Here is a 288,358-nt window from a genome sequence, read left to right on the forward strand (position 1 = left end):
TGTGCCTTCCAGAATTGCACTGAAAGACTGGATGGCTGGCGGGTGGGTGGGAGGGAGAGATGCCTCTTTAGTGTGATGCTGTCTTGACTCTCAGGTGCAGGAATGCCATTGGATCCATATACCTGCACACATAGTGTCTTAGTTAGGGCTTCTATTGTTGTGAAGAGATACTATCCCATGGCAACTCTTATAAAGGGAAACATTTAATTGGGGCTTGCTTTCTGTTCAGAGGCTTGGTCCATTATTATGAAGGAAAGCATGGTGGCATCTAGGCAGGCATGGGGCTGGTGGAGGAGCTGAGAATTTTATATATTGATCCACAGATAGCAGGCAGGGACTGAACCACACTTCTCCAACAAGGCCACACCTACTCTGACAAGGTCACACTCCCTATAGGCCCATAGGGGGCCTTTTTTTTAAAAAAATTCAAATCACCATCCACAGTATCTCTAGGACTGGTCTGGCTGGGGATGCCAGATCTTTGCCTTCATCTTCTCCAAAATTTCAGTTTATCTTTGGTGGGGGTTTTGCAATGGTGTATATCTTTCCTGACATAAGACTTTCTGAGAAAGGGATTTAGTAGAACCCGGTCCCAGAAGAGGTAGGTACAAGCAGGTGAGTAGAGGCAGGAACCGGAAGCATTTTGGCAGCAAGCATGTTCCCACAGAAGGTAACTGTGGGTCAGTCCAGCAGGTTAGCTCTGGAAATTGTAGGAGTCACTTGCACAGGGAACTGTCATGTCTGCGTACTGACCACGACCCTCCCTACTAGAGTTGAGGGTGGCTTCTGGGAGAGCAGATTTCTAGGCCCTTCTGTGTCTCTTCATAAATGCACAAACAAGGTTTGTGTAGCAGGGGGCCTTTTGCTCAGGAGGGGACACAAGGAAATCTCTGGGATTGGAGAGTTCCCAGACAGCTCCCCCTGTCGGAAAGATTTATTAATCTAAATTGTGTCCCTCTGCAGAGGTTCTTTACCTTCTTCAAGCTTCATAAAAGCCACCTTATGGCCTAGCACTGTCTATGTTTCCTACTTGTACACTTTGCTTCAATATTCTAAATTGGCATTAGGTTCTATAGACATGGATGGTGTGATATTTTTCTTTGTAACTTCCAATTGCCAAATCTCCACTCTGGCCAGGAGACTATCTCTGCTTTCCTCTCAGCTCTTCAGAAAATTGAAAATTGTGGTTATTGACTTCTTCTTAGCCCAAACCCTGTAGCCCTTCACCTGCTCCCTATAGGAGGAGGAATTGTTCCAGACCCTATATCCTTTGGTTGACTTCTTTGAATATTTAATGATTCATCCAAGAGCTTCTGAAAATAGGGCATCTGGATAGGAAATGAGGAGTACAGCCAACTTTAAGTTGAGGATTCAATCAACTACTTTTTACTTTAGTTTATGCGTGGGGTAGCAGGCCATAATCTCCTGCATCAGTAAGCCATCCTCACACTGTCATCTAGTGAGGATAATAAAGGAAAGAAAATACAAGCTCCTATTTTTTTAAGCTGTGTGACATGGAGCAGAAGTCACCTTTCTCCTTCGGGTCTCTTACCACTGGTTTTCTCCTTGCTGTGATTTGGTTGTTCCCCATCAGCTATCATACATTAAACCCCATTGTGAAGTATGATATTGTGTTGTTGGCAAGAGAAAAATGGATGGATGTAACCCTGTTTGGGGAAAACATTGATATCAAACCCAGAAGTTATTCTTTAGAACAGTAAACTCAGGGCATCATAGACACTGTGGGAAGGGCTTGTTAGAACAGAACACAAGCCTCAGTCCTAGAGTTTCTAATTTAACAAGCTAGAGGTTGAGCTGAGAATGGCTGTTTCTTTTTTTCAAAAGATTAATTTATTTTTATTTCATACCTATGGGTGTTTTGCCTGCCTGCCTGTCTATGTACGATAAGTGTGCAGTATCCAAGGAGGTCAGAAGGTTTGAGATCCCCTGGAACTGGAGTTACAGATGGTTGAGAGCCACTATGTTGGTATGGGAGTCAAACCCGGGTCTTCCATAGGATCAGTAAGTGTTCTTACTTCTGAGCCATCTCTCATGTCTTAAAAGGTCTGATTATTCACTGTTCTCATGCAATGGTGTAGGAGGACCACTACCTTATCACATTCTTTGATATAGTACTGTGAGATAGCTTTCTTTATTTCTTCTTTTTAAAAGATGTATTTATTTTTATGTACTAGCATGTGGTGGTTTGAAAGAAAATGTCCCACAAAGGGAGTGGAACTATTAGAATATGTGGTCTTGCTGGAGGATGATTGTCACTGTGGCTGTGGACTTTGAGGTCTCTTGCTCAAGCTTCTCTCAGTGTGATGTTCAGTTGACTTCCTGTTGCCTGCAAGATGTAGGGTTCTCAGCTCCTCCAGCACCAGGTCTGCCTGCATGTTACCATGTCCCACCCTGATGATAGTGAATTGAACCGCTGAACTGTAAGCAAGCCATCCCAGGTAAATGTTTTCCTTTATTTACCATGGTCATGGTGTCTCTTCACAGCAATAGAAACCCTAACTGTGACACAGGACTTGCCTGTACGTAATAGATCTACTTCCTACATCTGTGCACCGAGTCATGTAGCGCCCAAAGGAGCCAGGAGAGGACATTAGTGCCAGTGGAAGAGGAGATACAGATGGTTGTTAGCTGCCATATGGGTGCTGGGAATTGAACTGTGGTCTTCTGAAAGAGCAGCAAGTGTTTTTAACTTCTGAGCCATCTCCCCAGCCCCGGCAGTTTTCATAAGGCTTTACTTAAGAGGTGGAGAGGAGAGAAACCCATTTCTTGGGCCAGACCCCCAGAAACACCCGTACTCCCAGACACTCCCTCCACACATAGTTCTCTCTTATTTTGATGATGGTGCACATGCTGAGTCACTATCCTTTTAAGAACAATAAAATGATGCTCACAAAATTTAAGACACTTGATTTACAGCCACATGGATCATAGTGCAGCTGGAGCCCAGGACTCTTAAGCCGGGCTAGGATGACATCATCACTCATGATTCTGTCTGTCTTTGTTTTGTTTCTCTTTCTCTCAGACACACACACACACACACACACACACACACACACACACACACCCCTTTTTTCTGAAATTGCGTATCACAAAGATAAAATGTATTCCATAGATACACAAATAGTCTCAGGAAAAAGGTGATGGCAATGTGGGAGTACTTTTTCTCTCTATTGCATGTGTTTCTGCTTGTTATTGTCTTTTCACAAGAAACATAATGTGTCAATTTCTAATAATAGGCTTTCCATAGAGGTTGCCAGAAACCATGTGTTGGAAGGAAGATTTTTGGATTGGAAGGAACCAGTGATGGCAGATGAGAAAGAGATGCCCTGCCTTTGGTAACCTTTACATGGAGGAAATGGATGGCATTTTATATATCAATTATAAAAATACCTTAATTATATCTGAAATTTGCTACCAAAAATCACAATTTTTTATAACATTTTTTGGAGTGTGGTGTGTGCATGTGTTCATGCAGGTATGTATGTGCACATGTGTGTGTGTGTGTGTGTGTGTGTAGGCCAGAGGTTGATGTCAAGTTGCTCCCTTGATTGCTCTCACATTAATTTTAGAGACAGAGTCTCTCACTGAACCCGGGGTTCACCAATTCAGAAAGACTAGCCAGTTAGTGAGCTCAAGTGATCCTCTTGTTGCGACCTTCCCATCACGATGACTTCAGGAACAAATCAACAGGCCTAGTTTTTAATGTGGATGTTGAGGCCCTCAACTTGAGTTCTCATGCGTGTGTTTCAAACACTTTACAGGCTGAGACATCTACTCAGCCTCAAATGAGTAAAACATTTGCAGGGTCTATTGTACATGAATTTTTTTAATGTGCAATTATTTTAGAGATGAGAACTTTGGGATTTAGATTTTGTTCTAACAGGTCTACTCAGGGCAGGTAGAGGGCTCCGGGTAAGTAGCATTGCAGCTCGGATGCGGGGTTGAGAAGGCTGCTTGTAAGAGATTCAGTTCTGTGCTTTCTTACAGAGATGAGGGTGGATGGAGGGGATCGGCAGCAGCAGTTCACAGGCCTAACTCTTGGTGAAGGGTTCAGAGAAGATACTAAAGTTCCAATGGGCATACTGGGGTGAGGAGCAGAAGCTCAACCACACCAGATGGATCACGGGCTACTGCTAGTGTCTTTAGGGCACCTGGTGTCTGAGTTGGGTGGGCAATCATGCATGTAACCGCCTGTGAGAGCCACGGAGGTGTGGTCTTGTTAAAGAGCTGGAGTCACAGAGTGGCACTAGATGGTTGACAAGGTATTTCAGAAGGGTTGAGTCCACCCAGACTCCATAGGTAGAGTCACGTATGGTCACCCTTTTGTTTCTTATGGCCTTACTTGAATGTGTCTTACCCCAGCTGTGTAAAAAGAAGAAACACAAGGCTTTCTCCTTCATTATTTCTTTCATCTGTTTAACACAGCACTGCTTGTGGCAATGAGCAAGACAAGGGCTGCAGAAACAGCCCCTACTCTGAGGAGTTGATAATCTAGTAGGGGGAGGACAACTCATAAGGAGATCATTTCCAACAGAATGACCACATCTACATCCCATCAGAGCCACTCAGCACTGCTGGATTGCAAGGCGGGTTTCTGGGAAACCCTATTGTTTTGTCAGAATATATGTGTCCTCCCAGAATTCACATGTGGAAAGTTAATAGCCAGTGTAAGACCTTTGAGAATGTTGGTCTCTGGGGAGTGAGTAGGTCACTGGGCTCTGCCTTGGTGATAGGATTAATGCCCACTGTCTTTCTGCCATGTAAGACACAGCAAAGAAGGCCCCGTCTTTACACAGTCGAGAGTCTTCACTAAACACTGAGTGTGCTAGTACCTTGAACGTTGACTTCCAGCTTCTGGAACTATGAACAATGACTTTCTTTTGTTTATACAGTATCCCGTTTAAGGAATGGACCAAGATATCAATTTAAGACACACATCTACCACAGTTTAAACACAGAGACTAAATTGTTTATTTAATATTATTTAATATTGCACAGAAATAAAAATACTAACACTACATAACCATTACTCAAATGACAATGATGTTCTTGGTTGACAGTTACATTTTCTGAACAAGGTCTTACAAGCACACATAATGTAAAAATGTCTTCAGTTAACACACACCATCATATCTGTACTGGCAAAATATGTCACATTGGGCCAGCGGTAAACACATTCTTTTGATGTTAAGAGTTTCAGATTGTTCCCCAGCCATCTTTGCTTTGCAATGTGACATCTTGAATACAAATGTACAGCGATGGGTAGCTCTGATGGATGTGAATTAATACAGGTGTGAACAATGTGCTGTTCAAAAAACCACACGCAAGTCTTCTAAAATTACTAAAATGGCACTTTATCACCTTGTAAATAAAGTGTGTTGTACAATTTAATTTTTACTATAGATGTGGTCACATAATATATAGTAGGAAAAGAACCCTGGATTCCCGGCCAAACTCTAGAACTCAATATTCAAGGCATTCAGACAAACCATACTCTGTCTGGAGCTCATTTGGCATATTTGTATAAAACAGAAAAATGATTTTTGGGGGACTGGGCCAAGTTTTGGCTTAATAAGCCCCCAAATTCCTTCTAGCAAAATTTAATTAGGTTGAGTGATGGGCACTTAGATTTAAAATGGAGAATTGTGTAAAACGAATTGTAGCAATAGTTAATTTTTTAAAAAGTTTTTTTTTGAGACAGGGTCTCACTGTGCAGCATTGGCTGGCCTAGAACTTGCTCTGTTGACCAGGCTGGCCTCAAACTCAGATATCCACCTGTCTCTGCCTCCTGAGTGCTGGGTGAGACTAAAGGCATGCAATGCCACACCCGGTTTATGTTTCCCTTCTGAACCAAGCATTTTAAGAGTGTCTTTCATTTTAACACTCTCCCTGGAATCATTTATACTGCTAATGTTAGGAATTTCGGTTGGAACATTTTTAGAGTTAAGGGAGTACAACCCCCGCCCCTACCTACACACTATAATTTGGCAATTTAAGTTATAACTCAATTCTATCTTTGGCAGCAGAATCACTTTTTAAAAAGGTTTATTTTTATTTTAGATGTATGAGTTTTTTTTTGCCTGGATGCATGTCTTTGCACCACTTGTGTGCCTGCACCGAGGACAGAAGAGGGTGTTGGATTCTCTGCAACTGGACTTACAAATGGATATAAGCCACCATGTGGGTTCTGGGAACTGGACCCGTGACCACTGCAAGAGCAAGCAGCAAGTACTCTTAAGTGCTGAACTATCTCGTCAGTCCCATAGAATTTTAACTAATATTTTATGTAAAGAATTGCATGTAATCGGATACTTTATAAGTACGGATGGCTGACCAAATAGGAAACAACAGCGTTTTATCCTTCAAATCTTCTATGAAATACAACTTTGTCTGAAAGACTCCTCCAGAACAGACTGCTGGGGTGGCGGAGTTGCTTTCGAAAGGTGGGCAAAGGAAGAGTAGCTGAAAGCAAAACGAAACAGAAGCCTCCAAATTGGCAAGAAAGAGCACTTAATGAGTTTGTAGTGTAAGAGCAGGATGCCGGTGATGGACAGTCACATTTCTACACTGGGTGTTTCTTATAAAAATAACTTTGTGAGGAGGGGCCCTAGAAACCACAGCTCTCCGGAGTTTTGCCACTCTACTGCCCATTATCTTGTCATGACATTGAGGATGCAGCAGCCAGTCGTTATAGACCACAGCCCAGAAAACCAGAGAAAACTAGAAGATATTTGATATTTTTTTTAAGGCGTTGCCACTCAAAGACAAACAACTCAAGTTAGTTGCAACTTCTTTCTCCGTGTTGCAAAGAGGTGGGCTCCACAAGAATACCAAAGAGATCTCTGCTGGGCTCCGAAGGCAGAGATGGGGGTGGGGGTGGGGGAAGGGAGCAAATTCTGTGGAATGAATGTGAAACAAGGCAGCTTGGGAGACTCCACCTGCTTTAGGAAAGGCAAGGCACATGCCCCTGAATCTCTCACGGGTGAGTGCAGGTGAGGGGCATACAAATCTGACCCAGAGCTTGGGTTCCCTCTGATTTAACTCTGTTCTCTGAGCGGAGGCCTCCGCTTAGGTGTCGGAGCACAAAATCGCCGCTTAATCCCGCTTGCTCCCTACTAATTAGGACATATTCAAAGCCAAAAGTTGAGCCTGGAGCTTCTTTACCAGTCATTGGGGCAACAGGAGGTCTCCAGTCCTCCAGCTCAACCAAGCACACCTGCCGAGAGTCTCAAGGGACTCGGTCCCTTCGTGAGCTCTCCCCACACAACTCAGTGTTCGAGGGGACCCTCCGGCTCCCCGCGGTGACCAAAGGCCATTCGGGTCACAGAAGTCAGTGCCCTGGCTCAGGAAGCTTCCTGCCGGACTCCTGATTAGCAGCCAGCAGCTGAGGCGCAGGGCGGGGCGGGTAGCCGCGCGCCAGTGAGCCAAGGCGAGCACTATTCCTGTCCCAGTGAGCTACCGGCATGTTATGTGCAGCGCGCAATCACGCTCCCAACCCTCTACGCTGACCTGCGCTCCCCCCAGTGCCACAGGCTTTGATTTGATCCTCCTCTCGGAACAAGCTCACCCCCAGCCCCCTAGCCAGTTGTCTTCGGACTGCACCGGTGTCCACAGAACAGGTCCTTCTGCTCCATGGCCGGGAATTCAGAGCCACCATCCTGCACTCCCGGGGCACCCACAATAGGGCCACATCCACGCATTTGCCCTGTTGGAGATCAGGTACCCTCGCTGGTGCACTGTCAGATCGACCTCTTCAGGTGATGGTGCGCGGCCACCGCCGCCCCTGGCGTGCATGTGTGGGCTCCCCCAAACTGTGTAGGGGAGAGGGCTTTGAGCAACGCGCTGCCATGCAGCAGCAGCTGAATGCAAGCCTAGCAATACCAAGAAGGCTCTGAAACCCACAACTTCTGCTACTAGAGACTTCTGGAAATTGTCTCTACATCATTCGTTGTTTGAGACCGGCACAGAACAACTGCCAGATCTGGATGAAGAAACCCTAAATTTTAAGCAGAGCAGGCAAAAATCGGCCTTTTGCACAGCGGAGGAGGGGGGTCGGTGCTGCGGGATGCCTCCAGCCGCTCTGGGCTGGCTCCATTCCAGCTTCCCGCCTTGGGCATCATGAGTTACTTCCTGTCTTACTGCAAAGCTCATGGCAGCTCTCTTCTCACGGGCTACCAGGCCCTACGTGCTGAAGGCTTCTTGTGCGACGTGATACTGGAGGTCGAGGGCAGTGAGTTCCCAGCGCACAGGTCACTTCTAGCATGCTCCAGCGACTACTTCAGGGCCCTGTTCAAGAGTCACACTAGGGAATCACAGGCTCATGTAATTCACCTGCATGTGCCATCAGCGACCGGCCTGCAGCGTCTGCTGGACTTTATCTACACTGCCTGGCTGCCCCTTTCCATGGACACTGTGGAGGACACTCTAGAGGCAGCCAGCTACCTGCAAGTCACGGAGGCCTTAGGGCTGTGTGGCCACTACCTGGAACGTCAGCTTGCCCCAGAGAATTGCTGCTTCACTGCCAATGTGGCTGCTCGCTTTGGCCTGGCTCACACCCTTGGTGCAGCTGAGCGCTGCATCGTGCGCCACCTGCGGGAGCTACTACTAATGGGCGCTGGCCCCTCGGGACTGCTGGAACTCAACCCTATATCAATGAAGGTTGTGCTGGGTGCCCCTGACGTGGCACGGGTGGCTGAGACGCAGTTGCTGGGCCTGGCACTAGCCTGGCTGAGGCAGGAGCCTGCGACCCAGCGCCTGGCACATAGTTCAACACTGCTTGGGTGTATCCGCTTTGGCTTGGTGCCTGCGGGTGTGTTGAGGCGCGTGTACTCAGGCTCTGGTCTTACTTTACCTACTCGGATCAAGGGCCTCATCATCCAGGCCCTTAATTACCACACGGCACCTTCTCGCCAGCCGTTCCTGCAGGGAGAACAGACTAGTATCCGGAGTCCCCAGACACGCATCTTACTGGTTGGTGGTCTTAGAGCGAGGGAGACTGTTACTGAAGAAATTGTGGTCCTACCAGAGGTGGTTAGGAATCGGCGCCCTGCACCTGAACCGGAGGAAGAGGAGGAAGAGGAGGAAGAAGAGATGAAGGAGGAGGAGTGGGAGCTCACCCAGGATGTGGTGTCCTTTGACGTGTACAACCACAGCTGGCGCAGCCTGACAAGGCTGCCGGCACCGCTGCTAGGCCACAGTGTATGTGCCATGGGCAACTTCCTATTTGTCCTGGGAGGGGAGAGCCTTTCTGGTAGTCCACCTAGCTCCCCGGCGGATGGCCCAAGGTTTGTCACAGCCTCAGTGCACCGGTATGACCCGCGCTTCCACACTTGGACAGAGGTGCCCGCCATGCGAGAAGCACGGGCCTACTTCTGGTGTGGAGTGGTAGGCGACAATCTCCTGGCCGCTGGGGGCTTGGGCTCCTGTGGCGAAGCACTGGCCTCAGTGGAGATGTACGACCTGCGCAGGGACCGCTGGGTGGCAGCTGGGGAGATGCCGCGGGCACTGCACGGTCACGCAGGTGCTGTTGGAGACCATGGCGTCGTGTACATCTCTGGGGGCAAGGCTTGGAGAGGTGAAGGAGGCACAAGTAGCCTCCGGGATATGTACTCCCTTAGCCCTGGAGAAAGGGCATGGAGGAAGAGGGCACCCATGGGCACAGCTCGCTATGGGCATTACCTTGCGGTGCTGCGAGGCGCAGTGTTTGCCTTTTTGGGAAGGTATGAGCCCTTCTCTGAGATTGAACGCTATGACCCCAGCACAGACCAGTGGACTCGGTTGCGGTCACTACCCTATGATCGCTTCTGCTATGGACTTGCTGTGGTAGAAGACACAGTGCTGCTACTGGGCGGTCTCAAGTGGCGGGATTCACGCCAGGTGCCAACCCGTAACGTAGTGGGCTATGACCTTGACCTGGACCGTTGGGAAGACATAGGCTGTGTGCTGCCCTGGGCTTGGAGTGGCCTTCGGTGTGCAGTGCTGCAGCTGGCGGAGGGTGGGGAGGAGACAAGGGAGGGAGAGCCTGGGGAGGCACTAGATTTAGTGTTGGGTTGAACAGGTGACTCCAGTCCTCAGAGGACCCAAGAGAAAGCTGTCCTTGACCTTGCCAGCAGAGAAAAGTCCCCGCCCCCCCCCAAGATTGGGACTCTGATAGAGCAGTTCTGAAGGGTAAGGAGGCAAACGTGACTTTAGCCAAAGAATAACTATTCCTCTTCAACTGTAAATGGCGGTCAGGAATGGTCAAATACAAAGATATGAATCAGCTTTAGTTAAATGACGAGTTTTCAAACAAACACCCTGTGCTAAAGGCAGACTTTTGGAAGTAAAATAGGACCTTATCTCCCTACCTAAACTGTTTTCCAATTACTTTCTCAATTACTTTCATGTCTCCCTTCTAAAAATGTACAATTAGTTACAGACAACCCACAGAAAATTGTTGCTTGTAACAGGTGTAATAGTCCCACAAGACAGTATTACCTGATGGAATTGTGGATGTGTACGCGCGTGTCTGGCTTAAAGACCATGGAACGGTTGTACAGAGGAGACTGACTTTTACAGTGCAGGGTCACGGGTACAGGTCTGCTCTAACAGTTTCTTATCGAGATGGAACTGAGAAGGAAAAAAAAATCTCAGAAAAAGCATTTCTTTGAGAAACTACTCTTGGTTAATTTTTTCCTGTTCCTTTTCCATCTGCTTTTACACTGGCTGGAGGCAGCTTATTAGTTTAGACATAGTTCAGCAACCCTTAACCACAAAATGCTGCACTTGTAAGATGAAAATTAGCTGACTTTTGGTGGCTTACTCCCTCCAGTCCCTGAAGGCTCACAGAAAAGAATGAGTAGGTGAAGTCTACATGGTTCTGTCAGGCCAGTGGAAAGACAGCTTCGCTGGGGTTTTCAAGGTCTCATAGGAGACCTTGGTAAGCTGTGAACAGGTGTTACTTCTGGCTTGGGCTGTCAGGGAGGCGGCAAAGTGAGAACTTGTAAGTGGGGTGGTGGTAGTGAGGGTGGCTGTGTGATTATGTCACCGAGGACTGTGGCAAGCCCTCTGTGTGAATAAAGTCGGTGCTTTATAAGGATTTGTTAAGGGCTGAATTTATTTGACTTCAGTTTCCAGGGCTGCCTCTCCCCTAGACCTGAAACTAAGGCAATAAAATGCGCAGCTATATAGTGTTAAAAGCTCTCTTTCATGCTAGGCTAGTCATGAGTCTAGTGAAATTCCTTAGTTTAAGTTTTACCAGCAAAGCAACAGCTGACTTTACAAAGGTAGAAGCTGCTTACTAGTAACAGAGCTCATTTCCCACCAACTGCTTGCTTTTTATAGGCCGTTTGTCCACTGTATATGTGACACATCCATCATGTACAGAGATTTTTAGGTGAAGATACACATTGGTCTAGTAAACATCAATATGCCTAAACAACTGTAACAAGCACACTTCTTTTTAGGACAAGAGGGATTTTTTTGTTTGTTTGTTTGTTTGTTTTCTCTCTCTCTTTTTTCTCTCTTTTACATACACAAAAATCCCACAAATTTAATGTGTGTCAATAACCATGCAGTAAATAAATGTTTTTACAAATAGGGTTTTTTAAATGATAAAAATATTACACTGGACTCAAAATTCCATACAAACATTAATGCGTGGTTTCTCATCCATTTTGAGTAAATACAGGATTACTGAAAGTGTGCTGTAGAAAGGCCACTCTCCTGTACAGCTGTGCAAAGTCTGCAAAACGATAGTGAGTTAATGTGATTTCAAAAGCAAAGAAAAAGATTCTGCTGTGTAGCTTTTACTTCCTTCTCTACAGCAAAAATATTTGAACTCTTAGAGATATAAGTACATTCACTGAGCTGTACAGGCGACAGGAGAAAGCTGATCAGAAGTAGATTTTAGGATATAGAATAATAGTAAAGGAGGCTCTCTCCCTCCTGGAAAAACAGCGAATTGTGACTTGTACATTATGCAGCCACACACTAAAAAGCAGCAAGTCACTTTCATGCTGTGGTCACTTTCCAAAACTGGACACACAGAAATGGCCGTATATATGAAGAGGATGTTGCCATAGACTCCACCCACTGTAAAAACAGGTCAGGAATAGGGACACCTCTCAGTGCCTGATCGCAGGTCACTCAGAGTGACGACTCCCTGAATGACCGTGCTCTCCGTTCCTTAGCAGACAAGTCCATTAACATTTTCCACATTGATTTCTCTATTGTAACTTCCGTCTGCTATGACTAAATGTATTTTACTCCCCCGTCTGATGTCTAATTACAGAAGTTTAGTTAACAGACCAAGGGGAAATTGGAAACTGCCTGGAAAATGGACTCAATTCAGTGTATACTTTGTCTTTTAAGAGTTAAGAGTTCAAAAAACACGAGTTTGGGCTGAAATTATGTATATATATATGTATATATATAGATGTATGTATGCATGTATGTATGCATGTATGTAGGTATGTATGTATAGCTGTTAGCTGCCTTTCTGGGTGAGTTAAGTCTGTTTTAAAAAATCCATTCTTAAATTCTTCTGTACACAATCAGCATTTCATCATTACAAAAATAAAGGAAGATTTAAACCAAGAAAATAAAGCAGCTCTATCTTCGATTTTGGTCTTAGTTACAAAAACATCTTACAAAGCTTTGCCCTGATACACCATGCAGTGCTCTCCTAGATTTGGAATAGTGCCTCCATTAGCCAGTTAGCACAGCTTACTAGACTATTAAGACGGGTATTAGCTGCCTGAACCTTTCTTATCTTGGCGCTCTTCTAGTTTGCTACACTCTTTTATGCGCACCTACATTTCACAAAAATAAAACTACAGCATTAAACTTTGTGCAATGTTTAAGAAAATTCTTAGAACATTTTAATAAATATAAAAAGGTTTAAATTCTTTCCCACCCACAATGATATCTGCACCTGAAAAAATTGTGATTTACGTTTGAAGTCTCATTTATAGAAAATTAACTTAAAGGGACAAAAGATGACTTCAGGTAGAAAACTGCCTTTTTGTGGTTTTTCTATCTGAAGACCACCTGTATTCAGACTTCTTTGTAAAAGTTAATTTAAGTCATTAAAGATAGTTGATTTTGCACATGGTAAACATAAGCTGAGCACTGACTGCATATAAAACATACAAATGCTCATTAAAGACAGCGGTAATGTGACCATGTATGCTTTGTTTCATATAGTTTGGTAACATTAAAGTATAGCTTGTCAAGTGTCCAACACATTGATAAAAAAACTACCTCATGTACCTGTTCAGAGTACCAGCAGGTACTAGGTGGCCTCGAATCAGAATGCACTTACACATGTGTCTCAATGTATGAATGAGTATGTGTTAGAGAGGAAGAGATAACATCTACTTCAGAAGAAATACTTAGTGGGTCATTTGAGGTGGTGCTTTGACAGATATCCAAGAAAAGGTCGAGGTACATCTGCTTCCACTGTTGGAATTCTTTAGATGTCAAGTCTGGATTGTCGAGGACTTTGTCAATAACGGCTACTTCCCCTTCTCTGGCCTGAAAAGCAGAAGAATTTAATAGTTAAGAGAGGTGAACTTTTTTCAAAATTTCAAACAAGTCAATGAGCCAATAAATTCAGAAGGCTCTAAGAAACTGATTTGATAAAGTTATATTCAGTTATCTACACGAAAATCATGGTACATCTTTTTTTTTTCAGTGGTATGTCTTGGCTTGCTTGTTGTCCATGATTAACTTTTTACTCTTGGCCTTTCCTATTTGCCATCTCTGCTTATGGAAACCTTCATGTTTTAAGGAAACCTTCCTCAAGTTGGAAGACCCAGCTTAAAAGTCTCTCGTTTCTTCAAACCTCCCTTAAACACCCGAAAAGAAGCTTTTCTCTCTCTATGATGTCTCTGTACCATCCCATTCCTGCCATCAGGTGAACTTACCACTAACTCTTGAGTTATTCTGGGACTTGTCCTGCTTTTCCTTCTTTGTGGTAAACTCTTCATGCCCCACTGAGAGTAAACAGGGCCCTCCCTGCTGCTGCAAAGCCAGAATTCTTGCCCTGTGACTACTGAAGATCTCTTCTCATAGCACTGGGACCCTATAAAGAACAATGCCTTTCCCTTTCATATTATAGGCTGGGATTCAGCCGATGACTAGGCATCATTTTGGTTTAACTCTCAAGGCTTCATTTGGGTATAACGCTCAAAGGCACAAGTATCGAATGTAGAAGAGAAGTTTTGCTGTGGAAGGTAAGATGGAGAAAGGGTTAGGACAGTTTGAGAAAACCAGTCTTGTCTTTTATGGATCTAACAGAGGGCTAAATGAATCCTGGAAATGTTCTGCAGGAGTGAAAAAGCACACCTCTGTGCCAGAGTTGGGAGGGAAAGAAGACAATAATATGCCTAAGAAGCGCTTTGGCCAGTGAGGAGACAAGAGATTAATAGGTATGGGACTGATGCTGTTGGGAGTTTCCTATGGTGGGATCTGAGGTCTACTTTTGGGTTTGTTCAGGCATTTCTCTGTAACAGAAGATTTTATAACCTATTACTTTTCCATGCCCCAAAGTACAGGGTTCTTTCTATCCCCCCAATTTTTGAACCAGCAAAGGACATTTCCTTTTAGTGACATTCTTCATTATCTTTCTTTGTCTAAGAAGAGCAGGAAAGTGAAACATAGCACCATGTATTTGGTGACTCACTTTTTCTTCTCCAATCCAACATTTATATGTTCATATGAATTGTCACAGGACAAAAATATTGTAGAGTATTTACAGAGCATATAAATAACAAAAGAGAGAAGGAGAAGAGGAAGTAGGTAAGGGAGAAAGAGAGGGAGGGAGTGGGAGGGAGAGAGGGAGATGACAGCCAGCACACAGGACCAGATATTTAAGATATTCACGTATGGCAAAGAGGCGAGGGACATAAAAAGAACTCCGGATTTCTGAAGACCTTGTATCTCATATTGCTTTGCTTGGACTTTCTTTTGGTCTCATTTGTCTTTTGCTTGCATATTTTGGTTTCAGATCTGGTTTTATTTTGTGTTTATTTCTTGGTTTTTATTTATTTCTTTTGACACGCACACAGAGAGACAGAGAGAGACAGAGAGAGACAGGGTGGAGAGAATCTGGGAAGAGTTGGAAGAGAGAAAAGGTTCTGGGAGGAACTGGAAGAGAGGAAAAGTATGATCTGAATAAGTTGTAGGGAAAAAGTCAACAAAGGACAAAAACACAAAAGGTAGGATGGTGAGGATATCTTTGGAATACAGTTAGTCAGTGCAATTACTCTTATGACTATTATAGCGCTGCCTAGAATTGTGCCATTAGCTACCAAGGCCCATCAATTGTTCTGTGGAATAGCATTTGTACAAATACCACAGGGTGAGTTGACTCTCAATCCTTGGCCATTATTACCTGAAAATGTTTCGAATAATCATTTTTTTCTATTGCATTTATCTACTTAGTACTCATCTCTATTCCAATATTACATTCTTAGGAGAATGCTGTGGATTTAAAGACTTCTCAAAGAAGTCCTCTGACATTCTGTGTTTTGGAATTACTGTGCTCCACATTCTGTATGATAATTCTTTTTATTTTGTTTCCCTTTTTGTGTGATGCAGGACCTGTTCAGGTGGTTTATAAGATGGGCCCTTTCCTCATCTATACAACCTCCTTCTTCAACTTCTGCCCCTCTGTTCCCCTGTCCTCACTACCTGCTCCCCAGTCTAGGTGTGGCATAAGAAGAATGCAAACACTGTTAAGCTCTTACAGAAGCACACACTGGGAAGGTGATATGCGTGTTCGGAACGGATCATATGAACAGAACAGTTATGCAATCTCTATGTGTAACATGATAATTTCATGTGGAACCTTCACTCCAGGTGTGTTGAAATTTATGCAGGAAATATTCACAAAACATTTCAAGCGCTTAAACATTCTACGCACACCATATGCCTTTAGTAGCTTTGATATACTACATGGTGAACTTCTCCTAAGGAATCAAAAGACTAAGGAATAGCACCAAGCCTTCTTTTTGAGAAGAAAGTCTTAACCACATCCTGCTTTCTCCTAAAACTAAGTCATGGAGCATTTAGTCAGTGACTTAGGACTTCAACAAAAGTCCTGACAGAATCCCTCCCCGTCACTCTGCTGCAGGTTCTTGCTTCTTACCTTGTCCGTCCTCTAGTTCCCTGTTTTGTTGTACCACTTAGAGTATGTGACAATCAAGTTTCGTTAGGAATGAATCTGCCCAAAGGCATTTATTTGTCCCTTTAATACCTTACCTTTAAAGTGCTTTTAAGAATTCTCAGCCTGTGCAGTTTTTCATTCATCACAGGATCATTACATCTTTTTAGAAATAATAGCTTGTATTCCATCTTGGTTGAAATGCGATGTTCTCCTATTGGTGACAGATTGGCTTCCTCCAGTGCCCTGTACAAATCTTGCAAGGAGTTTCCTAACTTCTCTTCCTGGTTTTCACCTGGAAGACAGGGTGGGAGCAAGGTAAAGAATGGGGAGAAGAGAGAGAAAGAGACAGATATGCAGTTTAATAAAGATATTTTGTAGTTGGAAAACTCTTCTAAAAATTGGATATTCTGAAAAACAGTCTAATGAATGATTAGGTATTAAGTCTAATACTTAAATATCTCTAATAAGTAAAATTAAATAAAGTAAACCAAAATACCTCACAGGTGCTAGATTGGGTTAGATAGCTATGGGCAGCCAATTATTTTAGAAGGATTAAATAGGATTTATAATTCAACAAAGAGCCTCTTGAGAGAAAAATAGCCATACATATCTCAGATTCAAAGAATTAGAATATAAAATGTACATAACATGGAAGTGCTGCTTCATATAGTTTAGTATTTTAAGACAATAACTAATAAATGCAGATATGCTATTTAATAGAGTTTCCTGGTTAATTAATACTGAATGATTTTCATTTTTGCAGACTTCCAAAGATGGAAGATATTGGTTGGTATACATATGATTAAGATTGTCGAGCTATTTAATAGATTATTAGATTTCATGTGACTGCCATGACAATTTCTGGTACATCATCAATACAGTATCTGATCCTAAGTTATTATCAAAAATAATGTTTTGCATAGTGAAGGGAACCCTGATGGCTCTTTGGCTTGGAGAGGGGCGGAGTGGGGGTATGGGTGGAAGGGAGGGGAGGGAAGGGGGAGGAGGAGGGGAGGAGATGGAAATCTTGAATAAAAAATGTTTCACCAGTAAAAAAAAAAAAGAAACTTTAAAAAAAATAATGTTTTGATTTTCAGGCAGGAGTTCACTGTGTAGGCCAGGGTGGCCTGCAAGTCACTATGTAGCCCAGGCTGTGTCCTGTAACACATGAGGCTGGCCTCAAATTCATGGCACTCCTTTTGCCTTGGTCTCCCAAGAACTGGGATTGCAGATATAAGCTACCATGCTTAGCAATACTAATGTTTTAAATTAAATTAAAATGAAGCACATTGATATATTTATAAGCAAATATAGAGAAATATCTGACATGTACTAAGAGAATTTATAACATTTTAAAATTCTGACAAGAAAATACTCCACTTAAATATTTTTGAGAGAATTAAGACAATCATAAGTGTGGATTTTAAATCTAGATGAACAATTGAATGTGTCATCTTGCTTTAAAATTATCTTAATAATGATGTTATATCAATCATAAACATATCAGTTTGTCATATAAGTAATAAAAATGAACTAGGATTCTTCTTTGGGGAGCCGTGGGGTCTTATTTGAGGAATACTACTTATACTGGCCCAAGGCATAAATATAGAATGTTATACATTCCACCATGGTCCATGCAATTCTAAGCTTTTGGAAACAGTTTTAAAAGTAGATTCCCTAATTAACAATAATACTAATGAAAATTTTTTTTTGTGTCAGGCTGTAGGGTAAATAACTAACACTCATGATTTCATTTGATCTTCACCATCATATGAAGACATATTCATTTTATATCAAGGGAGGTCTTTGCTCAAGATCATAATCTCATATAAATGTTGGAATAAAAATTTAATTATTTAAAGTATGAATTTAATTGAAGGTGCCAATTAATGTGTGAGTTGCTTAGAATGCAGCATTCTAAACACTTATTTCATGTTTTGCATGCAATCTTTTAATAAAAAGTATTGAGCTTTCCATAGAAAAGGTTTCTAATTGGATACAAACTATACAGAGACAGTAGGTAATACTTTCTACACAGAAATATTTCTGTGTGCTCATATTCTGGCAAAGAAGGTAAATGTCAGAGGTAGAACACTTATGGGGGTGATGAGTTATACCCATAATTTGTGTAAACCATGGTCACCATCCCTTGGGCTATGCAGAAGATGCTCTAAACAGGTTTTAAAATAGTACACCTAAAACTGCCCCCAAAGTCTAAAATAATGTTCTAATTTTAAGGGACCACCTTTAGGATTAAAGCAGTTTTGTTTAAGTCTGTAGTTAGCTTTCTGCGGTTCTGAGTAGCTGAGCGTAGCTGTGAGCATTCAGTCTGTTCAGCAGGAAATCCCTTATCATCGGTCAGCATATGTTACCATTGTATTATAGAACAAATTCCACTGAATCAAATCTTAACCTTCTCTCATGGCTCATCCTTGAATGTTTTCAGTTCATAGGGGATTTTGGTGGATGGGTGGATGGAAGTCTATGAAAAGAATGGGTTTTCAAGGTAAAAGCAAGATGGATTCATTATAGAGAATTCCAAATGAGAATGCCTAGGAAGAAGGAAGGAACAAAACCATATGGCAACTTACGGTCACTAAATGGAGCTGTAGAAATGAGGACACATTTGAAAACAACAATTCCAATTCATAAAATCATAATCCAGGAGAGGACATTGGGGAATTTAGTAATTATTCTATTTGCCTCAAGGCAAGATTGCATGTAAAGATGGAAGTAATTTTTGAGAGTAGGGGTTTGGCTATCACTAAGAGGCCTAGTGGATGAGAATTACAGTAGCTAAGGTGTCAGGTGGCACAACATCTTAATACTTCTTTCAGTTCTAGAAAGAAGGTGAAAGAAGCAAAAAGGATCTAGATTATAGTGTTAGAATTTAAGGATGGTTTTCACAAGTGAATTTTTTATTTTAAGAGAAATCTTTCTCATATTACCTAATACTGTAGGGTATATTTATCTTGTTACATTTTGCCGTAGTTTGTTCTTCTTCTCTATGTCTGTGTCTCTGTCTCCCTACCTCTCTACTGGGGATTAAACCAAGGGTCTCGCACATAGTTGGCAACCATCCTATTCCTGAACTATATCTCCAGCCAGCCCCCTTGCCTTAACTTTTAACATTTTGGAATGCTGGAGCAGAATCTTTAAGTTTTATACAATATCAGCAAAGTTTTATTTTAAGAAGACTAAACCTAGATTATGTTAGAAAATTTACATAAATAACTATTTTAAAAGTGAAAGTCTCCTCTGTCCCTACTTAATATTATTTGAGAGAAGCATTTAACCAAAAGAAAACAATTCCACAAAGAATTTGGTATGACAGCTGTACAAAAAGCCAAGCATGAGTCTACCTCTGGGCAGCACATCCGAACAAAGACTCACAATGACACAGAACACAGAAACATTTTAAAGTACAGCAAGTGGATGGTGCAGCTCCTGGCAGAGCAAAGAAAGTCCCCCCTTAGTTCTCTATACAGCACACACATGCGACACTGCACAGGACACAGTAGTGGAACGAGTAAGGACGACAGACTGAGAAGCCAGGCTACCACAAAATGTCACCAAGTATTTAACATTTTAAGACTACACAAAGAGTCTCTTTATTTTCAAAGGAAGGGAGTGAGGGGCAGAGTCACATTATAAATCTGATTCACTGTGCTCAACAGTCAAAACAACACAGAACTCAACATTCAAGACAAAAACAGACCTTTATTTTCTTTTATAGTTTTCAATTGGTTTCCTTGGTTTTTCTCAGATGAATATCAATTAAGTCTACAGGGCTACTGTTCCAACTGAGAACATGAAAGCACCTTTCTTTTCTTCTCTGTTTGTTCTCTTCTTCTTCATCTCCTTCACATTCCCCTCCAGGGCTTTCTCTTCTCAAACTTTACTTTTTCTTCTCTTGGAAGAACTTGCTTTGGAAGATGAGGCAAACACTTGGTGAGGCCTGCTTCCCAACTGAATTTCTTTCAATGTGCCAGTTCAGTCACTGGAACACTGGCTAAAAACCAGCTCTTTTGCAATTTGAGTGAATGTTTCTGAAAATTGGCAAAGTGTGGAACATATTCAAATAAAAGGAAATATATAGGAACCTTCTGTGATTCCCACTGAGGAAGTGTATCACTGCTGCAATGACATTTTAATCGGCATCTAATTTAGTCATGAAATCTGGATCTATGAAGGTATAAAAATTTCCCCAAATTGTATTTGCATTTGCAGTATATAAATTAGGTTTGTGTGAGAGCACTCATCAAAAAAGTTTCATTTTCCTAAAGGAGAAAGAGTGTATAAAGTCCCTTTTCTTATATAAAATTTAATTAACTGGTGGATTTGAAGGTCAAAATTATACAATTAATTTGTATTCTGTGTCAGGGGATGATTATTTCTGGTTGTGCCATACTTGGCAGGAGTGAAAAAAGATCTTCTTTGATGTCATTCATATATAAATATATATATGAATATGATATTAGGAATCCAGGAACAGAGTGAATATCATCATAATAGTTCATTGGTTTTTCTGCAGGTTGCATATGATCGCCGGTAGTAAAAAGGATAAAGAAAAGCTCAAACAAAAAAGATTACCTAATAAAAAATACCTAATGAAAAATACTAGTTTGTTGTAATGTCTTGAAACAACTTATGAATGGATCATGATGTATTTCTCAGTCTCCAAAACTTTTGGATAATATATTCTATGCATTTGGGCTCAGTGATTTCTAACTTTTTTGGACTCTGCACACTTACAGGCTAAAATATGTTTGTTGTTCATAATTTACACACATTTATTAGTCTATATTAGTCTGTGCTATAAATATAGACAAAAATGATGCTGGAAAGGATGAGATACAAAACTCATGAAGAAATTTCCATTATTTTCTTCCCGTATGTTAATGGATTCTCCTTCAAAGGTCTATATTGTGACTTTCCTCTAAGGGAAATTGTCTTCCTCACATTTGCATTTCCCATTCTCTATCTGCCCTAATGGCTCAGGCTCTCAACAAATTCAGATGGAGTAATAGATGTCTCCATAAATAAAATGTTCCAAAGAAGATTCCCTATTAGGTGACTGTGTAATGACTCCAAAGTAATTGTTTAATACTGCTCATGCTTCTTTGATGAGAACTAAGGACTCTGAAATCTCGCGCTTGTCTTCCCATATTCCCTGGCACTGTTAAAGCAGAGTAAAAGGTGGAAACGAAACCAAGAATTGGGCTCTGAAACAAACAACGGGAAATGGAGTCTTGGTACATGTTTTGGAAGAGAATTCTGTTCTTTTAAAATTGGACAATGATATCCTCATAGAACCAGTTGCTCTTTCTACAACACAGCTGTGCAATGAGCTCCAAGGTTGGGAAAGGTTAAATTACAAATGATAGAGAAGGCTAGACATAGTAGTATTAGTCACCAACCGCATCTGAGTGGCATTTGTTCTTATACAACCAGAAAGCACTTTAAGGCTTCCAGGCTAATCATATCAAGTACGTGGAACACTATTTTTGTCCCAAAGGGCAATCGTCATTTTCACTGAGACCACAGGATCATTTTTATGAATAATAATTTATTATCATGTCACAGAGAACAACTTATTTATATATAAGGTGACAGACTTTTAGTGGACTTGATATCTTTGTAGGGTTTATACTAAATAAGCAAGGATTTACACTATAACTTGAACTGTTTTACAGTTAAGCACTAGCTATTTTAATCCATGCCTTTATATCAACCAACATGCTATGCCTTGATTTGTAAAACTTGAGAGGTGGGGAAGGCAGCTTGTTACATTAAAAGCAATGATTTTACAAACTAGCTTTTAGTTTTTCCTTTGTAGCCAATTACTTATTTAAAAACTGGAAATAATTTTTTCTTTTAGGAAAAATAACAATACTCCAACATTAATATTAGGCAATAGTTTCTCAGGTGGAAAAATTGATTTTAATGAGCAAAATCCCCTTCACTGAGAGGAACAAGTGATTGGATCTCCCTACACTGCTAGGGTTTCTTTTCTTCTCTCTTTTAGATCAGGTAAAGTCTGCACTCACAACTTAACTATGTTCAGTGGCTGTAACTGTCAATTCTTCTCCAACAGTAAAGCTTTCTTCCATAAGGGTGTGACACAAATAGACAGACCTAAAGTTTATTCTACAATTTTTTCTGAGTATGCAATTTCTGTAAAATTATGTAGTTTAATAATAACTATATGACAGTGGCTGTATTATCAGGGTCTAAGAGGTTTCTTTTAATGATGAATATTTCAAATGGCAGAATGTCAGCATCCTTAATACTGATTTACTAACCCCTAAGAAGGAATGGCTGTTTGAAAGATAAGCATAGAAATTAATGTCAGAATGCAAATTTACCCACATAATTTAAATATGTAACCAGTTAAAATGGAAGTCTAAGGCAGGAATTCATAATAGTGACAGCTTCAAAGTAAAACTAAGGGATATTTTATTTGAAAATTAATACACAGTCACTACACTCATTAATGAGGAAAACCGCCTAAAATTCTTCAAATCATAAAGTTTTACTATAATATCAGTAGGGAGAATGACCCAAGAGAATTTCATTAATATTAATGCCAATAAAATAAATTTGACTTATTTCTATGAACCAAGAACCACCATTCTTTAGATATACTTAAAAACACATTAAATGGTTAGAGCACAAAGGCAATTATAAGGCAGATCCATGTGATTTTTATTCACAACACAAATTTCATTTGTGAGAAAGAAGCATAGATTTCTTCTCATTGGAAAGATACTTGCTATCAAGCATACTTAGCAAATATTTAGCTATCTAAAAAGGTCTGGTACCAACTGGTAATATTTTTATTTTTAAGTAATTTAATATTTTTACAGGTATTCATATTATGCAATACCACACACTGCAGCAACAGGAAGAAAAACATTTCATAATACAATATTAAATTATTTTTCACTGCACAGTATGAAATATTCAATAATTAGCATTGAAATCATTACAGTGTATCTTATCCAACTAAAGGAAATTTCACATCTACCACAGAAGAAAAATAAGCAATATTGAGCCACAGGGGACCCAGTTACATAGTATTAAATAATATCTGAAGCTTGTTTGAAAGACATCCAGACAAAATATTTTTTCAAATATGGAAAACCATAGCCTACAGATTTGGATTATTTTACAGAAAAAGGATAACTCATTCCAGTTTAAGAGGCAACATCACTTCTATATAAGTGCCAAGACAAAGGAGAAAGTTAGGATTTTAGCTAAGGAATCGAATAAAGCCTGGCATGAGGAATTTCTTTCATTAGTGTCAAGTCTGCCTTACACCTGAATATGCTTTAATAATAGAATAAACATATTAAGTTTCAGAGCAGGGTGTGTACACCTTGCCTTAATAGATTAACACTTAATTTAGTACAATACAGCATGTCAAGATTTAAAAATGCAAATACACTTAACACAGAATTTGCTTCCACTGCTTTGCCTTAACCAGGCCACCAAGAGTCCATTAAACAGCATTTTCTAATTATCGGTGCTGAACCCTCTCTTCCTGGTGTCAGGCGAACACAACTGAGGTGTCACCACAGAGCCCTTCCCCAGGCAAGACCTTTTACCCTCTGTTCTCCCATAGACAGGGGAGTTTTCGGCTACCGTGTTCCATCTTGATTGGTTTGCTCTTACGCTAGTCCCACTGTAGAAAGCTCGAATTCTTCTTAAAGAGTGGCCTGCCCCTCATAATATCCCTTTAGGGAGGCCCCAAATCCACAACACTTGATGGTCTAAGCTTTTTACAAGTCTGTTTTCTGTTATAAACAGCAAGGACGAGGCCATTTTAGTTGCTTGCAAGAGGTTGATGTTGAGTCTGCGCCGTGCCGACTCTCTTCGATCTAAATTCTCTAAACATTAGCTTAGCAATCTGTGATTCCAATGGGTTGAGTGCCAACAGAAGTGGATCCGATTTGGCATGGAGAGGTTCTACCAACTCTCGTAGTGTATTAGCCTAATATAATAAAGCAGTGATACAATATGATGAAAGACCTGCGAGTGCCAGTATCCCAAAGCACATCAGTATTTGTATTAGAAATACCACCATGCAGTACCCATGAAGAGAAAATAATGTCTAGAATTGCATATGGTCTTAATACCATAATGTCTTTCTGTTGGCATGCAAGTCTACCTCGCCATAAATGGGACCAGTTTTGATTTACTTTGTTTGGAATGCCAATCTTCCAATTATATACAATAACTAACAGACACATCTTTCCCCACATCTAGCTTGTACATACACATCTATAGTTTGAATCAGAAAAGTCAGCTAAAGTATTCTCCACATAAGTGAAAAACCATCAGTCTTTTTTTTTTTAAAAAAATCAAAATGGATTTCTATATGTTTCCTCATTTTTACACAGTCATGAAGAAGGCTTTTTTTTTGGTCTTTTGACCAGAAAGCTGTCTTCCTGCTGTGACATAAAAGCAACTGTCCTGATCCAGAGAAATTGCAATAGCCTAGCTAGCATTGTTCTGATGAGGAGGCCCCAGACTAAATGACACCAAGTGAAAATAATGAGAAGCCACAACAAGAAGCATGACAGAAAGATGATTTTACAACTGAGCATTAGCCACACATCAAGAGTTTATAAATTGGAAGAGAACAACATGTTTGAATGACTGGAAAAGCGAAGCAGAGTTCAGAAAAACTAACATCTCTCTTTGTTCATTTTATTTTTCATCTTCAGGAATCCAAATATTGTCGGTAGGTACACATTGGCAATATTTGTCATCACTAGTATAAGGCAGAACTTTGTCTGCTGCACCCTGTCATATTTTTGGTTATATCCCCAGAAGAAACAAAGAAGGAGAAGGATCAGAGAAAGCAATCTGTCTATTACTACATTCCTTAGAAAATGGGAAGGGAAATACCTGATGTGTAGAAAATGAAATACAGTGTAGTTCAAAACCAGCCGAAGCAGTCATTCATCACAGCATACACTGTGTATAAAAGGGGCTGAGAGCTAAGTAATTTTCTTATGTAGGTCAAGTGAAATAACATACAACACCTCCTCATTTAAAATATTATAATGCTGGAAATCTGTCTCTAGGTCCTACCACTGTTTGATAAGGGTATGGGATTTCAGAATGGAAAATCAGAGGCAATCTAACCTGAGTCATAAAGTCTTATCTCAATTTAAACTGTCCTCAATTTTCTCTGTAATTAAAGTATTTTATAAGTTGTTTTAGACACATCCATCATTTTTTGTAGAAATAATATTACATGAATACTGTCATTTCTAGTATATTCCCTAATGCACATTTAATCCACACTAAACTGAACTAGAGCCATGGTAATCAAGTGGGGTTTAATTACACTTACACTATTGCTTTTATAAGATTACTGAATTTTATTACAAGAGATTTGAAAATATCTCTCCAGTCTGAGTATAAGATTGTGGTGAAAAATCACTATTTCTAAGTGGTGAGCACTCTTTACCAACCTGTTCATAGCACAAAAAAGGTAACTCCTTAAGAAAAATATATCGCTCCAACTATTTGTGATTAAGTACCACTGACTAGAGACTCTTAAGGATGGAGGTATTTGTTAAACGTAAATTTCTATGTGCCACTTCTCACATAATGGATCAGGATGTCTGAGGACAGAACTCTGGAATTCTCAGTTTATACAAGTAACGATTCTTTTGCCCATTGTAGTTTGATATCTGCACTGGCAAGGGCTACTCAGTGGGTAGGATTCCCTGAAGCATCATCAATCACTATCCTGTATATACCAGTAGTTTCTAAGTCATTAGCCTCTAGGTAGGGGTGTTATATAGCATTTTATTGCTGCCCTGCCATCACTGGGACACTACCACTCAGCTAAAACAAGTTCAAGGTTTTTGCTGAAGAATGTGTTGGAAATATCTTGGAGTCCTGAAGTTAGGGGAAAAAATGAAAGAGGTCTTGATGAACTGCTTGAATAAAGTCTTGAAAGGTAAAATTTTATGTCGAGTTAAATATTTCCTATTTTTGAGGCAAATAGAACAACTATAAGGATATTCTTAGATTAAGTCCAATTGAATCAACTGTATGGTTAGGTACTAACAAGCCAGGCCAAGCACTGGTAAAGGCACAAAGGGCTCAAGGTGCATGGCTTATTGACAAGAGTTTTGTGCAAACACAAACCCATTTGGAAGTGAGACTATTCTATATGTCTATTGTTTACTTCTGAGAGACTTGCACTTCTGTGCCTTTCTGCAAGTCTCTTTTGGATTCTCAACAGTCACTGTGAGAATGCAGACTATTTTGAGAAATATATGTCCCTTTCTCCTTTTTTATGAGTTTAAAAATGGCTCTACTAAGGACTGCTCAAATAATAAGCAAAAATATAAATTTTGCAAACACAAATTTTAGGAACATTAAAAACATACCCACTAGGAAATGTTGATTTCAATCAGATGTTTGAGGTTACATTAGAGCGGTTAATGTTGAAGTCATAAACATTTGTATGAGAATGATTATGATTAAATTTGAATACAAAGCAGGTAAAAAGATTTTCTTGTTGAATGAGGGCAAACTGCTTGAAAGTGGAAATATGTACTTAAAGCAAATGAGCACTTTAGAATACTCTCACTTTAGTTTGAGTTCCAAAAGAAAACTTTTCTATTTATCTGCTTTCATTCCAAGTAAACTTGAGGGCAAATCCAGGAGCGAAAGCTCTAACAAGTAGTCACAGACTGCTTGCATACAGTGAAGGCCACTGGGAGCAGATGACCAAGCCTAGCAGGGACAACATAGGAGCGTCAGAGAGAATTACTTGGTTTTTAGAAGTTTAGTTAACATGCTTATCTGAAGTCTTCGTTTTTCTCTAAGTATATAAATATCCAGATTGGAGTTTTTCTTTCTTTTTTTTAAATATTTATTTATTTATTTATTTATTTATTTATTTATTTATTATGTATACAATATTCTTTCTGTGCGTATGCCTGAAGGCCAGAAGAGGGCACCAGACCTCATTGCAGATGGTTGTCAGCCACCATGTGGTTGCTGGGAATTGAACTCAGGACCATTGGAAGAGCAGGCAAAAACCGCTGAGTTTTTTAAAACTACTTTCATCAATATAAGCATCTGAAGGAATGGACCTGTGGCTTGAGCACCCACTTTCTTCTAAAAGGTTGAATTAAAAGCAGAAGTTTTCAAAGTTGCTTGCTTATTTTTATTTAGTAAAACAGGTTATGGGTTGGGAAAAATCTTTACTTTTGTAAACTAGGAACAGAATTTTCATGATAAAGCATTTCTTTTCAAAATAATATGAGAGATAGTAAAAATTAATGTAGTTTGTACCTATATTATAGAACTTAGGCTTTTTTTTTTAAAAAAAAAGCAAAATAACTTGTTAATCTAGGTAGAGGCAAAATATTCTCAGATATTTAAAATATTCCTCTATGTTGCCAAACCACAGTTTCAGGACTTTATCTTAATGCTATACTGCTATGGCCTCAGAGAGCAGTTTTTACTTAGTAATTTGTGAGACCAGTCCTCCTATGTGGGCTGTCTGATTTCAAAACCAAAGTTACTATCTGAAGAAACTGATGACCTAAAATATTTACCTTTTCTCAGCGCTGGAGAATGAACCCCAGGTTTTATGTGGTCTAAGCATTCACTCTACCAGTTATGCTCCAGCTTCAAATACTTTTCGAAATGAAGCTTTTGTATTGGCAATGAGTGAAAGAAGTCTTCTAACTTTAATAGGCACAGTAGTACTCAGTACATTGATTCAATTTATTACCAGTTTATTTTCAATGATGTAATTACTGATAGTTTAGAATAAAAATATTAAATCTTTTGTCACATTTCATTGTTTGCTATTCGAGTTTTAAAATGGAAAGCAAGAGGAATGAATTTTTACATGTACATGTTGTGGAGCAAAGATAAAATGAGTGTATGTGTGTTTGTGTGTGATTCCTCCATTACAGTTCATTACTATTTTCTAATATTTTAGTTGAGTGATGCAGAGACAGCTCATATATTTCATCTGACAATATTATTAATAAAATAACCACATTAAACTCTACCAAGACGGCCATTTTCCTGGTGAAGTTTTCTTTCAGAAGTATTAGTGGGTGTCTAGTGACTAGATTCTGAGATATGAACACACTACAAGAAAAACAAAACTTTCCCAAAACTTCCTTGATATGAACAATGTATGTTTTTAATATATGAGAGTTTAAACTTTACTATGAGTTTATGTATTTATAAATGGAAGTAATTAGATCACATGATGATCAGTGTGAAAGTAATTCAGTAATGAGACCGGACAATATGGTGAAGACATAAGTCACCAAACACCTTATGATTATGTATGACTTTGCCACAAATGGAAAAAGACTCCAACAAATTGGAATTAACATTTAATATTTAAGTTTGTTTATAAATCATTTCATTCTATAGGTTTTTTTCTCCCCTTCTAATCACACTACATTAAAAAAAAAACCATAAGTACTTTGAAAGGCAGTTTTTTTTTTTCTGACCTGAACTTTGAGCCACTTAAGTGATCAGGTAATAAAAATGTTTTTAAAATACTGATTTACTGATTATATTTTCATCTTAGAAGTTACTGAATATGGATGGACATCTCACTTGACTTAAATTCTCCAAACTGAAAATTCTCATAGGATAACAGCTAAGAGAAAGTAGGGGAGCTGGGGTTCTGAAGACAAATTTTGTGTGTCTTCCTTTTATCTCCTTTGGCTAATTTGCTGATCAGTTAACTTTAACTTTGCTCAGTAAATGTTAAGGCTGTTGTAAGGATACTTTTACCGCCCATTTTTATTAGGTGCAGTCAGTGGCCAAACTTCCCAATTATTCAAAATATAATCTAAAAATAAATGAACATATCCAAATCAACAATATCTTTGCAAGCAATATCTAATGGCTATACCTTATAGGATGGCTATATTTCTAGGCTCTCCCAGATCACCTCAGGGGTACAAGGATTGTATTCAGGGCCTCATGAATGGTGAATATGTGGTCTACCTCTGAACCACCTCCGTAAACTATCCTAAAAGTTCTGCCGTTATATGGGAAGAGTACTATTATTTTTATAGAATGTCATTCAGTATCAGATCCAGGAGCATATTATTCCAGGAAAGCAAATGAGGGGGAAGGGAAGAGAGACACTTAATCTAAAAAGGGGAGTGAAAATACTAAATTCTTTTCAACAAGAATATAACAGCTGGTTGTGTGGAGGAGCAGCAGTGGAAAAATTGTAGCTAAGCAAGAAAAGGAGTTCTTACACTTCAAATCTAAAGAGTTTCTCCTCTCGGACTATATACTGCTCTGACTGGAGAACTTAGAAGTGGACTTTGCTTACTGTCTTTGAGATTTCAATCTTTAAAAGACTGATTTTTTTCTCTTTCAATATCTTCTAAATGTTAATGCTTTACTAATAACCTCCTTGGCATGCCAGTCTGACATTTGGGATAATTTACTCATTAACAACTCTGGCAAGGAGATAAGCCACTCTGGGGTCATTGCCAATTGAATTTCAGGACCATCAAAAATACCTCTCCAGCAAAGCAAGTGCCAAGAGCAAGAAGAAAATTCAAGATGAGTCATTTACCACTAACACCTTTTCTTTACTTAAATCTGTTATATAGCTAATGTAACATTTCATATGCTTTTTACGTTTCCTACAATTATTATATCAGACTGTATGATAAAGCTCCTTTGTTAAAATAGTTTCACAATTCAACATTGAAATTCTATTTTAGTGATATGTATCATTTTGTTTACAAGAAAGATATGTGCTAAATAAAAATCACTGTAAAATATATTTATAAGAATGTGCCACAGGTGAAACCAATTAGTACAACTTTTCAACTTAATTGAAAATCTGGGCTAACGAGTATTCATATTCAATCTTAGCTGTCTTATAAATTAATGGCTATTAGATTTTGGACCAGCAAATGTAGTCTGTACTTGGGATAGAAAAGTATAGAATTAGAAACCTATGGGGAGTGTAACATCTAAAATATTCTATTAAATATGAGCTTCATTTCTTCTTCTGGAAAATATTGTGTAGTATTAATCCTTATAAAGAAAACTAAATTTTACTGGAGAGTTACAGAGATGCTGACTCTCAGTGTTCTTATGGAAAAATAAAAATGGCTTTATATAGCTACTATGAAAGGTTGCCTGCCATATCTGTGTTTAACATTTGGTATCATATGTTGAATTTTACACTCAGCAGTATAATTACAGAAAAGTAGATTCATATAGGAACTTCACTAGAGTGAGACTTTCTTTTATGGAAATAAAATCTTTGAAATGTCAGAAGGTTCTATCTTAAAATGTAATTTATATTGAAATGTGAAAAAATCTAATCTCAATACATTTGTTTATTATCTGCAAGTCAATCAATTTTATAGTGATTGATGGGGCTACATTACTTGTAATATATTTGAAAAAAACGAGAACTCCATATTTCATTACAACCCAGTCCAGCTTTAAACATTTCTATACATTATATTTTATTTATAAAAGACTATGTTGCTTTCTCTAGAATGAAAAGATACAACTATTAAGGAAGAGAGGCTGTCTCAAGTCACTTTCATTGGCTAGAAACATGTAAAAGTGGGGTATATTTAGGATTCCCAAGTTTTACTTAAAACTCCCAATTGATTGACTTGCAGATAATAAACAAATATATTGAGATTAGATTTGCTTTGGTTACTACCATTGTTTGTAGGGGAAGAGAAGAGCAAAAACAATAATATCTATGGAGTAAATAATTTATCTGTAACAAAAATGATCACCAAAGGATTCCATGAAACTATTCTTATTTATTTTATGTGTGCTTATGTTATTAGCATCATTATTGGATGAATAAATGCAAGAACCCACATAGGGCAGAGTTCTTTGATAGATGTATACATACTACTACCACAAATTTCTATATGCATACACACATATACATATATAAACATATTAGAAGATGTATTGGTTTGTGTGTGGTTCAGATCTACTTCATCAGATCTAATGTTATAAGTTGATTTATCATAAAATATTACACCAAACATGAATACTAATAATCAAGATTCTAGAACAGCTTATCTCTTGATTTGGTTATTAAGTGCAGAAATAATCTAAAAGACATCAATCTTGAATTTTGAAGCAAATTCAGAAAATCTTTAAATTAAAAGTTTCAAATCATCATCAAGTGTATATTAATCACATGTGCCTATTACTATTAAGGAAGGCTGTCATATAGTTTAAACTAAGCCATTATTCTGCAGCAATTGACTAAGCACAGTACATACCATAAGTAGAAATAAAACCAGAACCTGACCAAAGAAAACGTCGAGATGACATTTTCTTCCTCCTTACTGGAAATCTTCACTACATTAGAGAGCCTATTTTCTTTCTTTTGTGAAAAATCAGTAGATACCTCAAAAGTATTAGTAGTAACTCTTTCTTAAAAATTAATATATTTGAATTAGAGAAAGCTGTGAGAACCAAGACCTTGGTTTTAGTCATACTAGGAATGATTACAGATCTTAGATGTGTGGGTAGATTGGTCACCATGGTGATGAAAAGTCAGCTTGGGGAGTAGATACTACATTACATTGCTCCCCATAGAAACAGTCAAGCTAAAATCAAATGCCACTTCTGTATTTAGCATGGACAAAACCTGAAACTTCATTGAACTTACACTTTCCTCAGGAGTTTCTAAAGCAACTTAACAAATCTAGTCTGGTGTGGTGGCATCAGCACTTGGAATATCAAAGCAGAAGGATCTCTGTACATCTGAGGCCCAGAGTGTGGTCTATAATGAGACCCTGTCTTCTTTTCTTTCTTTCTTTTTTTTTTTTTTTGGTGAGACAGGGTTTCCCTGTAGTAGTTTCTAGAGCCTGTCCTGGAACTAGCTCTTGTAGACCAGGCTGGCCTCGAACTCAGAGATCCGCCTGCCTCTGCCTCCCAAGTGCTGGGATTAAAGGCGTGCGCCACCGCCGCCCGGCTTTGTCTTCTTTTCTTAAAGATACTTCCCTTATATATAATTTTTCATTTGTAATGGATTCCCCTGATAAGACTTCTTCACACTTTTAGTCTGTGTGCTCTTCTCAATGGTTTTTTTTTAAACCTCTTATCTGACTGGTGAGTATTGGACAAAATTGCATGTACCTGAAATAAGAAAATCTACTTAAAATCTTAAATGTGAACTATATGGTAGAGGTGGAATTTTTCGGAAGACAAATATCAGGAAGAGCCTGATATCACAAGTGCTCTTTCTGGCACTTCTACATCAAGGAAGAATCATTTAGGTCTTGCGTGAAGAAATAATGCAATCACTACTATAGGGTATTTCCTTTGAATGGCCTATGGTGCCAAGTTATTTGTATGTCAGTATTAGGACTAGATGAAGGCAAGATTAATTATCAATACAGCTCATATTTTTCAATAGTTCTTATATCATTGACAGAGGTTGATTAGAAACATGGAAAGTATTTTAAGTCCCTCACAGTCTTGGGGAGCTGTTGGAGGAGGTATAGGCAAATGCTCAATAGAGTATATTTATTGCTGTTTGGAACTTGGTCCTTTAACTAAATTTGACTACTCTTCCTTCTATGTTGTATGCAACAGGAAAACAGGTATCATTGTAACATAACCATTTGTTATTGTTTTAAGAAATCTAAACGTCATATTATAAACTTACTCATATTCACGTTTCTGTTGGAGCTTTTATAGTATGAGACACTGTTATAAAATTGGGTTCAGATCATTTTAAGTCTAAATTATCACTTTACAGTCATTAATAAGATACGATGTCTTCTAATATCACTAGTTCAACTACATAGTTCTAAAAATTCAATATTTTGACTAGCGATAATTTTAAAAAGCATAATAATTAGTATTCTATATTACTTGATTAAGTTTAATTTTCACTTACACTTTAATTGGGTTATACAGACACTTGATTATGAACTACTAGGGATAATAAACATTTGATAGTCTCAATTTAAGACATGATCTGGTTTTAGAAATCAAGCAACAAGTAGAATTCAAGTATGGACAAGTATATCCTTAACACATCACAGTTCTGCGATGAAACAAGTCATGACAGAAAGCTTGGGAGCACTCTACTCTTTCGCATAATAATTCCGATTACAGGAAGATCTTCCATCATCTTAATGTTTCTACACTCCATTGAAACAGTTTATCAAGTGGCTAAATGTACTTCATCTGATATCAGTGATCTTAATATGCAAAAAGTAGTTGTGAATATCAGCAGTGGATTTTCTTACACTTTTCAGATCCTACTGAAGACAGTTTTTGTGTCACCAGTAGGAATATTACAGATGTTTACACAGTGAATCAATTGTGTAATTTGACTGTCATGTTCCATTACCAGTGCTGGGAGGCCTATTAATTAAACTGGAGGAATAAGAAAGTCATTTATGAATGCATTGTTCAATATAATGGGGAACTGCTACATTTCAATAGAACTTTAAAATAGTATTATTTTATTTGCTTTTTGGGATAATAGAACAATTATCAGAAACAAGAACAATCAGCAATCAAGTTTTGGAAACCCATGTCTTTCTTTCCCCTACAATATACATTTTTGCAAGCTACAAATGTATGAAATGTTTTAAAAAGTTTTTTAAATATTTATTTATTCTGGGTTCTAGGACAACATTATACACGACATGCTTTATCCCCTGTTTAATACATGCTTAGGAAATTAGGAAAATAATGTTTTGAATGGCTAAATCAAGATTACTTGTTGATTTTTATGATTCCCCTCAGCTATATTAATTATTCAGTTGGAAGAGACTTAACATTGAGTATATGGGAAAATATGGAGAAATACCTTATCTCATTTTTCATTTTATGATTACACATTCTGAAACACTGCCAGGCACTTTCTAAAATGTTAAAATATTACCACAAGTTTTTTTGTTTGTTTGTTTTGTTTTGATACAGGGTCATATGGTAGAGCAGATGGCCCCGAATTCACTATGCAGTTGAAAGCTGCTGTGAACTCCTATCTTTCTGCTTCTACTTCCTTTCTGAGAGCTGAGATTGCAGGTGTGCACTACCACACCTATTTTACCCCACACTTTAGAAGTTCTTTATTCTTGAACACTAGAGTACTCATTATCCAAAATGCTTCAAACTGAAAGCACTTCAGGCTTCAGCGTTTTTTTTGTGTGTGTTTTGGAATATTTGTATGGATTTTTTTCTTTGACTGCTTGAGTATCTTTAATCTTAAAATCCCAAATCTAAAATGTCTTGAAATAGAAAACTTCCCCAAAATTTTGGATTTCAAAGTATTTGGTGTTTCAGATTTTTGGATAAGGGGTGCTCAACTTGTAATAGCACATTATTATTACTTTATATAAAAGGTCTAAGTTCTGGCAAATGGCTCAGTAGGCTGCGTGGCACTTGCCTCCAAGTCTGATTACCCATCTTCAAAACCTGGGACCCACATGATGGCAGAAGAGAAAACAGACTCCCCAGAAGTTGTGTTCTGGTTACATACATGTGTACATGTGTGCAGATGCACACACAATACACACACCAATAAATGTTAACAAGTAAAAAAGTCTATTGTTGAAAAAAAGGATTACAATAAAAAGCTTGGAACTCAACTTGTTTCTGCAATTTGGTGCTAACATTTTAAGTTATGTGAGTTAATGCTGAGCAGGGAAATTATAAATCCTAGAAAGTACTTAATAGTTGAACAAAGAAATAGCTTATCAAGGACGGGCTATGGATCTAAAATACAAGTTCCTGGCATTCTTTGGTATTCTTGTTTCCTTGCACTTAATAGATTTGATACAAGTCAAAAGTTTATATGGTTGCTCTATCTTGTAATACTGTGGTATCATTTGAGGGCAATAAGAATGAAGAGTTAAAAATCATGAAAAACTACCCCAGTGAAGGTACTTGTAGAATTGAAATTGGTGAATTAATTTTTATGAAACCTTCTGAAGATGAAAAAATATAAATTATATAACCCTAGCTTCGTTTTCTTTTCTGCTTAAGTCATCAACACACTAATGTTCACTTAGTTGAGATAAGAATATATGCATGTAATTGGTGCACATACTAAAACCTGGATAATTTTTGTTTCATGAATATAAACATAGGGCTAGAGATGTAGGTCAGTAGTTAAAACTACTTGATGCTCTTATGAGGAGATTTCGGTTCCCAGTTCCCATATGGTGGCTCATAACTATTCATAACTCCAGTGGCAGGGCATCCAAAGCCCTCTTCCAACCTCCAAGGGCACCACACATGTATGTGGTACAAATATATACATGTAGGGAAAACACTCATACACACAAAATAAATGAGTCTAAAAATAAAAAGAAACATAAAGAAACAGGTAAAATGCATTTGGAATCTCACACTCAACAGCAGTGGAAAACTTTTATGGTAGCAACAGCTATAAAAGGGACTGAAAAGGCCTGGTACAGTGGCAAACCTGTAGTTTCTGCCATGGAAACTGATGTGGGAGGATTACCTGAGCCCAGGAATTAAAGACCTGCCTGCCTAGGGTAACATGGTAGAGTCCTTTCTCACTAAAGGGTAGGGTTGAAGAAGAAAGGAGGGAGGATGAAACTGATCTTGTAATTTCTTTTATTCCCCTCTTTTTAAACATTGATAAAAAACTTAATATTGAAGATAGAAACTTTAGTAACCCAATAGAAAATTTCAGTAATTAGTTTGATAAAAAATGTTAGAAATACAGATATAAATTGCCCCACTAAAAGTAGAAAAAGACACACAATTCAAGATTCATTAGAAAAAAGCCTTAGGGTGTGGAAGATTTCTATGAAAATGAGGAGGGTTCGGCTAACGAGAAACACATGAGCAGATAACAGCAAATGCTTATAAGAAGAATGCCACAAAGGCATTCATCTGAAGCTTGTGGCCAAAAAAAAAAAAAAAAAAAAAAAAAAAAAGACGTTAGAAATTAAGAAAAAGTAATGACAAAATACGGAAGAGCCATATAGTGTTACTGACATTGCAGGCTTTTCCTGCAAGGGGCCTGTAAGCTGCAGCACCGAATAAATGCTTCTGCAGAAAATAAGAGCTTTGTGAACCTGCAGCGACCATAGCAAATGGTTGAACGAACATTTTGGAAATTATTATAGGAATTCTTTGAGACACTGCTTAGTCTTAAACATCAGCAGTGGCTCTTCAAAGAACACTCTGATAAGCCTGATGGAAACAGATGAGGGAGTGCCCAATAGGCTACGGTTGGGGGAGTTTCATATTAAAAAATAAATGAAAGGACCAATTTGGATTTAGTAACAAAAAGGAAGCATTTAAAACTAGCTTTTGGATAGCAGTTCCATGACGGGGAATAAGAAGAAAGTCATAGGCAGTGTGACTATACAAGATGGCATTTCACGTGAAACCCTTATGAATACGGACAGAAAGCTATTTCTAATTTGGTGGCTCTACAAAAAGCACTATGAAAAAATGAAATTGACATAAAAGTTTCAGTCCTTGATTCCTTCTTTTTAGAAATGTTTTCTTTTAAAAAAAATGAGTTTTCTTTAACCAATGAATTCACTAAACATGGAAAGAATGTTTGGAATGTTGGAAAATGGAGACTCCCTATTCAGTAAGACGGATGATTACTACCATAGATGATAAAGATGAGATTTGAAATGGATACTTCTGGACGAAACTGGATATATTGAAACATAACAGAAAATGTGAATAGTTGCATTTGGGCTAAAAGAAATGAGCATGGGATATTACTTATATCTTGCTGACAATAAAGCATTATAAGTTAATGATTCTCTGTAATAGTTCCACCACACCTGAGACAATGGTATCTAGATCTAGCAGGAGAAAGTTAGGGCATTACAGAGAGTCAGCTGAGGAATGGAGAAACTGTGTTTGACAACACTCTCCCACTCTACAGTTCTGGATACATGCAAAGCACGAATGCTGAGGACACTACGCAGAAAAAAAATCCCAAAATTTAGGAGTTGGAGGAAGTCTTCAGATTGCCAGGCAGCTTAGAGAGTATATACCTTCAAACCTGGCATTGGCCTCTTTCTTAAATCTTCCAAGTATGGGGAAGCCATTAAACATATGAGACCAGTCTCTCCACATACGGGCAAGATAAAAATCAGCCTTTGTTTATCTTTCACCTCTTCTGCTCTCTGGAACTTCCAAGACCATCTTGTTCCGCCTTCCATATGATGGCCTTTTATCAGTTTTGTTTTTTAAATCTCATTTGTTGTTTTCAGATTCACAATCAATATAAAATTATCAGAAATCTACTTTTGTATAAATACGAGGAAAAACTTTAACAATGTAACATCCCATCTTTTGGACTCAAGAGCTCTGAAAACCTAAAATATTCAAACAGAGGCTCAATAATAACCTTTCTTAAATATTAAATGTCTGTCTGTTTTGGATGGGAGGGTGAATATAACTGTCTTAGAACTCTTAAGTTTTATGTTGTGGTAAGAGAGCTCTTATTTATATTTACATACAGAATGACATATAGTCTGTCAACCCCAACAAAAAAAAAGTTAACAAAACATTCTGTAATATTTACTGGAGAGAAACAACCAAAAGAAACTTATTAAAAAGGATTCATCCTAATGATTTAAAGAAGCATCCAAACTTAGTTAAATATAACTTTATCTAATTATTAAGCAAAGATATTCAGCATTTGTGCTGATTTATCTTCAGAACTGTAAACATTTTCTTGGCACCAATGTTGAGGCATGGTCCTAAGTTAACAAAAGCCTATCATAAGCCTCAGTGCCCAAGATGATAGACCTAGAGGAGGCTGCCCAGCAAGTATAGAGGTATACAAGGACAATAGTGTTCAAAGTAAGGGATGGGCTTCTTGTTAGATTTTGTTGAAAGCCACAGTGACTCCATGTTGTCCCCATTCTTTTTAGAAAAAAAACATGCAAACTCTTGAGTTTGGCAAAATTAAAGAACAGTGAGAAAACAGCAGAGCTGCCAAGGGGAAAAAGATATAAGGTGAATTTATTGATACTAAAGTCATGGGCTATTTCCTCTCACCCAGAGTCACAGGGTGTGTGCTTTAAAATGTCCATTTCATAAGTCATAGAACGGATTCTGTGGTGGTAGGGTAAAGTAAAAAAGAATTTTAAGCAAACTTTGAAATGAAAAAACCCCATCCAGTAAAAGTTGACAAAATTTGGAGGACAAATAAATAGATTTTAGGCATTATGTTAATATATTCTGTGGGAGATTTATCCAAAGACTCTTAGCACAATAAAACATTAGACTTAAAATTGCAGGGTCAAGATTTCAAATGGGGAAGAAAATTCAAAATCCTTCAACTGTGAAGCTTCAAATTTCTGCTAAGACATTAAAATGTATATTATGTACTTAGTACTCACTCAGCTAATATTCCCTATATTTTTCTAATAATCAAATTTTATAATAACTTCATTGTTAAATTATGAAGCATGTTTTAAATGAAAGAAATAGTTATCCAGAGCCTGTAGAATATAATATATTCACTTCACTGTGTCAGACATTTGATTTGTATTAATCAGAACAGTTAAGCAACTAGAATGCTTATTCTAGGCCACGATTTTTAATGAGTGAGCCAAATCAGACAAAGCTATTAGTCAGCTCATTTTCAATCTTGTAAAGTTGCATAAATTACAAATAAATTAAAATGGGAACAGAATATTTTGTGCTATTTCTCTAAGAATCATTTTTACAAAATTATAAATTGGAGATGAGAGAAAATTATTGGCACAAATTAAGAAAGTTGCTATATAATTTGAATTATTTTCTCCTTTTACTAAAATATTTTAATTTTTATTAAAATAAGACTTATTGAAGATTAAGATCTACTAATAATATGGTACTCACTATGTGATAATTCATCAATAATTACCTACTGAATAAAAGAAATAATTGGATTATATATTTTTACAGTTAAAGGAGAAGTGAGGTACAGGGATTTAAATTTTCGTAGATTAAATCTAGATATTGAAATGTTCTAAAGTCCATGATTGGGATATTAAGTAATTTGCAAATTTCCTGAAACAAGTTTAACTATAGTATTCAATTATCTTAAAATTTCTGTGAAATAACTCACTAGATTTATTTTATTAACATACATATATCTTGTGTTGGTATCAGAAATAAATATATATGAAACTGTCATACTGTATAGGAAAACATTCTAGAAGTTCTGAAGTATGAAGCTTTAATATTAAATATTTGTTTAACAAAGAGTCACCTTTACATTCAAACATACATATATGGGCACTTGCCCTTTAATGAATAAATAACATATTACTCAGGATTTTCTCTCATTAAAGATGATTTTTCATAATATAATTGAGTTATTTGTGTCTCTCTCTCTGTGTGTGTGTGTGTGTGTGTGAGAGAGAGAGAGAGAGAGAGAGAGAGAGAGAGAGAGAGAGAGGGAGAGGGAGAGGGAGAGGGAGAGGGAGAGGGAGAGGGAGAGGGAGAGAGAGAGAGACAGACGACAGACAGACAGAGACAGAGAGAGAATACGCTAGCTGTGCACAATGTTTGTGGAGGCTGGAGGAGGATATCCAGTTCCCTCAAGCTGGAATGGTAGGTATCGTGGGCCACTGGATGCGGGTTCCCTGGGAACTTAACTTAGGCCCTCTGGAAAACCAGCAAGTGATCTTAGCCACTGAGCTCTCCTGAGCACTCACAGAGCTCTTCAGAACAAATCTTAGAATCTGGCCTGGCTGTTTGATGACAGTGCTTTAGGATAGGCTGAGAGCATAAGAAAAATTCCATAAAGAAGGTAAACATGTTCTAAGGCATTAGGTAAGCGGGTAAGAGAACTTCTGATGCATGAATTCAGGGTAAACAAGGAAACAGTAGGCTGAATTTGAGATGTTTCTCTACAACTTGTTAGAGACTACTTCCATTGAGAAGCTAACAATAAGTCATCACCGAACTGAAAAGTGGTTTGCTTTTATGGACTGTGAAAATAGTAAGAGGCAGCATTAGGACTGAATTTGATGACCTATTTTGGTAAAAATGTAAATCCAGCTTGTCTTGCCTATGGTAATGACAGGTTGTCACTCTGCCACATGAGATTAAATCTTACTGGGCTACATCTTTGCTAGTATGACTCTAGCATGTAGACGTCTGTCTTTCTTTTTCTATTAAAATCTGCTCTTGTTACTTTGAACATCGCCGAGATTATTTTCCTGAGAGATGGAGGGCCATTGGTTATTTACTAAAATATAAATTACAAGAGACATTATTTATACTTTCCCCAAACTAATTAAGATGGTACTAGGTGATGAACCAAGCACATAGTTAATCTGAGTCACTTTCTTTTCAAATGCTATGGATTTTGGTGTAAGGACAATAGCTCAGAGATGTTGGAGATCTATTTGCTAACTGGTTTATGAAAATCAACTAATCATTTCATATGTGTGACATTTATATTTGAAATGGGAGTTATTCAGAGGAGGCTTGTTTCGACCATACACAACTACATTCAATGTGACTATCAAAGGGCTGGAGAGATAACTCTGTAGTTAAGAGCACCAACTGTTCTGTCAGAGGCCCCAGATTCAAGTCTCAGCTCCCATATGGCAGCTAACAACTGTCTATAACTCCAAGACCTGACATTCTCACACCAGTTTACATGCAGGCAAAACACCAATGCACATAAAATAAAAATAGATAAATTATATAAAAGAAAGTTGTCATGGTGCAAAGAGCAGCAATTCTAGTTACTAGAATCCCAACATAAACAGGGTACACTAAATCCTTCCAAATTCTAGCTTTAAATAGTGTCTAAAATAAACAGACATACAATGATTTGATTTCTGCTTCATATCAGTAATGGTAAATAATTGTCTTCATCATGTAGGCAAAAATGAGGACAGTGTGATTTAAAATCTAACTTCTAAACAGTATTAGAATTATAGATAGATGATTTTACATATAATTATCCGTGTTTTATATTCACTTACAGTATTCTATATACATCAGATAATCTGATATTGAGATTCCCCCCTCTAGATTTTCTGTTTTTTTCTTTATATTTACTTGTATAACCAGCCAAGGTTAGTGCCTGAAACTTCAAAAAATTGACATATTTAAGGTACGCTACTCTTCTTTGACGTTATTTCATCTTTTAAATTCAGTTTGCTTGTGTCATTCTTTATCTACTCCATTTAGATTTCAGCAGTAACTTCAGAGATTATTTATGATGATGCTCTCCCCAAATTATTTCCTTGAAAACAAACAAGCGGTGCAGCACGTTTCTTTCTTCTCAGCTTGTTCCGTTCCTTCAACCCCGCCTCAGTGCAGGTTTGTATTCAAAGTACATCATCATGTGCCCACAGTCTACCAGAATGCTCTTAAAGAAACTTCTACCTTTTAGAGACTCTCCAAGAAATGACTGTTGGACTCTTACAATAACTGAGCAGGTTGAAGGCTTCTCTGCACTCTATTAGCAGTCCTTCTTCAGCGTCTCCATCTAGATAATTCCAGACAGTAGGCTACTGAACCACAATACAACCTGTACAGCTCCCACGCTGCCAGTGGTGTGCAAAGAATACTGTATTTTAAAATGAAAATTTAGCAAGTATTTTTCAGAAGTTCTAATTTGGAAAGCATGGATATCACTTCCAGATAATCTAATGCATACTGTTGTTACATGGTAATAGAATGAATCTCTTTCCATTCTGGCTGAAAGACCTAGGTTTTATTTTAGATTTTAAAGACTAAGCTAAAAACATGTGTAAATTAAATAATACTAATAGGTAATCTCCAAGATAGTGAAAAATAGAACATTATAACTTTATTGAAGAAATGAGCGCACAAAGAATGTGTGTGCACATATCTAAGAAAGACTATCTTATAACTGCTAAGGAGGATATCAGCAGAATCAAGGGATAAAGCTTTTGGAAACCTCATCTAAATTCCCTACTATTACAAAGTAGTAAAAGCCATTCTAACCAACGCTAACTATGTTACTCAAGATAGTACTTTAGTGTTAATAACAAATCATTTCTGAATTAAGGTTAGTTTTATATTTTGTCTTATACTATAATGATTTATACTCTTTCAAAGTTGTAGAGGCTGACATAATTAATAATTTAATTTAAGGAGATTATTAAAAGGCCCATACCTCAGTAAGCTTCGAAACTGCTAATTGGGATAATAGGAAATTACTTGTCTTTTCCCAAATGCCAGTGAAGTAGGTCAGGATAATTAATCTGCATGCTGACTTTTCAGTCAAAGGAAAACAAGACGTGTCATCTGTGTACTTTTAGTACCATCTAGTTCAGACTAAAAGGAGTTCAGCCTGAGAAAATTGTCACAGTATGACTCAGTTTAATAACTGAATTTCAAAATAAGACAAAAGGTAGTTCAGCCACGAAAACACAGATTACAGTCTGTTCTATAGAAGGCTAAATTTGCCCTTTGTAAATTAAGGCTAAATTTTACAACCACAAGGAAATCAAAAACTTTTCAGGGTATGGGTTTAGGTACATTTTGTTCTTGGGAGTTCATTGCAAACATGTCACTCAATGTATAACACTATATGGATTGAGACAAGATAAACTACATAAAAGGAATTTTGTTAATGATACTTCTTTATAAAACAATTTAGATTTTCATGTTTTGTATTACCCACTTTGCTCACTTGTCTAAATACTTCCTATTTTCAATGTTTAGGCAAAATCAAAAAAAAGTTCTGAGCCAGAACTATAATACTCAATTTCCTTGCACCTATGCCCATGGTTAATACACAGTCTCTTTAGTGGATCAAACTGAATGCTGGCCTCAAGCAGGATAGAAACATGCTACTGAGAGACTCTGAGTTTTGCAAGTTTGTATGGTTGTCAATCTGTGTGGCTACAAAAATGTGTCAGAGGATGTACATTTGTGATGCTAACATAATGATCATGAATTCTTGTTCTGTGTATAATTTATTTTGGAATAATATCAAGCAGCTTCATCTGAATTATCAGCCTTTGCAGTTATTTCTAAGGACCAATCCACACAAGGCAAGATTATGACATCTTTTAACTATATCCTAAACAGTATTCTGAAAATACTGATTTGTAAAGTGAATCTTTTTCCAAATGAAGCATTCATCATGTTGTAAAAACCTAAATATTTAGAATAAAAATCCCTTACCATTAGAAAGGTGAATATACATTACAGTGAATAAGAAAAATGTCTAGGCAAAATGGGATGCAGTGCTCCATACAAAACAGTTTGAAGTACACAGAAAAAATCAAATGGGAAGATTTATGAGTACCCCAAAAGAAGTAGTTGGGGGTCTCATACATAGCCATTTTAGTGAAACAAATTTTACTAAAATTACATGGACTGCCCCACAGTATTGGACTGTAATAACAAAATGTATAATGCTACATTTATTGGCATGTTTATTCTATAAAGAGCTTCACTGAAAAAGAGAGCATCAAATAATTATGCAATTAAGACAATTGGAGCCTGAACTTTTAAAAAAAATCATATAAACACAGGGGTACATCCATAAGTCCAAAAATAAATCCTATACACAGAACAACAAAAAGAGGATTATTAAAGAAAAAAATATCAAAATCCATGTAACTAGAGACAGTGTGGGATTTTGGAAACCTGAAAAAAGGGCAGGCCTGGCACCATGTGTCAGACATGATTGCATCTTCCTACTTTTTCCCAACATTACAACTAGGATAAACCCAATAAATCACTTTAAAAAGCTAATATCGATGACTCTGCCTATAGACTTGATAGAAAGTTTTATGAAGAGAATTTAATATTGTTTAATTGGCTAAGGTGGAGTATTTTCATTTTCTAGGGTTTACATAATAATAAACAAAACCCCCATATTTATGTATACCAGTTGTAAAGCACCTGGATGAGAGCTATAACAATTTTTCTAATCAATACTTAAAATTTAGAAAATGCTTTGTTAATTCTGGTAATCATTACAATATGAAGCATATATTAGGATTGGTAGAACTCCTATAAAAAACCTACGTGACTCCTAAATATTCCTTCCATAAGCATCTTCTGTAATCTCTGATAGATACAGATGTTGGTACTGTTTGCAGGTGATGGGTGCTAATTACTTTTCCAGTATAGATAGTCACATCTCTTGTAATATTTCTCATGGTGACTGTGTTGAAAATATACTTTACACTGAAACAGTCTTAGCCTGTGAATGTTATTACAAGGGATTCTTCTTTCTTGCTGGTGGAAGACATAGAATACTCACAAGTCAGTGAGCATAAGAGGCTCCCATGTTAAAGAAACCAAGGTTCACACTGAAATGAGATTCCTGACCTGTTAGTAACTTGTATGCATGGAGTTGTTTTTTCCACTAGTAATAAAGAACTTATGCTAATGTATCCTATAACCAAAGTCTCATATCCTTGACTACTGGGGTGAATATTATATTCTATTTGTATCTTCAAAAGGGGGAGCTAGTCCTCTGCACTAGCTAACTTAAACTGCATTAAAGAGCTTAATGCTATTCACCTACAATCTTTTCATTTTACTTTTATAAATTAGATCCAGACCTTTGATTTAAATAACTGAGTTATAGTCTTTCTTTAAATAAGATAGGGTTTCCTGACCAGCATAACATGGTAGTTAGAAACAGAAGCTTGGCATCTGTATAACAAACTTGATAGCTAGTAAACAGATTCAGCCTTTTTTTTTGGGGGGGGGGGGTAGGTCTCATGTAACCCGCAGTAGCTCTGAGTTTGCTATGTATTTTAATGGCCTCAAATTCCTGACCCTCCTGACTCTACAGCCTAAGTATATATGTGTGTGTCACTATGCTTGACTGAAAAGATATTTTTAAGATGCCCCAGAGAGTTCCCAGAAGGTTTCCAAATTAGTTTCTTTTTCTTTAAAGTTGATACCCATAAATAGAGTTTTGGAATTAATGTACATACCAACCAAATAAATGGATGCTTCTGGCAAATTGGTTTCTAGAAAAAGCTGAACAAAGATGACTAATGCTGTATGAAAACTTCTGGGTGGGAAAGTGTTTTCAGGCTTTTCCTTTAAAATCCGCCAGTGAAAGGAAAGATATAAAAGTATTTGTGTTAATGCTGGTGGCCATGTGTTTGTGCATGTGTGTATGTGTGTGTTCGGTTATGCAACCAGGGCTGTTGTTACCACCCTACTTGAAACATTTATAGTTCCTTAACGCAGACTTATGGGGTGATCACTGGGGACTAGCAAGATGATGCATGAAAGCAAAGAGAAGAAACAGGGAAGAAAAGAAAAGCAAAGAAATGAAAACTATGACCTTTTAAAAAGCCAAATGGGGAGAGTTGAGAGCAAAGTATTTGTTCTAGTGATGTTTGGCCTGGTTCATACATTAGGGAGCCCTAACTTTCTCTCCAGTATGACCATTCCTTTTTTCCAAGGGAACCGAGATTCAAATAAAAAGTTGAAAAGGTCTAACTGTGCATACGAGCTAAGAATTTTCCATTAAACATACTTACTTTTTCTCGCCTATGTTTTCCCCTGCTGCCTCCCCTTCTTCCTCTTCCTCTCTTCCACCTCTGGTGGCTGGATGTCATCTGTGGGTCACAGGCACTAACCGGTGCATTCAGGACAGCATGGTTGAACCCGCTGTCTCGAGGCAGGGTGAAGCTGCGGGCTTGCCCCCGTTGCTGCTTAACACCTGCATCCTCTCACTCTCCGCTAACGGGTAAGGGCCGTAGTGATCCTGGAGGATGGCACTTCTGAGTTGGAAGAGTCGACTGCCGCCTGTGCTCAGGGGAGATGGCCGCCGAGTCAGAGAAGACCAGAATCTTCCAGAGGCAGAGTCTGAAGGTAATGTAAGCCTGAACTTGTCAGCGGTGTCTCGATTAAATCCTGCAGGAGCGGCGCTGACTGGCTGTCTTGCGAATGGGGGACACGGCACTGCTCCCCAGTAACTTCCTGGCGAAACTCCTCATGCGAAGACTGAGACTGAGAGGTCTCCTGTGGAGGAGAGCCGGTTGTGCTTCGATTCCACGTAAGGACTGGCACAGCTCATCTGTGGAAAGGAACCCCTCATCAGTTTCCACAGGAATGACAGACTATTTCGATTGTCAAAGAACTTAGTTTCTTTTTACCATAGAGTATTTACATGGATTACATGGAGTCTTACACAGTCAAGTAACAACTGAGCAAATTTGTAGACACTTCACTTTAGGACCCAGTTCATACTTTAGTAGTTAGGAATTCACATATCCTGAGATACAGATGTAACAGCTCTCCATGAAACATCTGATACAATAGTACAAATCTGATAATAATGGAAGGATGAGAGATTGTAAATGTTTATATAAGAAACACTCAGCAACTAAACAATTTTAAATTCTCTACGTAATTCCGAAATTCTAAAGAAAAACGCCCATAGATCCTATTTCTGGATTTTAGGCAGCTTAGGGGGTAAGAGAAAGAGAGAGAGGCCTTCATATATGAGAACAAGTTGTCTATAAACAAAGCAAACCCTTTCTGCTTCTTCACAAGTAAATGTCTGTTTCTATGGGTACCACAGAAAAGCTGTCTTATGGTCTTGTCAATTCTATGGTAATTTATGGAGACTACAGGTAGGATGAAATTAGAGTTTGTTGGGGACTGGCATTTTCTGTGAGTATAGACACTGTAGACTACATAAAAAGGAATTTATTTTGTGCATAAATGTAAAATGTGAGAATATATATTATAGTATAAAAGACAAACAAGAAAGATGAATAGCATCAGTAAAATGCTATAAAACATTTCGAGTGAAACACTCTACCTGGGAAAAGCCTTATTCCAGCTATAGAGGCTAGCAGGCTAGCCCAGGTTCCTTTATGCGAGGAGCTACACTTGTTAATTACAAATGGTGTTGAAGCGGCAGCCAGGACAAATTTAGCTGATATGAACATACCGCCCCTTTTGGAAAAGGGAGAGAAATTACTCAGCATCATCCATGGGCAGATTGTTACCTTTCAACATATCGAGTAGTATGTTGAACACCAAATTAACTACAATAATATGAATAGTTTCTTTCCAAGATGCTACTGTTGCTCAAAGGGAAAAAGATGCATTTATCCGAAGAGGAGAACAACAAGAGTACAGAGGGAATGCTTGGGACTGGAGATTTAAGTGGGGGATGGAGACAGCAGGGTCAGAGAGTGGGGGCAGGGGGTAGTAGGCTCAAACAAAACTAAGGATATATTTAAAAAGCCATATGCAAATCTACTTCTTGGTAAGATGATTAAAACAATAATTTCAAAAAAGCAAAGCTGTGGCTCCCTTTCATTTTTTATAAATTTCCAAAGAATCATTCAGATCATGGGGTTTTTAAAGAAAGGGGAAAACATTAATTACTTGGATAATGCAAAGGTTCAATGAAGTTGACTGGTATAGTCACATAAACTAACTTCTTTTTCCTTTGTAGAGGACTAAGCCCTAAGATACAGAGAGTTGATTATTTTGGTAACATGACCACCAAATTAAAATGGAAACACTGACATATGCTCAGTAATTTTGGTGGGAAACAGGCATAAATTGGCATAGTCTTAAGAAAGTAGGGTAATTATTTATCTCAGTAAAGGAATGAAGTATATATAGTCTACATATAGAGTTACAGCACTAAGAAAATTCCCTAAGAATTCTGGAACACCATAAACATATATATTAAAGCAAAGATACCATGGCTATATCCAAAACCCAGGGATATGTGCATCTGTGCTGGTTAGTTTTTTCAAACTTGACACAAGCTAGATATCAGGAAGAAAGAATGGCCAATTGAAAAAAAATAGCCACATCAAACTGTTACAGAGGGAAGCTTGTGTGGCATTTTCTTGATTAATGATTGATGTTGGAGGGCCCAAAGCCCAGGCCACTGTGGGTGCTATGACCCCTGGGCAGGTGGTCCTGGTTGTACGAGAAAGCAGGCTGAGCAAGCCAGTAAACAGAGTTCCACCAGGGTCTCTGCTTGAGTTCCTACCTCTGGGTTTTGCTGTGCTTGTGTTACTACTACTGCCTTGGCTTCCCCTCATGATGGATTATAATCAGGAGTTATAGCTAAATAAACTTCCCCAAGTTGCTTTAGGTTATATTTTCCTACAACAGTAAAAGAAGCAAACTAAGATTGCATATGATATCTAGTACTGAGCTGGACCTCCAGCACAATAGTGCTAATATTTATTAGTTGTTTTCTAAAAATACATAAATTGACTTTATTAGTATAGAATAAGTAAGATCAATTTACATCTTTTGGTAAGAAACTGTTTCTGTTGTATTTTGCTCCCTTAAGCCTGGCAAATTCATTCTGCCACAACAACCTGTGATGATTATTTCCCTCGATTAAAGTTTAGATCATCAATTTTCTTTTCCCTATAAAAATCGCAGTCTGGCTTAGAATTTAATATACTTTCTTTTAAACATATAAATGGATCATTGAGTCAAGCTGTCCTGCCATGTAGTAAGCACCCACACGGATAACTTACAGAGGGAGGCCGTGGGTATGTATCATAGGGGGGTGGAGGCTGTCCCTGCTTCGGTGTGGATGGAGTATCTGCTTCTTCTTTGTCGCTCTCACTCCAGTAATCTGAAAGTTTACAGACATGGACACCCCGAGGATTTAGTAAGTATTCATAGACATATCCTCAAGAAAGCTCTAGCCAAAACAAGACTTAAGTTCAATTACTATGGCATGTTCACCATCATCATCCTGCTCAAGAGTTCAGCTTCATTTTAGCTGTTTTGGAGAAGAAGAAAGAACACAAATAAACCTAATCCCAACCCCATGAAAAATTAATGACACAACAGCCAGTCCTAAGAAAGCTAAGGGAAAGGTACCCTATAAGCCACAACAGGTGAGGGAATGCTTAATTTAGAACATTTTTTTCAGAAAGCTTTACTTAATAAATACCACAGGATGTTTTTAAAGTATGTCACATTACTGTGATGAATGCTCAGAGAAGAGAAGCAATAAACCGTATGCTGCTGCTGTATATCTCTGATATAAAAACTCTCCCAAAATTAATGTTCGAAATTGCTTTGGCTTCCCTTCACTGGTTCTCTAACAACTGCTGTTTTCTAGAGTCATGGTGGACATGAATCTTTATAATATCATACTCCTACCTCTCCCTGGAAAGGCATGGCAAACCCTAAATCTTGCCAAATGCAAAAAAAAAAAAATATGGCACACTTGCTGATGTGTGCTCCAAGCACCAAATTCAGAAACTACTTAAAAAGATAGGCAACTATAAGCTGTTAGAAAAGTTACTATGGGCAGAACTGAGACAAGAGGGAAGTTTGAACTCTGAGAGATATATTAAATACTGTAAGTCAAATCCAACACCAGATTCACATCAGAATCAGTTCGACTAGATCGCGGTCCTAACTCCTGTGCTGATTCCTTCTGTGAGTTAACAACTAAAGAGAAGCAGGAATAATTTCTACAGCAATTGCAGGAAGAGAATGGGATTAAGAGAAAAGGAAATCTGTATGAAAAACTTATATCCTAAAACAACTACCACAAGACTTATGTGGTGTTCAGATTCAAGGGAAAAGTTCCTACACATAATTTTGTACGAGCCCTTCCCTTTCTAGAAACTTTCAGTTGTAATGTTTTCCCCATGCTACTGACTAAAAATGAATGCAACTAGAATTTTTTTTTAGAAAATTGTTGCATTGAAATAATGGAGCTGGATTTGAACTAAGAAACTGACTTGAGCCAAAGCTCTGAGAACTGAATTTCCCGGACCTCTTGCTTGACATATCAGTTTAACACAACAGTTTAATGTTTTGTATAGTTATGCAATTTAAGATCCCTTACCCACTCCTAACTTTCACTTATGTTCCTGTCACTAGAAGGTCTCTAGTAATAGTTATAGGAAATAAAATAAACTGCCCCTTCTATTTAGGCCTTAAAACAGAAGGACCCTGGACAACGCCCACTGAGAAAAATATACGAAGTGTCCAATCTCAATTGGATACCTTTTTTTTTGGTTTTGGGAAACTGGTCATGGGAAGCACACACTGTAACTCAGTGCTCAGGAGGCTGACCCAGGATTGTCAGTTTGAGATCAGCTTGGGTTACATAGCTAAACCTATCTCAAAAGCCTCAATGGAAAATAATGGAAGATACTGGACAATGACCACCAATATAACTAAGTCCTCCCTCAAAGATGAATTGGCATAGATACCCCAGAAACATTATTAAATGATTGTGAAAAAAGCATGTCTGATATTCAGAAGCAGGTAAAGTTTCAATTCTTCAACATACAACAACTACCTTTGCATTGACCCTCTTATAGGCATTATTTAACTTTATTTGTTGGGCCTCCTTTATAATCTGTGAAAGAGCAGCTAATAATAACTGACTTTTGTAGTTGTGTAGGTGGTAGTACTAAATAAAGTAACATACAATCAACTGCTTTGTACTTTGAATACACTCAAGAGACATCAGCACAAGCATTTATCTTCTTGGGTAATTTGTAGATTTTATTCCAGGGCAGTCTGACACAGATCACAAAGGCAGTAAATGACTGATGTTATTTTTTCGCGCAGATAGTCTTTATTTCTTTGTAGTGTTTTGAGCAATGAAGAATGAAATCTGCAGTCCTAGGGGTCTGGGCAGTTTGTGAGAGCCGGAATCTTCCGGAAGTTAACGTTAGCATTCAACCCTCCTCCCAGCCCCAGCACACAAAGCTTGCTAAGATCACTCTACCCCTTAACTTCCACTGTTTCCAAGAATTGCTGGATTAGTTTATCCTTACTGTTTGCCATTAAGGAGTACCATGGCATTTTGGTGAAATAATACCTCAAGTGGTCCTTAGTAGCACACTAGAAAAAGAGATGATTAACATTTATCCATAGCTCTAGAGCCGTTGACCATACATAAGAAATCTGAAGTGGTTTATTTTTCCTACTCAGCTAAATTAGGAAAAACTCTAATCCCTATTTGATTGCAATTTTGGCTTATTAAAAAGCAATAACAATCTAAACATTTGCTGGGGTTCTAAGGAGAAAGCAGAAATATTACTTTACAAATCAACTTCTTATGCTAAGCTGTTAGGGAGAGAACAATGCCAGAAAAAAGGCACATGGAAAAATTAGGCTCTTAGGAACATGTGAAATAATACATACACTATAGCTTACTGGCTGAAACCAGTCTGATTGTTTTTCTAAGAGCAATAGATTTTTTTCTCTTAAAAATCTAAATATATATTTTTTGTCTTGTAAAATGTCAAATTTTATAAGTAATTATGAATAAACCCGGCCATCAGTAGAAGAGGGAAGGTCCCCTTTTTACCATTATATGTTGACACAAAGGACATATTTTTAAAGTTTGTTCTTATTTAGAACTATCAAAGAAAATCATATAGGTCATTAACTTTTATGTGACTAAAACTTTACAATGACATCAAGGAATTATTTCTATTGTAAATATTTCTGAAATATATACTGCACTGTCATTACCTTATCCATCTTAGTGTATACCAGAACCTCTGCACTTTACTCTTACAGAGGCAGTAGAACAGTACTTGTTCGTTACTTTGTCCACTACCTACTTAGTTCTTCATAGCCTTTGGGTACCACTATTTTCTTTTCCATTTACCCATTGAGACAGTGGGACAGATCTAACGGGAGACCACCAAGTCCAGTTGGAATGGGACTGATGGAACAGGGTACCAAACCGAACTCTCTGAATGTGGGCTGATGGTGGAGGAGGACTGAGAACTAAGGACAACGGCGATGAGCATGAACTCTACAGCATGGACGGGCTCACTGTGAGCCTTGTCAGCTTGGTTGCTCACCTTCCTGGACTTGGGGGGAGCTGGGAGGACCTTGGACTTAACATAGTGAAGGGAACCCTGATGGCTCTTTGTCTTGGAGAGGGGTGGAGTGGGGGTATGGGTGGAAGGGAGGAGAGGGAAGGGGGAGGAGGAGGGGAGGAGATGGAAATCTTTAATAAAAAAATGAGAAAAAAAAACCTTACAGAGTTACATTGTGTTTGAGACTTAACTTCAGCATTAAGAATTACGTAGAGATATCAAATAACCATAGAAGTGTGGAGTTGATATGCATTCTTATCAGTTTCCTAAGTAGAAAGACCAAGAGACTTAAAATAAAAGGTATTCCTTACCTTGTTCTTGCTTAATCCTCTCCCTTTCTGCATATCCTGCAGTCAGCATGTTAATTCTATTGAGCCACCTAGAAAAAGAAAGAAATCAATAATAATTCATTATACTTGTTAGAAATATTTATTGCAAAATGTCTAAGTATAGAATAACTCTACATATAAAATTCGTTCTTTATTAAACTTGAAAAAATTGAAGCCTTCAATAGGCAATAATCTACTGTAGTGCAAACTGTTCCCACACTGATATAATTCCAATAAAACATTATGTAAAGCTGTTAATGTGTGGAATATAAAAGGTTTGAGATGACCAAAAGCCATATCATTTCTTTCCTTCAAATATATAAACACTCCAAAAATCCTTGCTCTTTTGTTTTTTTTCAGAACAAATGCTCCTTTGAAGACACTTTTTAAGAGGTCAGTGTAATTTATAGAGATTGGAGAAAAAGTTACAAAGCTTGCCTGTAAAAATATAGTTTTTACCACGAAATAATAGTTTGGATATACTCAATTAAGTTAAATGACCCAAGGGGAAATACATTTCAGAAGTACTTTTAAATCTTGTTCCTAAACATGAGAGCATTTAGCTCGCCAGAAATAAAAAGCACATATATAATTTTAACCTATTATGATCTAGAAAACATATTTTCATGAATGACAGCAAGTTAATTTTTCTTAAGTATTGCTGCTATTGTTAGTGCAGTAAAACACTATTTCAGTTTCTATTTAACTCTACAGGAATCATCCTGTAGGCATCACTTCAACCACTGGATTATCAAATCACAAATTCTTTGTAAACAAACTGACAATCTCCCACCTGGAAATTCTGAGCCCGGGCCAAATGTTTTCCCAGAACTGAAATCAGGGAGAATTCACCTTAACCAATTTTGGAATTACTGTTAGAGGTTTAATATCATCAATTGTGGAGGAGTCTGATTCGAATGTAGTTTAAGGAAAACCTGTTGTTGAGAATTTTTTTTTCTCCTAAGATCCTGGATGTCTTCAACTACACATTATTAACTAAGTCACATATTTCACAACTTTCCAATGGTGTTGTATATATCATATACCTAGCATATCCCGAGGAGAGGAAAGTTGCATCTCTCATGGGTATCTATTCAAATATAAATTGTAATTTTAAGAAAAAGTAACTTAAATACAAACTTCAGTTTAGCAAAACATATCATGTAAATATCAGTCTAAAGAATATATGGGAATTAAGGAATGGATTGGAGTCCTATTAGTATACAATAAAATATTCACAGGAATTCAATAACATACTCTAGTAAATTATAAATCAAGAAGTTAACCTCATGATAAAAGCTCATGATAAAAAGTATACAATAAGATATTCACAGGAATTCAACATACATACTTTAGTAAATTATAATCAAGAAGTTAACCTCATGATAAAAGCTTTGAAAATGAAGAATTATTAGCAAAAGTTCAAAATAAAATTTAATATATAGTTCATTTTTTAGTGAGAAAAGGGTTGAATTTCTATTACAGGGCAAATTTCTCTACTCTTGGGAAAGAGCAGACTGATGCTGTTGGGGCCACAAGGATGACAGTAACACTAAAGGAAAACTCATCACTGACATTTAATCTACTATTGTGTTTTTATTTCTTGAAAAACACTGATGTTTTAATCAGAATTCTAAAGAAAATGTAAGTTCTTGGTAGGTGAATTGAGGTATTTAAGAGAGGCTTCTTCAGTTTTTCAATTCATCATTTATTAAAAATATATTTGTGTTTAACAATAGCCTGTGATTTAGAGACAGAAATGTATAAGGCAAAGTTCTTGCTTTCATTGAACTCTAGATTGTTAAAATTCCTAAGGCAAATGAAAATTTAAGCTACTTTTAGAAAAAAATTCTGATCATAATAAAACTTCTTTGGAACATGTATGGATATTCTCAGGCTGCTGTGTATAGCCTAGACAGACAGCTGTTGCTTTCTCTTGGATATACTTGTCCTTAAGCTCCAGCTGGAAGAACCTCACTTACTGATATACTTGGTATAAAATTATGACTTGCTATCTTAGATAGACGTGAAAGCAGATGTACATATGTTAACTGATTCCAGAAGCATTTATTGAGAGACTGTATGTGCCAGGGATGGTTCTAGGCACCTAGAATAAAGAGTACACAAAACAAAGTACCCATCTTCATGATGCCTGCATTTTAACAATGGCGGCAGATAACAAATCGGGATATAAGTAAGCTTCTATGAAGTTTTACCAAGGTAGCAAATGGCATATTTTAAAGCAGCATGGAAGGTAAAATTTGGAAGGTCAAAGTTGCTTGGGAGTAGGGAATCTATGTTAGGTAAGGAGGTCAGGGATACACGTATTCAACATCATCTTTTTCGAGAACACTCATGTGGAAGTTCTTTAATACTAGTCCTAATTTCAGTACTTCATCATATACTCTTTTTTCCCCTGGCTTTTCAAGACAGGGTTCCTCTGAAGCTTTGAAGCATGTCCTGGAACTAGCTCTTGTAGACCAGGTTTGCCTCAAACTCACAGAGATCTGCCTCCCTCTGCCTCCCAAATGCTGGGATTAAAGGTGTGCGCCACCAGTGCCTGGCTTACCTCATCATATTCTAATGCTTTAGATTATAAATATATAGGTTAGGGAATATGATTAGAGTAACACAGCCTAATACACTAAGAGACAAGTAACTCACAGTTACAAGGATACATGCATACACATGCATACATGCACACTTAGAAAAGTGCACACATTTGTGTATAGAGCTTTCATGGAAAACTGAAGTACTTGTATACCTTAATTACTAGGCACTGTTACTACTGGCATAGTATATATTTCAAAACCTAGAGTACAAACATATATTATTCTGTACTATGATAAAAATTTATACGAAACAATAATGCCTTTAAAGCCATGAAATAATCAGATAAGCACATATTGACTATAATTATGCTTATTTTTTAAAAAAATATCCCCTCTGGCATCAGGCATGTTTTCAAAGATTACATATGGAATAAATCAATATCCACATTATCTTGCTATATATAATAGTCAGGTAAGCAGACAAAGCTGTCTATGGGTGTCTTTCCATATCACTAATATTGTGTGAATGTTTTAGCACTGGCTATTTATCCTATGAACAAGTTTTTTTAAATTGCCTATTGAAAATAAATACTAAGAATAAAATTATTAGAGAAAGAAAAACAAAGGAAAAGAATAAAGATACATTACAATTAAATTTAAAAATTCAATTTTTACATCTATAATTCTAAAATATATAGTACATTAAGTCTTACATAAAACAAGACTTTTAAATGTATAATGTGGTGCTGACATTTTGGATTAGATGTTTCTTTTCTTTGACACATTACTTAAAGTAATAAAATGAACTCCATGGGTTTGGTTTAGTTTCTTCTTTTTCTTTTCTGCTGTTTGGACCTATAGAAGTATCAGGAATGAGCAGTGATACATCCTTTTCAGTACACTGTGAACAAGTAGCAAATGGAGGTCAAGAAAGGTTTTTACAGTTGATAAAATGCACCAACAATGCGAGCTAAAATGGCTCTAATTAGCAGATATCAAGAATGGTTAAATTATTTGAATTCTTACAGGGGGGCAACTGACACCTAATACATTGATCTTGTAATACAAGAGATCCTCATTTATGTTACTGACTCTTATTTTGGTTATAATGCAAACCCTTCATGTGTATCCCTAGGGAACTGACTTTATCATTTGGTTAAACAGATAGCATGGACACAGAAGTATAGAACTGCAGGATAACGATAGGACTAAAAGTAGAGAGCCACCAGCCCTCCATCATGTACAGGTGAATAAACATTTTCACTTTGAGAAGAAGGAGAAAAAAATCTCTGAAAATTCTTAGTGCTGGTATGAAATTTTAAGAATAGTAAATTAGGGGGCTGGAGAGATGACTCAGTGGTAAGAGCACTGGCTGCTCTTCCAAAAGTTCTGAGTTCAATTCCCAGTAACCACATGGTGGCTCACAATCATCTGTAACAAGGCATGGTGCCCTCTTCTGGCCTGCAGGTGTACATGCAGACAGAACACTACACTAAATACATACATACATACATACATACATACATACATACATACATACATAGCATAGTAAATTATACAAACCACAAATAAAAATTTAATTTCATGCACTTTTGTTTTTTAGAAAGCATGGTTTGTACTTCAGGTGTCAAAAATTTTATTTATAAAAGTAGCTTAAGCATTCATCTCCTCTGCTTATGTATATTTATGAAGTTGTACAATTTTTGTGCTTAAAATATTTAGATATAATTTTTAGAGATCTAAATAAAAGTAAATGAGTTAAGAGAACAAAAGTATATAGACATTAAAACTTATTGCTACTGAAGACTAATGTAGTATTTAAAAGTTAAAAAATCCCTACTGAGAGGAATAGTTTTTCTCAGTCTATAAAAGGGTCAATTATTTAGTACAGAAAGGCTAAGTTTATTGCATAAATTTACACAGTTAATAATTGTAATCTGGGATTCAGTCTTGTCTAAAGGGTCACAGGTTTTGGTTACTACACTTTGGTGCCTCTTCCTAAGTGTAGGGAAATTTCATGCACTATGAATTAGTTTCTACAACTGTAAAAGAGGAGGACCTTTTGATTTTTAAACTCATTTTGTATCGTTTCATTAAATGGAGAGGGGAAATTAAAGAAAAGAAAAGTAACCTAAAAGTGACTAAAAGTGCAATGTGAAACAATGTGGCACACGAAGAGGAAAATGTGTGCAGGAAACCCAGAGTCAAAGCAGTTGGTTTCATAGTCCTGTCCAGTAAGAGGAAGGTGACAGCAAGAGTTACTACACTAGCCAGATCGAAATCATTGAAATGGATATCCTATCAAATATATTTAGCATCCGAAGAAGTCAGGTTGTGTGTGCCTTTTTCTGAGCATCTAGAAATACATGTTAAGATAGATTCCTAAAATTTAACATCTAAAAACCTGTTTTTATGGTAATATTTTGGATTTATATTAGTTATAGTACTTTTGTGGTAAAACTGACAGTCAACAAAAGTTGAACTTTTAAAATGATCTTCTTTATTATTTTGAAAATATAAATTGTTTTGTGTGTATGTGAAATTTAAATCAAGAATTAGGCAATATTTTTTAAAATTAAGTATGATCATGTATAACGATAGCTGGACTACTCAATTTTAATTAATTAATGCAGAATCTACAATGAAATTCTTTAAAGATTATTAAAGACAAGGCTTAGATTTTGAATTTGAGGCATAATTAAGTAATTGAGATGTAAATAATATCTTACCTGTTCATGTCATCAAGATGTTCAGCAGCAAAATAGAAGCTTTTGATTTTAGGATGGCAGGCTTTGAATGCACTGTGAATAAAACAATAAATAAGTTACACTGACTTTTGGACAAATTGGAAAATGGTTTTAAATACCTTTAAACATTTTTATTAGAGTTCAGAGAGGTAAAAGAATGTAATCACAATATATTATATGGTGGTTCATGCCATATTATATTAATTCACATTAATTCCAGCACTTGGAGGGCAGACACAGGGGGATCTCTATCAGTTCGAGGCCAGCCTGGTCTACAAAGTGAGTTATAGGACAGCCAGAGCTGTACAGTGATACCTTGTCTGTCATCATCACTGGTGTTCTTATGTGTCTGCATATGCAAGAGAAAAGATTTCGAGAACTGTTTGGCCCAAACTAATAAAATTAATGCAATGCCTAACCTAACTTCACATACATAATGCTTCTATCACGACAGAAATAAGTAAAACTGTATGCATGCTGTCCTCAAAATTGCTTTCTTATACTTTCAGTCTGAAAGCATCAGATAAACAAACTATAACTTAAAATCTAGAAAATTACAAAATAAATTATCCTTCCCCCCGCCCTTCTCCAAGTAAAATTAACTTACTATTTCTTGCGGCATTCACTGGCTCTATCAATTTTAAATTCAGGCAGACTGATGAATCCTTCTGCTTTTTCATCCTAAAGAAGCAAGACTTTTGTTTAGTGTATCATACCAAGGAAGTCTGAAGCTAATTATACCATGTAGGTATGATGTAGATCTTTAGAGTAATAAATGTGCTACTCATTTTGTTCTTAATTCTACTTACATTCCATAAATTCTACATATCCATAAATTAAAGGAAATTTTAATATTTTGAAAACTTAGAATTTTTAAAAACTAAAATATATGCATTATTTTATATTAATATGAGGATAGAAAATAATTCATAAAGTAAAATATGCTTTATAAATATTGGGGGGGGGCTGAAAAATCAAAATGAATTGGGGAGTGAAGAAGTAGTTGAGTGGTAGAGTCCTCATTTGTGCAGGACGTATTGAGCTCTGCGTTTGATCTTTAGAACATAAACCAAAAAAGTAAAAGGAAACATTTCAGACCAGATACACAAAGCAGCTATACATTTTTAGTACAAAATTTTCTATCATTTAGAAAGGTCTGATAAAATGCACGTATGAGCATTATGTGCATGCTTGTTGCCTGGCAGACGTCAGAAGATGGCACCGGATCCCCGGAACTGGAATTACAAACGGTTGTGAGCCACCATGTAGGTGCTATAAACAAGTGCTGACTAAATTGCTCCGGCCCCTTTTTCTATCATTTGTAATATTTAGATATAAAATATGGAGTTGCTTACCAATTCAAATTTTCTTTCATAGCAATTTGTTAATCAAATTTGAATTATTTTTCTATATAACAATTACTTAGGGTATTCAATAGTTTGGAAATTAAGTAGGTCAACTTGATTTTCAAGTTGCAGTTTCAGATATCTCTCTTACATACATACCATTTTTTCATCTAAAAAATTAATAAAATTCATAAATACTCCTCTCTATAATAGTAGTTAAAACCAGGTAGGTATATTACTCAAAGCCTTATAATTTGTCTCGAGTTTAATCAAGTATGAAGTGATTCGGTGGCTAAACCTTGTTCCTTGCTCTGGCTGTAACAAAGCTTCGTAGATGTCTACCATTCCAAAAATGTATTGGAACTGCTACACCAGTCCACAACTCTTTTCGTATTAAACTGAAGTAAGATTATTCTCCCTTCCATTATTTTGAAGAAAAAAAGCTACTCTCAGTTCTCTTTCACCGTGTATATGTGTATTTCTGTTTTTTCTGTTATTAATAAACTATGCAAAAAGTGAAAAGTTTGAGCTGTAGATTAGCAACTGAAATTTATATGTTATATACAGAAGCAGTATTAAATTTTTGTCTTTAAATATTTTTTCAATCTTGCGTTAAAGAAAATGTTTCCATTTTAATTCTAGCTTATGTTACTTTTGATGGCCTTAATTTAAAACTTGAAATATATTTTGAATATTATCTCTTCATAATGATGCAACATAAAATACTCTATTTCCCTAAAATAACAATGTTTTCCTGGAATATGCACTACAAAAATATTCATTTATATTTTACATGGATAACAGTAATAACAACTTGTCAATGATTAAAATATAAGCACTAATTAATAAAACATGCAAAAGAATTTCATCCTTTATAGTTTAAAAGATAGACTATAACTCAGTATATGCAGATAATAGATTGTCTTATAAATTAGTCTAGAAGTAAATCACAATAAAGAAAACCAGAGATACTGTATTTTGGTACTACTTGAACTGCATCAAAATTTGGTATATCTAGCAAATAAAATGTATTCATAATTGCTTACTATAAACAAGACATACTTAGTAAGACAGATTTTTATTTTGTTTCATTATATGACTGCCATAAATTATCAAAACAAGAAATAATATTTTCACATAAGAATATAGGAAATTATTAGTTTAAGATTTTCCAAATAAGTCTTCGTTGAATAACATTATTTGAACATTTAGCATTTTGTCAGACATGGTTCATTTATTTATCTCTAGGAAAGCTTACTGAGATATGCATCATCATTTTCATCTTTGCAGATGAAGAGATAAGTACAATTGGTCAAGCAGTGTAATCCCTGAGTCTGCTCTTTCAGCATGATGTAAGACAGCAGCATAATAGCTTGTTCAGGGAACATCAAATTCTCTAGATAGTGCATGTCATAAGCAAAGTTCTAATAATTATGGTAACTTGAAGGAATTACTCTTTAAGTGCAAATTGTTTAATATCTTAGTATCCCATTTGTATAAAACTGCAAGTATAGTATATCTACACATATATTTATCCATATGTTTATAATACACCAAAGTAGTAGATAGGTACACCAAACAAGTCAAGCCGTGTCCAGCGGAAAAAAAAATCAACTAATAAAACACACTTTGACAGTTCAGTGAGATACATGATTGATTGTGACATGATTAGTCTAGACACAAATATGTTATATCAAACAAACTAGGAAAGTTGTAAGAACAATTAAAACACATTAAACATGCCCCTTCCCTCAAGTGGTCCAACTGTAATGGATACTTAATTTCAATATTAGTCTACTAGTTCATTTTTTTTCTTTAGGAGAAACTGAAATAAATTGAAACAATTACTGACTTCAGTTGCTAAGTAGTCCCCTCCTTCAAAACAGAAAAAGGAAATCCCTATAAAACTTTGAGCAAGAGCTTTTAAAAATCTCTGTTTTTAGTTAAACTACATTAGTTGCTTGGTATCTTTTGAAACAGAGAGTTTCTCTATATTTTAACTGTGCTTCAGATATGTTGCTACATTAGAAAAATGGAGCAACAGGTCTTCCAGAATGCTGAAGATGGATCCTGAATTGGCTTGAGGGTGATACGATTTAAAATCATATGGCTCAAATGCTGACAATTTTTGTTACAGACAATGAACCGATGAGAACACAAATGTGCTCTGTCTTACCTCTTCATTAATATACCAGTATAGGGACGCATCCTTTAGGACAAACCAGTACTTCTTCCATTTCTGTGAAAAATAGCTCTTTGCATCCTTCTTTTTCCAAAGCCATCCCTCACAGTCACCACGGCCAAGATCCTTGCAAGAAATTCGTCTTTTGCTCTTGCCTGCTATGGCTCCTAAAGATAGTAAGTGGCAACACTCTTAATTTTGGAAAGTGCATAAAGGTAAGAGATTAATTCATAAACGCTAAAAGCAAGTAAGACACTATCAATCTTAAAATTATCATTTTCTAATTGTGTTATCACAGAAAATAAAGGCATCTGTGATGCCTTTTTCCCATTTAGATGACAACATAATTGGAAATAGCAATTCTCATTTCAAGACTTCTTGAGATCACATGTTATCGAAGGCTCTGCGTGGTAAGTAATCTGAAACCACACTGGCTTCAAGGCAATGAGCGAATTAATGAAATGTGCTGGTGATTATCATAGTACAAAAGAAGTTAAAGTTTTGTTTTCTTTTATTACCTTTGTTTTTCTTCTTTGATTTGTGCTGCAGAGAGGACTGCTGAAATGTCTGAAATTAAAGATAGGGAAGATTATTATCTCATATGCAGAGTGTGATCCAGAGAACCGTGGGGCTACACAGAACTCTCACCAGCTGAATGACGACGCGAAACCCAGGTTAGAGAAGTACTTCTCCCCATTAATATTTCAAAATAAATGCATACAATGACGTTACTTTCTCATCTTCCATGAAGCAGGAGAAGACTTGTCAGTATCCTTGTTTTGTTGAGCGATTCCAGGGCACAATACATTGGTGAAAGAAAATGTTCTCACCACCGCACACACAGCTGTGCCCTTTGAGAAACTCACTGTGGTTTCTAACACAACATCTCATCTGGTTCTCACATAATCAGACAAGCCAGGAGGCAAATGTGTCTTTTTTATTTCTGTCTCCCTTAAGTCTCTAAATCTATAAGCACTTTGATCACTATTTTAATCTCATACCTACTTATATCAGTTTTAGTGGTGACTGATCTCGACAATGGAATCAGCACTCCACTTCCTCATATTTGCTTCTGACACAGGAACCTGCCCACTCCTCAACTACCAAACCCCACTACTATATGGCTGGTATTTTGAACATGTCCCAGCCACTGCCTCTAATATTTGTGGATTATAATGTCCAATACCACTGTCCTATCAATGAAACAGTATTGTGTCATCTAAATCATTGACCATACCACACAATTATGCTTGTATATATTTCCTACCTACTTTCCCTGGGATATTATAATGGTTCCTTTGCACTATTCCATGCATCTATATATAACTAGCTAAACAACTTAGTACCTATTCAACAGTTTAATATGTCTGGAGGAAAAGCAGAGCTCTATTGTCTCACCTAACTTCCAATTAATGACTCTAGGTTATTGGTTCTAGTTAGATAACATAAATTTTTCACTGGTATAATAAGACGAGTTATGATTAAGTAACTAAGAGAGGACAGAGACTGCCTGAGTATTAGGTCACAGGCATTTTTTCAAGTGAATGTTCTTGTAACAATTTTTTCTTTTTCTACACAAGCAAATAAGGGTTAAATAGATTTTGATTATATAAAATTTTCCTGTTTTAGTTGAATAATAAATTCACATTACTATTTAATATATTGCTTCCTAAAATAGTATATTTATATCATTTTTTGTTGTGTGTATGATTTATAAGCATATTGATGGGTACCTGCTATAAAGAGTCAGTTAACCTCTTGATATACAGTGTAATCCAGAAATGTTTGGTTGTGTTGTCTTGCATGTACATATAAATACACATAAACGTATTTATATAAACATATATCAATATTTAAATATATGCAAACATAGTAACCTTTTCATGAATCATGTTTATAGAAATTCACAGTTACTGAGAGAATGCATAAAAGACAAACCTCATTATGGATACTGGCATTTCAGGCTAGTGTGTTTAATATATTTAAGGACACTTAATTTACACATAATTACTTCCCATCTATTTTTTTGCATGAAATTATTCACTCACTTTCTTCCTTTTGTGTCCCCTCATGTAATCTTAGTTTTCTAGCTCATTACTCTGAAACATGACAAAGCTGAGATGATGTCGGTTTTTTTTTCAGAAGCTATCAAGATTGATAACAGCTTATAAGAACTGGGTTATTTAATGTGTTATGTCTTTTATACTTCTTAGTTTAGTTTATTATGGTGCTAGAGATCAATGCACATTTGACATATGTCCTATTACTAAGCCATGTCTGAGGCCTCCTCCTATGCTTTCTGTATACCATTCCTTAAAGTTTCAAGGTCTTAAAAATTTACAGAAAACCTGGGAACCCCTCTAGGGTGGGACTGATGGATCATGCGACCAAACCCGTCTCTCTGAATGTGGCCAACAGCGGGGGCTGACTGAGAAGCAAAGGACAATGGCGCTGGGCTCTGATTCTTCTGCATGGATGGGCTCTGTGGGAGCCTTCTCAGCTTGGTTGATCACCTTCCTGGACCTGGGGGGAGTTGGGAGGACCTTGGACTTAGCATAGAGTGGGGAACCCCGATGGCTCCTTGGCCTTGAGAGGGAGGGAGGGGAGGTATGGGTGGAGGGAAGGGGAGGGAAGGGGGAGAAGGAGGGGAGGGAAGGGGGAGGAGGAGCGGAGGGAGGGGGGAGGAGGAGGGAAGGAGATGGAAATTTTTAAATATAAAAAAAAAATAAACCATGAGGAAAACAAAAAAATTTACAGAAAAAATAGTTCATGTTCTCTAGGTTTTCTTTAACAAGATAATTTTGTCTTTCCCTATGAACATGCAATATTTCCATAAAGATCATGATTTCAGAGTACTATATGGTTGAAAACTAAGAACTTCCTAGTATGTAATATAAATGTATCCACATTAAAAAAATCAGATGTTTTATGAATATAAATGAGGAACATCTTTGATATTTCCTTATTTTTCAAATGACATTCATATTTTCTAAGGTGAAAGGATCAATTGCTTTAAGGAAACCTTTTCTGGTTCATGCTAAAATAAAATGTATCTCTTAGAGGTTCTTGTATAACAGAATATATGTATATTATGCTCAAAATTGTAAAAATAAATTTGAATAAGAGTTTGGCTGGGTATATCTTCAATTTAAAATAATGAACAATTTTAAAATAACTTTTATTAAAGGATTTCACTAGGTACCTCAGGCTGGCCTCAAAGTCTGTATCCTCCAGTCCAGTAACTTGACTGCTGGGATTTCAGGGATGAGTCTCCATGCCTAGCTTCAGAGTGGCAATTTGAACATTTTATGTTTTTGGCATTTACTGTTGCCCTTAAGACATTTCTATCTACTCTATTAAATTCTATGTTTAGTCTTCCATTAGCTTTTAAGATATTTTTCTCATTACCTCTATTCTACACTTTCATTAAGTGTCCAAATTATAATTTATCCTAATCTTATTTAGCATTCATTAGGTTGCATTATTTCTTCCTTCTGAATACTTTCAGTTATTATCTATTTCAAACTTTGTCTTTACCAGCTCCTCTTTCTCTAGATGAATGTTGGCATGTGTCCAGTTATCACCTATTTTTATTTCATGTTTTTCCTTTCATTATTCTGCATTGTCCTTTAAGGAAATTAATTCTTTTCCATTTTATTTAATTCTCTCTGATTATATCCAATACAAACTTTATCTTATCTATTATCCTTATTTAACTGACAATATTTTTACATTTAAGGATATTTATATTATATGTAAGAATAGCCAGTTGGTACTGATTCTAGAACAGCAACCGTTTTCGAGTTTTGCGTTTTGTTTTGCAATTGAAGTACTTTTGTAATTGTGCCATATTTTTATTTAGTGTGTAACATATCACCTGGTTGTTCAGTTCACTGCCCTTTATTCAGTATCAAGTTATTTTAGACACTTTAAAATTTTAGATCAAGTAGAAACTTCTTTCTTTTCTGCCCAAGACTTTTGCTGCATCCTGCCTCTATTTCTTGGGTCCCTTCAGATACTATCCAGGACGTTTTGTGATGACAGGGCCTGATGTCTCACTAATGCAGCTCAAGTGTGGGAGGCTTGCCCATGTTTCTGAGTAAAAGGATGTTTTTATACCCTGTTGACACCAGGAATTAACTTTGGCCATGGGTTTTATCTTTAGCAAAACATACTCACAGATATGGATCCACCTCTCTTTGACTTTCTAGTTTCAATCAGAGAGTTAATTATTAATTTCCCAACACTGCTAATCTCAGTTTGGTTCCAGGTTCTCATTAAAGAACCTGTGGCCATCTCTATTTCCTAGAGGATAGAGAGAAGTTTTCCCTTTCTGATATCTATATCTACCTACTTACCTACCTACATACCTCTCTCCCTCTCCCTATCTATGTATCTATCTATCTTACTATGGCCATCTATCTGTCTGCTTGTTTTATTGCTATGTATTTAAGGCAGAATGAATCTGAAAGCATGTGCAGGAGAGAGGAGAAATGTGTATGTGTGTATGTGTGCGTGTGAGAGAGATTAAAATATAAGATTATAATGTTTATTGATTCATCAAAATGTTTATTGAATCATCAAAAATTGATTCATTTTTAAGGCATCTTGAAAGCCAGTTCTTTTCAAAGCTCTGTCACAATCTATCTGAAGAACATATTTGTTAGTATTCAGGCATTATTCTGGCCTGTCAATGGCAGGATGCACTCACCAGTACTCAGGCAGTACACTGATCTGCTTTAGGGTCCTGATAACTTCATCATCTGTGTCCCTACAGTTCAGTCCCCTCATAAAAGGTGGCCCCCTCCCCCTCTCTCTTCCTTGCTCTCTCTTTACCTCTCTATCCTTCTCTTTTTTCTTTTCCACTGCATCTGTCTCCAGATGCCAGTCTCGTCTCTCCCCTCCTCCCTTCTCACCCTCTTTTCCCAATAAAATATCCACCATGTGAGCCCTGTCCCATGATGGCATCTCTCTCTCCTGCTGTATTTTAAATAACATTGGTGTTGTGATTTCAGATTCTTCTGGTGTTTCCTCCTGCCCACCAGCAGTCCAAAGCATGCCAGGACCCTGGAATCTGATCTACATACAACAGCCTCACTTCTGCAACTAATGGATCACTGGACCCCTTCATCCTACATCAGTACTGTTGGTGAGCCCCCCTTCTCTGATTATTTCCCATGAATGAGGATTTGTCTCTTGATTGTGGTTTCTTGTCTCCATAACAAGCCCTGGTATCAGGCAACCACTTGTCTCTTGGGGCTGAGCACTTCCACGGTCCCTGGACCTTTGGGGGATGACCTGCTGGCCAGCTTATGCCTTCTCATCTCTCGGGCTCAGAGCCCTGACCCCTGGTCTGTGTTTGATGAATCACTGAGCAACATGTGCCTTCTCAAATCCAATACTCTCTGAATTCCTGGGATGCTAGGAATTGCAGACCCTTGGATCTTATTTCTCTATCTCACTTGTGGGATCTGTGTTGTCCCCTGTAAACTTTGTTCCATGCTCTCTCTCTGTGCTCTCTCCTTGCTCCTCTACTCAACTATGAAACCTGTTAAGCCGCCTTTCCCCTTTTCATTAAATAAACAGTCTCAAATGAAAAAAACTTGGGGTGTTATACCTTTGACTCTGCTTATTTCATTAAAGAATCCCAATGTTAAGTTTCCACAGCAACAGCCTGCCTCTGCTGCCAAAGTAGCTACAGGTCACTAGGTTCCTTTCCACCATCAGCTATGTGACACATGTACCCTTTAAAAGTATCCGCCAGGCAAAGTTCATTCTCTTTGCTTGTCTCTTGCCTTAACTACTTTGTCTCCAGTTTATTCCCTTGCCCTTTCTTTCTCTTGCTTCTCTTCTTCCTCTTATAGGTCTGCCTCTCTCAAGTCTGTATTTTGACACGGCTTTTGACTCTTCTGCCCTCCCCATTCCCTAATAAGCCTCTTGCACTAACTCTGTGCATGTGGCCTGTCTGCTCAGTGGCAGGGCCCAACAAAGGTGCCCATTTTTTCCACTTTCTTTTTCTTTGCTCCAAAACCTACTTATATCTGTCTGCTCTTCCTTTCTAAATGTTCTAAGTCTGCTACAACGTCAAGAAATGGAGAAGCCAGCTTCCTCTGGTTTTCACTATCTTTTAATTTATTCATTTCCTGTTTAATGTTTTATATGTATATTATGTGTGTGTGTACATGTATGTGACTTAGACTTAACTCTGCATGTGTGAATGTAAGCTAGCTTTAACTTTGTGTGTATGGAACTTGGATTCAACTGTGTGTATGTGTACATATAACTACTGTTTAGAAAAACATGTTCTAAACAGCCACCATGTCGCTTCTCTTCCATCTTGTCTGGTGACCCCATCATGATGTAGGCAGCCACATGGCTGGCAGCCATCTTTTACTAAGGTTAAAGAGTATATTTCTTAGTCCTAATGAGTTCTGTTCATTGTATTTCTTTCTAGACTAAGGAAGCAACAAATCTCAAATAGTTTAGATTGATATGGACTTTTGTATGATGACAAAAATATACGGTCAAATTTTTTACAATATACTGTATATATGATTCAACTGTGCTTTAAAATATATTCAATATGGTGATAAAAATTTAAGGTTATAAAGAAGTATTTAGACTAACAAAAGCTAACTTAGAGATTTACACATAAGTACTTATGTCTTTGCCAAATGTTCAACACCAAGCTTCTAGTTTTATGAAAGCTGCTAACATATTGTAAACTGTTAAGAAATACAAGTTAATAGTCATCGTATAAATGAGCAAGTTCTTTAATTGTATTCATGCTAAGTACTGACATAATTAATTACAGGGATAAGCCTTACCTAGTCCCCTGTATATCTTTTCAGACTTAATCTTAAAACAACTAGAAACAGAGTTTTGTCTACTTAGATATACCTAATAGACACACAGTCCTCAAATGCTCAGAGATCTGAGGAATACGGCTTTAAAATATTTAATTAAAAAGGCCTTTTGTAATAGAGAGACATGCCAACTCCTGGCAGCACCCCTATTTCCTCTAAAGAAGATGGATAGGCACAGCTTTGATGCTGTTTGAGGACTAGGTAGAGGTAGCTTTGTCGGTTTAACAGCAGGAACCAAGGCTTCAGCTGCCTTCTCAGTTCTCTGTGTAAAATTCAGGTCACAGGCCTCATTCTCCAGAGTTAATACTAGGTCTAGACACAATTTGCCTCGTTACCAGTCTCAAGAATGAGATAAACTCACAACTTCTTCCCATCCCTTTGATTAAAGGAACTTACTGTGCAGTGACTGTTGAGTGGTCAGCCGCCTGTGTGTCCTCGCAGGTTAGATAAATGGTGCTTTCAGGTTTGTTTATTTGAAGGAGGAAAGCTTACGTGGCGCTAAGGAGGAAGTGACCTGAGATGTCTAAGAGAATGAAATGTTTCAGATTTCCCTCCCTCACTATACTACTGTAATATAAAACTCCAAACGTTCTCAGTCTTAGAAGTAATCAATGGAACTCTGATAAGCTGCTAATCGAGCACTGGCAGAGTACTACTCATTATAATATATATATATATCTCATTGGCTATCATGGCCGTAAGCTCAGGATTTTCAATTCCCTTTAGTCGTTTTCTAACTATAGACTTAAAAGGTGCTTTTCATTGTCCGGAAAACATCTATCACAGCTTTTGTTTAGAAGAAAGAGTTTTAATGCCTTCAACCAAGATTGTTTCTGGTGTGAGTATTGCCGTTTCTACAATACAGATTTCAGTATAGGGTCTAAACAGTGGAATGCTAAATGTGTCTAAAACCTATCTTTGTTGTTTCTCATTTTGTTTATTTAAAAATTCCATCTCCTACCCTCATCCTCCCACCTTCCCTCCCCTCCCTTTCACCCATACCCCCTACTCCGCCCCTCTCCAAGCCAAAGAGCCATCAGGGTTCCCTTCACTATGTTAAGTCCAAGGTCCTCCCAGTTCCCCCCAAGTCCAGGAAGGTGAGCAACCAAACTGACAAGGCTCACAGTGAGCCCGTCCATGCTGTAGAGCTCATGCTCATCGCCGTTGTCCTTGGTTTCTCAGTCCTCCTCCACCGTCAGCCACATTCAGAGAGGTCCGGTTTGGTCCCCGTTCCATCAGTCCCATTCCAACTGGACTTGGTCATGAACTCTAGGAATTCTTATAAGCTCCAGGGAGTCGATTTGGATTCACCTCAAATAAGTCAGATGTACCCCTCAATTAAGTACTGTCAATCAAAAGCCTAAGCTCCCAACCTTTCTCTGGTCTTAGGACTCCCCTCCCTCAATTATCAAGACCTAAGAAAAAAGTTCCCCCTAAACTTAATTTTGACCTCTGCTCTGCCAGCATCTTGCCAGGCCCCACAGACCTTGAAGAGCAATGAAACAGCCAGCTATGCTAGGACTTGCCCAGCACCCCAGCTTTCTCAGGTTCCCCAAAATGCAATGCCTCCAGGTCAGCAGGAAGGAGTCCTGAAAACTCCAGCACCCTCATCCCTGTCCCAACTGCTATCGCTTTTAACTCTTCACCTTTTAATAAAAAACAAAAAGGGAGAAATGTTAGCACTCAGGTATTATGCTGGTCTGTCACCCGACAGGATGCACTAGCCAGGACTCAGGCAGTACTCTGACCTGCTCAGAGTCTGGAACAACGTCATCGGCTATGTTGCTACAGCTGCATTCCCTCATAAAAGGCAGTCCTGATGCCCCCCCCCCCTCTCTCTCTCCATAAAAGGCAGTCCTGATGCCTCTCTCTCTCTCTCTCTCTCTCTCTCTCTCTCTCTCTCTCTCTCTCTCTCTCTCTCTCCTCTCTCTCTCCTCTCTTTCGCGGCACCTGTCTCCAGAGGCCAGTCTCGGCCCTCCCCTCTTTCACTTTCCTTTCCCTAATAAAAATACCCTTTAGTGAGTCCTGCTGCATGATGCTGTCTCTCTCTTTCCTGCCATTTTTAAAAATATAACACTATTCATTAAGCTTTTTTGATGGTCCCAATAAGAAGCATTTTCTGTTACCTTTTTTAATAGTAAATATGCATAACTATAATCATTTCAAAATATTTATTTTTATTTTATGTGTATAGGTAAATTTTGTCTGCATGTATGTCTGGGTACCATGTGTATACAGTACCCACAGAAGTGGGCATTGGATCACCAGGAACTAGAATTACCTACATCTCTTAGTACATGTGGGTACTAGTAGTTAAGTTGGATCCTCTGGAAGAACAGACAATACTTTTAACCATCGAGCCATCTCTCTAGCCTCTAATAACCACTCTACTTTCATTAAAACCTTAATTGAACAAAAATGATTAATGGCATTTTCTTCATGGTTCACCTGCAAAGTTACATAGTTACACTGCATAATCCTGATTATTCTGTCTACAAACATGAATATCAAGGTTAACATTGCCCCTTTGTGAATAGAACGGTTTATCTTGTTTAGTATGCAGTATCCACTTATAGCAAACTGTTAAGCTAGATAGGAAATAGCCATTAGCAGGCTCGGAGGTCAATAAGTATGGATCTGTCTTACACACTTGCCTTTGGACCCATCACACATTTTTCCTAGGCAAACAAGACAAAAAGGCAAGCTCCGCAATTGCTCTTTTTCAAGAAGAAAAATGCTACATGAAATACTGAGAGAGGAGGTATCAGAGTTTTTCCAAAGCCTATTAAGGGCAAGCTACTTCCCCTTGACTGAGTTTGGTCACTGGTCCTGAGTGGAGACATGACACTCCAGTTTCTCTCAAAGATAGCAGCCCCACTCCTCCCATGCCCAATGCAGTTATCTAAAGATCTTTGCAGCTACTGTGTGACCATCCAATTTAAAATTAACTTTTCCCCCTCCATTCTGTCTACTAACCGAAATCCCAACCATGTCTTTCCTGACACTGGACATTTTTATTCACCCCCTGGAGGCCCCTATTCCTCCATGTAACTTTGTGCAGACTTCTATTCCTGAGGCTGCCCGCTTTGCCTTTCTCTAACTTAATGGTCATCAAGCTTCCTTCTGAGTCATGTTCAGACATTTTCTAAGATTAAATGTAATGGTATTTTTAATTATCTTTAGGTCATCTCTCCTAAATCTTGTAATAAGTTTCTAAAATTAATATTTGAAAGTGCGAGACCCAAATCATCAAAAAGTAAGATAATTAGTATTTGAGATAAACCTGCTAGAGGCAAAGTCTGGTAAAACCATTTGTTTTTTTTGTCTCAAGATCAAATTGTATCTAAATTTTTGCATTTTAGTTAGCTTTAAAAAAGGCTCATAACTATTTTCACTTAATAGTCCCCAAATTATAGATACATTTATACATTGTTAAAAGCCATGAGAATCATTATTATCATGACACAGAGTTAAAAAAGAAACAAAAAATAAATTGTGCAGAAGTTTCTTAGTTAATTTCAGAATTTCCAGGGGCAGAGACAGTTTTTTTTTGCCCCGCTGCTATCTTAGAAAACTATCCCATGCTTAGAAAAGTCTAGTCAGCTACAGCTCTCTCTACAGCACGCCAAGGTAGCAAGGAATATTTTATAGTTACATAAATCACAGCAGCGGTCAGTTCTTCTATTTTAAATTATTCAGCAGAGCCCAGTGCCTCAATAGAGTCCCCAAACATTGCTGTCACATGGAAGATATCCCAACTATTTCAACAGATTTCTAAATTTGCTTTAAAAAAACTTCCAAATCAATAAGGCCTGGGCAACAAATGGGATTATTATTAGATTATAGGCTTCTCCCTTTAAGACACTGGTAACTGCAAAGACCTCACAGCTTGAAGAATCAAGCCAAGATTCCTTCTAGTGCTGAGAGATTCCTGTGATGAGGATTAAAATACACAGGTCTCTGAAGAGAAAAAGGAAACCCAAGACAAAGGAGACCTAAGCATGCCTCCCCCGAAGCCTTTGACTGCAGCAACATCAGAGCACTGTCTCTTTCTCCACCTCTAGCGCCTCTGAGAGCTCTCTTTAACTACAGTAGTCTTTGGGACTGGAGACATGGCTCAGTGATTAAGAATATTTGTTGTTATACTTGTGGAGGGCCTGGGTCCAGTTTCCAGCACCCACATGGTGGTTCATGACCATCCATAACCACAGTTTCAGGGGGTCTGACACTCTTCTGACTTCCAAGGGTACCAGGCGTGCACACACTGTACATGTATACATGTAGCAAAACACACACACACACACACACACACACACACATAAATAAATAAACAAATCGAGCAATAATAGCTCAAAGAGTTCAACAGTAGAACTCCAAAAGACAAAGCTGTACCAAAAGGTTCAAAGGAACCCAAAGTTGCCCCAAAGCACAAAAGCAAACTGGAAAGCAAAGCTCAAAGTGTATCAGTTGGGGAGAAATTATCAAGAATCACACTTTCTTAACAACCAAAACTAACCCCATACTCGTTTTTCAGCTTCATGAAATCCATATAAAACACAAACAGACATCAAAAGTGGATGGGGAAAGCCCATGAGGCCTAACCCAAGAACTACAGTCAACTACAAAATGCTGAGAGTAGAAGTATTCTTCCCCCAGGGAAGAGCACAATTTGCTACCCATTACCAAATAGTCAGCCCTGAAAACATACAGACAAATAACCTACACAGATGGAACAGGTTATACTTATGAATATCTGTATATAAAAGCATGTAAGACTAATTAATGAAGAAAGAGACCTTCATCTGGAAAAGAGAACAGGAGGATATGGAGGGTTTAGAGGAGGATAGGAGAAGTGATGTAATTATATTATCACCACAAAAAAGGCAACAGATGCCAGTTCTTATGAAACAACCGAAAAATGTCCCTAGAGTAAAGAACTCCCAGTAAGCTGCTAGGAACTTCCATCTTTCCCCTTCCTTTCAGGGACAACTTGCTGCAGGCAGCAGACATTTCAAAAGGTATGGGTATTCTTGCCATAGATGCCATTATTACCAGACAGAAAGAGTCATAACCTGTGTCCCAACAACAAGCCAGGCTCGGTCACATGTCCCCAACAGGCCAAACTAACAGTCAAAGTAGAGGAGCGGAGATTTATTTAATATGGTCCCACCGGGAAGAGCCAGGCTTTCACTTTCTCTTTTAACATGCTTTTACAGAATGAAAAGCCCCTTTAATTTTCTAAGAATTCCACATACTCTGATCTTTAACAACTTCTGAATTTATATCCTAACCAGGATGTCTGATTGAGTTATTATAGGCTGCCCATATTAGTTGATTTAATATGAATAACATTGATATAATACTCGCCATCTGTCAAATGTGCTACTCAGTCTTCTATATTCAAGTAAACGCTATTCATTTTTTCCCCATCCTATTGGGTAATGTATAAAATCTTGGAGTAAAGTTCACCTCCTTTTTGTTCTTTTTTACAGCCTCTAGATAAACCATAAACAAGTTGTACAAGATTAATTGTCACATATATTTGTAGCCTCCTTTTATGATTACCACTCTTGTCTAAGACACCATCCCTAGTTACCTTGATTACTGAAAGGAATCCTTACCATTCTCTCCACTTTTGCTTTTAACCTCTCCAATTTTAATACAAGAGCCAGTGTGATTCTATTAAAATGTTCAGAATATTTTAATTCCTACATGTAATACTCTCCAATGCTTTCTCATTCTGAATATACATTTATATCCTTTCCTAATCTTGAACATGATGTGTTCCCTTATTACCTTTTACCATTTACTCTCCTTCTCATTAACTTTATTCCAGCCATAATGGCTGATTCCAGATCAAGCCAAAGTACAGGTCTATCTCAGTCTTTACTCTTGCTCTTACCTCAATGTTCCTTTACCCAGACATTATTGTGGCTTACTCTAGATCTCCTGTAAGGAATTACTTAAATGTTTACTTTTAAAATAATTTCAGCATTCTTATATAAACTTGTTAGTTCTCCTGAAGTTAACACTCTGTTTAATTTTTCTTCTTAGAATTTAACAACAAATATGCTTATATTTCTTATTATTGCACGACTCTTTTTCAAATTCTGAACTCCAGTAAAGAATTCTTTTTTATACACTGCTTTTGTCCTCTGCCTATAATGGGGCTTAATATAACTGCGTTCCTGGTGTGACGTGAATAACTACTGAAGCAAAACACCAGCGAGCCCATGATATAATCTTAACTGAGCTGATTATTTTAACCAAAGAAGCTATTGGGTGGTGGTAGACAACAAACCAGTTGTCTTCTGTCCAGTAATCCCATGGTTGCAGTATATTCCTAAATATATGTTTCTTAGTAGACCATTCCTTTGGGGATATCAAGAAAATTTTTTTATCAGTCTTCTTTAGCATTATTTGCACTGAGATTGTTCAGACATTTAAACATATCAGATTCAAGCTGTGGTTGACCAAAGTACATTAAATCTGTGTCAAAAGATATTTATGCAAATAATTATATGATGAATTATGAATGGATGTCTTGAAATTGTAATTCTACCCAAAAAATAGAATGTGCTAAAATAAAAAGCCATTATGAAAGTATTGCTGATCTTCTTCTTAACCATGGTGATGCATGCAATAGGATTCTGTTTGGCTATAAAAGATCCTTTTTCAGACATTTGCCTGAAAAGACCATTTGTTTTTCATTTGCCCACAGATGTTCTCTTCAAACTTCATTCTCCAGTCTTTTGGATGAAGAAGTGTGTGTGTGTGTGTGGGGGGGGGGTGGTGTTGGTAATTTGGGTCATTCTTATCCTGGAATTTTCAGAAGCACTTATTTTAATTGTAGAAGAAAATGACAGTTTCTGTGTTGCATTTTGAAAGCTCAGTTACTATTAAATTCTTCTCAAGTTGCAAATTACTGCACTTATGGAAAAATTTGCAATCAAAATACTCTCTTGTTGCAATATAGCAACTTTCTTTCACTGTAATTTTCCACAAAGTTCCAAGATTTCTTCAGTGACTAGTCAAACCAATAGCATCCCCTCGTCTACATAAGACAAGAAGGTGCTTAGCAACTTGAAGTACTTCGCATAAGTGACAGCTGCTTCTACATATTTAATTTTTCAAATAAACAAATAAACAAAATTATTTGAAGTCTTAAATATTTTATAAAGTAAAACACTTTATCTCTTACTAATTATTATAATTTGGCAGTAAAAGAGCATAAATATGAGAAGTGGAGTATATGCTAATAGTACTAAATATTAAATAAACAAATCTTCTATTTGCAAGAAACAGCACAGAGCTTAACTGGTTAGTTGCTGGTGGTGATACTCTTACTCATGTACAACATGAAATAAACTTGGAACAGAGGCAAGTAACACTAGATGTTTCAGTTCAGTGGGGGTAAGGTAGTTCTTGGCTGTTCATGGATCTGAACTTTTATCGACTAAAATGTATTCACATTGACTCAAAATTCATGCTTTGAAAGCATAATCAATGAAGCTAATATGAAATAGAATGATAGTTTAGATGAGGCTACATTCCCTTCAAACTACTTAGATTAAACACAGTCAATGATTATTAAGAATGACTTTTTCCCAGCTTATGTAGGAAAGAATATGACTGAAGCTTGTGCAATATCCTATCTTTTTTTTAAGGCCTATGAGTTCCACTTTATTTTTTTTCTCATTTTTTAATTAAAAATTTCCATCTCCTCCCCTCCTCCCCTTCCCTCCCCTCCTCTCCACCCATACCCCCACTCCCTCCCTCTCCAGGCCAAAGAGACATCAGGGTTCTCTACACTATGTTAAGTCCAAGGTCCTCCCAACTCCCTCCAGGTCCAGGAAGGTGAGCATCCATATCCTATCTTATGTAAAGCTTCTTTTTACTTACTACAGTTGTATGGAGAAGGAGAAGGGGGTGATTAATTCATGTTAACAAGAATTACCCATTTAGAAAATAGAAACCATCATTCTAAGATCATGATAATTATTTACTGAGGGATTATTCTGTGTTAGATACAATATTAGGACACATGATGTAAGTATCATTTTCATCCAACCAACAACACAAACTAAATCACCACCACCACCACCACCACCACAAACAGCTGTAAGAGGCTATCATTGACACTCTAGTAAGGAAGAGAAAACCGAGGCACGGAATGCAAAGACTGATCACTCAGGATCACCTAAGGAAGGGCAGAGTAAAATTCAATCCCTATGTCTGTCAACTCTGTGCTCCTAACCACCACATGCACTGCTGCCTTCAAAGTAGTATATACTCATAGTAGCCATTTAAAGGAGAAAGAAATATGTTCACAAATGTCACAAAATGACACCAAGGCAATCATCTATGAATTGCTTTTCTGACGTGATACAAGTTCACAGCTACATTGAAAGGAAGGATTCTACAAAACAGAAAAGGTAATAATATGTAGTGGAGATAACTTTAAATCAGTAACCCCTAGCTAATTTTATGCTACATCAGTTTATTTAGGAAGACACATTGTTCTGTAGGTCAGAATGGAGATTTTTACTCTTATAATATCACAATATGAAGGGTCATGTTAACGTCTCAGTTTTTGTAAATGAGACAGACTTAAGGTATGAAAGGTCAGAAAGCTCAGCCAAAGTAGACAGGGATGGGAACTGTAGTCACATTTTATCTCACCTATTAACGGCGGTAAATGAAATCTGCAGTTGAAAACCCATGCCAATACAAGAATGAGGAAAGCATGGATCTGAAGAAGAGCCTGCATCTGTACTAATTCTTTATGCTGCAGGAATCTCCTGGAGCCCCATTCACTGTACACATTTTTTTCATTAGAGTCATTCCTAATTAATTAAAAAATCATTGAAATTACTTGGCTCTGGGTCTCATGTGTGGCTTTAGTTTTTCTCTCCTGTCTATTTAGGCAGAAACCATCTGTTTTGATCAGTTACTGGCTACTCAGCCAGTACTCAACCATGATACCTGTTGAAAACACAAATCAAGGAGTTACTAAACACTGGAGTGTGTGCAGAACTGTGGTATAGGCTGTAAGTTACAACATCTCAGACATAATCTGTCAGTACATCCTGTCTACTTATGTTCCAAACATATCCAGAGTGTAATTCTGCTTACTATTTTTACTTTAGCATACAGGCTTAAGCCATTCTACCCTCTCACTTGATTTGACTCTATCCTATCCTATCTCCCTACTTCAATTCTTATCGCCAGCTCATTCAATCTATTCGATATACAGCTGAGATAATAACTTAGAATATTCAGTTTTTGTTAGGAATGTAACGCACAGTGCCAATGGAGCAACACTCTAGAAGAACCAGGAGACTTGACTTAGAAGTCTCCATATTGTAATCCCTATTCCAGTTCTGTGATTGCTGTCACGTCATTAAACTATTAGTGACTTCAATTTTCTTATGTGTAAGATCAAGGATTTCAATCAGATTCTCTTAGAATATTTTGTAGACTATTACTTTTTTGAATGTCACTTGTAACTGAATAGCAGGTATTTAGGTCATCCATGTAAATGTAATTACTGATGATTTAGGATTTATATGCACCTGTTTGAATACCAAAAGCTAGATGGTTCTTTAAAAACCACTGTTTAAGTTCCGCCACATATGGAAATAAGCTAACACCAGCTACATTAGATACATTATTTTTGAGTATCTGACTGTTATGTATGAATTAACATATATTTTGTACTTGAAACAGGTGGAAAGCTCGTTAAAAGGTACAAGTAGAAATAACAGTAGCTACTGCTCTTAACATTTCTGTCTGTCAGAAACTGTTGAACATCTAGATAGCAGAGAAATGAGGGTAGCTTTGTTGCAGTCTTTTGTGACAAAGAGATGAAAAATACCAGGAAAAAAAGGGACACAAAGTGACTTAACTATCTGGAATCAAAAGACAAGAAAATAGAATTATATATACAAAGAAGAGAGTAACAATAAAAAAGAATTACTTCTAGAAGAGAAGGCACAAAATCTAAGTATCTCAACTGAATTGTGGTATGGTGATTTTCATTAAAAATGATATAGGCTAAATCACAATTACTGAAAACTTTTCTGACTATTAACTTAATGGGTTTCTCTGGGAAAAAGAGTCTGAGATCAAACAGTTTTCTTGGTTAAATTTAGTTTCAGACAATAATGTAGATATTTACTATCATGGAATTCTTTTCTGTCAGTGGACTTTGTTTCAGGAAAGCTAGCTTTTATCTTAATTCCTTAGTGGATAAAAGTATGTTTATGTCAACTCTTACTCTGGGATATTTTTTGCCATATACACTATACAAAACTTATAACTATTTCAAATGAAACTACACATACCAGTTGTGTGAGGTTTTCTTCATCTAGAGTTTTTTTCTTAATAGAAATATTTCTCAAGAATACACGAGATCAAATTCAGACGTTATTTAAAACTTTTCAAAGTTACCACTTGCACTCATCTCATTGAGAGCTATGCTATAGTTCTCTACCCTCACACTCCAGTGTATAGTAAGAGTTGATATCAGCATGAAAAGAAGCTGGGCAGGATCCAATTTAGAGCACTTGCTGGCTTGCCAGAGGACCCAAGTATGGTTTCCAGTATTCATATGGTTTTCAAACGATGCTTTTTAAAAAACTGTCTTCAAGATAACTAGGCTGTAATAGTCATCAGCGATTATGCCTGAATATATTTCATTTAAGAGGAAAGTATGTAAGATTTAGACACAAATTAGCAAGAAGAAAATTCAAAATTTTCAGTCATGGGAATAAAAGACTGTAATTGACATTAAACAATAATAAATTTGTAATTTAGAGGAAATAGATTAATTCCTCACAAAACCACAAACCACTTTTGTCAAGTTAGAGTGTGTTGAGACCATCAAGTGAACTGTCTAAGAATTTAGTGAAGAAAAGAATGTGCCATAAGTTATGGACTGACAGTCATAGCAGACTTTCACAGAGTTCTGAAGGTAAGGTAATTTTACTAGTTTTATTAAACTTATGATGTGTGGTTAAATGAGTTAAGGTAGCCGATGCAATGTGAGTAGTTATCATGGGAGCAAAATAACTTCTTGTTTATAAAATTTGAGGATCTTCTTGAGAGTAGAAATAAGAAGCACAGGTTTATCAAATAAAAGTGAGTTTTATATCCCAACCATCCTATTCCCCCAAGCTCTTCCCATCCTCCACTTCACACTTTTCTCTCCCCATCCCCCCATCCCACCCCCACCCCCATGTTCCCATTTTTTGTCCGGCAATCTTGTCTACTTCCAATATCCAGGAGGATAACTATATGTTTTCTTTGGATTCACCTTCTTATTTAGCTTCTCTAGGATTTTTTTACGAATTATAGGCTCAATGTCCTTTATTTATGGCTAGAAACCAATAGGAAGGGTGGATATGGGAACAAGGAATTATATATCTTAATTAAGGGAGCCAATCTAGGGTTGGCAGAGACTTGACTCTAGAGGGGTTCCCAGGTGTCCAGGAAGACGCCCCCAGCTAGTTCCTTGGGCAGCTGAGGCAGAGGGCTGCCAGAAATGTCCAGACCCTATTACCATACTCATGAATATCTTGCATATCAGCATAGAACCTTCACCTGGCGTTGGATGGAGAAAATAGACAGAGTCCCCACATAGGAGCCTGGTCTGAGCTCCCAAGGTCCTGATGAGGAGCAAAAGGAGGGAGATCATGAGCAAGGAAGTCAGGACCGTGAGGGGTGCGTTCACCCATGAGACGGTGGGACAGATTAACAGGAGACCACCAAGTCCAGTTGGAATGGGACTGATGGAACAGGGGACCAAACCGGACTCTCTGAATGGGCTGACGGTGGAGGAGGACTGAGAAACCAAGGACAACGGCGATGAGCTTGAACTCTACAGCATGGACGGACTCACTGTGAGCCTTGTTCAGTTTGGATGCTCACCTTCTGGACTTAGGGGAAGTTGGGAGGACCTTGGACTTAACATAGTGAAGGGAACCCTGATGGCTCTTTGGCTGTGAGAGGGGTGGAGTGGGGGTATGGGTGGAAGGGAGGGGAGGGAAGGGGGAAGGAGGAGGGGAGGAGATGGAAATTTTAATAAAAAAATGAGAAAAAAAGTGAGAGTTTTCAAAGGGCAAGTATGTATTCAAAGAATTTGCAATGACTGACTGACCTCAGTAATCAAGTCAAAAGTCTCCCATTTTGGAATTTGTTCCCCCTCCCCCTAAGGGCAACAGGAAGTTTGTAGTAAGTTTAAACTTAATAAATTTAAATTTATAAATTCCTAATTTAATTGTTCTGTGTTCTGTTTTATATGGTCCCTTAATGATTAACCAGATTTTGTGTTTTGCTTCCTGGCAGTCCTGAATCAGTAATTAGCAGAATAAGATCCACATTTGTTCAAACGTGTAACAGAAAGACTGGCTTGATAACTTGTTTTATATAGTATTAGGAGACATCACCTTCAAAGTGAGAGGATATTAGTGAATCTTTTTGTTTATTCAATACTGAATTTTAAAAAGAAAATGAATGAGAGAATTTAATATATTTACCTATCTTAAAGATCAATACATTTTAGGAATTTAATCAGTTTCTTAGGAATTCTAAGATAAAAATCAAAGTATCATACACCAGGCTTACAATACTTAAAAAACTCCACACAACAATAAAGTGAAATTGAAATAACTCTAAACTTAATTAACATAAAAATTTTTGAGATACGGTCTCAATATGTAGTCCAAGCTGACATTAAATTTGTGGTTCTCCTGCCTCAAGCTTCCCAAATGCCAGGGTTATAAGCACTTAAATCACTTGGCTTTGGCTCTAATTTCAACATTTCTCTATTTAAATATATCTTTTCATGATTCATTACATTTCTTTAACAGTTACAGAACCATTCGGATTATACACTTCATCTTTGAGTCAGCTTTGTGATTTTTGGGAAACTGATCAATTTCCTTTTAACTAAGAATTCTTTATTGTTAGTGCTAATTAGGCCTGAAGTAACGTACAGTTTTTCACTCCTAAGTTTGGTAATTTGAGTCTTTTTTTCTTTCCCTTGCTAGATGTTCATCAATACATTAAAAAATCCTCACAGCCATTGATTATATTGCCTCCTTTTTCTACGTATTCAGTTTCACGGAGCCACCTCCTCTTTACTAAGTCTTCTTTCTGCCTTTCTGCTGAGATAGCACCTTGCTATGCAGATCAGGCTGGCCTAAAACTTGCAGTCCTTCTGCCTGCACTTCCCAAGTGTTGGGATTATAGACATGCAACAGTATGTCCAGTTTCCCATTTTAATCTTGAGGTGGGAGTTGAAATCATGAACACTTCTTTCCTTTAATACAAGAAAAAAAAATTTGAGACACGGTCTGACATTGTAGCCCTTGGCTGGCCTGCAACTCACTATGTAGATTAGGCTGTTTTCAATTCATACATCTTTCCCTGTTTCTGCCTTCCAAGAGCTAGGACTAAAGGTGTGAACCAGAACTCCTGGCCCTGATACAATAATATATGTTACAATTTTTCCTCTAAGTATATGTTGTCTATTTTCATTCAGTTTAATTTTCTTGAGACTTCCTTTTTATCTAAGGATTATTCAGTAGTATGCTGTTTAATTTCAAGTAGTTGGATATTAATTTCCGTTTTGTTACTGATTTCCTTTTTTTAAAGTGATCAACAGTGCTACTTTGCATTTTTCTTTTAAAATTAAACTTTGTTTTATGGCCCAAGATATGATCTCATCCTTATGAATGCCCAATGTATGCTTGAAAGGAATATATAACATGTTAGATAACTGTCTTAGTTAGGGTTACTATTCCCTGTGAGAAACGCCACAACCAAAACAACTTGGGGGAGGAAAGAGGTTTATTTGCCTCACACTTCCATATTGCTGTTCATTATTGAAGGAATCCATGACAGGAACTCAAACAGGGCATGAACCTGGAGGCAGGCTGATGCAGAGGCTATGGAGGGGTGCTACTTACTGGCTTACATCAGCCCAGGAATGGCACTGCCCACAATGAGCTGGACCCTCCACCATCATCACCAAATAAGGAAATGCCCAATGGGCCTACATACAGCTGGATCTTATGAAGGTGTTTTCTTAATTGAGTTCCCTCCTCTCAGATGACTTTAGCTTGTGTCAGTTGATATAAACCACGCAGCACAGTAACAGATCAATTCTGTGCAGACAATCATTTGTACATTTATATTCTTGCTAACATGTTTACTGATTCCATAAATTACTGAGAGAGGGATTTGAAGTCCCCAGTCATAATTGTAGGTTTATGAACTTCTCCCCTTCTGATCTATTTTCATTCTTCTATTTTGGATCTCAATTATTGGTGCATTTAACATGCAATATTGTTATGTAGTCTTTGTAAATGAGTGATTTTTCTTGCTTGTGGTAGACAAGGAAAGCATGACTTTTCTTTTTTTTTGTCCTTTTGTTTTTTCTTGCTTTTTACAACAGACAGGCATTGTTGAAAGTGTTCGTGTCCTATTGAACTACCTCCTTTCTGGCCCACTGGTAAAAAGAGAAAAACTGCTTTGATGGACCTTATTTTGTTTGCTTCCACTGTTAACTTTACACAAGTCTAGTCATCTATGAAGAGAAAACCTCAACTAAATAATTGTACCATCATTTAGACTGCAGTCATGTCTATGAGGCATTTTCTTAATTGCTAATTGATGTAGGAGGGCCTAGCCCGTATTAATCCTTAGGAATGTGGGCCTGGACTAACTAAGGAGAGCAGTTGAGCAAGCCAAAGGAAGCAAGCCAGTTTGAAACATTCTTTTCTGGTCTCTGCTACACTTCTTGTTTTGGCTTCCCTTGATGATGGACTATAACCTGTAAGTTAAAATAAACCTTCTCCTTCCCAAGTTACTTTTGAAAGCTACAGAAAAGCAGACTACAACACTACAGGCCAGGCCAGAAGCAGGGCCAGTTCACATAGTAGTCAAGAAAAAAAATATAATTACCGCCAGGCTGTACTTTATGTTTGGAGGTCCCTAGCCTTCCTACCTCTCAGCATTCATACAGGTGAGTTAATGTATTTTGCCTAGTTTTGTTTTTTTTGAAGGGAGAGGGTTGTGATTTATTAGGGAAAAAGAAAATGGGTGTCTGTACTAAATCTAAGGCTCAATTTGTAAACCTTTTAAGTTTATAAAGTATTTTTATTCTCTAGTCTAAACAGTCCAGTTATAAATATATCAGTATGTGATGACCTCAATGTGGAACAGGGTACCAATAGGTAACTCATTCAAAAGGAAAAACAAAACTATATGTGGTGCTTTTCTCCTGCAATCTAGATTCTCTGGAGGTTATGGCCATAGGACTGCCACACGTTCAAAAACTGTGTCTCATAAAACAGAAACAAACACCAACAAAAAGAAAAGCTTATAAACCATCCCGGTATGGAAACACAAAATAACTGTTAGAATACCTGAGTCAGGAAAATACAAGTGAATTTTCCTTTCAGATTTTTTCCAGGACTAGCATTCAATAAAACGTTCACATTTATAAACAATTACAGTCAAAATTTCTTTCAGTTTCCCCATGTAAACATATAGCTAAGGCAGTGAATCTCAATTGTTTTTCACTGTGGGCCTCTAAGACACACCAACAGATCCTTGGGGCCAGGTATTCTTGTGTCCATACTTTACAGTGGGGGGAAATAGTTTATACCAATGCAGTGTTTTTGTGTAGGCACTCTACCTGTGGATTATTCACAGCATCATTCTTAGACAACTGTGGTAAAACATGAATTACGACTCATTAGAGGACAAAGTTCTTAACCTAAAATAAACTGAAATTGAAGGGAAGGAACTCACAGATAATTTATTATGGGAAAGAACAGCAACTAAAACAATCAGTAACTTGAAAGTTCTAATGATGTATAAGCATAACTTCTCTCCTGACTACCATGTAAATTAGAACCATCTACACTGGGCTTCACAACTTTGCCATGGCTTCTTGGACAGCAGGTTTACTGGAAAAATCCTACAGAATTAAAATACTTAGCAAACTCTATTCAAGTTAATATTTTATGATTATTCAACTTGTAATTTAAAATTATCTACTAGGGGACTCGAGGGTAGGCTCAGTGATTAAGAGCACTTATTGCTCTTGCAGAGACCAGGTTCTGTTCCCAGCACCCACATTAGGGTGGCTCATGACTGCCTGCAACTCCAGTTCTAACGGTTTTGGGAAACTTACACACATGCAGGCAAAATGCGTGCCTACACATTAAACAAACATATTATGTTCTGAAGGCTAAACAGAAGAAGGGAAATATATATGCTATATAAATATGTCCTCATTCAGCTGTGTATATCAAGTTTCAAAAAGTAATCTAGTAGGTTAGTAATAACTAATATAAGTGATAATGTTATACTTCACTTCTGCTATTTTAGAACTCTATTATTTTGGTGTATACACATACACATGTAAAACTGAAATTACTAATTGTCCATAAAAATCAAGAAAGGATTTTCACTTCTAGGTCAAGCCCAAAGCACCAACACATTTTTCCAGGGATAGCTCATACTTAGAATCCCTGCTCTGTAGAAGTGGACTTACTGACAGATATATTCACAGTGCTGACGGTGTGTAAGATTTCGTCAGTGCTACTATGATTTGACACAGTAAATACTTGGTTTGAAATAACCAAGCTATCCATAGAAACCGGAGTAAGCACAAAACTAAACATATATTTAATATGCTTGCATGCTCTTTGTTTAAGGAGAAACGTGTCACAATGTATTGAAGCAATTTTCTAGGTGAATAAAGTCAAAATTAGGTTAAAATTAGTTGTAAACAATGGTTGGCTCAGATTGCTTCTTTCCATTACTAATTGTCCTCTTGTTTTAGTTACTGGGATCCCGAAACAGTGTATTTAAATAAGAGAGCTGCTAGGCAAACCAACCTTAATAAGTTCAGCTAATTTAATAATTAATGTTAATATTTTGATTATAGAAACAATAGTTTTGCCTTCCCTACTAGATGGTGAACTTTCCAAGTGAAAATGGCTTTGTTCATCTAAAGATGGGGTTTTTGGACCCAAAATCTGATACTTTTTATGTCTATGTAAAATGAATAGTCTCCCTTCCTTTTAGTACCAGAAAGAGAAACAGTATTAAGAATGCCAACATCATAGAATCATTTTGAGGACTCCAACAATAATGTGTAAGTTTCTGGCATGGAGTCATCATAAGTTATCAGGAAAATGTTAGCTAATATTTAATCATAGAAGTGATACTTATCAGCCTTTTGTGTTCTATAATTCTTAGACTAGGGTCTACAGTTACATATGGTTTTAACTACTACAATTGTTACCTTTCTGATAAAGTTATGCTAGTTTTGGAGAGCTGTTTAAAATGTTGATGTTCAAATTTCAGTTCTACCATGTAACTACTTTTAATATCTGTCTTTCAGTTTCCTAACCTGTAAAATGAGTCTGACACCAGTACCTTCTTCATAGCTTATTGAGGTTGAATTGCTACTTTATAAAGTGCTTAGTACAATGTCCTTTTGCAGGTCAATTGCTTGTTAAATTAAAAAATAAACAAATAAAAGTCTTAACACCCCTCCATTGACTTTTTTCCAATGACCCTTGTAACTTAACAAAATATTACCTCACAAATTTATCAGAATGGGCAAACCTCCTTACTAGAAATAATGTAACAGCTAGTGTTTCTACTCATATCTTAAAAATTAAGATGAATTAGAGAAATGTTGGGATTTAGGAAAGGTGTTAATGGGTTTTTCAACACCTACTAAAAATCTGATAACAAACCTATTTAAAATCATACAAATGGATACACAATGGTATTTTATTCATTCTGGTATCTCTGCATGTATATTTAAAATAATGATTAATTTTTGCAGTTTTTAATGAGATATGAAATATGCTTATTGTCATATCGTTATGTGTATATTGCACTAAGCAAAAGTGTACACTGTTCTTTTTTTAAAGTTACTTCAGTAGGTTCTTGATTTATTTCACTGAATAACGCCATTTGGAAAGCTGGTAACAATTCTTCTATAATATTGAAAGATGAGTTCAGGGCAAGTCAGTTATTTATCTTTATAAAGACTTCTTATTGCATTTGGATTTCATACAACATACATACACTACTGCTTGTCTTTTCTTCTGTGTGCTCTAAGGTCAGTTAGCAAATTCCACATTTTCAGGACAGAATTGAGCTATTTTACCTACAAGTAAAACTAATGTTGGGAATGAAGAAAAATGTTAGCTGATGAGGTAGGCTTAGTGGAATCTCTATAATCAGATGGTCAAGAAGGGAAGAAGCAAGAACTGGCTGGCACTGAAGCTCTGTCCAAGAGTATAAGAGACATGGTGTGAGGGAGTTAATCTTGTTGCCTTCCCTGGGACTGTAATAGGACATGCATAAAGGATCCATTTTCAAGTCAAAAATACGAAAAGGGCACTAGCATTCCAGTTCAGTCACTTCCTTACTGGTGGAGTACTCACACAACTTAACAAGGAACTACATTACTATAACATGCTGATATAATCCTGATATCAATTAACATTTTATCTAAATTGTTATCTAAATTTATCTAAATGCAACATCTGTAGATGCCATGGAATTAGTACTATAGCAGATACAGTGGCCTATGAAACTCAATGTTCCATCTTTCCCTTAAAATCCTATTGTATCAAAAACACCCATGTTATTCAAAGAATCAGGGAAACTGAAGATAACCATTTAATAATGAAGGTGATTAAGTTAAATATTGATATTGGACCTTGCATTTTCAAGAAACTATAACAGAAAGAAAAAAAAATTTCATTTTTTAAATGAGCCTCTAGAATGAAGTTCCTCAATCAGGGTTTTGATTTTCCTCAATAAATAATGAATGTTCTTTGGAAAAGTAGCAACGGTTTCTACTCTTAGGTAATAATACACAATATTCTTAGCAGTTGGACTTGCCTTTCTATGGCTTTCCTTTCTACAGTAATTCAAACATTCGCAGACTCATTCTCTATTTCCCTTTCTCTGTATACACGTCTGTACATGCACGACAGAATGGAACACACTGTATATATAAATGTGTTTGATCGATTACTACTCTTCCAAGGTTAAATCCAAACTCTCTATCTGCTCATCTACTCGGAATCAAAGTGGCCTCTTGGTCCCTCTTCAGCTTCATCTCTAACTACCAATTTTGCTCTTGAATAGGCTGGCTGTCTCTCATCTCGAGATCTTTGTTCAGGATGTTACTCAAAATTGGAGCCAGTCTCTAGAGGAAGTTCAGTGATTGCATGGCTCTTCTGAGTTGTGATGATAACAAAAGTAGCCCCATTCACAGGTTATCAAAGAATACCAATTTTAGGTTCCCTTCATATGTTGCTGGAAAGAATAATATGATTTGTCAGCTATTTAAAGGGCTTTTGGCTGAGACATTTTAGTCTCCTGTAGAGGAAGAGACAAGGAATATGACCTTTGGGAAAGAGAAGGGGGCGTTGAAGCTGATGAAACTCTAATCCACATAAAGAAAAACATTTTTCTAACATAGTTTATGAGATTAGGAAAGATAATTTAACATAGTAACCCTGAGAGACAGTTCAAGAATAAAGTTCTTAACTCTCGCATCTTGCATACTTAGATGGCATACCTTAACAATATGGTAGATTCGATACTTTGAACATTAAGTTCTATTTCTCCAACTACTAATTCAAGATCTCATAATCTTTTTCCATGTATTACTATGTCATGTGTGTGCACTTGAACATGGGCATTTACATGGGTTTGCACATGTATGTACACCTGTGGGAAGTCAGAGGTTCACTTTGGATGTCTAAGCATTCTCTACCTTTTTTGAGGCAAGGTTTCTTATTGAAATTTAAGTTATCAATTAGGCTAGACTACCATGTCTAGCAAGCCAAGATCTTCCTGTCTTCATGGCTCCCCTGTGCTGGGGCCATAGGTGTGTCTTACCATGCTTGACTTTTTTATGTGGGTACTAGGGATCTGAACTCTGGCCCCCTGTTGTATGACAATCACTTTTAGTGACTGTGCTATCTCCCCAGCCCAATTTAGTCTGTTTTCAATGGTCAAGTGGAAGTGGAAGCTACAGTTCTATTGTTAAAACAAACTCTATCCTAAGTCAGCCTGAAACATGTTGAAGCTTTAAAGGAATGTTATTGACTAACAAGATTTCAGCTTCTGCATGGTTATTATTCTTGTTTCTCATAATTCATCTGGGATGGATTTAATGGCTTTGCTTTGACCTTTCAAGTGATGCTCTCCATTAGAACACTACCACATTGCCGATGTGATCATATGTTTTAGCCCAAATTCTTTAATGAGCTCTTGTTAGTACTGTGGGCAGTCTCAAAACTCCATTACAAAACTCCTGATCTAACTCTGCCTGCATTGTTGACTCTTCCTCATAGAATGACTTACAGGTTTTCTTTTTAACAAACTAGCAATTCTGAACCTCGTGGAATCCTGGGAACATGTCGTATCACATGTTGTGATGATTGGCATTTACATTCTCATTAAATATCACTACTCAAACTTTTCATTCTTGCTCAACTGCTGCCCACGATGACACTTTTCTTATTGTCCCCAGAGTATGGTATCTTTCCTTGTTTGTACACTTTTGCATACTCCCATATATAAGTTAAATTACACTGGAAATATCAGCATATTTCCCCCATATAATGCTGTGCTTTTTGCATACGCATTTGTGCGTGTGTGCACATACATGGAAGCCCAAAAGCTGACTTTGAATGTTTTCTTCTACCACCCCCTCCATTCACTATTTTCAAACATTTATATATTTTATGTTCTTGGTGTTTTGTGTACACACTGGTGTCTGTGTACCATGTATGTGCCTAGGCCTGCAGAGGCCAGAAGAGAGTTGTTGAAACTCCTGGAACTAAGTCACAGAAGGTTGTGAGCCTCCATGTGGGTGCTGGGAATTTAAACCCTCATCCTCTGAAGAGGAGTCAGTGCTCTTACACAATGAGCTAGCTTTCTAGCCTCTTTACCTTACTTTGAGAGGTCACCCACTAACATGGAACAACTGATCCAGCTGGGTTGACTAAGCAGTGAGTCTGAGTATTTTGTGTCTACTCCTTAGTAATAGGATACAGGACTGTGTGATTACAAATGCCGCTATGCCTGACTTTACCTGTGTGCTAGAAATCTGGATTTGGTCCCCACACTGTGCTGCAGCAAACAGATTTCCAACTGAGCCATACCCCCAGCCCCAAATCGTGTGCTTGTATCTTGCCAGTTTTTACTAGCTAGCAGAAAGCAGATGGTCTTTTTTAAGTGGAATTATGAAATATGAAGCATTTGATCTCTAATCTGGATTTCTGGACCTTCCAAGTATTTATTAACATACAAATCTTAACTACTCTTCTTGTCAATACCGTGCCTATTAAGTTATTTCACTAAATAGATGTTTGCTACAAATAGGAATACTTGATCATCTGAGTTGTAAAACGAATCAATCCCTAATAATTTAAGGTCAATTTTTAATGTTAGGTCTTTTATAAAATAGTGCAATGGGAAAAATTGGATTTAACAACAAAAGCAATTTTGCCTTCCAAGAAAGGCTGTATGAAAGACTTTTTGAGTTTACTTACATGGTACAGAGTGGTTTCTGGAACTGGTGTGCCCAAGATGTCTTGTCTCAATGCATCCATTTGCAAACTAGGTAGCAGTGAATAGTGAGTTGGGCTATTACTCTTATCACCCTTCTTTTTTGACTTCTTTCCTGTGTCTTTTTTGCTGTTTCTCTGAAACATGTATTCTTCTTGAGCAATTTTTTCATTGCTCATATATCGAAGTAGAGAGTTTTCTACATAAAAGAGAAATACACTGATGTAATATGCAAATATCTGTAGTGTACCATTCTTTCCAAATGTGTGCTGTAAGATTTCACTTCATTACTTTACCTTGATTTAACTTACAATATATGTAGTGATAATAGTAGAACGTAATTATTTGGTATCCTAAGACAATAAGACATATCCTTTGGATTATTTCTTCTGGTTTGAACTCTGGAATAACTACATTAAAATCACCCGCAGAACTTAAACTTTAAGCTCTGTATGGGTGGAACTTACACTATTTAGGAAGCTCCGCAGGAAAAGTCTCCTAAACCTTGATGATAAACAATAGCTTCCAATGTTTTGGGTAACATTCTTGGAGAAGTTAAAGCCCACATTATGAACTTAGTTCACAGAATCCTTCCTTAAATTAGTAGTCAGCATTTAGTAGTTAGTATAAAAATTTCCCACAGGATGTCACTATTATAAGAAGTCCCAAAGAATCTTATAGATGGCATATGATAAGCATTTTAATTTTTTTCTTGATTTGTCCAATAAAATTAATGAGATTAGATACTGAAGCTAGGAAAATGGAATTAATACATGTATGCAAAGGAATCTGACTGTGTCCTTGAACTTCTCAACATTTTGAAATCTCACTCTACAAAAAAGTGTTTAGGGAGACTTCTGAAGCAGACATTATGCTTGCTTGCCTATGTGGTCTGTGGATGTTTTACAGTTTATGGATAGAAATGATAAGTAAACGGGTCAACCATACCGGAAAGGAAGCTTAGTTCCTAGGAACAGCTTTTGTTGTTTGTTGTCCATCTACAATTCATGGCTCTCTGAAAGGCAGAAGTAGCATCACTAGCTGGGCCATCATAGCCACGCTTGCTAAGTCTACCTAAGCTGTGAAGGTTTCACTGTGCTCCTCCTACTGCTCACCTCAGTAACAGGCTAAGTGAATATAAAAACTTACTTTGGTAGATACTTCAAAGTAGCCCACTCCATGTAAGAGAATAACCCTGAACAGCAAACAGAAGAGAAGAAGCACAAAGCACCGGTTCCCCCCAGTTCTCTATGGTTTTGGTTAGGAGTCACTGGCCCAGTTTCCATCATACATTTTCAACCTACGTGCTTCAATGCTCATGATGAGGTTCCATCATATGTGGTTCCATGGACGAAATCAGTTGCACGCCGAATAATTGGGACTGATGGCAAAACTGTTTCTATTTATTGAACTGAAATGAATCTTTTACTGCAGTTTCACCACTTCTGACCTTGCTTCCAAATTATTAACTTTCAATTTACAAATATTCCTCTTTCTCTCTGTGTAATTATCTGCCTAGAACATCTTAGAAGGCATTCATATAAAATACCCATTACTAATGGGTGAAGGGAGTCAAATATTGGTCTGGCTTCACTTAGCTGTACTGTCAGTCAATGACAGAATAAGTTTCTGCTAATGCCATAATATCTATTTAAAGAACATTTAATTTGCTTTTTAGTTAAATAAACCCAGCCTACACTGAAAATTCTAGAACACTTACATCTTCTACTATCTCTCTTCATCTTATTTGGATCTTCATAGTCCCCCACCCAATTATATTCGACATGGCATAGATATAGGGTCGTAGCTTGCCTAACAACAGAGAACAAAGTTCACATCACATTGTTTTTCTTCCCAGATAGGCTTATACTTATACTGATTTTCAGCTCTCGTATACAAAACACACTCTCATATGCAACGTTATGGTTGGCATGTGTGGATGAAGAAAATGTGTGTTTTGAGCCAGAAGGTGAAACCTGCCTCTGAGAACTGTCCAGATAATACTAGTTAAAGTGCTTTTTATAGTTAATAAAGAATATTCCCATGTTTGCTCTCGTTGGAGTCCTGAATATTAAGGTATATAATATTTTACAAAGAATATCACTATTTCCATATTTCTTTTCATAGTTAGTAGTGGATTTCAGTTTTATTCCATAATGCCTATAAATCTATGTCATTGCTAGACACTCTAAGGTAATGGACCCTTGCATTTAGCCTTACTTTTAGGACATTAACTTACTGTTTCTGATACCACTATCACAAACTAACTTAATTTTAACTAAATTATAGCAACATGCGCTTGGATATTACCCTGTCTTAGCAATATTGGGATCTGTCTCATGGCCTTAAGCCTAGACCTGCATATTTTAAAACAATAAGTATGTCTAATTTGTAGAATCAAGTAGTCACTTCTTTTGTCCAATTCTTTCTGGGTCTTTTTCCTCAATAAATACCACTTTAATTTAGCAAGCAGCAGTCATAGCAAAGACTTCGCGTAGAAGACCCTGAAGTACAAGAATAGCCAATGAAAATCAAATTCACCCAAAAGTTTAAAAAGATATATATGACAAAGGTGTAGTTTAATAAATTCTGAATCAATGAAAACCAGAAATCTATAAGACTTGGATCATAAAAACAAGATTAACAACAATAAAAGTGTATATAAACACTAACTCTATGTCATGTACTTCCTAAGAGTTTTATAAGTATTGGATCATCAATGCCTTATGCTTACGAGGATTTATACCTTTTTACCATGAGAAAACTGAGACCTGTTAAGTAATGTGTCCAAGGAAACACATCTGGTAAATGCCTAATATCAGGATTCAAATCAAGGCATATGAATACCAGCTGTGACATGTTTGGTGACATTTACCATTTTCAAAGTAGCACTTTATATATTTCTAATGAAACTACATATAGAATGGCAAATTCAGCAATCCTTTCTCTTTTAACCTTTCAGTTAACCTCTTTCCTTTCTTCACTGCATGAATTAAATGCGATTTTTGTCAGATAATTAACATGTATTAATTATGAAAACTAAGAGGGTTCATTCTATATATACATGTAGACAGCATATTTAGGTCATGTTTACTGTCCTTTACTCTTCTCTTCCTGATCCCTTCTTTTGCATCTCTAGAAGTTACCCTTATACTTTCATGTCTATTTTTATGTACCAGCCAAAAAATTAAGAAATGTAGATTTTAACTCCTCTAGAAAAACACACCATCTTTATACCTTTGAATTATCTGTACAGATAAAATTTATTTAGTATATTTTGCTAGGCTATTTTAAAGTCTGAGCATTAACTGGACATGATAAAAATTATTAATGGGGCAACAATGTGGTATTATTTAATCTTTCAAGGCTTGCAACTGCCTTTATAAGTTGTCACTTATGATTTTAACATTCTTATGTAATTTATTTCTGCTCTTTTTGCAAATTAACTATGGAGTGAGATGATGTAGTTCCATCTATTATGCCCATCAAGGCTAGGGCAAGCATGTAAGAAAATTTTTTGAAATTTTGAAAAATTCCTATTCCATTGCTTTATCGATCAGTTCCCCAAATTTTCCATTTTATAAGTGCTACATTTTCAAGAGAGCCACAACTTACTCTTTTAGCACGCATACCAAAACTAAAGCAGCTAATAGCACCTTTACCTGCCAGCAGAATATTGTTTTGAAAAGCAAACATCTAATAAACAAGAATTATTCATTTACTATCAAATAAACAGTTATGTATTGAAAAACTTGTGTGTTGGTTTTAAAAGCATTAGTAGTCTGGAGTCAAGTATCAACACAAGACGAGCAGGGACACTTCTCACATAGCATAGGACATGCAGAATGTAGTCATTACAACTGGGTAATATCTAAGATGCCAACAGAGTTAACCCATTAATTCATGTTTCAGTTGTCAGAGGAACAAATATGTATATGACTTTTATACTGATGATTCTGGGAATCATTATTTAACTTAATTATAGTGTACATTATCAAATAAAATTGAAGGAAAATACAGAAACTTCAGAAAAGGACAGAAAGAATTAAAATTCCTTTTTTGAGAAATCAGATGTGCTGGTTGATTTTTGTAAACCTTCACAAACCTAGACATATCTGAGAAGAGAGAATTTTTTTTTGACTGGTGATTGATGTAAGTAAGTTCAACCCAGTGATGCCATCCCTGGGCAGGTGGTTCTGTGGTATATAAGAAAGCACACTGAGTAAGTAAACCATTAAGCAGCTTTATTTATTTTTTTTTTTCCTCATGGTTTATTTTTTTTTATATTTAAAAATTTCCATCTCCTTCCCTCCTCCTCCCCCCTCCCTCCCCTCCTTCTCCCCTTTCTCTCCCCTCCTTCTCCCCCTTCCCTCCCCTCCCCTCCACCCATACCTCCCCTCCCTCCCTCTCAAGGCCAAGGAGCCATCAGGGTTCCCCACTCTGACTAAGCAGCTTTTTTTAGTGGCTCATTCTTCTATCCCTTTTCCATGACCTGTAGGATGGACTATGAGGGACATATATGTAAGTTGAAATAAAAATTTGCTTTTGGTTATAGTGTTTGATCACAGCAATAGAAATCAGGGTTGTGTTATTATTATAAATCCAGCAATGAAAATTTAAAAAAAATATTTAAAAATTAGGTAGACACTGACTTAGGTAAAACTAAATAATTTTGTTTGTCAATATTAGTTTCTTTGTTTTTTTTTTCTTTTGGGACAGGGTTTCTGTGTGTACCCGGTCTCTCCCAAAACTCTCTCTGTAGACCAGACTGTCCTCAAATTCAGAGATGTGAGTGCTGGGATTAAAGGAATGCACCACCACTGACCAACGTCAATGTTACTTTAAAATGTCCTCCTCCACTAAAATATAGAAACAGATTTATTTTCATGAGATACTAAATTCAAATGGTAAAAGAACTTTATAGTTCCAGTGTACTTAAATATATACCGTGATCTATGCATCTATTTTAAGATCATATACTTAAGAATTCAACAAAAACATTGGTTCATAAAATTAAAACACATTTGATCTGTCATTACATAAATGTTTATAAATCTATGAAAACTACTGTGGAAATGTACTATCTTTCTCTAGCAGTGCATTAAGGTTTGAGGATGCAGTTAGTATTGTTATTTTATGAGAAAAATTACAGAGAGAACTGCCGTCAAGAAAGGAAAACTACAGCTCCTCTAAAATTTTTTGTTATTCACTACCTCTTAGAGTAAAATATTATTTCTAAAAGGATAAGGCATCTGTTACTTCTGGAGTTCACTTCAAATCTTATCCAGGAGCCTGGTCACGCTTCTGTGTTAATACCTTATCGTCTAACCATTGTTTTGTTATTTAGGTGTTTATATGTGCTGTACAACTGGAGTTCCTACTGACATCATTATAGTAGCTGGGGTTGTACTTTTTATTGTAGTCTAATAAGTGTGAATAATTATTTTGTGGTTTGACTAAATATTATTTCAAGATTAATGGCAAGTAGCCTTTAAAAATACGAACTATATTTAACTGAAAACTCCCCACAAATGGGATATGATTTTCTAATGTTAAGATTATAGATAACAATAGAGTAGTTTATAATGATGTATCTAAATTATTCTGAGGTAAAATTTACTAAAAATATAATAGCTTCTTTAACACTAGTGAACATAATTGCTTATAAATAAATGTTTTTATTAGGTGCTACTAAAAATACTAGAATGCCGAATGACAGAACGATTTGTTCAACCTGTCATGTTCCCTTAGCATCTTTCCGGATCCCTTTGGTGTATATACAATGCTTATTATACTATGTGGCTGCTGTCTACTTAGATGTTGCTCTACTTCCTCGCAGTAACCAGATCTTACATAGCTTTGTTATGACTATCCATTGCAGGTTCAGAGATGGCATTCATAAAGGATGTCACATAGTAAGGAAACCACAAGTCATCAGATTGCTCATTTGATCTTATTGCCTCTCGCCCCAAAGGCATTAAAGAGAATGCCTTAAAGCAACCCCTTTCACCCTATAATCTATCAACCCAGCACTTTGTTAGCTTTCTCTACTTCATCAAAATCACCATCAGAAAGCTGCTTTAGATGACCAACCTCCAATTCTTCTCCATCTCCTCTCTTTTTTTTTTTTTTTCTCATGGTTTATTTTTTTTTATATTTAAAAATTTCCATCTCCTTCCCTCCTCCTCCCCCCTCCCTCCCCTCCTTCTCCCCTTTCTCTCCCCTCCTTCTCCCCCTTCCCTCCCCTCCCCTCCACCCATACCTCCCCTCCCTCCCTCTCAAGGCCAAGGAGCCATCAGGGTTCCCCACTCTATGCTAAGACCAAGGTCCTCCCAACTCCCCCCAGGTCCAGGAAGGTGATCGACCAAGCTGAGAAGGCTCCCACAGAGCCCGTCCATGAAGAACAATCAGAGCCCAGAGCCATTGTCCTTTGCTTCTCAGTCAGCCCCCGCTGTTGGCCACACTCAGAGAGACGGGTTTGGTCGCATGATCCATCAGTCCCATTCCAACTGGAGTTGGTGATCTCCCATTAGTTCTGTCCCACCGTCTCCATGAGTGAACGCACCCCTCTCGTTCCTGACTTTCTCCCTCATGTTCTCATCTCCTCTCTTGAATGCTTGCTTTGCCTTACTACTCCACCAAAACATCTACTACCAAGGACACTAGGGCTTCCACATTGCTAACTTGAACTCAGTTTAGACCTCTTGACCTTTTTGCTGTGTCTGCAGCATTGGTGATAGATTCTTCTTTCTTTGAGATGTTGTTCTTACTTCCCCCCAGGACTCTGTTCCTCATGTTTTACTCTCTTTTCTCTCTAAATTCACGTGTATCATTCAGAAGTAAGCAGAGACACCTAATTCTTCCATGGCATAATTCTTGTTCATTTCTTCTCCTAGTTCTTCATGATATACCAACTTTGTTCACATAGGTAGTGATTTAGTTGAATAGTTTAGGGAAATTAAATATAGATTTAATGAGAGAAAACACACCTCTGCTGTGGTGCACTCTTCTTTACTTGGGGTATTCCCATACTCTGAATATTGCCTTAAATGCAATAACTCTTTTGTACTTTTAAGCAGCTTGTTAAAAACAAAACAAAACAAAATAACAACAAGGGGTTTCTTCATGCACTGGACCCGATCACCTCTGCTCTAGATCACACCTCTGTGTTTCTATTTTCATAGCTTTCTTCTTCTTCCTGTCTTTCCCACCAATCCAAGGTAGTATATCACTCTGGCCCACCCACTACATTTGAAACAATTTTAAAAGATTTTTATTTCTATGTCTGTGTGAGAGTCTGTCATGGGAATGGATACACACACACACACACACACCTCTGGAAGAGCAGAAATACTCTTAGTCACTTCATTATTTTTTTTTAAAAAAGCCAAACTGAGCTTTACAAAGCTGCCGGGTAGTCAAGTCAGAACTACAAGTCCTTGTCCCTGATTTATCTTCTAAAAACGTTTCCATGGGTAGCATGTCTGCTGAAACACCAGTGAGCTGCTTCCTTTTCCAATTTTCCCATTCCCCCTTTCCTCCTTCCATGCACAAATCATGAGGTTTCAGGATAATAAATAGCACCTGTGAAGCAATAGTCCCTTCATAGTTGGCAAAGGTTAAAAAAAACATGCAGAGAAACTCTCCAAAAGTCTGACATATTACTTAATTCTCACAGGAAAGTTACATATATACACATCTGTTCTAAATATTTTAGCCAATAATCTGATGAAAACGAGTATAGTAAGGAATGCTTAAGCTATAGGCATGCTATGTAAACCCATCAAACTGCGCATACCAGACACAATAATTACTTTCAGATGGTTGACTGCATCTCTAGGAAAACATCCTGGGGTTATTTAAGGTAAAGAAACACACATTTGAAGAGGAAGAAAAACGGAATTAACGGAAAGTCAGTAATTTTTCTGTAGGAGAATGAAAATGTATCTGGATCTAATAAAATAAGCAAGAGTGAGTGCTTTCATATTTAGTGTTACATTTAAAAATTTTGTTTTTAGGTAAAAGACCTTGGGAAAAAGTGGTTTGTATTTCAACGGGCTGTTTAAGAATGGTTTATAATAACAAGGATAAATAATAAAAATTCAATATAAACTTTGAATTTGTTATTATTTTCAGTTTCACTAATGAGAAACAAAAAACAGTTGCAATTTTTTTTCTAGAAATAAGTCATCTCATTGTGCTATGTTCTGTTGATATCCCTGGGAGGCTTGCTGTTTCCTGAAGGGAAATGGAGGAGCAGTGGATCTGGGGGAGAGGGGTGGAGGTTGGGTCTGGGATGAGTGGAGGGAGGAGAGGATGTGGTTCAGATGTATTGTATGAGAGAAGAATGAATAAAAAGAAAAAAGTCTCATCTTGTTTGTTTTCCTACTGCTTTATAAAAGTGATGTATACATTCATATATATATATATATACACACACACACATACACACACAAATGAGGAGTGATGTAAGTGAAGGAGACAGTGGTAAACAATCATATGGTCATTTTAATGCTTAATTACTAGGCTATTTTTAAATCAAATTACCTTTTTATAAAGGTAATTCTAGCAAGAGAAGGGATATGTGTGTGTTGTATGTGTATAATTAATATGAGTTCGCCATGTAGTCAGATGAATTTGAAAAGTCAGTATTTCTTATCTTAATTTTTGCTGCTATACAGTGATAATCACATGAGAGTTGTGGAAGGAATGAGAAAGGATTAGGATATTTTAAATACTAAGTGGCAGAAGAATTCTGGGCCCTCCTTTGAATATTGTAGAGCATGGAGGAAAGCAGGATTTGATAAAATACACTGGCCTCTTGCTACACTCAGCTTTAATACGGACTTGAACAAGAAAGATGGCATGGATATGCAGAGTTATTTGTTTAAATGCATACATTTAAGTTAACTGCAAATTAAAGCAATTAAAAAATTCTTAGAGAAACAATATATTGAAAACCCTACTCATATCCAGAAGGCAGTCAAATTTCCTTATGAAAAGTGAAAAGGTTACCAATTTAAGATTCACATTTGAAAACAAATGACATCCTATAGCAATTTAACAATTTGTTCAATCAAAATGCTTCACTGATGGATCACTGAAGACCACAAATGAAAAAAAAAGCCAATTTATGTTCCTTCTAAAACAGTTCATTAACATGTATTATTTCTGTAGCTGTAGATTTCTGTAGAACAATGGAAAGTACATTGGTATTACTGGGTATGATATCCATTGACAGGCTGCCACACTGACACTTTTAATTGGTGGGACAATGTTCCATTATTTGCAGTAATGTATGTGATAGTTATTGACATAAGCAGGATATTACATTTAGCCCCCTGTTCTTGAAAAATATTAAACTTGAGATTTTCTATTTTCAAGGATCTATTTTCTTCAATGAATTATACAAAAAACATTTTGCAATATCAGTAATTCTTCAAGTTAAGAGTATAGAAAACCATGTACTGATCTTTTTTATTTTTATCCCTTTTTTCTTTTTATTATTTTTATTGAGTTATATATTTTTCTCTGCTCCCCTTTCTTCCTCCCTACTCCCCTTCTACCCTTTTCCATTATCTTTCTATCTATCTATCTATCTATCTATCTATCTATCTAATTCGCTTTGGAATTTTATTACAAATACAATTTATTCTATAAATAGACTATCTGCTTTTTGTGCAAGACAAAAATGAATGAAGATTTCTAACAAACCAGCTATGGGGAAGGCTACAGCTCATCTAGATGTTTGTATCTTAAAATGCAAAGAAATTTCTATCATTGATATCAACGATCTGGAGTGTTTAAGCTGAATTCCAAGTCTTTCAGTGTTTCCCAAATGCGTTCTATTAAGCATCTGCTGCACTGGAAAGTTAATACTATTTTGTGACCCAAAGAAACAAAGACTAATGTACAAATGCATTAGAGAAACACTGGATATAGTCCAAATGCAAGAAGGCATTCAACACAGTTTGCATTTATTAATCTATAAGAGGAGTATAAAATATGCATATGCCGTAGTCTTATTTAACTACATAACTTTTCTTAAATGGACTTTCAAAACCAGAGATCTATAGAAAATTGTCAAGAAAATGTCAGATTACTTAGTTCACGTTTGTGATTTGAAAGCTAACACTAACAGCTTTATCTATATGTTAGCAACTGTTGCTTGTTACATTTGCAATAAGAGAAAATGCACTCTAATTTTAACCAGGGAAATAATGTATCATATCTAGCTCCAGAGGATGTTATGGTTAGTTTATCTGTGGGGGCAGAATAGATAATTACAGACAGTTACAATCACATACTGTTTTTGATCAGAGAATATGCTAATCATGAATAAATGTAGGTATATATTTCCAAAGGGCTAATTCCCTAGGTTCTTTTAACTAAAAAACAAACAAACAAAAACCAAGACAATGATCTCTGTATTATATAAGTTCTCTAACTTTGATTTTTTTCTAGTATCTGTTTCTGTAAATTGGTTGTTAAGGTAATCAGGGTTTCTCACCAACAACATTCTGGACATTCTAACGTTTGGATACAGTCTGGTACATTGCAGGGATGCAGAGTAGCGACCTTATTTTCTACCTGATCTACTGGGTATCATTAAGATCCTGCATCCTGCCAGGCTTTGTGATGCCAATGGGAGGCCTGCCACTTTCTGAATGGAGATGGAGGAGGCGTAGATGCTGGGGGTGGGGGTAGAAGGGAGGCAGGGGAGAGAAAGGGAGGAGAGGAGGGAGGGGAAACTACGATTGAGATGTAAAGTAAATGAAAAATTTAATTAACAAAAAAGATGGTATTCAAAAAAGACCCTGCACCCTTTATTATGCCATTATTACAAAAACAAAATTAGCTAAGAAACTGTCAAATGTCTCCTGATAGGTATGACTCCCTCCAGATGAGAAATGCTGTTACTTTCTAGTCTTGGCTTTTCCATTCTGTCTGCACAGCGAGCACCATTTCATATGGGTCACATCATTCCACTGGTAGTCATGTGAAGGTTTTGTTATTCTTCTGAAAAGAGAACTAAATAACCATTCTGACACAGCTATCTTTACATTTTTTCTGTATATTAATGCTCTGGAACCTATTGAAAGTTTCCCTTTCTTTACTATTTTATCTAATAGCCGTTTCTTTGAATTCTTGCAAAACAAACCTTTCTTCCAAGGGTCCATGTCTTTCAGAGTTTCCAACACTTTTATTTATTTCCCATATAATTTTATCCTTTTATCTTGTCTAAGACTTAAATAGTTGGTTATTGCTTTAGTAGAGAGACCAAATATGAAGATATACTTTTACTGTTTTAATCCTTTATTTACTAGGTCCTGTAATAGGGAGGACATTAAGTGCTAAAATGATTCAAAAGTAGATGAAATTCTTTGGAACATTTTATTTATGAGCAGCAACCACTTACTATGCCATTTAAGTACCTTTTCTTTTCTTTTCTTTTCTTTTCTTCTTTTCTTTCTTTTTGGTTTTTTGAGAGAGAGTTTGTGTAACAGCCCTAGCTGTCCTGGAACTATCTCTGTAGACCATGCTGGCCTCAAACTCACAGAGATCCGCTTGTCTCTGCCTCCCAAGTGCTGGGATTAAAGTCATGAGCCACCACCGCCCAGCTAGGTACCATTTCTTAAGAACATCAGATGAGAAAAACATTGTGCTAAGTGACTGATATATGTAATCTAATGCTTAGTTCTTACAGATATAATAGTAATATAATATAATAATAGTAACATAATGTTATTCTGTTTTTCCAGATGAAATCCTGAGGTATAAGTGTAGCCTCTATTAAGCTCAAGTTCAAGTATAGCCAAGCTCTGACACTAACACAAGCAACCTGACTTTGAAACTAATGTGCTTTAATAACTTCTATCAATAAAGCTGTACAAATTGAGAAAGAGAGCCTTCCCTAGATGATTACTCTAATTCTCATAATAGGAATATACGTTTCTATTTTTATCCATTAGTTACATGGTCTCTTATCACAGTTAGCTTGATGCTAAAAACCATTCTGTGAAGCTACCCAAAGTAGAATATTTATACTTTTTTTCAAAAAGTCCAAAAATAACAATTCATGTGAGCATAGTATATATCTCATATTTCTCCTTCATTAAATTCTATGATTACTTCTTTGGGAATAGTATTTCTTACTTAAATATATATATATCCTGTGGACAGTACTTTTTTCTCTCCAGAATAGTTAATGAAATAAACCTGATTTTTACATTCAAAGGAAGTTATTTATAATGGAAAGTGACAAGAAAGAGAGAAGCCAGCTATTCAGAAATAAAAGAAATATAAATGAATTCTATGTATTTAAATCTTTAGGGATTTAGAAAAATGCTTAAATTATAATTTGGCTTCTTCAAAGAGAAGAATTTTTAATAAAAAGAAAGAAAGGCAACAGAGCCGCATGGTGGTGGCACACGCCTTTAATCCTAGCACTCGAGAGGAAGACACAGGCTCTGTGAGTTTGAGGCCAGCCTGGTCTTAAAAAAAAAGAAAGGCATTAGAGTAAGTATGACAACAAACTTTGAAATGTACAGATATCATTCTTATTTCCCAGTAGTAGAACTTGGCCCTTTACCATGTGACAATAGGCCATTAAAGCCATTTACTATTTAGGTGACTAAAAGGGAGAAAGTATTTGATTTTCTTTTATCAGTGAAGTTGTAAATGTCTAGGTATAATATTCTAGACACTAAGTTTACTCAATGCACAAACAACATTTATGAGAATAATGTCCAAAATACTATACACATTTATTTATATGCTTTTGATGAGGGGCTTGATTTTCAACCAATGAGAAAGGTCTGGGTTCCCATTTCCCAACTCACATGGTTCTTGAGATATTTTAAATTATTTCCCTTTTTTTTCCCCTACGAAATCTGACTTCCTGTGGCCACAAAAGGGTTCAGCCAGTTGTGCCTACTCTTTAGCTGAATTTCTCACGTAAAAATGTAACTGTAACGGTGTGCTTTGATGAAACAGAAGGGGCATGGAATCCACTAGCAGAGGAAGCTGGTGGAAAATATTTCTGCTCTGAAAAGTGGCCAAGCAAGTGATTTTTATTAAATTGAATCTTTGCTTTTGAAACCTGGGAAGATGAAACCAATTGTTAACGTGATTTAATTCTATTTTCCTTTCATTTTGTAATGAGAATAATAAAAATTACTATCTAATATACTGGGCACTGAGGCAATTTACAGTGCATTGCCATTAAACTCTCACAAAAGCTCTATGAGGCAGAAATCATCTTCATTTAATAAACGAGAAAAGTGAAGCATACAGTTGTATGTCTTCAGGGTCATTCTGGAGTAGTTGGGTGATAGACAGGATCCGGGGACACAGTTGGTACTACAGAGAATAACAGTAAAACCCCAATCGGCATTGGTTTTGTAAATAGATCTACTTTTGCATATAATCTGAAATTATTTTGGGTTTTATTGTTAGTAAAATGTAACCTTTTACCCTGGTTTAAAAGGATAAGCCACACCATTGTTCCTTACCCACAATATAGGAAGCTTTTGAAAAAGATGTTAGGGCCATGTTTATATAAATGCAAGTTTATTGTTGGTGAGTAGATACAAAATAATGTATATGCTAAGACATAAAATTAGGACTATTTCTGCTGGCTTGAAATAAAATTCTCGAGTTTGGAAAGACTAATAAAATGTTTTAAAATGATTTTTTTTCTAGAGTTTTTGAGAATTACTTTTAAATCACATATGGCAAGCTATTATAACTGGTAGGGTCAACAAATATCCATGGATAGTTCATTTCAGCTCCATTACTTAGTAGCTGGGCAAACTACTTAATTCCTTTGCATTTTAGGTTTTTTTCATGTACAGATACACTACTGTTGGGAGGCTTAAGTGGACTAGCTCCCTTTCAGTACATAAAACATAAAGAAAGCTCCATAGGCATAATTTCAGAACTGTCCCTGACCATCGTCACCTACATGCACAATTGCTTACATGGGTATTTGTATTTTTAACTCATTCATTTAAAAATAGCGAAGATAGGGTAAGATGAGGATTTTCGCTAAGTAATTATGCTTCACAGCACACAACTAGAATATTTTCACATATTTGTCTGTGGAGATTACTACTGTAAACTGAACAGGATCTCTACTCTCCTAAGAGACAAACTTGTGGGCCTATGTATAAGGAAGGATCTTGATTAGGTTCAGTGAGGTGGGGACTGCCATCATTTCTTTGGCTGGGGTACCATAATGAAGGAAAGGAGAACGTGAGCTGAGCATCAGCACTGATTTCTGTTTCCTGACAGTGGGGGCTGTGTGACCAGTTGCCTCCAGTTTCTATCATCATGATGCTTCCTTCATGACAGACTGCACTCTGTGAGCCAGAATCAATCCTTGCTTTCTCGAGTTGCTTTCCTCAGATATTTTGTTGCAGCAAGGAGAAGAGTAACCAATATGGTATTTTAAAACGAGCTCCCTATTTTCATATATATTTTCATATATACATAGATGATACTTGAAAATGCAAATTTACTAAGATACATTCAACCAAAAGTACATCTCTGTACTATGGACTATGTCACGTCTCTTAAGATTCTCAAAATCCTACTGAAGCTTTCTAATATTCTGCTTTGTTCGAGAGAGGGTTTTCCTTGTACCCTAGGCATACCTACAATTCCCTCTTTAGTCCAGGCTGAACCTGAACTCACAATCTTCATGCCTCAACCTCTGGGTTGTTGGGATTACAATATTGGGAGAGTGAATGGATGTGGCTGCCATCCATTCAGTCTCCAGTCTACTAGGCTTAACTGTAGACATGCATTGAGTACAGAGGCAATGTAGAAAATTATTAGAGAGTAAGAGTGGCTTAATTTACATACTTGAAAATGAGAATATTTGTGACTAATAACTACATGGAATGCTCTTAGAATGTGAACCTTTTGTACTTTAGCTTACTTTGTATAGTGCCAGAAGAATAGAGAATTCCCCCTATAGTGTTCTACTTGGGATATTCATGAGTGGAACTGCATGAGGGGTCAAATAAAGAAGTTTACATTGATTTAGCAAAGTGTGAGTACTCTGCATTTAAACCTTTGAGGTTTCGGCTTAAAGATTTATAAAAACCCTCAGGATCTCAGGCCTAGGATTTGAGAATACCAGGTATTTGGGTATGGTAAGCATTTAGAACTCCTAGATGACAACTATTTAACATTTACAATTTAACATAAACATCATGTTTATTTGCTTAACTTCCCAGTCTTCAATTCTACAGCTAACACATTGGACATGTTTTTCTACTTACCTGAAACAACTTTGTTATCTTCTAATGATTCTTATCTTTGGGTTATGCCCATCTTACAGGCAGAATTTAAGTTTTATTGACCCTTGTGTTCCTACTGCATGGGTGATTTTATGTATTTATACAGCAAATGGTAGCTGGGCAAGTTAACAAATGAATTCGTTTTGAGGAAAATTATGAAAACAAATTTCTTATAACTGATAGGTACATTTCATCATTTAAGATCTGACTTTAAAATAGTAAATATATTAAGCTGTTGTTTACTTGGAATAATCTTAAAGTTATAGCTCAAAATTTCCAAGAAACTATCTACAATTATCCATACTGAAAATATAGATTAAAATATATTTTTATGTGGTATGATTATATTTTTAAAGTTCAATAATTAAAAAGATAATTTGGTTGATGTCTTTCTCTCTTGCTTAAACATGTACACAATTATTTTCTTTTCATCTGTTTCAAAGAAATATCAGGAATCTATAGACCACATACATTATCTAAAATTTAAGGTGTTTTATTTTACTGGGAGAGATATATTTTGTGGAACATGACAGAACCAGGTCCTTTAACTTGTAGTCTGAAAGTAGTAACAATTTCTAGTTATTCAAGTAAGAACCCAAATATTTGACTATATTTGGTGATGATGATTTCCTCTTCCATAAAGCATTTATCCAATTTGATATGTGTAGAAAAATCTCCATTGCTGGTGGGGATGCAAACTTGTGCAACCAGTTTGGAAATCAGTGTGGCGGTTTCTCAGGAAATTGGGAATCAACCTACCTCAGGATGCAGCAATACCACTCTTGGGAATATACCCAAGAGATGCCCAATCATACTACAAAAGCATTTGTTCAACTATGTTCATAGAAGCATTATTTGTAATAGCCAGAACCTGGAAACAACCTAGATGCCCCTCAATGTAAGAATGGATAAAGTGTGGAATATATACACATTAGAGTACTACTCAGCGATAAAAAACAATGACATCTTAAATTTTGCATGCAAATGGATGGAAATAGAAAACACTATCCTGAGTGAGACAACCCAGACCCCAAAAGATGAATATGGTATGTACTCACTCATTAGTGGACTCTAGCCATAAACAAAGGACATTAAGCCTATAGTTCGCAAACCTAGAGAAGCCAAATAACAAGGTGAACCCCAAGAAAAACATATATAGATCCTCCTGGAAATTGGAAGCAAACAAGATTGCTGGGCAAAAGTTGGGAGCATGGGGGTGGGGGTAGGGGTGGAGGTGGGGGAGAGGGGGAGAAAAAGGGAGAAAGGAAAGACTGGAGAGAACTTGGGGGAGTGGGAGGGTGGAGATGGAGGAAGGGCAGATATAGGAGCAGGGAAGAAGATGTCTACATTAAGGAAGGCATTTTAGGGTTGGCAAGAGACTTGGCTCTAAAGGGGATCCCAGGTGTCCACAGGGATGTCCCCAGTTAGGTCCTTGGGCAACAGAGCAGAGGGTGCCTGAACTGGCCTTGCCCCACTATCACACTGATAATTATCTCGAATATCACCATAGAATCTTTGTCCGGCGACGGATGGAGATAGAGACAGAGACCCTCATCAGAGCAACATACTGAGCTCCCAAGGTCTAGTTGAAAGGCAGAAGGAGGGAGAAGATGAGCAAAAAGTCTGGACCATTAGGGGTTGGTCCACCCACTGAGACAGTGTGATTGTTCTAATGGGAGCTCACCAAATCCATCTGGACCAGGACTGAATGAGCATGTGATCAAACCGGACTCTGAATGTGGCTGACAAAGGGTGCTGACTGAGAAGCCATTGATAAAGGCACTGGGACTTGTTTCTATTGCATGTACTGGCTTTTTGGGATCCTATTCTATTTGGATGCAAAGCTTCCTAGGCTTGGATGGAGGAGGGAGGGCCTTGCACTTCCCACAGGGCAGGGTTCCCTGCCCTCTCTTAAGGAAGGAGGGGGAGGGAAGAGGATGAGTGGGGGAGCAGGAAGGGAATGGGAGGAGGGGAAGAAGTATAAATTTTTGAATGGAAAATAAATAAATAAATAAATAAAAAAGAAAATAAGAGTAGATGTACTATACAGCCTAGTGAATAACTGCTATTCAATATGTAGTTGTGAAATAAAGCAAACTTTTATATTATCTCATGGGTCAGGATAAGGAGGGATAATGAAGACAACATACCTCTATACTTCAGGATTACAACAGTACAGAAAAAAGTTTCAAATACTTCCAATATGTGACAGTTTGACATAGGCATAATAGTACAATTAAGAAGTTATGTTAAACTCCTCCATTGCTGATGGGAGTGCAAACTTGTACAACTGCTTTGGAAACCAGTATGGCAATTTCTCAGAAAATTGTGAATCAATCTACTACAAGACCCAGCAATACCACTCTTGGGAATACACCCAAAGGATACATTCTCAACCATACCTCAAGGATATTTGCTCAACTATGTTCATAGCAGCATTATTTGTAATAGCCAGAACCTTGAGACAACCTAGATGCTCCTCAACCAAAGAATGGATAAAGAAAATGTAGTACATTTACACAATGGAGTAATACTCATTGGTAAAACAATGACATCTTGAAATTTGTATGCAAATGGATGGCACTAGAAAAACACCATACTGAGTGAGGTAACCCAGACCCAGAAAGATGAATAGGGTATGTATATTAAGTAGATATTAGACATAAAGCAAAGGATAACCAGCCTACAGTCCACAACCCCAGAGAAGCTAGGTATCAAGGAGAACCCAGGAGAAACATACATGGATGCTATGGGAAGGGTGAATAGAAAAGAGACCCTGAGAAAATTAGGAGTGTGGGGAAAGGGGAAGGGAGAGGAGAGGGGAGGGGGGGAAGAGGAGAGAGGGAGGAGAAAACGAAAGGAGGAGGTGAACATGAGGGAATGGGATGGCCAAGATGAGGTAAGGAGAGAGAGGCAGAGCAAGGAAAGGGATATCTTTTTTTTTTTTGCACTTTTGTACTTTACTGATTTTTGTTGAGCTCTACATTTTTCTCCGCTCCCTTTCCTGCCTCTCCCCTCCCCTTCAACCCTCTTCCAAGGTCCTCACACTCTGAATTTACTCAGGAGATCTTGTCTTTTTCTACTTCCCATGTCGATTAGATCTGTGTATGTCTCTATTAGGGTCCCCCTTGTTGTTTAGGTTCTCTGGGATTGTGATTCATGGGCTGGTTTTCTTTGCTTTATGTTTAAAAACCACTTATCTTGAAAGAGGGAGCCATTATGGGGTTAGCAAGAAATCTAGCACTAGGGAAATTCAAAGGAATCCACAAGGTTGACCCCAGTTAAGAATCTAAGCAATAGTGGAGAGGGTGCCTGAACTGCCCTCCCCCTGTAAGCAGATTGATGACTACCTTAATTGTCATCATAGAACCTTCATCCAGTAACTGATGGAAGCAGGTTCAGAGATCCAGAGTGGAACACTGGGCCCAGCTCCCAAGGACCAGTAGAAGAGAAGAAGGAGCAATAATATGAGCAAAGGGGTCAAGACCATGATGGGGATACCCACAGAAACAGGTGACCTGAGCTAGTGGGAGCTCACTAATTAGACTGAGAGTTGGAGAACCTGTATAGGCCTAAACTAGGCCCTCTGAATGTGAGTGACAGTGTGTGGCTGGGGCAGTCTGTGGGGTCATTGGCAAAGGGACCAGGATTTATTCCTAGTGCATGAACTGGCTTTTGGGAGCCTATTCTTCTTGGAGGGATACCTTGCTCAGCCTAAATACAGTGGGGAGAGTCTTGGTCCTGCCTCAAGTGATGTGACAGACTTTGTAGACTCCCCAATGGGAGGCCTCACCCTCTCCAGAGGATAGGGATGAAGTGGCGGAATGTGGGGGAGTTGGAGGAGGGGAAGAAGAGGGAACTGGAATTGGTATGTAAAATGAGAAAATGTTCTAAAAATAATTTGAAAAGTTTTGTTAAAAATATAAATGCTTATTCTTATGACAAAGAAGCACATGCACAGAGACAAACAGAAATGACTGTAAGCATTCATGTTCTTTTCTAATGTCTTTATTCTTATCACTATTTGTGTGTGTGTGTGTGTGTGTGTGTGTGTGTGTGTGTGTGTGTGTAGGGTTTGTGGATGTCTCATGGTCCATGTATGGAGTTGTATTCTAGCTTTGCAGCGGGCTCCAAGGCCAAACTCCAATTGTCAGGCTTGCCCAGCAAGCACTTTTACCAGTGGAGCCACTTTGCTGACCTTGGTTTCTTTTCTTAAGGCAAATTTTTGGCAAAACTTTACATATATAACTTTAACAAATAACTGTCAAAAAATGAAGCATGTATAAGAAGAAATAACCTGTCTTTTGGGAACAGAGGATGGAGCAGATTGTACTAATTAGGAAGGATCTTGCCTTTTCCCAATGTGTATGTTCCTCACTTTTAAGGATTAATTTGACACTGGACAGGGAAAAGCATAGACTTCCAATTAAATCCATTCATTTTACATTTCAGGCACCATCACAGGCAAATATTGGGGATACACTGTATCAATTTCAACTACTTGTGACTGTGATACCTTCTTGGTCATACAAAGAAAATGAAGAGTTAACAATAAAAATCCTAACATAGTAATTCTAGGTTAATCTATGCTCTAAATAAGGTTTGTCCTTTCTAGTTAACAGTTTCCTCTATTCAAAGATAAGATCAATCACTTAAACTTCTTAAAGAATATAAAATCTGACACTCTATTTTCCTCAGAAAAGCCTATCTAAATGATTCTTTAAAAATCCTCAAGGATTGCTGGGCGGTGGTGGTGCACACCTTTAGTTCCAGCACTTGGGAGGCAGAGGTAAGGAGGATCTCTGTGAGTTCGAGGCCAGCCTGGGCTACAAGAGCTAGTTCCAGGACAGGCTCCAAAGCAGAACAGAGAAACCCTGTCTTGTAAAACAAACAAAAAAGTCCTCAAAGATTAAATAAATGATTTTATTTCAAATAAATCATGTTAGTTATAAGCATTTATACTTATAAAACTCTTGACTTAATTTATCACCTATCATAGAAGAAATACATGTGATTCTACAATTCTCATATGCCATTCTGAGTTAAAATCTTTACTAGTCATTAGAAAATATAGAAAACTTTCTAATATTATGTCTTAAATTGTTAGTAGTCTACTCAGAAGTACATGATGACACTAATGGATTTTAACTATTGGAGAGGGATCCAGTAATCTCACTACTCCAAATCTCTTAAAGGTAATCAAGAAACTCGGGGAAGATATGTATCCTTATATAAACCAGAGAAGAAGGAACTCTTACCATAGGTTGGTGTGCTTTCTCGTCTTCCTTGACTACTTGCTCTTCCTTTTTCATATTCATAGCAATACAAGACGGTATCTTCTTCCACGATGTTAAACCTCTTTCGATATTCCTGATCCAGAAATGAGTTTGGGGATTCAGATCCCTTATGAACTGGCTTGCCCACCATATGTCCTCTGAGGTCTTCACAAGGAAGGTTTCCCTTTTCATCCCTAAAGCAAAGTGAAGGCAGAGGAGATGGGTGTAGCATTAGGGCCATACAAAATTAGAGGTACCTTAAAATACAAATAATACCATTCCTTTACAATGTGTCTTCAGATTTTTATAAGATTTCTTTGAGAATTATAGGGTTAGTTAAAATTATTCCTATTTTGTCTCAAATAAGAATGAGGCCCAATGGTTAAATAAATTGCTTCAATTTCACACAGATAATAAATGCCAGCTAGAAATCCGCCATGATCTTCAAACTTCTGCTCTAGTTCATCTTCACTGTGTCATGTCATAGGAAGAAAAATAATTTCACCACATAAATTGATTTTAGTTGAAGGAAAGATACTAGGTATAACAATTTAATCATAGATTTTTCTCCTGTTTGTTTATCTTATTGGTTTTGACAGGATTTGTGTTGCTGAAAACAAAGTTCTTTCTGATTCTATCACCAAAATAAAGGGAAACTATGGTCTTATGAATGACATTAGTACCACATAAATCAGTATTATAAGAAGGTCAAACCGCAGATTATTAATGTAAATGAATTTTAATGCTATTATAAATGGTTACTATAAATATTCAAACTCTATGCATTTCCTGAGAGTAAAAAGGTGTTTATGTGGAGCTCATTCAGAAAGGCTATATAAAAATTACACATTAGCAATGTTTCTTATGGAGATAGGGGAAAATATGGTAAGATATGGAATTTACAAATGGGATTTGGGGAACAGCAATTCTATTTTTCATCTGTGATAATTTAAGCAGACATTTCCTTAACATTTTATGGGATTCCTAAATCTTATTGCTGTTATTTAAAAATATTTCCTTTAAAATGTTTTTGTTACAATAATTTCATTTTTATTGAAAATTTCATGTGTTTGAATCATATTCATTCCTCACTCTGCAGCTCTACTTTCTCCTGGGTGCCCTCATATTGCCCCCCAATCTTATCTTTTTTCACTTAATCCCCCCTTATACACTGTGAATTTTTAATGAGAACTGCTCAGTTACTTTGTGAGAATGTCTAATTTACGATTTTCCCTCATGAGTGGTCTGAGGTGCAAGGCCATGGTTTTTAGAAAGTAATGGATGACTGAACTCCTAATGAAAGATCCCCTCTAGGACTAATTAAAACAACACCTTATTTATCTTATGAAATGTTTCCCTAGGTATCTGATTTTTTTTGTCTTCTAGAACATGACTATGAATGTAAATGCCATGCTTTTCCTCCCATGCATCACTGTGCTTCATTGATTCTAGGTGTTTCCAGTTACCCAAAAGTGTGCCATAAATCAATGTTATCAAATAATAAAACATTAATTCTATATCAAAACAAGACCAAAATCTTAAACTTGCAAAGAAACTTGAATCATTTTAATTAGCTTCCATTATACCATATAAAATAGTGATGAATTTATTAAAATATGCCAATTTAAGAATTATGAGTCTCGGCCTACCAAAAATCTGTATTTCTGTATCTTCATGAAAATGTTTAGATGTCTCAATTCAAAGAACTATAATCCAAATATTTTAAATATGTAGACAGCAATAAATAATATTCTCAAAGATGACTAAATCAGAAAGTTGTCTTATTAATTTACTTCTTTACTAGGTAAAGTTATCATTATTATAATCATTTACTTTTTTACTTCCTAAAACAAATACATTGCTTATGATTGAATTATAAATATATAACCAGTTCTTAGGAAATATAAAGAACACAAATATGAATCTCAGTGCAAATTTCATTTTTCGTTAACTGAAAGCTTTTCTTGAACTAATTGCCTGGTATTTTTCTGTTACTGCTAACTCTCCATTTAAAAAAAATTGATACTGCAATTAGCTTGGAAACAGTTGTAGTGAATTCATAATACTGGAGAAAGGTTATGTTTATCTGTAAATTTGCAGATTTCTCTATGGGGCCTGTGACATGAATACTAATGAAGCTTGTGCCAGAAGGTAATTCAGAACTATTGAATTTCCATGTTATATTTATATAGACATTCCCTGCAGAAGAAAAGTGCAAGAGCTGGCATTTTCTATAATATAATGTTATAGAGAAGCAGCCTTTCTCAACAGGTCAGGTTTATTAAACATGTCTATATGGAATCTACTCAATAATGTTAAATTTGGAAATGTACCATGCAAAACAAATTTTTAGTGGAATGAAGTAATAATATATAAGTATGTATGTATAATTAAATATATAAATGTGTGCATATGTATATATTCATAGTATGAATTTCTGAAGAACTTAAAGTAGTCACTGTAACATAAACATTTTCAATTTTCTTAAATTTATATGTGCATGTAGAAAAATAATAAATGTATGGCTATGCTCTAGACTTAAGTATTTAGGTTAAAAGATCATTGCCCCAGTAGATATTCTTTACACTTAATTAGACATAGAAGAGTTAATAAGGCAAATTAGTTATTATAGGAAATAATTATTTAAGGACCTCTAAAATAATTATTTACAACAAAGAGAAAGAAATTTTGTTAAGTACAAAATATAACCAGTATTATGTTTTTATATTATCAAAATTCTTACCCTATAAAAGATGCCATTACAATATTCTTTTAATGATCACCTAAAATTTGAGATAGTAAATACAACTTCTTTTACTTAAGAATGTATAGAACTCATCTATAAACTCTATCCATTTAAAAACATATGAAATGTTTTACATTAAATTGACATTTCTTGAAGCTTCTCAAGCAAAAATCCTCCCTTATTATTTACCTTGTAAGATAATATTGGTTATTTAATATTACTTTCCTATTATGCAAGGTAATGAGTGTAAGATACTCACTGTCCAATTTATGCTTATTAAAATTTAGCTGTTGTCATTATTAACAAAAGAGCATTTGGTATAATGAGAACTGCCTTCTAGAATATGTTCAGAATTCCTGAAAAAAAATATTCACAGTGTTCTTAAAAAACTGGCTTTACAGTTTAGGAGCTATTATATTATCCTTTATCTAGAAGCTGTCCAGAATAATGCCATAGGTAGTTTATACCTGGGAATATATGGTTCTGCAGGAGGAGGGGGAATGTAGAGATCCTGGAGGGCAGAGCTGTCTCTTTTGGTGGGTGTACTGATGGTGCTGGAGGGCGTGGCAACGCTGCTTGTGGGACTTCTAGGTATAAGAGGCTGGTTAAAATGAAAAAGAAAATACATACGCACACAAACAACACAAAACAACAACATGACACATAGTTATCATTTAAAAAATGTATCTGTTTGTGCAAAGTTTTGAACTTGGCTGAAATAAAGAAAATGTTATTGTCCATATCGATATTTCTTTGATCCCTCCCCAAACAAATAACATATAATAGAGTTTTCAATGCAGTTCCCAACTCACCTTTTCAATGGCTTAACCATCCAAAAGCTACTTATAAAGTAAAAATACCAATCCAATGATATTCATAGATAGAAGACATGTCACTCACAAAAAGAAATGTATTTTAATTAACGTTGCCAGAATTGTACTTTTGAAAGCTAATAAAAATAATTCATAAAAGAATTAGCTTCCTCACATCCTGACTGACATTTGTGAAAACTATAGTTTTATATTAGTAGAATGTCACAGAATCCGCTCAAAGAGGGAAAATGGCTATCAACACAAGAGAGAATTTTCTAGAAAACCGTACTTCCTCCCAACATAAAACTGGTAGCTGTCTCATCCCAGCCCTCAGAGCCATTTTATATCACATCTTCAAAGCATAAGGAGACACAAACATCTCATCTTTCACAGGCTCATACATTTATCTAGTATTTAAACTCATCTTTGGTTGCATGCCTATAGATACTTGGATTTAAGTATTAAATAGGAAGTTGTCTTCTAAAGATACTGTTAACCGAATTAATCCCCCAGTCTTAAGAGCAGTCCCAATTCTCAAGATTCACAGTATTTGAGATAATCTGGCGGATTGAAAAATTATCCTAAACTGAAACTCAAATTCACAAATTTTTATATTTATCTTACAGATCTTACTGATTAAGTACACATACAATTAACATATAAAATAATTATCTCAAGTGCAGTCTCAAACACGATGGGAATGACCACAAAATGAATTGCATCGTCATATGACAAAATGGTGCTAGTTTAGCCTGTATGAAACACATTTGGCATATCTAGATGATAGACTCACGATTCTACTACTTCAACATGCATTGCTGGACACTCAAATAAATGCATATTACAACTATTTTGCACTGTAGCATTACTTTCATACAGATAACCAAAAATTGAAAGTCAGGCATGAATACAATGGAGATTACAATGTAGGTCACTGGGATACGCTACATAATTTGGGAATCAGTTAATGATTTTGACCTTCCTCATTACACAGCTCCCCTTAATAGCTTGAAATCACACTTCCTCCCAAAATGGTGATTAAGTTTAAATGTATGTGAAATCAAATTTAAAGAAAGAGAGATGGGAAAAAGGAATGATCATGTGTAAAATTTAATTTTCTATCATATATGATGATTTACAATGGCAGAAACTTTACACATTAATTAATTTAACACATTATGACAGTATGCAATAAAGACTTCTCTGTCTGACAATACAATTCTTTTGGAATCAAATCCAGTTAATCTATTCCTGTCCTATAGAAACAAAATTCTTGGCAATGAGAAACTCTTGAGATCTAGATGACTGGAAGAGTCGTTTGTACTGATGAATGCCATGAAGCCCAATGATATTAAATGAAAATTCTAAGACTGTGTTTCATGCCTCTACAATATTTGAATGATAGATTCAGTGATACATACACATGCACACACACACATACTCATATTTACTGCAATATGACTGCTTATAGTTTTTTATTCTGTTATCTTTTAGCTCTAAATACAGATAACAATAATAAACATGAAGTAAAAGAAAACCTTATTACATATTATATTAATTTCCAATATTTTAAAATCAATTTACTATGGAAGACAAATGAATATTTAGTATGCTTTTTAATGTACTAGTATGGTATTTTAAAATAGCTCACTTTATGTGAACTTAAACCACTTTCTAATAACACAAGTTTGTCATAAAAAGCAATCTGACTCAACTTTTTATTCTTTTTCCTCTATTTTAAGGTTGCTAATTGCAGTTTGAAGATGTTTCTCCATTCCCTTGGCGATATATAGTTTTTGTTTGTTTAGTACATACTTTTTCTTTCCACTCCACAAAAAACAAAGAAAGAAAAATGGAATTGTATTAATTTTTACAAGGATATTTAAATATGCCTTAAGCATGAGGTAAAGCCTAGCAGAATATTTTATTCTGCATACATTTCCTTTCTAGGAGATTTAAGGATTAGCAATCCCAACTTCCTACAAATTCCTGTATTTGTACATTTCTATTTTCAACAAGGAGTTGCTATTAATGTGATCAGTAAATGTGAATCAGTATATTGGAAGATTAATATAAGCAAAAAAGCTTAAAATATTCAAATAGATGTCAGGTTTGATTGTTACCCTGATCCAAGTAATTGAACTGCTTTTTTAAAAAATCAACTTATAAATACAGAACAAAAGAAGAATTATTCAATTCAGTTCCTGAGTTCAACTGGCTGTTTATTTTATTGATAGGTAAATCAGAAGAAGTGTTTTAATGGGTTTATTGTGTGGGTGTAATCTGGCTTATCAGTATGTTCTAAAGCACATATAGTAAATATTCAATATACAGATAATTATTTTTGTATACTATTTGTGCTATTATTATCAAGATATGCAGCGATAAGAAGAAAACATTAATTTGAGTATCAAATTAAAAAATCAACTTTGACATTGGCAATGGAAAATAAACGGTGTCCTAACATTAAAAACACTATGGACAAGAATTGAAATAGTATAAAATTAAATGATTGAAAAAATTTTGAAATCATTAAGAAACTTTCAGAAGACAATAACAGTGTAAAGCACAGAATAAATGATAAAATTAAGATGAAATCAATCATTGAGAAATACCTTATTGTAACAAGCAAAAAATAAATGAACAACAAAACACATGTGCTATTAGTGTGAAGTTACATGGACAATAACAAATTTATTGTCTCCCAAGTAAAAACTAATGATTTTTCAGAATTCAAATCAAATTTTAATAGGTATATTCTGAGTAAAAATTTCAAGTAAGAGAAATTAATAAAACTAAACTATAACTTCTCTTATCCTAGAAACATTTGCTGTAAATCATTATTTATTCTAACATAGCATCACTGTAACAGTTATAATTGTACTAAGAAAGACTGGCCTTTTAAGCAAAAATAATAATGCTATTTTTTCTTTCACATCTTTAACATGTTTGGTAAAATGTGCATGGGAAAAAACTACTATCAGTAATTAAGAGTATTGTTTTAAGACTGCATATTATTGTAAGGCTTCAATATAACATGGCACTATGGTATGTAATCAAGTGTGATTTAGATCCATTTTGAATTCCCATCCAAATGATTTTATTTAGGACCTTGTCATAACATCCAGTATGGTTCTTACACCATAAAGCTCTTCCACCAATCGAACAGCACTCTGACACAGAAGATCATTTGTGTGTGTATGTGTGTACATTTACGTGTATGTATGTGTGAGCATGTGTGTACCTTACTCTTGTAAATCAAGTCTGATAATTATTGTAAGCAACACTGCCATTTATCTTTTTATGTTCAAAATCATATTGCATGTCTTAAATGTACATTTCGAAGCTTAACAAGAACTTGCTATTGTCATCAGGACTCAGAAATCTACTTAGAACTTATGTATGCATTTCAGTGTCAGTTTAAACTCTATAAATATTTTAAAGACATTCTCTAAAATATAATACGGTAGAAACATTTCCCCGACGTATGAGCGAAGACTTTAGCAATAACATCTGACTGATCAGTTACATACAGATGGAGGGTTGTATTGTCAAAGAAAAAAGTTTACTTTTAAAAGAGATTAAGTGAATCATTACTTTAAATTTATTTGATGGATCAAATGTTTTCGTCTTTGTATTCCCAAGTTTAATACCATGAATAGCACATCTGCAAAGAACTAATATATATATAAATTGTACACATATATGAAATCTCTATATTTAAATATATCAGTATATGTGAAATGTCTATGGTAAAGATTATTAAAAAAGAATGTCTACACTTAAGAACGTAATTTGAATTTTAAGTTTTACTTGAAATATTTTATATTTTTAAATCCTTGGTAAGCATATTTTAATTAAGTTGGCCCTCAGTAAATGATTCAGCGAAGTTAGAGATATTAAAGTATTCAGTGAACCCAATTACATAGAGGCAGCCCCAATATTTCAATGTTATACACTGTAATAGTATTTAGTTCCAAAATACACTTATGTCAAATTCACACAAAAACTTGTTTTCCCTTTCAGGGGTAAAAATATCAACTGAGATACAAATGATTACATTAAGTATATAACCTAGCCATTCATTTTATTTATTCTTAGAAATAACCACAGATTCCAGTTGATCACAATACCTCAATTTTCTAGCACAGGACAGTCTTTAAGTCCTTACACAGTTTAGGCACATTCTTACTAACTTCCCAATACTGGCTTCATTTAGTATCAGAATATTACTTTATATTAACAATTATTTCCTCGATCATTCCAACAAATGTTCCAGAGAAAAAGTATTCTGGGTTTGGAAACAAGAATTTGCATACAATTTTGTACATTTCATGACCACATAAAGAATGCTAGATATATTTTAAAAAATAATGTGTACTTTTTACTTGGCCAAGCTTTTCCTAAGTAGAGAATTATATTTGTAAAGAACGTAAGCAAAATAATCGTACTGTTTAAAAATTCACCTTCAGTTTCACAGCTTCTGATAGAATACAGATTTATTAATATAAAATATTTGTACTTTTTATAAGCAGATAAATTTTCTGTTGTTCTTTCTAGACTATAAAGAAAACATTTTTTTTTAGACCATGGATATGATCAGGAGACCTTAGATCCTTGAAATTAAATAACACAGATATATGGACACCAAAATATGTATGTTATTATACAATATATAATAAAAAGCCTTTGGAGTCATAGTACAAAATAGCTTTTTCCATCAAATCATCTGTACTGATAATAGGACTAGTGTATGTAATTTTGTGCTGCTCAACCTTATGTGCATAATTAAATGATAATATTAAAATTGAAGTTATGTATTCTAAAATATAGTTAACAACATCATGGAATATTAACTGAAGAAACTACATTTGAATTTGAGGTTTTACTTGAAACCCTTTACACGTTAAGATCTCTGAAAAGCATAGCTCAACTTAATTGTCAACTGTTTAAAAACAGCTCACTTCACATTATAGCTTATTATTTGTAGTCAGTGTTAAAATTGCAAAAGCATTTGGCTGAAACCAACAAATGTTACTTAGATTTTTTTATTTTATTGTTTGAACACTGATGAATTATAATTGATATGACAGCTGCTTGCAGTTATTTTCTAATATGAGCATGTAAAACACAGAAATACTACTGTTGCCCGGCCAGCACAATTACATTTTTAGTTAAAATTATTTTGTAGTGTTATACCTCACATAAAACATTTTTTTACAATATGTTTTCAAAAGAACTCTCAGAAATGTACAAATTGTCTTTTACTAATATTCGTTTAATAACATCAACTTGCATTTTGGATATTGAAATAAATTTTGTTGCTACTTCTGCTTTGACTTTTACACAATTACTTTAACCATTTATATTTGTATGCACTTTAAATTTAATGTGATCACCATTCTATAGTCAATATACCAATTGGTATACAAAATTGACTGCTGTTGACTACTTTCTTTCTGCTCAAACCACTTAAATATCCTGTAAACTGCCATCAAGGTTAATTAAACAATAAAATTTAAGTACAAAATAACAAGCCAATACTAATAACTATGGCATCAATATATGAGATTTATGGAGTAGAAAATAATTTAAGAATATAATGCCATTCATATAGCTTTATCTTAATTCATATGAAATGTCTTGAACAATATCTACATCAGATTTTGAATTCTAGAATGAATTGACCTGAGATGTTTCTTTCCACCAAAAGCTGGGTTCTTTAACATTTTTAAAAATTCAATGACTCCCAGTGATGATTTCAGGAGCTAATTCTTCGATACATCTCTTGTAAGAAGAAAATGACTGTCCATATATTCTTGCTGCAATGCATCCCAATTTAGTACCAAAACCATCTAAACATATACTTGTGACCTATTCAGCACTTCCTGAGATTTTTTTCACTGATAGACGAATGTGACTATATGCCATGACCATGCTTATCCACATCCTGGAAATTAGCAGAGTACCACTAAGATGATTTGAAAGCAGCTCTCAGAAGGCAAGATACCCCGTTTACCTTCTTAGAATAAATGATTGTATCTCAAAGACAGACATCTCTGCTACTTATGAAAGTACACAGATGATAACAGAATTCAAATTTTCAGATGTAATTAAATTTTGTCATTGTATCTAATTAAGCGATCTTTACATCCTTCAGTTCTATCATCAAATGTTTGAGAAAATAGAATTTTATCAAAAGAACTGCCAAATTTCATGAAATGTGCTGATGAAATTTCTCTGTGAGCATGAAGTTGAATTGTATGCTTTTGCTTATTTGGCTATGATTTCCAAGAAATTCAAAATCAAAATCTGTCATTGCAGTTAATTAATATTGAGTAGCCCTATTTTAAACAGTTTAGAAATAAATACTTTAGGATACATATGACATTTTATTTGTAATAAATAAAATTATTACCATTTTTGTTTAAAATAATTGGTTTGAAAAAGATGTATGCACTATTTTTTGGCCTCCATGTAAATCAATTGGAATATTTATTTTGAAAAAAAGTTAATAGGTAAATTAAGCCTGGTAATTAGAAATGAACTAGAAATGTGTGATTTAAATAAATTTCACAGATTCTTTGTATAAGACTTTAATTAAAGCAATTCCTACTAAATTACTGGTATACTTGATAAAAAATAACCAACATAATTCAAACTTCAAGTTTGCTATTGGTGATTATATGTAAGTGGAGTTACTAGGCATTCTAGTTTCAGGTGATTTGTATGACCCCAGAATTAAGAAAACAATGATGATGCTTGTGTCTTCCTAGAGACTGTTACTGCTATTAGCGTTTATGGTTCACAGCTGAGGCTGGTTCTCAGGAACTAGGAAGAAAAAATATCTCAGATAAAGGTATGAAGCAATCCACAATTGCATCAAACCTCATCTTATTATTTGGCTTTTCTAGGAAAGTCTGAATTCAAACTCTAGATGTTAAAATTTTTACGTGTTTCCCATTTTCTTGTTCTCAAATCTGTATTCTAATAAAAATTCTGATCAGGTAGTTTCCACTAAGCCACTAAGTTTCCACGAAAGTGTATTGATTTAAGTACAGGCTAAAGCCTAAGTTCATGAAAGAACTTGATTATAATGGTATAATATCCAGTCCCTGAATAGGCTGTAGGAGCATGTGGTGGTGGTGCTACTGTAATACATACAGAACACATCCATCTTACACTCAAGAATTTGGTTTAGCACTGCTAGAAGAATTTAATTAAAACCAATTCTTTCCCTTCAGCTTTGCAAAAATCAATTTTGAAGCTATTTTCAAAAATGTTAAAAGTAATTTTGTTTTCACTAACAGGCTTACTTATCTAGAGATGGTGAACTTTGGGAATTCATTTTAGGTAATTCTTATTGGGGTAAATAGCAAACTTACAAATGTGTGGCATATGGTATATACATATGTACTTATTTAAATTATCCCCCCAGATTTTAGTATTATGAAAAGGTAAACATAAAAATATTCAGCATATATTAGTAGGTAGTGAGAAATAAATATAATTAATGATTTGATAATGTTTATGTATAGCTACATAAGAATGGACCTAAAACAGTAACTTAAAATATGTCATAATTATATTGTACAAAATGATGGAATTAATTTTAAAAGGTCTTTGCCCTCTAACTTTGAAGAAAATATGTCATGTCAATGTATAAGATATAATATACTAGTTTTTTTATCATTTTACTTTTTATATAAAAGTGTTAATTGCTATAATATTCATTCTCCACTTCAGTTTATGCTACTGGAAAAAGATCTAACAATGAAATAAATTACGATGTGATTTCTAAACAGACTAAAAGTGAGTGGATCAACAAGAAAAAGGATCTCTTTGGTGTTCAGGTCCCTTTATGAAAAACTGCACACTAGTAATGATTTTTCCAGCTATTTAAAGAGGACCATCTAATAGATGAAAGTGTGAAGTTCTTCTCCAGTGTTCCTACTCCTTTAAACTTTAAAAAAGATCATTGGCATAGACAATAGAAAAATCCACATGAAGCAAACAGCCTCAGAACTTTAACAATCATTAGATATTTTGGTATAAATATTGTAAGTCAAATGCATTTAGAAATACTAATGCAATCTACATTTATCCATTTGAAAAGTTATGCATTAAAATGTTAACATTGTAACAATTTTATGTTTTAATATTATCTAATATAATGCCACTTTAAGGCTGATAAGTGGTAAAGTTTAAAAGAATGAAAAAATTATATTTATAAGAGTTGATTAATGGAAAGCTTACTAGAAATAAAACTGTTGCTTGTAAAGAGCACTATCAGAAAAATTACTAAATCTTACATAGTAGAGACAGTAATGAAGTTTTTCTTTTTAATATGAGAAATCATCAGTATTCTGAGTTAGAAGGGATACTATTTAAAAAAGAAAAAAAATCAACTAGATTCCTACAAAAGGTAATAGTCTACCACTTTAAACAAAGTGAATATTGGTGAAAAATTCAATTATGCGTTTAAGGATATATCCTGATTGAAATAAAAGTGTATTGATTTCTTGTCTTTGTGCAATAACAATATTTTATATCTTTTTAATAACTCTTATATGGTTTATTACCACTCAAATTAACATTTTATAGTAAAATTTCATAATGAAGAAAACCCCAAAACTTCTAATGTAACACTCTCCCTGGTTTTTCTGCTGCAGTGGGAGGACAAGTGAAAAATGAGCTATAACGAGGAATACACTAGTTAATTTTTAATTGCTAATTTGAAAATTAAATTTCTACTCTTTATAAGTTACAAATTTATTTCCTGATTTAAAGTAATTCTATAAACTATCCGCTAGCTTCTTCCAGAAGTGGATGTGATTATAACATATAAAATTCAAGATTCTATCACAAAAAGTTAACCTCTTCATTTTTCTCTCCATATTTTGGCATGGAATAACTTGTGAAGTTTTAGAATTAGGCTTTAGGTTTCTAATTAAATTAGTGTTATCATTTGGGGTTTTAGTGATTCTCTCAAATTAACATCACAATTACCCTATAAGGATAAGCAGTGAAGAGATAAGTTTCACAAACAAATTTTCAAAAGCATACAAGATTAATTCATATGCGCTGAGATGAGGCACAGAAAAGAAGCATTACTGAGATCATCTATGGCTAAAATGATGGTGTATGACTTATGATTAAGCTTCATTACCTGCAGAGCAAGGGGGCTTCCATCTCATATTTTTCAGTAAAGCTGGTGCTGAGGTAAGCATGCTCTGAGGTCCGCGTTTTCAAAGTTAAGATAACACCACTCGGGTCCTCTCGTAGTGCATTCACCAATTTTCAACTGCCACCCCACCTGGTAACCAGCAAAATCATTACAATAAAATTGAGGTACAGTACTCGAAGATTAATGTTCTCCCCCCTTTAATAAGATTAGTAAAAAAGAAATCACATAATTGGAGTATCCTCCTACCTATTTTCAGGAGATATATATTCAATAGAGAAGTTTATTGCATTAGAGTCCATATAATTATGAGACAACATAATGGACATTTACCACATCAAAGCGGAGACGAAAACATATCTTGCCATTCAAGTGATGTTGGAATAAAAAGAAATTATATCACCGTAAATACTGCTTAGCTGCTAGGCTTGGCCAAGCTCTTCACAAGTACAAGTTAAAAGTCCACATGCCAGAAAATAATGAGTTGGCAATGTCCTGAGCTAACAAATGACACCACAAGCTTTCTCACCACCATCGTTTAGAGATATGTGACTGCAAGGGTTTCTAGTTAGGCTGATGTTGTGCTGCCAATAGCAGGTACGGACACACCAAGGAAACATTCTGATGCAAGGGCAGCAGCATCAGTGAAATAAACCTTTTATCATGGTATAAAGAGATTTAAAAATGACACGGTAATGTTACTTCAGTGCAGCATCTATTGCAAATGTGTTCCAAACAACCCTATAACCTTAATATTTGTGTGCTAAATTTAATGAAGCTGTTTTATTTAAATATAAGCTCAGAACAATTAAAGAAAATAGTGATTTGAAAACTAGCTTAATGAATATTCATGTTAAATTATTTCACTAATCATCTTTAAAAATTTTAAACATAGAACTTTTGTTAGTTTGCTTTTAAAATGGATTAGTGATACAGTATCAAGTAATTAAGGTTCCAGAAGTGGTTCATTAAAACAGTTTAAAAGAAACATTAAAAATCAATTACTGTATTATTCATTTTTAAAAATACATTTCATATTAATATTAAATACTTAAAAAGAACCTTTTATCTTAAGTCTAGTGGAGTCAAAATTTAAGTTGGATTGCAAAAATAATTCAGCAAATGTTCTAAAGAGTCATGTAGTTACTTTTAGACACTCAAAGTGAATAGATGTCTTTTGTGTGCTCTTCGTCAAGTTTTTGTCTGGAAGATATTACTCAACGAGAAAGAATAAGAACTGCCAACAAATAATGCAAAGATTGAAAGAGACTATAAGAACTCATCTGGAATGTATCCGTTGTAGTTTAATGGTAGATGTTTGATATATTTATTGAACTTCCTCTAACAGATAAATTCTACCACAGATGAAGTGAGCGAAGAAAAGAAAGGAGAACAACGAAACAAAGGTGCTTCAGTGTTCAGAATCTTGATTAGCTTGCTATGGGGTCAAAATGGTCACTATGATAAATAAGAGGGTGCAACCTTTGAAAAGAAGATTAATGTAGATCAATTTTCTATTAGGAAACCAGCCCCAATACTCCCTGTTTCCTATAAGAGGGGATGATTATATTCTGATATCTGATATTCCTCTGATAGCTAGTGTCCTGATAGCTGTTTGGACAAGCTAAGAGGCGAAATAAGTGAATGTTAATCTGGGCATTCATTTATATTCTTGCCACAAAATGAAACCTAATATTGAATTATATAAATTGGGGAAGACAAATTCTCCATACAAAATTTATAAACAACTTATCAATAATAATCATACCTAATTAGTAGATTAATTAAGCAACCAAGAACTGGTAGTTTTCAACAATTTATTGCCATTTATTTCTATTCATGAGTTTCATCATATTTTGCCCTGTATAATCACTAGGGATAGTTAATAAATTTATATACTTATTTATTTTTGACATTGGGTCTTGCTATATAGTGCTGGGTGGCTTTAAACTTATGAATTTAAGAGATAATCTTCATTGTCTCTGCTTCGCATGTAGTTGGATTCTAAGCAAAATGACCAGCTGGGGTTTAGCTGAAGTCTTTTAAAAGCTGCATGCTTTCTGTGAAATGTACAGTCCAATTTAATTTGTCCTTTTCTGTTATAAATTTCTATATATTTTTGTAAGTAAATAATTAAAAATAGAATTACTTGTCCACAAGAAAGTGAAATTGTTTCTGGCAACAAAGTTAACTTGGATATACTTTAATTTTATTTGAATGTTATTAATAGTCAAATATTTGACTTTATTTTAACCGAACTGACTACTATCATTTAACATGATGATATAAATGGCTTTAACAAAAGCAAAAAAAAATATAAATTAAGAATCATATGTAGTAAATAGTTTTGCTCTCAAATTCTATTTTCATTATCACAAGGAAATGCCAGGATAAATATGTAACACTGTACAATTAAACCAATATTTTAAATTATCTAAATATTCACTACAAGGGGATATAAAATTGTGTGTGGAACAAAGTAAGTGTCATGGTGGTAAAAATAACATTTTTGTTAAAAATGGATATAGCTATGGAAGGTAGAATGAAATGTAATATCATTAATGATGACTACACTAGGAGAATAATATACTTTCTACATTCCACTTCTTTTTATTTCTTTAAATTTTACCAATAAACATTTGAAAAATTTAAAAATAATAAAAACAAGGTTTATAATCTACAAATAGTAGTAGTATTTAATAAGATAATGTGAATTTTAAGAGCTAATGAGAAAAGCTTACTATCAAAAAAGTCTACTTAATGCACAGAATTAGAAGGGCAATTATACTAAATATCAATAGAAATGGCAAATGAAATCTCTGAGCATTGCATTTTAGATGACTAATAAAAAGGAATATAAGATTATTAAACATGTGTGTTCAATAAGAACTATATTATATTCTATTCCGTGACTAATTTTCAGTAGACACACCCTTAATCATTAGGTCCATTTCACATAACAATTATGGAATGGAAATGAGGCCTGATGAGTAATATACATAGAAGAATGGGTAATGGGATGTGATGGCTTTATCATTTGAATGTCTCTTTATTTCCTTGGTCCTCTTTTGAAATTACTAATGTAGATAATTTCAAATTATTTAATATCTTTAGTTCCTATTGTTTTATGTTGTCATACTTAACAATTGCCTTCAATGTATTTGCAAATGTGATGTATTCTTACAACTTCAGGAAAAATGATTTCCAGATATGGTCCTGTGGTATCATCATATTCTTACAGTCACATAATGAGGTACAAAGAATTCTTGAAATAGATTTATTACCCTTTACCTTATTGAGATACTTATAGTTGACAGATCATAGAACATGGATAGGTGTGATAGAATGAGGCATGTATGTGCATTACAGTTCGAAGAAGCTTGGGATCCTCCATGCAAAGAGCTAAATATAAGCGTCCAAATGTCAAAAGAGATAAACCACACAAAGGAAAGTTAATCAGTTTTTCAAGATTAACTTTCCATTTTCTAATTTATGTTTCTGGCTAGCTTTAAGTGTGACAGATTTAAATGACAGAAATCATGTAAAACACTTATCAGCAATATAGAAAAATAATGGCTTTCTTTCCACTGGCTTCTGAGTGCTCATGTCGTAAGAGACACAGGGAGCTTGAAGAAGTGAAGACATCCCAGAGTCTACCAATAATAACAGTATAAGCTACCAATATTGGAAGGAATCAAAGAATAGGAATTAGAGATACTAGGCTATGAATAAACATGGAAAAAAACCTCTATTAAATCAAGCTATATAAAAAAGAATTGCTTGATTTGTGAAACAGTGAGTTCAACATCAAGAACTGTTTCAGTAGTTTAGTAGTTCAAATGATAACAGAGCTTCCAAAGTCACAAGATATTACAGTTTTAATAAGAGAAGGGGGAGTAAAAAAGATAAGGACAGATCAACGTGTGAAGATGTATATGGTCATGCTAAATCTTTGCCTCCTTGTCCTTTCTTTTTGGTGGCTGTATGAGTTAATATTTCATGTTGTCTTGATACAGTAATCCCTTCTCTGTTAATAGTTTCCATAAGCAATCTCTTGCATATGACTCTCCAATCTTTCAACCCTTTTCTGTTTCCTATTAAGTGCTTTTGTCACATATTTTCTAACTGTGGTGCTAATATCTACCAAATAATCACATACCAACAGTTTATTGAAGCAGGTTCTTTATATTTATATAAAATTATTTTAATTTGTATTTCTTTCTTATAGCAGCTCAAAATATCAAAAGTATTAAGATAACATTACATTCAATAAAATGGAAAAAGTGACTGGTTGGGGGAAACATTAAAAATTAAATGGCAGAGACAAGAGTTTATGTTCATGTCTGTTCAGTTATATAGCTTAATATCTTCATTCAAATATCTCTGGCATCTCAAATGAAATCAATATTTTACAACACAAATATATTATCTCCCCCTTTTTTATTTCATTTACCACAACTACCAATAACTTCCATATAATTTTCTCAAGTTTGGATTCGCCAATGGATATTTACCCCTTTTTATCTGCAGGTGCATTATGAAAATTTCCTAGCCATGAACATTTCTTTACTTTTTGTTCTAGACAGGGTACTTACTAGATTTCAAACTGAGTCAGAACCTACCTTTCTTCTTCTAGTCTTTTGCATCTCCACAGTACCACTATGTGCGAATCTTTTCTTCCTTTCAAAGCTTTTAAATTTCTCCAAATTACAGCTCTTCTTCTCTTAAATATGGCTCTCAAACATGAGTTTATAGCAAATAAATAAAGGCTTGTTTTCAATGATAAGACTGCTAGGTTTTACTTCAGAGATTAAGATCCAGTAGTAGTTCTGGGGAAGGAGCTCAGTAATTTGCTTTGCTTTCTAAATCCAAGTTTCCATACGATGCTGATGCTACTTGCTCTTAGTCTGGGAATCATACTTTGAAAACTGCTATAATATATGATGAACTTTCTGAAGGTAATGACTTGCCAATGCCCACAATATTTTATATAATTTTAGACTGGACATAGTAACTCAAATTAGTATTTATTGAGACCCTAAAGTATGATTATAACAGTGAACGCAACATAATCTGTTGATCATTAAATAACACAATGAGCACAGAAATAGATGAACAGGGAAACATTTAGATTAAAATGAAGGAAGAACTACAAGCTATAGTAGAACCCTCCCACCCTGCCCAAAGGGGGCAATCCAACCTATTCCATCCTTGGGTTGGGGTAGGTTTCCAATTAGTCTAAACTGAAATCTTTAGGGTTTGGAGTGAAAGACTCACAGAAATTCAATAGGTAAAGAAATCTGTGCAGCAAATTATAAGTCTGAACAACTTTCAACAGTTTAGTGAGGGTGGATGACAGAGCAAGGGAAAGATAAGAAGGCATGAGAAAGAAGCAGGTCACTTAGAGGCTTTTGAAATCAAAAAATTAAGAGTTGGTTAAGTAGTAAGCATTTTTTTTTTTCGAACAGCACGGTTTGCTTACAGCTGTGTCACTGCTGAAGTGCTTGTCCCTCTGCTTGTACTTTTTCTGTCACTTCGAAAATCTAAAAACTTAACTATTCATAAAGGCTCATTGCTTGCAATATCCATCATAATTCCTCCCTTTTTGTTGATTTTTTGAGACAGAGTTTCTCTGTAGCTTTGGAGCCTGTCCTGGAACTCAGAGATCTGCCTGCCTCTGCCTCCTGAGTGCTGGGATAAAAGGTGTGTGCCACCACCGCCAGAGTCCTATTGCCTCTTCTTAGAAGCACAGCCCTATTTTCTTCATATGAATCTTGCAGTACTGCACCTCATTAGTATAATTTTCCCTTGCTACCTTTCTCTACTTACCATCACAACACTGGCTTCTGAGTAAAAACAGAGTTTCATGTTTGGATATGCCCTTCAATAAATAATATGCTTTCCAAAAGTAGACAATCAGTATATGTTAATGTGACTGATGTGATGAGATGAAGACATGACAACAAAATGCCCTCTGAAACTACAAAATGGCTTTAGTATCAAAGTAAAATCCAAATGTAGCATTAACATTTTATTAAATGCACTTGAAGTTTGCTATATAAAATAAATGTTAAGTGACCTTCCATCTAGAAAAATATATGTGATATCAAAGCTATTATAGATAGTATTTACCCTCAAAGAAGCAATACAATGTTCCCTGTAAATAAATATAAAATACTGTGTTTTAAATTACAATGGCACATAATAGAACAGTGAACAAAATTTTTACTTGTCCTAAAATATTTTACAATTAGAATAACCTTTCAAAATTATCATATTTGTCTTACTTAGTATATCTTCTTATTAATTCAAGATAACACTTTTCACACATGTTGACCTAATGCTATCCTTCCCATTGGACAAGTAAGAAGACTGGCTAATATTATCACTCACTAACTTATAACCAAACCTTAACACATATATCAAGATGTATTTTATGTAACAGAAGATTAAAATTTCCCAAGAAAGTCACTAAGGTTCTGAAGGTCAGAAGCCAGAAGTTCTGGTTTCTTGTGGAGTGGGGCTTTTAAGTGTATTTGTCAGGCTGAAGCAGGTGTTCCTGGGTAAAAGGAAACTTAAGTTTGGAGATTCTGGACAAATGGCTGCCTGGACTGAGAACACAAGGTTCTTTGGGTCAGTGCAGTAGAGGCAAGAGATTTTCATTCCTTTGGGCACATAGAGGAAAGAAGTTGTCTTTATGACATTCCCTGATCTATTAGTTTTCCAAACACCTGGTGAATTATTTAACCAAATTATGAAATGACAGACATTACTCTTTGGACCCAAGTAGTAAAACTTACAAACATTCATAAACATCAGATTTTTAAAACTATCATATCAATCTGGAGATTTTCCTTTTTGTGGCTATATGTGGAGTTACAGAGATCATTTTTATATCCACAGGTAGGAAAGTAGGATATTTCTTAAAATAGTTTAAAAAAATATTGCTCTTCATAAAAATGAGTTTCATTATCAATATTTACATATGTGTGTGAATACTCACATTCTTAGCTCCCCAGTGGTAATGTATAAATGATACCCTTTCTTAGAACTTCAGAGAGACTACAGAAGTTACTTCACACACAGATGTCCCCTTTCTCACTGAAAGCACTGAGGAGGCCAGAGGCAATGCACAAATGATCGCATTACGGAAAAAGACTCTCAACCTTTGCTAAAGATTTTTGAACTGAGGTATTTATTATAATATTCTGTTTCTTAGAGTTACTATAAGTTACTAAGAATCTAATCAATGAATATTTTGTGCCAGTGACTTTCCTTTCCTTTTTTTTTTTTGCCAAACAAGCTCCATAGAGGAAATGCATAGTAAGTAACATTTCAGAAGTATTAAGATCTGACATATCCTGTCTTCCAAAGATCCTAGAACTAGGTCTAGAGCACTCATGCACACAACTCACCTTCACTCAATTTCCCACAAAATGTGAAGGAAGAAATTATTCATGATCCAAAGATAAACTGATGTATATATGTTGAGTTAACAAAATCTATATAAGTGATTTTAAGTTCTACCATAAAATAACTTTGAAAGGTAATTCGGAGCAGACTGAGACATTCTAAGTTTTATCCATCCTAAATAAAACCTTAGTATTAATATTTACACAGATAATTGAAAAACATAGTCTTGGGATAATCTTTAATAAAAAATGAGGAAAAAACCCAAATATTTGAAAAAGTGAATATGGAAATTCAATATTTCATTTTCATTAGGGGAAACGTCTCTAGTTTTATGTGTATTGAATAACTCTTCATTTTATATCCCCCAAGTGCTAAAAGGCGATTCTTCAGTACAATGTGAGTGTCAAGGCGTAGGTAGCAATTTTTATTTGTTAAGGGCTTTGGTTTCCATGTGGCTTAATTTCAATGTGAAACTTAGGAACATGCTGAATTAATTCATCATTTGAATGTATATATCTTCAATATTTAATATTTTCACATAAATTTTAAAGTGTTGTATATAAGATATGTGTATATATACAATGGGTGTCTAGATCTGAATGTTAAGTAATTAAAAGGCAAATTTCTAAGCAAAAACAATTTCTTATTGCCAAGATAGTTAGAGGGAGGAAATAAAGCAAGGCAATTTCAGCAATCGCAGGAATTACATTTCCCCCTTAGAGTCCATTCATCAGTCATCCAGAAGTTCTGAGGCTTGCATCTTGATTACCCCATCTGGAATCTACAGGAAGAAACAGCCATCATAATGGTTTTTCCCTTTAATGAATCATGCAGGCATTCCTATTTCTGTAAACAGCCACTTATATAAGGTGTACCCTCTGTGTCACTACCATCTCTGCATTGGTAAGATGATTCCAAAGCTGTGGGCATAGGTCAGTATCTTGTACACATAGCTGTCATTTCCTTTTCCCATGTCAATATGGCATTTGGTAATGTAGTCTCTTAAGGTCAAAAGTTTATTTTGGAGGCTCCATAGTACTCATTCATATAATCAATAAAAACTAAATCATAGCCAATTTATTTTCAGTTCAGCACTATTCATGATATCCTTTGATTTCTCCAAATTATAAAATTAATTTCTTCTGAAAGGTATTGCTAGGGAAAAAAGAAGAAGGCAATCACATCATAGCACAAGGCAAAAATGTGGGACAACCCTCTGATCATTTAATATAGAACATTAGTCCTTTAAAAAGCACTTGCATATTTTAAAAAGATCACAATAATACAGAATTTAAAATAAATTTTATAAAAATATCTTTGTGAGTTAAAAATTCACAAATGTATTGTGTGTACATGTATTTGAAATTATTGTTTCAGCCAGTCCTTCCTATAGTTCAGTTCTTGTCTTCAAATACACTGGAAATATATCTATTTAAAATAAGAAAAAAGAAAATGTTCCAAGTTACCAATGTTATGGAATGAATTAATAGCTCATTATATTAAAATCTAATTTCTCATTTATTGATTCTGAAAAAATATCCATATTTCGAAAAATATCAGGTTAATTCAATATTGGAGCCTAAGTCACAAAAAGCAATTCAAACCTTAGTATTAAAAAAGTAACAGACATAAAAATGAATAGCTGCTTTGAATAATTTTTAAGATGCCATTTATAAGCAGACACTTCAACAAAGTTATGGCTATAAAAATATTGCTAAATATTGCAATATGTTCATATTACAATACAAGATAAACCACATGTATAGTTAACTAGATATCATTCTAAATATTTATTAATAAAAGGTTTTAGTTTAAGATTTCCACATTTTAGAGATTGTCTTTAAAACCCATTTTATCAAAATTCTGACAACCAACACAAAAATGCTAACTCAATAGCAGCTTTCAGTGGGTACAGTAAACTGTACACACCATATATTCTAATTTCAAAAACCTCTTCCTTCTTACTATGAAGATAATAAAATTTAGAACAGGACAGTATGAAAGAAAAAGTAAATAAGAAACGATGGATAACAATATATAAAATTTTATCTCCAATGCTAATCAGAATTTTATTAATGATGCTGAATACAAGGGATAATATACTGATTACAATTAATGTTATTGTCTATCAAATTTTCTATGACATGGTATTCTCCAGTATTATTCTTACATGTAATAATTTTACCAGAAACTTTAGTGCTATTTAGTAATTGTCTACACCTATTTCTCATAGGAAGGAGTAGATGAGGTTAATTTGACAGAGTCTTGATTTTTTCTCAAAGGTAGGAAAGGACGGAGGTTACTTACACCAATTTGCAAATAAAATACACATTTGAACTAAAAACCTAGAAGACTATCTGGCAATAGATAAATCTTAAGCATACAAAACTATCAATTGCAAGTTGTCATTTAAAAATTCATTTAAAAACTAGATTATATTTAACTGCACCTAGGCATTTAAAAGGTATAAATGCCTTTTATGCCTATTAAATGATAATAAAATGAGTTACAGTGACCAAAGAAACCAATTACACTCTTTACAGTGAAGCTACTTTGAACTGTGTAAATAAGAAAGTAACAAATCAAGACATAGAGGTCTGGAAAGAAAGGAAATTGGTCGACAGGAAGTTACTTTTATTAAGGTATAACATAACTAATTTATTTTATAGAAGAATTTAATAGAATGAATTCTAGTTTGATAACAGAAAGACAATGAAATATTATGGTAGATGGTAAAGTAATGAGTTGATTATGCAAAATAAATAATACAATTTATGCCAAATAAGTGATACATTAAAACCAGTTTGAACATAATTTAATGAAGATGTTCAATTTAAAATAACATAAAACCTAATATCCCATAAACTACTATATAAGACAATAGGCATTATTATGAGTAACTGAAATGTGTGATACATTGTTTAATTTCAATGTCTTATAGTTTCCCCTTCTAAAAGATACTATTTCATGCGCTCTGTTTCAGAATACCAATTCTGGAGAACCCCAATATTGTTCTTGTAGGTTATTATAAGAACCATTTACTCATTAATATGTTAAACATCTTGCCAATATAATTAATTTCTATAGTCTAGTAACATCTTGTGACTATATGAATAATATATGGGAAATACCAGAAACACTGCTATTTGAGGTCTCAGTTTTCAATATTTTGAGTTTAAGGGATTATAAGATAAATAACTTTTCCCTTGAAAAGGGAGAATAGAATAGGGAAGAATAATGATATTTGAACAAGGCACGAATAGAGGAAAAATAGTTAAGTGAGCAGAAATGCACATAGTGAAGGGAGAGGAAAAGACTTAGGAAGGAAAGCCAAAACTATAGGACAAAATTTATTTAGAAAACTGGGGGGAAAATATATTTAAACAGAATATGATATACATGGCACTAAATGATATCCAGGAAAAGGGTTAGAGCTAAAAGGGACAAAAGGGAGATGAACACTAATATATTCTGATTATGTTGACCTCTCCCCCTTTCAACAACGATCTCCTATTTTAGGCTTGAACAGAGTCAGAAATGAGAAGCTATGTTGAGAATCAGAGAGGTCCAGCCAGAATTAGAATGAAATTCCCAAGTTAAGCCAATAGTCCTTCAGACTGTTCTCTTCCCTCCCTTTTCACTATGACTTCAAGTCTTACCCAGTGATATTCACCATCTTGAACGTAAAAAAGACACTACCATATAATGCTTATCTTCCATCTCTCAGTAATCAGTGATCAACAACACTACTTGTGCAGTCTATCTTCTTTACATCTCAACCTGGTTAATCTGTTTAGGTAGCTTTTATAACCAAATCTATTTGACCATGTTTATCAAAATATTCAAGAAGTGCTAGAAAACTTTTCACAATCACAATGGATATGTTTTAATGTTATCACAAAATAGAGGAAACTTTTCCAAAAGCCATACTCAATCACCATACATATGCCCTTCTTTGAAATAATATGCCTAAGAAGAAAGTGTCTGCTTTTAGTATGGATAAAATACTTAGAACACTTTCTCACACACACACACAAATTAACCTGTAATTTAGCAGATTCGTTATGAGTTTTTTTAATTACTACAGTTTCATCAGTACCAAAACATGTTTAAAACTCATCATGAGGGCAGAGTTGCTGGTTCAAATTATGCCAGGTGGTAGAAAGTGGAGGAGGAAGGAGAGAGAGAGAGGAGGGGGCGAGGTAGGGAGAGAGAGGGAGGGGGAGGAAAGGGAGAGAGGGAGAGAAAGGGAGAGAGGGAGAGAAAGATGGAGAGAAGAGAGAAGAGAGAAGAGAGAAGAGAGAGAGAGAGAGAGAGAGAGAGAGAGAGAGAGAATGAATCGGTTGTTTTCAGCAGCCTCTGAGAAGTTGATCTTCACTGGCAGGAAGACATGAATAGGAAGCATTCTGCTTGCTTGGATGTTCATGATTTTTTTCTTCTTCCTATCTGGCAGCCAGTTTCTCAGTCCACGAAGTATGTTGATGTGAAAGTTTAGAAGCTTATAATGGAGAATATAGCAACATGAAAATGGACATGTAACTTCTAGTTTTGTTCAAGTAAATATATATATATATATGCTATATATATAAACATAGGAGAATAATACATTATCTATTGGACATGAAGAGGTAAGAGGTAAGACAAGTAAGAAAGTCAATTGCTATTGAGTATATGAACCATATCAGCCATTTAAAACAATGGCATTTGGGCCAGACAGTGGTGGCGCTTAATCTCATCACTTGGGAGGCAAAGGCATGTGGATCTCTGTGAGTTTGAGGCCAGCCTGGTCTAAAGAATGAGTTCCAAAACAGGTTCCAAAAATAAACAGAGAAACCCTGTCTCGAAAAACCAAAAATAAACAAATAAAAATAAAACAATGGCATTCAAAACTTCCTGTTATTAATTCATCTTTCATTGACCCTCATGGGAATATTTAAAATAGTTTTCAATGAAATTTGTATAAAGAAAATGAGATTTTTATATTGTACAATACTACCTGCAGTAGTAAGATTTTAAAACTACAGAAAACTACTGTGACATGACATTTGTGTTTACAGTTACATATTAAAATTTCATTTACAGTTAATGTTTCTAGAAAAGGTAAGCTACTCTAGTAATATTAGCCACTTTAAGCCATAATTACAATTCAGAGCAAAAACCAGAACTAAGTTTCCCCAATCCTTATTTTATACAGTTTTCAAAAATTTTAAATTATTCCAGTGATGAAAATGTGTATGCACATTCTCAGCATTTAAATGTCACCAATTCGTGCAGATTTTATTAGTTCATCTATAAACTTTTAGACTTTGATATTTATTTCATGAATGTCAGATCTGTTCCATAAAGAGTACTCTTTAAACAATCTTCCTTTGCACTAGAGACTAACTTCCAACTTTAATTTGATCAAGTAGAAACTCATGTCAAAAATATGCAATGGGGTCTACATGTTAAAATCTCTTGCAGAGAAGGAAACAATATGAACAGAACAGAAGGAAAAACTACTGATGTACTGGAATAGTTGGTTGCTTTATCCCCTTGCCCAAATTCTCACACTATGAGTCCAGAAATTTCCAAAAGGACAACTGGAAAGAATTATTTTTCTTATGAGAAAATGATGTCATCAGGACTTTTTCTCTACTGAGAAAATGATGTCATAGGGGAGAAAGCCTTTGTGCATTCCTAGCACTTTGTTGTTCAGTACCAGCCGCACACTAATGCATCACATTTTTAAAAGAGTCTATCCACTTTTATATCAGGTAGACAATGAACTCACTGAGAAACATTTTTAACTTTCATTATCATTTGGAGCTGTTCTAAACTTCCCTCAAGAAAAAACAGTCTTCCCAAATTTTCTTCTTTCTTTAGGGCACGTAAAAACAAATTTAGCTCAGTGGTATGAACAAGAAAGAATTACCCACTCTAACGTTACTAAACTATATGCAGGATATTTATGTCTTAAATTCCCATATTTTAAAAAAGGATTATTAAAATGATAATCTAAGAATATTTTATTTTCAAATTTTGGCAACAGACCTAATGTTTGCCAAAGAGGGTGAATAAAGTGCACCATTTGAGGCATAAAAATAAACAGCAATCAATACTATTTATTTCTACATCTTTGAAAATCTATCACATCTAAGATAGGCATTAAATGCCATTCATTTCTCTGAACAGATCGGTGAGCCTCATCAAGCAAGAAAGCTTTGTGAACTTATTTAATTTAGCATATTATTTTTAGAACTAAAACTATAGTTACTCTTGGAAAACTAAGAGCCAAATCAGCTACTGAGGATTATAATTTTTATTAAAATGTGCATTTAAATTATGACCAAATTCTCTACATATTAATGAATAAGTCAATGTTACAACAGATAAATAAATGCATATATAACCATTAACTTTATCTAGTAGCTAATTCACAAATTTATAAAAATGAAAACATTTTAAGTTATACCAGAAAATGTCAAATTTATAACCACACTATTTCCTCATTTCCTCATTATTTATTCCACACTATTTCAAAAATCCATGTCTTACATTCTATAAAACAATTTGGAAGAGTAATTAGTCAGTTATGTTTCTTAAAGTTCTTACTGGCCTTTAATTTCACTGGTATCATTTTAAAGCTTTCACAAATCTTTAGTTTCTCCCACTGACTCTTAAGGTAGTTATACATACCACAGTCTGATGATTAACTTGAATCACTTCATCACCAGCGTGGATTTTCTTGCATCGATCTGCAGGTGACTGAATTTAACATAAAAGAAATGATAAGACAAGGTTTATCAGCTTTTTTTTCTTTCTCTGGGAACATCACAACAATCCACCTCTTTAATTAGATTTAAAAATAAAATCATAACTTTTAAGTAATTATTATACACAATGTGTTTATTGATAGCTAACATACAGTTTGCATTCTGACAAAATAAATGAAATTCAGCTGGGCGGTGGTGGCGCACGCCTTTAATCCCAGCACTTGAAAAGTCAGAGGCAGGCGGATCTCTGTGATTTCAAGGCCAGCCTGGTCTACAAGAGCTAGTTCCAGGACAGGCTCCAAAGCTACAGAGAAACCCTGTCTTGAAAAAAAAGTCATAAAGAGATTATTTATATTGGAAAACAATAACATCTTTTTTGAAAGCATTAAAGGACAATAATCATTGCTACTAAGCTTGGCAACCTTAATCTATAAAACCCTGCTAAACACTACTAGGCAACTTGATTGAAAATATATTTCAAACAGGCAAATTAAAAAATATAGAAGTAATAAAAAGCACTAAGAGAGAAACAGAAGGTGTGGAGTTGGAAGCGTGGGGACATGGGGAGAATATGAGAGGAGATGAGGGAGGGAAACGGTGATCAGAATATACTGTGTGAAAAAATATTTTCAGTAAAAAATGCAAAAAATATATATGTATATTTCACAATATTCTGAGTTTTACTTGTGCCCTTCCCATTTAATATAAACAAACCTCAGTGATGTAAACAAATCATTATTTTCAAGTATATGCATATTATCATTAAACTTTGAAGTCAGATAATTAATTTGCTAATTTATTTCACTATTAATAAAATCAACTCTAAATAATACAGAACAGAAAATTCAAACACAAGTAGCACTTAGGTCAAGACTGTATTATGTAACATTCTCTCCAAGTGTCTAATTACAAGAGCATGCTGTTCTATGTTTCATATACTATAATACGACTGGTTGGCAAACTACACTAAATAAAACAAAATATCAACATGTCTATAATACATAATTTCAATACTTTATTTCCTTAATATGAAATTAAAAGCAAAAATAAAACCAACATAGCAATTTAGTATTTGTAAGTATTAAGATGTATAAAAGAAACTAAATGAGATCTGTGATAGAATTTTTTTTTCTCCAGGTCTTATAAATAGATTTTATAGTCTTATTTTCTAGTTACTACCTATTAACAATTCAGAAATCTTTATATGGCAATACACCCTTGTGTACTGTCTATATAGAATAATAAGACATGTTAATCTATTAAAATTATTTGCTTGTACTCTGATATTACTCAGTAGTATGTATTAAAAACAGAAAAGAATAATAATATGGTGACAGAATCCAGAGAATAAAACACTACTTTTGAGTCCCAGGAATGGAATGTTCTTTAAAAGTCATTTTGGGTTATTCTGTGTTTTTATTTTATGTTTGTGTTTGTTTGGATGTGTGTGCATCTAGGCCACAGGTGGACTTCAGGTAGTTGATGTCAAATTGCTTCAGCACCTTATTCTTTCTTCTTAAAATATATTTATTTATTTCACTTGTGTGAGGCCAGCACGTGTCTTGGGGGCAGTGTAGCAATCAGAGATCACATTTGGGGAGTCACTTATTTCCTTCTGCTATGTAGCTTCCAGGGACAGAAAACTGATTATCGTGCTGTATACCAAGTGCCTTTACCCACTGATCCATTTTACACGCCCTTTAAAACTTTTATTTTGCATTTATTTAGTATGTGTGTAGTAGGGGAGAGGGAGGGCATCCACAGGCCATGCCATGGCTGTGGAATTCAGCAGAAAACCGTAAGTGTCAGGTCTCTTTATTTACTGCATTGGTTCTAGGGCTCCAACTCAGGTTGTCAGGTCCAGCAGCAAACACCTTTACCTGCGGAGTCATCTTGGTGACTCCACCCCCTTACTTTTTGAGACAGCTTCTCCAAGTGAACTAGAGCTCATGGATTAGTTATACTGACTGGTCAGCAAGCCCCAGAGATCTACCTGTCTGCTCCCCAGCTCTGGTGTGACAGAGCCTCTCTGTGATTTCTGCCTAGGAGGGTACTGGAGATCCAAATTCAGGTCCTTGTGTTTGTACTCTAGCACAAACTTAGCCATGTCCTCAGGCCAGCTACTTTTCAAAAATTCATTTCCAATTTTTAATTATTTGGAAACATAAAAGACTTCATACTATATTACCCCACTGGAACAAAAGTTTTAGCCTACAAAAATTTGCCATAGGCTAAAATTCAAGATTATATTTTAAAAAGTATATTATTGAATGAATTAGAAATACTGTTATGGAGGTAGGTTAATCTGAGATATGAATACTATTCTAAAAAATATCAGTGATCTGAAAATATCTTTAGGTCGTGGCAATATTAGCAACCAGACCAGAGCCATGTAACAGCTCTGAACGGATTAGAAATCACAGTTCCAGTTGCTTGTGCCATTGGCTCAAAACTAATCTTTATTTTTTTATAAGAGGGCACAGCAAAGAAAAATATAACTTACCCACTTTCGTGACCAGCTTTACTAAGACTAAACATAGAACTAGACTTTTGAATTACAAATTATATAGGTAACAAAAGAATCAAATATTATCAAGAGAAAAGAAGAATCAAAGGATGAACTATGAATATGTGATTGCTATATGAACTACACCAGATTCAAACGCTCCTTTTATCATTTAGCCATTTACCAACTTGCAGCGAGTAAGTCAAGTGTCTGAAGCACAGCACTCAGCTGCCACTTTCAGAAACGTCAGATAACGAAGGGGGGTCCATTCCTACCAGTTCTTCATGGCACAGTACAAAAGCACCTTTTCTGTGATTTCCTCTCTGGTTTACTTGACAATATTTATTACATTTTTCCTTCATGTATCAAGTAAATAGTAACACTTGCTCACATAGTTGAACCCTACATACTTTGTACTTCTCAAGGAAAACCAAACTAGTTTATCATATATATCCTTCCAATGCTCAGTGCCTTTCCTGGATCACAGCACAGATGCAGTGGGCTTGTTAAATGAGCAGGGAGTGCAGGAATGATCTAATGAGCACACAGGAAATTAGAGAAGGATGGTAAACGTGTAGTGCTTAACGTCCTACTCAAGTTCAAACTATGAAATAATTCACAACGCACATTTTACTGATTTTCATTGATGTTTCACTTTCAACAAGAAACCAAGAAAGGAAGTTAAATCAATAATATTAGAGCTAATAGACGAATTAACTACAGAAAATGGTGATTTCAAAGAAGAAAATATTGATAAAACAGAGATAAATGATAACTGAAATTAACTTAATTCCACCACAGTATTCTTTAAAGAAACACAGCATAAACATTCAATTTGTCTGAATCTCTAAAAGAAAATAAGAACAAAATTAAAGTTTCTAACCTGTTTATGAAAGAAAAGAGAAATATGGGCTAATTAATGTCTTTTTATTATTCAATTTCTATTATGCTAATCATGTTAGTGATTGATTTAATGCATTTATATTTCTCTTTTTAGAGCATAGCCATACACTTCTGTGTGCCATTATCCTTGCTTATTTGAGTTTTACAACCTAGTATGTTACGATCATCTTTTCCAATTTATAGTCAGAACACCTGTTAGAATCTTTTCATAAGGAAAGGATGTTCCTAGGATTCTGGGTCTGTGATAGAACCTTTGGATTTAAATTTCTAGCAAGCTCTCAAAGTAGACTAATGGACCAATCTCACTGTTAAAACCATTCAGCTACACCTCTATTTCATTAAGCTGAATTATGCTGCAAGTATCCAACAGCCTGACTGGTGACACGTTTCTCACATCACTTAAGTTTCTTAAGATAACTCAACTAATTGATGATGGAAGTAGATTATTTTAGTTGTCACAATAACCTGTCATGAGCCAGAAAGTACTTAACGATAATTCTCTGGCTTAAAAAGGAAAGCATCAGAATTTCTCTAAGCCACTATTCTAGAGTAAATAAAATGAGTGGAATTCCAATGCATTCAGAATCTATTAATTTAGTAAGCATTCTTAGATGTGTTCTTGGAACCAACATTTAACCTCAATCACGTGAAACACGTAAATACTCAAACTGGGAATGTTTTAATACTTACATTTTCTGTGGTTCCAGTAATTACATGGAGGCCATCATATGTGGATTTAATATACATACCCTAAGAAAAAGACAGAATCAGAAAAAGTGAAGCAACAGACATATTTTCAAATATAATATAATGTAATTTTATTCACAAGTGAACATTGCTGCCTTAAAATTGGTAAGAAATTACCATGTGAATGTTCTACTTTCTAAGGATGTTTAAAGTAACTACTTCTTAAGTTAAACTGCTTTACAGACACGAAATTTACCATGGTATTTCAATGCCCTGAACATAGTTGATTCTTTTAAAATCCATACTATACAACCTGTGGAAAATAAAGATTAAAATAAAAAATTCATTTTTTTGTATATACATTATTGGCCTATTATACTTGTTATAATTTTACAATTAAAGGTAGACATCAAAAGAGATATTCTACCTGTAATTAACTGGAGGTAAAACATCAATAAAGTCTTACTTATATAAATTTTGTTTTGTTAAATTGTAGCATTCTGTATTTTATTTTGAAGTATTTTATATTTTTATGACATACAAGCTTCATATATCTGATATACAAGCAATTTAACAATAATCAACTACTAGCCAGAGGTGGTACATGCCTTTAATCCCAGCATTCTGGAGGGAGAGGCAGGTGGATCTCTGTGAGTTCGAGGCCAGCTTGGTCTACAAAAGCTAGTTCCAGGACAGGCTTGGACAGGGTCCAAAGCTATAGAGAAACCCTGTCTCAAAAAAAAAAAATTAACCATTTGCAGAAAAGTATACACTTAAGATTTATGTAATGAAATCAATTTCTATAATATTATTTTCTCATAATTTTACATTTAATGTATACCTAGAAACCTAAATACACCTGTGATTTCAGTGAAAGGAAGAAAAAGAAAAATGAAGCAGAATAGTTAACTGTACGGAAGGACCAAGAGATGACTGGTAGTTCTTTTATTCTAAAAAGTCATTTCAAAGTGTCATATATAAAAAGCATAATAGTTCTACAAAATTGGTGAGCCTGGAGCTCTAAATGGGAAAGGAAATGAATGTAATTTTAAAAGAAGACTGTTTGTCAGTAAACTCTAGTTTCTTAAATGGAAGTTCACAGTTTAATAGAATAGTAAATAATAGTTCAAGTAGAAGTATACATGGAAATTAACCGATAAATTGGCTATTGAGTTTTGGCTATAATAATATCGTAATATTTAACCTGATGCTGGTGAGGGTGTATGACATATACACTTTTGAGTTAATATATATCCCATTATTTCTTGGAAAGCAAATATTATAATATTAAAATCTTAGAAGAGAATGATTGGCACTGAAACTTCTACTCTAGTTATTTAAAAGATATTATCAAATCAATAAAAGATCTTAAATAGTATTTGTAAGAGGTAAATACTACACTTTCTTTTAAAGTTTTCCATTAAAACGTTGTGAGTAAATAAAGTGGGAAATGGCAGCAAAATAAAAAACATTATTTAAACTAGAACACAATCCTCATCCATAATTATCTATCTATCTATCTATCTATCTATCTATCTATCTATCTATCTATCTATCTATCATCTATCTATCTATCTATCTATCTATCTATCTATCTATCTATCTATCTATCTATCTATCTACCTATCTTTCTATCATCTAGACATCCATCCACCCATCCATCTATCCACCGACCTATTTCCATCATCACTAGTAGCTATTACAATGTGCCTGGGCCTGTTTTAAGTATCTTACATTTATTTTACATAAGTCTTTGTGGTGTACTTTGTACTTCGATTGACACTGTTTTAGAGTTAAGAAAACTAGGCGCAGATTGCCTGGAGAGTAAGTCTAAGGTGGTAAAGTCGGGTGTCACATCTGAATCCAGATACACTCTCAATCACCGAACCTCAAACTTTTGGAGTTATTTCAAGCAGAGTTAATGCACTTTTCTTAGTAAACCATAATGCTCGGGTATTTTAAAAATTAAAGTAGAAAATCATTAATTAATCTATATTAATTTTTGGTGGTCCCAGGGACTAAGCCACAGGCCTCACTCATGATAGAAAAACTTTCTACTATTGAACTACACTCCAGGCTGTTGAAATCCAGTCTAAAGGTCTAAAAGTAACCTTAGCACATATGTTGTATGCATAATGTAGTTGGAAAGTGTATCTAGGTTTGACACTGGATAGTTTACAAATGTATTTCAAAGTCATTTTCTCCAATAATGATAAGTAGAGGTTGATTATTTTACTTTCCACAAATCGTTCAATATTGGGTTTATTGATTATGATTACTGGTATTTAACAAGAGTTTTAAACGATACTAGAAAGGTTATGGTCACAAAGAAAATCTAGTATACTAATAAAAGTATTCTGAAAAGAAAACCAAATCCTGGGATGAAAAAAATTATGGGAATAATCTATGATTCAGGAATAAATATCTATGTTTAATTATGGCAGAAACTAGAAAATTATTAATGTAAATATTTATATAAAGAGAATCGTTGTACAAGCCTTCAGTTCCAGTATCGGGAAGACAGAGGTCAGCCTGGTCTACATATTGAGTTCCAAGACAGTCTGGAACAGTGAGATCCTGATTAAGATTGGGTATAGATATATACATAGAGTTCAACTCTAAAATCATTTCCTAATCATGAACCAAGGGTTAGAAAGCACGATTTTAAAATGGCACAAGAATAAAGATTATTTAGGTATTATTTCTAATCAATAAATCATTTGCCATAACTGCTTTTAATAATGGAAAATAGATTTATTTATCCTTTAATCTCTCCTTAGTAGTACCAATTAGAAAAAATATGCCCTAAAGTAAATCAACAAAAGAAAGAGAGGACGCAAATTGTTTGGATGAATTTGAAATTAATTATCTTTTCAATGATGAAGAGTACACAAAAATACACCTCATTATTGCTTCTCTCTGAGAAAGCGCCAAATAGCAGGGGGACATATTAAAATAACATTGTTTTTCTGGAAATACAATGAATACTGGCCTTATATTTCATTAAAACCATCTTTCTTATTTTTTTCCTTTTGGGCAAAAACAATTAATTCTGGAGTTGACTTAACAGATCCCTTTCCCATGCTCAGTTTGCTAAAATGATGTTTGTTTCACTTCATCTCCAAATGCCAGTTACACAGTAGCAGTCAGAGCAGCCTTAGAGTCAAGATGGTACAATCAGGCAGTTTTACAAGTTTGGAGGTAGCTCAAGCACCTCACAAGAGGAAGAAGCCTGAAGCCATGCTTCCAGAATGATGCCTTGAGGCCCCTACCCTCTATTCAACTCATAATCTCTTACCTATCATTCAGCTTTTAAATGTCCTAATAGATCTCATTTCCACATCTTTTAATTTTCTGCTAATCATTGTTTTTTAAAGGCAAATCACATGGCTTAATTACAACTAAGCACACTTGTTTGTAGTCTCTCCCCGTATTTGCCTTTTAGACATATCACATGGTTAAGCACCTACTGAATGCTGGTCAAATTCTCAAACTGCTCTATTTTAAACATGACCTATGAAGGTTACTTAAAAGTGACTGCATTTTAAAAAGCATCTTAAATAAGTCATGTAAAGCCTCTAATCTTCAGCAAACTTGATAAGACTCATAAGAAAGTTCATCCTTAATTCTTTCAATTAATACTCAATATTTTAGGTTTTTCTTTCTCTCCCTGTGAAATAGCAACTCAGTTGAAGTATTGTTCACTGTCCTTTAAAAATGAGGTTCTTTAAGGCAAATTCAAACTCAAATTTAAGATTATCCTCTTAAGCTGCCTTTATCTCCCCTTAGCCATTCCAAATTTGGATATAAGATAATGAAAAAAAGTATTTGCCAGATACGTTTTATTTAGATTTATCTCCCGCCTCTACTGGTTATTATTTAATGAAAGGCAACCAGTAAAATTTTTTGGTCTGTTCTTGCTTGCACAATGAGAAAATTAATCCTTCCGCTATAGGTTGTGAGGAAAATAAAAGGCAAACAGAAAGTACTTCTAATACTTATCCTAACTTTTATTTTTTTCCTTTTCTCTGACAGTCATTTTCCAACCTATTTCAATTTTTGGTTATTGCTACTTTAAATTTATGTCCATTCCAAAAAGAAGATACAGACCGACCTCACGTTAAAACAATTTCTCCAGGGCTGTATGTTAATAGAGAAAATAAATTGTTCATAAAGTTCATGAGCAATAAAGTGAGTTTTAGCTCACTTCACATGCTCAGTGTTCCCCGTGATTTTAGTGCCAATTAAAGGGAAAAATAGGTGCTTTTCTTCAAACACTACTATTAGAATCACAGAGTCATAAAACTCAAAGAACATCTAAAGATGGTCTACTCCTGCCCCTATGTCTTCTCTGTGACAAAATCAAGGCTACAGAAGTTAAATTTATTCTCCCACATCCCTAAGACTGCTCTCATATTTTATGTAAATATTTTTAATCCAGATTCACAAATTCTAAACTAATATAATGTATTAGTTCCTAATTTTCTACTGCGCCCATTATGCTAAGGTCTTTCATTGACTATAACTGAAAGAGGAGATGGAGAAGGGAAAGTATTTAGTATTAAATATTTGAGAGTGTTTTATCTTCAAAAACAAAATTACTTTGGTAAAGGTACAAAAAGGAGCACAGACATTCAGGAAGAAGTGACCTATTCATATGTTCAAAAACTCTATGATATATCTGAGGGTATGGATCATATCAAACATAGTATGTCTATATGTGTGTTCTGTTTTTCTTACACAACCATAATAGTGAATTTTTATTTATAAATGAAATGAGATAAAATAACTAATAATATCACAATTATGATTATATGCTGAAATAATGCGCAAAGTATCATGCATTTTCAGTTTACCGGTTATAGGAATCATTTTATGGTGTCTTAGCAGCATAAATGAACGTTGGGGCTATTTGTAAGTTGAATAGGAGTTGACTGAGTACAAGCTCTTGCAGTATTATGACTGTCAATTTAATAACCTCAATAGCTATTAAGTAGTTAGTGAGTGGGTATCATATATAGTTAGGCTAAGCTGGACAAAAGGATTACTCATGTCCTAGATGGGTTGGTATAAGATTTTAATCACACCTTTCAGAATAGTATGCAATCTAAATTGTTACCTAAATTTCCAGTTAATATTTTAGGACTGCAGTTAATGATGTTAGTTGAAGACACAGAAAGTAAATTTTAGATAAAGGGGAAAATGCTGTAATGAGAATTCTAAATCATAAAGGTTTCTCCACATAAACCTATAAATATTAGAAATAAGCTTATAAACAAACTGTATCAAACTTAGATATAGTACTTATAACTTAGTATGATGTTGTGTAACCAGGATGCTATACTTGATTTTCATCTTTTCAAGAAATCACTTATAAAATCAAAAAATCCAAACTAAAACAAACAAGCAAGCAAGCAAGCAATAAACCTAGAAACGATGGACACCCAGAATCAATTTGTCAACTAGCAGGAAAAAAGTTACTGTATAGAATGCATGAATGGCTTCAAACTAAATATCACTGGTGGTTAATAAAGGCTTTCTCCCCAAAATAGTTACAAACATAACTATGCAAATACATACATGTGTGTGAAAAAAGCACATAAAAAGTTAAAATTTCCTCAGAGATCATTAAGAATATGTTTGCTTCCAAGATTTCTATTTTCCAGAATATCGTTATCTATGGGGAGAAAGTTTATAACACCATAGGATGAAATTAACATTTAATAAGTGGTAAATGCTTACCAGCCAGTTTCTGCTTAGTGTCTCTGTGCCTTTCTCATTCATATCAATTTTATATAATTGCTTTCTACAGTTATATTTAAAAAGCTCTCCTTTGAGTTAAACTTATAATTAAGATGTTTTTAACCAGTTGAACAAACTACCAACATAATCAAAATATATCAATGCACTTCATGAATATTAACCTAGTGGTAGCACTACCCAGTTGCTTATTCAATTCTTCTAACAGGAGATGTGAAAAATGGCGGAGATGCAATTCATATACATTCTAATGTCTGGGGAGATGGCTCAATGGGTAAAGAGCTTGATAAGTAAGTATAAAGACCTGAGTTCGAGTTCCCAACACCCACACAGAATGTCAAACATGGTGAAACTTGCCTGTAATCCCAGAGCTGGAAGAGATAGGAAGTACTGGGGTACTTGCTGGCTAGGCTGGTTAGTGAGCTGGCCAGTCCATTAAGCTTTAGGTTTAGTAAGATAATCTTGTCTCAGTAAAGGAGAGAATAGTTAAAAAGGGCATTCAATATTAAATCCAGGCCCCAAATGTGCATACATAGCCATGCCTGCCCAGACACACATAAACACATACACAAACACACATGCACTACGCATGGACCCACAAACAAAATATGTGACTTTTCTTTAATTACTCACTCAAGGGGAAGGAAGATCTATTAAAACCAGAATAAATCAAAGTAAAACAAACCCAGAAAATACCTACTTGAATGACAGGTAACACTGTGCTTCTTGTAAAACTCTTAAATGTCCTTAAGATAAGGAATTTTAATTGGTGAAAGAATGCAATCAATGATTACTCAATCAAATAGGATAATTCAGAATTCCCATTTCCTTTTCTCTCTTTTTATTGGTTTGCCTTTTAAAAGTGGTTTCAATGCCACCCTCTTGTACCTTGACCTCTACAGGAAACAAAAAGGAGAGGAGGGTGAGGATCTGTGGAAATTCCTAGACTTCTAGTTTCCGAGGCTGCCTTCTTGCCCACATCATTTGCTGTGTGCTGACGGAGCATGGCTTTGAGAAACATGGTATCCCTTACCAGCCCTTCACTTGGCTTAATATTTGCCAGCTGAATCACTTCCAGGTGAGCCGACTGTGAAACCAGAGGATCTGATGACAGGGATATGATGTGGTCACACACTCCAGAAAGAGTTTTACACTGGAAGAGGAAAAGAAAGGTTATGGTCAACACATGTTGTAGTAACATACATGTCACCACTTACTATGATTCTGGAGAGTTTTATTTTCTAGTACATGTTTGTGTGAAAATTAGTGCCGGTCCCTCAGAGCCATCAGTTGGCTCTAGATCTGGCTTACAGGCAATTGAGAATTAGGCAGTGTGCATACTGGAAACTAAACTCGCTCGGATTCAATGAGCCAACTGTCCAGCCTCTAGTATAACTTTTTAAGGAGGAAAACATAAAGTTGAGGAAATGTCAACTGGCATTTCATTTTTTAAATTTCTTATACAAAAGGTCACCAGGAACAAATAATACATAAAGGTATCTATATTTTTAAAGTTAAGGATATATGAACTATATGTCTGGGTGACTAATCCAAGTTATAGCTAATGTATTATTTATATCATTTGATGCATCACATCTAAATTATTAACTAACAATTTTGATAATCTGAGAAACTCTTGATATTGAGGTTTAATTTAATTCAAGTTATATTTAATTATATTCTAAATAATATTAAAATGTGGATTCTTTTATTTAATGATCAGAAAACTTTAAAAAAATGATCAAGGTCCTTGAAAGATGCATCACTTGTTTGGATAATTCTTTTTGCATTTTTCATGACTTTCTGGATAAAGTTTACCTTTGTATAGAACTTCCTACTTCCATCAGGCGAAATTTGCAACAAGCTCAATCTGTTTCTACACCCTTCGATCACCAGTCAGAAATTTCCCTTCATTATGAACTTTTCTGAGCTAGGGAACATTTATATACCAGTCATTTTTAACATTCCCCATACCCTACTTACCTACCGCTCACATCTGATCACTGCAAATATATCCTTATCTTATCTGAATGAGCATATAATCAAATAAGCAGTTTTTCTTTACTGAAAGAGTTACTGTTTTGTGGGAAGCAAGGTAGAATACTCCATCTCCGCTACGTTTTACTTGTTCTATGGTGACTGCATTAGTTTTCCATGAAGGAGGTGATTCACTCTGTCTCACTGGGCTCTGCTTCCCTCTGCTACAGAAATTGTCAGGCTAAATTTGCTTCTGTAATGAGACTCATGATTTTTGCATCTGTTTTTCAAGACTGCACTTTAATTGTGGTTATCAGCTCCTAAAGACAGACATTAGTCACCTAACACCAATACCCAGAGGAAAAATACGAGCCTGATATGAGGATAGATGTATGTAATTACCCCACTGAAATGACTTCGTAAGCAAATTATATCTTTGAGACTGTATTTCTTCAAATAAAAAATTAAATGATGCAATGAAGACAGCCTTAAAGTTTATAAATATAATATGATAACATATATTTAAAACAGTCCAATATAGCTAATATCCAAAGATAATAAACACTTACTTACTTGTCTTATCTATTGTTTTCTTACCTAGAAAGTCCTCAGTCCTTACACATGAGATGAAATAACACACTACTCTTAATTCCATGACCATGTTATAATAAACAACAATTACGCTGGCCAGTCTAGCTAAATAACAATCATAGAAAGTTTATTCCTTGCCCTCTTTCTGATATTAAGGTCTCAGGATACAATGAAAGTATTTACCCTGATAAACATCTACTCATGAGTGATGGTTAGTGATAGTTGCCAACTTGACAATCCAGAATCACCTAGGATACTGGCCTAAGGTGTGTTTGTGGGGGATTATCTTGATTAATTAATTGAAGTAGGATGATATACCCATTATGGGTAGGATTATTGCCTGGGCAGAGGATCCTGGATTGTAAGAAACAGAGAGAACTAGCTGAACAATGACATGCATGCATTCATTACTGTTTCCAATTATGGATGTGCTATTACCAGCTCCACCAAGCTCTAGATGCTGTGACTTTGCCCACAATGATGGACTGTAACCGGAACTGTGAGCTAAAATGAATCCTCTCTTCTGTGTCAGCCTCCACAGTGCTTGCAATGCAGTTGTAAACCACCACACCAGGTTTACATTATTAGTTTAAAACTCAATCATATTTAAAACTACCCAAGATTGTATTTTAGAAAAAAACAGTAACCATAGGGAGATACACTGTAATTATTATCTAATATTTTTGCTAGCAGAAATTATTTGCAGAGCACCTACAAATGTTTGGCACAATGAAAATTACTTCATATTCATTCTCATTTATCGTTCTAACTTCCTGAAGTAGATATTATTATAGCCAGCTGAACGAATGAAAGAATTAGGCTAAAAACAAGTCATGGCTACTGATTTTGGAGAATGATCTGAATTCTTAATTATTGTGTTTACTTTGATTATTAGTTACTAACTCATGTCCAATTAACTTCCCTTTGTATTGTTTTGTCTGCATTAGATGTGTGTTAGATAACTCAATTAAAAACATAGTGTAAACTGGGAGGTGGTGGTGCAAGCCTTTAATCCCAGCACTCAGGAGGCAATGGCAGGAGGATCTCTGTGAGTTTGAGGCCAGCCTAATCTACAGAACTAGTTCCAGGATACCTAGGACTACACAGAGAAACCTTGTCTGGAAACCCACTCCCCACCCCCACAAAAAAAGAAATCAACAAATGGCATACATGTGAAGTATATGATTTAATACACCCATAATTTAAATAACTCAGGTTTACTTTCAGATACACAGAAAAGAGGGAAATGCTAATCACTGATATAAACATTTTTCATTTATAACAGTTTAGACAATGGAGTATATATTTATTTTACTATTTGGTTTGGATATTAAAATAATTGAGTATAAATATTGCCAGCATTTGTTATTTTGTGATGAAATTTGTATAAAATATACATTGATTCAAATAATGGTGAGAATTCTAAATGGTAAATTTCATTAGGAAATATAAATATAATGTTTAATGTCCAAGTGCTTGACATCTTTGTTGAAGGTGAAATTTTTTATTACATTTTTATTTGTGAGTATATGAGTATTGCACACACACACACACACACACACACACACACACAGATACACATTTGTATACCATGGCAAACATGTGGAATTCAAAGGACAACTTTTGGAAAGTTGTATTTTTTTTTCCACCACGGCTCAAGATCAATTTGTCAGGCTTTCTGGAAACCATCTTTACCCACTGAGCAATTTTACTGGGCCCTGAGCTAGAAATTCTATACTTCTACTTATAGTGTACATCATTAAAATATAAGGTACAATCAACCATGGATAACTCTGAAAGAATAAAGTTCAGGAATAAAACTTAAGCTGGGATATAAAAGTTTTATTTCATATACATGTTCCATAACACTGGAAGAATTTATTTATATGAGTAAAGACAATTGAAAGACAATTTTAACTTAAAAACTAATGTAATAGAATAATAAATTCCAATGTAATGTCAAAATTATATCTATGTCCAGAAAGGACTGTTTCAAATTTCTTCAGAAATGGAAGAATGGATAAAGAAAGTGTGGCACATCTGCACATTAGAGTACTACTCAGTGGTAAAAAACAATGAAATCTTGAATTTTGCATGGAAATGGATGGAAATAGAAAACACTACCCTGAGTGAGATGACCCAGACCCCAAAAGAGGAATATGGTATGTACTCACTCATTAGTGGATTCTAGTCATATACAAAGGACATTGAGCCTATAGTTTGCGATCCTAGAGAAGCTAAGTAATAAGCTGAACCCAAAGAAAAACATATATAGATCCTCCTGGAAATTGGAAGCAGACAAGATCGTCGGGCAAAAGTTGGGAGCATGGGGTAGGGGTGGAGTGAGGGAAGGGGAGAAGGGGAGAGAGAAGGGAGAAGGTGAGGGTTGGGGAGAGCTTAGGGGAATGGGATGGTTGAGATGGAGGAAGGACAGATATGGGAGCAGGGAAGAAGATACCTTAATTAAGAGAGCCATTTTGGGGTTGGCAAGAGACTTGGCTCTAGAGGGGTTCCCAGGTATCCACGGGGATGTCCCCAGCTAGGACTCTGGGCAGTGGAAGATAGGGTGCCTGAACTGGCCTTGTCCTTAGTCAGGCTGATGACTATCTTGAATATCACCATAGAACCTTTGTCTGGCGACAGATGGAGATAGAGACAGAGACCCACATCAGAGCACTGGACTGAGCTCCCAAGGTCCAGTTGAAGAGCAAAAGGAGGGAGAATATGAGCAAGGAAGTCAGGATCACTAGGGGTTGGTCCACCCACTGAGACAGTGTGCCTGAGCTAATGGGAGCTCACCAAATCCAGTTGGACTGGGACTGAACAAGCATGGGATTAAACTGGACCCTCTGTATGTGTCTGACACTGGGACAGACTGAGAAGCAGAAGCCAATGATAATGGCACTGGGATTTGTTTCTACTGCATGTACTGGCCTTTTGGGATCCTAGTCTATTTGGATGCACACCTTCCTAAGCCTGGATGGAGGGGGGAGGGCCTCGAACTTCCCACAGGGCCAGGTACCCTGCCCTCTCTTAGGACTGAAGGCGGAGGGAGGGAGAGTGAGCGGGAGGGAAGTGGAAGAAGGGGAAGAAGTGGAAATTTTGAATGGTATTATTTATAAAGTAATAAAAATTAATCTGCTGGAAAAAAGGAAAAGTAATCAACTACAGATACAAGTAAATAAAAGACTTGTAAACTCATTCCTCTAAAGTCCCCAAAACCCTCTTGTAATTTCTTTATGTTTCAAAATATGGTAGTGGAGAGAAAAGCTCAACAAGATTAAATGAATCTATCCGGACCATAATCATGCCTACATTAAAGCCATTCATATACTCAACAATCACAGAGTATATGCTATGTGAATTAAAGGCCAAATATAATGATTATGAATCCCAAAGCTTGGAGTAGTGTTTCTGGTAATTTATTTGGGGTTGTAACCTTAGCATCACAAACATTAAGCATGTTACATTGTAGCTCCCTAAAACAGAGTAGTAATAATCCCTAAGACCTTGTGAGTTAAAAATACTAATTCACAACTCACAGCAATCGATTCAACTTTCCTTCTAAATTCTTACACTGAAATGTATAGGTCCTGACAATTATTGATAGTTTCTACTCTGTCACTAAGGCTTCTAATTGTTGAAACCCTCATGGTCATAGACTTTCAATAAACATAACTGAACAGTTTTTGTTCAATCTTCCTAAATGACACTTGGGGATCCTAAAAGGTTAAACAACCTGACAAGATGACAGAGTTAAAGGCATAGTCAAAGCAAACCCCCATAAATCTTGATGCTCAATAAACTATTTGTCCTCCCATGACACACCAGCTCTTATGAAATAACAAATTAGAGGTGGGAATATAGTATTCTACATTTAAATTTAAATGACCAAAAGAAATGTTCTCAAAATTATTCTCTCTTGATTACTAGTCTCTTTTTTTGGTTTATTTAAAAATTTCCAAGTTTTTTGATTTGGTCTGGATTTAAATTTAAATTGGTCATGTACTTGGGATTGATACAAATCACCACAAGCTTAGAGGCTTAAAATAGCACACTTATTATTTCCCAGTTTCTGTGAGCTAGGAATCCAGATACTAGACCCAGTTCTTACTGTGCAGATGACGGCTTTGCAAGCCTGTCGATGTCAATAGGGCTAAATATCCGAAAGATAGCTTAAGAGACAGAATTTGCTTCATGTTCATTTAGGTCATTGGGAGAATTAATTTCCATGTGGCTATATTACTGAGGTTTTCATTTTTTTCTTCCTGTTATCCAAGTATTATTCTTAGCTCCCAAGAGTTGCCCTCAGGTCTTGATTATATGGAACACTTCATAGGATACCGTAAGATAAGCTGTCTGGCTTTTGCCAAGTCAACAGATTTCATCTTCTTTGAGACATTTAAAAATGGCTTACAAGGTTAAGTTCAACAGAGATAATTTCTTCTTTTCTATGATTTAAGTCGAATGATAAAGGGTTTTAAACATATTTGAAAAAAATCCCTTCACTTTTATCATAGAACAAAATTTAGGCATGTAGAAGTAGAATTCATTGTATCTTCTGATCTCAACTACACTCAAGAATTGCTAATTATATGCCAGGAGCATAGATCTTGGTGGCCATCTTAGATTCTTACCCACCATAGATATGAATGAAAAACTATGAGTAGAAAGTCACTGAAATAATCTGCATTCATTTCTGAGCCACAGAATTGGACTTTTGTTTTCATAGAAGGGCAGTCATATAAGACTGATGAAAAACTTGGGACTGAACCCCAGTTTACTACCTACTAGCTACATGATATTAGGGAAATTCCTTACTCCTTCCAAGTGTCTACATTATGTCACACATAAAGATTTTAATTAAAAAAAGACAGGACCTACTTCTCTGCATTACCCTGCTGACACAGTCTAAGCTAGAAACCAGAACTAGATCATTTACCTGCTTTCTGTGTTCAGGAAGCAGTGGCAGGCATGTTTGTGGTGGGTCTCCAAGCAGATGACACTCAATAAAGCAGGGGTTCTCAACCTGTGGGTCATGACCCCTTTGGTCGAATGACCCGTTCATAGGGGTCGCATATCAGACATCCTGAATATCAGATATTTATATCATGGTTCATAATGGTAGCAAAATTACAGTTACGAAGTAGCAACAAAAATAATTTTATGGTTGGTCACCAAAACATAACAAACTATATTAAAGGGTCGCAGCATTTGGAAGACTGAGAACCACTACAAAAGAGGGTATACTACTTTCTAGGCTCAAGGATGACAAAAAATTATATGTATCAGTGAACTGAAAATGAAGTTATTAAGAAGGTGACTTAATTGTGCTTTGGGAATTAGATTCAAATAGAATAAATGATCTGGATGAGCTCAATACTTTAAGACTATATATATTATATAATTTTTAGGTAAATAAGGACCAAACAGCTGAGATCTCTGAGCAGGATTTCCACACACACCCAATAAATCTGAAGGTGGCATGTATGGTTTTGCAGAGGTAAGTTCTATCCTTATTGTGTCAGTTAGGAATTTATTAAATCTCAGCACCAAAGTTACCCTTCAGTGCCTTTTCTATGCTGATGAACTGGATGTTTACGCATTTCTGCCTTTACATTGGGCAAAGTATTATATTTTTTGTCAGTAGAGGGCACTGCAGGGACATTGCAGGAAGAAATAAGACTTCTTTTTCAGGTTTTCATGGGCTATACATTAAATTTTCTTGTTTCCAACTTAGAGTCTATGAGACATGCTCATTCTTTCGAGGATTCCAGATAATGTTCTGCTCTAACCACATACCTAAACCATGTATGCAAATCTCTCAGCAACCGTGCAGCTCTGTCTTGGTTCAGAGCTTGTCACCTTGAGGCAACCTTAGTATGCTCTCTAGAACTCTTACTGTAGCAGCAGCCAGCTCTAAGATCTCCCACCATCTTCATTCGTCTGCATTGTAAAAAGTTCTCTCTGCTCTTCTGCCATTTGTGGACTCCCTCTGATCTAGGCAAACCTTTGAGGCTGCAGTCATACCTTCTACACTCTGGGGGAAAGAGCTCTGCCTGGATAATGTGTCTTTTTTTTTCCAGGTACTCTTAGGCTTCAGGAATGGTTTTCATGATTCCCTTTATATCATAACAGACATTCTTAGTATAGGTTAATAGTTATTTGAACCAAACATTCCTTGTTTAAGTTACTGTGAAGTTTTTATTTCTATACTTACTCAATTATCTTGAAAATTAATTTTCAGCAACTTGGCTGTACTTTCAAAAATCCAGTGTCTTGATCACATACAGAATGGTACCAGATAAAGATTATCCTCAAACTCATCACTTATGTGGCCAGTTGCTTCCACATGATTTTGTGAGCTTATCATAAAATAGCTTTGGCATTTAGACCTAAGATATTACAGCTAGTCCAATTGCTCAAGTTAATTAGAAAGGCTAATTTAAGCTTGTTCACAGAGACAAAGTGTCTGACTGGAGTCAGGACATCATTTTTTTACCACTCATCAGTGCCCTTTCTACTCTATTATGATGGTACTCAATATAAACAAATCCTCTATGAGGGCAATGATTATACCCTTAGATTTAGTCGAAATATTAAAGCAGTCTGTGATGTATAATACGTTCAGCAAATATAACATCACCAAGAACACTTATATAAATATACTACTGTCCATAGACATCATAAAAAGAAACAGCAATACCAGGTTATCTTCTTTATGTCAGCTGTAATATCCAAGAATATGTTTCTCCTTTTGTCGTAGGAAAGGCAAATGTTTACTACGTCTATCATATTATACTTGCATTCCTCCTTTGTCCTTTTGGTAACAGTTATAGAGGAGTTAATTTTAAAAAAGATTTATTTTTATTTTATGTTATGAGTGTTTTGCCTGATTGTATGTCTGTGCTACACGAATGTGCCTGGCACCCAAGAATGCCAGAAGAAGGTACTGAATCCCTTGGAATTGGGGTTACAGATGATTGGGGACTACAGTGTAGGTGCTGGGACCCAAATCTAGATCCTCTGCAGGAGTTGCAAGTACTCTTAACTGTTCAGCTATCTCTTCAGGCCAGAGAGATTAAGTTATAGTTAAAATAGTTTCTAATGTTACTAATAACCAAAGTGTCAAAATCCAATACAAACTCCAGAAACCAATTTCTGGCTCAGTAATAGTGTTACCACGTATCTTTAGGTTGACTACAAGGCGTGAATTGGGGCCAAGTTAGCAGGGCTACTTACATTAACTGTAATATATGTCAAGCAGTCTCCTAATGCTTTTCATCTAAAAAAACTCAGTATTAGAAATCATATTAATGAGAATAACTAGAATTTATATGCCTGAGTGCAATAGTCACCCTGGAATTTCAAGCATACAGGAATTCAATTTACATTTAGAACAAGATAGCAGCTTTAGGAGAGGATTCTGGGTTATAATTGATAAAAGCTGCCTTTTCACACATCAGAGAACTTCTGAAGATCAATATAAAATTATATGAATTTGAAAGTCATTAGCATTCTACTGAATACAAGAAAGCTCTAGAGATTAAATACCATCACTTTTATGTCATTGTGAGGCATGCTGTCCCACAACTGCTTAAAGAATCTTGAAGGTTTGGGGTCATCGGCAGAATAAGGCTGTTGTATACCATATCATATCAACGTGAGGATGAAGGCTCAAATGAGCTCTTCACATCCTTCAGCAGGCTCCCCCTTATATCCAACTGCTGACCTTGTGAACTTTAGTCAAGACAGCAGAGAATGCGCAAGAATCCCAGATGAATTTTTAGAAAAATCAATAAACTTGTCGATATGAAAACTTATACAAAACATTTAAGAAGTAAAACAAATACTTAACACTCAGAAAGTAGTCAACATTTATTACCAAAGTTAAAGAAAAGCAAGTAAAATAGGTTGGGGAGGAGATAAATCACAAACACTATGGTGAAAGGTGGGACTGAGGTCTAAAAGCACGGAACCAACAAAAGTCCCAGATACTCTGATGCCATTTTAACATATAAAACAAGGGTGCTAGTAAAGCAAAGCAGATGGTCCCCAACATGCCAAGGAACATGTAATACAGAAAGGGCCACACTGGGAAAAATTTCAGACTTATAAGAAAATGTTGATCTCTCCAGTATATACTACATTAATTATCTGAAATATGTTTCATGGTCTCCTTCAGTTTTGATAATTGGATCTAACGCAAAACCCCCAAATTCCAGGTTGTTCAGTATCTTTTCTGTCATGATTTACATTAATACACATCCCTATTGAACACTACAAGCAAATTCCCTTCCACAATACTTTTTCACAGATTACTCTGATTTTAAAGATGAGAAATGCCATACATTAAAATTGTCCTTAATTCATATTCAAACCAGTTTTGACTGTTTTACCCATATGAATATGAAATTAAGCCTTAAATCCCATCAGAAGCATGAATAAAGTAGAATAAAATATATAATTCTCTTGCTTTTATTATAAACATACTATAAATAATTGAAAATAGGAAATTACTTGAAGCTGAAAATTTAGTTCTCATCTTTCCAAGCAAATACAGTAAATTCTATTTACTATACTACTATTCCAGAATATTCACTTTTAAAATTTTAACAGTAATGACTTACTCTATGCATGATTTACTTAGCATTATAATTTAGAATCTTAACACTGGTCAATAAATATTTTTGGGATACTAATATAATTTATTCATAAATTATATAATCCCGAAAAATTTCAGGCAATAATCATAAGTAGTAAATATTATGTACTATTAATGTACCATAGTTGACTGTAGTATCACTCTATTTCTTATTTTTCATTATTATGTATTATGATTCTTTGAACATTTCCTATAGAAAATGCTATCGTATTCCACAATTTATTCTAGATTTTATTCCTAGGAAAGTATAGGAATATGGATTTGAGAATTTCATACATACATACATACATACATACATACATACATACATACATACCCTCTCACCTATCCAATTCTTTGGGGCCCTCACCTAACCTACTAGGTATATTTTGAATTGCATTTATGTTTAGGAATGACCACTTGAGATTGGAGAACCTTTCAGGGAACTTGTCCCTGGAGAAAACTGATTATTCTCTTAGCAGCCGCTGACTGACTGTGGCTCATCATCTAGAGGTGGGACCTAGTGAAATTTCCTCCATCCACACTGGCATGTCAACTGGTACTACTATTATGCAGGTTTGATAAGGCACCATACTTTGAGATTTCATAGGTGCAGCTTCCCTGTCATGTCTAAAAGACAGTAACTAGTGGCAGGCATCCTGGTCCACTGGTTCTTACAATATTTCCACCATCTCTTCAATGATTTTTCCCTGAACCTTAGGAATAGAGAAACTGATCATAAGTCATTTCTGTCATTTCATGAAACTTAACCATTATATGCTTACATTTATTCATCTATAAAAGAGAGATGATAGTAATTTTCCCCCCGAGGACCAAAATGAGTTAGTTTGTATATAGCACTCAAAGTAACAGCAGAAGCAATTGTAAAATACCATGCAAATATTAGAATTAATACTTTTCTGAGACTTGAAAGTATGTCAAACTTGCTTTCCTAAAAGGAATTGGTAGTATACATGGATAGCAATAAATTACGCCCATTCTATTTTCATGAAGATTTCTATCAGTACATGAATATGTTTAAAAGTATGTTTATGAATAGATAGAAAACACTTTATTACTGCTTTATTAAAATTACTTTGTATCTAAGGATAACTGCCTCTGATTAGATGTTATAATTTAATATTCAATTCGGAGATTGTTACTTTAAAAATATACAAAACTCAGAATACATATATTATCTTTTACTAGTTAAAACTGTCATTTAAAAATAATTAACACTTTTATATGCTTTTTTGCTCTTAGTCATCTCATCTGTGTTTTTCTTAATCATGTATTCTTCGTCATCTTATACTTTCCAATTCTGAAATTTGGCTTACTTTGTTCACTTAGTAATCTTATTTTAACATATTTATCAAGAAATTACTTTAGCAATCTTGTTAATCCAAAAACATGCTTTTAAATTTTGTTTCTGCACATTAGCTTTGGCCATTGCTTTTCTTTAAAATATTTACAATTTTTCATTCACTGTCTTATGGAAATATATTCATACTCATATTCTCTCTCTTTTATTTGGGCCAGTCTCAATATATAGCCCAGGTTCCTTGGAGCTCATGATCCTCCTCCCTCAGTTTCTCAACTGCTGGGATTACAGACATGCACCACCAAAATGAGCTTCTTTTCTTCTAGTCCCTCTGGTTGAATGGATTAAAGGTTACTTCTTGCCATTATAATTATGAACTATTACTATGAAAATATCTTGAAATAATTATCCTTTCAACACATTTTCTAACTTTGGTGAATATACAAATTTCTAGTCCAAAATTATTCTATTATAGCCTTTATTATTGCTTTCTTCCCTAGAAACAGTGATGAGAACTAAAACCTGTCTTCTAAAAGCTCTCTCATATTTCCATTTTCCAAATATGTAAATATCTTAGTACTGTACTATCGAAGTCCACTTTGTGTCTCCCTCTCACATTATCTTTAACATCTGATTTTCATTTTAATGATTTTAGTGTGGTCTTACTTCTATTTCTGTTTGGTTACTTTTACTACAATCATTTGTCTTAGCTCACTTGGTGGTCTCTGTTTACAGTTGACATCCCTTCTTTAATATGACATCTTTTTAAAAAATAGGCAGTGTTCTGTTGACTCTTATTGTGGACATTCAACAAGCTTAATAAATCTACTTCATGAGGTAGGATTATTTTAATATTATAGTGTATTAGGTCATATTTTCTTTCTCTTTCTTTTTAAAAACTAATCCTTACATATTGACCTAAATTTAAGAATAGACACCTCATAACTTTGCTTAGCTCTCTAGTTTTCCCAGGTGTGTTAAAGGGCACAACGATAGCTATATTTCCTTAGGGAGTTCCTAAGGTATTATAGCTTTCCACACATGACACATTTCCTTCCTTTTTGACAACTGCCATCCCATTCCTACCAGATAAAAGAAGATCTAGTCTATTACAAACATTTTCAAGTCATTTTCTTTAGTATAAATATATTCAAACAATGTTATACTACATGTACCATTTGAAATTTGCTTTTGTTACTTACACATTTTTTTTTAATGAGAGGGTCTCACTTCTGACATTCTTGGGAACTCACTATACAGATGAGGTTAGGCATGAATTCACAGACTTCTGTCTACCTCTGCCTTCCAAGTGTTGGGATTAAAGGTGTAAGGCACAATGTCCATCTCTCCTTATGCAAATCTTGGTTTCAATCATATCAGAATATTTTATGTAATCCAAAATACTATAAAATCTGATTTGCCCTTCAGAGACCTACGAATTTTTCTTCTTAAATCATCATAAAAATTTTCAGTTGCAGGATCGAGAAGTAGGGCTCCTAGGGATAAGTTAGCACAGTACTGGATAGTTTGTTTATTATTGTTTCTTCCAGAGTCATTGAACCCATTAAAGACAGATTTTGTCTTACAAGTCTCTTCTTGATCTTATGAACTATTATGATTTCTTATTCTGTTATAAATGAACATTTCTCTATTCCTCCAAAAAGCCCACTATCTCTTTTTACTGTGTCACCAATAGGCATTTTCTCTGCTGTATTAAAAATGGCATCTTGATTGTAACTATTATCATGATCATCTTGATTCAGAACCATTTTGAATATTTTACTACCAGCCAATGAATGAACAACTAGAGTCTCAATGATGATATGACCTTTTATATCTACTTCAATGAATATTTTCATTTTCCCATAGGCAGAAGCTTTATCACAATAATTCTTGAAAATTTTCTTGCTGAGTCATGCTTTAAACTTCTGCACCTAGCCTAGGAAATACAGTTCCCTTTAACTTTCAGTTCATTAAGGTAGATGAGCCTTTGCTTCATCATGATGAGCACAGTAATTGGAAGGTGCTGATAGCAATGTAGTGGCTCCGCTATTTAAATACATAACTTGAGATTTCCAGTCTTTAATTTATGTGGCATTTTGTTCAGCATTTTAGCATAGTACTTCAACAGTTCATCCTTATGTTTCTTTATGCCATACATAGTGGTCATTGCAATACCACATTCTCCTGGAGAAGTTTCGTACTTTACACCGCTGTCCATTTTTTTCAACAGTTTACATTCTGTATTATAGATAAACGTATCTTTTATCTTTTTTCACCCTGACACAAACAGGTTATCTACAGACATTTTGGGGTATTTTTTAGCAATATCTTTATATTACAGAAGGAATAAACAAAATTAAAGCAAGAAATGAACAACTGTAAGTAATGTCCACAGGTCTCCTGTGAAAACCTGGCCCGCACACACGCCATTTCATTATCCTTTGTAAGTGTTCTTGAATCAGCTACATGAAAAAGATATCGCACAACTGTTGGGGAGGTCTGAGAGAGTCATCTTTTCCTTGGTGATGTTGGATTAGTTGTGTTGTGAGCCTCAATTTCGAATGGACCCCATCATATGAGGTCAGATATGGAATTTTCCAATTACAATGTTGGCAGCTTCAGACATGTGGTCAAAAAGTTTAGATTTTGGAGTAGGTGAGATGGTTCGGTGGGGAAAAAGCATTTGCTGCCAAGCCTGATGTCCTAAATTTGAATTCTGGAACACACATTGTAGGAAAGAACCCACTCCTACAAGTTTCCTCTGAACTCAGCATGTGTGTGTGCATACACCAGTTTTATATTTTGAATGAAATTCAGGATTACTATTTAACCTATAATATGCTTATAAATTTTAAACTAATACTTGGAAAACACACACACACACAAATACATATAATATTATTTCCTTCCTGTTCTCCAGAGCCTATGGATAGCAGTACCTAAAAAAAGTTAGGGATAGTTATTTTTTTCTTCCTAGGCTAAAATAGAGAAGATTCCATCAGTTGTTCTTTCCTGAGATCACCCTAAAGAAAGGGCAAAAGTCATCAAGGTGTTTACTAACAACAAGAGATACCTTTTCTCTAAGTATAATATAACAATACCTTACTTCTCATAATAAAATATTGGCAAACTTTTAATCAGATTGTCCTCTGATCTCTACATGCATACTGTGGCATGTATTCATATCTCCCCCATCATCAACAAATGAATAAATATAAAAAAAGTAACCAAAGAAATGAATGGATTTAACAAATACTGTCAAAGTTCCAGATAGATTAGCTCTTGAGTATAAGATCAGAGCAAGGAAGTTTGATTTTCTTAGGAAATATCTCATCCAAATGAATACAGCGATAAATTACTCCCACTGTAGAAGAAAATACCTTGTTCTGGTATATTTTTTTAAATCACAAATTACTGAGAAAAGTTCTGCTTTCCAAATCTGTTTGCAAGATTATTTTACTCAAATCTTGCCTCATAATATTCAAATATTAGATCAGAACATTTTTTTTCTATTAGCTAAAACAAGATAACTATAACTAACATGTTTTGATTCTTTTAGAGGTTTCCTAAAATGTATACTTAATTAAAGTAAGTTAGTTGATCTTTTTTTTCATTATGGATTACTTTTTTCAAGTCATATTCTTTTAATTGCTAAGTAAATATTATCTAATGGAGATAAAAATACATCCAAATCTACTTACCACATGAAGAATTTTATTCTCAGTTTCATATACAGTGCAATCCTGAAAACAAGAACAAATATTATGTTCAAAAATTAATATTCATTTTAAAGTATGTTTTTAGAAATTGTACTAAGAAAAATTCTTGACATTCCATGTAAAAACTCAAATAAGAATGAGAAAAATCTGGAGATTTTACTTTCTTTAACCCAAGTAGAACCAATGGTAAGGTTAGTCAGTTACTTTGCCTTAAGTTTATTTTCTAATTTGATTAACTTTAAGCACATACAACAAGTGGCAATAGATGTTAAGATTATTTTTGGAAACATCTAAAAATTATTAGAGATTTTCTATCTAAAATTTTTACCCATGATAAGTAAATCTGTCAAAATATCTCCAAGACTTTAAACATTGATTTATTATGGTTAGACCATTAAGAATACACTAACATTTATTTTAACATTCATATCAAAATTTCATACTTATATATTTTTAACTACTCAAACTATCAAATCTACTTTCTATTATATATTTAAAAATATAAAGCTTGTAGTTCTTAAAAATATAAAATAAAAATATATAAAAATTATAAAAATATAAGCTTGTAGTTCTTACATAAATTTGAATCTCTGAAATTGTAAAAAAAAATTAAAAATCAACTACACTTTTTCTTAACTCTTTGTTCACCAATAAACCACAATATATAAAAGTGACTTCTGCTTAGAAACATAATGGTTGTCATTTTCTTCAAGAAATTTGTAAACTGGCCATAGACATGATATGTATTAGTAGTGAGCCAATAGGAGTGATCTGAGAATTAAGTGAGAAAATGAGATAAACTGCTTGCCTCAGAGATTGACACATAAGAAGTAATAAATATGCTATTGCAAAACATTACTCTTGTTTGGCAATTATTATTTAATTTTTAAAAATCCATTACTTTTACTTTCAAACTTCAAAGGGAATCTCCTTAAGAAAGTAAATATCATTTAAATTAATATTCTACTAGTGGCCTAATAATGAATATATCCTACTAGCAGCATAATACTCATACAAGATAATAATTTAACAACATATCTAATGTGGATATAATACAAAGAAATGTTAAAATAATCTTAAAAGTATCTTTAGCAACCACTGTTTGTTGTAAATAGCATTAATGTGCTAAACCTGTTCTGTATGCCTTATAAGACAAAACAAAAAAGTCATGTCTCTTTCACCTGCATCATTAATAATTATTATTTTAGTGAGGGAGAAAGCAGATACATACATATTACTAAGGAAGTAGAAACAACCACCTTTATACGATCTTGATGTTGTATGTATGTGTGTATGTATGTATGTATGTATGTATGTATGTATGTGTGTGTGTATGTGTGTATGTGTGTACGTATGCTCACTGAGAAGGCATAGAGACAAAGATCAACTTAATAATAATGAAATTTTCAGTTTTGTTGTCTTGTACCATTTCCCAGAACTTCTTAGAAAACGGCTAATTTCAAATAAGATTGGAACTATACCTAAGAATGGACTGTATTTTGATTTAAGATAGAATGAAACTATCTAAGATGACTAATATTGATCTAGGAGTTAACATGAAGAGATTACTACTTCCTAAAAAGAATAATCTGAGTACATAAGAGGATAACAATGCAATGGATGGAAACATACTAAATAATGTAGAATATTAATTACATCAATATGTCTAATGCTTTAATATGAAATTTAAAAATTACTAGAGGTAATAAAATATATTTAGTAAAATAGTTTAGTGATATTATATATATACTGAACAGATTGGACCATGTAAAATGTATGTCTTTTCCTCTGGAATGAGCAACTACTAATCTATTGTGCTAGACACTCAAAAATAAGTACAATATGGTGTGATTGTTAAATTGTCAACTTGTCATGACCTAGAATTACCTGGGCAGAGAATCTCAAGTACTGATTGTCTACATTTGGGCTGGCCTGAGGCCGAGTCCAGAAGGTTGACTTAAGTTACTATAGGAAGACCTAGTTTGCTCTGGCTGGTGCCATTTCATAGGCAAGGTTCCTGAATGCTGTAAGAATGGAAACATAGAACTAAGCATAAACAAGCAATCAAAGTATGTATGCATTCATTTCTCTGCTCGTCACTGTGAATTTAATGTCACCTGATTAAAGTCCTGCCTTGACTTCCTCACAATGAAGGACTGTAGCTGGATTATTAAATGAAATAGCCCTTTTCTCCCCTAAGTTGCTTCCTGTTCAGGTATTTTATTACAGCAACAGAAAGAAAAGCAAATCACATAGCATTTGCACAGATGTGCCAAAACTTACACAGGAATCCTGAGTTTCCATGACATTTAAAGTTTAATGTCTTGTAAAGCATAAATGCCACAAAATTATGTGAAAGAGCAAGTATTTATTTTTAAAAGTTAATGCCCTTACTATAAAATTCAATAAAACTGCATTACAGTATTCTTTGTTTCAGTCAAATTTCAAACCTGCAAAAATTTTCATCAGCTGTGGTATATTGCCTCAATTTATTACACTTATAGTTGTAGATTTCATGGTATTTGGAAAATGAAATAGTGATACATGCCCAATTCTGATGTAATCTTTTAAGAAAAAGTCTAAAGAAATATACATCAGGTCACCAAGGTAGTTAAGATTTTCAAACAGAGTAATAAAGCATATACAAATATTAGAATTAAACTTACCATTCCAAATAAACATAGCTAAATGATTGTAAGTGAACTTTTTTAAAAAATGAATTTCCAATTGATATTTTAATTTTTTTAAGTGTTTGTGTATAAAACCTTAAATATTAAATAAAAGCATCTGGAATTTCTTTGATTAGCTTAATTGACAAAATTATAGGACTCAAAGAGCAGAGGAGGAAGCAGTCAAATTCTACCAAAAAACAATTAGTAAGGGTTGCTTAAGTGGCAGCACAAATAAAGCCATTTATACAAGAGCAATGTATCTGCAGTCAAACACACTTAATGTAATCAAGTTCAAATTTTTGTTTTCCGTGGAAGAATTACTCAAGAGTCCAAGCTAAAATGCAGCCATGTGTTTCATGTCCAGTAATACAGATTCAGTAGGCTCACAAATGGAGACTGCCAAGAGGATTTTGATGAGATGGAATTTTTAGAAAAAGTTTATTTACCAAATTAAAAATTAAGTGTACAGAATTTACAAACTAGTAACCTGGTTTAAAAACATTGCTACTGCCTTACTCTAAACGGTCCTGCATTCCTTAGAATCTCATGGTGCATACATTTGCACAAGTTATCACTTGATTTTTTTCATCCACTAAACTTATTTAATAGTTCACTATTTTGAGTAGACACTTATATACTTGTTTGTATCTCTTCTTTGTTTTGCCTATGTTGGCTTGATTCTTATTGAAAGCCATAGGCTTTTATCAAGGACGAGGTTACAGCATATTAAATACTGTATAACAAAACCAAGAAACAGAGTCAGTGCATAATAACCTGTTATCGTGGAAAATAAGAAAAACTAAATGATTATATGATATTTTTAAGCACTAATTTTATGTAATTTGTTTTTATCATGGTAAATATTTAAACAGCCCCAGGTAATTTGGAGGATTAATTTTATTAGTAAGTTATTTTACTTCCTTAAAAATAGGATGTTAAAATACTTGCTTCTCAAAGTGTAGGTTTTACTAACACTTGGGGCTAAATATTGTCCTAAAAATGTATCTTAAGTTTTTAAAAGAAAATGGTGTTGTATATAGAAAAATCTCCATTCTTATGAACATACTCATGGTATGGAAAGATATAACTCTTATGTTCTAGTTTTTCATGTTCAAATTAAATTTAGTTTTTAAAAGTTGGTTTTAGAACAATTTACATTCCCCAAATTCTTTTCAATAGCTAAAGCTGTCTTTTGCTGTATATGCAAAATGAAATTTGCAATTCCTCATCCTTATCCAGCCTACTGACTGGGAAAAGATCTTCACCAACCCCGCAACAGACAAAGGTCTGATCTCCAAAATATATAAGGAACTCAAGAGACTAGACTTTAAAATGCTAATGAACCCAATTAAAAAATGGGGCACTGATCTGAACAGAGAATTCTCAATAGAAGAAGTTCGAATGGCCAAAAGACACTTAAGGACATGCTCAACCTCCTTAGCAATCAGGGAAATGCAAATCAAAACAACGTTGAGATACCATCTTACACCTGTCAGAATGGCTAAAATCAAAAACACCAATGATAGCCTTTGCTGGAGAGGATGTGGAGTAAGGGGTACACTCATCCATTGCTGGTGGGAATGCAAACTTGTGCAACCGCTTTGGAAAGCAGTGTGGAGGTTTCTCACGAAATTTGGTATCAACCTACCCCAGGACCCAGCAATCCCACTGTTGAGAATTTACCCAAGAGATGCCCAATCATATTACAAAAGCATTTGTTCAACTATGTTTATAGCAGCATTATTTGTAATGGCCAGAACCTGGAAACAACCTAGATGCCCTTCAGTAGAAGAATGGATGAAGAAAGTATGGAATATATACATATTAGATTACTACTTGGCGGTAAAAAACAATGACATCTTGAAATTTGCATGCAAATGGATGGAAATAGAAAACACCATCCTGAGTGAGGTAACCCAGGCCCAAAAAGATGAACATGGGATGTACTCACTCATAATTGGTTTCTAGTCATAAATAAAGGACATCGAGCCTATAATTCGTAAAAAATCCTAGAGAAGCTATATAAGAAGGTGAACCCAAAGAAAAACACATAATTATCCTCCTGGATATTGGAAATAGACAAGATTGCCGGACAAAAAATGGGAACATGGGGGTGAGGTGGGATGGGGGGAGGGGGGATGGGGAGAGAAAAGTGTGAAGTGGAGGATGGGAAGAGCTTGGGGGAATAGGATGGTTGGGATATAGGAAGGGTGGATATGGGAACAAGGAATTATATATCTTAGTTAAGGGAGCCATTCTAGGGTTGGCAGAGACTTGACTCTAGAGGGGTTCCCAGGTGTCCAGGAAGATGCCCCCAGCTAGGTCCTTGAGCAGCTGAGGAGAGGGTGCCAGAAATGTCCAGATCCTATTGCCATACTCATGAATATCTTGCATATCACCATAGAACCTTCACCTGGCGTTGGATGGAGAAAATGACAGAGCCCCACATAGGAGCACCGGACTGAGCTCCCAAGGTCCCGATGAGGAGCAAAAGGAGGGAGATCATGAGCAAGGAAGTCAGGACCGTGAGGAGTGCGTTTACCCATTGAGACGGTGGGACAGAGCTAACGGGAGACCACCAAGTCCAGTTGGAATGGGACTGATGGAACAGGGGACCAAACCGGACTCTCTGAATGTGGCTGATGGTGGAGGAGGACTGAGAAACCAAGGTCAACGGCAATGAACATGAACTCTACAGCATGGACGGGCTCACTGTGAGCCTTGTCAGTTTTGTTGCTCACCTTCCTGGACTTAGGGGGAGCTGGGAGGACCTTGGACTTAACATAGTGAAGGGAACCCTGATGGCTCTTTGTCTTGGAGAGGGGCGGAGTGGGGGTATGGGTGGAAGGGAGTGGAGGGAAGGGGGAGGAGGAGGGGAGGAGATGGAAATCTTTAATAAAAAAAATGAGAAAAAAAAAGATCAGCACTTAAAATGAAAAAAAAAAAGGCAAGTAGCAGGGTATAATTCATCTGACAGGGAAATGGGAAAGGGGGGCTCTTAAGGGATGTGGGAGGTAGCTAAATACAGGAGGAAGGTGAAATAACAACAGCTTCACTTTTAAAGACCAAAAGCTAACTGACTTGTTAGTGCAAAGAAAATTACCCATGGGTTAATAGACAGGCATTACCAGCATGTTATTGGTTAGGTCTTTGGGATTTCATCCTATGTGCTGTTGAGATATAAGACAGATGGGGGAAATCTCTTCCTCAACAGTGCATCCACCCCATTTTAAAATTAATTCTTCGAAAATTTATATTCACCCCCTCGGCTCCTTTCCTTACTGCCCTCTCCATCTTTCTATTCCTTCCTTTACAATCTTGAGATTACTTCCTTTGCTTTTTCCTGTTTTGCCAGCAAGCATTCTTTGTTGCCCAGCTTGTCTTGGGATTGTGACTGGTTCTGTTGTGTGGTCAGCCTACCAGAAGTCATATTATTAAAATGTTCTCGACCCTTCCTCTCCCAGCAGCCATCAATTGCTACTAATCCCTCAGCTACTGGTGGGCTTACATATTCACCTTCATGCCCTCTATGTTGGGATTTTGTCTGGCTAGATCTTGCACAGGTTTTCTGCACATTATCTACCATTTTGATCAGCTCAATTATCACAGTCTTGTTTGTATTCCTGTAATCATTATTTTTGAGAAAGAGACAGCTTAGCTATTTTACTTATATGGGTCAGTTATTCTCAGAATTTCCTAATATTTTTATCTGCTTATATGGGATTATAAGTGGTAACAGAGAAAAGAATACAAAAAGAATGGAAGTGTATGGATGGGCATAACCATAGTAGACAGCCCTCAGAGCATCACAGATAAGAAATACAGAAACAAAGTAGGTAAATAATTCACACAACTAGACAGTTACTTGGCAATAAAACTGTAACTATAAAAATGTCTTTCAGTGTAGTTAATTACTGAATCTTTTGCTATTATGCTTAATGCCTCTATCTTCTACAATAAGCCACACTCTATAATAAAAGGAAAAACAATGAATTTTCTTTTGAATAGACAACCATAATTAGTAGATTAAAAAATAATGGGAATGTTGATACTTACCTCACAGAGTTGTCATGAGTATCACAATAATAACAACTCTGTTTGTCTATGAACATCAGGTGACATGGAAATGTTTCCTAAATGACAACACTACAGGTGTTAACAGTTATCATTACCCGTAGACTGAAATGGAAACAAATGAAATTAGATAATCCCTAATGTTCTTTTCTACTTAACAAATGTCCCTTTTCTGTGATTTGTGAACTCACCTACAGTCGTTGTCTCTATTGCACATAGTGATACACTGTATCCATATATTTGAAGATTTTTTTGTTTGTTTGTTTTTGGTTTTCCAAGACAGGGTTTCTCTGTAGCTTTGAAGCCTATGCTGAACTAGCTCTTATAGACCAGGGTGACCACAAACTCACAGAGATCCTTCTGCTTCTGCCTCCCAAGTGCTGGGATTAAAAATGTGCACTAACACCACTCAGCCACATATAAAGAGTATAATTCCTTTTGCAACGTATTATCTGTTTAGGTGGTTACAATACACTGATCAATAATACTGTGGTACACTAAGGTAGGATATTTAACAAACATATAACTGTCTCAGTTAACAAAGCAGTAATGAAATGCTGAACTTTTACCATATTTTCCTATCACTAAATTCTTACAAACATAATGGATTAGATTAAGTCAAGCATTACTAAGGATTCCAAAGAAATAAATGCACAGATCATTCAAAAAATAAAAAGCTGAAATAAAATTCACCAAATAAAATTCCATATAGGAAAAATACAATGCAATAAAAACCTTACATATACATATAATTAAAAAATGGAGACCACAAAAATAGCAAGTGGAACTGCATCAACCTATAAAAGTTTCTGCATAACAAAATAAATTATCAACAAAACATGAAATAGGAGCACATGTAAATCTCTAGGTTCCATCCTCAGAACTCCCAGAAGAATTTAAAAATGGAATAGGAAAAAGAAAATATTTTAAAAATATATATTCATAATGAATTGTTAACTAAAATATACAAAGAACTTGCATGTCAAAAGAATAAAACAGAAAAATCAAATAATCCAATGAAAATTGAGCAAAAGACCTGAGTAGACATTTTTCCAAAACAGGTAGAAATGGTCACTATCACTAATTCTCGGGGAGGCTTAAAGTCAGAATGAGGTATTATCTTTCTACTGTTATGATGACAATTATCAAAATGTCAAAAATCCTATCAAGAATGTTGAGAAATGGAATCTCTTGATTATTTTTCATGGGAATGTAAATTAGTATAATAATTTTGAAAAATGAGTTTACTTTTAAAATTAAAATTAGAATTTCCATTTATCTAGCAACCCAATCTCTGTACATACATCCAAAGGAAATAAAATCACTATCTCAGAGAGTTATCTGCACTGCTTTGTTCATTGTCATATTAGTCACAGTTACAAGACACAGGGAAATAGCTAAGTGTTTCAAAACAGATAACTGAATACAGAAAATATGACAAACACATGTGCACCAAAACACAGAATATCATTCAATCTAAGTAAGATGCAAATCCCGACAACTGTGGTGACATAGATGAGCCAGGAGTACATCCTAGAATTTGAGATAATTGAGATTAAGAAAGACAATTAGTGCATGAACTCACTTACACATGGAATCTGAAAAGCAAAGTTAAACTCATAGTACCAAGAAGTAGGATGCTGGTAAAAAGTGTTAGAGGATGGGAAAAATTTGTGTATTGTTATTTCGGGTGTAAAGCTAGCCGTGTGGGATCCGGGCAGGATGAAAAGTAGGCCTGCTCACCTCCTCACTACATTATCGGCTCTCTATTTATTTTTTCTTTTTGGCTTTTCTCAAGACAGGGTTTCTCTGTTTAGTCCTGGCTGTCCTGGAATCCACTCAGTAGAGTAAGCTGGCCTTGAACTCACAGAGATCTACCTGTCTCTGTCGCCCAGTTGTTGTGATTAGAGGCATATGCCAACACTTTTTCTTATTCTGAAACAGTAAACCTTATGATTTGTCAGTTAGTTAGAAAATATATTCTAATTATAGTAGTACTTCTCCTTGATCAGCATTAACACATATTCAAGTTAGGAATTCTGAATGTCAGAAACTATGTATTCCTATATCTATAAATACTAACAGACCCATAAGTTTTCACGTAAAGAGGTCACTTAACAGTCAGGCTGTTTGTTTACGAGTAAAGCACGTCTAGAAAATTTCATAAACATGGGCTAGAAGATAAATACTAATGCTAAGGTGTCTTTGAGGAAGAGCTGTAAGCAGTAATGGAAACTTTAGGAGTTTTTCTGTTCATTTCTTCCAATTTTTTTGTCTTTTCCTCCATTTCTTTAAGGGAAGGTTTTATTTCCTCTTTAAGGGCCTCTATCATCTTCATTAAGTTATTTTTAAGGTCGTTTTCTTCTGCTTTGTCTACGTTGGGACGTGCAGGTCTTGCTGGTGAAGAATCATTAGTTTCTGGGGGGCTATGTTGCTCTTTATGTTGTTAAATATGAGAAAGAAATCAGAGATATATCACCTTCCACAACAGCCACAAACTACATAAAATATCTTGGAGGTAACTCTAACCAAACAAGTGAAAGACCTGTATGACAAGAACTTTTTAAGCCTTTAAAGAAAAAAATTGAAGAAGATATCAGAAAATGGAAAGATCTCCCATGCTCTTGGATAGGGAAGATCAACAGAGTAAAAGTAACAATCTTATAAAAACAATCTACAGATTCAATGCAATCCCTTTCACAATCCCAGTATAAATTTTTACAGACCATGAAAGAACAACACTCAACTTAATATGGAAAAACAAAAAACCTAGGATAGCTAAAACAATCCAGTACAATAAAGGAACTTCTGGAGGCATCGCTATCCCTGGCTTCAAGCTCTACTATAGAGCTACAGTTCATAAAAAACAGACAGGTGGACCAATGGAATCGAATGGAAGACTGTGGTATTATTCCACACATCTATGAACACCTGAGTTTTGACAAAGAAGCAAAAATTATACAATGGAAAAAAGAAAGCATCTTCAACAAATGGTCCTGGCATAACTGGATGTAGACGTGGAGAAGAAGAAACAGATCCATATCTATCCCCATGTACAAAACTCAAGTCCAGATGGATCAAAGACCTCAACATAAACCAGCCACACTGAACCTCACAGAAGTTAAATTGGGAAATAGCCTTAAATGCATTGTCACAGGAAACCACTTCCTAAATATAACCCCAGTAGCACAGACACTGAGAAAAATAATAAATGGGACATCCTGAAACTGAAAATTCTGTAAGGCAAAGGACACAGTCAACAAGAGAAAACGGCAGCCTACAGAATGAGAAAAAAATGTTCACCAACCCCACATCTGACAGAAGGCTGATTTCCAAAATTTACAAAGAATTCAAGAAACTAGACATCAAACTACCAAATAATCCAATTAAAAATGGGGGACAGATCTAACCAGAGAATACTCAACAGAGGAATATTAAATGGTCAAAAGGCACTTGAGGAACTGCTCAACATTCTTAGCCATCAAGAAAATACAAATCAAAACAACTCTGAGATACCATCTTACACTTGTTAGAATAGCTGAGATCAAAATCACTAATGAAAGTGTATACCAAACCCGTCTCTCTGAATGTGGCCAACAGCGGGGGCTGACTGAGAAGCAAAGGACAATGGCGCTGGGCTCTGATTCTTCTGCATGGACGGGCTCTGTGGGAGCCTTCTCAGCTTGGTCGATCACCTTCCTGGACCTGGGGGGAGTTGGGAGGACCTTGGACTTAGCATAGAGTGGGGAACCCTGATGGCTCCTTGGCCTTGAGAGGGAGGGAGGGGAGGTATGGGTGGAGGGAAGGGGAGGGAAGGGGGAGAAGGAGGGGAGGGAAGGGGGAGGAGGAGCGGAGGGAGGGGGGAGGAGGAGGGAAGGAGATGGAAATTTTTAAATATAAAAAAAAATAAACCATGAGAAAAAAAAAAAGAAAGTGTATACTGGAGAGGATGTGGAGTTAGGAGAAAGACTCCTCCATTGCTGGTGGGAATGCAAACTTGTACAGCCACTCTGGAAATCACTACGGCAATTTCCCTCAGAAAATTCAGAATCAGTCTACCTCAAGACCCAGCAATACCACACTTGGGTATATAGCCAAAGGATGCACACCCATACCACAAGGACATTTGGTCAACTATGTTCACAGTAACATTATTTGTAATAGCCAGAACCTGAAAACAACCTAGATGACCCTCAACCAAAGAATGGCTAAAGAAAGTGTGATACTTTTACACAATGGAGTAGTACAGCAGTAAAAACAATGCCATCTTGAAATATGCAGTAAATTGGATGGAACTAGAAAAAAAAAAACCATCCTGAGTGAGGAAACCCAGACACAGAAAGACAAACACGATATGTACTCACTCATAAGTGAATAACAGACATAAAGCAAAGGACCGCCAGTCACAACCCCCAGAGAATTCAGGAAAAAGGATAATCTTAAGAGAGACATACATGGATCCCCTGAGGAAAGTGAAGTAGACAGATCTCCTTAGTAAACTGGCACTCATATATTTTTTATCTATTTAAATTGTATTTTCCTGGGCAAAGTAAAATCATTTCTTTTTAGTAAATGCAGTATTTTAAAAGTAACATTTTCTTAGGTATTCGATTAATATTCTAGATTGATGACAATAGAGATATACCTAAATACTAATAAATTTAAACAGTAGTAGAAGCCCAAGTTTTAGGCTTAATTTGATAAGCCTTCTAAGGAAATATTTGACACACCAGATGTCCATTTAAAGTTTCTAAATACTAGCATGGAAAATGTTATGCAAACCATGTAAAAACTAATATGAAATTGATCCAGGGACAGTCTGATATATAACATGATTAAAATATTAGGAGTTCTCCTTGGCTATCTAGGTAGTTCCTACCCTTGTCTATTGATAACCCATCAGAGTAGCGCTGGTTCTCCTTTAATTACAAGAGCATAATAAAGTATCTGATGCTACTCTCTGCCCTAATATGTGCAATTCTTTGTAATGAACAGCAGTGAATGCAGAGACTAATGGATGCTCTAGGTTCTGAGAGTAAATGTTGTTTGAATGTTTATCCCTAAACAGTACAACTATACCATCCCACCTACTGATCAGGAAGCATTGTGGAAGGAAGGACTAAAGAATGTAATAAGATGGAAGACGGGGAGAAGGCCTGTGAAATACTATCTTCCAGGCATGACACAGCCCATGCAATCATGATTTTATATCAGCAGAAGTTGCCTGCATTGGACCTACAAAAAACTGGGTCTATCAACAGTCAATCATGGATTGGAGTGGGTCTCAAGGGGCCCTAATACTATCTTGTAAATGACTGGCTAAGGATGGGTTCAGGGGCAAGGGAACAAACTGTCTACAATTATGTACCGACTGATGAGCCTAGATGTTCTTATAGGTAATTCCAGACTCATGATAATATAGATGATGCTAATTATACTCAACAAGTTACAAAATAAAACAAAAAGACATGAATAGCAAAAGAGACTTATAAAAAGGAAAGAGCGGTAAAATGGGGATTGTGGGGAAGGCTCTCAGAGAGGGTGAAAGTAATCAATGCATTATATGTATTTATGAAGCTGTCACACAATGAATTTAATACAAGTTATAGTAAAATAACATACTCAATGTTCAAAAGACCAAGTCTAATCCTTTTAACATATATTGACTGCTGAGAGAAATTGTGAGGGGCACATGCATGTGTGTGTGTGTATTTGAAACAGGGTCTCATAATGTAGCTTTGGCTAGTATTGTACTTCACTAGGTAGACAATAGACTTGAGCTTGCAGGGATTCTTTTGCCTTTACTTTCCAGGTGCTGGGATTGCAGATGTGTGCCACAATACCTGGCAAATGAGTCACTTTTATTTATGAATTCTAAACTCTTTTGGGCTTTCAGCTGATCAGGCTCTGAGCTGATATTCCTTGTGGATAACTGAGTCTTAGGATCCACACTTCTCAATACTTCAGCCTTCAATAAAGCCTGAATAATTTGCATGTTTAAAATGCTTCATCCACAGTAATACTGGACCAACATTTGGTAAACACTGTTCTTGGCATATATATCTTCTTCCCACCTCACATTCGTTTACTGCCAAGGTGTAAATAGAGCAAAGTAATCATCTCAATTTGTTCTATATTAGAATTATTTGTGACATCATTTAATAAATATTAATGTCAAGTCCCATTATACAGTGGGACTTGATTTAATAGGTCTTGGGTGGTGGCCAAGCACTGATACTTACAAAAGCTCTTTATTTGATTCTAGGGTGAAGCTTAACTTGAGGAGTAATGAACACCTTAATTAAAGCCCTGAATAATGTCACTTATGTTATATCCCTAACTTTGAATTTAGTCACCTATAAAATTGACAGTAACCAAGTATAAAAGTATTATGTGTGTAATCCTAGCATTTGCAAGTTTCGGGAAGGAAAATTATGAATTTTAGGGCAACATGGGCTAGCTACTGAGACCCTATTTCAAAAAATGAGATAATGATATTCGATCTATCTTCTTAACTTGATTTCTGGGAAAAGCATGATAATGTTGTAAAAACACCATGCTAAACTCAAGAAAGAAATGTCATAGCCTACAAATCCTTTTCTTCCTAGTGATTGAGAAAATATGTGGAATAAGACTTTCTCAGGAGACAGGATGTGAGTGAGGAGTTAAAAAGAGTAGGGAAAGTACCTGAGCAGAGATTTCATTCCTTGTAGAAAGTACAGAAATTGAACATTTATGTTTGAAATTTACATGAAAAGAAAAGGAGCATGCACTGAAATAGCGAGCTGAGGAGAGGAATAGAAAACAGTAAGATATGACGAAGGAAATTAATAGTTGTGGTGTCGATAAGTCCTGAGAAGCATCCCAAAAGACATTTTAAAAGCATTTGGGAAAAATCTGCACAGCACTCAATAATTAAAACATTATTTAGCACTCCAACTATTAAATTTATAAGATAGATTTATGTACTATTTATTATTACGCTCTATAGCAAACATGCTGCATATGTTCTTTTGTACATATGGAATATTATACAACATTACTATAATACAGTAAATAAAGCAGATGTTTCAGAAACAGTCCACTGTCAATTCCCATCTAGTGCAGTATAAACCATCTATTGTTTTTGGTATATATATTTCTGTAGTCTACATATTTAAAAGTGTTTTTGCAGGATGACTTTGAGAAACTCCTAGCAGCAATAATTTATTCACTCATTCTTTCATCCTGAGCCTGAGGAAAATATAGAGCTCTTAACGATTATTTAAGATCATGAAACTTTCTTAGGCATGTGTACTTTCATCTGATTATAACATTCTAATTACACACAGGCCTTTGGAAAGCATACAGTTGTACATATATTTAACATAATATCAACCTTGCAAATTCCACTCATATGTGTATCCAGATAAAATCTTCAAGTTATTTGACTACTGTTTCTAATACTTCTATTATCTGATTTTTGATCTATTATATTAGGATAAGTTAGGAAACCTGAAAAGATTTCCTGCTTCTGAATTATTAAAGTAGTTGAAGAACACTTAAAGGATAAGCTATAGGTGAAGTGAATTAAAGATATTAGTTTAAATATGAGGGAAAAATAGAATCAATTGTCATACCATCTTCACTGGTCTTCACTGGGTATGCTGAATTAATATAATTCATACTGGTTAAAAAATTATATATAAGCCTTGCCCTGGTTTTTGGTCTGAAATGCTCTAGTTTCAATCCCAAAAGCCCCGATTTAATTTTCAGGTCACCTAGAATGTCTGATTCAAGAAGGCTTAAGCACTAACCCTGAGCATGCAGTAAAAGTATTTAAAACTGTGTTTGAAGTGACTACAAGTCTACTCTGGCTCAACTTTTCATGCTTTAACACTGCATGATCTAAAGAGTAAGTATTCTGCTCATTCACATACAATTGAGCCCACCATTCTGCATCTCTACATAAATATAACTAAAGTTTGCTTTTACTATCATCTTTAAAAGACATATTTTGTATGACTATTATACACTGACCACTAAAATGGACATGTTTTGAGTTGTACATGTTCATATGTAGGTGATTTATAAATGTAAGTGTGAGTTGCAAGTTAATATATGACCAACATTAATTTCTGCATTACATTTAAATATGAATGTTAAGATATGTTCCAGAATACAAATTATATAAATGTATATTAAAATATAAAATGTCATGAATAAAACCAAAATATATTTTATTTAATTTTTTTGAGACACGGTCTCACTCTGTAGCTCTGTCTTGGAACTCACTACGTAGACCAGGCTGGCCCCGAACTCAGAGATTCACCTGCCTCTGATGGCATTAAAGGCATGTGATATTATACCCAGCTTCCCAATTATTTTTAAATCACACATTTCAGAAGTTTTTTTATTCCGTGACCATTCAACAGCAAAATGAAGCAGAGTATCAGTCTTCAGAGCTTGCTCTGAACAAGAAACTAGCTTAGTTTTGTTTCTAAAGTCTCTTCTAATAATTCTAACAGCCATTTATTAAGATATTATGAAATGTTCACATAAAACCCTGCAGTAATCTAACAAGATTGTTAAAGGTAAACATTTACAGGTAAATAATATCAGACCTCTGAAGCAATTTATCTAAGTGTATACCATTTTTTGAAAAGCATATTCAGTACAAATAAACTCAGATCTTATTTCATGTCAAATTCTACCAAAGTATTTTAGGATAAAATATGGGAGTAAGTTAGAGAGAGTGTTCCTGAAGAAAGTAAAGGAATTGACATTCATATACATAGAACAAGATAACGTAGACTGACAGCAATTATTAATAAATTTTTCCTTGAATAATCATTAAAAATTTAAAATCAATTCTAGGCTACATTTTAAATAAATTCTACAATATTTTCTAACTGTTCATAAATTGTATGCTCTACAAATATAAACCACAAATTCTATTTTACTGCCATATAATGTTATAATTTTCTTACAAGTGTTTAGCTTGAGTAACTAAAATCTCAAACTAAATAGATAAAAGTGGTTAAATTTTAGTGGGAATATAGTTAAGAGATGTATACTCAACGTGGTCATTTAAATTTTTACTTTCAAAATCATAATTGTAGAATAGTAAATATAATATTTAATTTAATTTTATATAAAAGGTATTATAAAGTTAAAATGTCTAAAAGCACAAATATATAATTTAAGAGAGATTGCTCAGCAAAATAAACCATTCTTCAGTATGGCTATTTAAAGTATATCAACAAAATATTTTTCTTTTCTTAAATATGTATTTATAATGAAGTAACATAACTATGCCATGTAAAAATGAAACAAAGAAAAAAAGCTCAGAAAAAACAATTTTAAGTAAAAGCATTTTTCCAAAAAATGAAATTTAAAAGGAAGTTTTCACTCTGAACTCTGAATAAAAAAATAAAATAAAAATGTTTTACAACACTCCAAACTATTCTCTTAGCATGTAATTCTAACATAAGTGTAAATTTTGGCCAGCTAAACTAACTAATGATTTTTGTATATTTGGTTTTAAAATAAAAATGTTTTACTGCCTCTTACCAGTCTCTGGTTACATTCTTCTTGGTTTTCACTTGACGTCTCTTGGCCATGTTAACTCCTATTTATTTTGATCCTTCTAATAACTTTGAGATAGATGTGAACACTTCTGTTTACAAGTTGTAAAAACCATGAAATGAATTTTTCAGTGTGAACTGATCTTCATCAGGGCTGGGTTACATCTCTCCTAATTTCCTTCATCCTTGTCCCTTATCCGAAGGAGTCTCAACCTCATCAAAGCTTTACCTTTCAAAGTGACACTTTACTGCTCAATTCTTAATTAGTGACAGTCTCAGTTTTTGTCTGAAGTAGAGAATATTAAAATGGTACAGTAGAATTAGGTTATGCTGATATTCACAAAGACAGGCATCATGGCAATTATTTCAATGCTGACAAGAAATGCGTGGGTACCTGTCTCATTTTTTTTTTTTTTGGATTCAGTTGCTGACAGTGCTCTAAAAGAATTTTCAGTTCTTTGTGAGAGTTCTTTCCAGTTAAGATTTTAAAACAAGTTTCCCCATTTTTTTCTTGTGTTGTTATAATGAATTTTATGTAAGGAACAAAAGTGTTAGGGGAAAATACCTTTATAACTTCAAAAAAATCTCAACCTATCCAAACACAGAATAAGTAAAAATGATATAGATTAAATTAGACCAAGTAAATTCTTCCAAATGGAGATTTTCAAAAGAGATTTCTAGGGATTTTCCTCTCTAATTTTAACATTATTCAAAACAGAAGTGCCCGACGTCAATAAGAACTTTCCACTCACTTCACTGGACCACCCCTTTGTGTTAAGAGAGAGAAAAACAATTTATGACAGTTTATTTTTAGATATTGATCATCTCTTCTTGCTGCAAAGGGAATAAAAATAATTAAAGTGGAGTAAAATAATCATTTTAAGCACAGCATATTTCAAAGTATAAAACTGTTCACGTGAGATTTCTCAAAATCCTGGTTATAAATGCATGCCCTAGATATTTTTTAAAGTCTATACCTTACTTATTCAACTTGTCCTTTTAAGTGGAAACTGAAGTTTAATTTCTATATTTAGTTAGTTCATATAATCAAATAAATCTTTGGTTACTACACACAGAGACACACACACAATTTGTTGGACGGTAACTATATGTAATTTATTTTAAAATGTAACTTTAGTATTTGTTTATGATGGGTTCCATTGTCAAACTTAAACTCACATTCCTTCAGTATGGAAAAAAGTCCTTATTTTCTGGATAATTTAAATTCATTTTTTTGAAATTTGAAAAATATAGAAAAGTAAAGTCTGCCTATAGATTCATTATCCAGAAACAAACAGTTAACTATTTTATTTCACAATTTTATCTATCAGTCCTCATTCCTTTTGGTACTTATGAGCAGAAATATAATACAGAGCTCAGAAATTAGATTGTATCATTTACAGCCAAAAAAACCAGTGCAGTAATTCAGAAATAATTTCTGACTACAAATACATAAAATTCCTAAAAGATAAATTTTGTTAGCATTAGGCATCTGTATAAAGTTTCAGAACAGATTTTTATGCTAGCCTGTAATATAATTATGAGAATAAATAATCACTTATCATTTATTTTTACTTTTTATAACACGGAGGTAGCATGTATTGCCATATGCATAAAAACAAGTGCTCTATCACTAAGCTGTGTCATCAGTTGAAATAATCATATTTTAACTATTTAAAAGAGATTTAAAATGATGGATATCATTGAGGTTTTTAAAGTATGAATAACAGAAACAGAATGGGAGCTTTCTCACATGAGAGCTAATAAAAGAGGAACACAGTTCTTCCTTCTTTCCTTCCTTCCTTCCTTCCTTCCTTCCTTCCTTCCTTCCTTCCTTCCTTCCTTCCTTTCCTTCTTTCATTTTTCTTTCGTTGCAAAAGACAAATGAGCACATGGCAGGCACAGAGGATAATTCTGCTCAGTCAATTATTTTTAACCACCAGTATATATGAACTAAGAAAGACACTGGTTTTGTCTTCAAGGAGTTCATCATCTAAGGAAAGTACGATAATTGTTCTTCATAGGCTATAAATGCCCCAGAAGGCATGTGAAATGCTATGCACAGAATGATGAGGAACTCTACCTCTGCTCATGAAACAGTGCATCAAAAAGGGGATAACAGAGAATACGACAAATAACTAGTCTAATCTTTTACAGAAAAAGGTAAACAATTAGATGTGTGAGAAAGTAAAAGCCCAATAGCAAGGTGTTACACTTAATCTCAACAATAGCAGGAAACACATTACAACAAATATTCAATACTGAAAGAAGCCACAGAAACTTGTGGGAAATCAGAAAAGCTTCATGAATGAATTATCATTTCTCAAAGTCCTTAAAGTATAGGACATAATTTTAATAAGGCAGAGATGAAAGATATAGGGTATATTGTACAGAGGTATCATAAGATGAATAGCCAAACTAAGATCTGTTTTACTAAAGATAATTTATCTATATGAGTTAGAGTTGATACACCTGGGAGTTGTTGAAGACAAAACCAGAGTTATGCTAAAAGAGAATGTTAGCTCCTTTGAATCCCAAAGGAACAAGTTAGCAATGTATTTGTAAACAGCAAAATGGGCTTTGATTTGTAATGACTAATTCAAAAGTGATAAGGTCTATATTTATAAACAGATTAAAAAGGGCTGTCACGACATTATTTACTAAGAGGAATTCGCATTTAATGCTTCCTTTAACGAACAACAGAACTAGGTATAAATTAGAAATATGGAAAACCAAGGAAAAACCCAACAATGTAAGACTTTGTTCTAAAGATGACACATCAAGCATGATATGTAATGGGAAAATGAGAATGAGGTAGAAGTAGTTGTGACAAATGACATGAGCTACTGAATTGTAAAATATGAGCAAAATGTCCTAAGAGGGCACACCATTATCTTCCAAACAGAGTATCCAGTGGGTGGAGGGTACAAAAAGTCCTTCTGTGTTCTAAGTACATTTGAAGTATTTTAGCAATTTTATGTTTGGTCAAGACAGTGTGTTCTTAGAGTTCAGCCTGTAAAAGAATCTCTAGTCTTACATTTTCTGACCTCTAAGTAGCAAAACTTAAACCCATTACTGCCTTATGATAAGATGCTTAAGGATAATCTTGAGCTAAGGAGCAAAGCTACTGCAAAGTCCTATTGGGAACACTAACAAGTCTTTGAGGGCAATATAAGAACGGGGTATGTTTTATGTAAAGTAACTGTCAATAGCAGACACTCATACAATCTGGAGAAAAGCAAGAAATCAATGAAGTTGTAGCTACATGGCAGGCTCTTAACATCACAGAATGTGTGGGCTAGTCATAGCTGACATGCACTGCATTTCCATCACTGCGTATCTCTGCAGAAGAATGTTAATTCACTAGAAATTCACTAAAAGTTCTTTCCATATTCTTCTCAAAGTAATAGATGAAGGGTAAGAACAAAGGTGTGCTGTATAATCTGTGAATTCTAAACGTAGAAAACTATTTTTACCTCACTTGATGTATAACTTTTGTTTAAAATCCCTTCATGTACTGCCTTCTCATTAAAAAACAATATTGATATATGTGAGTCAAGCAATGATTACTTGATGATCTCCAAGGTCGTCAAGCAGTGCAGTCTCGGTTTACAAAAACAACGAAGTGTTAGCCCACTACTCAATAAATACCAACCTTCATTTCACAAATATACTTGAAAGTATTTTCAACGTTGAAGTAATAAAAATAGCAATAAGTACTAATTCCTTTAGTATAAAAATTAAAAATAAAAACAAACAATAAATTTAATTTTAATTTCACAGTATTATAATTGTCATGTAAAAGTAAAAAAGATTTAATAACAGATAACTTAATTACCACAAATTTTTACCAAGTAACAGTAAAGTGTTAATAATGTATTTTTTCATTATGTGCACATACACTGTGCCAAAAAACAAAGGCATAGAGATAAAGTAACACTCTAGAAAGAACAATTTTAAGAAATGTTTCTGATTTTTTTTTTTTGTAAATTGTCATTTGTTTTTATTGGTTGCCTGCTTGCATTCTAAAGAGAAAGAAAGGGCCTGGAGTTTGCTGTGTTGAGAGATGAGAGGATCTGGAAGGAGTTAGGGAAGGAAAGCCATGATCAGAGTATATTGTATGAAAAAAATTCCAATAAAAAATAAAAATAAATGTTTCTGATAAGCCATAACCACAGGAGACATTAGCTGTAAGTTATGTTATTGCTATTAGCTCTGTTCCCAAGAGCAATGCATGGCAACCAAAACCAGCTAGAAAAACTTGCAGAAATGCAAGACCTTGGGCCTTACCTATAATACATTTGAAGTGAGGCGCAAGTATTTCAATTTCTCACCCTTTCATGCTATCAAACAGCAGTTGGTCACATTGAACTCCACTGCTCTGGAACACAGAGGTCAATAGCTATGGCAAAAATTTGGCTAATTTTTATGAATCAATTTTTAATGGATTCTAAACACATTCATGTATTTATACCTTCTGCTTTTTTGCCTCAAATAAGAGATTATTGTGACAAATAGAATCTAGCCTATAAAGTTTTAAATATCTACTACTTCAATATGGCCCTTCAGAAAAATATTTATTAATGTGTACTTTCAATATACTATGCTTTTCTATTTTCTAGTTGAAATTTTTAAAAAGTTATTTATCATTATCAAATATGAAGGGACACAGATTATTGGAGTACTTATAAGCTAATAAAATGTTTCCCATCACCCTCTTCCTCCTACTGGGTTGCCTCATTCATCCTTGATGAGGCTTTGTTCCTAGAGCATCCTGTTATATCATGTTCAGTTGATATCCCTGGCAGGCATGCTCCTTTCTGAAGGGAAATGGAGGAGCAATGGATCTGGAGAAGAAGGCAGGTGGAAGGGAAATGAGAGGAGTGATGGAGGGGAGCTGCATTCAGAATATATTGTATGAGAAAAGAATAAAGAAAAAAGAAAGAAAATTAATAAAATGCAAAAAATGTTTCCCACCATCATTTGACTAATGAAAGCTTTTCATTTCCATCATATCAATCTGAGAAGTGTCTGATGTATACCGTGATGAGGCATCACAATGTTACTAACTAGACCCTAAAGGAAAATAATGAGAACATAAAATATGAGATATATGATGCAAAAATATCTAGATGATAGAAAAGTATATTGAAGCTAGTAAGTCTATATGAATAAAATTACCTATTTTGAAGAATTATAAACAATATAGCAATCTGAGAACTATGTCTGACAATCAAGGACAGGTGGCACAAGGATAAAGTAAATCATAATTTCACTAGATTTTCCAATAATTTTTTGCATCATTATATGTTATTCACTTTCTCCCAATCCCTGTATTACTGGCTAATGGTATCCTGAGAAAGAAGCAGTGGCAATAGGATGCTATAAGAGTTATGGAGAGTTGTAGCTATAAACATCAATCTTCCTAGATGTATTTTACTTAAAAAATTATTATAGATCTACTAGTAAATTTACTTCAGTCTCTGACATTTCTCATTGTTTTATAAAAGAATGGATTCAAACATTTATACTATTTGTTGGACTCTTGAAGCATTTGATCTTGGAATCCCCCGCTTAACTTTTTCTGAAAAATTTGCTCAGGTAATTAGATCATTATTAAAAGGCTCTTAGGTATATTTATTTATGTGTACATGCAAAGTGAAACTGTATCTTAGAGCAAAAATCGGACTTTGTTGAATAGAGTGATTTCATCCTGCGAAAGCGACACAGTTTAGACATTCCGTTGACGATGAGACTGACAGACAGGATCTTACAATAAAGAAGTTAGGAATTCCAATTAATTTTTGTATCTTCTGAGAGACAAAACTTATGATACATGCATACTTTTTGAGTAAATAATTTGCTTTTTGAGAATCATTTGCTCGCTAGGCAGTGGTGGGAAATGCCTTTAATCCAAGGATTTCTGAGTTCAAGGCCAGCCTGGTCTAGAGATTGAGTTTTAGGACAGGTTCCAAAGCTACACAGAGAAACTCAGTCTTGAAACCCCCCCAAAATTTATTTACTCATTTATGAAATATATAATAGCTAGTAATTTAAGCAAAGGAAACTGTCAGTCAATACCTGCTGCACGATTGTTGTTAGTTCCAAGCAGAGCTGGATTACGTTATTTCTTGTGACTGAATAGTCTGTCACAGCAGCAAATGGTGACCTACAAAGGGAAAACAAAGACTGTGATTATTCAGAACAGCTTTTGAAGACCACCAAAATGAAATGGTTTAAAATATGATTTTGAATAATAATGAGATAAATTTTTCTAAAGCTTACGTAGTAAGAAAACACAATATCTGGGACTCGTTTAGAATATCATGAGTGAAATTAAGAAGGATTAAAATTTAGAAATATATAGTTTTCTATCAAAATTTTCTTTATAAATTTCTTAATATCTAGTTCTCTGATGCTTTTTTAAAGACTCCTTTACTATATATAATACAAAGCATTAAGTATCTTAGTATTTACATTCCAAAGAAAATTAACATTTTAAATATGACATTTACTTGAAATACTCATAATTAAAGGTTAGCAATATTACTAAAATAGTGGTTACTGATGACTTACTGTATGTGAATCACTATTCTAATTGTGACATACATAATTGATATTCAGAGTAATTCTTATGTAATAGGCATTCTTTTATTATTTTCATTTTACAAAAGAAAACAATGAAGGTAGATAATTATCTAGTGATAAGTCTAAGAAACAGAACGAGTGAGTGTGGGAGCTAGTGTTCAGATTCAGAAGTCTGAATCCAGAACCCACAGTCACATGCAGTTAGTGTTTACTAACATAAATTTACCTAGGGTTTATCATTGCCTCAATCTCTCTAGGGAGAGATTGAGGCAATGATAAATCTCTTCTAGGGAATTGTTCCATTTCATCTATCATGACAATTTTATATATAAATAACTTTAAAATAAGACAAAATACTTAGCAATATTTAATTGTACTGGCTAAACCTTACAAATCAAATATATGCTGAAAAGCAAATCTTAATATTTGTTCAGCATCATTTATATGGAAATTTAATATTTAAGTAATTAAATTTTAGTTAATGAAAAGAGCAGCATATTTATTACAGATAAATATGAGATCCACAATGATGCTCATGGATAGTATTCCTTCTACCTATTAGCATCTAATTCTTGTGTTTTGTTTTCTGTGTATACTTTTTAGACATGGAGTGTGGAAAGATGGTTCAGCAGTTAAGAGTGCTTGCTTACAGAGGACCTGGCTCCATTCCCAGCACCCACATGATGGCTCACAACTTCTGTTCCAGGAGATCCAATACTTTCTTCTGAACTTTGTGGGCACTACATATGCAGGATGTGCAGACATGCACATAAGCTTAACACTCATAAACATAAAATAACAGTAAAGGTTAAACATATTTTTCAAAAGACATTAGGATACACAAAAAAGGGGGTATGTAGAATGTTTGGATGAACTGCTATGTAGAAAACATTTTTTGTTTGAAAAATTAACATATAATAAACATATATTTAACAGAAGTTTATACTGCTTATCAGGAAAACAATTTCTCAATGTAATTGTAAATGAGATTCTATTACATTTAAATTGGTATCAATACTTTCTAAGATTTATATCAGTCAAGGAGAAATACAGATTGATACTACTACAACCCAAGACAGAGGTGGAACAAAGTCAAATTCCTAATATATTATTAGGACTTAGAATTTGTGCTAATATTCTTTTTCTATAATCACTAAAGATTAAAAATGGATTCACAGGTAAAGTTAAAATAGAAAACTATCCTGCAGCTTTTCTCACATTATGTTCAACCAAATAATCCACAAATATCCTGATTTCTTAATGTATCACATACTATACCCTATCTATTCTTTTAGCAACATCTCACCCTACTGATAACTGTCTTTTTTCCTTCAAATTCTTATTTTTTTTGCTTCCATGACACTACTTTCATATAAGTTTATTTTTCTTATTCTAGTTACACTTCTATACTTGTTTTCATGAGCTAAACTTCTTCTTTTCTCCTCCTTCTCCTTCTTCTTCTCTCTGTAGACCAGGCTGGCCTTGAAGTCAGTTCCTGCCTCTGCCTCTCAAGTGCTAGGATTAAAGATTTGTGCAACCACGCCAAGCATGAACTAAACTTCTAATCGTTTTTCAATTGTTGGTGGTCCACAGGGCTCATTTCTTATTCCACAGCCCTCTATTCCTTCAAAAAATTATAAAGTGTACTGTACAAGCTTGGACATTTTCTGGATTCCTATGATATCAGAGAGCAAAGTACAAGAAAAATCGCTGTTGTGAACAACATATTATAGAAAGAACAGTTAATAAGAATAATTGGCCTAGTTTATAAGTAGAATCATATAACATGTTAGGAAGGTCTATGGGTTTTGAAAAATCAAGTAGAACAATCAAAATACATTCTAATATTTTCCTTACATTTTCTTTGATTATTCACTGGGTCAGCCAAGGCCAGCATGACTTATTCCTTCCAAATATCCCCGTTCTCTGACTCTCCAGCTCTTATCTGACCCGAGGCCTTATTTATCTATCTAGACATCTTGAACATTCTTCCATTCTTATTATTGCTTTATTAATTAAAATCTCATAGCAGTGGAGAAAATAAACTACATAGTCAGATTATTAGGCTCTATAAAGTACTAGATCCATTTACTCATTTGGTTTTGAATTTAACCACTCTAAATCCTAGGCTGCCTAATTGTAAAATAAGGACAACCCTTTCGTATTGTTTTGAGTAAATGCCTAAAGTTATTCATGTCAAAGAGTGTCACCGTCACGGTAAGCGTAAGAATCACTATCAGTAGTAGCAGTGATTAAATCCTGGAAAAGTCTCCAAAGCAGTATTCCTTTTCCTAGCGCTGCTCTTCTCCAGTCTCTGCAAGGAGGAGTCTTTGAAATTCACAGATCTGAACAAAGCAACGACTCTGGGCTGCACCCCACTGTCTTTCCTATGTAGTGCAAATGTATTAGTAAGACCAAGACTTTCTTTTGTTCTTCTTCTTTTATTTTATTAAGTTTTTTTTTTTTTTTTTTTTTTTTGCGACAGGGTCAAAGGAGGTAACTTAGACCGACTGTCCTGGAGTGCAATGTGTAGCCCAGGCTGGCAGGCTGAGCTGGAACCCACAGAGATCCACCTGCCTCCTCAGAGCTGGGATTAAAGGCATGCGCCACCAAGTTCAGTTTTTTTCTTTTAACTCAAGTTGTTAAAACAATGTTAATGATCAAGCCAGTCTACAGTTGAATTTTTCTGTGATTAAAAATAATAAACATTTCTTTTTTCAACTTTCAAAAATCTATATAGAACTTAAAAGTTATCCCAATTTATCTTTTTGTGTTGCTTTTAAGTACTTATTTAATTTTTAGGGTCAAAATATCAAATAGCGTCTAATTTAATGGAATACTGCTATGTGATATAGTACAAAATGCACACCAAACTATTTTCTTTAGGATTTGTCATACTGTCACTTCCTATAAAATAAGCATAAAACAACTATGATTGTATGACTTCATGGATTTCTGTGGCTGTTTGTACATGGAGGTGAACTGATGCTTATCAAGAGTTGTATTGATGATATAATGTAATGATACATAATACAACAGAATCTCAAAACTACTATATTATAAAAATTAATTTAGAGTATGTATACTTAGGCCTACCATTTGGAAACAAAAGCATTCTGTAATCATTCTATGCAATGAAAAGAAAATATAATGAAATTTACTTAAATCACTTTATTTTGGGATAAACAAATGTATGGTTACAGATTAAATAATAGTGACAGAAAATAAAACTAAAACTTATGTGTTATTTAAGCATTAACAATTAGCCATATCTTACTGACCAGATTTACATACTATGTATGTAAATATGGAGGTTTTCAGCTTAGAGTAACATTCTTTTTTTAATTATTATTATTAGTTTATTTTATTACTTAAAAAATACCAATCCAAATTCCCACTTCCTCCCCTCCTCCCACTTCCTTCCCACTCCCTCCACACGCCCTCCCCCAAACCCCCTCCAATTTTAAGAGCGGGCAAGGCACCCTGCCCTGTGGAAGTCCAAGGCCCTTCCCACTACATCCAGGTTGAGCAAGGTATACATTCAAAGAGAATAGGATCCCAGTGCCATTTAACATTCTATCATGAAGGGAAGTAAGGGCAGGAACTCAAGATGAGAACCTGGAGGTAGGAACTAGAGCAAAGGCTATGGAGGAATGCTACATATACTGGCTTAATCCTCATGGTTTACTCACCCTGCTTTCTTTTTATGTTGCAATTTTTTAACTGAAAGCTATATGATTACCCCACAGCCAACATTATCCCAAATGGAGAAAAAATTACAATGCTATTAAAATCAGGAACGAGATAGGGCTGTCCACTATCCCCACTCCTTTTCCATATAGTGCTAGAAGCACTAGCTGGACCAATAATGCAAGTGATGGAAATTAAAAGGAAATCAACAGGAAAAGAAGCTAAATTGTTTCTATTTGCAGATGATATAATATATATAAGAGAACCCAAAATTCCTCCAGAAAATGCTAGAAACAGTATTTAACAAAGTGGCAAGTGCAAAATCAACTTACAAATATCTGTAGCCTTTTTAGATATCAACAGCAAACATACTGAGGAAGAGACCATGGGCAGACTCCCATTTACAATAGCATCAAAGATAAGAAAATATCCTGGGTAAACCCAACAGGAGGTGAAAGACCTCTACAGAGAAATGTACAAATCTCTGAAGAAAGAAGTGGGAAAAGATATTAGAAAACTAAAACATATTCATATTAATGAATCAGTAAATTAATATTGTATAAATGGCCATTCTACACAAATTCAATTAAATATCAAAATAGTCACACCATTCTTCACAGAAATAGAAAAAAATAAAACTAAAATCCATGTGGAACTAGAACTGACACTGAATAGCCAAAGCAATCCTGAGCAAAAAGAATACTGAAGGGATTGCTAGTCCAGACTTCAGATTGCGCCTCCTGGTAATTTCAGGAGCTACACCCATAAACACTCACGAACATGAAAGAATGGGAAAGAATCTTTATCAGCTGCACATCTGACAAGGATTAATATCCAGAATATATAAGGAAATTAAAACAACAACTCAGACTCATTTCAAAAATGGGTCTCGGCCCTGAACAGTGTTCTTAATAGAAAAAAAAAGAAAATGATCTAAGAAATACCTCATGAGTATATCACCCTCAGCAATTGGGAACTGTAAATTAAAACAAGTTTGAAATTTCATCTCACCCAAGTCAGAATAACAAAGATCAACAAAACAACTCAAATCATCCACTGTTGGTGGAAATACAAAATGCTGCAGCTAGACTAGAAGTCAAAAGCTACAAATAATGTACCACATGACCAGCTCATATGCCCAAAGCACTCAATACCCACAGATACATGCTCAGCAATATTTATAGCTGCCCTATTTACAAGTGGTCATCTCCCAACATGTCTACATTTAAGCAACATTAAATGGACTCAGAATGTTGTATTTGTGTGTGCACATGCATGCACATGGATGTGCATCTAACAATAATAATTAAAGAAGTTATTATGATGAGAGGGTTATGGGAAGAATTAGAGGGAGAAGAGTATGGAGTAGAAATTATGTAAGTATAGTTCTAATATATAAAATTCTCAAAACCGGATTCTCTGAACGTGTCAGACAATGAAGGCTGACTGGAAAACCAAGAACAATGGCACTGGGGTTTTGATCCTACCGCTTGTACTGGCTTTTGGGGAGCCTAGTCTGTTTAGATGTGCACCTTCCTGGACCTAGATGGAGTGGGTTAGACCTTGGACTTCCCGCAGGGCAGGGAACCCTGACTGCTCCTTGGACTGGCAAGGGAGGGGGAGGGGAGTTAAGGGAGGGGGAGGGAATTGGAAGGTGGGGAGGAGCTGGAAATTTTTAATAATAAAAATAAATAAATAAATAAAAAGACTAATGAAAAAAATTCTCAAAATATGTTGAAAATACAATTACTTTAAAAAATGATCAGTGTAGTTTATATTTGTATAATTAAAATTTCATAATGTTACACTATATTGAAAATACATTTAAATTTTTTTTTAACTCTGGTAGTATATAGCTTAGTATCCAAATCAGGATTTAATACCAAAACTATATATTATACACTGATATAATTTAGATCTTATAGAAGTAAGTAAAATTAACTTCTACTTTAAAAGTAAAAAACCTAGCTAGGCATTGTGGAAATTGAGGAAGGTGAATCTCTGTGTTTGGTCTCCACAGGACAGCCAAGATTACAAAGTGAGGCCTTGTCTCAAAAACAAAAACCAAAAGCAAAAAAAAAATAAATAAAAGTATAAAATTTTTATTTTATATATAAGTTATTTTTAAAAAGACAATTTGTATCTTACTGATGTTCCTTGAAGAAGGAATTTTGGCAAGATTGTAAATTATCAGAATTTTTTCTGAGATTATTCAAACACAATATAGGGCAATACTAGAAACTATGAAAATAGAGAGCTCATTTAGTATATTTTAATTGTAATTCAAATTCATGGCAACACCCAACCAAATATAAAAGTTTAATCCTCTCACAATTAATAAATGGGACCTCCTGAAACTGAAAAGCTTCTGTAAAGCAAAGTTCATGGTCAACAAGACAAAATAGCACCCTACAGAATGGGAAAAAATCTTCACTAACCCCACATCAGACAGAAGTCTGATCTCCAAAATATGCAAAGAACTCAAGAAATTGGTCATCAAAAGAATAAATAACCCAATAAAAATGGAGTACAGACATAAACATAGAACTCTCAACAGAGGAGTCTAAAATGGCTGAAAGATACTTAAGGAAATGTTCAACATCCTTAGTCATCAGAGAAATGCAAAGCAAAACAACTCTGAGATTCTATCTTACACCTGTAAGAATGGCCAAGATCAAAAACACTGATGACAACTTATGCTGGAGAGGTTGTGGGGTAAAGGGAACACTCCTTCATTGCTGGTGGGTACAGCCCCTTTGGATATCTATATGATTTCTCAAAAAATTAGGAACAACCTTCGTCAATACCCAACAATACCACTTTTGGGAATATACCCAAAGGATGCTCAATCGTACCACAAGGACATGGGCTCAACTATGTTCATAGCAGCATTATTTGTCATAGCCAGAACCTAGAAAGAACCTAAATCCCCCCCCCCACCCCCGACTGAAGAATGGATAAGGAAAATGTGGTACATTTCTTTACACAGTGGAGTACTACACAGAAGAGAAAAATAATGACATCTTGAAATTTGCAGGAAAATGGATGGAGCTAGAAAACATCACTCAATATGAGTGATATAACCCAGACACAGAAAAACATTTATCATATGTTATGATTGTTTGTCACTTTGGGAAACAAGCCACGCCCACTCCCTCCCCCATCTGCTGAGGCAGGCTGATCTTCAGCTTCTGGCCTGAGCTTGCTCTCTTTTTCATCTTCCTCTCAGAGAGGCAGCTTCTGCCTCTCTCCCCACTTCTTCCCTTCCCCCCTTCTCTGTCTCTCTTCTCTTCTCCCCCCTCTGCTCTTCTCCCCTTCTTCCTTCTCCCTCCATAAACCCCCTGAATAAATATTCAACCTCACTCTGTATGTTGTGTCTATCCATGTCTCTGTCTCTTGCTTGCCTGCCATGTGTCTCCCTGCCTGGGACCAGCCACCGCTTGGGGACCAGCAGCCATCTCTGCCTGGGACTGGCTGCTCCCAGGGACCGCTGCCTGCCACCACATGGCCCGCTCTCACCATTTGGGGACCTACAGCATTTCTGCTGCCTACTGTCACCGGGGGATCTTGCAGCATTTTTAAAAAATCATAACACAGTGTCTATTTGATCTCTTGGCTCTGTCCTGTCTTCAGGCTTCTGGACAGAAAAATCCACAGCATGCCCATAACCAGATATTTATTATTTTTACTTTCCTATTTGACTAATATTTTCATAAGAAAATGTGAAATAATGTGATGATACAAACTGGCATATGAAGAGGAGTTACTTATAGAACATGGGTAAGAGTGTACCTGTCCAACCAGGCAAGGAGACTCTTGGCTGCTCCAATCAGATCCACAACTGAGGTCAGAAAGTCATTTGGCAATTTTCTGCTGGTCCTCCCATCATAATGGCCACTCCTTCTCCTTCCTGTTATGAAGTTCTGTAGATTTTTGGCAGATGCATTCAACTTGTGAGAAAGGGTTTTTAGATTTTCTGTTTCCAAGCCATAATTCTGAATAATAAAAAAGAGAAAAGTATATTTAATGTCAATATTTTCTTTATTAAAAATTTATTGATATAAAAAACTTAATGAGTACTTTATTATGCAATGGCAGTGGGACAATGTTAGAATTACAAATAAGATAGATTCCTGGCTTAGTGGAATCCACAGTCAAATGCGTGTTCAGGGATACCGGGGAAGACAATTACAATAAAGATAGATGTACTAGCTAGTTTTTATGTCAACTCGAAACAACCTAGTCATCTGAGAGCTGGGAACTTCAATTGAGAAAATGTCTCTGTAAGATCTAGCTGTCCACTGGAAAGTCTACAGGGCATTTTATTGATTAATATTTGATGTGGGAAGGCCCAGACCACTGTGGGTGGTGCCATCCCTGAATTGGTGGTCCTGGGTACCATAAGAAGTCAGAGGAGGCCAGGAGGTGTTGGCACACACCTTTAATCCCAGCACTCGGGAGGCTGAGACAGGCAGATCTCGGTGAGTCCTGGTCAGCCTGGTCTACAGAGCAAATTCCAGGACAGTAAGGGCTGTTACACTGAGAAACCCTGTCTCAAGAAACAAAAACAAACAAAACAAAAAAGAAAAAGAAAGTAGGCTGAGCAGGCCATGAACATGAAGAACAAGACTGTAAACATGACTCTTTAATGGCCTCTGTATTTGTTCCTGTTCCTGGGTTTCTGTCCTGATTACCTCAATGATGCACTGTGATATGGAAGCACAGCAAAAATAAATAAAAGAGAGAAAAAACAAAAAGTCAAAACAGCAGACAGTGGAAGAGAGGAGACAAAAAAGGTTTTCTTTCCAACCAGTTTAAATCCTTACCAGTGCACAAAGAAGGTCAACTGCCTCCAGTATCAGCTCCTGATGGCCAATACGGCTGACTCCCAGGTCTTCTAGTTCCTGATGTGTGATGCGGAGCAGCTGATCTCCACTGATCTTCTCCCGCTCAAAGTTCTTAATGTACTGCTGCAAACAGTCATCAAGACCTACAAAATAAAATTAAAAAAGAACAAAATACAAAAGAATAATTGTTGAAATAAATCAATTGATGGACAGATGGAAAGCAAGCAATAACTCCTACCATGCCACACCTTAAATCCATTTTGACATTGGACTAGTCAAATCACCCATTTTTTTCCTCATTCTATATGTGAGCTGGAGCAAAAAAATAATTATATTCTTCATTGTTTGATGTGGGATTCTCCTCTGTATGCTGTGAATACCATTTGTTGATAAAGAAGCTGCTTTGTGCCTATAGCAGGGCAGAATAGGGCAAGGCGGGAATTCCAAGCAGAAGAGGAGAGAAAAGGCAGAGTCAAGGAGAAGTCATGTAGCCACTGCAGGAGACAGATGTTGGACAGAACCTTACCGGTAGGCCGCAACCATGTGGCCATACACAGATGAATAGAAATGGGTTAATTTAAGGTATAAGAGCTAGTTAATGGGAAGCATAAGCTAATAGGTCAAGCAGTGTTGTAATTAATATAGTTTCTGAGTAATTATTTTGGGTCTGGGCAGTCGGGAAACAATCAAGCAGCCTTCAAAACAATTGTTAGATCACTATTCCTATTGAAACTTTTCCTGGTAATCACTGAAAACCTCACTTGTCTTCTAACTTCTAATTTGATACAAATATTCAGAATGATAACTACTTTTAGAGTTAGATTATCATACCATTGCATTTTCTTTAATGCTATTTCAGAGGGAGGGGCCTCATTCTTCCTACTTAAGCCTAATGAATCTATCTTCCTGTACCTTGAACTCCTGTCTTCTATCATCGTACCACTACTTCAATAATTTTAAAACTGAACACTTTGTTTCAATAAATTTCTATTCTTTGATGTCTTTTATATTTAAAACTCTGCTTTCCTAAAGATAAACTTTAAAAAACATTGATCTTCTTCTGGAATTTCTATAGTATTGGTGAGGATGAAGAGGAGATTGGAAGGTGTCAAATAAGGCCGAAGGGACTACTGTTATCAGTTTTAAATCTTGGCCATGCTCCAATGAGGATATGAGCAATACAAATTGGACTTAATGTTTTTTATTTGGAGTCCGAGGGGGTGCTAGATGGGAGGGTAGACCTGGGAGGAATAGAAAGCTAGTGTAATTGGGGTGCACTGAATAAAATTAAAGAATAATTATTAAAAATATCATGTTGGGGAAAAAGAAATTGAAACAGCAAGATTAAGTAACTCCATAAGTATACATAGTAAGTAACTGACCAGAAAATCAGAACTAGAAGATTTGAAATTGGATCTTTTCTGACTACGTCAGACCACCTGAAGACTAAAAAAATTTTCCAAAAATAAAGTGTATTATATTCTTGTAAAAAAAAAAACCAAGGCAGTATAATGGGCAGAGACCACTTTAGCTATTTATGAGACAAAATAACATGAGGTAACAGCATCCCACTCTTTTTCACACAGGTGAAAACAATGCTAGCAAAACCTAGCAAGGACTGAATTCCATGCTGGCATACTTCCAGGAAATGAGGAAACTGTAAAGTACCTGACAGATACATAGTCTAACGCTCCATTCAAATGAATGAAAGGGAAAATACTGCCATTAGTCTTTACACAACACTGAAACCAATACAATACAAGCTGACTTGGCAAACGCTCCCTTATTTTAGTCAATGCCGTCATTCAGATACCCTCTGCATAAACACAGTTGCAATCTAACAAGTAACATACAATCCATTTTCACATGAATTCTCAAGAAAACCAAATGAAATAGGAAAAGAAGGCAACTTTATTCTAGGCCTGTACTCAATTACTCTGTCCTAATTTATTTTAGAAAAAGACCATGACTTCAACAGCTTTCTGTTATTTCCAAAAAAGTAGTCATGCTGAAGAACAATACTACTTTCCATATATTTGTGTGTGTGTGTGTGTTCACTGTGTACCAAGCACTAATCTAAGTGCTTTACAAATATTTCCTCATTTAATTTTTTATAGCAAACTTATTAGCTGCATATCATTGTCTTGATTTTGTTGGAAGAAACCTGAAAATTTGTGGCCAGGCCTAGGATTCTACACCTTATAAATGGTAGTAAGGTGGGGTTCCAAGGCAAGTTCCTTTTCTCTGCTATAAATACTACACTGAATTGAGAATGGAGGGAAAATGGAAAGCATTGCTTACAATTCTCCAGAGTAACCATTTTGATCAAACCAGTAATTAACATCTGAACCTGTTTCCATTTACAAAGCTAAAGATCTTGTTAAAAAGTTTAAATTACAATTTCTATCAAAATAAATTTAATTGTTCCATTTACAGATGCAAAATTCAGTAGGACTATGAAAATTGAAAGTAACAAAAATATGGTTACCCATATAATGGGAGCTAAAATAATGATACAAACCAGCGCACACCAATGAAGAGCAGATTTATTAGAATGTACAAAGCACTATCACATAGACTCTAAATTGTCTAGGAGTTAATGTGAAGGAGGAAATATGATTAGATATATTTTAAAACATTCAGTAGGTAAAAGCAAGCCAATTTCTCATTTAAGACTCATGATCTTTAAGTCAGCAAAAAGATTTCTTAAGGAAATATATACCCCCTGCACCTAGCCTGAGCAACGTCATAGACCCAACCCTGTTGTTGGTGGAGGTGTGGGTGAGCCAGAGCCAAAGAAGTGATTGCCAGAAAACTTAGCCCCACCCTCATCTGCCATATGGTAGCATGGACTGGAGGAAGATGCTCCCCCCTCACCAATGCACAACAGAGCCAACAGTGTTAGCACAGGTGTGAATGGGCTAGCCCTGAAGTTGTGAGCATGGGTGGGGAATAGCTGCCCCTGGCCATCAACACCTGAGGCACAGGGGAGAGCTGGCCCTGTGGTCCTTAGAGCAGAAAAGCTGTCCCTGAACCTCACTAGCTGTAACACCTGGGAGAGCAGGCCCTGTGCCTCACCTGGGTAACACAACAGAGCCAACCCTGTTGGTGGAGGTGTGGGTGAGCCAGCCTCAAAGCTGTAATTATGGGAGAGCTGGCCCCACTACTCATCTATCAGGTGGCAGTGTGGGAAGGTGAGAGATGCCCTCCATATCCCTTGCTCCTTACTGCCTGCAACAGATGACAGAGCAGACCCTTTCCAATACCAGCTTTAGCACTCAGGAAACGGGTTCTGCCCCTCATCTAGGCAGCACAGCAGAGCTGCCCAGTGGTTGGAAGTGAGGGCGACCCAGCCCCCATGTAATAGACAAAGGAGAGCTCTCCCTGTTACTCATCAGATATGTGCAAGCATGGGCAGAGGAGAGATGTTCCCCCACCTCCTGCCAATAAACAGCTGAGAGAGGTGGAAAAGCTGGTTGGGGTCAGTAGAGCATAGGGCTGCCCCTACCCTTCACCAGCTGTAGTACTTGGAAGAGTAGCCTCTGTGCCTAGTCTGGGCAACACAATAGAGCTGGCCCTAGTCATATAGGTGTGGGAGAGCCCACCCTGAGGGAGTGAAAGCAGGAGAACTGGCTCCACCCCTCACTCATCACTGTAAGTGGTGAGTTAGTAGGGGCAATGCTGGAGATGAGGACAGGGGAGAATTGACTGGTATATGACTTGGCCTGCCCCAACATCCACCCCATCTATGACCTCTCTCATTTTTTTTTCAGATTTAAACCCATTTTCTAAAGTACTGCCTGCATCTTACATTTTTACCACATTATCCACCTCTATATGATTCCCCTTTGGAAGCTCTCCTGCCTTTTTCCTATAGCATATTAATATTTTCCCAAGTCCTGATACCGACTTTTAATTATTCATTCAATAAGCAATTAGCAAATGCCTATTTGAGAGTCAGGTATTGTTTTAGGGAGCACGGATAAGAAGGTAAACGAATCTGACATGGTCCCTTCCTTCCTGGAACTAATATTTTATTAACAGAGAAGCACATGAATTATGGAATCATACAAACGAGCCTAACAATTCACTGAGGGGAAGGTAGGGGAGGAAAGAAGAGTAAAGGGGAGGGGAGGAGAGGGGAGGAGAAGAAAAGGACCTTGCTTCAAATCAGAGAGACCAAGGACAGGCTTTCTGTGGAGAATGGAAGAACTGCTATCTGGAGAGAAGTAGGAGTGAAGGAGGCAATGAAGGAGGAAAGACCACTAGACGCTGGAAACAGCAAAGTCCTAGGGAGACAAAATGAATGGGAACTATGAGAAATGAAAGGAAGACTAAAGGTTTTGTTCATACCTATGCTGTGAAAAACTCTCTTTGACTTCAATATATAGAACAGAACTGGTAACCACATTGCCTTTTGTTAAAGAAAGAATAGTCTGTTAGTAACTAATCTTCCAGTTTGGTCCTATCACTGGGTCAGCTCTTTCAGCCATATTTATTGAGTATCCATCTTTCCCAAACATGTCTTTCTTTAAGACATTTGATTTATCAGTCCTAATAATCCTTTTTACTATCCAACGAGTAAGCTACGTGAATGAAAAGACCTACAAGGAAAAAATACTATTTAGAATTATACTCATGTTCTCCTCAATAAGGAATCATAATTAAAAGATAATGTGGCAAGTGGTACAAATTTCATTTAAAATGTTAAGATAGATGTCAATTTTACCTTTAGGTTACAGACTATCATTTTAACTCAGGCTTATTACTTCTGACTGAAATAGCTTCAACAAAAGAAAATCTTGGTGTAAAGCAACTGCAGAAAAAATGGCCTCATCCACTATTAAACTTTATCTCAATACATCTCCCATGATCCTTTCTTAACATGAAACATCTTATTCATAATTTCAAATTCAGAGTTTGAAGCCACATTCACTGTTACACAAGCATTTTCCTATGACAAATGAATGTCAACATTATTACTATTCAATAATCTCTTGGGGGCAAATAACAAAAAAAGAACCCTGTGGTGTCTTATAATTTTTATGACTACAACAAGTTCTAAAATATATGGCCCAATATAATTTTTAGTCAATGTATTTTGCCACTAATCACTAAACAATCATTTGCTATGCTGATCATTAAAACTGAAATGAAACTACAAATATTTCTTTTACAACATGTGAGGGTTTATAATTAGAAAAAACAGGCCTACATTAATCCTATAACTATTTCTGATAGGGTATCAAAAATATAAGCAGTGTTTTACTTTATGTATCAGAATCAATATGAAACATGTAATTTAATTGTCAGTTATTTTAGTCTATTACACAAATAAGCTATTTCAAAGACTATTTTCCCCTAAACTTTGTGAAATACCTTTAAAATAATTCTGATTACTCAAAAATAATAACTTTTCATTGTTTTCAAATTATATAAACATATAAAATATTTGGAGATATGATTGAACCAGATTATTATTTATTTTGTCTGAGGTGTGATCTGGGATTTTGTATTCCTATCAATCAGAAATAACAATAAATAGACCAGGTCACTCATCCAAGGCAAAAAGAGAATTGTTCTTTTTATTTTTTAAAGTTGTATTATTATCAAATAGGATATGTATTAATACAATTCTTGTAAATAATTAAGGTTATGTTTCCAAGTATCTAGAAATTATCAATTGGGGATGAAAGCACATATAATGACAGAAAAGAATCAACAAATATTTACTATAAATGTATAGACTACAGAGAAACACATTTTTCATGCTTTAAGCTAGACAAAATAAAGGGGAAAAAGCTACTCCAAACTAATTTTAATTATGTTTATTTGAATAAATCCCTAATTGTATATTTTAAGGGCTTATAAAAAACAAATTAAAAGCATTAGAGAAATTCACCAGCCTAAATGAGCAATAGTCTCATCCTTCCCAATATTGTTACTATCAATTATAAATGGTATAGTAGGAGATTTTCAAAAATAGGAAAGAAAGCACAAATGATAAGCTCCAAAACTATGGGTCTTTCAATATTTCCTATAACTACTTTTCTCAGTAAAATACTTTCATTACACAAGCATTCTATTACAATCAATCTCTACTCGAGAATCAAATGTGAAAGATGTCATTAGAAATTACTGCTCTCCTCTGCGCTCAGGGACTATTGAAGAGAGGGAGGAGAGACTTAGGAGCCAGAGGATGGAGAACACAGAGAACAGGGTCCATCAAATCAACTAAGCAAGGCTCACATGGGCTCACAGAGATTGAAGTGACCAAGTATGCGGCCTGCCTAAGTCTGCACTGGGTTCTCTGCATGCATGCTGTGGTTGTTTAGCTTGGTGTTCTTATTGGACTCTTAACAGTGGGAGTGGGGGTATCTGACTGTGACCTGCTCTTGGGACCGTTTTACTCCTACGGGGTTGCCTCGTCCAGCGTTGATATGCGGATCTGTGCCCAGTCTTATTGTACTTGTTTCATCATGTTCAGTTGTCTCTTGGAGGCCTGCTCCGTTCTGACGGGAAACGGAAGAGGAGAGGATCTAGGGGAGAGGAGAGCTGAAGGACTGGGAGGAGTAGAGGGGGGGTCTGGATGGATTTTAGAGAAGAAGCTATTTTCAGTTTTTTTTTTTAAAGAAATTACCGATTTTCCTCCATTCCCTTTGGACTCCCAATTCTTTCCAGTGGGTCAGACTACTAATTGCCTGATAATAAGAAGGAAGCAGGACAGTTGTAAGAAGATGTGTAGGAACAAGCACCAGTGGGAGGCCAGTACCTTAGCTACCATTGTGCTGTGATCACTCCTTCCTACAGAGGCAGCACTGCCTCTCCAGCCATAAAGTAATCTCTCTAACTGTAATTGCTCGCTAAGAATTTAAGAATTAACTTTTATATGCCACTTCCAAACTCTAAGTCATATTTTAATATGATATTCCTTTTGCTGGCAAGTGAAGCTAATGAATTAATTTTAGCACTATGAGTCTTATTAAATCCCCACTAAAAAGAGTACTTTCATAAACAGTACTTTCTAAAGGAAAGATACACGAACATTATGCTTTCTCAGGTTTCAGAATCTAATAATGATGGTTTAAAGTATCACTCTAAGGTTACCTATACCTAAGCTTTACAAGAAAACAAAAAATATGTCTCTATAAAAAAATAAGCAATCAGCCCTTCTAGTGAAAGGAGACCATGAAAGAAGAGAAAGAGAAAGGAATGTGGGGAGGTGAGGGCAAGGGCAAAGATCCAACACATGTAATGATTTTATATTTTGTAAAACACTACTCGAGAAACTTCTTAGCTTGGCTCAACAACAATGTATTCATTCACCCTCCTATGAGATTTTGGTCCCTGCTTAAAAGCAGCTGTACAAACAATCTTTTCATGAGTTTTTATTTCAATCAAATCCTAAATTCTTCCAATGGTGAATTTTAATGAAAAGACCCTAAGGGATATAAGATTTGCATGCATATAAACATAATACCACTGCCTTCTACAGAGGCCTTCATTCAAAATAGCTATAAATGAACCTGTGGAAGCAACAAAGAACTTACCAAAAGATATCTTGATGAGCTACAAGAAGGGTTTTTAACTGTCCTGCAGATGTTATAAACATAACAAGAGCAAAACTTGATATGCACAAAAAGAAATTTTGATGAAAGCTCTGGAAAATACTGGTTAAAATTCTTAAGTTAATATAGATGATATTAATATTAGCTTTTGAATTTTTATACTTGAATTGAATGCTCCTTTGCCAAAGGTGCTCAATGTTCATAATAATTTTAATTTTTAATTTTTCATAGTGCTGAGAATTGAAACCAGGGCTTTATTCATGCTAAATTATGAACTTTATTTCTGAACTACTTCTTCCAATCACTTATGACAACTTTAAATCAGAGGCTAATGAACTCAGGGTACTTTTACAGAACTAGAAAACATTTCTAAGGAACTTAAAATGAATCTTTTTCGTTTCACAAAGAAAATAAGAAATATACTAAAATATGTAACAATGAAAGAAAACATATTACTTTTTATTGTCATCAGTCACCCTGGAAACATGTTCCCAATGGTTATAGCATCACAGATTAAAAGTCATTTAAGAGGAATATGATTCATTCTGCAATGATGAAGGCAATTTTAAGTTCCTGTTAACATTTTATATTCACAAGTTCAAGTTGTGAATAATGAACTCTAATCCTGACCTCCTAATGTTATGTACTAAAAACAGTAAATTGTTTAAGGTGCAACCTTGGTTCTTAATTCAAAATTGAGTCATGTTCTCCTAGGAAATGATGTATGTGTGTGCATGGCGTGTGTGTAGATTTCACTTCGCATGACAACTCCAAATCTCAAAAGGAGGGAAAAACAAAGTAATTTCTGCTTCAATTAAAGATGGTTCATTAAGGATTGTGTATTACTGGTAACCTTGTGAGAACCCTATAAGAAAGGAAGGAAGGGAAGAATGAAGGAAGAGAGGAAGGAAAAAGGAGGGATGAAAGGAAGAAAAGTGAGTGTAAAGACAATTTAGTATAGGAAAGAAATCATTGATTTTGAGAAACTGCTCTTATCTCTAAAGAAATATGGTCAGTGTCTCTAGATTCTTTTTTAAAATTAAAAGCCTTTTAAATTTTTCCTTTAAATAAATAAACATATGAATATGATACATGATTAACATTCTTTGTATAATTAGAAAACCTCAGGAAGATTAGAAACCTGTATTTTGGATCATGATTTCTTAAAATGTAAATGAATATGAAACTGGTTCAACTACTTCCATTCCTCTTTTTCTTGACATGAAACAACACAGAGAGATAATGGAACTTTAATAGAATAACCTTTTGCTGAGTCGTGATTATGCACGCATTTAATCCTAACACTGTGGAGGTAGAGGCTGGCAGATCACTATGAGCTAGCTCAAAGCCAGCCTGGTCTACATAGGGAGTTCCAGGCCAGACAAAGCTACAAAGTAAAACCTTGTCTCAAGAAAACAAACAAAATAAATAAACAAGTTCAATGGTATTTTTGTATGCGTTTTGGTCTCATATAGCTTTGCTTGGACATTTTTTATTGTTTGTTTTTAATTTTTGAAATTATAATTACATTTCTTCCTTCAGTTTCCTCCTTCCTAACCATCCCATATATCCATCCAGCTCTCTTTAATATTCATGGCCTCTTTTTCACTAATTCCTATTTCATGAATTTATACATATATATTATATATTTATATTACATATAAATATAACCTGCTCAGTCCATATAGTGTTATTTGTACAAAAGTTCTTTGCAAAGGAGGGAAGAAACCAACAGTCCTATCCAGTTATGATGCCTATAAACTCTAACAATGAGCAGGATGGCACAGTAACCCTAAGGGTGCAGTAGTGGCACACAAACATTGATAGTAACCAACTGTTCTCTAATGGGATTTAAGACCTGCTCAACAAGAGGAAAACCATGTCTAGCACTGGAAACCTAGTTAACTACTTACTGCTAGTGAAGTCATGATTACTGGAAGAAAAATTATAACCACTAATTCACTGAACCAGCATAATGCCTAACAACAATTTATAAGCATTTGTCCTTACACCCACAGATAAGTATAGTCTTCATCCCTTATCAAAGAAAACTCTCCTTGCAACAGATGGGGACCACTACCAGAAAACTACAACCAATCAAAATGAAGAGTGAACATTAGAAAAGAGGGGACAGAAAGGTTGCAAGAGCCAGAGGATCAGGGAATTTGTTGTGAGATTGTGTCTCCTAGTCAGAGAAGCTACACCTGTAAAGTCTCACCAACATGACTGTGCAAGCATGACCTGAACAATGGTATCAAAGGACATGCCATACTGAATGGGGAAAGGTCCACAAGACTGCAACCCTACATGAGGAACTATAGGCAATCAAGGAAAGTTGAAAGCAAGAAAAGGATTCTAATTTGTTGTCCAGTGCTAAATGGTCAGCCCAAAAGACATACAAATTTTTGTTTTGTTTTATTGGTATTTTGCCTGTATGTTTTGGTGTTAGAGTTTTGTGGGGGTTTTTTTTGTGTGTGTGTGTAGCCTTAGATTTTTATGGGTTTTTGTTTTTCCAAATGTGAGAGAAAGAAAGGGCATGGAGTTGCAGGAACTGGTAGGTAAAAAGAAGCTGCAATGAGTTGGGAGAGGAGACAGAATATATTGAATGTAAATATGCTTTCAATGAAAAAAGAATACCCTTTGGCTTGACTACTAGTTGTCTAGTAGTGGTCCTGTTCTCTCTTATATGCTTTCTGAATTTCAGGAAGAATGCCTATAGTTGTTTTCAGGAAATTTATAAACAATGACAGACTAGATTTAGATATTCTAAAGGTTCAGTAATAAAAATATTAATCATTGATAGGATTTCAAAATAAAAGTTCTTAAATATGAAATTACATTTTAATAGAAAATCTAATAGCAAATTACTTCATAAAATCAATTACAACATTTTCATAAATATAAAAAATCATCCTATGCACAAACTTCCTTCCTAAAAATTATAAAGAAACCATTTAAGGCTCAGATACTACCAATGATAAATTAAACTAAGTTTTCTAAATTAACTGTTCGGTTATGGGGAGAAGGGCAACTCATCTTTTACTTACAAAAGAACTAAAAATGTAAGCTTTGGCATATTGATTAATTAAGCCTTTACAAAGTAAGAAGCATATTTAGAACAATTCAGAACCACTATGACCAACAATGAAACTCAAGAAGTGGTCTTATTAAAGGTCAAGAATATTTAGCAATAAACCATTCTTCATTTTTGTCTTAACAGATATAAAGAGAAAATAAAGTTAGTAAGAGTTATGGATATTATAAGAAGAAATCTAGGAACAATGTATATTATTAGTAGAAAAATAACTGAAAAACAGAATAAACATCACATTCCTTAAGATTAGTAACCTTATAGATAGCAATGTCAGTCAGAAAATGGAATAAAAATTCCATTCATAATATGAATAAAAACATTAGACTAAAAAAAGCAATGTATATTAATTTTAATTTAAAGGCCTCAAATTTCCTGACTGTAGAAAGAAACTCCAAATAAATAAGAAAGGCTATATCACATTTTGGATAAGAAAATTCAATAGTTTTAGCATTATTTTTGCCTAAATTAACATACTAATCTAGTTCAATCTCATTTAAAACCATTGTGGGTTCTTAAAACTGATATTTGACAAACTAGAACTAAATTTCACACAAAAGGAAAAATGATCAGTAATTAAGAAACATTTGATAAACCAAAACCTAAAGGTGAAGGAAACTGCTCGTTCAGTTGCAAATGTTCTACTAACATCATGATGCTTGGAAGTTGTACTAAAAGAGAATATTGGTAAATTCTGCTAGAACAACTAGCTGGTTATACATTTGGAGAAAGTAGAACTCTTTAAATTATTTTTAATTAAAATTATGAAATAAGATTTAAATAAATGAGACTACTGCATCAAAATGAAGGAAAAGATCTGTCCTAACCAAGATACATTACTGAGCTGGCATAAAACAAGAACTACAAAATGACATCAAAATTAAAACATTTTTACTGATAAAAGACACTCAAGGGATTTTTCAGCATAATACATATGATCTCCAGCCTGTAATAAAAATCTATTGTCCCCTTTCTACTTAAGTTATGCCTTAGTGAACCATTTTGGAAGTTTTTTTTTGTTTTATTTCTTGCATATCCACCCTCATGTAGGCTTTTATAGTTCACAGCCAATTCTATGAAAGATTAGTCATTTAGTATGCAGGTTCTCTCCATTAAGTTATCCTTGCAATCTGGTATACGTTATGTAATGCTTTTGTATATTTGTATTTATGAAACAAGAAGGAACAACAAAAGAATGAGTCCATGTGGAAAAGATTGTTATAGAATGCTATGTTCAGGAAATGTTTTCAAAGTTACTATTTAATCAACAGCATCCCTGGAGAGCTATCTCAGCAGTTAAGATCATTGGCTACTCTTTCAGTGTGGACCCAAGTTCAGTTCTTGGCACCACACGGTAGCTTATAACCATCTGTGCGTGCCCCTGTACGGTAGCTTATAACCATCTGTAACTTCAGTTACAGGATTTCTGGTGCCATTTTCTAACTTCTGCAGACACATATGCAGTATATGGGCAAAATGTAAGCAAGACACCAATACATATAAAAATATAATATAAGCAACTTCATCTTTTGGTCTACCAAGAAGAATGTGGCTTTAGGGAAATATAGCAAGTATAAGACAAACAGAACCTTATATACTATAATCAACACAACAGCCCATATTTTGGCTGCCCCTGATAGGATAAGAAAGGGAAGGACACTACATAATCACTAAAGGAAAATCCCACCAAATCAATCACTTCTAAATATTTATGCACTAAGCACAGGGGCACCCATGTTCATAAAAGAAGCGTTACTATGACTAAAATCACATATTGACCTTCATACAGTGATAGTGTCAACAGTGTCTCTCTTGACAAGAAACAGCTAACCCAGAAAACCAACAAAAACAAACAAACAAAAAGCAACAGAGAAACAGTGGAGATAAATAATGTTAAATCAAATGACAAACATCTACTGAACATTTTACCCAAACACAGAAGAATATACATTCTTCTCAGAAGCTCATGGAACCTTCTTCAAAATCGACCACATACCTGGGCACAAACCAAGTATCAATCTAATCACCATGATCCTATCTGATCATCATGAATTAAAGATAGATACAACAATAACAGAAACAGCAGAAAATATACAAACTCTTGGAACTTGAACAACTCACTGTTGAATGAAGAGTCAAGACAGAAATAGAGAAGAAATTTTAAAACATTTCAGAACTGAATGAAAATGAAAACACTGTACCCAAACCCATGAGAAACAATAAAGACACTGACAGAAGTCTATACACCTTTGAATACTTGATCTTATTCAAAGATGTCAGAAATACACACTGAAAAAAGACAGCATCCTCAATAAATGTGATGCTGGTCAAGTTGCATTACTGCATGTACATGAATGCAAATAGATTCATATTTATCATCGTGAACAAAACTCCAGGATTAAGGACCGCAACATAAGACACAATGCCCTGAATCTATTAAAACAGAAAGTGGTGAAGAGACTTGAACTCTCCGGCAAGGGATAAGACTATCTTAAGAGGACACTAAGAGGACAGGCATTAAGACTGGCAACTAATAAATGTACCATGAAGCTAAAGAGCCTCCGGACAGCAAAGGATACCATTTAGGCAAAGCTGCAGTGTACAGAATGGGAATATTTCATGCTTTTTCTTATGTTGTGGATGTTAGCTTTAAAGTTTTTAATATGTGAGCTATAATCCAAATAACTACGGTGGTCAGATACTTAGTAAGGTACTGGGGAGAATATGAAATCTCCCAAAGAAAAGGAAATAGACTATAGTGTTATGGAGACATAAAGGAGAAGCTAGATTAGGAGCAAGGCAACAGCAGGGGAAATGCATACATATATAACAGGAATCTAAATAGAGTCACCAAATAAAAGGGCAACCAATGCCCCAGCTAGATATCAGATGCTACCAAGTAAAACTTTCAGTGCTAGGAATAAGTTACATCTTGTTAAATCATTGTCCAAAGGGGCATCCCTCCCCTGAAAATAAAAATCACAGGCTATTATCACAGCTACTGTTTGCTCTTCACAAGCTTATAGGAAGGCACCATTGCCGAAGACAACACTTATGTCATCTAACACAGAGAAGTCAAGTGGTACCTCCACTGACTAGTGTTTGTGGTGCTGGGAGGTATTCTGCAATTTCCCAGAGAAGAAAGATATTAATAAATATCACCCAACTACAAACTCAGTGACCTATAACAGTGACCTGGCTACAAAAATACTGGTACAGCAGTGGCACAGATGTTATGAGAAACATCAAGCACTTTCTGATTGGATTTAAGACCCACTGCATGAGATGGAATCCATGACTGACACTTCTCTGGTAGCCAAGTATCCGAGAATAGACAGGACAAAGGGCCTTGGGGAAAGCCTAATACTATTATTCTGTTAAAGAAACATGACAATTAAATAACTCCTAGTGACATACTGCTATAGTCATAAATCAGTACCTCACCAAGCCCTCATCAGAAAAGCTTAGAGAAGAACTAACAAAGAAATCTAAAACTGGACAATGTGAAAAGACATTGGAATACACAGCCTTAACTACGATGTCATCATCAAACCCCTCCCCCTACGGTTCAGGGATATATGCAGAAGACAAGGCAGAAAGATCATAAAAGTGGTGGGTGCCAAGGAAACAGCGTCATCCAGACTCAACAGAAATGACACACATATGAAAGCAGAAATATGTATAATATTCTGTAATATTCATTATGTCTTAGAAATTCATATAATCTATAATAATCTTATTAGGTATCTAGGTCATTATTAAATCTCAAATGATATAAATATGAGATACTCTTTTGGTTAAAAGGTTTTTGTTTTAAAGTCTAGTCTCTTGAGTTCCTTATATATTTTGGAGATCAGGCCTTTGTCTGTTGCGGAGTTGGTGAAGATCTTTTCCCAGTCAGTGGGCTGCCTTTTTGTCTTAGTGGCAGTGTCCTTTGCTTTACAGAAGCTGCTCAGCTTCAGGAGGTCCCATTTATTCAATGATGCCCTTAATGTCTGTGCTGCTGGGGCTCTACGTAGGAAGCGGTCTCCTGTGCCCAAATGTTGTAGAGTACTTCCCACTTTCTCCTCTAACAGGTTCAGTGTGTTCAGATTGATATTGAGGTCTTTAATCCATTTGGACTTGAGATTTGTGCATGGTGATAGACACGGATCTATTTTCATTCTTCTACAGGTTGACATCCAGTTATGCCAGCACCATTTGTTGAAGATGCTTTCTTTCTTCCATTGTGTGTTTTTAGCTCCTTTATCAAAAATCAGGTGTTCGTAGATTTGTGGGTTAAGATCCGGGTCTTCTATTCGATTCCATTGGTCGACTTCTCTATTTTTATGCCAATACCAAGCTGTTTTCAATACTGTAGCTCTGTAATAGAGTTTGAAGTCAGGGATGGTAATGCCTCCAGAAGTTCCTTTATTGTATAAGATTGTTTTGGCTATCCTGGGTTTCTTGTTCTTCCATATAAAGTTGATTATTGTCCTCTCAAGATCTGTGAAGAATTTTGATGGGATCTTTAAGGGGATTGCATTAAATCTATAGATTGCCTTTGGTAGTATTGCCATTTTTACTATGTTGATCCTCCCAATCCAAGAGCAAGGGAGATCCTTCCATTTTCTGGTATCCTCTTCAATTTCTTTCTTCAAAGACTTAAAGTTCTTGTCAAATAGGTCTCTCACTTCCTTGGTTAGAGTTACCCCAAGATATTTTATGCTATTTGTGGCTATCGTGAAAGGTGAAGCTTCTCTGATTTCTTTCTCTGCTTCCTTATCCTTTGTATATAGGAGGGCGACTGATTTTTTGGAGTTGATCTTGTAACCTGCCACGATACTAAAGGAGTTTATCAGCTGTAGGAGTTCTTTGGTGGAGTTTTTCGGGTCGCTTATGTACACTATCATATTATCAGCAAATAACGAAAGTTTAACTTCTTCCTTTCCAATTCGAATCCCCTTGATCCCCTTGTTTTGTCTTATTGCTATTGCTAGAACTTCAAGCACTATATTGAAGAGATAAGGAGAGAGTGGACAGCCTTGTCATGTTCCTGAATTTAGTGGGATGGCCTTGAGTTTCTCTCCATTTAATTTGATGTTAGCTGTCGGCTTGCTGTAAATAGCCTTTATTATATTTAGGAATGACCCCTGTATCTCTAATCTCTCCAAGACCTTTATCATAAAGGGGTGCTGAATTTTGTCAAATGCTTTTTCTGCATCTAATGAGATGTTCATATGGTTTTTATCCTTCAGTTTATTTATATGATGGATTACATTGATAGATTTTCGTATGTTGAACCAGCCCTGCATCTCTGGGATGAAGCCTACTCGATCAAGTAGGGCTACATTCTCTCTCTCTCTCTCTCTCTCTCTCTCTCTCTCTCTCTCTCTCTCTCTCTCTCTCTCTCTCTCTCTCTCTCTCTCTCTCCAGGAGCATTGGGAATTGGGAATTAGTTTAAAAACTGATGCCAATATGACTTTACGTCTTGGGCAGCCATGTTTCAAAGAGAATAAATGTACTTGGTGCTACGAGAGCATGCTGACGGGAGACTGATTTCTCTATGTTACCTGCAAATTATCATGTTTGCAAAGGACATGGAGGTGGGGTGGGAGAACGGAAATCTGCCAAGCTATATAGAAAATTTCTTACTGTATAGAACACCTACTTTATATATACAGACATGTAACCATACAATGGTTCAAATCCTAAGTTCCAGTGGTACTTTCATGAATTAATTTTAATACTTAGATTTCTAATCCATTTGGGGGTTATTATAATGTATGATGAAAGCTTTGACTTAATCTTTTTTCAGATGTCTACCCAGCTGTTTGAGTACCATAAACAATTTATACATCCTATTCTTAGTAGATTCAGATGCTGTCTGTACCATACACTGAATTTCTACACATATTAGTGTTGAGTTCTTGATTTTCCCTATTCTACTTCATTGGTTTATCTGTTCATAGGCAAGCACAATATTGTATTAATCACAGAGACTTTGCAAAGTTTTAATGTTTCATAAATCTAATCCTTCTTCATATGTTTCACTGTGTTTTGGCTCTTTTAGCTAATATGCTTAATGAACTTGTTTATAAGTTTGAATAAATCTTAAATTTAAGAATTTCAATAAATCAACAATGATGTCCTAAGTATAATTAGCACGGTGAATAAAGTACAATAGTTAATTGTGGGAGACTATTTTAGAGATCCATTACTGGTCAAAACTGAGACAATAATATGCCTTTGCAATGCAACTCCAGACACAAGGCTCAGGGGGAACTGCAGAATAGGGTGCAAAAAGACTGAGGCAGATGATGCCTGCTGCTACATAGCGCCTCCTAGGCATGACAGGAAGAATACACCCTCGAAATCTCAACAGTATGGCTGCCTGAAGAGGACTGGCATAATGACAACATGATGATTCCACTAGGCCCACCCCTACATGAAGAGCTTCAGGTAATCTTTGGTTGCTGAGAGACGAAGAATTAGTTTCCTCCAGGGAGATGCTCTGGTATAGACTGAACAATGCCAAGCAGTTATACACAATTATTATAAAACAATAAGATCATGAATTTGAGAGGGAGGGGTGGGACATCTAAAGAGCTGGAGAGGAGGTAGATGGGAGTGATATAGATACAGTACTCATATTAAATTCACAAAAAATAAAATTAAAAATTAAATTGTGCTAACTAAATGACAATATTAGCCATTTTATCATAATTTTCTCTTTTTAGCATCTTTTTTTTTTTTTGATTTTTCGAGACAGGGTTTCTCTGTGGTTTTGGAGCCTGTCCTGGAACTAGCTCTTGTAGACCAGGCTGGTCTCGAACTCACAGAGATCCGCCTGCCTCTGCCTCCCGAGTGCTAGGATTAAAGGCGTGCGCCACCACCGCCCGGCTTTAGCATCTTTTATAGCTAACTAAATATCAACTAGTTTCATTATTCTCTAATATAAATATTTTCATTTGTAAAATATTATAGTCTATTCTCTCACTTATTAAAATTAAGATCACTGCTTGATTAAAACTGGAAAGTCACATAAATAGTCTTAATTTAAAATATTAATCTTAGAACTTGACTTCATGGGAATCAGGCTGGCTTGAGCCTGTGCAGGTACTATGCATGCTAGCCTAGTCTCATATGTGTGTCATTTCTGTTGAGTCTGGAAGGCTCAGAGGAGGCAGATCACAAATTCAAGATGCTGTGATTACAAAGCAAGTTCAAAGGCAACCTATCTCTGTTGGGAGCAGTGAGACCCCCAGATCCTGAATTTCTTGTAATCCCCTGATCTGAGTGCCTACAGCTGCTCTGAGCATGAGACCTTCAGGAGTTCCTGATGGCAGAGTGGTTTCTGGTGGGTTTGGCTGGGGCGTGGCTATCTCTATATAATCTGCCCCTGAACATAATAAAGGGGGCATTCTTGGGGAATTCAAGGATGACCCGTGTCGCTGTCTGTCTGTGTTTTAACCTCCAGCCCTTTTCCCCAAGCTCGCGAACGGGGTTCCAGCGCACTGAATGTAGACACGGGGGCGCGGTGCACGGCAATTGGAGGTTCCACCGAAATATCGGGAACTAGGGAACGCTGAGAGGTCGCCCTCAGAAGGTGAGGGTGGATTGGGGTATGGTTAATCCTGACGTCCTTCGCTCAGTTTGGCAGCAAAGCAAAGTCCAACCGAGAAAGAGGGGTAAATGAACAGGGTTGTCCCGGGCCAGAGGGGACGTATGTATTGGGAATAGAAAGAATGTATATAGCTTAAAAAGATAAATGTGTACAGATGTATGATTTGTTGATTGTGTTGTCTTTTGTGTTCTGGACTGGAGAAAGACATTTGATTCTAGGAACTGCTAAGAAAGGTATCTTGACTTTAAAATATGGGCTTAAGAATTTGATGCTTTGGAAAAGAGGTTCTGTTTTTGTCTCCACAGGCCATGAGAGCCTAAGGATTTATTCAATATTCATGTGGTTTGAATCCCCGAGACCTCCTGAAATGTTGGCAGTGGAGTGTGAGCAGCGGTGGCTCCAAGGCCAAGCGCTGAGGGGCTGCAACGCCAAACCCCGGGACCTGCCTCGAGAACCGACGAGGCTAGAATGATAGGTCCACTTCCAGTGTGGGCCTCAGGGCGCAGAAGCACAGCACGACCATGACCCGCATCTGAGCGCGACTGGAAAATGGCAGTGAATTGCAGTAAATACCCCCAAGAAGCCAGCGTCCCAATTCAGCAGGAAGTAGCCAGACAGATTGACAATGCCCAAATTCCCTAAGTGGGGCCCCTTCAGTGGTTGCAGAGCAAGCCAGCTTCCCTGAGTTCTGCTCCACTCCATGCACCAGTTTGGACCCAGAACAAATGCAGCTGGGGCTAGAAGGCAGCTGGAGTAGAGCTTTGCTAGGTGGCTGTGGTGGAAGGCACATTGCCTCAGCCCAGTCAGTGCCTAGCCTGGCGGATGCCACAGCAGTGCCCGAAGTACATGTTACCTGGAGATACTGACCCCTCATCCCCCCCAAATACTTAAGATCAGACACTGTTTTATAAAAATTTAGGGGGGAGCCAGGCAGTGGTGGCGCACGCCTTTAATCCCAGCACTCAGGAGGCAGAGGCAGGTGAATCTCTGAGTTCGAGGCCAGCCTGTTCTACAAGAGCTAGTTCCAGGACAGGCTCCAAAGCCACAGAGAAACCCTGTCTTGAAAAATCAAAAAAAATTTAGGGGGGAGATGTTGGGAGCAGTGAGACCCCCAGATCCTGAATTTCTTGTAATCCCCTGATCTGAGTGCCTACAGCTGCTCTGAGCACGAGACCTTCAGGAGTTCCTGATGGAAGGAGTGGTTTCTGGTGTGTTTGGCTGGGGCGTGCCTATCTATATAATCTGCCCCTGAACACAATAAATGGGGCATTCTTGGGGAATTCAAGGATGACCCCTGTCGCTGTCTGTGTGTGTCTGTGTATTTTAAGCTCTAGCCCCTTGCCCGAAGCTCCGTAACTGGGTAATAGCTCACAGAGCGCAGACACGGGGGTGCGGTGCATGGCATACATTTCTGAATTTTGTGTAAGATCAGACAACCCATGAGAATACAGCATATGGTCACGTAGCAAGTCCCTCTGACCCTGTTGGCCAGTAAGGTCTGGTTGCAAATACTGCACCAACAATGAAGATTCCTCTGTAGATGGGCAACTTCTACAGAAGAGAGCCCACCTAAGACAGGGAAGAGGCCTCCCAAAGACGGGTAAGTGTTTACTCTTCTGAGATGACCTAAAACAGGAGGGTCTTCTGTTTTATAAAAAATCTAGGGGGGAGATGTTGGGATTAATGAGTCCTGGCCTTCAGTTGCTTTTCCCTGCTAGAACCTTCTAATATGTTACTAGAAGCTGTGCCTAGTTAGAGGATCAGAGGATCACCTGTTGACTATTAACTGCAGTGTATTTAAGTCTACATGGTGTTAAGAGAGGCTTTCTGAACCAGCGTTGAGAGTTCTGTGTGTCAGTCTGTAACTGCGTCTGAGTTCTCAACCTCCAGCACCTTTCCTGAAGCTCTCAAACTGAGGTAAAGCACATAGAGCGCAGACCGGGGCTGAGATTTCGGCATATCTCAAAATTAAATGTACTAATGTGTCTGAAGAGGCAGCCTACTGCTAAAGGGTATACCTAGCATGTATAAGGCCAAATATATAATCTTCAGTATCATAAAACAGCCCTTAGTAGTATCATAATAAAGTCAAACTTACCGTTTAGCATAAACATTTACATCACTTAACTGGGAGTATAAAACAAAGTATTCCATTTTTACAAGTTTTATAGGAAAGCAAAATAACTTTACAAAGTTTCTTCTTACCTGTTCTAGGTTTTCAATTTTATGTTCCTACTTATTCAAAGAGAACATAGTTATCTCTTTATATAGTTATCTGGGTTGTATGATGCTAATCTGCATAACCCTATTTGGGACATGGCAGTCCTGTTTTTGCCTTTTTTGACAGAAGCAGAATAACATTTCAAAAACAATTGAGATAAATAGACAACTATGAGTCACCATTGAGTTTAAAAACTCATTTAATTTGAAAAGCCATATTACTGGAAGAAAATGCATGGCATGGCCTTTAAGGTTATTGGGTCTGAAATTCAAAATTGAAATTTCTGATTTATTATAAAATCATTTAACCTAAATCTCATCTTTAAAATTGAGTCATTGTAGCATGTGTTGAACAAATATATAAGCATCTAGTTTTACATTTTAAAAGTGTATTAGTGTGGTCTGAATAGGAATGGCCCCCATAGGCTCATACATTTGAATGTTTGATCATTAGGGAGTGGCACTACTTGACAAGGATTAAGAGGTGTTGCCTTGTTAGAGTAGGTGTAGCCTTGCTGGAAGTATGTCACTGGAGGTGAGCTTTGGTGTTTCAAATGCTCAAGCCAGCACAGTGTTTCTCTTCCTGCTGCCTTTGGATCTGGTTGTAAAACTCTCAGCTACCATGTCTGCTAGTGTGCCACCATGCTCCCAGCCATGCTTCCCATGAATAAAACCTCTGAAAATATAAGCCATGCCGTTAATTTTTTTTTTCATTTTAACAGTTACCATGGTCATGGTATCCCTTCACAGTAACAGAAAACTGATTAAGACAATCAGGTTCAAAGGTTATGTCCTTTGTCTTGGTTTCTTCCAAAATGGGCTATGTACCTACTGATTTAAAACTGGTCTAAACACGAAGGTAGTAATGAATAAAATGTTGCTATAGATGATTCTTAATATGAAACTTATCTGAATATAGAAATATCATTCGTATATATTTATGTAAACACACACACACACACACACACACATATATATATATGCTGTATAGCTTTCTATAATCCAATCCAGGCTCAATCTTTCAGATTTAGGGAAGTTTGGCCCAAAATAGTCACACTTTATTCACTAAAATAACATTTTCTCTTTTTTGATTTGTTTTGTATCAATTAGACAATGACCTGTGAACTTTCAGTTCATATAAGAAAACCATCAATAAAAATACTTAATCTATACTAATGGATGTTAGAGTAATCTCTAATTTTAAATTTAAGTATTTCTTGGCTTTTTAAGAGAACGAGAAGGAAAGAAAAACAAAGTTTGTATCCCTGCTCCAAAATTTACATATTTCATAGAAGTTTTAATGAAGGAATTGTTTTATTGGAGTTGTTCAAAACTACTTCATACAACCAAATGAAAATGTATGGATTTTTACATTTCAAAACTATGACTTTGCTTATGGTTAGAACAGGGTAATCTAAACATATTCAAGCATGAGCTACAAGTTAGGAAATATTTGCATGAATAGACCATGTTGAGTTGAGCTGTGCTTTTATTTTTTTATTTATTTTTAGAGATTGGGCTTTGCTATATGGTGCTAGCTGGCCTGGAACTTGCTATGCAAACCAGGCTGGCCTCAAACTCACAGAGATCCCTCTGCAATTGCTTCCAGAATGCTGATATTAAAGGTGTGCATTGACTCGGTGTGGTGGTTTTGAATCCTCTCATTTTTGTATCACTGGTTGTCTTATGTTCTTCAATTTCATCATGTTTTCTTTCAGTGAAGTTAAGTTGAATTGCTCATTTAACTGAAAACACATTTGAAACAGGTTTTATTTCTTCATTTTAAAAGTGAAAAAAAATCGAAGCTCAAATATTGTCAAGATCCAAATGCTAATGGATACCAAAATTGGAATTTACAACTAGGTGTATTTGGCTCACCCACATTTGTTAGAGATATGTATAAAATGGTCATAGTTACTTATTTAGCATCATTATATTTATTTTTAAATTATCAGAAGTCTCACTATGGTCATGTAATTTACATGTCTTATTAAATGCAGATGTCACACTACAATAATTCTCAATTTAAATAAGTATTCTTTGAAATCTGTTACTCTAATTGTCGAGGTTTTAACTAACTCTAGGATATTAAAATGCTGAATAAAACCAGAACGAGAATAGTGTAAAATACGCAAAACCCTCTAAATGCAAGAAATACTATCGAAATTTAGTTTTAAAAGATACTATAAGTTCTCTAAAAATATTGAAAAGAACTTTTAGTCTTGATTTTTCAAATAAATTTTTGACATAATTCAGTTAATATTTCTAGTAGTATGACTAGATAATTTATGTAATATAAAAAAGGACTATAAAAAGAAACATACACATTAATTTTAGGTGCAGTATATTATAATTGATGTGAAAATTTAGTAAAGAAAATTAGTTATAATAAATTACACAGTATAGCAAACAACTGATTCTGCTCTAATCAAACACAAAGTACTGTGTGTTTAGAAATATGTTTAATCCTCTAACATTGAACTATGTAACACCCAGCTTTAAAGCTTTAGAAAATGAGATTTAAAATCATTGGGCCATAAAACAGATTTCAGGAGAACACTTGGAAAAGTTTGCATCAGTAGTTACTAGCATTTTCACTATCTAGAAATGGGGTTTTGAATTAAAATTTTACATTTGATGATGTTAAAATCTAAAACAATTCTTTACGAGGGTATCATTTTATGAGTAGGATTATTGCCTGTGCTTTAAAATTATGCTGGAGCTGAACTGGAAGCTTCTTCCCTGCTGGCTGGATTTCATAGTGCCAGAAAGTAGGTTACTGGGAAAGAAAAGTTATCAACAATCTTACCCAACAGTGAATCCTGTGGGTTATAATAATGACTTACCAAGTAAGATATGTCATGAAATGCAGCAATGGCATAGTTGATAGTAACATACTATTGATTGTATCTGGGGGCAGGTCCGAAGTAAGGAACTCATACCTAGTTCTGTAACTCTGATTATGAGCCCATGACTGGGGAAGTAATAGACCATAAAGATGAGCCTACTACTGATGTGGGATTCCCCTCTGTACACTGTGAATTTGTTTTATTATCATTGGTTAATAAAGAAACTGCTTTGGCCTGTGGCAGGGCAGACTAGAGATAGGCAGGAAAACTAAACTGAATGATGGGAGAAAGAAGTCAGAGAGATGCCATGTAGCTGCCAAACGAGACAGATGCCCCAGAACCTTACTGGTAAACCTCGAACCTTGTGGTAAGATAAATAGATTAATAGAAATGTGTTAAGATGTATGAGTTACTTAAGAAGCCTAAGCTATTGGTCAAGCAGTGTTATAATTAATACAGTTTCTGTGTGATTATTTTGGGTCTGGGCAGCTGGGAAATGAACGAGCAGCCTCCTACTACATACTACTATTGCTTTACTAAATAGTCATGTTATCAAACTGCTTTATAAATACTCATATTTACACCTATAGATAAGGGCTGAACCTGCCTTCTTCACAAATGCTTCTTACTATATCCAACCGTGGTTACTGCAGAAACCTCTAAGTAACTAAAATGTCTAGAATAAATGGTGAGTGCTAAAGCACAAATGGGACAGATCTATCACTCCCTCCAAAGTTCAATGAACATCATCAAAGAGGGAACAGGCAATATACGAGCCAGAGAATAAGAAGACATTCAGCAAAAAGGATGTCTTCTGGACATGAAATTGCCATTGCTCTCATGAAAGCATTACAGGTGTGGATTATCTATACAAGACAGCACACGAATGAGTCCCATCAATATTTTATCATGAGGAGTCTACAAGACCCCCTCCTTTACTAAGGTACTACTGGTAATGATGTATGTAGTCACTGATATATTGCCTTAACTCCAGCACATAACTTCCAATCATACTTGGGGAAGAAACACTAATTAAATTCAGTGGATTACACACAAAAAGAAGAATGGGGGATCGTTGAGAAGAGTTTCATTGGGAGAGGGAAGGGGATAAGAAAAGAAAAAAATGAAGGATAAAGACAACCAAAGTTCAAACAGAAAATAAAATGTTTCTTAGCTCTGACATCAATAATCAGAGAATTCATTCTTTTTGTTCCTAACGGAGATGTCTTCATCATAATGAAAATATTCATAGAAGATACTATTTCTGAACTCTCATACATTATAGATTGTCATACTAATTTCACTACTAGAAAAATAAGGGAGTTGAGACAAGTTCTTTAACTTTTGTAGGTTCAGTTCTTTACATGTACTATAATGGCAAATTAACAAGAGATTTCTAAAAGCTATTCCTTGTTCTAGCTTTCTTTCATAGCCTATACAGAGTACAAAGATGTCAGTGTGGTGAGAAACTAAACAGGGTTTTTTTTTCAGAAAATATTAATAAAATATTGTTTGAATTGTATTTAAGAATTTATGGCAGATTCTTTATTTTGGTTGTGAGTCTACCCTTTAGCTAATAGCTGGCCTTTAACTAATGCCTGAACCATCTCTCCAGCCCTTTAAGGCACATTCTTATAACAAAGAGGAACAAAACAAAGAGAGCTGGCAAGGTTTAGTGGGTAAAGGCATTTACCCCAAGCCAAAGGGCAGGAATTCCATCTCTGGAATACTCATGGTTAAAGGCAAGCATTGACTCTCCATGATGTCATCTAACACCCACATTGGTACCTTGGTGTAAGCAAACACACACTCACACACACACACACACACACACACACACACACAGTAAATAGACAAATGAATAAATGTAACAAAATTTAAAATCTTTTTAAAAAGAAAAGGGAGAAGTATTTATAATCTAATTCTCAGGAATGTCCCAATCATTTGCTAATAGTAAACCCACGTTGGTGGTGATTCAGATCTACCTTAAACATGAAGACGACACTGCTTTTGTTACACAGAAAATGGTTCTTGGTATTCTATTAGGCATCAGAATATAATTGATATGAAAATTCAAAAGAATCATTATCTCTGGAGGTCATTAAATCAAATGTGGGCATGGATTAGTAAGTTTAGGATCACAGACTTAGAATTTTAAAGAATAGTATATCCATTGTTCAGAATCATTTTATAGGAAAGGAAATCAGAAATCCAAAGTATTTACCATTGTTTATGGCATAAAAATACAGCTTCTCAACCATATGATCTCATTTGTTTGCTTTTGTAAATCGCTCGCTTTAAACCAGTGGTTCTGAACTTTCCTAATGTTGTGCCACTTTAATGAAGTTCCTCATGTTGTGGTGACCTCCAAACATAAAATTGTTTCATTGCTACTTCATAACTGTAATTGTATTAGTCACGATCCACAGGTTGAGAACCACTGCTTTAAACCTAAACCTAAATACATCAACCATTCCTGCCAAGAAAATCTAAAATATCCTTAAGTTTGAAATAAAGTATAAAATACTGCATACTATCAATTAGAAGCATATCAATATCAAATAGAGCTAACAAAAGAATCAAGAGAGCACTGTCTCTCAAATATTTAAAGTCAATACTGTTCGACTGACTATAAGAAGGCTCTTAACTTCCATGGTTAAAATTCCTCTGAATTATATATGTGAATTAACTTTATTTATATAATATATGCTAATGTCAAGAAAGAAAAAGCCATTTTTACCAAGGAAAACACAAATGGAAGTCACACTTAAAGAGAAAAGCAAAACTGCTGGTAATAAAAGAAATTAAATACTAGAATAAGATCTTTAGTAAACTTTTTAACCACCATTCTGTACAACATGGGAACTAATTTGCTGTCTTAACATTTCTCAATTGTCCCCCATCCAACTACCACTTTTAATACATGAATGAGAAAAGGTAATTTTTTTACCAGTCATTGTCTCTTGTTTTCAGTGATTCAAGATCAGAAAAAAAGTTTTTTTTTTCTTAAAATTGACTGTTTTCTATGAAAAGTCAATATGTTGTTATCACTTAAATGGCTAGTGGTCATAAGTGTCAGGTATGTATTATATTTAATGTACTCAGCATTTAATGATTACATGTATATAAAGCTGTTATACATGTTATAATAGTTAATATTTTATCAAAATCAGAAGTAAAATTGCAATGATCATGAAACTTTTAATAAAATAAAACTGGGAAGCACTGAAGAATCTTTCTATGTAGGGTCTCCTACTAAGAGGAGGTCTAAATTAATTCTGTAAACTTAGCCAATGATGACAATGTCATCAGCATCAATGCCATAGGACCTTTGGATTGAGTTTCTTTGCAGAATCAGTGGGATATAACATTCTATTCATTAGCTGGACTGATTAAATGATCAACTGATTCAAAAAATAATTTGAAGATAACTGTTCCAATAAAACTGTTAGAGAAATAAGTGGGCATAATAAAAATACACTGTATATATGGGTGTGCATAAAATTATTAAAGATTAAATAAATTGATTATATAGATGACAAAAGCTAGTACAAATAAAAGGCTTTCCAAGAGAGAGAGCCAGCATTCTTTTGAAATCCACCTTGTAGATAAATTTTAAAATCAACATAATTGCTTTTGTATACCATATTTTAGGGCAAGCTCATGTTATTAAGATTAAGTAAATAACTTTTAAATTAGAATATATTAAATTCAGTTTTCCTAAAGAACATCTAAAATATTATATTGTAATAAACTATTTTTCCACTGTCAAAATGTTATTCTAATTTTTTCTACCAAACTTAGTCATTTTGACTAATTATTCTTCTGAATTATCTATAAAGCATATTTTCATTATTTCCATTTTATCTATAAAAACCAATCGTTTCCAGTCACCTATCATGTTCAAATATTTTAAAACTTTTGATATTCACAGCATGTTTTTCTTTTGCGGGTTTCTTTAAATACAAAGCTTACAAAACCCAGAGGATTTCAAACAAAGCAAACTCTCCTTCATTCTTGAGATCATAGTTTAAAAAAACTTTGTTCAAAGGCAGAATACTTCACAAAGAAGACATTAATGCATACATTTAGTGCGGTATTCACAGAGCACGAAGTCCAGAGTGTTTAGCAGTAAGCCAGGGGGCAATTCTAGCACACCCATATCAGTTGTCAGTGTCAGCAGAACCGCACGCTTTTACAGAGAGATTACTAACAAAATCACCAAAAAGTTCAAATTGTGTTGATTATATTTGAGTTGTTAATAAATTAAGTTCTTGATTGTACTATATTTATTACAAGAGCTTGTTTTCTTTCTTTAGAATTTTCATATGAGCAAACTAGAAAACAAAGAAATTCTTAGTCAAAATTGCAGGAATTAAGTATTAAAATAGTTATATTTCAAAATATAATCTCATTTCTTAGAGATGTGACCACATCTTAGGTCTTAAATTAAAATCATCCTCTTAAACCAAATCCACAGATCTATCAAAGTGAAAATAAGGTGTTAATGACAAGACCATTGCATCCTTGCAGGAAAACAATCAGCAACTCTGCCACTATTTACAAACATCCTTATATTTATAGTTGAAAATCAATTATCAGACAGCACAACATTTATTTGCTCAAAATTTTCACGCCTTGTTTAACATTCCTGAACAAAAATGTCTGTGGGAAACAAAAACTACAATTTGAATGAGTGTTGAGAATCAGACTTTGTTAACGAAGTTTATAAGAGCAAGTGTTTGACTGCAAACTACTTAGCAGGTAAAATACAGAGAATAGGCTTAGTTTTGGTAATTTGCATCCTATCAATTATATTGCTTCCTTTTCTTTTCTGATATATATGTCCTGACAACCACAGGGCAATTTAAAAAGTTGATCAGGGAAGATGTTAATTTCAGTAGAATGGTAGCCAGGCACAGCATTCTTTTGAAAAGAAAAGTACTTTGCAAACCACTACAGTATATATTCCTAAGGTTAAAATGTAAGGTTATCACAAAGATTGGCTTACTGATGATATTTGAAACAAACCTTCACAATGAAAACCTTTATTGCAAGTGATATTTTTCTTTGTAAATATTTAGTTTTTATAATTCTAGTGAGATGTGTCAAAAACTATTTTTCATGAGACTATTGCTTAAATAACAAAAATTAAAAGTATGATATATTTGAATACTTATTTAAATATTTAAATAAATTTTTAATTTCAATATAGTTTAAGGTTCACAGAGAAGCTGGAAAAAATAGTATTGACAGTTTCTAGTTCCTATGTACCTTCCACCCAAATTCTCCTACTAATAGCTCATATCCGTATGGTGAAGATAGAGTTAGCATTGATATTTTGTTATTGAACTTCACATTTTTTGCCATTGGATTTTTTCCTAATGTGTTATTATCTTCGAGAATAGTATCCAGTATACCATAGTAACAATTTTATCACCATGTCTCTTTAGATTCTTCCAGTCTGTTTCTATTTACTTGGTGTTTGATGATCTTGATAAGGTTAAAGAGTATCAGTCAGATAGTTCTTAAAATATCCTTACATTTGGGTTTTCTAAAGTTTTATTTTTATAGTTAGAATTGGATTATAGGTTTGAGAGAAGAGACCACATAGAATTGTCCTCATCATACTTTATCAAGGATATATGACATTAAATTGCATATAGATGATAAGTTTGATCACCTGGCTAAGAAAGAAATTGGCAGGAGTCTATAAAATTACATGTTTCCCTCTTCCTACACTTTCCTAAGTGGAAACAAGTTATCATCAACAACCACGATCAAGGAGTTCAAATCTTAAGTACCAGTACCTTATAGTTAGAATGACATATCAAATGAGCCTGTCCTGTCACTATTTCTCCTAATATTCATTTTGATCTACCATCTCCTCTTCTGCTTCCTTATACGTATTATACTGAATGATTCCACATCTTCTAACGCTTCTTTTAAATCCAGATATATTCAATATATGTTGGCAAAAAATTAGCAGTTATTTTTTTCCCGTGGTGTGCTAGTTAGTTGTTTTTGTTTGGTTGTTTTTTTTTTGTTGTTGTTGTTTGTTTTTTGTTAACCTGATACAAACTATTTGTCTGGGAAGAGAAACGTCAATTGAAAAAAGGCCTCCATCAGACTGGCCTATAGGCTAGTCTATGGTGAATTTTCTTGATTAATGATTGATGTAGAAGAGCACAGCCCACTGTGAGCAGTACTACTTCTGGCTATGTGTGTCCTGCGAGGTCTAAGAAAGATTAGTGACTGTGAGTTTGGAGATCAAGCCAGTGAGCATCACTCCTTTGTGGTCTCAGCTCAGTTCTTGCCTCCAGGTTACCCCTCTGCTTAAGTTCCTGCCCTGCCTTTCCTCAATGATGGACTGTGATGTGGAAGCGGAAGACAATCAAACCTTTTCTCCCCGTGTTGCTTTTGGCTATGGTTTTTATCATAATAATAGAAAGTAAACTAGGACACATAGAGAAATCCATCTTATTTTATCATAAACATTCTTTTTTATTATAATAGGGCATTATAGTGATTTTCTTGAGATGGAGTCTTACAATGTTATGGAGGCTCATTTCAAACTCCTGGACTGAAGCAATCCTTCTGCCTCAGTCTTCAAAATAACTAAGAATACAGATACATACCACTATACCAAGATTCCAGTGTACTGATTTTAAATAAAAATCATGTAAGTATGGGACACCTCCTATGACTATTATTTCAGGATATATATATACACATACATACATACATACATATATATATAGTGTTATGTAAAAAGTGTTGGGTCCAAAAAAACTGATATGGGGAAAAAATAAGGGAGATAATAATGTGTTTATGTACTTGAAAGCTAAATAAAGAAAATATCTTTAGAGAATTTAACATTTATGAAACTATAAATTTGGCTAATCACTGACTAAAAATTAAGGATGCCAATGTGTGGTGGTGCACACCTTTAATCCCCACACTTGAGAGGCAAGTGGATCTCTGTGAGCTTGAGGCCAGCCTGATCTACAGAGTGAGTTCCAGGACAGCCAGAGCTATACAGAGTAACTGAGTCTCAGGAAAGCAAAACAAACAAAAACAAATTAAGAAATAAATTTCCTTGTTATTCCACTATATTTACTTATTCTCTCTCTCTCTCTCTCTCTCTCTCTCTCTCTCTCTCTCTCTCTCTCTTCCTCTCTCTTGTGTACCTCTTTGTGTGTGTGTATGTGTATCTGCATGTCTATGCGTGTGTATGCATGTGCACTAGTTTTCAGTATAAACACAACAATTTTCTGGCAAAGTAGCCTCATCTCAAAGAAACAAACATAAGAAACCACTGCATTTAAATACAAACCAGAAATATACAAAAATTAATTTAGATGGAGATCTACAATATTATTGCATTCAGGTCTTTCTCTTACCAGAATTCTTTTAAATATAGATATCAACAACTATATTATAAAAAATGATGAAATGACTGAAAAGAATCATAAAAAGTAATGTATACTGTAGGAAAAAATATGTGCTTTTTATATCAAGTGGACAAGGCCAAATGAACGTCAAAACAATTGTCAGAGTATTGTGATTATTTCATTAACAACAGAGAGATTTGAAATTAATTATTCCCATTATAACAAGTTAAATTTTGTTTGTTTCTTTTTTGTTTTTGTTTTTCTTTTCTTTTTTTTTTTGAGACAGGGTTTCTCTGTGTAGTCCTGGCTGTCCTGGAGCTCACTCTGTAGTCCAAGCTAGCCTCAAACTCACAGGGATCCACCTGCCCTTGCCTCTTGAGTGTGCTACCACTGTCTGGCTAAATTAAGTTCTTCTCACTTGTTTAAAATTCCATTCTAAAATTATCTGAATTCTATTAATGAAAAAATGGAGAAATACAAGGCATCATCTTGTTTTAACTCTGAACAAATTCTACTTAGGTTGCCTCAGACATATCAGAATACATGTTTAATACATATATAAAATTATATGCAAATTATATGCATTACTTTAAGTAAACGACATCTTTAAATCATTATACCTAATAAATATATACTATACCTTTCATTAGTATTTTATAGGTAATTCACTGATCAAACACCTATCTCAACTTGATCACTATAAATTTTATTTATTTCATGATTTTTGATTATATTAAATTTTCTTTAGTGTTTAAATTACTTTACTGGTTCACTAAACCATCACATATCATAATTTAGATTCATAATATTTTTTAAAGAAAACAATTTTAAGGAACCAATTAACATCTGGTATATATGTAAGGGCTTAAGATCTATAGGATCACAATGAATACAATCTTCAAAGAAACACTTTGTCCTGGGGAAATTCAGGTTGGCAAGCTTGAGAGCAGGTGCCTTTACCCTGCCCTCTACTGGTTCCCTTATCTCATCTTTTAGGATTATTAATATTAAATGTAAAGTTCCTAAGACATTTATAGGTTTGGCAAATGAGAACCAAGTTATACTACATAGTATTTGCAAAATACTTCAAAATATTAAAAAGAATCTGTCAGTCCAAATAAGCTATAATTTGAACTAAAACCACAAGCTAGTTCTACCTATGGTATTTTCAGTGTGAAAATGTCTCCTGGAAAATATGATGCTTGAAAACACTATTTTTTCAGGTCAAACAACTTCTTTCCAATTTTGTAGGTATTATGTATGGCTTTTATCGGCAAACACTTTTGTCATGTGTCAAAAGCAATCTTCAACTGAAGTCCAAATAAATGTAACCTCAAGAAACAAGTTTTTAGCACAAACTCAAACATTATACCTATAGACAAACTGAAAAGCAAAATTAATCATACACAGAAGTCTATGTAGCAATTTAACACCCAAATGATAGCATCTGTTCTGATAGCGGAGAGGCAAGTGAGCATGCTTCTCAATAAGAAAGGCTTCAACCACTATCCCAAAGACTGCCACAAAGCTTGGCTTGCCACCAATATGGAGGGAACAGAGAGAAAACACCTATCTATGTATGCCATACCATATAGTAGTGGTTCTCAACCTTCCTAACACTGCGACTCTTTAATACAGTTCCTCATGATGTAGTGATCCCCAACCATAAAATTATTTTGTTGCTACTTCATAACTACAATTTTGCTACTGTTATGACTTATAATGTGAATATCTGATATATAGAATATCTGATGTTTGACCCTTTTGAAAGGGTTGTTCAGCCTCAAAGGGGTCACAATCCACAAACTGAGAACCGTTGTCATATAGGCTTTATACCATATGAAATGTGTTTTTTTATTTAAGTTCTAGAAGTATTAAAAGTTAGCAATGGGATTACTGAATTTCTATATTTTGAGCAAAATGAGCTGATATTCTACATTTTATACTTTGTATGTATTTAATACCTTCATGGCCCATGTTGGAAACTAAAACGTAAATCAGTCATGTGAAATTAAAACACAAATTTTCTGCACTGAAAGGAGGAAAAAAACCACAAAGATCCAGTACTGTTAAATTTTTTAAAAATAATGCAAATAGTTGAAGAAAATATACAGTATAAGAAGTAACTTCTACACACATAGTACACATAAAAATTTAACAAATAGATTCTTTAAATTGACCATTCAGAATTATTTAAGGTTACTATTTAAAAGATTTATTAATTATATTATAACCATATTATTAGAAAGTGAATTTTATGATAATCTTTGATAAACAATGTGATAAAAGTATGACTCTCCACATTTTCAGTTTGTTTCCAAACTGGGAATAAGAAATAAATAAGCTCATTCTACAAAACCTTATCTATCATTAAATATTAATAAATATTAAGTAATAGTAATGATATATGAAAACCATATCTCTAGTACTTCTTAATGAGCAGAAATCAAGAAGATTAACAAATCATGATAAAATAAGTAATCTTTTGTTCACTTAAATATAAATGGAAGAGCCAATGCTACTGCCCCTTAAAATAAATTGCACAATTAAAAAAAAGGAAATAAACCAGTAAGATCCAGGATTTAAGCCAGCCTTCTGTTGATTTGTAGGTACAACTTGAGAAAACATGCTGTAGACTTGCTTTGAAATAACAGATGTTTAAGAAACAAAATAAAAAGTTCAAGTAAGGAAGAAAATAGAATATTGAAATATTTTAAAAGGCAACTAGTATAATATAATGTCTTCTTATATATCACTGTATCTAAAGACTATACATTCTATCAGACAAGACTAATGTCTAAGAACATTAATGTCAAGTAAATATATAATAGACATGTATAATACTTGACAAATATTTTATATGTTAATATTAAAGTTTTAGTTTACTTAGTATAGCTTAGCTTCTGAAAAATTTTAAATTGTGCTAAAATATTATACAGATGAACATAAATTTTTCTTAATTTAAATTTTTAATGAATTGATATAAGTATTGGTAAATCTTGATATTAAATGAAGAAGGTAATGCAAAGTTACATTAGGGTTATTATAATTTAAATTAAAATTAAAAAAGAAATTAAATATATCTAAAGTTTTAAAATTTCTACCATAGAGAATGAATATTTGCTTGTAAATAAAATCAGGATACAAGTGCAAATCATAATTCTGTAACATTATCTAAGATATTGTGGAGGACTCCAAAGAAACAGTTCATCCAGATACAAAAGGATCGATGCAACATATGAACTCACAGAGACTGTGGCAGCACACACGGGGCCTGCACAGGTTCATATGAACTCACAGAGACTGTGGCAGCACACACGGGGCCTGCACAGGTTCATATGAACTCACAGAGACTGTGGCAGCACACACGGGGCCTGCACAGGTTCATATGAACTCACAGAGACTGTGGCAGCACACACGGGGCCTGCACAGGTTCAAGGAAAATGCAGTCACAGCTCAGAGACAGAGAGGCATACATGATCTCCCATCTCTAACAAGGAAGCAATCTGCAATTGATGCTTGCAAAAGGAAAACATTAGTTTTCTTCAATGGAGTCCACTGGGTATATTAACCACACTTAACGGTAGTCCACATGCCCAACACAAATAAATTCATTAGTGCTTTTGTAGACATTTTATGTTGGGGCAATTTTTTTTGTCTTACTGGTCTTCTGCTTGTACATTATGGTTTCTGATTTTGTGTTTTTATAGGTTTTGTTTTTTGTTGTTTGGGGTATATGTGGGTGTTTCTTGTGGTTTTTTACTTTGTTTGTTGTTTTAAAATTCTGGTTTGGTTCTTTGTGTGTTTGTTTGCCTGGTTTCCTAAAGAAAGAGAAAAAAAAAAAGAGCATGGAGTTGGGTGGTTGGGAAGGTAGGGAAGAACTGGGAAGAATTGAGAAATGGGAAAGGATGGTCAGAATATAACTCTTTTCAATAAAATGTAAAAAAAAATCAGCATGGTTATGTTAAGGTCTGAAGATTTCACTTAAAATAACATGCATTACCAACTTTAAATTGAGAAGACAAATACTCCATTAAGAAATTCTCTAGTAGCACTGATTTAGTAGAATGTAACTCTCACAAAATCTACATGGGGTACATTCATTCAACAAGCTATACTTCATATTGAGTCTTCCATATATATTCTTATAAAATAACCTCCAAAACAAACTTATATGTACTTTAAAATTAAAATTATGTTTATCAAAGAAAGGAGGAAAGATATAAAATTACAAAAAAGAATTTAAAAGTATCTTAAGTGTTTTAATTCCTAATATTATAACATAAGTTCCACATTAAAATAATGATGATAATCTTTCTTTAAAAGTAGCTATTTCTCCAATTATGTACTTAATTTAGTCAATTTTATTTTCGCCATTGGAAAAAATACACTTAACTTTCTTGTATAAGCTTTTATTAAACAAACAAACAAACAAACAAAAGTTAAAAAGCCCAAGGCTTTCTATCAATTCCAGTCTCCCATATACTCGCAAATAGAAAGTTTTTTCTGAAATATAAAATGGTGAAATAATCAGGATATTTGGATAAAAAAATAAATGTTTAGAAAAGGTATGCTTAAGCCGGGCGGTGGTGGCGCAGAGGCAGGCGGATCTCTGAGTTCGAGGCCAGCCTGGTCTACAAGAGCTAGTTCCAGGACAGGCTCCAAAGCCACAGAGAAACCCTGTCTCGAAAAATCAAAAAAAAAAAAAAAAAAAAAGAAAAGGTATGCTTCTTTTTTAAACTAAGTTTTTGTTTATAGGTAGTTGTATATAGTGCTAGTATACTTAAATTAGAAAATATTTGTATCATATTTATAATAGCTATGGCATAAGTAGCAATGTCATCCATTAATTATTGAAATTAATATTTCTTAACAAAACAAGTCTAAGCTATGATTTAGGACTTTGAACTGGGTAAAGCCAACACAACTAAGAAATATGACTAATACAACCCTACCTTAGTCTGTATTCTGGCATACAGCATGCACTCTGGCAACAAAGTATACTTTAAAGCACTATAAGGGACTTTATGTGCATGCGTTGTCATTTAGGAAAGCAGAGTTGCCGATAGACCAGTAATCTGAAAATAAATTGATTTATTCCTTCACTCAACAAATATTTTGCGAATGTATATATTACCACATTCTATTGCATACATTGTTACATAAAACATATGGGGTTCCTGTCTTCGTTTAGTAGAACAGCTAGACATTAAATAATCATATGAAGTACTGACTAAAAACGTTTGGTAAATGGGACACAGGAGACAGGGGCTGCAGAACAGTAATGTACAACTAAAGATTTTATGAGATTTGTGGAAGATGGGAAGACTTCTCTGATGTGTAGGAGGAGAAGCTTGAGACCTGAAGGAATAATAGAATAAAGGGAAGAAAAGAGGAAAGTATATATAAAGTACAAAGGCCTAGTGGTGGGCAAACCAAAAGGATTGAGGAACCCAGTGTAGTTGCTGTCTGACATGAGGCTTACCTCACAGGCAGTAATGAAACTAAACGGTGTCTTAGGTCACGTTAAGGACTTTGACCTTTAGCCTAAAACAGTGAAAAGTCATTTAAAAGGGGGGGGGGGACAAGAAGTGAGAAGTTATGATCTGCTAAGAATCATTTTTAAAGAGTTCATTGTGGCTGTAGGTTTATTGATCACACAAAATTAAGATGCAATAAATAAATCTTAAGAGAAAGTCAAAAATTTGCCCTTTGTAGTGATGGTAAAAAAATAAGACAAATTTCCCTTTTCTAAAGCCAACTAGCACTCCTCAAGCTTTTCACCATGTCTCCATGATTGCAGAGCAGGGTACTGCTAGCCCTAGGAGGTTTGAGGGGTGCAGCTTTAAACGTCCTACTGAAAGCCCAGAATTCCTGAAATCATACCAATTTTGCTTTCTGCATCATGGATGTAAAACTCATATTTGTTTTAATTTAAAATAATATTTAAGTTTTGTCAACAAAAATGAGCTATTCAGCTTTTGATCATTTGCCTTTCACAGTCCGAGAAATACCCCTTCTCCAAGCACAGGCCTATGCTATTAATGAAAATGGGATTCACTCACTGAATGTTATACAACAGAATGATTCCACATTAAAAACTATACTTCCTGTTTTCAGACACTAGACAACTATAAAAGTCACGAAAAAATTTTACATTCCAATTTTCCAAATCACTTGCTCTCTATTGCCCTCTTTAAATTACTTTGATACGCTATCCTTCTATTACTCTTACAGAAACGAACATTGTATATTTCATAATAGTCTGGCCTGTCAAGTACTGTAAAGAAGTTGCACTGAAATTTAAAAGTTATTAGGAACAAATTAAGACCTAATCCAAGGTTGCACTGCTATAAATGAAAATGATAATTTATCATTGCTTTAAGAACAGTATTAATATCCAAAAGACTAGTTTAGTTTTTCACATAAGAATCTGGATCAGTAAAATTCTAAATATCCAACACTATGTTAATGATGTAATTAATCTTCAAAATAACTACTTTAACATTATTTCCAGATTATTCCTCAGAAACAGATTTGAAACAGCTGTACCAATTCAATACACATTCTTTGTGGGCTGAGTTTTGGCAGTCAAAGTTTTATAGTGTGGTATTTATTTAAACTCAGGACACGATGAGAGTTTTATTGTCTTTCTCATATGCAGATTTGTTCTTGTACTTTTTGTCACCTACTCACACTCCTCCCTCACTTTGCCTCTCCTGCCCACTTTCCCACTTCAACCAGACAAATCCAGATAAACCCTTTCAGTTAACACCCCCTACTGAATCTCCACAATCTCTTGATATGCCTCCTACGTTAAGATACATTTCTTTTAGAACACACCTTAATTAAATAGTTCAAATAGTTGCTAAACCCCATCCTCTCAGTATAGCCCTTCTTGGTTCACAAACCTTATCATCTCTTTTAGTTGGTGTTTGCATGGATAACACAAACTTTTAAATATTTTCTATGTGTACTGGTTTGTTCCTGTCTTTATCCTGAATGGGTTTTTTTATGACATTGTTGTCACTGACAGAGATAATTTCTTTAAAGCAGAGACTATTCTTTTAACTCATTAAAACACTTTCCATGCAGATGCACTCAGTAAATAATACCCAAGGAGCTGATTATAGTCATATAGTTCATTGCTTTCTTTCTAATCATGACTAAATTTGTGAACGTTAGAAATCAAATGTCAATGACAATATAAATCAAATGTTACTTGTGGACTACACCTATCAGAAGGTAAATGTCCTTTTTTTTCTTACATAAAATTATAAGAATTCCCATTAGAAAAAAAAGAAGCAAAACTGTCAAATCCAAAGTGGATTGCTGTGCCTATCCATTTACCTTGAATTTGAAAAAAGGATCAATATTTCAAAAGTAATATAACCAATGTGATCAATTCAGTTTAACATCTTTTCCTTACAGCGTATACAGTTTTGAGTTCCTGCCATAAATGTTTCTAGCTTCTTTTCCTCAATTCAATTTAATTTAAAAGGTTGATAATTTCCTTTATACAATTAAGATGCATTTCTACCTAAGCTCTGATGTCCTATGAGGGGAAAAAGAATTATTAATCACCTGCCAAAATTTCTGTCTTATCAGATATAGTCTCCTCTACATCATTTCACATTTATACTGAATAGACATCATGCAATCACTACATTTCCCTCTAGTATAGGATTGCATGCATAACATTAAGCTTGGGTTTTTGTAATACCTAAAATAATTTCATTTTCTATGCTCAAGATGGCTGAGTCATCAGTATAGAAATCAGAAGTCAGGGACTACTTCTTGAACAAAATGTTTTATTATGATCAAGAAAGAATAGAGCAATTGATTGTAGAAAAGGTTAAAGACTATCTTAAAATTTTAGATTATTTTGGCAATTATAAATGCTGTGAGATTAAGTCCCAGAAATCATAAGAAAAGACCAGCAAAGGGGGCCTTCTGCTTTGCTCTGAAGATGATAGCCATTTTATTTAACTCAGAAAGAGATTAAAGCTCACTAGAAGAATATCATAAAGGGAAATGGTCCTAGAAAATAATTATCTTGGTCATATGGATATTTTTGCATTAGTCTCAAAGTTCAAAAAAATTATGAAAGGGAGAGTGAAATTACTTGGTATAAGATGGACAAGGAAATTTAATAATAAAATTAATAAGAGGAACACTGAAGTGTTCAGAGGTTTTTGTTATGTTTTAGTGAGAAAAAAATAAAGAAAACAGGGACTCATGTAACTATAGATTATGAAGCATTTCTAGGATTGTCAAATAAACAAAGAGGAACTGAAAAATAACATTTTAGATTAACAGGTTCAACAACAAATTAGAAAGATATTGGTTTATCTTATTGTTTATGACTTTTCTCGGTAACTTGCTTGCCTTTGTTGATGCTGAAAATGTCTGTTTTAAGACTTAATTTGTCAAAACTCTAAGATAATTGAACATACTTTCCAACTGAAGGTTGGTTTCAAGGCTAATAAAGGGGATGAATATATTGATTTTCTCCAACAGCAATTTTATAAACTTAATTTTTAGGTAATGTAAAAGTTTATGAGCTATCACCAAATATCAAGAAGTACTATAAAAATAATGTGGAATAGAAGTCTTTATTTTTCTGACTCCTAAGTAGATCATGCATTGTGCATTTCCTGCAAAAATGACAATGTGCTATATCAAATATTCATTGCAAGCAGAAAAGCTGATCAGCACTGTACTTACAAAGAGTGAATGAGCAACTTACATCTTTGCTAAAAATTAATATATACATTTTATATTGGCATCACCTTCAAATACATTTAAATAAAAATAATAAATCAAAATGAATTGTTACGATAATGGTCCTTCATAAAACAATCTGAACACATGCTATGAAAGCTCAATAAAGTTATTTTTCTCCTTCGTTTCCTTCTTTGATGACTTAGTTTCTATATAATTTCTATAAATTTATTGGTACTTTTTTCCTGCTTAATCAATAAATAAAGTCCAGGAAAAAAATATGAAGTATGTGCCTGACTAAAACAGTATAAGTAGCTATGATTGTGACCAGTTGAAAGGTAAAAGCATTAAGGAAGATAAAGCTGTCACAGAAGGAATACACTCTAAAGAACTCCCAGGATGTTGACATTATTCAAAAGTCTTACTCAGTTTTTTTTTTTTTTTTTTTTTTAGGGGCTGAGGATTTAGCTCACTGGATGCTTACCTAACATGAAGAGTTAGGTACACAGAGTTCAAGACCAGCCTCTGCTATTTGAGATTCAAACAACAACAAAGTGTTCTCATGCTTTAGTACTGGCTTTATAACACTACATAAAAAAAGCATTAAGCAAGGTTTAATCATTTCAAAGCTATAGGCTAAATTAGCAGTTGGCTTTTAAACATTTCTGCAACTGAGGAAAGTGTGAAAACTATTTTTGTCCTTTGCTAAAGTTTTCTGGTGGAAAATAGTAGAGAAAATTAACTAAGGTAACAACAGTAGAAGGGGCAAGTTAAGGAAATGCTCATTTCCTTCGACTATTTTAAAAAAATCTTTTCTGATAGAATCTCAAATTTATATGACTATCACAGAAATTTGAACAATAAGCGGTTTGGTAATTAAAGCAACTGCTCTCCCACTGTCATCTAGTCTTTTGTTATACAAAAGCATTTAAATTCTACCTTTGGTTACCTTGGCTGGCTCCTACTTTGGCTGGCTCCTACACTTACCTAAGGGTTTTTTCAGGTAGCTGAAAAATATGTCACCAACAAGTACCAAAACAAGTTATTCAACTTAAATATGTAAACTTAAAATTCCAGCAAATAGTCTTTACCAAAGTGCAAAGAAACTGCAGTTTGCACTGGAGAACGTTTGAAAGGACCAGTGTACTGGAAAGCTGATAATGTGTGTCAGATTACATACATCATCTGGTGGGCTTGCTTCCGGGGACCTAAAACGGTGGAGAGAAGGGGAAACGCGAGACTGCAACTGGGTAGGAGGTAAAGAAGATGGAGTATGCAGCACTCAGTACAGGCGTCATGGGAATTTCTAGAAGGCAGTCCATGGAGGTAATCTGACTCCCATGAAGCCAAGACTCCTTTTCTCTGAATACTGTGGCAGCAACAGACTAGAGCTAAACTCACCTTTCAGGCAAATTCAAAGAAAGAGATTTAATTAAGCATTCTTTCTTCCTGTGAATACTCTGTCTTCCATGACTGAGAAACTGAAAAGAGATTTTTTTTTCTCCTGAGTGGGGAAAAGGGAGAGAAAGGGAGGGAGGGAGGGAGGGAGGGAGAGAGAGAAAGAGAGAGAGAGAGAGAGAGAGAGAGAGAGAGAGAGAGAGAGAGAGAGAGAGAGAGAGGGAGGGAGAGAGAGGGAGGGAGAGAGAGAGTGTGTGTGTGTGTGTGTGTTGGGGAGGTTAGTAGGAAACCAGGAAGCTGGAATTTTAATAGGAAATATGGAAAGAAAACAAGCAGCAGAAAAGATGAGCCATTGCTGGACTTTGTCTTAGTCATCTTTATAACCCCCATGACACCCAATGCAGTGCACACAGGGGGCGGTGGATAAATAATGAATTAGCTTTAATTCAATTCACTTGCACTTACACTGTGCTTTGTAGTTACAAAGCATTTTCCCCACATATTAGATGAGAAAACAAAGTAAGTGAGGAGTAGCAGGGCAAATCAGTGAGAAAAGGAAGCAAAACAGATAAAGGGAAATCCAGAAGAATAAGCAAACGTCCGAAAAGGCATGAGGAAAATAAGGGGAGAATTGAGATTCTCCCTATTACTTTCAATACCTTCCAATCAACCACCCACCTTCCATTTTCAAGTACGTAGATCTTAAAAAGTCTGGCTACTAAGCCAGACTTAGAAAGGGGGCTCCTTCATCTTTGGAAAGGGCATTTCCAGACATAATGCTTGGAGACTACGCATCTTAAGTTTGTGTGCTCGGGTACCACTTCAAGCATTCTCCAAGCGTGTTCAAGAATCTTTTATTCCAGCCTAGACATCCCTTTCTCAGAGTTCGGTCTGGGGATGGATTGGAGAGATCCCATACAAGCCCCACAACTCAGACAACAGAGGGAGATAGTGAGACGGGAAAGCCCAGAGACTAGAGAAAAAGCCCACATTTGCGACTAGAAGGAGGTTTGAAACTGGTTATTAGAAATTGTCGGGGGCTGGGGGAGCCTTCAAGATGGAAGAAAGGGGAGAGTACTTGAATGCGCACCACTTTAAACCTGACGTTGAGCTTTTAACAAGAAGCAGCTAGAGGTCTAAAGCCTCTGCATACTTCAACCTAGGAAAGCAAAGGATATGCTAGGGTGCCCAGGAGGGAACCTACATGTATCAGCAGGGATGCTGTCCCAAGGGAAGCATGTTTCCCTCACCCCAAAGTAGCGCGCCCCCTTCCCAAATCATCCTCAGCCTAGCCTGGAGAAAGGGGTCCCTAGTTTCCAACCCAAGCGACTGCATCCTGACCCCATTATGCGGGCTTAAAAGTTGCCAGGAGAGTTGGCACTGGGGAAGGCACTTGGCAGGTTGAGACCTAGAAGGGGTCTCAGGTTTCCAGGAACAAAGGGACCAGGGAAGGGGCAACCGTGAGACTAGGTTCGGGGGCTCCTCCCTTAGCTGGGAAACAAGGGTCGCCGCGTCCTCCCGGCCCGAAGGCGTCGAGGGAAGCGGGAAGTGGCTAAGATGATGTGCCGGGATTCCACCGCCCTGCTTCCAGCTTCAACCAGGTGGCGCCCGCCGCCCTCTCGCTCCCCTCGCCCCTCGGGCTGAAGACAAAAGGAGACCAGGGTCCCCGAGTCCCTAACAGAGCCCGAGGACCCCCCGTCCATCCCCAGGGAGGACCGCTAGCAGTCGGTTGGAAGCTCCCAGAAACGGATTGTGCCCTGGCGGGCGCCCCTCCCTCATACCGGGACCCTGTGCCCTCAGGGTCGCCTCGCCCTCCCCACAGAGGGCATTACCTTTCATCCAGTCCACTACTTGACTCGGAGACCATTTGCTCACCGGTTCCATGATCAGAGCCATGGGTGGCGGGGTCGGTCGGTGCCGCGTGGGACGCGGAGCTCGGACAGAAAGCGAAGTCCGCAGCCCGAGGCACCCTCAGGTGGGGTCGGTGGCCGGCCGCAGGCTCCCGGGGTGGGCGGCTCGGAGAGGATGGCTTTTGTGTGGCGGTCCCGAGGCTGGAGCGTCGGAGGCGAGCGGGCGCGGTGGGTGGGAGCGGCGACGGCTGGCCGGGGAAAAAGCGCTGGGGTCGGCTCGGTCCCAGCCCTGGCGGCGGCCGCTGCTGCAGCCTCCGCCGCTCAGCCCCGGGTGTGCGGTGCGTTCCCGCGGGGCTTCAGTTCATGGCTCGAGCCGCCGAGGGTCGCCGCGGCGGGAGAAGGCAGGAGGCGCCGTGGCAGCGCCGCAGCCAACTTGCCCGCTCGCTCGCCTTGGAGCGCGGGAGTGGAGCCCCCGGCACGACGAGCCGCCGGGCGGAAATGACGAGGGGCCTCCTGCCACCCAAAATATCTCTCCGCAGCCCTCGGGTGCGGGGCGCGCGCTCCACGAGCCCCCCGCCCGCTCGCCGCCGCGCGGTCCCGCCCCCAGGCCCGACAGCCGGCGCGTCGGGCGTGTGCGCGTGCGTGTGCCAGCGCGCGCCCGCGGCCGGAGTTCTGCCAGACAGGCGGCCAGGTGCGGGCTGCTCCCGCTCTCTCCTTCCCGCCCCCCGGGGCCGCCCTCGGCCAGACCCGCGCCGGGAGGGCGTGTGCGGTGGCGCCTGAAGTGCTGGCGACCCAGGAGGCTCGAGGCTGAAGTCGGACTGAGCCTGGGGGTCGTTTAGTCAGTCAGTCAGGTGCGGTGGCAGGGGCATGGCTCCCAGTGGCCTCCCAGGAGACGCGGTATTGCGACGGGACGCCCCACCAGTTGAACCGACAGCCGAGGTAGTGGAAAAGGGTACTGTAGCTCACCCACCCCTGCCACCGTGGGGAGGGGACGCAGCTGAACTGCTAGGGTGACAATGGGAGCCCCTGGCTTTCCTCGCTGTCGCCTTTGCCGCTGCAGAGTCAGCTCCCGAGGTGACTCCCCTGAACCTGAGAGTCCCTGCGGAAAACCGGAGTATGGGCTTCGGTAGACGGGAACCCGGCTCTAGCCAGAAGCGTCTAGATGAGGCTAGATGGCCCTGGCTGTCGGATCTCCCCTGGGTGCTAAAAGGGACCTGTGAAGTCAGGGCAGTCAAGTGCAAGCTGCTCCCTCCAGGTGATTCTGAAAGGTCTCCCCCCACCCCTACACGTGCCTTTGCCAAGCCTCTGCTTCAGGTTTTCGCCCACCTCCGTCGACACAGGGTCCCGATATCTATTTTACATGATGTCATTTTGTGTTCAGATGTTCTTATATAAGAACTGGAGAGTAATAATGGGATTTAAAGTTAGTGACAAATTGCAAGCATGATGTTCCACATACTGTTTGCTTCAGAAATCTATGCAGGCTTCTATGCAACATTTGCCTAATGAGGCTTCACTTGCAGTGACAATTCTAGAGTGTCTAGTAGCCAACTCTACCACCATTACCGCTTTTTTTTTCTCGGTATAATTCTTAAAGAGCCACATTGAGTAAACAAGAAACTTCTTTTATTTCTATAATCATTTAAATAATGTCAATAAATCATGCCAGTTCCTTCCGTAGTCATTTTCTATAACTCAATTTTGTGAAATACAGGATGTCACTTTCTTCACTTGTCATGAATTGACAGCATCCTCCCAACACTCGTGCGCACACACCAAGAGGTTAAACGGTAGATCATAAAATAATGATGTTTTCATACTACTGGTACAAAACAAAAAAAAATTAAGGAGCTTGTGTTGACACCCGTTTGCTAATAACCCAAACTTCAAAATATACACAAAATTCTAAAAAGGAGCTTAATTACACAAGTTAATGTTATAAAAATATTACTATTAGTAATAACACAGATTTTACTAAGCAAGGTGCTAAATATTCACTTTATGTTTTATGCTAGCCTCATACTAGCTCTATTGTTAGCTACATTTTACAGCTGAGACTTCAACTGTATATTCAGTTCCTATCCCTTAGATCTATCATCATGTTACATAAATGTTAAACAAATTAGTGAATAGTGCCCTAAAAGGTCAAATTTATCTGAGATCATGATGCATGATTGTAACAGCAAGTTCATGCCAGAATCTCAACTTTGAAACTGAGTGAAAAGGCTTGTATCCGCGTCATCAAATGAGCAATGGTAGTGGATGGGAGGGCCACTGAAGAGCTACTCAATGGAGTTCATGAAACTTAACCACGAAGAAGCTGAGACTCACCATGAGTTTTCCCGATCTATACCTAACCAAAAATGGGTAGAATAGAGAACATGACTAAATTTGGTGGCAGCAGTAATTTGCAGGTTGAAAGACTAGGTTTCTGTGACAAACAACCATACTGTGGATCATATTGCAAGCAAGTGCAAATTAAGATATTACTTGTCTGGTGAGCAGACTATCAAGACAACTGCCACACACCAGGATTAGTCAGGTAGAGATAGATAGATACATAGGTAGGTAGGTAGGTAGGTAGGTAGGTAGGTAGATACAGACAGACAGACAGACAGACAGACAGACAGACAGACAGGGATAAATTGATAGACATTATGTGACAAGGCCACTGGCAAGAAAATAGGAAAGCAAGATTCCAAAGAAAGGAAAGAGAATTTTGAGGAAGACCCTATATCAGATTGAAGGAGTGCATAGTCCCCTCCCAATTTATGTTAGTTAGGCATTTATGTTTTGCTCAATCATGTAAAATAACTGTAAAACTAAATCTAAATCTACAAATGAACCAAAATGTGAGTGTAGATTCCTACTGTCTAACAGACTTCACCAAGGCCTTAAGCATTTCTCTTCACTTCTCCCTTTGGTTGCTAAATGAAATACAGCATTTGACTTTGACTTTGACAATATAATCAGCACAAATCATTCCACTTAAACTCTTCAGAACATAATAGGCTTTTCACTTTATGTATTCTTGATTTGGGGAGGGCAGAAAAATAAAAGGATTAAATCATCACTGCTCTTATTCTTTTATTCTTAACTACAAATGACTCAGCCGAATCTGGCATTTTTCTTTCCACAACTGTTCAAACAAACTACCATTTATGTACTCTGCCTGTTACTCAGAATTTAACATCTTCCCCATGCATGTGCATATATTATAGCGCTCTCTTTATAAAAACCTGGGCAACTTAATACTGCCTTCTCTTAGCGAACAATACAGTCTTTAAATATTAATATTAATATATGTCATAAACATATACAAAAATATAATGAACTAATTGGTATGATGTCACATTTTCTTCAAGAGGCTACATTTAAAAGCCAAACTGTGAACCTTTGGGGAAAGCTGCAGATCCTTTTTTAATGGAGGTAGAGTAGAAATGTTAAGTTAATTAATTTAATTGGATATATACTTTTTGAGATATGTGCAACCATATCAAACAAATCACTTGAAATAACCCTTCTTAATCTACTATTTTTAAAAACGATGTCAGCCCAATTTATGACTCTGGTTGTTAACATTTTGTCATTCTTGATTTCAAAATAAAAATGAAAATCCCTTAACTAAGAGTTTAGAGTGTAATGTAGTTTTAATTGGCTTTAGATGAAGAATTTACAAATAATTCTCTAACTGATGTTATTTTTAGGAATTATGTCAGCTAGGAAAGGAGTCTTCCACTGGAAGAAGGACTTTTAATCCTTTGTCTCTTTGGAGCTGAAGAGAAAATATAAATGTTTTCCAAATTGTGCTTTTAGAGATTGTATTATTACTTACCATTTATTTTGCAAAGATGTTCACTTTGGATTACTGTACAAAGTATATTTTAATATTTTTACTTATTTAACATTTGAATAAAATATCTTCTAGTGGATATTTTCAGTTTGCCTAGATCTATTATTTGGTATAGCTATATTGATTTCTTGTCTTTTTTGAGACTGAGTCTACATAGCACAGCCTAACCTGAATGTCACTATGTAGTCCAAGTTGGCCTTGAACTCTTCAACTCTCCTACCTCAGACTCTCAAGTGCTGGGATTACAGGTATTCACTACCATGTTCAACTTCTTGCTTTCTTAATAAGCAATGTTTTCTCGTGCTAATTTATCCCTTTTAGATTTTACTTTTTGATAACACTGATCACTAAAACACGGAGAGAACAGTTAAAAGAAGCTCATATTTTAAACAAGAGAAAATAACAACCTCCTCCTCCTCAGTTCATCACAGACAGTGCCTTTAATTTCAAAAGCAGGTGTATTATCCTTCTGTAAACAGAGACTGTTCATTCGTTCCCAGTCGCCCAAACCCGAATAATCACACAGAAGCTATAATAATTACAACATTGTTTGGCCAATGGTTTAGGCATCTTTCTAGCTAGCTCTTATATCTTAAACTGATCCATTTCTGTTAATCTATATATCACCACGAGACTGTGGCCTACAAGGAAGGATTTGGCATCCTCTCCTTCGTCAGTTACATGGCGTCTCTTTGACTCTGCCTACTCTCTTTATATATCTCTTCCAGCTTGTTTATATTCTGTCCTGCTATAGGCTGAAGCAGCTTCTTTATTAAACCATGGTAATAAAACATAGTCATAGCATACAAAGGGTAATACCACATTATCAGCAGTTCTGATAATATTAATAATTATAAAACAAAGGACCAGTTGTTCCTAAGACTAATGAAAAAATTTATTCCAGAGAAAGGTTAGTGAAATTTCTGTAATAATGTTATTTCCAGTATAATTCACCTAACAGCTATCAATTAAGAACCAAAGTCTCTGATAGCAACCAAAATTTCCAGTCATCAGAGAAACAAGTATGAACTAACCTTAATTGTAAATAGGACTCGGTGCACCTCTCCAGGCCCTATCTCCCTTTAGATTTAATGGGGACAAAGAACACCTCGAGATGATAATCAAATTAGCAGAATCATTTCTTTGTTGTTGTGCCTCAAAGGTAAGCTGTATTAAATCAAGCCTTGTCCTTTTCAACCAAGATTTACAACAATCCTTTCTAAGTGAAGAGAAATTGGCCTGAGTTGAGGCTGTTCCAGTGGAGGTCTTTCAAGGTTCTTTCCAATATCATCCCCTGCTGTATTAATCACAATCTAACAAAAACCTCAGAGCCCACCAAGATTAGTTTCCTTAATACATAAAGCCTTAGCCCACCAGGGAAGTTTCTAATGCACTTGGCAGACATTAGTGAAAGGCATATAAATTTGTTATTCAACGTTTTTTGAGCACCATCAAAAATGCTGGCTCAAGTTCTACACTTTGATCAGAAAAAAATCTTAATTTTGTGTATACAGATGGCCAAGTTATTCATGTGTTGGTAGGGAAAACACAAAGTTTGCAATTCATTTAATAGGATAATGCAATAGCAAGATAGCTATGCTTACTGCTATGCAAAGAGGAGACTTTATCTACTACAAAGGAGACTACCTGGATGACTGGATGTCAGTTAAGCAACAATGCAGAAAAGGACTTTTTAAACAAACTGTGGCCAGGATAGCATATTATTTTATATAGGTTCATGGGTAGTGGATATTAAAAAGCAAATAGTGACAGAATATAGATTATAAATGGAAGGCAATAACAGGACAATGGAAAAAATCAAACTGAAATAAAGCATTTTAAATATTTTTAGTAATTAAGTGACTTAGAGATATTTGTGTTTTCTATATAATACTCAGGTAGCCAAGGAGAATAGGGATTGGAAAGGGCAGGATGGAAGAGTTTCAATTCAAACAATGTGGCAATAGGCCAGTTAAGGGATGTATCAGGTCAGAAATAGAGAGGATTTAATAGAATAATTATCCAGAACTTGATGAAGTGGGTGAGAGGTTAGAAAAGGGGCAATATCAAGAATGACTTCAGGATTCTAACTTGGTTGAATAGATAAATTATTTCTCTTACATAAATCATTTAAAACATAAGAAGCTGGCTTGAGAAGTGAAGATAATCTGAGATATCACTCCTTTTGGACATTCTAAGTATGAGGAATCTGAGACAGTTGATGAGAAATTGATACTAGGTAGTTTCTGCATTCATATATAAATGATGAAGCTTAGCATGGGCCGAAATAGAAATCTGTGAGCAGTTACTGAAACAAGACTGTAGATCTGAGAGTGAATGCTAGATGCTAACAGTGGAAGCAAGGGATAGGGTGGATGGCAGGGAGAGGGAGAGGGAAGAATGGAGGGAGGGGAAAGAAACCAGGAGTATGGCATGACACGATAGCCCAATGAGCAAAACATTGCAGGTAGAAAGGAGTGGGAAAGTATTTGAGGGCCACAGATAGATGCTATTCCAGTAAGACTTGGTGGTTTTGTCAGTTCAGATATCATTTATGGCCTGATTTTAATCTGGGAAAGAATTTAGCTGTCAGAAGGGAGAGGTTTGGTAACAGGATATTAACTTTTTTCACAAGTTTATTTTTTCTTTTACCCTTCCTCACAGCCTCCCTAGGTATGTAATTTAACTAGGTGGCTGAAAAATGAGTGACTACTTTTCTCTAATTTATCCATCACTGTGTACATTTTTCTGATAAAATCCCAGACACTATAATGATACTTACTCTCATCTGATTACATCTTCACCCACTTAAGGGACAATGCCACCCTTTAAAATTACCTACCCATGACCTCTCCCTGGCACTTAGCTGGCTTTTGGTAATGGGTTCCCCATTCTGGATTAACTGGCCCCTCCTCTATGTAAGGGAAAGAGCTCAATCCTGCCTCAGCTTGATGCGCCATGCTTTGTGAAACCCCATGGGAGGCCTGCCCCTTTCTGAATGGAGATGGAGCAAGAGCGAATGGGGAGGAGGATAGGTGGGAAAAGGGAGGGGACAGAATGAGAAGATGGAGGAGAAACTGATTGGTATGTAAAATAAATGAAAAAAAGTTTTTTAAATTAAAATAATTAAATAAATAAAATTACCTACTCTCATCAGATTTTATGGAAACAGTGCTGCCATGACACTGGTTATATTACACATCTTCACATAGGGCACATAAACAAGGATCAAGCACAGAATAACCTATCATTTTATATCTATTGCCTGGCCACTTAGATTTGGTATCATCCTTTAGAAATAGAGATATGGCGAGCTGATCTTGCATTGCCAGCCATATAAATAAATAAACTTTCTAAACACATTTGTGGTTGTTACTTCCCTAGTGATTCACTCTATGGAAGTGTGACAATCTAACTTAGTAACTGCCACCATGCTGCAGACTTAGTACCGTTTAACTACTTAGCATAGATTTGATCTATGAAGTCCATAAATATTCCCAAAGGAATGAGTTCTACTGAACTTTTGCCTGAATAAACTAGGACAATCCATTGTGTCCTAGTAAATCAGCGGCAGCAGGAGGAGCTTGATTGCAAATTTGAAAAGACTACAGTTTTCTGAATCATTAGGTCTCCCTAAGATTACTCTGTAACTAATAAAAATTTCGGGAGTGATATTTTGTTTATGTTTTAACAGATAAAGCTCACCTGAAGATCAGAGTGCAAAGCTAAGCCACTAGAGGCCAGGCAAGGTGTTACACACCTTTAATCCCAGGACATGGGAGACAGAGGCAGGTGGACCTCTACTAGTTCAAGGACTCCCTGGGCTACACGAAATTGATACAGTCTATAAGAGAAACAGTTCACACAAAGGTGATCCCAGCACTTGGGATCCCCCGCCTTTACTCCCAGCACTAAGGAGTAAAGTGATATGACTGGGTGAATAGAGAAATACAAGACGAGAGAAGACAGGAGCTCAGAGCACTCAGTCTGAGGTTCCTAGAGTTAGGATCGCCCATTCGGTCTGAGGATACAGGTAGAGGTAAGAACTAGTGACTGACTGCTCTGCTTCTCTGATCTTTCAGCATTAACCCTTATAGCTGACTCCGGGTGTTTTATTAGTAAGACCAGTTACAATTCATGCTACAAATTTCCATGATTTTCATTTTGGCTAGTTTCTTTCTATTATTATTTTTATTGAAAATTATATAGACACATACAAAGTGTTTTGAACAAATATACCACCATCCCTCCTTTCCAATTACTCCCCTATATCCTTCCCTTTCCTTTTCAATTTTCATGTGCCCTTTCTTTAAATTCACTGAATTCATTTAGTACTGCCTGTAGGTGTAGGACCCTCTACTGAAAGATGAGTAGCCTCTGGGAGATACATTCCTGAGGAAACGGACTCTCTTTTTCCCTATAGATAGAGTTGCCCAATAACTCTTCAGCCTGAGGTGGGGCTTCAAGAGCCCCTCAGCATCTATGCTCAGATTTTGGGAGGTTTGATCTTGTGAAGGTCTTGTTTATTTTGCAAAAAGTAACTCCTCTAATCAGGGTTGAGAGATGCAATAAGGTATAAATAAACTTAAATTCTAAAAATTGAAGTAACACACAAGAAAGCAAAAAATAAAACAGAACAAACATTTAAAACACGGTGGTCTTAAACTTGAAAGCATCAATTAATATAGCCATTACAGATCTATGGACATCAATTTAAAATGGTGCAAAAAGAGTTAAAAATATATTACAATGATATGGTATTTCAAAAAAATTGTTAGAAATATAACAGGTCAAAAGAGAAGTGATGGAAAGATGTTGAATTAATATTAATCTTTAAAAGCAAAGGTGGCTTCTATTAATGACATATGCTAATGTCAAATAAAGTATACTTTAAGGGAAGAAGAAAATATACACAAAAATGCTCACTTCATTGTAAAAAAAATTTACACTTCAGAAGCAAGGGATATGTTACATAGTTCCTATAAAAGAAAATTAACATCTATCTCTTAAAGTTGCAATGCATGGTAGTCCGTGCCTACAAACCCAGCATTTGGGAAGTTGACATAGCAGGGTTACCACTTTTGAGACCAGCATATACTCCATAGTATTTCCAAGCCAAGCTTGACTACAAAGCAAGGCATTGTCTCCTTTCAACCAACAAATGCCCTAACATATAAAAAGATTTAAATTTCTTAAATATAAAGTTGCACTGTTAAGCAAAAGAGCCTTAAGACTGCCTAATTACATTGTGAGGAACTAGGAAAGTTAGCTAAACATTCTTCTGCTATGACAGAAAGTCTCTGAATAATGCCTTAAACTAAGAAGTCTGCTAATACAGTCAGATAAATGAGTGAAAATGAGAGAATATAAGACTAGGCAAAGGACTATTATGTCTCAGTGTAAGTCAAAATCCAATTACGGAATTTTGAATATGTTTCACATTAGTAAACATTTTTAAATATTTTAGAAAAATGTAGAAAGCTCTGCTATGAATGACTACAGTGTAAAGAGAGAAGCCTTTTATAAGACGCTTGTAATTATTAACAGGATGAGCCCAACCTAGCTGTATATTTCTATGCATAGCATTACCCCACTATAATTTATGTTTTTAGCCACATAAAAAAGCATAGTTTTACTGGCTGATTTTGTGTGTTAACTTGACATAAAGTAGAGGCATCAGAAAGGAAGGAGCCTCAATTGAGGAAATGCCTCCGTAAGATCCAGCTGTATGGTATTTTCTCAATTAGTGATCAATGAGAGAGGGGCCCAGCCCATGGTGGGTGGGGCCATCCCTAGGCTGGTGATCCTGGGTTCTGTAAGAAAGCAGGCTGAGCAAACCATGAAAAGCAAGCCGATAAGCAGAACCCCCTCTATGACCTCTGCATCAGCTCCTGCCTCCAGATTTCTGCCATGTTTGAGTTCCTGTCCTGATTTCCTTCTGTGATGAGCAGCAATATGGAAGTCGAAGTCAAACAAACCCTTTCCCCCACAACTTGCTTTTTGGTCATGGTGTTTGGTTACAGCAATAGTAATTCTAACTATGACAATTGTCTTCTCTAGTTTTCTTCCCTTCCAAGTTCCTTTTCACTATTATTATTATTATTATTATTATTATTATTATTATTATTTGGAGTATAACTACCTCCAGGAAGTCTTTCTTAAATTCTGTCTCACCATAAAGGTAGAATTTTTTTTCATTACTGTTTGAAATGTAGTGGGTACACTATCTGAAATCTTTTTAGTGTAAGTAAAAAAAATATAAAAATCTTAGAATTCAAAATATAAAGTATATATTAATAGGCAAAAAGTAAAATAATTGGTCATTTAATAAGAAAATATAAGGACCATCATCTTAAAATGGGACATTTGTTACTGGGAACATACAATCTGTCCCTCTAGCCATTCTAATAGAGCATATTTAACAATTACCCTTTTCCCCTAATTTCTTGAAGAGTGGCCATATGCTTCCTAAGCCGGAAACTTTATTTTCAGAACAATATGTTGTCTCTGAGCTTTTTCTATTTTTTTTTGTTTTATTTTAAGCAACATCTCAGTCTGTAGCTCACATGGGCCTGAAATGCACTATGTAGCTCAGGCTGGGGAGGGGGATGTGTACACAAGAGTTTGAGTGCCTTCAGAAGCCAAAAAAAGTAGTTGGATCCCCTGGAACTGGAATTACAGGTGGTTGTGAACTGCTCAACCTGGGTAATGGGAACCAAACTCAAAACTACAAGAGCAGGAAGCATTCTTAACTGCTGGGCCATCACTGCTATCCTCTTGTCAAAGTTCTTTACCACAGCAACAGTAAATGTATGAAAGACAGAAGTCTTTTTCAATTACTACATTACTACTTTTAATATTCCACCCAATTAATTTTAGTTTATTTCATAACTGATTATAACCTTTCAAAGAAAGCTTGTTATTTTTTCCTTTGAATATGTTCAGACTTATATTGGTATCAAAGATTGGCTGTTCTCATACAAGTACTCTCATGGTACCAGATAGCTACAAATTTGGAAATAACAATTTAAGGCTTTAAATCTGCTTAGATTTTAATATGAATGTATAAGTTCAAAAGGCAACATTAAAGTTATTTTCAGTAGCAAATGATTTTTATCAAAGTATATATCCTCAAGAAAATCTCATCTGCATAAATTATGCTCTTACAACTTATATGAAAATAGATGCTGTGGTGGTGTGAATGAAAATGGCCCCCATAGGCTCATAGGGAGTGGCACCGTTAGGAGATGTGGCCTTGTTGGAGGAACTGTGGCCTTGCTGGAGGAAGTGAGTCACTAGGGGTGGGCTTTGAATTTTCAGATGCTCAAAGTAGGCCCAGTGTCTCTTTTTACTGCCTGTGGGTCCAAATGTATAACTCTTGGCCTCCTCTCTAGCACCATGTCTACTTGCATGCTACCATGCTTCACACCATGACAGCAGACGAAATCTCTGAACAGCCTCAATTAAATGTTTTCCTTTATAAGAGTTGTCATGGTCACGGTGTCTCTTCACAGCAAGAGAAACTCTAAGACAGATGCTGTATAAAATTATAAGATAAATCACAAATTCACCAAAATGTGTAGAATTGTAAAGTAATATAGTATAAAGAGAGCTTAAGGAATGACAACAGTAAACTTCATGTCTCACTTCAAATTCAAGGGTCTACAATATTTAGAATACTTCATAAACCTAATCACTTTTAAAGTTTTCATCTACAGTAGGATTTTCATTTCTTAGAAATGTCTTCATGCTCAAATAAATATGTATTAAAAACATGGTAAGTTATACAAATGTAAGCTAATGTTTTAAATTAAATTGTGTGCCACAGAATATCTAAATAACCCCAACCCTGACCCTGACCCTACCCTTTTAGATTAGCAATTATTTTTCTTTATGCATAACTTTGATACTGAAAATTCACTAGAGGCCATGTCTGACTAGTAAAGTTGATCTCCCAACTCATTACCACAACTTTTATTTATATGAATAGCTATAAAATGACATTTGAAAAATGTTAGAAATTAAAAAGAATGTTAGAAATTATTGAAAGCGATGTTTAACAAATTTTAGAATGTTTTTAATTATAAAATATCTCAAAGATGATTATTCTGAGTGGCTAATTGTAATTTATTATGTTTCTATAGTAGATGTATTACAAGAATTTGTTTATCTGAGATTTAGTAATATTTCCATATATACTCCTAGGGCATTCTAAGTCTCCTTAGTTAGCATTAATTGTCAACTTGACACAATCACCTGGGGGGAGTATCTCAGTTGTGTAATTATCTTTATCAGATTGGTCTGTGGGTATGTTTTTGAGGAATTATCTTGATTTTTAATCAAGGTCTGAAAACCCATCTCATTGTGAGTGTTACAGTTCTCTGGGCAGATGGTCCTAGGCTGTATACAGATGTTAGCCAAACACAAACCTGATTGAGCCAGAGAGTAAGCCAGCAATCAGCATGCCTCCAGGGTTTCTGATTCAAGGTTCCTTCTTGAGTTTTTATCCTGCCTTCTCTAATTGATGAGCTGTGATATGGAAATATTAACAAAATAAATCCCTTTCTACCCAGAGTTGCTTTAGGTAAGTGTGTTTGATCATAGCATCAGAAAGGAATCTAGAAAAATCTTTATGTTAAATAAATAAATAAGAAAAGTCTTTATGTTTGGTGTAAAATACTACTCTACAAAAATATAAAACAAATTATAAAATGATCAAGTAAATCAATGTTTGTAAAGTGAAAAAATGTCATTCAGTTTTCATACATTTTATTTTTGTGCGGGTATAAACTGTAATGGAAAAAATCAGCTCTTATGAACCATTTAAAATTGAGAGTTAAAATTGGATTAGGGAGGGAGGAGAATGAATTATGAAAGTAGCTCTTCACTATCAGCATATGTAAATGACTATTCATATGAAATAAAATTGGCTTACAAAATGAAACCTTTCCATTTTGTTTCCCATATATGGAAATACACTTTCTATAGGGTGGCTGAAAAAAACCATGCTTCACAGGATCCTCATCTTAAACTATGTACCTATCATTTCTTCTTTATTGTCTCTTTCTTTCTTTCTTTCTTCCTTCCTTCCTTCCTTCCTTCCTTCCTTCCTTCCTTCCTTCCTTTCTTTTTTTTCCTTTCTTATTTTTCCTTTTGAAACAAGTTCTCATGCAGCCCAAGCAAATGTAGGCAAAATTTACCTTAAAGTCATCTGTGCCTCTAGTTCCCAAATGTTGGGATTCCAGGTGTGCGCCAGTATGCCAGGTCTGCACCAGTAATTTCTACACAGCATTGTCTGAATCCTCACAGAAAAAGAGGGAGAAGAGGCCAGATAATTATTGTATTTATTTTTGTCCAAAAATATTGTGCCATGTTGATATAAAGGTAAATTCACATCCTTTTATTCTTACTTTTATGTGTTTATATTTTTATACAAAATAAACATTTTTCACACAGTGTATTCTGATCACGATTTTCCCTCCCTTAACTCCTCCCTGATCCTCCACCTCCCCACCCACTCAATTCTTGCCTTTTTTCTCTCTTTAGAAAACAAACAGGCAAACCAAAACCAAACAAACCAGAGTAGAAGAAAAAGAAAAGTAGCAAAGAGAAAGCAGAAGCACACATTCACAGAGAGACACACACAAATACACACATAAAACAGAAAACTAAAATGTACAAGCAAAACACCAGTAAAACAAAAAAAAATGCCCAAAAGCCTTCAGAAATACCGCTGAGTTCATTTTGGGTTGGCCATCTTCTGCTCAGAACTGGCCAACCCTAAAGTGTGGTTAATATACCCAATGAGACTCCATAGGAGAAAATAAATTTTTCCTTTGCAAACCCGCCTGGTTTGAACATATGCAGGCCTTGTGGAAGCTGTTACAGTCTCTGTGTATGGTAATGTTGAGTCTTGAAGACACTGTTTCTGTGGGGTCTTCAATTCCCTCGGCTCTTAAAATCTTTCACCTCCTCTTCAGCATAGCTCCCTGAGCCCTGAGGGGAGGGGTTTGATGAAGATATCCCATTTAGTACTGACTCTTCCAAGGTCTCTCACTCCCTGCACACTGTCTGGTTGTCCAATATCTGTATTAGTTCCCATCTACTGCAAGAGGAAGCTTCTATGATGTTGACTAAGCAAGGCACTGACCTATGTGTATAGTAGAATGTTATTAGGAATCATGTTTAACATCCTTACTGTCACAACTTATGGTATGTACAATATAATGGGAATAGAAAAAAACAGAGCACATGAAATTTGGATGAAATAAAGGATGAAGTTGAAGCCACTTGAGAAACATTAAGAACTGTTGGGTTAAATTCAACATTTAGTTAGAAACTTATTCAGATAACCAGCGAGCCACAGAAAGCTCCTGACTATACTTTTACCATCATACATACTGGAGATACCCACAAACAGAATAATTCTCCAGAAGATGGTCATAATCCTTTTGGAAATCTATATACTAGACAACTGAGAAAACATTCCCATCGCAAAGGGCAGGAATAGGACTGGAGAGAGCAGGTGACTCAGTGGTTAAGAGCAATGGCCGCTCTTCTGGAGGACATTCAATTCCTAGCACCCAAAAGGCAGTTCATAAACATTTATAATTTCACTTCCAAGAGCTCAGATGCCCTCCTCTGGCCTTCTTGGGCTATGGGCATGCACATGATGCACAGACATACATGCAAACAAAACGCCCATACACATGAAACAGTAAAATAAAATCTTTTCCATGGTAGGAAGAGCATGAGGCAGACTCAGAATACTTTAAAGAAGGAAAACATAACTGCCATCTTCTTGCTGAGGCGTGAACGGTTTGTGCTCCACATATAGCCTCCAAATTTCCAATTCGTGGGGAAGGGCTTGGCTTTTAAAACCCTTGCTTAAAGAGCAGTAGAGAAAAGACATCTGAGGATTTCTTTCTATCTCGTACAAAGAACAAGTAGGGTTGGAGGATTTCCATCAAGTATGAAGAACAATTACAGCTGTTGATGGAGATGGGCATGCCAACACTCCCAGAAGTCACAGCCTCTAGAATGATACTAGCTTCTAATTTTCCAATAGAAAGAGCCTAACTGTATGCTTTCCCAGAAGTTCATTTTGGTTTTGGAATCTAACAAGTCAGTCTTTAGAAGCTGACATAGCAAATAAAGAAAAAATTATGTGTGGGACTGGAGAGATGGCTCAGTCAATAAAATGCTTACTTTGCGAACAGAAGGACCTGAGTTCAGATCCCTAGCACTCACCTAAAAAAGTCAAGTGCAGTGGCAGATGTCTGTAGTCCCAGTGTTAGGAACCCAGAGACAGGCAGATCCCTGGAACTCACTCACCATCCTATTTAGTAAATTGGTAGCACCAGATTGATTAAGAGACCTTATCTCAAAAGAGAAAGTAGAGAATGATAGAGATACCCAACATCGACACTGACCTCTAGGTGCACATTCACACACACACATACACACACACATGTATCACTCAGCTTGGACATATACACACTCATACACCTTTCCTTCCATCAAAGAATAAATTACTTGATCATACATGAGATAAGGAATACTGATTTTTTTTCCTTTGCTTGTTCCAACAGTAATTCTAGGCCTATAGGCTCTCTGTGGAAGAGAACTTGGAAGTCTCTGTTAGTAAGAGTGGGAGGGATGGTACACCTGGCAGTCTATTCCTTGTCTTACTCATCAGAGAAATTAGAAAATGTGGGGGGTGGGTGTATCTCCATGTCTGAAAGGGAAAGCAGCATTCTCTTTGTCTCTGACTTACATCAGTGATACCCCTGGAACGAAAATCTTTTGATATAAAGATATAAGACCTCTGCTTAATTAAACAGGAGAGTAGGCTCTTGTTGCATCTTTTCATGCTATATCATAACAATAAATCCAGATTACTCTATTTGAAAATAGTTTACTAATGCATCCATTAGCCTAGCTTTCATAACCTTCACCTGAGAGACTGGCTCCTAAATCAGCTGACTCTGAAAGTTAAAGGACCCCAGCACTCCTGAGCCTATTCGACTACAGAACACAAAGGATGGCATTTAAGTTTTCAAGCATTCAGTAGCAAGTGCTCTAGGTTCGAAGTAAGTAAGCAGTATGATCAAATCTGGCATAGCTGCCTCATACACTCTTTGTATTAGGGAGAAGAGAGCAGACGTAAACTCTGACTCTTGATTTCATTGAAAATAGAAAAGAAACCGGATCATATATCTAACACCCTAACTTAAGCCAGGAATTTTGAAGGTTGTGGCATGCTGGACAACATAGCGATACTTCCTTAAAAACAGAAAACATACAAAAATCTTAATGTTCCAATATTTCCAGCTTCAACCCACTGTACTATATTCTGCCCTACTGCTATCAAGACAATAACACCAATTAACACTCTCTGAAATCTTTGGGGGAGCACTAGGAGCAATGAAAACAAATTGGACAAGCATAAAATGTCTCTAAAGTCCCTAAAAGCTATGACTGATTTAGGATACCATCTACCAGTCTAATGGACTGCAGGCTTGGTTCTTTTACGCAATGTGTGGAAACTTACACAGACTTATGGAGAATTGAGATGTAAAAAAAATTCCAAATAATGAAACAAGATATAGTTTCGTATATCTCACAAAGAATCCAAAAGGATAACTATAAAAATTCTCACTTAAAAAGTCCTTATTTAAGGAGAGTTATATATGAACTAATTGAAAACTTCAATAAATAGACAGTAATTATTATTAAAAAGGACAAACTTTGTAAAATCCAGCTAAAAATACAACCTGTGGTGGTTAAGTGAGAAATGTCCCCTGTGGATTCAGGCATTTAAACATTTGGTCCCCAGTTGGTGATAATGCCTGGCGGTTACGGAAGGTATATCACTAGGAGTTTATGGCCTCACCCACTTAGAGTTTGCTCTGTCTTCTTTGTGCTTGCAGTTGGAGATGTGATCTATCAGCTTCCTACTCCAGCCCATCACCATGCCTGCTCCTTGCTGCTCTGACTCCCTACTATGATAGGCACTTATGCTTCTAGAACTGTAAGTCAAAATAACTCTTTTTAAAATTGTTCTTAGCCATGATATTTTATAACAACATCATAAAAGTAACTGATACATAACTGTACTAAAAATTTTAATATATGTGTTCAACAGCATGCTAAATCAAGCAAGAGAAAGTATTATTGGATTAAAAACTGTAAATTGTCTGATATAAAGAACAAGTATGGAAACGAAAAAATGAAGGTGCTCATCGGGTACCACAAGTAGATTACCATATGCATTGTCAGGGTATCAGAAGGAAGAGAAAGAAAAGAACCAAATTATATAATGAAAAAGGCAGTATTCCCAAGTAGCTATTGCATTCTGTATTCTCTAAGAAATGGACCAAGAAAAGAATGGACCAAGAACAGAGGAAAATGTTTTTTATTTATTTTTCTTGCCTAATTGATTTGACTAGGGTTTTTGGGACTGTGTTCAATAAAAACACTGAGAATAGACATTCTTCTGATCTTAAAGTCTTTCAACTTTTTGCCATTGCACAAACTTATTAAAGGACTTTCCACACATGAATTTATTTTGTTGATATACAAATCTTTATATATATATATATATGTATATATATATATGTATATATGCATATATAAAGAAGATCATGCAATTTTTATTCCTAAGTTTGTTAATATGGCATATTATATTTTTTGGTGATTAACAACTGGTGAGATAGCATTGCATACTGTGGATAAATCTCAACTGATAATGGTAAATAATGTACTATAGAATTAGCTTACTCATTCTTTATTAAGGTTTTTTTTGCATCTATGTTCATTAGGAATACTGACTTGCAGTTTTATTCTTGTGTTGTTCCCTTTTCTAGCTTTTGTATCACAGTAATTTTTACTTCACAGATTGAGTAGGGAATATCTTTAATTTCTGTATTTTATCTTATTTTTGGTATTTTGAAATAGAGTCTCTACGTAACTCTAGCTGTGAAACCTGGAACCAGGGAAATTCCCAGGAACTCACAAGGATGACCCTAGCTAAGACCCTAAGCAATAGTGGAGAGTTTGCCTGAACTGGCCTTCTCTCTGTAATCAGATTAATGACTACCCTAATTGTCGCCATAGAAACTTCATCCAGCAACTGATTGACGCAGATGCAGAGATACACAGCTAAGCACTGGGCTGAGCTTCCAGAGATCAGTGGAAGGGAGGGAGAAACAATAATATGAGCAAAGGGGGTCAAGACCATGATGTGGATATCCACAGAAACAGCTGACCTGAGCTAGTGGAAGCTCACTGACTCCAGACTGATAGTGGGGGAACCTGCATAGCACTGAACTAGGCCTTCTGAATATGGGTGGCAGTTGTGAGGCTTGGGCAGGCTGTGGGGTCACTGGCAGTGGGACCAGGATTTATCCCTATTGCTTGAACTGGCTTTATGGAACCCATATTTTTATAGGAATACCTTACTCAGTCTAAGTGTAGTGATGGGCGGGGAGGGCCTTGGTCCTGCCTCAAAATGATATGTCAGACTTTGTTGACTCCCCATGGGAAGCCTTACCCTCTTTAAGGAGTGGATGCAGGGTGAGGTGGGGGAAGTTGGGAGAAATAGGAAGAGGGGAGGGAGTGGGAACTGGGATAGGTTTGTAAAATGATAAAAGATCATTTAATAATAAATTAATTAATTAAAATGAAAAAGCCAATATAACATTGGCAATCACTTAGAAAAGAAAGTGCTTAATTTGGGCTTACAGTTTCAGAAGGTTAGAGTCCTTGCTGGCAAAACAAAGGCATGGTGGCAGGATCAGCTGAGAGCATACATCTTGATCCAAATATAGAAGGCCAAGAGAGAAACTAAGAATGTTGTGAATCTTTTGAAACCTCAAAACCCTAGTGACACACCTCCAATAGGACCTCCTAATCCTTCCCAAACATTTTCACCAACTGTATGTACCTATAGGGGCCATTCTCATTCAAACCAAAAAAGCCTTCATATATGTAACTGAAGTTATAGGAAGTTGTAAGCTACTATGTAGGTTCTGGGAATCAAAGCCAGATCCTCTATAAGAGCACCTAGTCACATAACCTTCAACCCACAGTTTGTCCTGTCTACATGATGTGCTGGGGCAAAAGCGGAGCAGAAATTGTGGAAGTGGCCAATTAATGACTGTTCCATCTTGAGACCCATGCCATGAGAGGCAGCCCACCCCTGACTCTGCCTGAAGGGAAAGGACCCAGAGGCTAGATAGCCCAGAGGCCTAGGATAGAACCAAACATGACTTAATTTCATAAAGTCAATGAAATGATTCCTAATATTATACTATACTCGTAGATTGATGCCTAGCCCAGATTTCATCAGAGAGGCTTTGTCCACCAACTGATGGAAACAGATGCAGAGACCCACGGTCAAACATTAGACAAAGCTCAGGAAATTCAACTTGTACATTCTTACACATAGAGTTTATGACAACCATTTCAACCCTGGAAAATAATTCTTTTGCCAAAATGGTCCAAACTATAGGTTCTAATATTACCAGTGTAATTCACGTAATTTATGGCTTTTATTAACAAAAACAGTTCTTTACCACAGTGATCACACATGAATCAGGGGGTTCCCTTCACCTTAAAAATTCAGTATTACTAATTCATTATCTGTAAAACATGAATTCTAAAGGTTGTTTAGGTATATATTTAGTGTCAGTTTGTGCTTTTCTCTCATTTTTTCTAGACCTTAATTTTTTTTCCTGCTTGTTCCACAGTCCCCCGCTGTGTTTTTCTCCTGGCCAATGCACTGATTTGTTACAGTGAGTCTGTAGTTACAAACATATTAATTCTAACCCAGTACACAAAAAGAAAAATCCATCAACCACTCCTTTCTACCACATGGTCAAAATAAGAGACTCTGACCAATTATGTGCTCATTTTCTTCCAGTTCCTAGGAAAGTGAAAGCTACTTTAAGAATTAATCTCACTTATCTTGTTTGTCTTTGTATCCCTAGTTGGTAGACAGTGTACTTAGCAAATGTTGCTTTGTACAGATGATCACCTAAGCTTTGTAGCAGTGCTAATAAAAATGAAGAAATATCAGTTATTTGAACAAGCTTCTAAACCAAGGTTTTAGAAAAAGAAATAAAAGGTGAAAATATTTTACCAAGCTTTTGTTCTTATTATCGTTTAGAAAAAGAGATACCTGAATAGCTATATTTATTGATACTGTATTCACAGTAGCAAGATTACAGAATCAGCCTAAGTGTCTATTGACAAATGAATAGATAAAGAAAATATCATATATATATTTAATGGTTTATTACCCAGTCATAAAGAAAAGTAGTGTCATTTGCAAGACTATTGATAGAACTAGAAGGCATCATGCTAATTGGAATAATTATTAATATTAATATTAAATTATCATTTAATATTAATATTAAATATTAATATTAGGGTCCAAGAAAAGCTCCCAAAGATGACCAGCAATCATGTATGCAATAACAAGAGCACTTTATTGATTCTAACGGTGGAGTGGCAAAAGAGCCACAACCAAAGTAGCCTACAAGCTCCTTTTAAGAGGAGTTAGGGGAATTCCAAGGAAAAGAGATTAATCTGGGGTTGATTGGTGGATAAAAGATTAGTATGGGTGCTGATTGGTGGAAAGTCCTAGAGGTTATGGACCTCCCAGCAGCAGGGTAGGGAAAGCTATCTTTAGCCTGCAGAAGTCTGAGGGGCATCTTCTGAGCCAGCAGAAGGGTTTTGGTGGCCTGCTGAGCCAGCAGAAGTGCTTGTAGGGGTGCTTGCTGATGGTCACCCATAAATTGTGCTTTTCATGAGACCGGCTTGCTCAGTTCCAGCCCATTCTAGTGAAGTGAGACTAAGGTCTGGTCTCTGTCGGGGCTCTGGTCTGTTGCCCCCCTCCAGGCTTTCATTACATATTTCCTCTCATATGTGGAAACAAATAACATATCCTGACATTAGAAAAGGGCCTATCAAAGAATGAGGAGACAGCTAGGAGGATAAAAGAGAGAGAGAAAGAGACAGAGAGAGATAAAAAGAGAGAGAAACATTAGAAGGAAGGGTGCATATCATTAAAACACAATATGTATATGTATAGAAATGTGTAGTATGAAGCGTGGGGCCCTTTGTTCTGTCCCGCCTGGCTAACTTGCACCCAGGTCGGTGGGCTGCTTGTCGTCCTGACCACCCGACTAGCTTATACCTGAAATAACCACACAGAAATTGTATTAATGAAATTACCGCCTGGCCCACTAGCTCTAGCCTCTTATTGGCTAACTCTCTGTTTCTATCAGTTGCCAGAGGAAGCCTCTCTGACGACTATTGGGCTAGGTACCAGTCTATGAATATAGCAGGATATCCTCAGGGCATCATTGTTGTAGGAAGGCCGCTTGTTAGTTCCAGGCTGCTCAGCCCTGAAATATCCACACAGAAACCATATTATTGTAATACTGTTTGGCTAATAGCTTAAGCATATTTCTATTAATCTGTGTATCACCACGTGGCTGGGCCTTACCTGGTAAAGTTTCATCCCAAGCGCCTGTCTCCGGCAGGGCTACATGACTTTTCTCCGACCCCACCTTCTTTCTCCCAGCATTCAGTTTAGTTTTCCCCATCTACCTCTGCTCTACCCTATTAGAGGCCCCAAAAAGCTTCTGTATTAACCAATGGCATTCACAGCATACAGAGGGGAATCTCATATCACATCATTACACTGATATTTTTTCCTCCAGTAATATTTGGTTCTATCTTAGGTCTCTGGGCCACCCAGGCTCTGGGTCCTGGTGCTCCAGGCAGTGTCATGGGGTGGGATCACTCTAATGGCATGGGTCTCAGTCTGGAGCAGTCATTGGTTGGCCACTTCTACAATCTCTATACCATCCTTACCCATTACCAGACTTTCCAGCACATCCCATAGGTAGGAAAGACTGTAGGTCAAAGGTTATGTGGTGGGGTTGTTGTCCCAAACCCTCCACTGAAAGTCTTGCCTGGTTGGAGGAGATGACAAGTTCAGGCTACATATCTACTATTGCTAAGTGTTTTAACTGGCATCATCCTTGTGGATTCCTGGGTGTTTCCCTTGCACCAGGTTTCTGCCTGACCCTAAAATGCCTGCCCTTTCCAGTTGGCCCTTAACCTCCCCCTACCCTACCATACCTGACCCCTCATGTTCCCATCCTCACCTACCCCTGTACACCCACAAAATCTCTTCCATTTCCCCTTCTCAGGGAGATTGAAGTGCCCCCCTTGGGCCCTCCTTGTTACTTAGCCTCTCTGGTTCTGTAGATAGTAGCATGGCTATCCTTTACTTTATAGCTAATATCCACTTACGAGAGAATACATACCATGTTTGTCTTTCTGGGTCTGGATTTTTTCCTTCAGGATGAATTTTTTTCTAGTTCCATCCATTTGCCTGCAAATTTCATGGTCATTGTTTTTTTCAGCTGAGTAATACTCCATTGTGCAAATGTACCACAGTTTCTTTAGTTTCTTTATCTATTCTTCACTTAAGAGACATCTAGGTTGTTTCCAGGTTCTGGCATTACAAATAGTACTGCTTTGAACATAGTTGAGCAAGTGTCCTTGTGGTATGATTGAGCATCCTTTGAGGATATGCCCAAGAGTGGTATAGCTGGATCTTGAGGTAGAGTGATTCCCAATTTTCTGAGACACCGCCATTTCAATTTTCAAAGTGACTGTACAAGTTTGCACTCCCACCAGAAATGGAGGAGTATTCCCTTTGCTCAACATCCTCTCCAGCATAAGTTGTTACTTGTGCTTCTGATCTTAGTCATTCTGACAGGTGGCTTCTCAGAGTTGTTTTGATTTGCATTTCCCTGCTAAGGATGTTGAACATTTGCTTCTCAGCTATTTGAGAGTCTTCTGTTGAAAATTCTTTGTTTATATTTGTGCCCTATTTTTAATTAGATTATTTGGTTTTTTTGATGTCTAGATTCTGGAGTTATTTATATATTTTGGAAATTAGTCCTCTGTTAGATATTGGATTGATGAAGATCTTTTCCCATTTTGAAGGCTGCCATTTTATTTTATTGATGGTGTCCTTTGTCTTAGAGAAACTTTTCATTTTCATGAGGTTTTATTTATTAAATGTTGCCCTATTGGTGTTCTGTTCAGGAAGTTGTCCCCTATGCCATTATGTTCAATTCTACTTTCCTGCTTTCTTTTCTATCAGATTCAGTGTTGGTTTTCTGGTGAGATCTTTGATCCATTTGGACTTGGGTGATGGACTTGCATTCTTCTACATGTTGACACCCAGTTATGCCAGCACCATTTATTGAACATGCTTTCTTTCTTCCATTGTATAATTTTGGCTTCTTTGACAAAATCCAGATGTTCATAGGTGCATGGATTTATGTCTAGGTCTTTGATTTGCTTCAATTGATCCACCTATCTGTTTTAATACCAATACCATATGAGTTTTTATTACTATAGCATGTAATAGAGCTTGAAATCTGTGATGGAAGTATCTCTGGAATTCCTTTTATTGTACAAGACTGTTTTAACTATCCTGGGTTTTTAATCCATATGAAGTTGAATGTTGTTCTGTCAAGTTCTGTAAATATGTTGGGATATTAACAGGAATCGCATTGAATCTGTTGATTGCTTTTGGTTTGATGGCCATTCTTACTATGTTAATCTTACCAATCCATGGGAGCATGGAAGATCTTTCCATCTTCTTATATCTTCTCCAGTTTTTTTCTTTAAAAATTTGAAGTTCTTGTCATACAAGTTTTTCACTTACTTGGTTAGAGTTACACCAAGGTATTTTATATGATTTGTTGCTATTATAACAGGTGTTGATTTCATGATTTCTTTCTCATCCAGTTCATTGTTTGTATATAAGAGGGATACTGATCTTTTTGAGTTAATCTTGTATCCAACCACTTCACTCAAGTTGTTTATCAGCTGTAAGAGTTCCCTGGTAGAATTTGTGGGGTCATTTATGTATCCTATCATATCATCTGCGAAGAATGATACTTTGATTCTTCCTTTCTGATTCGTATCTCCTTGATCTTTTTAAGTGGTCTTATTGCTCTAGCCAGAACATCAAATACTATATTGAACAGATATATAGAGAGTGTACAACCTTGTCTTGTTTCTTATTTAAGTGGAATTGCTTTGAGTTTCACTCTATTTAATTTGATGTTGGCTATTGACTTGCTGTAAATTGCCTTTTTATGTTAGGTAAGTTCCTTATAGACTTGATCTCTCCAAGAACTTTATCATGAAGGGTTATTGTATTTTGTCAAAGACTAATGAGGTGATAATGTGTTTTTTTTCAGTTTGTTTATATGGTGGATGATATTGACAAATTTTCATATGTTGAACCATTCCTGCATTTCTGTGATGAAACCTATTTAGTCATGATAGATGAACTTTTTGATATGCTCTTGGATTCATTTTGTAAGTACTTTGTTGAGTATTCATTTTTGTATCAATGTTCATGAGAGAGATTGGTCTGTAATTCTTTTTTTGTTGAGTCTTTGCATAGTTTGTGTATCAGAGTGACTGCGGCCTTATAAAATGCATTTGACCATGTTCCTTCTGTTTCTGTTTTGTTTGATAATTTGAAGAGTATTGGTATTAGCTCTTCTTTGATGGTCTGGTAGAATTCTGTGCTGAAACCATCTGGCCCTGGGCTTTTTTTGGTTGGGTAACTTTAAATGAGTGTTTCTATTTATTTGTGGGCTATAGGTCTATTTAAATTGTTTATCTGATCTTGATTTAATTTTGGTAAGTGTTATCAAGTAAATTGTCCATTTCTTTTAAATTTTCCAATTTTGTGGAATACAGGTTTTTGAAGTATAACCTAATGATTTTTTTGGATTTCCTCAGTGTCTGTTATGTTCCCTTTTCTTTTTTGATTTCGTTAATTTGGATATTATTTCTCTGCCTTTCAGTTAGCTTGGATAAGACTTTGTCTATCTTGTTGATTTTCTCAAAGAATTGAACTCTTTTTTATTGATTCTTTATATTGTCTTCTTTTTATCTGTTTTATTGATCTCAGCCCTGAGTTTGATTATTTCCTGCTATCTAATCTTAGGTGTATCTACTACTTTTTGTTCTACATCTTTCAAGTATGCACTTAAGTCATTGATATGAGAATTATCTAACTTCTTTATGCAGGCACTTAATGCTATGAACTTTCCTCTTAGTACTGCCTTTATTGTGTCTTATAGGTTTGGCTATTTTTGGCATTTATTTTCATTGAAATCTGAGAAGTCTTTAATTTCTTTCTTATTTCTTTCTGACCTAGTGGTAATTCAGTAGAGAATTGTTCAGTTTTCATGAGTTTATAGGCTTTCTATTGTTTCTGTTGTTGTTGAAATTAAATTTTAATCCATGTTGGCATGATATGATATAGGGGATTATTTCAGTTTTCTTGTATCTGGTGAGACTTGCTTTGAGACCATGTATGCAGTCAATTTTAGAGAAGGTTCTATGTAGTGGTGATAAGAAGGTATTGTCTTTTGTGTTTGGGTAAAATGTTTTGTAGATATTTGTTAGGTTTATTTTAGTCATAAGGTCTGTTTGTTCCATTACTTCTATTTTTAGTTTCTGTGTGGAAGACCTGCCCATTGGTGAGAGTGTGATGGGGGAGCTTTGTTAACCAATCATCTCTAAGAAGTGGAACCTAATTAAGGCACGGCTACCTGGAGCCCAGGAAGAAAAACTGGGATGGACCAGGTGCTTGCTCTCTCTGGGTGATTCCCGCGGGACACAGTAGGGCTGGACTTCCCATTCTCATGGCATGAGTTTCCCCTTATAATAAGTAAAAATATAATTGTTTATCTTCAAGCTGGCCTGGTTATTTCATGAATAGAGTTAACATTTACAAGAGTGAAGTGTTGAACTCTCCCACTATTAATGTGTGAGGTTTGATGTGTGATTTAAACTTTAATATTGTTTCTTTTACAAATGTGGGTGCTCTTGCATTTGGGCCATAGGTGTTCAGAATTGAGATTTCATCTCGATGGATTTTTTTCCTTTGATAAACATGAAAGGTAATTTTGGCTGAAAGTCTATTTTGTCAGCTATTAGGATAGTTACACCCACTTGCTTGTTAGGGCCATTTTCCAATCCATTACTCCGAGGTAATGTCTATCTTTGATGTTGAGCTGTGTTTCTTGTATATATTTATGTGTTTCTTATATATATGTATATGTATATATATGTATATATGTATATATATATATATATATATATATATATATATATAGTACAAGGTTGGATCCTGTTTTCATATCCATTCTGTTGGTCTGTGTCTTTATTGGTGAATGGAGTTCATTGATATTAAGAGATATTAATGACCTCTGATTGTTTCTGTTTTTATGTTGTTGTTGGTGGTGGTGGTGGTTGTGGGGGTTTGTGTGTGTTTCCTTTCGTTTGATTTTGTTGGTATGAAATTGTCTACTGCCTGTTTTCATGGGCGCAGTTGACTTCTATGGGTTGGTCTTTTCCTTTTAGCACCTTATATAGGGATTGAGTTTCAAATAGATACTGCTTAAATTTGATTTGACTTTATCATTGAATATCTTGTTTTTTCCATCTATGGTGACTGAAAGTTTTGCTGTGTTTATTAATCTGGGCTGGAATCCATTGTCTCTTCGAGTCTGCAGAAATTGGTCCAGGCACTTCTGGCTTTGAGTCTTTGTTAGAAGTCAGGTGTGATTCAAATAGGTGTGCCTTTATATATTATTTGGCCTTTTTCTCTTGCAGTTTTTTAATATTCTTTATTTGTTCTGTATATTTAGTATTTTGATTATTATGTGACTTGGGCACTTTCTTCTCTGATCCAGTCTATTTGGTGTTCTCTATGGGTATGTCCTTCTTTATGTTAGGAACATTTTCTTATCTGATTTTGTTAAAGTTTTTGGGTTTTTGAGCTGGGATTCTTCTCTTTCCTCTGTTCTTATTATCCTTAGGTTTGATATTTTCATAGTGTCTTAGATTTCCTGGGTGTTTTATGTTATGTGTTTTTTGCTCTAACATTTTTTTTGACCTTTCTTCTATTGTATCATCAATGCCAAAGATTCTTTCTTCCATCTCTTGAATTCTGTTGGTGATTGCATCTGTAGTTACTGTTCACTGACCCAGATTTTCCATTTTCTGAATTCCCTCAGTGTTTGTTTTCTTTATTGTTTCTATTTCAATTTTCAGTTCTTGGATAGTTTCTTTCATCTCTTTGTTTTTCTTTGGCTCTCTTGGAATCCTTTAAGGGATTTGTTGAGTTCCCCAATTTTTCGGTTGTCTTTTCCTCAATTTCTTTAAGGGAGTTTTTCATCTCCCGTTTAAAGAACTCTATCATCCTCATCAAGTTGATTTTAAAATAATTTCCTTGTGCTATGTTGCAATATTCAAGGCTTGCTGTAGTGGAATGGCTGGGCTCTGGTGGTGACATATTGCCCTGACTGCTGCTTTTACTATTTGTATTCTTAAGCTTACCTTTAGGCATCTGGATTTGGAGTGATTATAGGTCCGGGTGCCAATTTCTGGATTTGTCTTTGTTAGACGGATGTTTTCTTCCTTATTTTCTGTTTCCTCCCTGATCTTATGGATCCTGTAACCTGTGGTTGAGTAGAGGGGTCTCGAACCCGCATTGGGGACTGAACTTCTGATGTTCTGGATGGCCTCTGGTCCAGCAGGAGTTGCTGCTCAAATTTAGGGCTGAAGTTCTGGCTGTGTGTGGGTATCTTCTGATCTGGCCAGGGATTCTCTGGAGTTCAGAAACTGGCCTGGCTTCTCATGGGTTAGGAGGCTTCCACTTGATTTTCAGGGAGTTGGCCTGGTCTTTGGGGTTCAGGATGCTATCTGGCTTCTGATTTTCAGGATGCTACCCTGGCCTCTGATGGGGTGGAAGGCAATGGTGATTCGGTAGGGAGGGGCAGTTGGAGTTATGTTTAAGGGAATATAGATAAGGTGGGGCACAATATTCCCTGGGGTTCAAGATGCTGACCTGGCCTCTGATCCTTTGTTATTTCTTATATCAGGAAATTTGTTTTTTTTCTAAGTAGAGCCAAAAGTGTCGTTTTTTGAATTTTATTAAAGAGTTGGCACTAGACTTTGCTGATTTTATAAAAATTATTTTTAACTCTCATTGATTTTTGTTAGTGTTTTTTATGTTTTTCATCCTGTTTGCTGTGAGATAAATTTCCCTTGCCCTATATTTCTTGTTGCCCTATATTGGAAATTTAATTTTTTGTTGATGCTTTTCTTATTTCCTGATATATTAATATTATTCATCTCTTTTATGAACTATTTTTATTATATAAAATATATTTAATGTTATAAATCTCTTTCATTCATATATTCAGTATAGCACTTGAATTTGGCTAGAACAATATGACAACTGAAGGAAGTCGAGGTGATATAACTAGGAAAAGAAACAATATCTTTATTTGCAGGTGATATGATTTTATCTATAAATTGTCCTAAAGACCCCATGAGGGAACTTTTACAGCTGTAAAATAATTTCAGCAATGTACATGATAAAAATTAAGACATAAAAATCAATAGCCTTCCTGTATACAAAGGACAAACAGACTGAGAATAAATCAGAGAAATGATGCCTCTCACAGTAGCCTCAAAAAATATCCTGGGATAACACTAATAAAGCGGGTAAAAAAAACCTTATATAATAATGACATTAAGACATTGAAGAAAGAATTGAAGAAGAGATCAGAAGATATAAGGCTCCCCCATGTTCATGGATCAATAGGATTAATACAGTGAAAATGGTCAGCCTACCTGTTAGGGATCTCCAGCTAGCAGCCCCATTCTAAACCTTCAATGCACAAAGCAGCAGATCTCTGGTGCTGCCCTCTCCAAACCTTGTCCAAAGAAAGTCTGCCAAAGGTAAGCTCCTTCCCTGGGGTTGCCTAAGACCATGCCTACAGGGTACTTAAGACCCTGTCACCAGACCTGCCATGTGATTTTTCTCTCCTTTTCTGAGGGTCATCTGGTGGTTGCTTTGCTCTATTTATTAAACCTGGTCTTATTAATTCAGTTTGATTTGGCTTACTACATTAGCAGTGCATACCCAATAACTGGGGTTCCAATACTTATCACTACCAAAATCAGTCGACAGATTCAATGCAATACCTTTCAAAATTCCAGCACAATTCTTCCCCTCCCCCCCCCAAAAAAAATTAATGGGATATTTGACTTGTTCAATGTTACTTTCAAGATGTTGGATCCTTTCAGAAATAATTGCCACAATATGTACATATGCAGACAGAATACTACATCAAGGCCTTAGAACACTACAGAAGTTAAGATTAAAGTTATGTAATAGTGGCACACACACACACACACACACACACACACACACACACACACCTTGGCGGTAACCAACAGCTCTGTAATAGAACTACCTAATTTCCCTCAAATCATTCCTGGCACTGGAAATGCAGCCAACTACTCAGGGCTAATGATATAATGAATCTTGAAAGATAGCCTAACACTGCCGTTTTTTCTTTTTGAAGCAATTTTATTTTACATACCAATCCCAGTTCCCACTCCCTCTTGTCCTCCAGCTCCACCCACCTTCTCCCCATCCCACCACCATCCACTCCTCAGAGAGGATGAAGCCTACCATGGGGAGTCAACAAAGTCTGTCACATCACTTGAGGCAGGACCAAAGTCCTCCCACCTGTATCTGGGCTGAGCAAGGTATCCCTTCACAGGGAATGGGCTCCAAAAAGATAGCTTATGCACTAGAGATAGATCCTGGTCCCACTACCAATGGTCCTATAGACTGCTCAAGCCACACAACTGTCACCCACATTCAGAGGGCCTCATTTGGTCTTATGCAGGTCCCTCAGCTGTCAGTATGTAGTCAGTGAGCTCCCACATGCACAGGTCAGCTATTTCTGTGGGTTTCCCCATTATGATCTTGATCCCTTTTCTCATAATATTATTTTTCCCTCTCTATGACTGAACTCCAGGAGTTCAACAAAGTGCTTAGCTGTGCATCTCTGCATCTGCTTCCATCAGTTACTGAATGAAGGTTCTATTATGATGACTACTAAGGTAGTCATCAATCTGATTATAGGGGAAGGACAGTTAAGGCACCCTCTACTTTTGCTTAGATTCTTAGCTGGGGTTATCTTTGTGGATTCCTGGGAATTTCTTGGTGCCAGGTTCCTTGCTAGCCCCATAATAGCTCCCTCTTTCAAGGTATCTCCTTGCTCTCTCTCTGTTCTTCCCCCATCTCAACCATCCTGTTCCCTCATGTTCTCCTCCCTCTCCTCCTTTCCCAATTCCACTACCACCCTCTCCCCTCTCTGCATGCTGCCAATCTACTAATGAGATCTTTTCTACTTCCCCTTCCCAAGGGAACCCATGTATGACCCTCTTAGGGTTCTCTTTGTTTCCTGTCTTCTCTGGGGTCATGGACTATAGGCTTTATCCTTTGCTTTATGTCTAATATCCACTTATGCATGAGAACATACCATGTTTGTCTTTCATGATCTGGGTTACCTCACTCAGGATGTTTTTTTCTAGTTCTATCCACTTGCCTAAAAATTTCAAGATCTCTCTCTCTCTCTCTCTCTCTCTCTCTCTCTCTCTCTCTCTCTCTCTCTCTCTCTCTCTACCACTGAGTAGTACTCTATTGTGTAATGTACTACATTTTCTTTATATATTCTTTGGTTGAGGGGCATCTAGGTTGTATCCAGGTTCTGGATATTATGAGTAATGCTGCTATGACCACAACTGAGCAAATGCCCTTGATGTTTGAGTTGCATCCTTTGGGTACATACCCAAGAGTGGTATTGCTGGGTCGTGAGGTAAACTGATTCCCAATTTTCTGAGAAACCGCCATTTCCAAAGTGGCTGTATAAGTTTGCACTCCCACCAAGTTTGCACTCTCCAGAATAAACTTTCATTAGTGTTTTTAATCTTAGTCATTCTGACAGGTGTAAGATGGTATCTCAGAGTTGTTTTGATTTGCATTTTTTTATTTACCTGATGGCTAAGGATGTTGAACAGTTCCTTAAGTGCCTTTGGCCATTTGAGATTCCTCTGTTGAAAATTCTGTTTAGATCTGTACCCCATTTTGTAATTGGACTATTTGATATTTTGATACCTAGTTTCTTGTGTCTTTTGTATATTTTGGAGATTAGCCCTCTGTCAGATGTGGAGTTTTTGAAGATTTTTTCCCCATTTTGTAGGTTGCTGTTTATTTTCTTGAATGTGTCTTTTGCCTTACAGAAGCTTCTCATTTTCAGAAGGTCCAATTTATTGTCAATCTCAGTGTCTGTGCTACTGGTGTTGTATTTAGGAAGTGGTCTCCTGTGACTATGCATTCAAGGCTACTTCCCACTTTCTCTTCTATGAGGGTCAGTGTGGCTGGGTTTCTGTTGAGGTCTTTGATCGATTTTGAGTTGTGTTTTGTGCATGGGGACAGATGTGGATCTATTTGCATTCTTCTACATGTCAACAACCATTTATGCCAGCAGCATTTGTTGAAGATGCTTTCTTTTTTCCATTGTATAATTCTAGCTTCTTCATCAAAAATCAGGTGTTCATAAGTATGTGAATTACTATCAAAGTCTTTGATTCTATTCCATTCACCTGTCTGTTTTGTGCCAATATCAAGGTGTTTTCTTTACTATAGCTCTATAGTAGAGCTTGAAGTCAGGAACGGAGATGCCTTTGGAAGTTCCTTTATTATAAGGGATTATTTTAGCTATCCTGAGCTTTTGTTTTTCCATATGAAGTTTAGTATTGTTTTTTCAGGTTATGTGAAGAATTGTGCTGGGATTTTGATGGGAATTACATTGAATCTGTAGATTGCTTTTGGTAAGATTCCTATTTTTATTATGTTGATCCTACCTATCCAAGAGCATGCGAGATCTTTTTAGTTTCTGATATTTTCTTCAATGTCTTTCTTCAAAGACTTAAAGTTCTTGCCATACTGGTCTTTCACTTGTTTGGTTAGAGTTACCCCCAAGATATTTTATGTTGTTTGTGGCTATTGTGAAGGGTGATATTTTCTGATTTCTTTTTCAGCCTGTTGATCATCTGTATATAGGAGGGCTACTGATTTTTTTGAATTCATCTTGTATCCTGCTATGTTTCTGAAGGTATTTATCAGCTGTTGGTGTTCCCTGGTAGAATTTTTTGTGTCTCTTATGTAAACTATCATATCATCTGCAAAGAGTGAATGTTTGACTTCTTTCTTTATGATTTGTATCCCCTTGACCCTCTTTTGTTTTTTTATTGCTCTGGTTAGAACATAGAGCACTATATTAAATAGATATGGAGAGAGTGGACAGCCTTGTCTTGTACCTGATTTTTGTGGAATTGCTTTGAGTTTCTCTACATTTAATAATATCAAGAATTCAAAGAAAACAATATACAGCTTCTTTTTGTTCTAGAGCTTTCAGGTGTGCTGTTAAGTAACTAGTGTAAGATTTCTCCAGCTTCATTATGAAGGCAATTAGTGCTATGAACATTTCTCTTAGCACTGCTTTCAAAGGGTCTCATAAGTTTGGGTATGTTTTGTTGAATTCTAGGAAGTCTTTAATTTCTTTCTTATTTCTTCCTTGATCCAGGGGTGATTCAGTTGATCATTGTTCAATTTCTATTAGTTTGTGGGCTTTCTTTAATTAATTTTGCTGTTGAATTCTAAATTTAAGCCATGGTGATCTGGTAAAATACATGGGTTTATTCCATTTTTTTCTGTGTGTCTGTTGAGGTTTGCTTTGTTACTGAGTATGTGGTCAAATTTTGAGAAGGCTTCACAAGGTGCTGAGAAATATGTATATTCTTTGTGTTTGGGTGGATATTCTATCAATATCTGTTAAACCCATTAGATTCATAACTTCTGTTAGTTCCTTTATTTCTTTGTTATGTTTCTGTCTGGCTGTCCTGTCCAGTGGTGAGAGTAGGGTGTTGAAGTCTCCCACCGCTAATGTGTAGGGTTTGATTGTGATTTAAGCTTTAGTAATGTTTCTTTTACAAATGTGGGTTCTCTTGTATTTGGGGAGGAGATGTTTAGAATTGAGAAATCATCTTGAGGAAGTTTTTCTGTGATGAATATGAAATGTCCTTCTTTATCTCTTTTGATTGATTTTAGTTTGAAGTCTCTTTTGTTAGGTAGTAGGATAGCTACACCAGCTTGTTTCTTAGGTCCATTTGATTGGAAAATCTTTTCCCAACCTGTTACTCTGAAGTAATGTCTGTTTTTAAAGTTGAGGTGTGTTTCTGACATACAGCAGAAGAATGGATCCTGTTTTCATATCCATTCTGTTAGCCTGTGTCTTTTTTTAAGGTGATTTGAGACCATTGATATTAAGAGATATTAATGACCAGTGATTGTTAATACCTGTTATTTATGGTTTTGTTATTGGTAGTGATGTTATGTTTCCTTTTTGGGTTTTGCTGGTGTGGGATTATCTATTGTCTATGATTTTGTGGGTGTAGCTAGTTTCCTTGCATTGGAGTTTTCTTTCTAGTACTTTCTGTAGCGCTGGATTTGTGGATAGATATCTTTAAATCTGTTTTTTTTTTCATGGAATATCTTGTTGTTCTGTCATGGTGATTGAAAGTTTGTTATGTATAGTTAGTCTGGACTGGCATCCGTGGTCTCTTAGTGTCTGCAGACCATCAATCGAGGACTTTTAGAGTTTCCATTGAGAAGCCAGGTGTAATTCTGATAGGTCTGCCTTTTTGTGTTACTTTGCCTTTTTCCTTTGCAGCTCATAATATTCTTTCTTTATTCTGTATGGTTAGTGTTTTGATATTTATTGTTGTGAGGGAACTTTTTTTGGTTCCTTCTATTTAGTGTTCTATAAGCTTCTTGTACTTTCATAGGTATGTCCTTTAGGTTTGGAAAATTTTCTTCTGTGATTTTGTTGAATATATTTTCTGTGCCTTTCAGCTGGACTTCTCCTTCTTCTATCCCTATCATTCTTAAGTTTGGTCTTTTCATAGTGTCTCAGATTTCCTGAGTATTTTGTGTTAAGAGTTTGTTGTATTTGCCATTTTCTTTGACCGATGAATCCATTTCCTCTGTCATATCTTCAATCCCTGAGATTCTCTCTTCTATGTCTTGTATGCTATTGGTTATGTTTGCATCTGTAGTTTCTGATTGTTTACCCAGATTTTCCTTGGTTTGTGTTTTCTTTATTGCCTCTATTTCAGTCTTCAAGTCTTGAACCATTTTCTTCACCTGTTTGGTTGTTTTCTCTTGGCTTTCTTTCCTTTCTGGGGATTTTTTGATTTCTTCCAATTTTCTGTTTGTTTTTTCCTCCACTTCTTTAAAGGCATTTCTCACTTCCTCATTAAGGGCCTCGATTATTTTCATAAAATCTGCATTGGAATGTTCAATTCTGGTTTCTGGTGGTGCCATATTCTCTTTATATTGTTGAATGTGTTCATACACTATCATCTGCCCATCATTTCTTCCAGTGGGTATAGTTGGGGCTTGCACTTCAAGGGGGTCCTCTTCTTCCAGTTGGTGCAGGTGGGGCCTGTGGCTTAGGTGGTTGCTCTTCCTCCAGGTGCAGTTTGGACCAAGCCTTTGGTGGTTGTAGATGGTGTGGGGGATGTTTGGGAATGTGGGGAGGCTGCTCCTAGGTCTCTGGGGGTTGCTGGATGTTGGTTTGCACGGGATGTACCTCCGGAGTTTGGGAACCTCTAGTTGGGAACCCAGACACTCACTTCTCCAAGTATAGGCTGGACCAAGGCTCCGGTGGTCTATCTCAGATGCCCTTGGGGTTGGTTGGTGGATGCTGTGAGGGGGATGGTTGGGACCCAACACGATTCTTCATAGAAATTGGAAAGAACAATTTTTCAGCCTCATATAGAAACACACTCAAAAAACTAAAGTTAGTTAGAAAAATCTTAAAGAATAAAGAACTGCAAGAGTATTGTCATCCCAGATTTCAATTGTATTAGTGAGATATAGCAATATAAATACATAGCATTGGTTGTAAAAGCAGACACATTGATCAATGTACTAAAATACTAAAATTCAAACTGAAGCATAGTCCATATACCTCTGGACATCATTTTTTTTGATGAAGAAGCCAAAAATGCACACTGGGATAAATGACATCTCCAATAAATGGTTAATTTTCAAGTATTGCTTTGATGTTTATCTGAGATAATTTAATATTAGTTTTTTATTTAACTTGTGCCCAATTATCTTTAAAATTTCGATCATTCCAGTTTGCTGTGATTATACTTCTGCTATCCATGCCCATTTTCTTAAATTTGTTGCTATTTTATTTCACAACAGTGGACACATTTTGAACTTCTACTTTTAGAAGACATGCTTTTCTTTAAGTTTGTTTGTGAACAAAATGTTCAATACTCAATATTGTCAATACTTTTGATTTTTAACAAATTAATTAGGACCAATTCTTTATCTTCTTATAATAAAAGTTCACTTTACCCATCAAATTCATGAGAAACATGAGTTCTTTTTTATCATCATCCTTAAACAAGTCCAAATTAAACTAATGGTATTTTAAATTGAATCGAAATCTCATGGCATAATAAGATACTTAAATTTGTTCAAATGTCTTATATGTTAATGTAATGGTGACAATGATAGCCTTATAGATTAATTTTAGTTATTAATTCGGATCTTAGGTTTGTGGATAATGAAGAAATAATTATCAAAATATTGTCTCATTAAGATGAAAAACATTCTAATTTAATCACACAAGTTGAAAGGAATTGCTAGGGAATGAGATGATATAGCTCTTTTGTGAAGACTAAAATCTTCCTTCTTTCTGTGTCTAGTAAAGCTCTAGCCAGACTATGAAATTCAAGAGAAGACTCGAGGAAACATAGTTTTAGCAGCATAATGAAAGAGCAGAGCTTTCACTTAAGGACCTATAATTATAAAGACCTATAATCATTCTTCTAAATCAGGATAGGGAATTCTCAGCACCTCATCAGGGAGCCTAAAGGAACCACGAACACCTGGGCACTCCAAGAATGTGCATGATCTGAGGCAAGGTCAGTTTTGTGAGCATATAATATACATAGTTCCAAAGATTAAAGATTCCAAAGGACCCTCTCTTAAGCCTCCGTGTTTCCATTTACCTTTCTTAACATTGCTAATAATTTTAAACAGAGAGCTAAAAACATTTCATTTTTCTCATTAAAAAAAGCTCAATTTCATACTGTATTACTACAAAACTATTATTTGCTTATTATCATTCAATAGAAATATAGTCTAGTAAAAATGAATCACATATGAAGTTTTAAACTTTTAATAGATAACTTAAACAAAAAGAAAACATGGGATTACTCTCAATAATGTGTGTTTAAGTTAACCTTTTTAAAATACTATTTCATAGGACATTGATGAAAAATATTTGACCATTGTATGTTTTTTTCTGTGTTTGAAATCTGGTATACATTGTTGTGCTAACCACAGAATAACCATGTTTGGTTAATGGCTATTGTCTTCAATAAAAGTTTTATATGTTTTAAACCATATAAATTACAGGTGAGAAAAAAGCCAAGTTCCAATATATTAATATCTTATATACTAATAGATGCCCTTGAGTGACTCCTGTGGGTATACAGATTTTACACTGAAGATTTAGATTTACAACTATTATTAGATTTGTCATGTTTCTCAGAATGAGAATTCTAAAGGATTATAAAAGTTGAAATTATTTTATTTTTGCATGCCATGATTAATATTGCTAAAAAGGAACATAAACTCTATTGGTAGGAGTTCATAATTAACATTTAAGAATAATGCATGAGATACATTTTTGAGAAAACAGGAATCACAATGTATTGTGTATGAACTGAAGGCTTTAGAAAACTATTGCACTGACCCCCTCTAGCATAGTGTTCCATACTTATGGACACATAGATATTTTCCTTGAGAACTCAGAATGAATGAAGAAAACTGGAACAGTAGCTAGGATACACTTGGTTCATGGATAACTTTTTAAAAACACACTATAGAGCTCAAATGTTATCTCATTGAAGTTTTTCCAAGCAGGAACAAAATATGATCAAAACTGGACTTTAAAAGTAGATTGTTCAGGCTGGGTGGTGGTGGCACATGCCTTTAATCCCAGTGCTTGGGAGGCAGAGGCAGAGGCAGGAGGATCTCTGTGAGTTCAAGGCCATCCTGGTCTACAAGAGCTAGTTCCAGGGCAGGCTCCAAAGCAACAGAGAAACTCTGTCTCAAAAAAAGGTAGTTGGTTCTCTCTGTAGACCAGGCTAGCCTTGAACTCAGAGATCTGCCTGCCTCTGCCTCCTGAGTGTTGTGGAGATTAAAGACATGCACTGCCACCACTTAGCTACAAACCAGAAAAATGATTTATCGTATTGAACACTTATATGATTGATTCTTGACTTTATTTGAACCTATACTTAATGGTGTCCACTCCTATTTCCTTCTTCACATTGCCCTTCTACTTTTCCACAATTGTACATAAAGTTAAATTATCTTAAATCAAAAGTAAATCCTAGGTGAAGACATGTTTTAGCTGCCTGTGTGACATCTGTTTAATTCTCGGTGCTTAGTGAACTGGCTAAATTAAGACAATTCCAGAGACATTGCACAACACAATTGTTCTATCATTTTAAAAAATCCCATATAGAACATGAAAAAATATACTTATTTAAAGGAAATGTATTGACTCAGGATCCCCAAGACCAAGTTCTCAGACCAAGTTTCCAAACATAGGAGATTTATTTGCCTCAGAGGGACACAGGCAGGGATAAGGAACAAGGACAGGAAATAGAGGAAGAAGGAGAAGGGAAGGGAGTAGGAAGCAGTCAGGGGTATTTGTCCTAAGGAGAAAAGGCCTGCCTCTGGATAGAGGGGACACAAATTTGGTGCTGGGGCTGGAGAGTGCTATATCTTGCAGGAAACAGGAAGTCAACCGACTGAGAGAAAGTTAGAGAAAAAGAGACCTCAAAGTCCATCCCCTGTAGTTGATATACTTCCTCCAACAAGCCCACACCTTTTAATAGTATCACTCCCCTTAGGAGCCATTTTCTTTCAACAACCACCAAGGTACTGTATATTAGGGAATGGTTTTATATCATTATTACCTTTCTTTTTTTATATTAACCATAAAGTTTTGGCCTATGGCTCAGGCTTATTACTAACTAGATCTTACTATTAAATTAAACCCACTTCTATTAATCTATGTATTGTCACACACGGCTCGTGGCTTTTACTGGTCTGCTGGCATGTTGTGGTAGTAGGCATGCAGGTAGGCATGGTGCTTGCTACATCTTGATAGGAATCAACGGGAAGTGAACTGAGATGTTGAGTTTCCTGTGAGATGTTTTTCTGTACTCTGTGAATATGTACTAATCTCATTGTTTGATGAACAAAGCTGATTTGGCTTGTGGCAAGGCAGATAGAGATAGGCAGGAAATCCAAGGGTAGATACAGAAGAAGGATGGAGTCTGATAAGATGCTATCCAATTGCCCAATGCAACAGTGTTTACCTTTTCTTATATTGCTCATACTTGTTATCCTAACAGGTTAAGAGCTGAGGGGGGTAGTAGAATCATTTCAAGGTTGATTGAGGCAAGACCTGGGGTTATATACATCTGACCCTGTCTCAAACAAAACACCCATGTTCGAACACCTGATTTTTTTGACAAAGAAGCAAAAATTATCAATCCTAAAAAGAAAGCATATTGAACAGATTGGTGGTGGCATAACTGGATATCAACATGTAGAAGAATGAAAATAGACCCATATCTATCACCTGCACAAAACTCAAGTCCAAATGGATCAAAGACCTCAACATAAAGCCAAGAAGAGGATGCTGGTAAAAAGTGTTAGAGGGTGGTGAAAAGATGCTCAAGGGTGCAGACTTTCAGTTACCAGGTGATTAGTTCTTTCCTTAAGAAAATAGGTCAAGTCCAAATGGATCAAAGACCTCACATAAAGCCAGCACACTGAACCTTATAGAAGAGAAAGTGGGAAGTAACACTTGAATGCATTGGCACAGGGAACAACTTCCTAAATATACCCCAACAGCACAGAAACTGAGAGAAGCAATTAATAAATGGACCTCCTGAAACTGAAAAGCATCTGTAAAGCAAGGGCACGGTCCAACAAGACAAAACGACCAGCCTACAGAATGGAAAAGATCTTCACTAACCCCACATCAAGACAGAGGTATGAATCTCTAAAATATACAAAGAACTCAGTAGATTGGACACCAAAAGAACACTAATCCAATAAAAAAATGGAGTACAGGACATAAACATAGACTCTCACAGAGGAATATAAAATGGCTGAAAGACACTTAAGGAAAGTCCAAACATCCTTAGCCATCAGAGAAATGCAAATCAAACAACTCTGGAGATTCCATCTTACACCTGAAAGAATGGCCAAGATCAAAAACACCGATGACACTTATTGCTGGAAAGGTGGTGGGGAAAAGGGAACACTCCTGCATTGCTGGTGGGAATGCAAGCTGGTACAACCCTTTTGGATGTCAGTGTGGCGATTTCTCAGAAAATTAGGAAACAACATTCCTCAAGACCCAGTAATACCACTTTTGGGTACATATCCACAAAGGATGCTCAATCATGCCACAAGGACATGTGCTCAACTTTCTTCATAGCAGTTTTTTTTGTCATAACCAGAACTGGAAACAACCTAAATGACCCTTGACTGAAAGATAGGATAAGGAAAATGTGCTACATTTACACAGTGGAGTACTACACAGCAGAAAAAAATAATGACATCTTGAATTTTGCGGAAATGGATGGAGGCTAAGAAAACATTATTTTGAGTGAGGTAACTATTCCCAGAAAGACAGTTATCACATGTACTCACTCATAGGTTGTAGTGAGAAGGATATAGGCCCCACTTTTCATTCTGCCCAGATCCCACACAGCTAGCTTTACACCTGAAATAACACACACAAATTGTGTTCATTAACACTGCCTAGCCCATTAGCTCTGGCCTTCTTACTGGCTAACTCTCCACATCTTGCTACACCCATTTCTAATAATCTGTGTAGCAACCACAAGGTGGTGTGCTTACCGGGAAAGATTCAGCATGTCTGACCTGGTGGCTGGCTTCAAATGGAGACTGCCTCACTGCCTTCTTCTCTCAGCATTCTGTTCTGTCCTTTCCCACCTACCTATGTTCTGACCTATTAGGCCAAGCAGTTTTCTTTATTAATTAACCAATGAAAGCAACAGATAGATAGAAGACCCACCTACATCAATAGGTGGTTTGTAAACATGAAGCAAAGAAAGCCAACCTACAGACCACAGTCCCAGAGAACTTAGACAACAATGAGGACACTAAGAGAGAATTACATAGATATAATCTTCATGGGAAGTAGAAAGTAGAAAAAGACAAGATCTCCTGAGTAAATTGGGAGCATTGGGACCTCGGGAGGAGAGCTGAAGGAGGGGAAGAGGAAGGGAAGAGAGCAGAGAAAAATGTAGAGCTCAATAAATATCAATAAAAAAGGGGGAAAAAGAAAACAACAAAAAAAAAAACCTCTTAAAATTTCTGAATTGATATTAAATTTTGTTTTATGAAAAAGCATATGCCTCAGGAATATGAACTGAAAATTTTCAGAGAGAAGTGTCAGAATATTTGCAACTTCAACATACTTTTCATGATACAGAGAAAAATAATTGAAATGTACTCATAGATTAATATATCATATTGATAAATATAAAGTAAAAATAGCACAGATGTTAGCAGATGACTTGATAAAGAAGCACAGCTATGCATTCTACTACTTGTCTTAGTTATGGATTATAGTTAGAGGAGAGCAGTCGGCTGTGTCCTGGCTGCCCAGGTAGCTTAGCCCCCAAAATAACCACGTGGAAATTGTGTTAATTAGATTACTGCCTGGCCCATTAGTTCTAGCCTCTTGGCTAACTCTCACATCTTGATTCCACCCATTTATAATAATCTGTGTGTCACCACTGGGTCGTGGCTTACTGAAAAAGATTCAGCATTTCTGACCTGGCAGCTTCATGGCAACTCTCTCTCTCTGCCTTCTTCCCTCCAGAATTCTTTTCTGTCTATTCCATCCACCTAAGGGCTTCCCTATCAAAAGGCCAAGGCAGCTTCTTTATTCAACCAATGAAATCAACACAAATGCAGAAGGACCTCCTACACCATTTCCCCTTTTTCTGTTTAAACAAAAAGAAAGGCTTTCATTTTAACATAGTAAAATTACATATAACAAAACAGTTATCAAGCAAGAATTACAATTACAATATTTAGATCTATTTTATCTTTTATCATAACAATGGAAAACTATAAATATCTATCTCTTCGTCAACTCCATCAAAGACTCCAGAAGGATATAATATTACCTAAGTAAATGAGAAGTAAGCAACTTCAACAGCTCTAGAAATGACAGCGACATCTCGCTGCCTGGACAGTCACTCAAAGTTCTTCTGTACTATTGGGGCATCCATCTTTGGCCTTCAGGCCCATAGTATCCAGCAGACATTTCCATGAAGCAGGAAATTTTAAAAACAGTTCAGTCACTTTCTTTTGTATCCTGCAGAATGTCTCATAGACTCTTTCATAAATCAGGAACCCTGAAAGATCATCTCACCTTTAGACAAGTTCAGCAGTCCTCTCTCTGTGAGTTCTTTGTGTCCAGTTTATGCAACAGTCCAGGCAAGAGCAGTTTCTTGCCCAAATGGCTAGCAAACTCCATAAGGAGCCTCTTTGATGCCCATCTTCCTCTTAAAGTAGCGGGTGCTGCCAGGAGCAGATGTGTTTCACTGTCATGAAAAGCCTAAGTTATTAAAACATTAAATGCCATATTCTGTAGTCTTTGAAAGATATGAAGAATGCCTATCTGAAATACATCTCTGCACATTTAGAAAATCTAACTAACATGACTACAAGCTTGAATATTATCGATGATTATCCATTAATAACCTATATTCCCTGATTATACATTACATTTTTAAATAAACTACACAAACACAATATCTTAATCAAGATCAGAAATACATATACATATAGCAAAATTGACCTTAAACTTATATCAATAAAGTAAAATTTATACTAATGTAAATTATTCATATCTATATCATATCCCCGTTAAATATAAAAGAACATTTATAAGCAATATTTGGGAATATGGGCATAGTTTTTTCTCTCCAAACTGCTTCCTGCTATATCAGGTGCTGTTATTCAGGTCTTTCATGGTATAACCTGTCTGCTAGGTTCATCTCAGTTGGCAGTTGAGTGAAGTAATTTTTTGTGGGTTTTATGGGAACCTTTCAGGAGGGCATGGTCTATCATACCATATTGGGATAGAAGCAATCCACAGGTCTCATCTTCTGTGAAAACAAAAGAAGAACCTCTTTTCCAAAGCATCATATCCTTAGACCCAAATTTTGAAGTCAAGATACTTTCATAATATATGTCCTGGTTTATCTTAGCAGCCCACACAATAAGATGTGCCTCTGTACTTAGCTCCTTTATAGTCAAAAAATTCAAAGAAAACACAATAAACATAATCCAGACTCTCTGTGTATTCTCCATCTTTATGTGGCTTATTTTTCTTTACTTCTTTTAATCTATAATTATGTGTACTCTCTTTAAAGACTTTACCCTTTTTTAAAGCATTAACTTTACTTTATGACTTTTTAATACTCTTTTTCTTCTCTTTCACAAGCCTACTGCCTTGCTTCTATGCTGGAATTTTGTCTGGTTTGAGCTTGTGCAGGTTGTGTGCATGCTGTCTGTCTCTGTTAGTTCATATGTGTTCTGTCCTGTTGCATCTGTAAAATACTATTTCCTTGTAGTCATCTACCACCTCTGGCTCTACAGTTCTTCTTCCACATAGATCACTAAGGGAAGAGGTGTGATAAAGACATCTTATTTAGGGATTAGCCTCCCTATGCCTCTTATTTTACACATCCTGATCAGCTGTGTGAGTCTAAGTTAATTACCTCTCTTACAATAAGCTTTTCTAATGACTAATGCATATATCTCTTGGTATAGAAATATATCTTTGAGTGAACGCACCCCTCTCGTTCCTGACTTTCTCCCTCATGTTCTCGCTCCTTCTGCTCCTCATCGGGACCTTGGGAGCTCAGTCCAGTGCTCCAATGTGGGGCTCAGTCACCTTCCCCATCTGTCGCCAGCTGGAGGTTCCCTCACGGTCCTGACTTTCTTTCTCATGTTCTCTCTCCTTCTGCTCCTCATCAGGACCTTGGGAGCTCAGTCCGGTGCTCCAAGGTGGGGCTCTGTCATTTTCTTCATCTATCGTCAGGTGGAGGTTCTTCTTATTATCTTCTCAAGGATCCCAAACTTATAGGCTCGATGTCCTTTAATCATGGCTAGAAACCGAATATGAGTGAGTACATCCCATGTTCATCTTTGGACAGAACTAATGGGAGATCACCAACTCCAGTTGGAATGGGACTGATGGATCATGCGACCAAACCCGTCTCTCTGAGTGTGGCCAACAGCGGGGGCTGACTGAGAAGCAAAGGACAATGGCTCTGGGCTCTGATTGTTCTTCATGGACGGGCTCTGTGGGAGCCTTCTCAGCTTGGTCGATCACCTTCCTGGACCTGGGGGGAGTTGGGAGGACCTTGGTCTTAGCATAGAGTGGGGAACCCTGATGGCTCCTTGGCCTTGAGAGGGAGGGAGGGGAGGTATGGGTGGAGGGGAGGGGAGGGAAGGGGGAGAAGGAGGGGAGAGAAAGGGGAGAAGGAGGGGAGGGAGGGGGGGAGGGAGGAGGGAAGGAGATGGAAATTTTTAAATATAAAAAAAAATAAACCATGAGAAAAAAAAAAAAAAAAGAAATATATCTTTGGAAATCTTTTTAAAAAGTCAATCTTTACGGACACAAATGAAGAAAAGCACGATGCCTCCATTCTCTGAAATAAGCAAATATAAACCCAGCTAATATTAAAATAACTGATTCTCTTTAAATTAGCACTTTGCCTGCCAATTCTATTTTAATGCTTTGGGGTAAGTAGGTACTAAATTTCATTCCTTATAATAAATTCAAGATGCTACTGTTGTTTTGGTGCCTTACTGTATAATTAATTTGCCTAGTGAATAATTTAACATTTAATAAAATAGGGAAATAATAATAAAAGTGAGAAAATTTTTAATAAATAGGTGGATCTTGTTTGAAAATGTTACATGAAAATGCTTCAAGAGTATTTATACTTTCACAAATTCTAGATTACAGAAAGTATTGGTCTATATAAAAATAAGGAGTAAATTGTTAAAACCAAATACTTCTATTTTTCAAAGGCTTAAAGATGTCTTAAAAACCAAGCTCCTTATCATGGGAAGGGGTTGAAGGGGAGGGGAGAGGAAGGGAGGAGAGCAGAGGAAAATGTTTAGTTCAATAAAATCAGTAAAAAAATTCAATCTCCTTTTGATTAATGATACCTCCTAACTTACTTATAGAAATGTTCATCTGCCAAATAATTTTTAGAAATAATTCATTTAAATCATGAATTCTTGAGGAGAGACAAACTTATTTTGATCATGTGATTTTTTTTTCAAAATTCTTTAATTGAAATGTTCCCCCAAATCAACTAAAGATATATGAAAATAATTATTCCACAATTTTGAGTTATGCCATTATTTCAATTATAAATCCCTTTGGTGTTATAATTCTGCTTGTCTTCCCTGTCACTTGGGTACCCTGTCCCTTTAAGAGACAAGCTCTACCCACCCCAATCCCCCCTGCCACTTCCTGCCCAGGCAAGCTGATCTCAAATCTCACGCACCTCCTGTCCTCCCCCTTCTCTCTGTCTCTCCCTCTCTCAGTCCTCCTTCTTTTGAAGAGGCAACCACTGCCTCTCCCTTCCCCCTTTCCCCCTTTCTGTGCTCCATAATCTACTTATCCTTATACCCTTCCCAATACCCACTAAATAAACTCTAGACCCAAGCTCTCTTCGTAAATCTTTCAGATGGAAATGTACATTTCAGGTAAAAAGGATCTCAAATTAAGCTACTCATATTTGACAAAACAGACTTTAACCCCAAAATTAGTAAATAGATAGAAACAAGGAAGATCACCATGTGTTAATACATCATCAAGGAGGTGTGATATTTAATAATATGTATATTAAACGACAGTACAGATAACTTCAGAAAATAAAAATTACTTTATATAAAGGGACTTATGGGTCCAGATACACTAATAACAGATATACTCAGTACCATACTATCATCTCTTGATAGATTATATAACCAAAATTTAACAAAGAGACAATATGCTTAGATGATATTATGTATTAAGTGGCTTAACAGACATCTTCAGAATAGCCTACTTGGCAGCTACAGAATGCAGATTCTTCATAGCAGTCCATGAAAATCACTTGAAGGAAAGAGACAGAACTAATAAGAACCAGAACTAAAAGTAATGTTTCCAAAGTGAGTTATATACATGTAAACTTTTGTGTCAAACTTTGATTTGGCGGAACCCAGTATAAGACATAATAACCTTCAAACTATCACCATTAAAGACAAAGTTTGATGCCTTGTATTAAGTAGAATTAAATGAAAATACCATCATTTAAATATACTTTGCACAGAATAATATATATTTGCTTATTTTATAGGAGTTCTTAACCCTTTAAGTTTTTCTGTTTTAGATTTTATATTTATAATATGAATTGTGCTATTTGGTATTTTAATATAAGTATTGTAAATTAATAAATGTTTCCAATAGGCTCAGGCATTTGAACACTGGCTCCCAGTTAGTGGCATTGTTTGGGGAGGTTTAGAGGATGTGGTCTTGCTGGAGTAAGTATGCTACTGGGATTCTGCTTTGAGGGTACAAAGCCTTATCCCAGTTCTAGTTCAGTCCCTCTGCTTTGTCCTTGTTGTGCACGATGTGATCCCTCACAGCTTCTAATCCTGCCACTGTGTCTGCTTACTGCTTCTATTCTTCTCTGAAACAAAGAACTCTTATACCTCTGGAGTTATAAGTCAAAATAACTATTCAATCAGCTTCCTTGGCATTAGTATTTTATCATAGCAACAAAAAGTAACTAGTATAATAGGATATTTATATTAATTTATTTTAATCTTGCTTTCTATAAAAACAATGAAACATATAAGTGAAATCTAGTTTCCATTCTGTGTTTTTGAGTTTCTTCTCTTTGAGACTATTTTTGAGTCCATCTTTTGTTAAAAGCATTAATAAATCCTATCAATTTATTTTAAATTTTGCAAATTTAATTTTTGTAGAAAATGTATATATGTAAGGATAGAAGATACAACATTGATTAAGCATTGGGATATCATGCTGGTTGGTTTTTGTCAACTTGACAGAAATTAGAGTTACTTCTTAGTAGGGAGCCTTAGTTCAGGTGGTACCTTTATCAGATTGAACTATAGGCACACCTGTAAGGCATTTTCTTGATTATTGATTGATGTGGGAAGGCATGACCAACTGTGAGTGGTACCACCCCTGTAGTGGTTCAGAGAGTGGTCCAGAGAGTTATAAGAAAAGTAGCTTTCTAAGTTAAGATTTCTATTGCTGTGAAGAGACACCACGACCATGGCAACTCTTATAAAAGAAAACATTTAATTGGGACTGACTTATAATTTTGGAGGTTTAGTCCATTATCATCGTGGTGGGGCATGGAGGCAAGCAGGCAGACATGGTGCTAAAGAAGTAGCTGAGAGTCCTTATACCTAGCCAGTAACAGGAAGTGGTTTGAGACACTGGGCAATATCATGAGCATATATAAGACTTCAAAGCCCACCTCCACAGTGGCACACTTCCTCAAACAAGACCACACCTTCTCTAACAAGGCTATACCTCATAATTGTGCCACTGCCTTTGGGAGCCATTTTCTTTCAAACCACCACTGTAGCTGAATTTGAGCCTAAGCACACACCAGTAAGCAACACTTATCTATAGTCCCTGCTTCAATTCCTACATACATGTTTCCATCTTAAGTTCCTGCTTTGGCTTCCCACAATAATCTTGTCTGTAATGAGAACATGTACATCAAATAAACCTTTTCCTCTCTAAGTTGTTCCTGGTTATGGTGTTTTATCACAGCAATAGAAAGTAGACTAAGAAGTATATCTCTTATCATATGGAACCAGATGATTAAATTCACTTGGTTTCTCTTAGACTGTCATGGTCACTCTTCTGTTGGTGCGAAGAAATACTATGACCAAAGCAACTCTTATAAAAGAAAGCATTTAATTGGGGGCTTACTTACAGTTTCAGAGGTTTAGTCCATTATCATCATGGCAGGGAGCATGGCAGCATGCAGACAGACATGGAGCTGGAGCAGTAGTTGTGAACTTCATCCTAATCTGCAGGCCTAGAGAGAAATACTGGGACTAGCATGGGCTTTTGAAACCTAAAAGCCCACACCCAGTGTTACATTTTCTCCATCAAAGCCATACCCTCTAATCATTTTAATCTTTTCAAATAGTGTCAGTCTTTGGTGACTAAGCATTTGAATATATAAGCCTATGGAGGCTATTATTATTCAAATGACCACATAGATCTTCTCTGTCTTCCTTCCATAGAGCGAACAGTATGAACCCATATTCATATGTAAATATGCTAGCTTTCCATTTCCATAGCAAACTGATGAGCTAATCAACATACAAATGAAAACAACTATTTTGGATTGCCATTTTTATGGGTCTACTTCATGATTGTCTGGGTATATTGCTTTTGAACCTATAACAAAGCAACATGTTATGGCAGAAACATATGGTAGAGCAAAAAACATCCTCTTCATAGCCAGTGAGAAGAACAGAATGATGTATGAATTAGTGTGTCCCAAAATCTCCTTGAACTGCACACCTTCAATGGACTAAGGACTTCTACTATTCTCCAGCTCCATTCATGCCAAATATTACTTCCCTAGTACCAAGTCCTTAACCTTTAATATAAGAGCATTTGAGAGACAGTCAAGAATCCATACTACAGAAGTATATGGTGCAAATAGCATTTTATTTTTATTAGCCTACAAAGAACCAGACTTTGTTAGGACATTTTTAAAATAAAGTTTGTGTTTTTTTCTCTCTACCATCTTTTCTTCATCCCCTCTCTCTCTCTTATTGTCTATTCCCCCTACCAGTATCCTTTCCACTTTCATATCCTATGTGACCTTTTGCCCTCCTTCCACTTTCTCAACATCTATTATTCTCCTGTTCACAGTCTCCTATCTAGTTTAATAGTTGCCCTAGTAAGGTTTTTTCATGGTTGGTTGGTTTTTATTTTACTTTGTTTTGACACATGCTAGAGTTATCTGGAAAGAGCACATCAATTGAGAAAATGCCTCCATTCAGATTACCTGAGGGCAAATATGTAGGGCATTCTCTTGATTAATGATTGATATGAATGAGCCTAGGCCATGGGGGTGGTGATTTCACCCCTGGGTAGGTGGTTCTGGGCTATATAAGAAAGCAGGCATAGCAAATTATAAGAACATGACAGTAAGCAGCATTTTTTCCATGGCTTCTGCATCAGTTTGTGCCTCCAAGGTACTGCCTTGAGTTTCTTCCCTGATTTGGGGAGTAATGGACTACTACTCTAAGGTAAAATAAACCCTTTCCTTTCTGAGTTGCTTTTAGTCATGGTGTTTCATCACAGCAATAGAAAACCCAACTAAAGCAGTAGTCTATACACATTCTTAACTGGTTATGGAAGATCCTTCTGTCTATAAATAAAGAAATGACTTGGAGATAGGCAGAGTCAGAGAGATGCCATGGAGCCGCCACTGGAGATAGATGTGCTGAAATTTTGCTGGTAGGCCACAATCTCATGGTGATGCCCAGATTACTAGAAATGGATTAAATTAAGATGTAAGAGTTAGCCAATAAGAAATCAGAGCTATTGGGCCAAGCAGTGTTTTAATTAGTATAGTTTCTGTGTGATTATTTTGGGTCTAAGCTAGCCGGGTGGCCAGAAACCAACAAGCGACCCTTCTTCAACACTTAACCCCTTTATTTACATGTACATAATTATTAAACATTGGGATCCACCTATGAAATGCGATATGTGATGTTTGTCTTATTTTACCTTATGTGATGCTTTTTTTCTTTTGCAGATTTCAATACTACTCTCTTTGTTCTATATACTTAGTGTTTTAGCTATGACATGCCATGGGAATTTTCTCTCTAGTATAATCTGTTTAATGTTCTATGTGCTTCTTATGTCTGTATAAGTGTGTCTATTTTTAGTTTGGGGAAGTTTTCTTCTATGTGCTTGTTGAAGATGTGGTCTATGCCATTAACCTGAGAGTCTTTCCCCTCCTTTATACCTGTAATTTGAAGATAAGTTTGTTTTTGTTTTTTCTTGTTGTTGTTGTTGTTGTTCTTTTGTTTTTCATGTTGTCCCAGATTTCCCGTAGTTCCATTCCTGTGTTGTTTTTTATTTTAATTACATATTCTTTGCTTATTTAGTCTAAATCCTTTATTATCTTTGAGTCCTATTATTCTGTCTCTTGCTTGATTCTTTTTGCTTATAAGGCTTTGCTTTGGGTCTGCTTAGTTGGGTTATTGGGCTTTTCAGTTCCATCTCCATTTTAGCTTTAGTGCTCCTCAGTATTTCTACCTCTTTATTGTGTTTGAGCCCTGGATTGCCTTCGTCATTGTCACCAGTCTATGTGTTCTCCAGGGTGTCACTCAGGTGTTTATCCTCTTTCAGTTCTTTCTCCTTAGTTTCATTGAGCTGTTTCTTTATGTCTTCTTTCGATTCTTTGATTTTTTGATAAAGTTTATAATTATTCTTTTAAATAATATATCCTCAGTTTCATTTAGATAATTCTCATTAGCAGAACATTCTAGTGGACTGGTAGCTTTGAAGGGAAGATACTGGCTTGATGTCATTCATATTTTTGTGATGTCATATGGAAATGTGTACTTCTTTTGTTAGTTCTGTGCCTGATATAGACAGAGCAGGTTGGTGCAGGAGAGAGGATATGTGGGCAGATTAAGCCTAGAGCTTGGAAATATTTTGGGTGGAATGAAGTCAGGTGGATAGAGTGAATTAGACTGATGTGCAGAATGTGTTTCCTGCTCCAAACCTAGAATATGGGGGTAAAACTAGCTGGGTAAAAAGACTGAATGTAGATACAATTTATAAAACTGCTGTCAAGGGACACATTCTTGCAATATTTTTTTTGCCTTTCTTATTGATTGAGGCTATAAGTAATCCCAAAATTTATTCACTTGGTATTATGTCATTCATGGACCAAAATAAATTTTTATTAATTGTCATAAAAAGTTTTAACAGTTCTGTCTTAATTTTTATCAAATTGGTCATTTGAAAATCTAAAAGTGATGTTTTACTAAATGTAATTATAGTTTGTTATAACATTCTTCTGTTGGTTTTAGTAGTTTATCTTATTCAGTGAAAGTATCCAATTTTAGAACATTACCTTTATTATTATCTTGTTTCCAAGCTGCTAAGATTCAATGGTTTAATAAATTCTATTCCAGGTGTTTTAGGGTCATAGAGAAAATAAATGTAGAGCAAATAGTGGGTTTTTTTCAAATTAACCACTATGGACTCATGAAAAAGAATCAGAAATATTCATCTGGAAACTTCAATTTCAGTGGGAGTAAGTATTGCTAATATTGAGAAAGAAATCTAGTGCTATTTTTATTTTATGTTTTGTTCTATAAAACATATTATTAATCAAATTAATCTTTAATTGAAGTATATATGGATACCTTTTTTATAAAAAAGGTAAAGACTGCTAAGTTGCAAATATATTACAGTGAAAGCACATTTAAAATAGAATTGACATCTATAGGTAAAATATTTTAAACAAGTGAGCAACTTTTTCTTCTGCAGAAAAACAAATTTAAAAGCTCATGAATAATTAGAAAATGTTTTCAACAGTTTTTCCACTAAATTGGTCACAAATATATTTTTTTTGGTCATGATAGAAATAAATTGTTAGACACTCAGAAATGTTTATAAGCAAACATTAAATTTGGAGCATTTTCCTTTTTCTTCATTAGATTGTTCATTGCTCTCCTTCATTTCACAGCATGCGATTGTTCTCTGGACCAGGTTCAGAGTCCATGAGAGTTAATCCTCTTCACATCTTTGCCAAATGTGGCTTAAAAGTTGAAAGGCTATGATGTAATGAATGCTGCCAGGG

At 35.9% G+C, this 288,358-nt stretch overlaps 2 protein-coding genes across 2 annotated transcripts; one reads left to right on the top strand and one right to left on the bottom strand.

Annotated features, from left to right (window-relative positions):
• Window positions 1-8,139: 8,139 nt before the first annotated feature.
• Klhl34 (kelch like family member 34) lies at window positions 8,140-10,074 on the top strand. The gene has a single exon (XM_038315929.1). The coding sequence runs from the start codon at window positions 8,140-8,142 to the stop codon at window positions 10,072-10,074; it is 1,935 nt and encodes a 644-aa protein (XP_038171857.1).
• Window positions 10,075-13,181: 3,107 nt separating this feature from the next.
• On the bottom strand, window positions 13,182-237,442 carry Cnksr2 (connector enhancer of kinase suppressor of Ras 2). The gene is given in 32 exon segments (XM_038316573.1): window positions 13,182-13,536; window positions 16,267-16,463; window positions 45,668-45,727; window positions 45,730-45,756; window positions 45,759-45,830; window positions 45,833-45,908; window positions 45,910-45,981; window positions 45,983-46,056; window positions 46,059-46,107; window positions 46,109-46,159; window positions 46,161-46,214; window positions 48,664-48,764; window positions 52,311-52,378; window positions 57,610-57,681; window positions 58,235-58,308; window positions 61,150-61,322; window positions 61,674-61,722; window positions 89,639-89,853; window positions 110,221-110,432; window positions 113,452-113,585; window positions 122,966-122,980; window positions 122,982-123,035; window positions 123,037-123,094; window positions 123,096-123,112; window positions 137,072-137,140; window positions 141,248-141,307; window positions 148,038-148,157; window positions 163,242-163,283; window positions 185,653-185,740; window positions 193,642-193,844; window positions 194,676-194,839; window positions 237,379-237,442. Coding segments are annotated over 32 exon segments (3,000 nt in total). The 3' UTR covers window positions 13,182-13,320.
• Window positions 237,443-288,358: the final 50,916 nt, after the last annotated feature.

This window comes from Arvicola amphibius, chromosome X (assembly GCF_903992535.2).
Source record: "Arvicola amphibius chromosome X, mArvAmp1.2, whole genome shotgun sequence".
In the NCBI taxonomy this organism is placed as follows: domain Eukaryota; kingdom Metazoa; phylum Chordata; class Mammalia; order Rodentia; family Cricetidae; genus Arvicola; species Arvicola amphibius.

What these genes read in the sequence shown, in the direction of transcription:
- Klhl34 (XM_038315929.1), top strand. Translation starts at nt 8,140, where the DNA reads ATGAGTTACTTCCTGTCTTACTGCAAAGCTCATGGCAGCTCTCTTCTC.